The sequence below is a fragment of the Candoia aspera genome, chromosome 2 (assembly GCF_035149785.1).
Source record: "Candoia aspera isolate rCanAsp1 chromosome 2, rCanAsp1.hap2, whole genome shotgun sequence".
Classification (NCBI taxonomy): Eukaryota; Metazoa; Chordata; class Lepidosauria; order Squamata; family Boidae; genus Candoia; species Candoia aspera.
This window is the reverse complement of record NC_086154.1, coordinates 46,151,700-46,413,874: the sequence shown is the minus strand read 5'-3', so window position 1 is coordinate 46,413,874 and position 262,175 is coordinate 46,151,700. Positions and strand designations below refer to the sequence as shown.

At 40.7% G+C, this 262,175-nt stretch overlaps 5 protein-coding genes and 4 long non-coding RNA genes across 9 annotated transcripts; all 9 read left to right on the top strand.

Moving 5' to 3' along the window:
• Positions 1 to 512: 512 nt before the first annotated feature.
• Positions 513 to 35,176, top strand: SLC26A6 (solute carrier family 26 member 6). Its single transcript, XM_063291722.1, has 22 exons — positions 513 to 522; positions 8,807 to 8,921; positions 9,735 to 9,874; positions 10,977 to 11,087; positions 11,752 to 11,927; positions 12,552 to 12,716; positions 12,807 to 12,959; positions 14,592 to 14,674; positions 14,915 to 15,062; positions 15,278 to 15,391; positions 17,660 to 17,737; positions 17,974 to 18,069; positions 20,515 to 20,621; positions 21,475 to 21,544; positions 22,412 to 22,504; positions 29,114 to 29,197; positions 29,572 to 29,580; positions 29,864 to 29,932; positions 31,082 to 31,282; positions 32,338 to 32,392; positions 33,261 to 33,397; positions 34,457 to 35,176. Exons 1-22 carry the CDS (start codon positions 513 to 515, stop codon positions 34,478 to 34,480), a joined length of 2,238 nt encoding a protein of 745 aa, XP_063147792.1. The 3' UTR covers positions 34,481 to 35,176.
• A 6,139-nt stretch (positions 35,177 to 41,315) lies between these two features.
• On the top strand, positions 41,316 to 63,764 carry LOC134489195 (cytochrome b-c1 complex subunit 1, mitochondrial). The gene is made up of 13 exons (XM_063291721.1): positions 41,316 to 41,425; positions 43,388 to 43,528; positions 44,913 to 44,999; positions 45,958 to 46,087; positions 48,770 to 48,968; positions 51,492 to 51,571; positions 52,925 to 53,040; positions 54,531 to 54,674; positions 59,164 to 59,324; positions 59,773 to 59,858; positions 62,194 to 62,282; positions 62,781 to 62,856; positions 63,540 to 63,764. The coding sequence occupies exons 1-13, from the start codon at positions 41,351 to 41,353 to the stop codon at positions 63,602 to 63,604; spliced, it is 1,449 nt and encodes a 482-aa protein (XP_063147791.1). The 5' UTR covers positions 41,316 to 41,350; the 3' UTR covers positions 63,605 to 63,764.
• A 781-nt stretch (positions 63,765 to 64,545) lies between these two features.
• On the top strand, positions 64,546 to 70,952 carry LOC134489196 (uncharacterized). The gene is made up of 3 exons (XR_010067085.1): positions 64,546 to 64,948; positions 65,709 to 65,805; positions 69,801 to 70,952. It is a non-coding gene; the product is annotated as an uncharacterized LOC134489196 (long non-coding RNA).
• A 49,538-nt stretch (positions 70,953 to 120,490) lies between these two features.
• LOC134489971 (collagen alpha-1(VII) chain-like) lies at positions 120,491 to 171,317 on the top strand. The gene is made up of 37 exons (XM_063292848.1): positions 120,491 to 120,512; positions 122,948 to 123,128; positions 124,101 to 124,260; positions 124,790 to 124,883; positions 126,466 to 126,624; positions 126,994 to 127,157; positions 128,643 to 128,772; positions 130,328 to 130,450; positions 132,524 to 132,673; positions 133,642 to 133,761; positions 135,590 to 135,736; positions 136,282 to 136,392; positions 140,031 to 140,180; positions 140,288 to 140,416; positions 141,099 to 141,245; positions 142,672 to 142,797; positions 144,189 to 144,335; positions 144,894 to 145,019; positions 148,399 to 148,542; positions 149,051 to 149,176; positions 150,952 to 151,098; positions 151,911 to 152,033; positions 152,116 to 152,262; positions 153,633 to 153,752; positions 155,428 to 155,574; positions 156,264 to 156,400; positions 157,075 to 157,201; positions 157,444 to 157,587; positions 160,287 to 160,456; positions 161,366 to 161,401; positions 162,785 to 162,811; positions 162,915 to 162,994; positions 164,351 to 164,443; positions 165,080 to 165,151; positions 167,211 to 167,246; positions 167,326 to 167,379; positions 171,260 to 171,317. Exons 1-37 carry the CDS (start codon positions 120,491 to 120,493, stop codon positions 171,315 to 171,317), a joined length of 4,374 nt encoding a protein of 1,457 aa, XP_063148918.1.
• A 378-nt stretch (positions 171,318 to 171,695) lies between these two features.
• Positions 171,696 to 175,098, top strand: LOC134489193 (uncharacterized). The gene is made up of 5 exons (XR_010067083.1): positions 171,696 to 171,758; positions 172,030 to 172,089; positions 172,572 to 172,607; positions 173,444 to 173,488; positions 175,062 to 175,098. It is a non-coding gene; the product is annotated as an uncharacterized LOC134489193 (long non-coding RNA).
• A 2,252-nt stretch (positions 175,099 to 177,350) lies between these two features.
• LOC134489970 (collagen alpha-1(VII) chain-like) lies at positions 177,351 to 183,807 on the top strand. Its single transcript, XM_063292847.1, has 13 exons — positions 177,351 to 177,422; positions 177,807 to 177,842; positions 178,453 to 178,485; positions 178,761 to 178,832; positions 179,497 to 179,556; positions 179,989 to 180,024; positions 180,496 to 180,576; positions 181,315 to 181,350; positions 181,729 to 181,773; positions 182,381 to 182,452; positions 182,541 to 182,585; positions 183,635 to 183,661; positions 183,751 to 183,807. Exons 1-13 carry the CDS (start codon positions 177,351 to 177,353, stop codon positions 183,805 to 183,807), a joined length of 672 nt encoding a protein of 223 aa, XP_063148917.1.
• A 355-nt stretch (positions 183,808 to 184,162) lies between these two features.
• On the top strand, positions 184,163 to 243,169 carry LOC134489969 (collagen alpha-1(VII) chain-like). Its single transcript, XM_063292846.1, has 58 exons — positions 184,163 to 184,195; positions 188,952 to 189,032; positions 189,192 to 189,216; positions 189,490 to 189,647; positions 189,785 to 189,820; positions 190,143 to 190,223; positions 190,873 to 190,908; positions 191,157 to 191,228; positions 192,232 to 192,276; positions 192,477 to 192,512; positions 193,441 to 193,476; positions 194,220 to 194,324; positions 195,537 to 195,572; positions 199,525 to 199,560; positions 200,380 to 200,427; positions 201,255 to 201,290; positions 202,113 to 202,244; positions 204,338 to 204,538; positions 205,026 to 205,061; positions 207,534 to 207,578; positions 208,724 to 208,798; positions 209,378 to 209,422; positions 211,104 to 211,166; positions 211,377 to 211,421; positions 213,412 to 213,447; positions 213,655 to 213,690; positions 217,118 to 217,150; positions 217,393 to 217,455; positions 217,541 to 217,576; positions 217,711 to 217,791; positions 218,385 to 218,453; positions 219,877 to 219,912; positions 221,869 to 221,910; positions 222,011 to 222,055; positions 222,188 to 222,232; positions 222,728 to 222,763; positions 223,158 to 223,217; positions 223,668 to 223,793; positions 224,040 to 224,111; positions 224,279 to 224,314; positions 224,673 to 224,732; positions 225,523 to 225,567; positions 225,654 to 225,689; positions 226,256 to 226,291; positions 226,874 to 226,930; positions 227,131 to 227,202; positions 227,970 to 228,041; positions 228,137 to 228,172; positions 228,263 to 228,343; positions 233,452 to 233,505; positions 235,604 to 235,657; positions 235,749 to 235,811; positions 236,539 to 236,601; positions 237,957 to 238,073; positions 239,483 to 239,560; positions 240,063 to 240,116; positions 241,249 to 241,302; positions 243,032 to 243,169. The coding sequence occupies exons 1-58, from the start codon at positions 184,163 to 184,165 to the stop codon at positions 243,167 to 243,169; spliced, it is 3,564 nt and encodes a 1,187-aa protein (XP_063148916.1).
• Positions 214,690 to 217,454, top strand: LOC134489194 (uncharacterized). The gene is made up of 4 exons (XR_010067084.1): positions 214,690 to 214,726; positions 215,330 to 215,374; positions 217,118 to 217,150; positions 217,393 to 217,454. It is a non-coding gene; the product is annotated as an uncharacterized LOC134489194 (long non-coding RNA).
• A 1,358-nt stretch (positions 243,170 to 244,527) lies between the features above and the next one.
• LOC134489192 (uncharacterized) lies at positions 244,528 to 258,179 on the top strand. The gene is made up of 4 exons (XR_010067082.1): positions 244,528 to 244,678; positions 247,187 to 247,306; positions 256,817 to 256,996; positions 257,099 to 258,179. It is a non-coding gene; the product is annotated as an uncharacterized LOC134489192 (long non-coding RNA).
• The last annotated feature ends 3,996 nt before the right edge of the window (positions 258,180 to 262,175 follow it).

The following is a 262,175-nucleotide window of genomic DNA, read 5'->3' as shown; positions in this document are numbered from 1 at the left end:
ATTAATGCTTTGGCTCTAAGGTTCCTCAAGTTTCAGACTTCCTTTCTTGTGTGCTCTTGTTCATTTGCGGCAGTGATAATACTCCATTTACTGTCTTATTGCTACCACAGAATACTGTAGCTTAATTGTTAAACAAAGTGGACTTTATGTTTATACTGGGAACTGTCAATGTTTACACCTTGGGATTGTCAGAGGAGGGTGACAGCTATTCCTCCCACCGCTCCCCTCCTGAAGCCTTTCAACTGGTCTAATTGCCATGACTGAAAAAAGGAAAAAAAGGAAAGATTTTAATTATTCTCCAATGCCCTGCACACTCTGTGGCGTTGGGAGGGAAAGGGCTCCATTCGGGTCTTTCATACAACTTCTGAGCAAAGGTGGGTCACTGTAGCCTTTGATCAGAGTTGCCTTTGTCCTGTACACTCTTACCAGAATGGCAAAAACCAATCATTATTATACACCAAGCCCTAAATGGGTGGCTGTATCACTTTTATGGCCACTGTATTGATGTCCTTATGGGAGAGGGTAGGAATCTGGGCCAAGCAATATTAAAGAGGACTCCCTTGTTGCCAGCTCCCAAGGTAAGAAATAACAAAGACTGAAAAGCAAGCACAGGCCAATGCTTAATTTTGTGCAAAGAAAAAGATGCTGACAGTTAAACCCCTTTCTCTTGTGAAAGAGCAGATGTGCTGAATGTAAAAGTCCTGTTGTGTGTCCACCAAGCATTGATGTACCAACTGCATTCTAGAAAGATCTTGTTTACATTATTTTTTCTGGTCTATATATGTATATATAGTTAAACTAGGGTCCAAATTTTTAATTTATTGCACAAAGTTCAAGAAAGATTGTCTCCAACTCTTCTTAGGAGCACCTCCTTAAACCAAACATTCCTCTTCCTAGGATTGTGCTGCATCTACATGTACATCTACAATAACTGCATGATCCTGGAAAAGACACAGCTGCATTAAGAGTTGTTGACAGGGGCCAAATGAATTTCCATAAGGTCCCTTTATCCCTTCAAATCCAAAATCTGCATTTCAGGATATATTAATAAACAACAATCTGGATGGTTCATGGAGTTCTGGATTTTCTTTTCTGTTATTTTTTTTAAGTTGATTCATATTGAGACCACCCAATTTTTTTCCCCCTTCTGGAAGAGCTTGATTGGATGTGTTATTTATTTTCTTTTATAATAATAAAAGAGAATATATAATATTTATGTCAGCTTAAAACAGAGTGTGCCATCAATGGATAGCTTCTATCATGCACACATACCTGTATCAGAATTGCTGAAGATTGACTATTTCTTAGGACGCAGCTTCCACAATTGGTTGCTAACAATAACCTTGCTCTTCCCATGTAAGTGAACATACACACTTGTACCTTGTTGTGTGCAGATTTATCTTTATCGGTCTGAGCAATCTTTGAAACTTACATAGACAGTTTCTAAGTTTGGGGGAAAAAGCTGGATCATAGAAGCAGCACTCCTTTCCGCCTTAAGGGGGTGGAGTGAATCCACTGAGTTCCCAAATGTTTAGCTGGGAATGTGTGCCCAAAAAGAGCAAGGCGCTAATCAACAAGCAGAATGATTTGTCTCTTCTCATGCCTTTCTGGCTTTGCTGGGTTGTTCCTGACAGCTGGTACTTTTACCATTGCCTTGAAACTCAGAGTATTCCTGGAAAGAGGTATTTCTTTCTTCTGATTTGCCAATCTGCAATGTGGCTCTTTAATAGTACATGTGGCAGCCTAAGCAATGGAAGACATTTTGGGGACAGTCAATTTTTTTCCTCCCCTCCCCCTTTTCTTCCAGTATATTGGCAAGCAGCAAAGATATTATATGCTTTCTCCCTGGCCATCTGAAATTGTACCAAGAAAATGACAAATTTGGAAATAAAATATAAATCGTACCACGGCCTAAGTGTGTATTCTATGCCTATATATTCATTTCATTTGCTTCTTTTTAATTTTTCTGTTAATACGGAATGTTCAGTAGAAATGACTACAAGATGAACCATGTTCCTGGCAAGAGAAAGTTTTATGATGGAGATAGGGAAATCCAACATCTCTCTCTGCCTGCTGGGCAAAATGGTATCCCATCAGAGGTGATTACAGAGATGTGTCTTGTGTTACAATTCAATTCCTGAAATCTTCAGACTGATGTAAGGCCATGATCCAACCAGCCAACAGAACAGATTGTGCAGTTGAGTGAAATAAAGGCACAGCTGGTGAAGATGTTTGTGTGTATGTATGTATATGTGTGTGTGTGTGTGTTTGTGTATATATGTACATACAGTGTATGTATGTACAGTATATATGTATGTATGTTTGTGGAAAGCAGAGAATATGGGATGTTCTGGACCAAGAACCATGTGTTATGCACTATGAAATGATATTAGGAATAGACCCTAAACTAAAAAGGCACACCTTGTGAGAAAGAATAGCTAGCAACACTCATGCTGATACATAGTTTTGGAAACCGTTAATCTATAAATCCATGGCAATCATCCAGAAAGTTAAAGCTGATGTCAACACTGAAGATTGTCAGAGCATATCCTTATGTATATTTTGGAACTATTGTACAAAGAAGGAAGGACAAAATCTGTCCATATCCATAGAGGTAAGTAACAAATTATTGTAATATTATGAATCCATTATTAAAAATATGGAGTACTCCTATTTGCTGCAAATATTGAATGGAGAACTATGCATCAGGAATGCTGTAAAGCATTCCACATTGCAGATCCTCCATTGTGCAGAGTTGGGCTAGATTATTTCCAGGATCCCTTATGGTTACTCAGGGATAACCATGTTCATTCACTCCTCTTGTTCCAGTACAATTTCCTCTTTAAAAAGCACAATTATTCTGCCACATGGTCAGTCACTTTTCCCCCCACATCCCAAAGCTATGATTAGCCTTAATCCAAGCAAGGGTTGGGAAGCGCAGCCTATCTCTGAGCAGAGGAGGATTGTCTGGATTGCCCCTTCTGCAGATGTGCAGTGCCCGCATCTTCTTAAAAAGAACAGGAAAGAAAACCTGGGGGTGCCTCAAGTTTGAACACCCCCATCAATCTGTCCTGACCAATAAACCCCCAAGGTCCTGGGCCAAATCACCAGCTAAGCCAGGGCTCAGATCCAAGAAGCACAGCCGAAATGCCTCTGGAACCTCTCGCAAGCTGAGAAGAAGCAGGACCAGCATAGTGGCATTACAGGCAAGGAGGGAGTGGTGTCTCAAAGATCACAGTCAGGGATTAATAGTGAGCCAAGGAGAGCCCAGGGTTATAAAGCTGTCCATCTGCAACATGTATTATCAGTTGAGCAGTACTGCGACATCTATCAGGTAAGAGAGGGTGATCCCTACATTCCCTTACAAATGCCCCTGAGAAAAGGCAGAGCTACAGCTAATAGAGAAATAAGCAGAGAACAGAAATAGTTGACTTGGGATGGTGGTAAGAGTTTAGTAGCCCTTTGGGGGTTAAAGCTGATTTTAATTTGTCTAACTTTAGTAAAAGAAATGTTAAACATTAATGCTATAAACCAGAATTTTTGGCCATGTGTTCCAAGAGATGGGATTGGCTGTAGAGCTCCCTATAACGCACATTTATGTTGAATGTTGTACAAATGGGATTCACAATAAAATATTACAATCCAGGTTATGTCTATAGCAAGCATAGCCCCAGATGCTCCAGTCATTCCCCCTCCCATTCCAGTTTTATTTCCATTCCTCCCCTGTTTTAGTCATCATTCCAGGCTTGCCAAGTATGGTTGTGCCACTCATCATAGGCTTCTTTTCCTAAATACTAGTGACTTAACTTATTCCTGAACTAAGTATGGGGAGGTAAGGTAGGATCTTCCTTAATTGTTTTAGTCTGCAATCTCAGTGAACTATAGGGGAGAGAATGCAAGATGAGTATAGATTTATGCCTCGGCAGCAGAGACATGGACCCAGTTTTCATCACAGAATTAAATAAATCCATTTCTGACCTTGTAAGATAAGCAACATCCTAGTTTAAGAGGAGTATTATGCTTCCCAGTGACTTTAGAATAGCATGAGACCTGCAGGAAAAAGCAAAAACAATTATTGACTGTGAGAAAGAAAATATTACAATATCCAGATCAAGATAAGCCTGACAAAATTAAGGCAAGATCAGGACCAGGGAAGGTTTACAAAGTAATGAACAAGTTTTCAAGTTGCCCAAACCCCTTTCAGTTAATTGATTAAGAACGATCTTGAAAGGAATGTACAAAACAACCACCACCACCACGTGTGGATAGTGTGCAAGCCACACCTCTTGTAAGATAACAATTTTAAAGGAAGGGCCAGAGCAGCCTGCAGACATGAAAATTCAATCTGCTCAAGTACAAAAGTCACAGGTAGCAGCACGAACTGTCTTCCTCAGCTTCCTGCATAGAAGCAAGCAAATAATTATTGGCTTCCCATTTTTCAAAACATAAATCCAGCTATTAAAGTGAAAATGGTTTCAAGTCAAAATCCTATCCCTTAGTGAAATGTGCGGATCTTTTGGTAAGTGGAAACAAGAGATAGATCAATGGGCAATCTTACATCTTACATTAAGAAAGCTGGAGATAATTCCAGCTCTTGCATTAGGAAAAAAGAATCAATAGAAACCAAATCAGAGACAATGCCCAAGGGTCTGGACAGCATGTACCCTCAGAGCCTCAGCATAAATGATGGAAAACCACCCTCCTCCTGCGAAGGATCTTAGAGCAGAACAGCTAAATTTGGTAATTTCTAAGTGAGGTAAAAAACAAATAGAGGCTTGTTGACAATGAGAGAGAGAGAAGTGCAATGTGGGTACAGCCTTATTGACTCAACTATTGGAGTCAACAAGGCAGCACGAGATAATGCATTTCCCAGGTTTTGTAACAAGGATAACATCTGTAAACCCCCAAGAGCTAGGCAGTCCAATAGGGAATAGTTGGACCCTGATGGTGCTTCTGTCAACATACAAAGGCCTGCATTTTTATGAGTGCAGATGCATATGTTTTGAGAAAGGAAGTGGGTTTATTGATTTGCAGTCATGTTTATACATATTTAAGAGAATCAAAAGCCACCCAAGACTAGGCAATAACTGAGCATATTTTAGTGAGAAAAAATAAAATCCTTTTTTTCTCATCTAAAAAAAAACAAAGACTGCTGGCAGGTTTTTCTGCTCTTGACTGATAATTATTATGGGAGGAAAGGGGAAGAAGCTAAGGAGAGGAAAATCCCCATCTAACCATCTTCTATTCCTTTTGGCATATTTACTGATGACCATGATGATGGTTCATGCTGCTACTGAAGGCAACCAAGGTTCGGCTGTAAAGACTCTGAAAATAGTCTGGGAGCAATTATCCCAACCATCTTCCAAATGTACTTCATTACTTCCTAGAATTCCCAGCTTGCCCAGCCAAGAGGCATAGATGGGACTGAGCTGGGAAGTTTAAACTAACCATATACCTCTGAAACTTTCATTTCCTGATGCAAACCAGGAGATGGTGACTTCTCCACACCACATATAGAACTGAGATGGCTACAAAATCTTACCTCAAGACTGGCACTGGGATAAGGCAGCATCTGAATGCAGCAAACTCCTTAGGGGATACAGAAGAGATTGGGGGATAGAAACAGCTCCTGAAGGGAAAGGGACCGGGCTGCTGTGACATCTGCCTCCTCATAGGACCTATTGGTCAGGTGAAAGGGCTCTATAGGATGACTTCATCAATTAGGTTTTGATGGGTTCACAAGCCATGATCAACGTGTTTAAAAGAAAGTTACCCAGAGGGGATACAATAAAATTCTATGCACTGCAAGAATTATGGCAAGGGTGTTTTGGGTTTTGTTTTGTTTTGTTTTTTGCCATATGGTTGCATCTTCAAAGGAGATGTTTGCCTCTCTTAATGTTCAGAATGATTTTTCTCCCCTGATTTCTTTGGTGCTTGGTCATATCAGTCTACCCCTTCTGGTTCATGGATCTGGTCAAACTCCATGTAGCTGCAGGAATGCATATAAAATGCATCTCAGCATGGAAGGTAATAATTAATGAGACTAGAATATTAACTGGGACCCCAGTTAGGATCTGATGATACATTCTTTCCTAGCTTGGGTCAGAGGAAAATCTCTCTTCTGCAGCTGATGTTTGCTTTGGGTAGAATTCTGGAGCTGGTGTCAGTGGAAAATGTCCCTCCAAACCAAACTCTAATTTCAAAAGAAAGCTTTTCCCTCACGTCCTCAGCAGAGCAGAAAAAAGTTAAATGCCTTCTGCCTGTCAGCTCTGACCCCATTCACTATCAGGCTCCACCACCGCCGCCACCCAGCAGCTGATGCTCTTGGCATTAAGAACTGGTGCCTTGGGGGGCTACTAGGGAGTTCCTATACCTGCAGCTTGTGCTTTTTTATAGTTCTACTTGCCTAGGTCCTGAAATGCCCAGGGAAATTTTGAAAACAAAAAAGGCCTAAAAGTCCGCAGTCTATGCATTTAGTTATTTGTCTTTTCTGCCATGCCAGTCTTCCTTTAGATGGCATTTAGTTCCCAGAAGCAGTTGTTTTCCATTGTATCCCCTTTAAGAGAGAAAAAGAAACTTCAGTGTCTCAATGCAGGATGGTGAGAATTAGCCTGCTCTTACCTCCCTCCTGTCCAAGCCAAGCTCTCACCCTGAGCACCAAAAGAAATCTCTGCCAATGCACTGGGATGCTATATGGTGGGTGGTGGTGGTGCTGGTGGTTCTTCATTCCAAAGGAACTCAGAACTAGGATCACTAGTAAGGCATCTTGCTATAGAACTGCTTATTTATAGAAACCATCTAAAAGTAAACTGCAGCATATATCATCTTTTATTCTACCAAAGACTTCTTCAAAAATCAAGTTCAACATGAGTAAGTCATAATATCCTAGTCCACATGCTACCAGACAAATGCATGAGTCTTCCTCTGCAGTCATCTGAGTCACACAGTTGTAGACTACAACTGAGAATTATTTCTGTCATAAACAGTAGCCAACCTGATTGACACAGAAACTTTCACTTTCCCAATCTTCTGCTGTAAAAAGGGTTTTATGCTCCCAAGTGTGGCATAATGTACTACTCAAATTTATTTGTTACAGGCAGCAATGCCCTTCTATTCTTCTCTGCAGATGTCTGTGTGTTTGGAGTAGGGTTCTTTTTTGTTTTAAATCTGAAGCAACAGGAAGGAAGGAAGGAAGGAAGGAAGGAAGGAAGGAAGGAAGGAAGGAAGGAAGGAAGGAAGGAAGGAAGGAAGGAAGGAAGGAAGGAAGGAAGGGCTCTCAAAGTGGCTGCTCTGGACAATTCTACACTGCATCCTAAGCTGCTTGCCTCCCTTGCTGCTTCCAGCTGTTTCTTAGGTCAACTTCAGAAATTCCAGCTTGGGTTGCAGTGTGTTGGCAACAGGGCCAGGCTGATGGTCAGTCCAGATTATGGCTACTGCAGGATCTGACTGGTCATTCCCCTGCCTCTTGTCCTTCCCATTGAAGCAGGCTGGTTCCTATTTGGACTGGCCTACCAGTGCCTGCCTTTTCTTTTTAGGGACTGTTCCCTTACAGTTAGTCCATGTGCCTTTCCTTTGCTTTTCCAGATGCTTATACACAAAGATGTCTCCCCTCCCCCTTTATCTCCATTGACACTAAAACAGACCCTTACTTTTTCATTTTTCCTTTTTCCTTTTATTACAGCATTGTTGTTCTGATGCTACAGTAGTCAAAGCAACAGGATAATAGGTTATACTTTCCTTCCTACGATCCTCTTTAGGTCCAAGTAAACTTTGTGGCACAGAATAACTGGTAGTTAAGCTTCATAGAAATAAAAGTAGCAATGTCCCAACATTGCAATTTACAGATGTTTTTTAAACATAATAAAATGAAGGACATGGAAGGGCAGGGGGTGGGAAAGCAAGGAGAACATGCCTCACCCAACTTGGGCAGAAACGCAAAGGGTGCCCATTGGGAGATGAAAAGGTTGTAGCGACCAGTCACGTAACAGGAAGGGGGCATGCCAAGCACTGCAGCCAGTTGGAGCTGGGGCTGCCACTAGAATGGAACAAAGACCATCTTCTCTGAAGGGTTTAAGACAGCTGGGGTCAGCCAAGGCAGATTAGAATCAAAGCTGGAAAACCCAGGGCAGGGTGCATTTGCATCAGGCTGGAGATGGGAGGATGACGACGTCATCTGTTCCCAGACTCAGGAAGCAGCAAGCGGCTTCTACTGCCAATGGGCCAGGCAGAAAGTGTGGATCAGCCCTCAGTCTTCTTTCCTTTTTAAAATCCTTCTCCTCAGGAGTCATTTCATTTGGGTGACTACCTGGATATCTACCAGTTGCTTTAGAACATACATTAGGCTTTTTGAAATGCTGGGGCACTATTTTTTTTAAGTAAGCCCTTTATTAGAAAATGCAAGATAGAACTCAAGGACCCTGATTTCAATTTTTTCCATCTGGCAGGTAACGTTTATTTATTATGTATTTCATTCATTTAATCAATTTATATTGCAATGGCGACTCTGGGTGTCTAAGATAAAATTTAAAAACTCAGAATACAAGGTAAACAGAGCAAAAAAACCATAATGGCTAAGGTAGGCAACACTAATCATCAATAACTTAATGTCAGCCTCACAGGCTCCACCAACTCCAACTCTGAGATTTTTAAGGCTTTCTGAAAAGCCAGCAGGGTTGGGGCCAACCAAATCTGGAATGTGAGTGTTAATAGCCCTGGGAGCTGCTGCTGCTTCTCTTCCTAGTCCCACGGCTGAATCACGGAGCAGGTGAGATCGTTGCGGTAGGCATGGAGGAAAATGAAGAGCCAGGTCACCCTAAGGCAGAAGGTGCAGGTGAAGTGTTGAGTGAGGCTGAACTAGAGAAGATCGGACTGAAAAACCAGGCTTCACGAGTGTCACTTTCCACCAAGATCAGGAACGTAAGGTAAAGTATTGCTAATCCTCACTGACGGTATGAAGGACCTGGAAAGTATGTCTTAGATGAACGAGAAAGGCCCTTAAACCGTGAGGAAAGCAAGCTGTTGCTTCTGAATGGCAGATACTTGGAGGGAAATGGCGACAGAATATTTCTCCTCCCAGAACACGTAGCCATCGGTTCTGAATGAACCGAAGAACAATATGCCAGTGCTACAGCTTAATTGCTTCTGTTTTTTTGTATTCTTGTGGCTAACTCGGTTGCCTAAAAGAGCTAGAAAAGGACATTGGATTTTATGTGCACAGATGAAGCTGCCATAGGTGGAAGTGTGCACATATGCCCGAACCTGAAAACTAGCACTTCTCAGCTCCTTTTGCTCCCACCCTCTTTAGATGTGACTCTTTGGATATTAGCTGGCTATTTTTGCCAAGTCCCAGAACGAAACCTAACAGCTGCGTGCTCTACTGCACTCCTAAAATCAAAAAAAGAAAGGGGCAGAAAGGTCAAGGCCATTTGTTGCACACGACTAGCTAGCAGTAGGTGGAGCAGCCCCACCTCTGCTTTTAGCCATCAAAATGGCCAGAGTTCCAATACTTCAACTCTGGAATTTGTTCCTTTACCCCTGCAGGACAATGTGGCAGGGCCCTTGTGTTATTTCTTCCTGAGTGCCCATCTATGATAGATCCTGGGAGTGATGCATAAATTCACCTCATGGCATGGAACAGATTCCCAGTTCTTTCACTGCCCCACATCCCACACGCTCAATGTAAATTGAATACCCTGCTTTCCTCTTCCAAATGCCTTTGTCCACCTCTTTTCCAGATGCTCAGGATCAGCTGGAAAGGACTTGCTACTTAGGTTCCTGCCTATCCTTAGCTGGTTGCCACGCTACCCAGTAAAGGAGTGGCTACTGAGGGACATCATCTCAGGATTCAGTGTGGCAATTATGCATCTTCCACAGGGTATGTTATCGGAAATCTTCTTGTCAGTCCTGGGATCTTGAGAAAGAGTACTATGCTCTGACCAACTATCAGCCCTGCACACATCTGAGTGGAGAACAAGAGTTGCATAAGTGACATTGCTGAGCTATTACCATCTACTCTTCAAGACGCCACTTGTATCTTTCTGTCCCTCCAGACTGACCTTTCCCAAATAACTTGATGCTAAAGCTAGAGCAATCAAGGAGTGCTTAGTAAAAATAGACACAGAAAGAGGTAGCCCAGCCCTGCAAGATTTCACAGTCAAAATTCAATGGCAACATGATTTCTGAAATATAAGGTAGAAATAGCAGGAAGTTTCTGGAGGCAAACTATCCCAATCATCACACTTCATGCCATTCTCCCTGCTCTCCACAGTGACTTAAATGTCTACCGTCAAAACTTGGTTTAATTACTTCTAAATTTCCACATTGAGCCACATTGAGATTTGGCTATTTGGAAGAGGCTTTTTAAGGATAGAAATGAGCAACTTGCCTTCCAGAGGCTTTTTGTTCTCATTCCTACTATTAATTACACTAAATCTAGGAAGCTTCTGAATCAGGAAGTCCCAATCTTCCTTACTCTTCTGGTAAGGGCACCCGTAGCTTTCTAGGTGGTTACAGAACTAAGTTGCAGCCCATTATCCTGGGAAAATTACCCACTTCTGCTGTAGGAGAAATATCCTTGGAAGGATGGAACTGAGTAACTTAAAGGAAAAACCCCTTGGCAAAAAAAAAGAACAATTGGTATTTAATGGGGAAGGATTGCAGATGTAAGGTGTACATCTGGATAGAGGTAGGCAACTTAGTGCTCTTCAAATGATCTGGTCCACAACTTCTAGAGTATTGATCATGTTGACTAGGGCTTATGGGAATTGTGATTCAAACATCTGGAGAGCCAGTATTGCCTATTCTTGGTCCAAAGTATTTGAGGCACATTAGCAAGTTGGTGGGAAATGATAAGAGGCCATAAAATTTTCCTATACAAGTGCTTGATGGGTGAATAAAACTAGAATACAGGAAATAAAAATGAAGTGTTAATGACATGGAGATAACTGTGTGGTAACTTCCACTTCTATTTTTCAAAGGTTTGGCATATGCACTCCTAGCAGGAGTGCCACCAGTCCATGGTTTGTATTCGTCCTTCTATCCACCTCTGCTGTATTTCTTATTTGGGACATCCAGACACATATCTGTTGGTAAGCAGAGCGTGCTAAATTAGATGCTGATGGAATCACATTTTATTGCACTGCTTACTAGAGGTGGAGCACCAGTGGCACCACTAGAGGTGAACCATAGGACTAGAATTCATAAGTCTGGGAAGGCGCCCAAATGACTTGCAGAAAGGCTATCCTAATAAAGCACTCAATTGGACAGTTGAAAGCTGCAACTTTTTAGACTCCGTTTTTAAAATGTGATTTTCCAGTTGGCTGGCATAGTACTTTTTCCATGTACTGTAAAAAGTTACAGCAAAAAGGGTTTTGCAAGGAGAAGAGCGGTAGAGAGCAAGTGAGGGGGACCAGCAACAGCAGGGAGAAGAGGATCTTCAGCAAGGGCGGGGAAGTTGAGACAAATGGTAGCACTGGGAGAAGATGAGGCAGCAGGGCCTTCAAAGAACCTTGTGCCCCCCTTAAATCTGGCAGCACCTATGCACAGCACTGGACAGTGCACCCCTTATTTAGAGCTGGTGGCTTAAGAGCCTATTAAGATTTGTTATATCATAGTATGCTTTCTTAGTATGTGATTAACATGGTCTAAGAAAGCAGGTGTCCTTTCCAAAATCTTTTGAAGGCAATCCTCTGCCATCACAAGAAGAGACTGAAGATAACAAGGTTCACTCAAACCTTGGATTTCTTTTCACAGGTCCATTTGCTGTCATTTCTGTGATGTTAGGAAGTATGGCAGATTCACTAGAACCAAATGGAAAATACCTGGAAGTGATCATTGGCACTAATAAAACATTTGTCAATGAGGCCCGCAGGGATGCAGCACGAGGAGAGCTGGTAGCTTCAGTCACCTTCTTAGTGGGTGTATTCCAGGTAAGTGGGAGATAAAAGTGCACCAAAAACCTGGTTCTGTAACCTGAATCAGCATGTAAAGCCTGAAGATAAGAAACATGGAATTTGCTTTGGTTCTCAGGCTGATAGGGTTGGTCCTACTACTGTTAGGCAGGGTGAGGTAGCTGCAGTCAATGTGGACAGTGACACTGATATATTGGAAGGCAGCTATTTGCTGAGCAAGTTAACAGGAGTCTGAGGGGTTCAACGGGAGGAAAAGAGAAGAATGAACAGGGAAGCTGTAGGTTGTGAGGGACTATATGCAGAAAAAAATAATCTCCTGAATGGATAATGAGAGTGTGTCCTAAGAACTGCTGATTGCCTGTTATGAGTGATTGGGTGATTGCCTCTTGCTAAGTAGATGGAGTCTGTAAGAGAAATAAAAGATAGCGTGATTCCAGGGAGCCTGATGGCTTCCAAATTATTGAACTTGTGCTTTTCTGCTTAGCAATAGCTGTTCTCATAGAAACTAGACTAGTTAAGCATTTGTTCAGCTTTCTGGGTCATCAGCTCTCTGGGCTAATTATATCTTAAGAAAAATATGCTAGAAAATCCTGGGAGAGCTTAGTTTCAGCAGATGTAGCTTCACTGTTAATCTGTTTTTAGGTTGCCCTTGGCCTGCTGCAGTTTGGGTTTGTGGCCACCTACCTTTCAGAGCCCTTGGTGCAGGGCTATACCACGGCTGCTGCTATCCATGTGCTGATTTCCCAGCTAAAATACGTCTTTGGAATCAGCCTGGAAGAGAAATCTGGGCCATTGTCACTGATCTTTGTAAGTACAGGTAGACCAACAGAAGCTATGTTTCATCAGTATCTTGTGTCTCAAAGTTATTACTTCCCCTGCCTTGTCCTTTCCCCACAGACCTTTGTGAATATTTGCTCAAAATTGCCTGGAACCCACACTGGTGCTGTGGTCACTTCCTTGATCTCCATGGTTGCCCTTTGGCTCATCAAGATGCTCAATGACAAATTTGGCAAGAAGCTTCCGACACTGATCCCCATTGAACTCCTCACGGTAACTCATTTGATGCTGCTCCAAGATGGCTAGCTTGCTTGCTTTTTCCTAAAATGACAGTGGAGCAACAATAGAACCAGCAGCGCAGAAGTCATGAAATAATCTGTTAAAATTATAAGGAAAATAACTAACTAGCAAAACACCCCAAAAAGTCAAATCATTATTAAAACAAGATGAAAACGTCAAGGAAGTAAAATTATTGGCATTATACTTATTGGAAGGTGAACTTTGGGGCCAGAACTTTTTTTTAAAAAATTGCTTTTTAAAATAATGACAGAACAAGGAAGAAAAAAACAAAATCGCACAAAGATACATGTGCTATATAAAAAGCGGGGGGTGGGGGGGAGAACCTTTTTAAAGAAAATACTCCATAGTTCAGCTGACAACCACTCAAAGGGTTATATAAACATGTTTGTTTGTCTGTTTGTCTTATTACGATTTATACAGCTACCCATTTCACAACTGCAACATGACATATATTCAGTAGTGGAGGAATGAAGACCGAAATATTTTACTCCTCAGTCATGTGTTTAATAATTTTCCCCTACTGCCATGTAAAAAATTACATGTTTTTTTTTACACGGCAGTAGGGCAGTCCATGGAAAGAATTAGTTAGCTTCATCCCCTTCTATTACATTGCTGTAGGGAGAGATAAGAATTTTATTCATAGGAAGAAACACCCATGTCTTCATGGAATGAAGATTTTTTTAAAGAAACAAATGCAGGAGAAAGTGGAAGAGTTTGAAACAGAGGGTTTTGAGAGAGCTTTGTTCTTAAAATCTGGGTCTGAATTCCTGAGCATTCAGCTATGCTTGATTTTTATTGATTTATTTATTTATTAAACAAATTTATAAGCCCACCCAACTCACACAAGATCAAAAGGCCAAAAAGTTTGCTCAACTGCCAGCTTGTTGAACTGTCTGTTGCTATAAATAAGAGGCTGACAATCAACTGACTTGATAATGTCATGTATTTTAGGTAATTTCCTTTTTAAAAAAATATCTCATTCAGGAGATCTAATGTTAAATTGCCTAATGGCTTTTCCTTATAAGTTGGTTTTTGATTAGCTGTGTTGTTGTTTTTGTTATAAAATAGAATTAGGGTTTGTTCTTTCATGATAACAATTTACACTCCTTCAAAAAGACCCGAGATTAAAAAAAAAAGAAAACAAAGCAAAATAGAAAACAAAGCAAAACTGACAGATTTTGCAAACTGAGAGATCACTATAATCCAGTGTTTCTCAACCCTGGCAACTTTAAGATGTGTGGACTTCAGCTACCAGAATTTCCCAGGCATAATCCCTCGGTTATCTACAGACATGGATGGTTCAGGTGGTGGGTTTCAGGGTCCCTTTCTGAGACTGAACAGGAATGCATTAGCATGCTGCAGACTGACTCTCCTCCACTCTTATTATACTGTACATCTGAGGAATCCCTAGCTCAGCCTTCCCCAATCTACTGGCCTATAGAGATCTTCATTCTGGTTGGAATTTGGGAAATTCTCACTCAACAAATCTGAATGAGGCCATCACATTAGAGAAACTGAAACCTAATCAGTTCCCTTCATCTGTGCTTTTCTTGAGCAGCATTAAATTACAAAAATATATTTTGCCTCACTGCCATTTCTTTTCAGATTATTGTCTCCACAGGAATCTGCTATGGTGCCAGCCTGAACAAAAAATTTGGGATTAGTGTCGTGGGTGATATTCCCAAGGGGTGAGTGTTTCTTGCTGCTTCCCCAAATCCATGGTCTCTGAGCCAGAATATGTCAGATTAATTGGTTTCAAGATTGATGGAGGCCTCAGTCTGAGGGGACAAAATGGAGCCCTCCCTTCCTGTTTTCTGACTCCTCCTCTCCCCACCCCAGCCCTGGGAAATCTCCTATCCTCTCATGTTTTGCCTTCTGCTCCCTGTACAGCAGAACTGCCTTGTTGCACTGATGTTTCCTTATTATAGATTGAGATCTCCTGAAGCCCCCAATGGAAGCTATTTTGGGCAGACGATAGGGAATGCTTTTGCCATTGCTATTGTTAGCTATGTCCTTTGCATCTCCCTTGGGAAAATGTTTGCACTCAAGCATGGTTATAGTGTGGACAGCAGTCAGGTAAGACATTTGTTACACTTTCTTCGGCTTCCTGGCTTTTCCTTCTCCCTCTTTTGCCTTGATCTGATTTTCTCCCTTGCCCACCTTGTCCATTCTCTATTTCCCTTACTTCTGAGTCAAGGTATGGGCATACGGCCACTCTGGAGCCTCCTCAGAACTTTGTTTTCTGTCCAAATAAGGGTGCGTGCCTTGAGTTCTTCTCACCTCTCTTGCAGGAACTGATAGCCCTGGGGCTCAGTAACATCGCTGGTGGCTTTTTCCATTGCTACAGCATCAGCTGCTCCCTATCCCGCTCCCTAGTACAAGAAAGCACAGGAGGACAAAGCCAGGTAAACCCCAGATAAGCGTGTAGCTTTTTCTGATAGGAGGAGATAATTATGTAGAAGCTGTCAGATGGATGGGCAGCAGAATGGGCTTGCAGAGGGCTCAGTTGGAGCTGATGGAAAGGCCTGCTGGGATAGATGAGATCATTCTGATTAGCACAGTAGTGCAGTTAGCTTTAGTCATTACAGCAATTAGTCTTACAGCAGGCTTGTTTCTCCCTTGATGGTAATTTTATTTATATTATGAAATATAACAAGCTACTTACCTTTAAGTAATGACCTTTGGGTCATTCTGCTGAGCAGGCCATGAATGTCTGCTCACAAATACTGCCTATGCTACTGGATCTAACAGGAAGTTAAAACCTTTATTTCATCACTATTCTCTCTGAATGCATGAGACAATAACTTATTGAGGACTATTTAGCTTCCTGCTTTCAAAGAAAACAGAATCCACCTTGGCCACAAAGGTGGGCAGTTTTCTACACCTAACGTTTCCAGATCATTTTGGACAATGACCCCCACTATCTCCAGTCTGCTCAGACAATTGAATATGGGAGTGGCAGGAAATATGGCTCAAAGCAAAATGAATAGTCAAGGTAAATATGTCTCAGGTTGAGATTGACACCCAGTGGCTATGTGGCTAAATATATGCAGTTTTCTGGTAGTGACATGGAAGGAGTTTGCTATTTACTTCCTTTTTTCTTTTTTTACTTTCTAGTCATACTATCATAAATTGTGAGGTTTGGAAGGTACCTTGGAGATCATCTAGTCCAACCTCCTTTCCAGTGCAGGGATCAATTCTTTCAGCAACCCCCTCAGTCGGCCATCTAGCCCCTGTTAAGCATCCCTAGCAAAGGAGAGTCTACCGCCTCTCGAGTCAGTCTATTCCACTCTTGAACAGCTCTTACTCATAGGAATTTTTTCCTGATGTCCAGCTAAAATCTATTTCCTTGCATTTTAAACTCATTATTTCTTCTCTTGTCTTAAGGAACATCTCTGAACAATTCTGCCCTGTATTCTATATGGGAACTCTTCTGATACTTGAACTCCTTTTGCTGTCTTCTTTTCTCCAGACTAAATATACCTAGTGCCTGCAACCATTCCTTTTTCAAGACCTTTATCATCATGGTTGCTTTCCTTTAGACTCACTTCAGTTGTCAATATCCCTTCTAAAATGCAGTGCCCAGCAGTGGATGCAGTATTCTCAGAGCAGATGCCAATATTCCATCCAAAATATTCTAGCTTATGTTCTCTCCAAAACAGAGTAGAGAAGAGTGACTTCTCTTCATTTTGACATTACACTGATGCAGCCTAGGATCGGTGTGTGTGTGTGTGTGTGTGCGCACGTGTTTGCAGCTACATCACACTATTTGCTTATATTCAGATTGTGATACATCCAGATCCTTTCTGCATGTAGCACTGCCAAGTATGATCCCTCCATCCAATATTCATCCCTTAGATACTTCCTACCCAAATGTAGGACTTTGTATTTGAGTTTGTTGATACTCATCTTTCTACACAGTGTTCCAACTTGTCAAGAATCTCCCATATCATCTCCTAAAGTGCTTGCTATTCTCCCTATCTTTGCATCTTCTGCAAATTTTATAATCATTTTTTAATCTCTTCATAACTCATTTTTAAATACACAGGTCAGCATAGGGCCTGGAGCCTGCAGTACACCACTTGACACTTCCTTCTAGCTTGATACAAAATCACTAACATATGCTTATTGAGTACAATTGTTCAGTCAGCTCTGTATCCATCTAATGGTAGCATAGTCCAGCCTACTTTACTAAAATCTCATGGGAGACTTTGTCAAATACTTCGCTGACATCAGAGGACACTGTTCCACTGCAATCTCCTAAACTGGTCTCTCTATCAAAAAAGGAGATCATGTTGGATGGGCATGACTTGTTCTTGATAAACCCATGTTGGAGACTCCTGCCAAGCAAGACATTGTTTTCTAAATGTTCAGACTATCTAATCATCTGTTCCAGAGTTTTGCTCAGTGTCAGCATCAAGCTGACCAGTCAGTAGTTACACAGGTTCTTTTTTCTCTTTTTACAACTCCAAACTTTTTGTGGTCTCCCATCCATGTAATAACCAGGCCTGACCCTGCTTAGTTTTGGGGCCCAAAGTCAGCCAAGTGCTACCACCTGGTGTCTTTAAAACCTGGTAACAAGGTAAAACTGGAAGGAAATTAAATTTAGGATTATTTTCCTGCTTCCTGCTGCCTGATTTGTATTCTGTTGTTCCCTGTTTTCTATTCTGCAGGTGGCTACAGTCGTCTCCTCTCTCATCATCCTAGCAATCATTTTGAAGATTGGAGAGCTTTTCCGAGAATTACCCAAAGTATGTTCCAAAATTAGGCTGGTTTTTTTTTTAAAAAAAAAACACCATTGAGGTACAGCACATATTGAAGGAAACATCCTCCAAATACAGTGGTAATATCAACCTCTTTGTAGGGTTTACATTATTCCAGAAAAGGTCTATATGTATGTGAAGGTTCTTCTGTGCTTACCCATTACATGAATTAAAACTGCCTACTCTAGATATTTTCAAATAGTATCTTTTCCATTTTCTTTTAGGCTGTCTTAGCTGCCATTGTTATTGTCAACTTGAAAGGCATGTTCAAACAGTTTGAATATATTCCTGCACTTTGGAGATCTAATTTTATCGACCTGGTAAGTAGGAGAAGACTTCAAGAAGACCCAAGAGGGCAGGAAGAATGTGATGGATTGCCATAAATTCTGCTATGTACTAGAAGCTAATCTAAATTATGTGTTCAGCAGGGACACATGATGCAGTCCTTGCACTCAGAAGCAGCAAAGAATAACAGTACTGTGTAAGGGACACCTGGGAAAAAATTCCAATAGAACTGTGCAAATTTTTCAACAATATTTTTAATGAAATTCACTCAGTCGAACTGGGAGAATTGCAGGTTTAAATATTTACTGAAAGCGGGGTATCCCTAGTTGTTTTCCTTCTTCGGTTAATGATGCCTCTTTTCCAGACAGAAACAAGTAGATGGATAAACAAACAAGCAAGCAAAAAACTGATTTCCACCCACCCCTCCAATATTGCTAACCTAGATAGTGCCTGAAGCCAATTCAGCAGCCTGCTACAACCACTGAAATGGAGCAGAGCTTATAACACAGCTTAGAAGCTGGCACAGAAAATTATCTTAGATAGCTTCAGTGAGCATGCCAGAGAAACACAGGTTATGGCTCTTACACACTCAGCCCTCCCAAGTATAAAGAATCACACGCTTAGACACATTGGGTTAAGAAGTAAAAAGAAGCTTACTGACTTTATTCGTTGTTGCTTCTGCTACATCCATCTTGGTGGAAAAGATAAAGTTCCTTTGTTCTTCTTTTCTTTCTAATTACATACTTTGCCCTAAACTCTCAGCCCTACAGCTGCCAAGAGGTGTGTGAAAGAAAGGGGCAGAATCCCTCATCAAGGCCCAAGCACATGGCCCTGATGAAGAGAGCAGCATCCAAGCTGCCTCCCCTTGGGTGGACAAGATGGAAGAGAGAGAGAGAGAGGAAGTGGGAGTGGCAAACAAACAGCTTCCTCAGAATTGCCTTGTGGGACGACTTAATTTACATGAGGCATGCTGGATTTGCCAAAACCTCCAACAGTGCCTTCCACTGTGTCTAAGAGAAGGATCCTTGCTTATAGGGTGCAGCAAGAAATGCCATGTGGAACATACAGTTTTATTCTCAAGTAGAGGAGAATGTTTGGGAGGCCATCTACCTGTAATGGTTGTGAAGATGCTGGACCAAAAAAGTCTGAGTGTGCTTTAGAAAAATGCTATGCTAGAACTTGTTTTCCAGATGTACTACTTTTTTAATTTATGGGGAGATTAAAACCATGTAATAATTAAAGGACATTCAAATATAGGAGCCTTCATGTCCTGATTGATACTTAATTACTTTATTTAATCCATAAATTATAAATCATTTTTACTTCCATATATTTGAGGCTGTTACACATAATTTCCTAACAGCAAGGAGATTTGACACGTTCTGGACTATGGGAGGCAAGATCACGATGATGATGGTCATCATCTTGCCTCCCATAGTACGGAACGTGTCAAATCTCTTTGCCATTAGGAAATTATGTGTAACAGCCTCAAATGATAATGATGATGATTTATTAAACATGTGTGCTGCCCGACTCCCAACAACTCTGGGCGGCTCACAACAATCAAAGAACAATAAAACATAAAAAGTAAAGAAAAAAAGGATGGCAAGCATGATGAAGATATTCCAAAGCAGGGGGTAATATCTGAAAAGGTACTTTTTCAGGCCCCCATCACACCCACCTCACATGGGGCAGGAACCCTCAGCAGGCCTTCTCAACAAGAATGCCCAAGGCAGGTCAAATCCTGTCAAGACAGACAGTCCTGCAAACGCCCAGGATCCAGTTGTGTAGAGCTTTAACACTAATAACCGCCACTGTGAATTGTTCTGGAAGTAAATCAGCAACCATGCAGCAACTGCAGTATTGGTGTTAAATGGCTGGATCTGTTCCCTCTGGCTGGCAAATTGGCTAGTACAGTTTTTGCCAACTGAAGCTTCCAACAGAGGAAGCCCCAGGAAGAGGGTGTTGCAGTAATCTCACTGCAAGATAATTTGCATTTTCGAGGCACCGACTGACCGCTTCACATCGCTGTTCTGCTGCCTTCTACAGAGAAGGTTCCAGGATTCCCTGGAGAATGGTAACTCGTGCCATTTTAAAATCTTTGCTGAAGTGCTTCTAGCTCCATGTTATTTATTATGCTGTATGTTTTGCTTCCCCACCCCCCATATTTATATATACCATAACTAGGATATCTAAAATAGAACAATAACAGTGTCCTATAGGATTATTACAAGGCACCTTTGCACCCCCAGTAACCCACCTGGTGTAAATCAACTCCTTCCTACTTCTTGGATAACTCGACAAGGCTAGGCAGGGCCACTGGCCTGCTGCAGGGGGATGCCCTTCTGCACCAATGCACATTTGCTGAAATAACTCAGAAAGTTGACTATGGTACTGAACGTCTCCCTCTTTGAAAACTGAATGGCAATTCCAGTCATGCCTTCAGTACTGTTGTTATTCTCTCATCCTCCTACCTCTAGCTTATCTGGCTTGTAACTTTTGTCGCCACGCTACTCTTGAATCTTGACTTGGGACTGGCAGCAGCCGTGACATTTTCACTCTTCACTGTCATCTTCCGGACTCAGATGTGAGTATTACACTAGCTAGAGAGAGGAAGGGAATATAGATTTGGGGATTACTTTTTACTAGACTTTTATAGTAGGGGAAGTATATAACAGTTATATCCTGCCCTATTTCAAAAGATTCGGGGTGGTTGATTCAAAGATGAGATTATATTAAGAAAACAAGAGGCAGAAATGTCCTAAAAGTAAGGCAAATAATAAAAAATATTTTTCATCAGAGCGTGTTAGCTGAAGACAAGCATGGGAAACTGCAGGCCTTCAGAGTTACTGAATTACGCCTCTCAGATCCCTCACCATTGGCCATTCTTCCTGGAGGTGCTGGGAGGTGAAGTTCAGCAGCGTCAAACATAAGACAGGTTCCACCTCACTATTGGTGTAACTGCTAATTTCAGGACATAAATAATTAGATCAAAACACTGCTATTACAATAAACCAAAAAAAAAAAAACCTTGTATTTGTATATGGAACCAAAGTATTGGGACTTAGCTATTTAATCACATCTATATGCTTAGTCTAAACTAATCCCCGAGCTAACTGAACAGATCTAAGGAGTAAGCCATTCTTTCTGCATAATCAGAGTATATATCATTGCAATATATGAAGCTCATGGTTAACGTTCAAAAGGGCCATCATACCTGGCTGGCATGTTCACCTACAAGAAGATCCAACCTTTAATTATTTACCTAAATAATTACTACATAGTCACATGGTCCAATAAAGGAACTTCAATATATAACTATATGGACCAAGCAGCTTCTTTTTCAAAGAATTCCAGATGGTAGATGTCATGAAAGACCTATAATGAAGGCTAACTGGAGCCCTTGCTAACCTTTTTTCTCTCTTACTATCTTCACTAAGGCCTCATTATTCAATTCTGGGACAAGTATCCACCACAGGAATTTACAAAGACATTGCTGAGTATCATAAAGTAAGTGTGTCATGAAACTGATTTAAAAGAGGTAGCTGTGGGGAACTGCATAGAAAAAGGTATTTATTTATTGCTAAGCTTTTTATGTCCAGGCTGGCTCTGAGCAGCTTACAAGACAATGCATTAAAGACAATTTTAAAAACCAGCAACAAAAACAATATTATAATAAAGACACCACCAACCAGGGGCAGGGCTAAGTAACACCTCCCAAAGGACTTATTAAATAGCCAGGATTTTCCAGTCCTATGAAAATCCAGCAGGGAGGAAGTAGTCCAGATTGCGGGGGGCGGGGGGGGGGAGCTGTTCCCAAACATGGGCCACCACCGAGAAGGCCCCATTAGAGGGTCCCTTCAGATGGCAAAATTCAGTACTGTGCTTGTGCTTCCTCTGGGGAACATGCTCTGTCCAAGAATTACAGGTATTATGTTGCACTTAATTGATACAGCTGACACAGCCTGCCTATGATCCCTAGGAAATTATTTGCCCAGCCAAACAACTGAGAATGATCAGTAAAGCTGCTGTGCTTACATCAAAAGCAACCATCTTGTCCAGTATTTCTGCTTCGTTTGTGGAGGCTGGCCCCTTGCCAGTCTTTTCTCCCTTATTATGTGAAAAAAATAAATATATTCTGAACCACAATGGCCCAGTCAGGACTGGAACCACCATGACTCAATTGGGGGAGACTTATCAACTCCCACCATCTTTAGATCCTATTTTACAAGTATCCTAATGTTCCTGAATTTTCTTTAAAAAAACCAAACAGATGGAGTTCCTGATCAAGCTCCATTTATTCTGGCCTACATTAGCCCCATATTAACCCTCTTTTCATGTTTGCGTAACATATGGGTTCCTTTTTCCCCCCTCCAGGCTAAGGAAATACCAGGTGTGAAAATTTTCCACTCTTCTGCTACTATCTATTTTGCTAATGCTGAACTGTATGCAGAGGCCCTTAAGAAAAAGGTGAGAAATCTTAGAGTTTGCTCTTATTATTTGCTTGGTTTCTCGCTCATGCCAATTTATGGGCTATAAAATGGCTTTGGGCTGTATTCCATTTAGAAGGAATCAGGAACAGATACTCTTTCAACTTCTGCATGGTAGTGCTCCTGTTAATTAACCCTTGACCTTCATCCTTGCTCAGGGAAAAAAGAGTTGCTTCACTTCATGCATTTTTATACCGAATATAAAGCTGTTATGAAATGACGAAAGGCTCTGAATTAGAGCAGCGGTGTTGAAGGCAGGGCAGGGGTCAACTTGCATTTCTTATCTAAATCCACACTCAGGCACATCAAAATTGCTATTAATTTTCCAGGGGGGAATATATAAGTATATTTCCTCCTTTAGACTAAGACACGCTTTCAATTGATGATTCAGACTAGGAAAAATGTATAGGAACTTAAATTGCCCAGCTGTCTCAATTTTGCTTTTCTGATGAAATTGGAGTTTACTATGTCTGCTTTGAAAACTGTTTTAAACATTGGCATACCATCTTCTCATTTAAAATTTCCAAAGTAGTGCATAACTGATAATAAAAATAAAATAATACTGCTGAATGAATGGAATGTGTGAGATGTCAAAAGCTGGAGAAAACAAAATGGTGTTTGTCTACTGCATGAGAGATAATGAGAATTTCACAGGCAGAGCCATCCTCCCCACAAACCTTCTCATTCCCCAGAACCTTCTGCCACATTTCCAGGCACCCAGAGGACAGCCTCTGAGGAAGATCTTTGTGCGTGAGGACAAGTGGACATAAGAAAAGACATTCCCCCCCACCATGTCCCAGGCTGTATAAGGCTTTAGAAGTAAATTAGACAACCTGTGACCCTTTGGGTCATCCTTCCAGAGATATTTTCTTAGCTAAACAGAGATACAGAATGACCATGGGTGGGCAAAAATGCAATGGGAGCATGAGCAACTTGTGACTTCCTGCTGGCTTCCCCATTGACTTTGCTTGTGGGAAGCTGGCAGGGAGAGTCAGAAACCTCCTCAGCTGACTGGTGGAACTGCCTGCCTCTTTGCTGGCGGGAGGGGGAACAAAGGGAGCCACGGACCATGAGGAAACCTGCACCCCTGCTCCCCCTCCCAGTGCGTCCCCAAGAGGCCCCTCCCTCCAGGGAGGAAGAGGGCTCACCCATCAACCTCTGGTGCCTCCCAGCCAGCCCTACCTCATCAGCAGGCATCCAGGTCCCTCCCTCATCCTTCCCCAGCTGCCCACCACCGTTAAGAGCTTTCAGATTTCAGCCTCAGTTCCAAAGCATCCAATCGCCACTTGCCCGTTGGGCCTTGTCACCAGCTGATTGGGCACAGAGCCAGAGGGAGGCAGGAAAGAAGGCAGAGATACACCCCTTGTTGCAGATGCTGGGAAAGCCTTTAGCCCAGGAGAGGTCAAAAAAGTCACACACCAAGCATTTCTATAAAAATAATTTATTTACAGAAAGCAAAAACAAAAGCAAAAACATATTTAAAGGACTTAGCTCTCATTGAGAGCTACCTGGCTTGCTACATGCCGGCAGAGAGAAAAAGAAGAAGTGAGAAGACAAGTCCGGGCAGGTCCTCCCCCCAGGCTATTTTGCATGAAGCACGTGAGAGGAGACAATCACTTGCAACCTTTTCACCCAGCCAAATGATTAGGTATAAAAGTAGCTTAATCTGTTAGTAGGGAAACCTTAACACTCCCCTTTTTACACTACAGATTAAGATGCAAACCAATCTTCTCTGACTTTATATGTCTTTCCATTCACATTACCATTATCTCCCCTTTGGTTTAACAGAAAGTTACCATTTTTCTTCCTGTGTTTTTCCAAACCTAGGTAATTGGTCACAACTCCAAGGCTTTTTAATATGAAATGGCTTTTCATGCAGGCTTCAAAATCAAGCCTTTGTTTTTCTGTTGATGTGAACAGCAGCAAATCATCAACATAAATGCACAGATACATACAGCCTTGTTTGTCCTCCTTCATATATACACAGGGATCTGCTTTTCCTTTTTCAAAACCAAAATTCTGCAGTTTTTCATCTACTTTTTGGTTCCAGGATCTAGCAGCTTGTTTTAACCCATAGATTGACTTCTGCAGTTCACAGACTAGATTCTCCCCTTTTTCATAGCCAGGGGGTTGCTGCATGTATAATCTGTGGTCTAAATCACCATAGAGAAATGCAGTTTGAATGTCATAGTGGTTAACTGACATTCCCTTGAGTGCAGCAACTTTTAACAGTAATCTAATTGATTCACCTTTAGTAACTGGTGCAAAAGTCTTGTCAAAGTCTAAATCTTTCCTTTGAGTGAACCCTTTTGCAACCAACCTTGCTTTATATTTTTGGATTTTGCCATCAGCATCCCTTTTCAGTTTGAAAACCCACCTACAACCCAGACAGCGTTCATTGGGAGGTAGATTTACCAGTTTCCATGTTTTATTTTCTTTCAAGGATGCTAATTCCTGTTGCATGGCAGAATGCCAATTTTGTGCAATCTCAGGTGGTAAAGCATTCACTTGTTCTAAAGACTCAGGTTCTGTGAATATGTGAAAAGCCTTTACTGTTTCAGCCTGAAAACGTGATGGAGGAACGCCTTTATTACTCCTCTGAGATCTGCGAGGTAATACAGGGCTTAAATTTTGACTCCTATCACTTTCCTGAGCAGCATCTGTCTCATCAGACAGATCTTCAGTTTGCTTTTCTGGTTGAATGTCATCAGGCAAAAGATCACCATCAGCAAGTCCTTGCTGTTCTCTTGTGGTGGTCAGTTCAACTGGAGAGCTAGAATTTAATCTCCCCCAGTTTTGTTCAGCAAAAGAAGCGCTTTTGCTAATTATTAATTTCTCTCCCATTATGAACCTGTAGCTCCTCTGGCTTTGTTCATAGCCAACAAAGATGGCTTTCTTTGTTGTGGGGCCTCCTTTCCTTCTCTGCTGTTTTGGAATGTGAACCCATGCAGTGCTACCAAACACTCTAAGATGGCTTACCTTTGGTTTCACACCATAAAACAAATGGAATGGAGTGTCCTGAATCATAGAGTTATACAACCTGTTCTGAACATAACAAGCAGTCGATAAAGCTTCTCCCCAGAACGTAAAACATAATCGTGAATCTTTTAACATGCATTCCATCGCATTTTGCAAGGTTCTGCCCTTTCTTTCAGCAACACCATTTTGCTGAGGGGTGTACGGGTTAGAAAGAATTTGTTCTATCCCTTTTTCCACTAGGAGCCTTCTGAATTTGTGAGAAAGGTATTCTCCTCCTCTATCACATTGGAGTGCAGATACAGGCCTAGGGAATTTTCCATTTGCCCATGTCACAAAACTTTTAAATTTCTCAAATGCCTCATCTTTATGTTTTAAGATGTAGATAAATGTGTATCTTGAGAAATCATCAATGATGGTCATTGCATACCTTGCTTGTCCAAGACTTGGAGCAAAAGGACCAATAATGTCAGAGTGTACAATTTCCAAAGGTCTAGTTGTAACTCTGTCACTGTGCTTACTCACAGGAGCTTTCAGTGTTTTGCATTCTTTGCAAACTACACAATCTAAGTATTTATCACAGGGTTTTATCTTTAGGTCAGCACACAGCTGTGGCATTTGTGCTATATACTTGATATTAGCATGACCAAATTTCCTGTGCATCAAATGTACACATTGGTCATGATATGGTGTGTTGCCAACTGCAGCCTTGCAGCTTGGCTTCCTTGCATTTTGCACAATGTACAAGGAGTCTTTTAACATACCAGTAGCACACAATTTCCCATTTTTACGTATCTCACAACCATTTTTCTTAAATGTTATGATATACCCTGTTGCAGCCAATTGTGCCACAGATAAAAGGTTTGATTGTAAATTTGGCACATACAACACACCTTTTACAGTTTCTCCTAAGCAGGATAAATACAAGTCACCTTGTCCCATAATTTTGGTCACAGACCCATCAGCCAAAGATACACTTTGTCTTTCAGTTTTAGACAGTGACACAAAAGAGCTTTTACAATTACATAAATGACAACTGGCCCCAGAATCTAACACCCATACATCAGAATTACCCTTCTCAGCAACCTGTGCAATCTGGGTTGTCTGAAGAGCCTTCTTCTGTGTTGCCCTTGTGTTCTTCTGCTCTGTCTTTCTACTCTTGGGTCTCATGGCACAGTCTCTTTGCAAATGTCCAGCTGAACCACAAGTGAAGCATCTCTGGCTTGCTAGCGCTGTGCCCTCAGGTTCCTTTCCCTTCTTTTCCCTCATTTTCTGGTCTTGCAGCTTTCCAGAAGAGATGGGGGGGGATCTTTCCTCTCTCTTCTCCCATTCAGCGAGTAAGCGCTGTGTAACATACGATGGGGTGAGGTCTGCTTCAGGCATAGCCTCCAGGGTACAAATCAGCGTGTCCCACGTTGCATTCAGTGAGGACAGGAGGATATAGGATTTTGTGAGAGGTGTAAATTCCATTCCTCTCTCCTGCAACTCAACAAACAGCTGCTGAATAAAATGCAGGTGCTCAGGAAGGCTATCTCCTTCTGCAAGGTAGGCTCTGTACAGCTTTTTCGTCAGAGTAACTTTACTCCCTGCTGTTGCCTTTACATATAAGTCTCTCAAAGCGTCCCAAAGTTGCTTTGCAGACTGCATGCCTCGCACGTGGACTAGCTGATTGTCCTCAACTCCCAAGATAATGGTGGCTCTAGCCCGCTCATCCTGTCTCAGCCATTCAGCACTGGGATTTTGGGGGCTTTGTTCACCAATTTGCAGCCAAAGATCCTCTCTGCGAAGATACATCTCCATCTTCAGGGCCCAATTCAAATAGTTGGTCTCTGATAGGCGCTCCAGAGGCATCACTGAGGGCTGGGAGGTAGCCATGGCTTCTTCCTTCTTTTGCAAGTCACCTCAGCTAGCTTCTAAGTCCTGCAGACCGGCAGTTGCTGGAAAATCTCCAGGTGGCTCCAAAGAAAATCTTCACAGGTCTTTGCTACCTGCCTTTAAATTGTGCATGAGGTGTGGAGTTGATCTCTCTTTTCTTTCTGGGTTTTACTGCGTTGTTTACTGGGCACATAACCTGTTGCAGATGCTGGGAAAGCCTTTAGCCCAGGAGAGGTCAAAAAAGTCACACACCAAGCATTTCTATAAAAATAATTTATTTACAGAAAGCAAAAACAAAAGCAAAAACATATTTAAAGGACTTAGCTCTCATTGAGAGCTACCTGGCTTGCTACATGCCGGCAGAGAGAAAAAGAAGAAGTGAGAAGACAAGTCCGGGCAGGTCCTCCCCCCAGGCTATTTTGCATGAAGCACGTGAGAGGAGACAATCACTTGCAACCTTTTCACCCAGCCAAATGATTAGGTATAAAAGTAGCTTAATCTGTTAGTAGGGAAACCTTAACACCCCTCCCATCTTCCTTGTACCATGCAACCTACGGGTTTCTGGAAAGTGTAATCAGAAGGCATGATAGTTCTGAAACAACCACAACTTTGCCAAATATCAATCCCATGGGAGTAATGGGCCCCAGATTTTGGGTGCATTCTTTAAGTTGGTCCATTTAAGGTACCTTGCTTCAAAAATTGTTGCCCTGTGCTGCACTTTTTCACCCAATTGAAGGTTACAAACAGAAAAACAGACACAAGAGTTTTAATAGTATATTGATAGTAGCTCCCTGAATTCAGAAATTGGTCAAAAGCTAATAAAATTCTTCATCATGGACCAACCATCTTCTTAATCAGTGACTGATGCCAATCAGTAGCCTTGCTGTTTTGTTTTGAAATAAATTCTATTTCTAGACTGTCCTAAAGGCAGACCCTTACAATGGCATAATCTAATCATGTGGCTACCTGGCATGGATAGCCTTTTCTCTCCAAAAAGGCTGTCAGTTCTGGACTCTTGAGTAAAAGAATCAATGAGTACTGACAGGGCCACAACTAGGGTCTGTGTCACCCGGGGCAAACATGGATTCTGTGCCCATTTTGGTGCCCCCCCAGCACTCATTTTGGCACCTCCCCAGCACTCATTTTGGCGCCCCATCAGCACGGCGCCCGGGGCACACGTCCCGGTTGCTCCCCCTAGTTGCGGCCCTGAGTACTGAGTAAATACACAATTAGTAAAATAAATAATCTGTTAATGTGTGCCCCTTCCCTACCCACTTTCTTTTTGTACTTCATGTCAATATTTTTTCCCATCATCGTTTTTTACCCATTGACCTTAGTGGCCCAGTAAACAGAAGTATGGGGAGAAAGCACAAAATAACTCTTGTGAATATATTTTAGTGAAAGTTTTCTTACCAGATATCAATCAATCTGATTATTTCAAATATTAAATTATACTTTGGATGAGATCTTCTCAGTGCACCCCTTATCCAAAGCTTCTGCATGTTAAGAAGCCTAGTGAAGTGAAAATGAGTAAAACGGCTTTTGGTGTCTTTCAGGAATGTCAGCAGGGTATGATCAAAAAAGTCAAGATGTTGAGTGTTGCATGTGCAAGGCACATCCAAAACAGGCAGAGGTTCAACCACACCATTGTGTCTGCCATCTTGACTTTTTGACCATACCCAGAAAACTGGCAGCTGTCCATTAGTTCCTGGGATGTAAATACGTATCTTTTTTATAGTGTGGCATTGATGTGAACCGCCTCATTGAAAAGAAGAAGAAGGCTCTAAAGAAGAAGCAAAAGAAAGACAAGAAAGAAGCCAAGGTACACTCTCTGAGTAGCATCTTTTTCTTCTTCTAAATTCCAAACAGAATATTTTCCATGAAGATATCTGGATCTGGTTTATCTATAGATAATCAAAAAAGGAAGAAGGGGATCAGACTAACCTTCACCAATGGGGAGACCTCCAGATGTTTCATATACTGTACTCCCATTATTCCCAACTAGACTCACACAGAGCTAGAGATGATGGCTGGCTGGATTGTATTGCTGGATCACTGCATTTTCATACATGATATTAAAAACACTTTTGCTCAGAGTTCTACAGGATTGCAACTTTCTGTTTTGTTAAGAGTTAAGAGTCATGTTTAACTAAAATCAATATCCCTATCAGTTCTACATCCACCGTTTATCTGCAGAAAAACAAGGTTTTCCTCCAGCTTTGGGCATCAAACTATTATTTGGCCAGGTTCACATAGTGTACTAAACTCTGGCTTGTTTTAACTCTGGCTTGTTCAATAAGCTACCATACCATGGCATGGCACCAACATAACATCTTTCCCATACAATTAAGACATAGCTTTTGTCATTTTTCCTTCTGCCATGCCACTTTTTGATCCAATTTTTTTTTCTATGTTTCTTAAAATGTCATACGAAGAAAGAGTTTTGTGATCATCGTGATGTATGTTTTTCTCTTGTTTTTGATAACAGAAAATTGCTCAAGAATCTGGAGAAAACAACCCTGGATTTGTGGATGTAGAGATGGATGCAAAGTCACAGGTATTGTACCATTTACAATCATTTTAAAAAGAGAAGGTGGAGACAACAACTGCATTTAAGACATTACTCTACTTGAATAAACCCACTTGTATACTGCATTTATATATTTGTCTGTAAATGAGTACCTTTGGCTTCAAAACTCAGCAAAGTAGAGATTAAATGCTTAATCACCGTGCAACAAAAGTGGTAAGACTGCTGAGCTTCATATTTACAAGTGTCACTTCCTCCATATTTACAAGTGTCACTTCCTCCAGCCTTTTCAAAGATCTGAGATTTCAGATCAGACCTGGGTTGAGAGGGAAGTCTCCAGGCAGAGATTAAGGAGGTTCAGCTATTCCATTCAATTCACAGAGAGGCACCTGATGAAATTATACTTAGTTTACCTGTACAAGGCAAATTTCTACTTAGAGTACTAACTCTACAAATAGAAATTCAGCTGATCCACAGTCCACCTACAATCCCTTCCCACAAATGGATTTCTCACTGATTTGTATGGTCCTACTGTAATTTTCATTATTCTAAGCAGTTCCTGTTCATATACAGTGTTATTTGTGCAGTTAGAAATCCAACAGGTATGCAATCTATCCACAATAAGTTTCAAGAAATCTACCTTTTGGACATTTGACAGATGCATTCTGACAAAATATGCAGATCTGTGACATTGTACCTCTGCGCGCACATATGCACACAAAAACACGCACACACAAACACACAAATATTTTATTGCTCTCAAGTGCCAAAAAGTACTGCGATGTTTTTTACGAGGATACCCTGAACTTTTCATGTCAGTACCTTCAACATGATACGACCACTACCAGCTAAGATAAATAGAGAAGGGAGATATTACTGCCTTACACTTGTTTCTTTCACCCATTTTCTTCATATTTTTTTACTGAGGAAAATTGCATATTCCCTATGTCCTTGTTCATCACCTCGAAAAACTAGCGTCTGACTCCTTTGATGTTCCAAACATTTTTCTGGGTTCTAAAGTAAGATGTGAGAACCCAACATATGATCTGTCCAGAGAAAGGGAGTTCCAGTTTCCAGCAGAACTCAGCCCATACCTCTCACCCTCCAGATATACTCTATGAGCAAAGACAGCCTGAGAAGTCCCTCCACATAATCAACTCTGTCTCTTCTTTCTTGCAGGAACCAGAGGAAGGCATAGCAGTTACTGAGACCAATGGCACTGTGAAGGCTTGGGAACCCCCATATCACATCCAGCCACAGTCTTGTGGCAAAGCCAGTTTAAATGCTCTGGGACTGGAAAAGCCTTGTATCCATTCATTCATTCTGGACTTCACTTCTGTCACCTTTGTGGACACCGTCTCTATAAAGACCTTAAAAAATGTAAGGGATGGCGAGAAAGCAGGAAAAGGAGAGCCTTCAGATATGTGGCTGTGCCCCATTTGGCAGGAAAGGCCCACAGACCTTGTAGGAGGGAGAGGCAGAGAATAATAGCCACTGTCCACATGAAGCATGGATTTCACTGCTTCCTTTTCTTGCTGGGATTCTGATGAAAAGCCCACCTCTCATGTTTGTTTGGGGGGAAAAAATTGTAAAAGGAGCATTTTCTCTCTGAACCAAGAATGTCTAGAAATAAGGATATATTATTCCCATGTGGTATTCTCCAAGAAAAACACTTTGACTCCTTGCTGTAAAGTCACTGTGCTGGCAAAATTGTTTTTAATCTCTTACCACCTTCTGCCTATCCCTATTAATTCCCCATCTAAAAAATGTGAGATGTTCCCACTAGCCCTTAAAGATCATAGAGATCTTGAGATTTCTTGAACATAATACCCATTTGCTATATGAACAAAATGTTAAAAAACATTGAGGTTCTCTAGCCAAATCCTGGTGTTAAGAGGGTTTTCAGTTCACTGTGATTTCTGACCTCATAATAATGGCTCTCCTGCATCTTTCTGATCAGTTAAATCAATTTCTCTCACTTGGTCGCTCTCCCTGGCATACATTTGCGGACACACTTTCTGCCTGTCATTTTTGTAACTGAAATGGTTGGCAAAGACCCCAAATGACAAGAAAGCATTTATTTCCTCAGCTTTTCAGAAATAAGGCTCTTTCCCGTGGCGGATTGTTCATGGCCACTGCTGCTTCACTAAACTTAACAGGATTGAAAGAACAAATAGAGGGAGATAATATGAGTTTTGTGAAATAACTTTCTAGTAAATCCTTTTCAACTGTGCCCCCTTCCATTAGGATGGACCTTAACTTCCTTTAGCATGCTCTCTGGGGATAATGGGAGTCAAACTCCAAAACATCTGGATTGTTCCACGCTAAGGGAAAACTCCATTAGCAGTTTTCTTACCCTAGCCTAAATTAGCCAGCTGGGCAAATACATGCCTTACATTTCAACTCTGCTGTTTTTGCTTTGTTGCCTTCTACAGATATTTAAAGATTTCCAGGAGATTGAAGTGGATGTGTTTCTTGCTGGTTGCCATGGTAAGAGAGGCCCGGGAAGTCATGATCAGCCAAACTGCAGTAGATGAGCCATTATCTGAGAGAGTAGATTCAATGTACCTTGAATCAAATGTTCCTCTTTCAGCTTCAGGCCCTGGCTCTTGTGTGTCAGTCCAGGTGTGAGTTTCAGCATGCCATTGCAAAAGGCCAAACTACCAGGCCTACCGTATCTGGGCTACAAATGTAAAAAAGCCATCAGGTGGCAGTAAAGTTATAGAAATGTTCTTTATTGCCATTTAGTGCTTATCTTTGCAGCCCAGATATGATGGGCCAAAATATCTCATATTTTGATACTATTTAAGAGTCCCATAAGGATATCCTGGGAAAAATCAGCCTTTTTCTGAACTATAACTCTTGACCCCAGTGATTTCTGCTAAAGCAAGAAGGATAAATGTGTCTCCCCACAGCATGCCACCCACCAGGCTAATAGCACTGCCTCTCCCAGCCTGTGGCCTGCAGTTGTATTGTGCCACATTTGTTAGAAATTATGAGAATAGTAGTTCAATGCAACGATAAGGTACCAGGATGGGGAAGTACTGTATATAGTAACAACTGGAGGTAATTTAGATCAAGGAAAGAAAGTAAAACATTAAGGAGGTCACAGTTCCCAGTCTTGAAACCAGTTGCATGGATCTGCTAGCTAGAAAAACAAGCAGCAAATTCACAAAGACAATGTTCTCACCTGGTCTTATTAAAATGGGCAAATAGCTTTCCCCAATCTTGTTCTTTCCAGACCTGTTTGAAAGCTAGATGTGAGATTGACTTGGTTCATCACTAGTGTTCCCACCATGAATAGTAGAGATGCCCCAGTATGGTCATGTCAGGCAATTTACTGTTCTTCTCTCCACAGGCTCTGTCATTACCCAGCTGGAAAGAGGCAATTTTTTCAGTGAAACAATCACCAAGAACCACCTTTTTGCATCAGTGCATGATGCAATTACCTATATCACCAGGAACCGAGAACAGAGCATGCAACAAATTGACAGTGTAAGCAGTTAGTCTTTTTCTTAATGACTCAGAAAACCTACTCCTCACAGGGATCGTGCAGGTTTAGCAGACTGCCTTGGTGCTATTTTGAAACCAGGTACATACCTTGGAACAGCAGGGCTGAACTATTCACTTTCCTTGATTATCTCATTGTATTTCCATTCCAGCATCAGTACCCTTTGGTCTTCTCTAGACCAAAGAAGAGTTGATACTCACTCTTTACATAGATCTGTAAAGGGAAAATCCTAACTCATGTGTTAAGAAGATTTTCCCTCTCCATGCCAAATAATAATGTCTCTTCCTAATTTAATATAGTTTAAAATACATTTTTAAAAACCATTGCATCAAGATAGGGCTAACGGTTTGTATGTGTGTACACACCTTTGAGTCTGTGTTAATTCCTGGCAACTGCCTGGACTAGTCCCTGAAGTTTTCTTGGCAAGATTTTCAGAAGTGGTTTAGCATTGCCTTCTTCCTAGGGCTGAGAGAAAGTGACTGGCCCAAAGTCACCCAGCTGGCTTCAGGCCTAAGGTAGAACTAGAACTCACAGTCTCCCAGTTCCTAGCCTGGTGCCTTAACCATTTATTATTATTATTATTTATTTATTTAAATGTATTGGCTGCCCAACTCCAGTGGACTCTGGACAGCGTACAAAACTACATTACACCAAACTGGCTAATGTATAGGCCAGTGACTCTTGTTATGAACTCACTAGACTGGATGAGACAAGCCATTATTTCTCAGACTCCCCTGTAAAGCAGGACTAATCATATTGAGTTCTTCTAAGGAATGCTTTGATTTCTCCTTAGGTACTATAAGGATTGCTATATGTGCATTCCCCTAGCAATTGGGATTAACATTATGTTTGGGTATTTTGTGTTTAGAACTAGTAAACTACTAGGAATGTGATCTTCTATGGAAAGGAGGATGTAAAAGAGAGGATCTATGTCTTGGGTAGTTTTTTCTTGGTGTTTTGTCTCATGAACATGTACAGACATGGATACCTTGCATGGAAAATATGTAGAGCTAATTTGAGATGCTCAATCTCCATCTCTGTAGGTTGATGACAACACTAACATGTAACCCAGGGAGCAGAAAACAGGCTTACATCTTCCAAATGACTTACTACACTGTGTTGGTTAATGAGGTATGATTCACCACTATTATGAATCCAGAGAAGACGTGAACCATTACCAAGTGTAAATGCTTAGAAACTGGAAGCTGAAAATGCCTTTTCCTTGAGAGTCAAGTTTGGAGAAACTGAGACCTGACTGTGGCCAAGGAGCTTTTGTTCTGCATCTCTGAGTCACTGATTCTTCTTGTTCTCCTGGGAACTTATTTCATGCATTAGGAAAGAATTCCTCTCAGGCACTGGAACTTGTTGCTATGCCAGCTCTTGGGATAAGGATTTTCCATTCAAGCCTGTGACTGGATTTGGTGAGGAATTTGGTCATTTACAGCATGGTTTTGCCTTTGTGCTAGTCCTGATCAACCAGGAAAGGCAGAACATGTCTCTTCTAGAAGCATCTAGTCCCCATGTTTGTTCCTTCCTTCTTGGACTGGAATTTTAATACCAGGTCTTAGAAAGTAAGTTTTTCATGCCTTGAATTTCTCTGGTCATGCCTGGATATTCATGCCTGAATAGAGGAAGGGGCTTTAGCCCACATGCTTTGCATGAAGTATTCCTAATGTTTCCAATGAGAAGCATCAAATAGCAGACAGTTAGAAAGCTGAAGACCTGTGCTTAAGGCCCTGGAGAGTCAGCATGAGTCACAGTTAGCAATAAACAAAACATCTGATTCTTCTTACCTTCACTGAAATCACTCAATTTCAGTAGACTTGACTACAATTTACTGAGACAATGCATACAAAACAAGAGGTGGGGCTTTTGTTGCAAAATTGTAAAAACCAAAGTATGTATGAATTATGTCATTATTATTTCTGGGAAAAATGCAGGAGTTGAAATCAGAATGTAAATAGAAGTCTGGTTTGCGAAAGGTTTTGGGGGCAAGCATCCCACTAAAATGAATGAAATGTACAGTACTGGTGTGTACAGGGTCAGCTCTGTGAATATCAAAATGCAGCAACTGTCTCCAGAAGCAGATGTTGGGAGGTGACAATGGAAGGAGTTAGAGAACTCTGAGTTACATGACCTGCCCTGTGACCCTAAGCCAGCCTGCTGCCTTTGTAGCCAATCAGGTTTTGTACTTAAAGAAAAAGGCACCATCCTGTTCTTTCCCTCAGCCGGAGCAGTGTCTTTAGCCAGCTCTGTTGCCTCACTTGGAATTTCTACTAGATAAATGGAGTTTCATATGTCCAAAGACCTTGCCCTTTTATCCATGTGTGCCTGACATAAAGATAACATTTCACATGCACACTTTTGTTCAATTTGAGTGCAATTTTGCCTTTTTACTTTGGAAGATGTTACTGAATGCAGAATCTAATCCCGAAATCAGTACATTGGTACAAATTTATTTAGTCAGAAAATTTATATAAGAAAATGATTAAGGGATTGATTATGTACCATCAAGTCATTGTTGACTCTTAGTGACCACATAGATAGATTTTCTCCATGACTATCTGTCCCTGACCTGGTCTTTCAGATCTTCCAATGGTCCACTCATCACTACAATAACTGAGTCCATCCACCTTGAATATAATGAGATAGTATATTGTATATTATTATTACCTGCCCATAAAATTAATGTTTTAATCATACTTCTAGAAGTTTTAATTCTAAAGGAAATAATGAACTATGTTGCCTAATGCCTAGCCTCTCCACTTACTGAATTATTCCCAAATAGTAGGGTTAATGGAAAGGCAGTTTACATGTCATCATATTGTTTTTAGATTCATCAGAGTTGCAAGTAGAGAAGTAGCACATTATGGAAATAGATGCACTATGCTTTCTCTGATGTGCACATTTTTCACATAGAAGGAGCATGTTGTTTTTGATGTAGGAGAACATTACAAAATATCACAGTCCCTTTAACTGCTACCTAAAATTGCACAGTATAAAATGTTATCATTTCATTCTCCCCAATAGAGTGGGTTTTTACTGAAATTAGTAAATTGGGTCATAATGGGTATCTATTTCCAGCTGGACTGGTTGCAATAATCCACATCATAATTGATATTTAAGCCAATAATCAAGCCAAATCCACAATTTTCAGATATATTCTCAATGACCTAAACCCTTTATTAGCATATACAGTATGTCTTCACTTAATTGTTATATTTTTTTGCACTACTGTTTCTCATGCTTTGAAAAGATGTTCCTTTTTTCTTTGTTTGTTTGCTTGCTTGCTTAGAATTTAACTTTAAAACATAGTCTGTCTTGTGGTTTAGCTACACTAGAAGTTGTAATAAATACCTTTTTACTGGAAGTGTTGTATTTTGATAACTTTATCAGGGTTGCTCTTCAGCTTCTGGCTCCTAATAGACTCCACTGATATTGAATTCCATATACGTATTATGACAAGAGTTATAAATAACCTATTTTTAAAAAACAGAATGATTCATAGCAAACCAATGTAGATTTTCCTTTTACATTGTCATTTTCTTTCTGCTTAAAATACAGTGGCAGATTGGATGTCTGCCATTAAATAATTAAGTCAGGATGGGCAATGTTTTTGTAGCCAGAAACAAAACATACTTTATTTTTTGCTTTTGCTTTTAAAAATCAGTTTTTGGGTGTCAAGGTTGTACTAGGGATTTCACTTTTTTCTTTTCTTTTGCTTTTAATTCTGGGACTGATAAAAGGACGTGTCTAATCTGCAGCAACTCATACATAAACTGATTATAAGATAAGAAGCCCAATTCATGTCTATTCTCACACCAATGACCATAGCTCATAACCCTCTAGCAAGATTGGACTGTTGTCCTGCTCTAGCTGCATTCATTTTTTCACAAAGAACTGTTAGAAGAGATAAGGAGCAGTATTACAACATCTGTAAAGACACTGAAGATGGAAAGAGACATGGAAAAACAAGGAAAGTCTTTCAAAAGCTCTCTGAACTCAGAAGGAGTTTCCAACCTCGAATTGGTATGCTAAAGGATGCCAATGGACAGACAGTAAACAGTTCAAAAGAGATCAGACTAAGATGGAAGGAGTATACTGAAACACTGTAAAACAGAGATGTCAGCATCCAGGATACCTTAGGACATATTCCCTACTTACAAGAACCACTAGTACTAGAAGATGAAGTTAGACCAGCACTCCAATCATCACCAAGTCGGAAGGCTAGAGGAACTGATGAAAGACACACTGAAATATGGCAAGCAACTGAAGAAGGTTCAGTAAAGGTTCTAACCAAGCTATGCCAGCAAATCTGGAGAAGGACAGAGTGGCCAACTGATTGGAAGAGGTCAAATTCCAATGCCAAAAAAAAAAAGGAGACTTAACAGAGTGTGCAAACTATCGTACAATATCCTTAATTTCACATGCCAGCAAAATAATGCTTAGGATCATCCAATGCAGATTAGAGCCATACATGCAAAAAGAGATGCCAGATGTTCAAGCTGGCTTTAGAAAAGGCCGAGGAACATGAGACGTTATTGCTGATGTACGCTGGATAATTGAGAAAGCCAAAGAATACCAAAAAGTCAGTATATGCTTCATTCTGTTACAGCAAAGACAACAGCAATAGTTGTCAACAAGGACCACAAGTGTGTGTGTGTATACACACATACACATATTCAGATTCAGATTCAGATACATACAGATACATATACACATCTTTAGTTGGCTGGATGTTGGGAAATATAAAACCAAAGTTGGGCTATCTTTCTTTTATTGAGGGTTGCACTCCCTTGATAAGCTTGCAAAAGAGAAGAAGACTAATGAGAACTATCCTAGGAGTTTACACAGATCCAAAAGGCTGTGGCTTGCAAGAAGAGATGCCTCACCTTCCCACTCATCACTGTGCTATGAGCAGCGGCCATTCAAAAACATAGTCACTGCACTGATGAGATGATGAGTACATGTACAAATCAGTAAATGACAGTTCTGCAAGATCACAGGGTACTGCAACTCTTTTTGAAAATTGCCGTTTGTGATGCCATAATTGTACCTATTGATTTTTTTTTTTTTGCATAGAACTGACTGGTTACAGCATTGCTGATAAATAACTTTGTCTATGTCTGTCTATCTATCTCATATTATGAGCATGAAACCCTGTTGCAGTAGATTACATTATTAGGTCCAGTCACAGTGTTGCCAGAATAGGTATGGAGAACATGTTGGCAACTGCAAGGACTACTGGGTTTATTTCTTGTGTAGTTTTGTCTTTGTTACATGGCCTGTGATTGCTGGTAAGCAGCCTGTTTTCATTAGGGGAGCAGCTCACTTATAAGCAAATACATGCCTACCAACAAAGGCCTATAAAAGAGAAAAATAATTCATTCCAGATTACCAGATTATATATAAAATGTATAGCCCTTTCCTAGATCGGGGGGCCCTTCAGACAGTCACCCATGCCTAGTCACCTCATGGCTTGACTGCTGTAATGCTCACCATAAGGGGCTGCCCTTGAAAACCACCCAGAAGCTTTAACTGGCCCAGAGTGTGGCGACACAAGCAGTGATGGGCATGCCTTGGTAGCCCCATGGAACACCTCTGCTTCGTGAGCTGCACTGGTTGCTGGTTTGCTTCCTCCTGTGCTGCTGATGAGCTGGCAGTAATCCGTTCTGCTGTGCAGTGATGACAATGGCATGTAATCATGCATGCACAGAGCCAGTCCAAGAGCAGCTCAGACGTGCATGGAGGCACCCCAAAGATGTCGGCATAATATGAAATGATGCAGGTACTCATAACAGTACCGTTGATCTGGAGATCTACAGTACAGCTCAAATACAAAGTTGCCAGTCTTAATAGCTAAATATGTTGCAGTGCAGGAAAACATTGACAGCTTGTATCCCTCTTTATGTGGGATGTTGATGTAAAAGACCTCAGTAGCCAGGATTTTTTTCCCTTAAAATACAGTCATGAGTTGAAGTGTCTTCAGGAAATCATTTGGTATGAAAATGGAATTCACATAGCCACATACATCAACTATAATCACATCGTTCCAGAAAAAAAAAAAAGGTGCCTGGAGTCCTGAGGTATACCTATGCAAATTTAATTCTGCACATCTGTAGGAGGTTCTTCCCTCAGACTGTGGTGTTCTAAAACATTAGTAAGAGATGGGATGGATTCTGGAGAACTGCCTCTTTGATTCCTCAAGTTTTCCAATCTCTGACCATTTTTCTCTTTAACTACAGCGTCACTAGTTTTTTCTGAGGCTCTCGATGACAGAATGTTATTTGTCTGGCTGATAGTTTGTGGTGAAGGATTTGGTATGTGAAGTTTTGGGGTGAAAGTCTTTTGCTTTTTTTAATCATCTGAAGGGATTTACATAGAATTCTGTCATTCCCAGAGAAGGTTTTATGTCCATTTACTGTCTCTGGGTGTGCTGGGAAGTAGGCAATTTTGACTGTAGAACAGTGTTTCTCAGCTCAGCCACTTTTAAGATGGGTGGACTTCAACTCCCATTATTTCCCAGCCAGGAAAGGATTCTTGAGATCACTATGAATTTCTTCAAGAAGTAAATCCAGAGACAAAATAAGAAAGGATTTACAAGGAAAGGGTATCAGGACCAAAGATGTACCTGATCAATATAGATATTGAAAGTGTAACAAATTGCATCTTTTTTGTCTTTTTTCTCTCCTATCCCATCTGTCTGTAAGCAACCTTTGGGTGATTTCCTTTCTTTTGGAACCAAAACCACAAGCTCATTCCTGCACTGTCAGTATTGTATTGTTTAGCAAACAAACTGCTAGTTCCAACAGTCAATCAAATATGTAGGAACTGGAGTCACACAGTTGTGTGTGTTTTTAAGGTTAAGTGAATGTAGCAACTGTGGCTGGTAAAGCATGGTTTACATCTTAGCATATTGTGGAAACCCAGCCAGTTATGATTGATTCAAGAAACCATGCTTAATCAAACAATGGCACAGCAGCGTATGAACCTGATTAACTAGGAAACACTGGGTCAATTTTGTGCTCAAACTGCAGCCAAATCTGAGCAGAAACTTCATAAACTATAAGCAGTGGGGAACCTGCTAGTAAAAGTGACCATCAGTTCCACTGCCAGATTCCTACCTTAGAACTCTTTGGGTTTCTTTCAAGCATACATGCTGAGTTCGGTTTGTTGGACACAATAAATAACATTGTCTTATGCTGCAAAGAAAAGTGTCTCAGAATTATTGCTTGGTACTGAGTAGACCTACCATGTATGGGTTGCAAAACGTGAACAACTGTTATGGGGCAGCAAAAGACTTAGTTTTCTGTACCATTCTTCTGCCATCCAGTGGTCATCCAGATTTTTGCAGCCCAGATAAAGTACCCCTAATGTTATTTTTTAAAAAAATGTATGTATGTATTAACATTGTTGAGTATTTTAAAAATAAAATCTATAAAAAATAATAGAAAACTAAATCTGGGCTAGCAAGTGAGCGATTCTCTTTGCTGATTCCGTTTTATGGACTCCTAGATTTTATCAACGGTTCTGATTTAACATTGAATCCCTTTCCCACTTTGCTTTCTCAATCAAAATTTCAACGATCTCATTGGGACACCAAGGTCAGAAGGAGCTACAGCATGAAAGAATTATGGCCATTGGCAGACTTGCTTCTCTATTTTTTCTTAATTCTATTTGGGGGAGAATCATTGTAGGGCTATTTTATTTGGGCTGCAAGTATCCAGAAAACTACTAGATAGTAACAAAGAGATACAAAGAAAGCCCGTTCTTCGGGCTATCTTTGCAGCGAAGACAGGGAGCCAACACCACCCGAATACCTCACTGAGACAGAACGGTTAGTCCTTCTAGGGACCGCCCCCTTTGGAACTTGCGCATGGGCTTCTCTTGACTCAATGTACGCAGGCGCTAGCTGTCGCTTTCCTGTTAGGGGCAAGATGGCGGCGGCATCGGTGTATCGAGCTGTGGGTTCTGTTGCTAGCCGGGCTCTTCGTCGGGGCCCCTGCGCGCCGGTGAGTCGGTGCCTGGCTGGACCCCTGGCAAAGGGGCGAGGGGGTGCCTAGGGGAAAGCAGACGAATGGGCAAGTCAGCCAACTCCGCGAGGCGCTGCGTCGCCCCCTTCACCGTCCACGAAGGTCACAGCAAGGAAGGCCTGTCGGGCTCGGTCGGTGGAATCGGTTCCTAAACCCAGTCCGAATAATGGGCGTTACCAGAAAAATAATCGGCAGATATTTATGCCGTTGGGCCTCACCCCAACCATTCTGCTATTGCTGCGAGCCTTTCATGCACGTTTTAGCTTTTCTTGGACTGAGCAAATCGCGATAGATAGGAGCCACTGAACAAACGCTGAGTGCTCAACCCCAATTCCCCGTCCCTCTCCCTGTCTAAAGATTAAGAATGAGCCTTCACTCTCCAGCACATTGTGCGGCTTGTTTTGGGAATTGAGTAGAGGCAGTGCTTGGAGCATGGCCCAGACGTTGTTTCAAAATATTGAAAGGGTGCAGTTTTCAGCCCGCTACATATCAGTTGCGTAGCAGCTCTTTACCTGATTGTTCATTTATACTTTTGTATTGGATAGCATGTATCTGGTTTGGGAAAATCGGGATGAATGCTAGAAGGCAGCGGGTCAAACCTAAAAGGCTTATGGGGATGTAGAATGAGACGAGGGGAAAGCAGTTGCTGCAGCAGAGCTATGATGTTCAAGGAAGTTTCTATTGTCTGTACAGTATGGGGCAATCTAAGCTTCTGCTCGTGTTGCTTTATGATTCCAAGATTATGAAAATAAAAGCTCAAATGGATGAATTGCATGATATGAGGAAACAGTCAAATAACTAGTTATCACTGAGTACCTTAATCCTAGTATTTCTTGATATGCTGCTTTATTTTGTTCTGTTTCTGAATTCAGGCTTAATTGCAACATATTTCTGGCCAAATACCTGTTTGAACAGATACAGTAGCTAGAAATTTAGCAGCAATGGATCATAGCAAAATCTCTGCCCCTTTTAATTCAACCATTACTGGTCAGTTCTGCCCTGAAAAAGTTGCAGCTACTATCAAGGAGCTATTAAGGAATATATGGAAATGTCATTGATTCGAAAATCAGGATGCAAATCTTGTTAGAGAATCGAAGAATTAATTGTACTGTAGCTGAATTCACATAACGTACTAAGCCATAATGTGTTTGTTTGGTTTTGAACCCAGCCAATTGTGGGTTTCATCATTCAAATGAATGAATGAGCAGATGGATGGTTTGGCACATTGTATAAACCCAGACTCAATCATATTTGCTTTGCTAATATTTTAGCCTAAGTTAGAGCCGTGGGTGTTACTGCTTTGTGATTATTTTGTTTGGAAAGTATTCAGAGAAGTTCTGTCAAAAATCAGAAATGTGCAAACATTTTTTTGTTTGCTTACTTTTTAATATTCTGTTTGGTCTGTCAGTTTGGAAATAAAGGTCTGTGTGTGTTTTGAAAGCATTAATTCTAGTTAATATCCTTGTATTAAATTGAACATTTATGTAAATTATTGGTCTGCATTATAAAGTGAAGTTCATGATAGTTTGCTTCAGGAGGGTATGTACTAAAATTATTTTCCAATTGTCTTGTTTGTTCATCAGAGAGAAATACTGGATTGTGATCAAAGATCCATTAATTTTCTTCCCAAAATCATTCTGAATAACTATATGACTTTTTGGTACGATCACAGTTTATTGGACAGCTTCCGAAGTCTCATATATTTTCATGCTCTTCATGTTTAGTTAATGTATTCCTTTTCCATAGACTTTGGTGCTTGAACTTTTTTAAAAAACTTTTTCCTTCTTTTTTGATTTGTGTCATGACTTACACATAAGGCACTGCACTTGAAATATTTAACCCCAGAATAAAATACAGTTTTTGTTATAGACATTCTTACATAATTTTAATACACGTTTGTGCTTTTGTATGGTATTAATTTGATAATAAACCTCTTTTTAGCTATCCTTATGGGGCTTGGTAAGAAGAGGAAGTACTGCATCCTATGCCAGTGTGTTATCTAATCTTCCTGAGACAGAGGTTACTACTTTAGACAATGGCTTACAAGTAGCATCGGAAAAGTCGAGCCATCCTACGTGTACAGTAAGTTTAATTTGGTTTTCTGAAAAATGTTGGAGTCCCTGTTATTTCAATTGGATCTATATTCAATTCAAGTTTGATATTTTTAATGGAAGGAGTCTAGTAACACCTTTTCTGACTAACATCAGATTCATAGAGTGGCAAGACTGATCCCATTTATGTATTGCCAATGGAAAGTAATGCTCTTTAAAAACTGAAAGTCCTAAAACCAACTTAATGAATAGCAGACTCCCAAGTGAGTCTTATTGCTTCCAAGATATTCAGAGAAATATATTATAATTTATACTTTTTATTCTAGAGAATTCAGAAATTCCACAGTAGAAAGGCCAAGACAGCAGACAGATTTTTGAGATATGGTCACTATGTTGGGCTCTTAGTGTTCTCTGAACTTGGTTGTTATCCTGAAAATGGTCACTATTTCTGATTTTACTTTCTTAATGCCTAACTATTGAGTGTATTCTAGAATTAATTTTCAGCTTGGATAGAGCAATAATAAAGCTCAGCTGGACTTGCAGTTTCATCTTGTGAATTGTAGTATGCTTTAGGTTATTCTCCTGAAATTTCCCCTATGCTTATGCAGTAGATTGTTTGCTTCACTGGAAGGAATTCCTTCAGCATAGAATATCTGAAAACGATTAATATAGGGCAGCCATAGTTAATGTAATAAAATGTCAAAAAAGGTATTTTAATCATAAAAGGTCCAAAAGTATCAAAAGGAGTGCACATTAAGAACTGCATTAGGATTTGTTGAATGCCTGGGATTTGCTGAATGCACTGGCCATGTTAGCTGGAGTTGCTGTGAGATATAATTCAGCAACATTTGGAGAAGGAGCTTTGGATCTGAAACCTTTCCAAGGTCTTACCATGCTGTTGATTTGGAAGGGAAATTTTACATGGAGAATGGGTAAAATGGAAGTTACAAGCTTGGTTTGGGGTCTTAGTGAAACATCATGTGCCTCAGCATAGGAGTGCCCTCCCTTTTGCTTTTACACCAAATCCTGGTGTTGCTTTCAGTCTCTGCTTAGATTTTGATTCACTGACTGGAAACACAGTGTTTCAGTACTGACGTGTAGTTCATATATTTCTAGCCAAATTAAGGAAAGTTACCTAAATTGCAATTAGAAAAATAAGGATTAAAAGGTATAATTAATCTCTGTATAGTTGAAGCTCTTGCTTTCAGTAGTATATTATAATATTTATTCATTCATTCATTCATTCATTCATTCAATTTGTATAGCCGCCCATCTCAACAAGTGACTCTGGTCAGCAAACAAAACAAAAATAAAAACAATTATATCAGTACAAAAATTGAAATACATAAAAGACTACTTACTGTGTAGCTGATTTGATATTCAATGTATTTAATTAATTCTCCTTTTTTTCTCAGGTGGGGTTATGGATTAAGTTAGGAAGTCGCTATGAAACTGAGAAGAATAATGGAGTTGGGAACCTTATGGAACACCTGGCATTCAAGGTGAGCTGCAATATGATTCAGTTGTACTGCTTCCTACATATGTTTTATCTACTGTTCTGAATCCAGAGAAACTTTAAAGGGGTTTCCATGTTTCAGAAACAGACTTTTAGTCATTATTATGTCGCTTTCCAGTCTAATTTAAACTTATTTAGGGCATTCTTATTCCTAAGAAATTTCCCTGTGTATTTGTCTGCATTAAATAAAAACACTTCATTTGAAACTATTTGCCACACTAAAATTAAAATGTATATCTCTCCAACAAGATGAATTATATTTAAATAAAGAAAAATAGATTAGGGAGCAAAATCCACTGTACAGATATGCTATTTGTTCAGCTCACAATTTTTTATAAAATGAAGGAACTTAAATTCTTGTATTATTTATTTATAATAAATAATACAAGATAGTACCTAGCATCCTTTGTCGATTACAGTTTATTCTGATTTTTGGCCTTTCTGACACCATCTGTGCAAGAACACAAACCTGCCATAGTGGGTCAGGACTGCAGAATCATGTTAATTCACTACTGCTTCTTAAGACAGTGCAGATAGAAAAGTTTTTACTTTTTCATGTTTCCTGCTCAATCCAGCTACTCCACTTCAGGGTAATACTTGTTAGGGATGTCCTCTTGAACTTCCTGCCAAACTCATATTGCGTCTCCCTATTTGCTCACTGCAGAAGCTCATTAGCTAGCAGGGACATCTTATTGGCTGAAAACCAGAATTTTGATTCTTTGAATTTGTTAGAATTAATGTAAGACCTCTTCACCATGTTCCGCTTCAAGGTAGTTTTCATTTAAACCAAATCTTGTATCCTAACTTAGCTGATGTGGCCTGTCATAGACCTTAGAGAAAGAAAATCCTTGTAATAATATGGATTTCATAAATACCAAGGAAAACTGAAATTGCTGCAAACACTATGTTCCTAAACACAGCATTGATTATTGATATTTTATTAGGGTACAGAGAAATACCCTGGTGCCCAATTTGAAAAGGAAGTGGAAAGCATTGGTGCACATCTGAATAGCTACTACTCTCGTGAAAAGACAGCCTTCTACATGAAAATTCTACCCAAAGATTTGCCTAAAGGTAATGTATTTGGTTTATTTGTATATGCGAATTTGACAGAATTGCTTTGTATGCATGTTTGTTTTGATTGGATGATGATAATAATAATTTATAAAATTTATATGCCATCCAACTCCCAGCAACTCTGAGCAGTTTACAGATTGTTAAAAAATCTGAAAGCAAGAAAACAACCCAAAACAAAAAGGAACAAACTTGACAGAAATAACAAACCCAGTTGGGAACAAAAAATAGAAGAAAGCGGGGCCTCAATCACACTTGCTAAAGGCCTGGGTGAAGAGCCAAGTTTTCACAGCTCTTCAAAACACCAGTAAAGTGGAGGACATTCGAACCTTAGGGGAACCTCATTCCAGAGGGCAGGGGTTGCTTTAGAGAAGTCACACTTCCAGGGTCCTGAGAGATGGCATTGTTTAATTGAAGGAACCCAGAATGTGCCAACCTAGCCAGATTGGATTGGCTGGGCAGATAATATGGGAGTCAGGTGGTTCCTCAATTAACCAGGCCTTATGCCATATAGAGCTATATAGGTAGTGACCAACACTTTGAACCACACCTGGAAACAAACTAGCAACTAGTGCAGTCTACAAAGCAGAGGAGTTACATGGCATACCAAGGCGTGCCAGTCACTGCCTGTGCAGCTGAATTCTGGAGCAGTTGAAGCTTCTGGGTGGTCTCCAAGGGCAGCCCCATGTAGAGCACATTGCAGTAGTCAACCATGAGGTGACCAGGGCATGAGTGCCTGTCTGAAGGGCTCCCAACCTAGGAAAGGGCACAAGTGGTGCACCAGATGGACCTGGGCAAAGGCTTTCCTGCCACCTGCTCATCAAGGAGCAACTGTGAGTCTAGGAAGACCCCCAAATTGCACACCAACCTTGAATGGGGAAGTGCAACCCCATCCAAGGTCAAAAATGGAATATCCCCAGATCGAAACACCCACAGCTACACAGTCATGGTAGAAATGAGTTGGAGATGGTTCCTTCCCATCCAAACCCACACAGCCTCCAGGCACTGGGACAGAACCCCAACATCCTCACTTGGCCAGCCCAGAGTCCAAGGGTATAATTGGGTATTATCAATGTACTGATGATACCAAATCCCAAACTGGCAGATTACCTCACCCGGTGGTTTCATGTAGATGGTGAAAAGGAGGGGAGAGAGAAGAGAACCCTGCAGCACCCCACAAAGGAGAAGCCTAGGGAACAATCTCTCCCTGTCATGGCCAGCTCGGTCTCTGAAGGATCTGAAGAGGAGAAGGATCCCGTGGAACAGCAGCCTGCTGATTTGGCTGAAGAGCCTGAGGAGCAGCTGGAGGCAGGAGAGGATGAGAGGTCTGATGCAGGACCTCCTCCCAGCCTTAAGGCATGTAGGGCTGAGTGAACAGCAGAACAGAGGAGGTCTACATGGCTGCTTGCCAGACAGGGGCGTTCCCACTCGTGATTGCCTGCATCAGATAGGACTCTGTTTCAGAGTCACCGCTAGCAGGCAATCTTTTGTTGGGAACAGCTCCTCCACTTGCTGAAATCTCTGTCCATTGCACCTGGAACTCTTGCCTCTGAAAACCCTGTGCCTTGAACCCAGACCAGCTGCCAATCTACAATGACTCTGCGACCTCTGGACTGGGCCCTGACTATGCTTCTGCCTGCTCCTTGGCACTCTGTTTATTGGGACTGTGTCTGTAAGCTTCCCAAAGGATTTGGGACCACTTTGAATTGTGTGTGCGTGCGTCTGCATACCTGCCTTGCCTGCCGCCGATGTATTACTTCAGCAAGTAAAGCTTTGGACTGTTCTCCTTGTGCATGTGCGTGTATGTGTCAGGCCTGATACAGAACACTCCCTGCCAACCAACAGCCTTGGGGACTCTGTTGTCAACCCAGCAGTGGAATCCAGCAGCTCAGGCAGGAATGTGACTGGGCAGCAGGGAGGCTGGTACACCAGCAGCAATCCCAACAGCTCCCGCAAGCCCAGCTTCAGCCAGAGTGCCTCACATCTGGTCATCTGCAGAGCAGAACCCCTGAAAGCCTGAAGCAATTCACAGGTGACAACAGCCTCCCCTCCTCTGGGCTCTCAGCTGGTGCAGAACCCAAAACCTGGGGGGCACATTTCTGAGAGGGGAACCCCTCCCTTTAGGCTCAACCAGGTCTCAATAAAACATGCCAAGCCAGTGCCCTCCTCCAAGATAAGATCATGGATGAGGACAGCTTTGTTACACAGATCTGGCATTCAGGTAAAAACTGATCCCTAGGGTGTTTTCAAAATGCTGCATTTTAAATGTCCTTTCTCATTACTTTAATGTAGTTTCAAATAGCAGAAAGTGGTTTTCTTTTAATTTGATAGCAGTGTATTAATCACTTGTCCAGTTGTTTGAACTCGAACTCTTTGGTAGCAGAATCTTTTGAAACACTAGAAATTGATCCATTGTCAAAGCTATTAGCATCTGAAGCAAAGGAGATGGGCGGTGGGAGTTAAGAGTAAAAAAACATTGCAGAAGAGGAAGTATACAGCCAGTAGGCTAGGAGAAGAATTCATTTATGGGCAGGAGATAGAAAAGGATAGACATTGGCTGTGGCTTGTGATGCTATAAATGCTCTGTAATTTAGATTTTTCTCATCCAGGAATGTCGAAGTATCTTTTTAACTTAACATGACATGATGATTCAAATAGCATGGGGTTGTGTTTTTTTTAAAGCAATTGAGATTCTGGCTGATATAGTACAGAACTGCAGTTTGGAAGATTCTCAGATTGAGAAGGAGCGGAATGTCATCCTTCAGGAGATGAAAGAATCTGATGCTTGTTTGTCTGACGTCCTCTTCGATTATCTTCATGCTTCAGCTTATCAAGGCACATCTTTGGCCCAAACGGCTGAAGGGACAACAGCAAATATAAAGTGAGTTGAACAACAGAAGTGACATGATTAAGACATACAGCTTTTAGTTTCAGTCAGTTAACTGAAATAAAGGGTGAGATATATATGAGTCTTATTTAAGTGGCAAACATCAAAACAATGACCAAATACCTTTGCACAGAAAAGTAACAGGCATTTATCTCAATTGTTACAGTGTAGATCAGGGAAACACAGTCTGGTTCGCCATTCCAGATTTCAGCTTCCACCAACCTTAGTCAGCACCACCAATAAAATAGATTAAACACTATCAAGTCAAAGTACCTGGTGTAATTACTGTGATACAGGTCTGAAATATACAGTTCTACTTGCTTCCTGCTATTTTGTGGCTTCCAAGGAAATGTTTCTAATAGTTAAAGTAAACGTTTGTGTGCTCTGTTTATTTTTAAAAAAATGTCTGAAGAAACTCTTCCACATAAAGTATGACTGATGGGGGGGCAGGGAGTAGGTTTATGTGTTCAGTATCTTTTGCACAGCCATCAGTTTTAAGAGCTTTTGAGAAGAAAACCAGTGACAATTTTATGTTTCTTAAATTCTAGAACAGAGCTCAAAATTTTGATTTTAAAAAGCACAGAAGTAACCTATTAAACTTTAGGAAGAAGTTTGTAACTAAAAAAGGAGATCAATAGGAGAAAATCTTACCTGGTGTTTCACAGTCATTATATGCAGTGTTTTTTATGGATTGGTTGTAGTTGTTTATTTCTAGATAAGACTGAAGGTGAGATATAGTGACTTGTCTTGTGTTACCTTTCTGATCTGTGGTGGAGTAGAAAGCCAGACTAACATGTCTTGATTTAATTCCAATGTATTAGTTCTTATGCTAATATCCTTACGGCTAAGATATAATTGGTTCTGCCATCTCGCTTGGGGCGGGAAAGTGGGTAACCATTCTTGGGGGTGGCTCGCACCCTAGAGGCCCTCCCACCATCTTGGAATTTTACACCCTCTTGGTTTTTATATGTATTTATTGTATTTTACAATAATTGTAATCTGTCTGGTTTTATGAGATTTTAACGTTTATGATTATAGTTTGATTTTATTGTAAACCGCCCGGAGTCCCTCTTTTGGGGGAGATGGGCGGTAATTAAATTTGAATAATAAATAAACAAACAAACCATATTGCCTGTAGACAACATATACACACACATGTACAAATGTACTACAAAAACCATGAACCCAAATAGGACTAAGCACTAAGCCGGTTTTTTCAGCAGGTTTATTTCAGAAAGGAAGGAAGGAAGTCACCAGGAGTGCTTGAATGTTTTTTTGTAACATATGCAGAAGTGAAATAAGTTCTGGTTATTATAGACTAGAGCTTTATCTAGCATTAGTTTAATGCTTTAAAGCAGGGGTTCTCAAACTTTACAGTAACCTGACACCCTAAAAAAATAAATGAACTTGGTCAACCTGCTCCCTCACCCAGTAAATAAAACTAAGGATTTTATTGGGTTAGTGTTATATACCATTTTTAACAGTATTCCTTGCCTTAAGCACTCATAAGCTGCTCTTAAAAAGCTACAGCCTAAAAACATAGTCATCCTGTAAGTTGCTTTTGGTGCTCTTTCCCTATCCAGCCTTACTAATACAACAGACCCATCTTGTCTCTCACTTCCAGCTTTGTATTTTATACCTTTAATCCCCGCAACACACACACTCGCACAGTTGCAGTTCCTTGCTCACTGCAGATTCACAGCCCCTCATCTTTTCTCCCCCATCTCAGTTCCTTCTGCAGAGTGAGATAAAGGTCAGAACGTTTCAGGAATCTGGTCCTCTCCAGGCATGATCACTCTACTGTTTTAATTACTTCTCAATCACTCAGGCTTCATATAGGACTCTGGAAATGTCTGTTGCTCTGTGGTCAACATATATAAGTCTGCTCAGAGAGAATATGTGAGGAAGACACTCTCACTTTGTTTTAAATAATCAAGTTTTTTTCCTCACTTAGCATTTCTGAAATTAGCTCAGCATTATCCTCATGCTGCTGAAGTTGGGTTAAAGCTAAGAGATACCTGATGGCTTATGTAAAATATTTCTAAGTCACATTTAAGGAGAAAAATCCTCTCAAAGCAGGCAGCTAGCATACACGAAAAAGGCAAAACATTAGTAAATCCAACATTAGACCCAACATAATACAAAGTTAAAACCTTTCCCAAATCATAAAATCAACTCCAGTTCCAGCTGCTGCCTTGGACAGAACAGCAAAATGGCACTTTGGATCTGCTGGCAGCTCCTTAAAGCTACTGGACCTTTCCAAGGACTGCCTGGCTGCTCTGCACAGTTGCACTGCAATCCCAAGAAGACATTTGGTTTGAAGAGCACCCTCAAGTACACCAAAGGGTCTTTTCTCTTTTGATTTCAATATGCTGCCCTGCCCTAGATTATACTAAATAATACACATATTTTAAAAAATGAAAAGGCAGTATGTTCATAAGCTTGCAGATGTCACGTTCAACACAACACCATACTTCTTGAAAATTGTAAACTATTAAAGTATTTTATTTCTTTTAGGAAATTGACTCGTGCAGATATAGTACAATACATGGAATCTCATCTCAAAGCACCTCGCATGGTCCTGGTAGCTGCTGGAGGTTGGTACAAGCTGGTGTTGTTTTAAGATCATCTTTTGTAGATTGGTTCTGACGTTACATGATTGTAATCATGACTGTATGACCCAAGGAAAGGCCAGCATGGGGAGGCTAGTGAAGTATATAATGTCAGATCAGTGCATTAAAAGTTAAACTAAGGGGGAAATAATAAGCTGCTATTATGACTGTAGTAAATACTGTAGGAAGAAATCCAGGTGGTTCAGACACTGAAAAGTTAAAAGCAAACTAACCTGTCAATCCAGGTAATGTGGAAGAGATATCCAAAGTCTGTGAAAATCAAATGCTGAAGAGCCTTTAAAAAGAAGAGAGGCCAGCTCCATTTTGCTTTTGTCTTTGTCCTCATTTTGCTTTTGTCCTTCCCCAGGGCTACCTGGAAGCCAGTGAGAAAAGAAGCCCCAATCTATAGCGATCTGGAGATCAGGAAATTATATGGCAAGCTAGGAAGCAGAGGAGCCACATGCTGTATAGATTTGAAAGGCGGAGCAAGGCCCTGGAAAGATTGGGGATAGACAGATCTGTGGGATAGGCAATGCTAAGGGGAGAGTGACCTCTGCCTCTACCACTAATACCTCTGGCTTTTTCACTGTTCTCCCCTTTTCCCTTCCCCAACAATTTCTGCCCAGAACATCTTCATTCTGTGCATGAACCAAAACACCCCAAAATGGCCTACTCTGTTATAGAGGAACTCCAAATAATGGATTTAAATTACAGGAAGGCAGGAAAAAAATCCTAATAATGGGAGCAGTTTGACAATAGAACCAAGGACCCAGTATAGAGAGCCACAGAGCTGAGCTTGAGAAACTATGCAGTTACAGAAACAAAAACATGTGTTAAGCCCAAGAAACAGAAAGCATGTGAAAGAAGCTCAGACTGGATCTACCGTAATTCACTGGGGTATAAGAGGGAGGGGAGGCAAGGGAAAATACAGGCTTTTAAGATTCTGTTACTGTTGCCTGTATCACAGTCAAACTTGTAGAGTCCGTTTCCTGATCTGGTCTGCCTCAAAGGGCTGGCATCCAGAGAGATGATGGATTCCTCTTCACTGGATATGTTCAAGAAAGTCATATATGGGGATGCTTTAATTTAGATTCCTATATAAAGCAGGGGCTGAAGCTGATGGTCTCTCCCAATTCTGTGATTTTATGAATTAGCCTCTTTAATGGCTGGAGAGTGTTATCTTCTTTCTCAGGATATTATGTAACCTCTAATCAGCTATTGCTACGTCAGCTGTATCAATTTGAAGAACAGTCTTGCAGCCACTTAGCAAAGGTTTCTGTTTTAGCAGCCACTCTTGGAAGTCACAGTACTGATGTTGCCCCTTTTTCTTTTTACCAGATGTTGATCATAAAGAAGTAGTGGATCTTGCCCAGCAGCATTTTGGCAATCTTCTTTTTAATTACAAAGCTGATTCCATGCCTGTTTTGCCCAACTGCCGCTTCAGTGGGAGTCAGGTAAGAGTCTTCCTTGCTTGGCATTCTCATAAAATAAGATGTGCATGGAAATAATACAATATAAATTCTACTTAGATCATTTCTAATAAAATGGCTTCTTGAACATCAGTGTACTGCTGCGACCCAGTTGTACATCTTCCTGGGCTAACCAAGCAGTGCCACTGAGGTCTTTTCCCAGTGTCTCAAGCCTGGGAGGATCTGGATGGGGGAAAACAGGCTTTGGCTACACCCTGGTAAGACTGATTGGCTATGGGTTTTAAGGATTCCCAGCTCTGGAGATTTTCCATCCTTAACTCTGCCTGTGGGTGCACTTCCCCAGTCAATGTGCAATCTGGAGGACCTTCTGGACTCACAGCCCCTGTTTGATGAGCAGGTGGCAGTCACGGCTAGGGGGAACCTTTGCATGGGTTACTGGACAAGGAGGGCTTGCTCACAGTTACTATTGCTTTAGTCACCTCCCGTTTGCTTTAATGTAATGTTCTCGACATGGGCCTGCCCTTAAAGAGAATTCAGAAGCTGCAGCTGGCCCTTGCAGTGGTGAGGAAAGTTTTTGGCATTTCTTGTTAGGGTCATATAACATTGCTGCTCCTTCTGAGTATGATTCAAGGTGTTGGTTATCACTTATAAAGCCCTATAGGGCATAGGGCCATGCTGTTTGCTGGACCAGCTGTTCCATTGTTTTTGCTTGGCCCACCAGATTTAGCACAGAGGGCATGCTCTGGATCTCCCCTATTAAACAGTGTCATCTTGTTGGACCCAGGAATCATGCCTTCTCTATGGTGGTGCCCACCCTGTGGAACAGCATTCCTCCAGAGATCCTCCTGGCCCTGACCCTGTTAGCCTTTCACAAGGCTCTGAAGACCTGGCTTTTCTTACCAGGTCTTCTGGCCAGGAGGTTAGGCAAGCTCTGCTGCTGATGTAGGTTTTCATCATTGGGATGTATTGCTTTATCTCAGGCATCATGGTTTATTGATGGTAGCTGTTACTTTAATCCTTGTACGTGGACCAGAGTCATTGCTGTGAGATGAGCAGCCATATAAATCATTTAAATAAATGTGTGTCTGGCCTTGAAAATTCTCTTCTCATAATATACCTCTTTTTTTGGCTAAACTCAACTCTTCTGTGAGAAGTAACTATTTATTTTATGTCTTAAATTCTTAATACTCAATGCAGGTTTAGTGTTGAAGCAAATCAAGATATTAATGTTGGCCCTTTCTTTATGCTCATTTCTTCACCTAAATTTACTGTGCACTTTCTTTGGCTATCACAGCAATAAGAAGGTTGAGGCTGCATGATGTCGCAGCCCACTCTTGAGTTCTGAATTCAGGATTCACTATTTTTTTTAAAGGTGGAGTGAAAATATTTTAAAAATAAAATGTGAATTCTCTGTCTTGATTTTTGCTTTAATAGATAAAAAGGGAAGTGTTGATCTTTTTGCAAAAAGATATGGCTGTGCTTTTTATTCTCTTTTCCTGCCTCATTTTTTTTAGGTCACAGTCAGAGATGATGATTTACCTTTGGCTCATGTTGCTTTTGCAGTGGAGGGGCCTGGCTGGAGTAGTCCAGACAATCTTGTCCTTCTGTTAGCTAATTCAATCATAGGACGCTATGACCTTACCTTTGGTGGAAGTAAGGTAAGGCACTATGATTGGCATGTCCATTTTGATTGATTGTGTGTCATCAAGTCGGTATCGACTCTTAGCAACCACATAGATAGATTTTCTCCATGTCAATCTGTCCCTAACCTGGTCCTTCAGGTCTTCCAATAGTGCACCCATCTCCACTGTAACTGAGTCCATCCACCTTGCTGTGGGTCGTCCCATTCTTCTCTTTCCCTCCACCGTTCGCAGCATTAGAGCCTTCTCTACAGAGCTACGTCTTCGCATAATGTGTTCAAAGTAGCATAGTTTGACCCCGTCATTTGTGCCTTGAGTGAGAACTCTGGGTTGATTTATTCTACGATCCATTTGTTTGTTTTCTTGGCTGTCCATGGTGTTCTTGGGAGACTTTTCCAACCCCAAAGTTCAAAATCGTCAGTATTCTTTCTATCCTGCTTCTTCAGAGTCCAGCTTTCACTTCCATAGAGTGTCATGGGGAATACCATTGCCTGCACTGTTCCAATCTTTGCAGATACAGACACATCTCGGCATCTGATTACGTTTTCCAAGACCTTCATGGCTGCTTTACTGAGTGCTAACCTGTGCTGTATTTCTTGATTGCTTGTTCCTTTACTGTTGATAGTTGATCTATCTAAAAGGCAGCAGCTATCCACCACTCTGATACCTTCATCGCCAATTCTAACACTGGTTGTTGTACCCGTTGTCATTAGTTTGGTCTTCTTTATGTTTCATTTTAGTCCCATTTTTTCACTTTGCTCGTTAACTTTTATTACTAGAGTTTGCAGATCCTGTGCACTTTCAGCTATCAGTAGTGTCATAATCATAGTGCAGGTTATTGATTTCTTCCTCCAGTTTTAAAACCACACTCCTTTTCTTCCAATCTAGATTCCCTTTATATGTTAAGCATATACAGTACCTGCAGTGCTTAAAAGTTTGTGAATCCAACGGAAGGATATCTGTAGCCCAGGACTGAGCTGTCAAGGCAAGCTACCGAATATAAACAGAAGCAAACCCCACTCCCTTCTAGCACTGAAGATGTTGCCTAGTTGGGCAGTGAAACGTCTGCAAACAACCAACTAAGCTCAGAGAGCACCAAGGACTCCACAGTTTGTGAACTCTTTTGAACTGTCAATATTTCTGCATAAATATGACCTCAAACATGATCTGCTCTCCACACAAGTCCTAAAACTAGTTAAAGAGAACTCGATTAAACAAATGAGTCAAAAACATTATGCTTGTTCATTTATTTATTGAGGAATATGGTCCAAAGCTATATATTTGGGTGTAGCAAAAGTATGTGAACCTTTGCTCTCAGTAGCTGGTGTGCCTCCTTGGGCAGCAATAACTGCAACTAAACATTTCCGATAATTGGTGATCGGTCCTGCATATCGGCTTGGAGAAATTTTAGCCCGTTCCTCTGTACAGAATAGCATCAACTCTATGTTGAGATGTTGGTGGGCTTCCTCGCATGAACTGCCTGCAAGCCATCCTGATCAGAGGCAGCAAAACAGGTCCAAACCATGATACTTCCACCCCCATCTTTCCCAGGTGAGATAAGGTTCTTATGCTGGAATGCAACGCTTGCCTTTTGCCAAACGTAACTCTTTTCATTCAAGGCAGAAAGTTCTATTTTGGTCTCATCCATCCACAGAACTTTCTTCTAATAGCCTTCCGACTTGTCCACGTGGTCTTTTGCAAACTGTAGATGGACAGCAGTGTTCTTTTTGGAGAGTAATGGTTTTCTTCTTGCAACCCTGCCATGCACACCATTGTTGTTCAGTGTTCTCCTGATGGTGTCTCATAAACACTGACATTCACTAATGCAGGAGAGGCCTTTAGTTCCTTAGGCCTTAACCCCGGGGTTCTTTGAGGCTTCCGGGAATATTACACACCTTGTTCTTGGTGTGATCTTAGTTGGTCGACCACTCCTGGGGAGGATTACAAAGGTGTTGAATTGCTTCCATTTGTACACGGTCTGCCTGACAGTAGACTGGTGGAGTCCAAACTCTTTGGAAATACTTTTGTAACCTTTTCCAGTCTGGTGAACATAAACAACTGTTTTTCAGAGGTCCTCAGAAATCTCCTTTGTTTGGGCCGTGGCACACTTCCACATACCTCTGTTGTAAAGATCAGACGTTGATAGCGAGTACCCAGAATTCTGTTCTTTAACTAAGGCAGGACCTCCCACACTCACACCTGATGATCATCCCATTGATTGAAACACCTGACCCTAATTTCCTCTTCAAATAAACTGATAATCCTAGAGGTTCACGTACTTTTGCCACACATAAATATGTAGCTTTGGATCATTTTCCTCAGTAAAAACAAGTATGTTTTTGACTCATTTGTTTAACTGGATTCTCTTTATCTAGCTTTAGAACTTGTGTGGAGAACAGATCACATTTTAGGTCATTTTTATGCAGAAATATTAAATATTCAAACGAGTTCATAAACTTTTAAACACCACTGTAGGTTGAATAAAAGGGAGGAGAGTGAGCGTTTACCAACTGGAAACCATTCTGTTTTGCCATGTTCCATCTGGTTACTATCTTCATAACCTATATATAAGTTTTGCATGAGGACAGTAAAATGTTCTGGGATTCCCATTTTTCTAAGCGTATTCCAGAGCTTGATGTGATTGACACAATCAAAGGCTTTTTCTACAATCAGTAAAGACTTCTTTATGGTATTCTTTGGCTTTCTCAATTACTCAGCTTGCATCAGCAATAATGTCTCGTATTCCTCAGCCTTTTCTAACGCCAGCTTGAATATGCGGCATCTCTTTTGCATTTTGGTTCTAATCTGTGTTGGATGATCTTAAGCATTATTTTGTTGACATGTGAAATCAAGGATATTGAAAGATAGTTTACACACGCTGTTAACTTTCCTTTTATTGGTATTGGAATGTAGATGAATCTCTTCCAATCGGTTGGCCACTGTGTCCTTCTCCAGATTTGCTGGCAGACCTTGATTAGAACCTTTACTGATTCTTCTGTTGCTTGCCATATTTCTGTGGGTGCTGGAAGCTTGGATGATGGTCATATTAAAGGATTGTCCACAAAGTCTAATCAATATTATTCAGTCATTGATTGCATTGTAGTCAAGTACTGTTCTTGCTATACCCTTGGCATCCCTTCTTCATTTTTTATGTCCTGAGTAATAAATGGTGTGATATTCTGACTGAAAGTATCCCAGTTCATCTCATTTGGCTGATGCCTAAGATGTCAATTTGTAGTCATTTCATCTCATCTTTTACTGTGTTGAACCTCCCCATGTACATGCTTCTTATGTTCCATGCTCCTACTGTAATTCTGTTTTTGCCGTTTCCGATTTTCTTTTCCTTTATGGCAACATCAGCAACTAGGTATCTCGAAGGCTTTAATCTAGCCACACTATAAACACCATTACTATTCCAAAAGATCCTCAGCTCTTCCTCAGTAGCATGCTGAGTGGCCTCCAACCTGAGGGGCCCATCATCTGGCACTACATTACCAGTCATTTAATATTGTCTGCCTTTGTGGTTTTCTTGGTAAAAACACTGGAGAGGTTTACCGTTGCCTTCGCCCGTGCAGTATGAATTGATGCCTTTGTCATCGCCAAAGTGATCCTATACCTCCAGCGTCTTCCTATGTCACTGCTTGCTTTAACTGGAGCTGGGATGACCTTCACCCCTTTTGCGACCCTGCTGGGAATATATACTCTTGGCATACACTGCTGACCTTCTTCACTCATCCCTCCCAAGAACACCCCCTGCCACAAGGAGGCAGCACAGCAGGATTTTGAGGGGGGGGGCGGTCTCTGTCTTACTCTATCTTGATTTTTCTTTTATGATAGTCTAGTAGGGCTGGAAAGCTGGGTTTGGGGCCAGTAAATATGTGCTGATAAAGTTATATGCACTTCCTTCATGTATGTGGAAAACGTGATGGTAAACAATAAGAATACACCCACAAAATGATTTCCTTCAATTTGCAGTATGGATGTAATCTTGAAAATGTGCTTTTTGATGTCTTGTAGGAAATGTCTACAGGACATGTAATTCATTGGTGTGGGTATTGAATAAAGAAATCCCCAGCTATAGTCAGCCTATTTGCATAAATAATATTGGATAGTAGACCTGCAGTGAAACCTCTTGAAAACCTGGAAATCTACTGCTAATCTAATTTCCCTAATATCATAAATAGGACAGAGTAGCCAGTGTTCCGGTTTAACTTAATAAAGTTCCTTTTTTGCATTCAGTCTATTTTTTCTAAGAATTATGCTTCAGCTTTGTTGGACAGGTGCTGATTTGCACTATGGCATCTGAGTTCTGTGGCAGGGATTTTCTCGTGCCAAGTTTAAGGTGTTCTCTATTGTCTTTGTTAGGCTTGGTTACTTGTCTGGCTTAAGAGATTAATGTTCAGGTGCAATTGAGTAACAGCAATTCCAAAGATAATGATTATGACTGTGGGTAATGTATTATGATGTCTGCATTTTTGCATCATAAATTATAACTGTCTGTTTATAGAATCTGTATAGCAAAATGGCTGCTGATTTTGCTGCGAAAAACATGTGTCAAAGTTTCCAGACCTTCAACATTTGCTACTCTGATACAGGACTTTTCGGTTTCTATTTTGTCACCGACCGTTTCAATATTTTATTCTCAAGTGATTGGGGAAGGTATGAATGGTAAGGATGGCTTCATTTCTATTATGTTCTTTTTATTTTGTAAGGAAATAATTAATCTTATATGGGGTTGCAAGTAAATATTTGGAAATGGGAAAAGTAAAAAGAAACAAAATAATCCCACAAACCTTTCTGAAAATTTCTAGTGTGAAACAGGGTATTGCAGCTTCTATATTAGGATCTAATGGTATTTATTATGCCTCATCAGAGAGCAATAAAAAAATTAAAGGGTTGCCATTTAAATGTCAGCTCTCAAGTATACTACCCGTTCTGTTTCACCTGTCTATCCATTTGTACTGTGATGATGATCTTCCTTCAGCTCTTATATGGCATTGCAAGTCTGACTTCCTTGCTGTCAACAAGCATACGTTTTCTAAAGTGGAAGAGAAGTGTCATTTAAAGATGTATAGTGTTTGATTAATATTTTCCCTCAACTCTGCTGTTCGTGCAGGATGCGCATGTGCACTAATTTGCCTGACCACGAATTGGAGAGAGGCAAAAAAGTTCTTCGAAGGAACTTGGTGGCCCAACTAGATGGTATGTCTCCTTAAGCAATTCCAGCTTTAACACCTCCTGAGCAGGTTTTTCTGTCTTGGAAAAGTGCAATGAAAATAGCATTTTTTCCGTCTCCCTCTCTATTTAATTTTTTTTCTAGCTATCAGTCTGTTTTGTGCCATTCAGAAAGGCAGCACATTTTAATGTTTAAGTTGACCACCCTACAGATGAAACTTTAATATTCTTCTGCAAGCCAAACTCCCCAGGTCTCTGACCTTCTTTGAGTTGTGTAACTTCCTGTTCCGTGTGGCTTTGAAGAAAGGGACTCTGTCAATCTTCCTGGAAAATGTGTAATCTGCCATTCAATGTAAAGGAATATTATCTCACTAGCTCCAAGCAATCAGTACAGTTTCCCCCAAAACAGAAACAGCACTTCGGAAGCATATTTTGTTTTTTAGATGATGCACAAATGTTACAAAAGCCATTATTTTAGATGTTACACTCTCTTCTATAAATTACTGTTTCCGAAGAAAATGCTCACTATCTTACATATTTTTGCTTGAATTTTACATGGATTTACAGTATGTCTGTACATAAACAGATACATGCACAGTGAAACTTCTTTTCACACACCATTTGGGGAAAGGGACTCCACCATTCCCAAATGTTCTAAAATATATAGGCATGTCATTGTGGCAATTTATACCATGTGTATAATGATGTGACTACACAAATAACACAAACTACATCATTTACAACATTTTATGTCATTTGCAGGACATTACAGAAATGATGTAATTTGTGGTGTAATGGTACAATTACACAGATGATATAAACCACTGCAGATGTTGTAAACTTAAGGTAAAATTAACGTCAGTCAACTTCCTCATTTGGACACTATGGATGCAGCAGATTTCTCCATTATTTTGGGTGGGATGTCTGGAGTAAACTTTGGTCAGTTGCACCTGAAGTCTGCTGATGGGGCTTTCTTAAATCAAGGTTTCATTTTGAGAGAGAGAGAGATACATGGACATACATACATGCTTGCTTAATGGGTAGAAACTGCTTTTAGGTTTTTAAAATAAATTTATCCAATTAGTAAACACAGACTTTAAAGCCTTCAAATAAAAAGGAATTAATGCTACACATAGATGCCATGGTTGAAATTTTTGAATGAATCAATCATAACAGTTCATCTCAAAAGCAACCCACTTCCTATCAAACAAAGTGCTTTTAATTGGAGAAATGCAATCTGGATAGGGTGGATCAGTAGTACATGAAAATAAAGTAAACTATATTGCCTATTTTTGCAGATATCTGTGCTGTTGCAAAGCTGTTTAGAACAAATGGTCAGTCATTTCTGGAATGGATAAAACCTATTACAAATTGTTTTCAGTTACATGGAATAAAACTAAGCCTCAAGAAACCAATTTTTTTAGCTTCCTTAAATCATTCACAGAACAGAACACACCAAGAAATCATTCCTCTATCAATCCATGAGATAAATCTGTAACTGGGTAATACCTTCATAAAGACCAATCGGTATTACACAGAATAGTATTAGAACTAGTCAAAATGTAGAAGAGTATGTGCAAGCTTTTGGACTGAATTTTTATCAAGCAAATTGTTACAAAATTAGGAAGAAGCAAGGAAGTCTAAGTTTATTGTTTCAGCCATGAAGTTTTCAGTTCACATTAAGTCTCCAAATGGAAACTGTAGATTAATCCATTTATTAACAGCAGGTGTCATTAGTGCTAGATTACACCTAGTATTTCCTGCAGCCTGAAGAGAGAAATACAGTTTTAAAGTTTAATCCTCTCCATTAAACAATATTATATGCCAATTTGACTTAGTTCACTTTTTACCTAGTGAGCAACCCAGTTGCTTTCTGGCTTTGTTAATGCAAAGTTACTATGAAAAGTGGATTCGTTGTTACTGCTCTCTGTGCATTTTGCCATGGACAAGAGACAGGGTGCAAGACTAACGGGATTTGCGTTTTTGGAGTTGGAAACGACCATTGTCTTTATCCCTCTGCTGTGTGTGTCCTGACACCAATGATATCTGCCACTAAAAGGGTATTCGGACCACAATTTCTGTTTGGAGACTAGCTTTGAAAGGCAGGCTCGTGACTCAAGCACCCAGCACAATGTTTGGAACCACAGCTCTTCCATATCTCCTGCCTTTTGTAATATTTTGCACGATGAACAACTTCAAAGCTTGCACACTAGTGACATCATATATGAAAGAAATGCCTGACCACGAGGGTTTCCTGAATGATATTCATTAGCAATATGTATTGTTTGTGTATTGTAGAATCTGCTTCACATCTTGAAAAGGTACTTAATGTTTCCACTGACAGTTCACTATTATTTTTCAGGTACCACTCCAATGTGTGAGAGTATTGCAACCGAGCTGCTGAGCTATGGTCATCGGATATCTCTGGAAGAATGGGATGCCAGAATTTCTGTAGGTATTGTTGTTTCATGAAAGGGAAAACTTAAATTTACTGAAGTGCTTGCATTCCTAGATTATAGTCCTCGCTGTTGATGCAGTAGTTATTTGCATGACAATTTGATAAATGCTAAGGCATAACATTCTACTCACTACTACAAAATCAAGCATAGATGTGTTAATTTTCTGCAGTTCTGGAGCCTGCCTTGCAAGATGCAAAAATCCTTAGAAAACTTGTGATCTTTCTCATGAAATTTAAGGAGTTCTAATTTGTGGGGTGCTGGTTTCCAATTCAGGTAGTCACTGAAGAAAATCATATGTGAAACTGTTCTGTGTTTTTGGAGAGAAATATTGTAGATATTCTTAGAACGCACTCAAGTAGATGAGATCAACATCAGCTTGAGTTTTGCTAATAATAACTTACAGATTTGGTTGGTAGTCAGTTTGTGTAGCTAGCAAATTAAATTGTCTAACTTTCTGCTGGAAGTGTAACTATTTTTTTCTGTCTTCTAGGAAATTAATACCCAGATGGTTCAGGATGTCTGTAGTAAATACGTGTATGACAAATGTCCAGTTGTTGCAGGAGTTGGTAAGTTGTTAGGCTTTGAGTTGTGATTGCTAAGGAGTGGGGAAACAATCTGTTGTCTATTTTGGTATGTTTAAGGTGCTTAAGATTAATTACACCAGATCATGTTCTGATTATTTATGACAAAATTGAATTGAGTATAATCCCTGAGGTGATAACAGAGCTGCATACCACCCTTCTGGGAGCCACAATTAGATTGGACTCTAAGAATGTTGGGAAAATGTTATTTCTGAGATCATGTTTGTCCTAGGACATCAGCTGTCTGCTTGTAGCTGTGCCCCTAAATTTTTGCCTGTCAACCAAGGAAAGCTTTCTCCTGAAACCTGCCTGAACAGCTAGGTGACTTAGAACTGCTGGTGATTTTCCCCATCATCCAGTGTGGTTGTTAAGATTCTGTGTGAAGCTTCAAAGCAAAGCTCTTTGGAGGCAGTTTCCAGAGAAATAGGAGATAAAATCTTTCTCACTCTCAAAAGGCCAACTTCTCTCAAAATGTCTGACTTGGATTTTGATGTGTTATTGAATCCAATTTATACTCAGAGGATTTAGGCTACTTGGAAACCTTGAACAGAGATGTGTTGTTACATCTGATCTGAAGATTATTCATAGTAGACCAGTAAAACATCTCTCTAGCTCTTCTCTTCAAGAGGTTTCTTTACCGTATTTCAAACAAATTGATTCTTTTTCAGGACCTGTTGAGCAGCTTCTAGATTACACCTACAACCGCTCTTGGACATATTTGCACCGTTACTAGGCTGTCCAGTGCAGGATGGAAATCCTCTGGATCCTCTGGATTTTCTTGTGGTCTTTTGTGTGCCAGTGGCAAGATGTATCCCATACATTCTGTATAAAATGCTTTATGGCTATATAAATGATGTATCAGAGAGAGCAAAATAAATCTAAACGAGTTGGTATCCAATGTTTATGTTAATGAGGTAATAAAAGTGATTCTTGGGAGGAACTATGCTTGCACTTATTTATACAACTGTTTAGCACAGATGGTCAGTCCCTTAACAGAGACCTCCATATTTAGCTTGGCCCTTTTATAACCTTAATTAAAATTGAAATACAAAAGGCGTTTAAAGTAAGTAAACAGAAATATCCCTCTGTTTTGAACTGGTAGATAACACATGCTTCACTGAGCTCCTTCATTCAAGGAGGTTGGTCATGTTTTCTGCCCCTAGAACATTGTTGCATAAACTTTTCAAGACCACAGAATATTAAACAGTTGTTTCTAATGGATAATATTTATTTCTGGTTTTTTTTATGTATATGTTGTTGGGTCTATAGCCAGAGGACCCACAGTTCATGTGCACCTCTGCTTTCAGAATCTAGCCAAAAGGAATGCCAAGAACAGCAACAGCAGCAGGGACCGACAGATGAAATGCTGGGAGCTTCATTCAGGAGCTGGTCCAGGCAGGGCACTGTCCCGAGTACAGTGGTTGAGCTGCAGATATGAAGATGCTGACCCAGTTCTGCCTAGAGCAGAGCTTTCCAAACTTTCCATGTCGGTGACACACTAACACACTGCAGGTGTGGCCGTGTCACCAGAAGTCACACAGAATCAGCTGTTTTGACCCAATTATGCATACTGCGCATGCACAGTACCTGTATGATTCCTCGACCACACGACACACCTACACGCTGCAGCCGACACACGTGTCACAACACACAGTTTGGAAAGCTCTGGCCTAGAGGTTTGGCCATCTTGGCATTGACCAAAGAAAGAACAGAAATAAAGCTTGGGGCATCCCCACTTTAGGATGTGTGTTGGGATGGACACCTTTGGTAACTGCATGACTTACTAAATGATTTCATTTTGCTCAAGGTGGAACTGTCCATGAGCTTGGTCATGGGACCTGCCTTCCTGATTTTTAGCTGAGGATGCTGAGTGAACTTGTCCTGCCAGCTTCGTCAACCTGCTCTTCCCAATGGCTTCTGCCTGGTTGTACTGTGGCTTGACCAGCTGGAACTGCAGGGACTGTGTACATCTTCACTGAAAAGACTGAACTGCATTGTATTGACCAAATGAATCCATGCTTTACAGCATTTTGAGCAGATTTTGTGTAGGCATAGGAGACATTTTCATCTCAGCAAAGTGGCTAGATGTGTTGTTTTTGAGCTGCTTTGCCATTTTATTCTGTGGGAGGCTCCACTAAATATTTCACATCAGATCACCCTGAAAGATTTGCACACCTTTATGTACACCATAGCAGCTCAGTGGTGGAGCACCACTGGACCACAAGGTTCAATTATTTTTGCAAATACTTGCATGCAAGACACCTGCAAGTTACTTGTTAAACATGCTTTAAAAAAAACTCATCTTGAAGAGAAAGGAAAGAATCCCTGGAAAGTGGGGAACAGTAGTGTTTTAGCTTTCTTAACAGTTTTTTTATACTTCCCTTTAATATAATTATAATAATATTAATTATATTAGGAACTTCCAAAATAATAAAGTATTTTTTAAAAAATACAAAGAAACATAATAGTGGGCGGAAATACTTGCACCATATCTCCAATAATGAATAATCCATATGCTTTTCTTACAAATCAATGTGGAAATGCCTGTACTACACCATAATTTTGTTCTACATCACTGACAAGATTTGTAGATCGATACAGCAAGTTCTGTTAACAATTTGGGGGTAAATCATGTAAATAAAGTAGAGGTGTGCAATGGCTTAAATAACAATGACTTTTGTGAAGTAATAAGCATGATTCTCAGAAAAAAGGATGGACATGGTCCATGTCTTTTTTTTTTTTTACTTATTTACCTATAATTCTATTCCCATTATAAACTTTTTAAAACTCTGCCCATTTTATTTAACTGTCCATTTCTTTGACCATTTGATTTGCAGAATCTGTTTTAGACCAACGCTGTCTGACAAAGGTGTTCTTTGAAATCAAAATGAAGTTTTCACATAAACACTATTTTGGTAACTGGGCCTTACAATGGTAATTTTCTAGCAAAAAAAAAAGTACGTACAGTACACACTATAGTCTTTATTTTACTTATGTATGTATGGGGAAAACAAATGTGACCAAAAGGCTATCAGGAAGCTTTGAAAAAAAAACACAATGAAATATCTGTGAAATATTGGGCTCATAAAAACAGAAATGATTTCCTTATACTTCTGTGGCATAAAGAAATGTATTTCCAAAATGAGTATCACAAAAGTATCACGTAAGTATCACATAAGTAAAATTTTACAGGTTTCCATGATGAAAGCCTTAACATATTAATATAGTCAACCTGAAGCTGCATGTACACACACAAACTCCCAAATTTAAGATTCAAGCAAGAATAGAATTTACATTATAGGCATAATACCAAGTTATTTCTCTACCCTATTTTAAGAAGTTGCTGAATATGAAATAGACCAGTGATTTTGCTTTTCCATTCTGGTAGAAAGAACTCACAATCATGATAATTGAGTAAGTGGGATGGGAGATCAAGCAGTATAGGACAAAGAGCCCATAATTAAGTACACTGAGTATGAAATGTTTCAGATTTGCTAGCAAAAATTACAAATAGCTGTTGCCATTCACAGCAATTGTGTTGAATTCAAGGCTTACATATGCATTTACTCTTAGGAATATGTATTTATCTACATATTTTGATCCCCTCAAGTCCTGCTGGGCTGGGGGGAAAGTATGTTTTTGGGAGGAATGAGTGAAGAATCCCAGGAATGTATGTAAGTATATAATTCTGGCAGGGTTGCCACAGGTGTGAGGGTCATCCCAACTGCCCAGATAAAGCAAGCAGGCACCTATGTTGGACAGTAGCAATACAGGAAGTTGCTGGAGGTGGATGAGCACTTTAGTGACAACAGCAAAGGTACCACTTGGGAGAAGGCAATGCTAAAATATTACTGTGTGTTACCAAGAAATCCACATGGATAAATGATAACTGATTTCACAACAGTGCTGGATGATGGCTTCCTCAGGTCGGATGGCACTAAGCCTGCTACTGAGGAAAAAACAGGATCTTTCAGAGTACTAATGGAGTTTACAATGTGACTAAATTAAAGCCTTTGGGGTGTCTAGTTGCTGATGTTGCCAAATAGGAAAAGAAACGGAAGCTGCAAAGACAGAATAACAATGGGAACATGGAGTGTGAGAAGCACAATAACAGGAAATGTTACCTATAGCGTAGGAATTGGGTACAACGCATTTAATGACCAAATAATATCAGACTTCATGGATAACTTTTAAATATGATGATTATCCAAGTTTATGCTCCAACCACTGATGCAGAAGAAGAGGTTGGTGAGTTTTTCTGGTCAAATTCAGTCTGAAATCAGAAGAACATGCAAGATGCGCTGCTTGTGGTTGGAAACTGAAATGCAAAAGTTGGAAATAGAGAAATGTAGTTTGACTGTATAACCTGGGGAACAAAGAAGCAAGAGAACCACTTACCAATTTCTATCAATCCACTAATTTCTTCATCAGTAACACTGCCTTCCAACAACCAAAATGATGCCTATATTCACGGACATCAGATGAAGTACACAGAAATCAAATCCACTATATTAAAGGTACAAAGAGGCAGAAGAGCTCAGTTGTAAAAGGAAAGATTTGACCAGCAGCTGACTGTGGAATATACCACAAACAGTTCATGTGCAAGTTCTAAGTCAACCTAAATTGGAGAAAGAAATCTAACCAGTTTTCACAGTATGTTCTGAAGCATATACCCACCATTTTCAAGAACATTGGGAATTACTTTGAAGTCCTGAACCTAATTGAGAGGGAACCAGGGTAACTGAGGAATTAAAATAAGTTGTTATGGATGAATGTGAAAAGTGATTGCAAAAGAAAAAGAAGAAAGTGACTGGTTGTCAGAACAATTGGTGGAAATTGCCAAAAAGAGGAGAAAAGCCAAAGCCAAGAACGGCTAAGGTCTCAGGAAGGCAACCATGGCAAAACAGACTGGCTCCAGATTGTCAAAGGAGTGAGACAAACTGCATTCTCTCCCCTTTTTTATTTAACCTTTCTTTCTTTCTTCGTTTGTTTATCAAATTTGTCACCGCCCATCTCCTCCCACCAGAGGGACTCTAGGTGGTATATGCTAAATATACATTGAGGGGAGATGGAGTGGAAGATGACTGTGATTTTAAAACTGCTCATGCCACTACCCTGATAGCTGAAAATGCAAATGATCAGTAAGTTCCAGTAATGAAAGTCAAGGAGCACAGTGAAGAAATGAGACTAAGATTAAATATAGAGAAGACCAAACTAATTACAACAGGTACAGCAACTAGCCCTAGAAATGACTCAGACTAGCACTTGGTAGAGTAGCACCCTGGAAAAGGTATTCAGATGCCTTGATATATCTATAGCTATAAAGGCCAGAATTGTGCAGGCAATGGCTTTCCTCTGACACACTATGGAAGTGAAAGTTGGATTTTGAAGAAACCGGGATAGAGTATTGATGCTTTTGAACTTTGGTATTGGAGAAGACTCCTGAGAATACCAGGGGCAGCTAAGAAAGCAAACAAATGGATCGTCAAACAAATCAACCCAGAGTTCTCTCTTGTGGCACAAATGACCAGGCTCAAATTATCCTATTTTGGACACATTATGTAAAGAGCTAGCTTTCCAGAGAAGGCTCTAATGCTTGTAAAGATGCAAGGAAAGAGAAGGTGGATGAACTCAAGTACAGCAGCAGACTGGGGACAGATCCTCCTGAAGAATATCTATATGGTCAGTAAGAGTTGAGCACTTATTCAGATAGTTTACACTGACAAGACCAGTTGAACTGTTCTTACATGCAGAGAAATGCCAAATCCAGTGGATAACTAAGTAGAAGCTTGAGCAATGGAGAGTAGATAATTTTGTAGTGAAATTTGCATAGAATAATTCTTTCTCCTATGGTGGAGCACACTGAGTGATTTTTATTTGTGGTTTTTCAAATATAAGTGGAAGTGCACACATTAACCTTTAGAATAGGAAGAATAAAGTGCACAGTTCCACATTAAATCTTCTTGGAATATATGGATCACATTTAAAAAGCCCAAGCATGTACTGTATTGTGCTTTCTAAAACCTACATTGTGAATACGGCCAAAAAAAAAAAAAAAACTTCCACAAGATGGCAGTAGTTTAAAGGAGATGCCTGCTTTGTGGCTAGTCTCAATATTCTCTCTTTGGGTTAAGTGTAATTTTTATTTAAAAGAGTTTTAACAAGATAAAAACAATAGAAATTTTAGAAAAGAAATAAAGAAAATAGAGAAAAATAGTGAATAGTTAAGAAAGAAAATAGGAAAAAGGAAGAAAAGATTGTAAAGAAGGCATTTCCAATCTTTTTAACGGTGGTTATAAATGTTTTGCCCTCTGTCTCAAAAATTACATCATAATTTCCTTCTTTCCATAGTCCACCCTTTCTAATCATCAAACCCATAAATCACAAGTTCATTTTCTTCTTTTTTCAGCAAAAAGTCCATAAAGGGTTTCCAGTCACTAATAAATGTAATTATGGTCCTTTCTCTAATTAAGCAAGTCGATGTTGCCATCTCTGCTAATTGTGTCATCTTCACTAGTCATTCCTCTGTTGTGGGTATTTCAGAATGTTTTCATTTTTTGTGCATATAACAATCTTTGGGTTACTTATTCAAGAAACTTTAGGCATTGTCCTGACAAACAACTTTAGGAATAATATCCAAAATTCCAGGAATTAGAGGGCTTTAGACTAATCCAGCATATAAAACATTTATGCTGAATCTGGATTCTCATTGACAGAATGTCTGAACATATAGGATATTAGACAAGTTTGAAACTGTTAAGTGTTTTTGCTCTAATTTGTAATGAAGCTTGTTACAAGCTCTGGCTTGTTGAACCTGCCACTGAACATCCAAATATAAGCTTCCATTCTTCATGGCATTTTGTGGGCCAATGAATGATTTCATCCAAGTTTTAGTTTTGCCCTGATTCTTTTCCTTGCTTCTATTGCAGCATCTTCCTTTTGAAAGGGTGAATAAAATGGATCCACACTTTTATATTCCCAACAACATATCTTTGAACTTATCAAAAATATTCATTATATGTTTATCCATAAATACAGTATACAACCAAAGGGACATCACACATCCTTGTCCTATTCCCTGCTCAATATGGAACCATTCAGTAAGCATTCCATTTATTCTCACATATTCTTTACTTATGTACATCATATACCACATTTATGCTATTTAGCAAACAACTTTTAACACTACATTTTACAACATATTCCATAATTCAAGCCTATATACTTTATGATATGCTTTCTCTGTATTACCAGATCTACAGTAAACGTTCTCACATTCATAAATTTGCCAAATTTTGGTCTGCACATCCCCTACCTCACACCAAAGCACACTGCATTTGCCACATTTTGCTCATTCTCACCACTAAAATTCTCCCAAACACCCATAACAACCTAGATGACTCCAATTCATACCTTCTGATTTTAGCCCTTTTATGCAGAATTACACCTAAACCTTCATTTCCTGTCATACATTCATCAACTCCATTCTGTAGTATTAGACTATATCCATATTTCAAACTTACTGCATCCTGTTGTGTTTGCATACAAAACAAGTGAGTAAATTGGTATATTACTGGACACAATAATGCTTCATTAAAGCATGTTTTTGAAATAACCAAAAGATGTTAATTTCTGGGAAGAAGCATTATTATTAAGCCACAGGATTGTCTTTCCCCAGTGGTGTCCAGTCCTGTTAGATCTGGCAGGAGAGGCATGCTCTGGGTCCTGTCCGCAAGAGAGTGCCATCTGGCGGGCCCAGGAAGAGAGCCTTTTCTGCCATGGCACCTGCCCTCTGGAACATCATTCCCCCAGAGATTAGACATGGCCAAACCCTGCTGACCTTTTGCAAAGCATTGAAACCTGGTTTTGTTATCAAGCCTGGGGCCCTGATAGTATGAGTGAGCCTGTTTCTTGGTCATGGTTGTGTTAAGCAGGTGTTCTTGGCTGCTATGTTATTTTATGTTATTTCTGTTGTTTTTAAATTTGGTTGTTTTTATTCTGTTTTTATTGTTTGCCATCCAAAGTCATGCATATGAGATGGCAGCCATATACATTTATTAAATAAACAATTAATTAATTAATTAATTAATTAGTTTGACATATTAGTTTGGCTTTGAGACAGGGCTTAATATTTTCAGACATACATTTTTCTTTTGAAATACATAGCTATTACATGGAAATTGATGGCTGGAGAATGGAAAAGGATTCTCCATGAGTTCCCTATTGCTTGAAGATTAGTCCTTCAACACTGACAAGATAAATTTATAGCCCAGTTATTCAGTGAATTGAATACCTGATGTTACTTGAAAAGTATGAACAAATAGCATACAGAAATAGATTATGTATAGACAATTACAATGAAATATGGTCATTCTTTATTGAAACTCTTGTGTAAAATTTTACATACCAATATACATGTATAAGAAGCCCATATGTGTGTGTATATGCACACGTGTGTTGTTTTGCTCTCTTTTTTTCTTTTTGGATTTTTTTCTTCTTCTGCTTAATTAAATAAATAATGACAGAAAAATAAATAAAGATCAAACCACCTTCATCCAGAGTTTATCCTTCCCTTTTCCCTTAGTTTCACATAGACACAGCATACCTATTTTTCTTCACCTGTTAATTCATGCCCTTTACCATTGATTCCTCTTACATTCCAAGTCACAGTCTTCTATATACCATGACAGTCAACAGATGGCTCTGAATATTAACCTTCATCACCCAGCATGGCTTTGGTGCCAAATCTTTTCAACTAATGTATTTAGTAAGATATAGACCAAGTAGATTAGATTACCAGCCTTAGTCCCTGCTAATGGTAGGGAAACAAAACTGGTTAGTCTTTGACACATTGTGACCAGCATGCCATAAGTGCAACCATATCCCAGTTTTACCCCAAACGTGCTTGCTGTTCTTTCAGGCTAAGACCTCTAATTCAGGCTAACCTCTACCTTGCAAGCCAACATATTGTTGGCCATATTGCATCAACCAGAAGTATGTGCAGTATATTAACATACTGAGAGGGTATGGAAGTAACATTCCATGGATTCTTCTAGAAACTGCATATAAGAACTGGAATCTGAATTAGAGACATGGAGGAGTTGCTGAAGGTGTAGAAATGGAATTGCAATGGAATTCTGCCTGCAGCTTATAGTTCAATCATATTTTAGTGGGTTGCTGAGTCACCAGGGTGCCATGTACTTGCTGCGCTGGCTCAAGAATTCACTGCCTAGAGGACATGAAAGTTTAAACTAGCTGGCCCAAAGCCACTGTTAGATTAGCAGCCCAGATCAGCTCTGCCATTCATTCAGAAGCAGCTTTTATCTGAGCAGATCTTCCATCTGGAAAAAGACATATTCCATCCTTGCATAACTACGTTATCTTGCACACATTTTTCACTGCTGCTTAGAAAACATGAGGCCACCTGCTTTCTCTTGCCCACTTTTTCTCTCACTGTTTCTCACCTGGATCAATGGTAAGGCCATAAAAGTAAATATGCTTTACAGGAAAAGGACCATTTTACTTACATCAGTTTCTCTTATTGACCAGTTCCACTGTTCTGTCCTGAAATTAGTGGAGCTTTGAACCTAGCTAGTTTTCTGGCTTAAGCTGCTTTCCCTAAACAATGACTTTCTAACTGAATTATAGTGCAGACTAAAGTACTTCTTTTTTGTCCAATGCTAGCATATCTCCCACCATATGATAGAAATCATTCCTGTACATCAAGCAACAGCTTTCCCACCACTCTCTACATTTACACTCTTTCGCCTCTGATATGATCAGGTTCTTCGGTTGCTCTTCATTACCCTCCTGGGTGTCTCTATGGTAGCAGGTGACTCTCATATCTCCTCTCTGCAAAGGACCCACATACTGGAGAACATGGCCCCAGAATAGGCCAGATACAAAAACCTGTCCATCTGGGCCCTGTGAAACTCCCAGGGGAGGATTTTGTTTCAACTTGTTTCAAAGTAAATGGTTTTTCATTGGCACTGAAATACTTTCTGCTCCCAGCAGCCCATGGTGCAGGGAGTATTTTACGTTTGGAACAAGCTACTCCTTTGATATATGAGACGTACTTGGTTGGAATTTGCATCTCTTGCCAAGGGACATGCTGTAGCAGCCAACTGTCTGTAATTACCTCACCTGCGCTAAATTACTGCCCCCTCCCCACTTTGGGATTGTTGTCGATACTAACCCGAGGTTCAAAGCTCTGCTTGTCCTCAAAGAACCTTTCAACCAGAAAGGATGTCAGTGTTCCTCATCTCTTTATTTTTATAGTAATTTTATTAAAAATTACAGTTAAAAAGATAAAAACTAATACAAACTAGAAAAAAGAAAAAGAAAAAATAGAAAGCGCAGAAAAGAAAAAAATAGAAAGAAAAATAGAAAAGAAAGAAAAAATAAGGATATAGTAAAGAAAAAGAAAAGAAATATATAAAGAAATGACTTCTCCCCTTCATCACCACAAATATAAACAATTTTAGTAACTTATCACCACCTTTTAAAATACAACAAATGACCTCTTCTTCCCATAACCCATCTCTTATCTATAAACCAGTCCTTAAAACCTCATCATTTCAGTCCTGAGCAGCAAAAGTCCATTAAGGGTTACCAGAGAACAACATATCTATTTTAATCTTGATCAAATAAGCCAACTTTATATTCCTTCCTTTTACTTTTAACAATCTTGGTCTTTAGTCTCCTCAAATAATGTCCTAAAACTTGATTTCTTTTCATTTTTTCTTTGTCCCATCTCACAAAATTCTTCAAAGCTTTAACAAGCCTCTTTTGTAAACCCAATATAGGAAGATTATCCAGGTCACTCTCTTGGCTTCTTATTTCTATACCCCTTTTAATTATCAAGACATCAGCCAGATTCATTTGTATATCCAGTGTAGCATCGTTTTCTATATCATTCTTGCAGCCTGTCATTTTTAAATTCACTTTTAGATCAGTCTCAATCTTGTCAGATATAACTTGTTCCTCTTTCGTAACATCTTTTAAACACAGTCTATCTATAGAGGCAGATACTGTTAAAATTAACTTCTGAGTCCATTGTTCAAAAATATCCTTCAATATGTCCAATGTTAAAATATTTTGCTTCACTCTGTATTAGTAAGTCAAATTTAAGTGTTCTTCTCCCTTAATTGTAATCTTTAGTTCCTTCTGGTTCCCTCTAGTATCCAACCTTCAAAATCTCATCCCCTTTTTTTTAAATAATTCAAAACAAAAGTATTTTCTCATGGGAAGAATTTTTATGATTAATTCCAAAATCTTATTTCAAATCCATCCAAACCCTTAGTCCATTTGTAACTTTCCAAAATCAAAGTTCTAATCACCCTTTTGCTGTTTATTCCAAAATAATTTTTTAAAAGTCCTTAAACTTGTATTTAAAACTTCTTTCACTAAGGATTGAAGGTAACTCACCTGATGCTGTAAAACTTGTTGATCCAAAGGTTCCTAATAGCTGAAAAGCAGTTACAAGTAATATCCCAAAGAGATTAGAAAAGGAAGTATGCAAACCCATGCTTCCTTTTTGAAGGTGCTAACTGCAGTTTCAGTGAGATGGCTATTCCCTCTTCTCCCAGAGCTCTAAACCTATCAGACAGCACTGTCTTGTGGTCTCCTTGAGAGGAGCAACTGTCTGAGCACTTGTCGGCAATCTCAAGTCCTTGCCTTGTCCAGAGATGAATTACAAAGAGCTGGTCTGCTCGCCAACTCTTTAACCATGGTCATCGGCTCTGCTTTCGGCTCTGCTTTTAACAGAGCCATCTTCAGTTCGCCATTTCTTCCTCATCTCTTTTCTTAATTGCTTCTTAATTTCTATAGGTTCATTCTGGGATGGGTACAGGGGAGCTACACCTGCCTCCACTGCCTAGATCTAGGATTCCAAAAGGCTCAGATCTCTTTCATTTTATGTTGGCTTGTTTACATGTTGACAGGCTGTAAGCACACAGTGCTGTATTAGTAGCTGCAGGAAGCAAGGGGTTTAAATCACATTATGAAGATTACAACAGCAGCTGGAACAGGATTCCTGTGGCATGCAGGAAGAGCTTGAAATCCAGTCCCAGGGATCCTGCTCCAGATCGCTGAACAGCTGGGGGGGAGGAAGCATGGGGGACTTTGATCCCTCACCTTCACCAGTTGCTTACATATTAATATTGATACATTACAAATTAATGCACTTCTCACCACATTTCAGCATGTTGGGGACAGCAATTTTAGTTAGCAACAGGTGGTGAGTGAAAGCTTTGCCTGATAGGATAAGGGAATTAATTTTATTTGACTATGCAAAGAGTTCAAAGAAAAAAAATTAAAAGGTAGGAAGAGAGAAAGAAAAAAGAAAACCACAAAGCACACATCCCTCATCAAAACTAGTACTATGTACAGTATATATTTACTTTGTGCCATATAACATTTTACTTAACAATAGATAAAGTAGAAAATTAAACATATAAGCTGGTCCAAATTTCTAAACAGTCCTCCAGTAGGATCCCAGCAACAAAATGCTTGTTTAAATATAGAATGAGATAAGTTTGTCAGGCCACTGTATAACTGATAGGACTGCCAGTTAAAGGATACCATCAGGCTAAATTACCCTGTAATCAGTGCAACTTTTTCAATCCAGTAAAGTATCTCCAGAGTCCAAACTGTATATTTGAAATGTTGCAGGTTAAGACTGTATAAATGTGTCATTTGGAATAATGTTCCACTCTTTTAAAAATCAAGTGGACCCTAAACATTGGGATAAACATGCTGGCTGGGGAATTCTGGAAGTTGAAGTCCACACATCTTAAAGTTGTCAAGGTTGAGAAACACTGACTTATAGTATAGATATTTAGATTCAACTGTATTATTTCTATCAGAGATGTACTTCCCTGGACAAAGATTCTGCACAGTCCTTGATACAAAGGCAGCACTTGCCTCTTAGGACATGACCCATGGAAAAGTTATCACTTCATAGTGAAAACATCATTTATGAAGTCTGCCGTATGTATATAATATTTGCATAGGTCATACAGATACAAATAATATATCTGTATGACCTACATGTTATGCAAATCTGCAGTCTAATTCATTGTAAATACTTCTAATGACAAACTCAGCTGGAGAAAGGCTGCCAGAAGTGGAACTAAAAAGAGCCGAGAATTAAGATGGCCAGTATCAGTCTGTTTAGCAATTTCTCAAATTTGTAGAAATACACAAAATGTAGGGGAAAAATGTAAGGCAAAAAGAAAGACAATCAAGAAAGACCAATTAACTATCAATCTTAGGTATACTCAATATGCAAAAATATATGTGCTCAGCAACAACAATGAAAAAATTAATGGATGCAAAAGAAATATGATAAAGCAGGAACAAGAAGACAGACACTTGGCTGAAATTCTCAGCAAGAACAGTTTTATTGAAAGGAAATTGTGACATTTTATTTTCAGATCCATTGTTTTATCACCTCTTATAAAAAAAATAAATGTAGCACACAAGGTAAAGGTAAAGGTAAAGGTTTCCCTTGACGTAAAGTCCAGTCGAGTCCGACTCTAGGGGGCGGTGCTCATCTCCGTTTCTAAGCCTTGGAGCCGGCGTTGTCCATAGGACACTTCCGGGTCATGTGGCCAGCATGACTCACGGAACGCCGTTACCTTCCCGCCGAAGCGGTACCAATTAATCTACTCACATTTGCATGTTTTCGAACTGCTTGGTGTGCAGGAGCTGGGATTAACAACGGGAGCTCACCCCGCCGCGCGGTTTCGAACCGCCGACCTTCCGATCGACAGCTCAGCGGTTTAACCCGCAGCGCCACCGCGTCCCTAATGTAGCACACAAAGGGGTGATAAAAAATGCTGCTTGCATCCCTTCCTTCCCTCCCTCCCCCAGCAAATCCTTGTGGCATTTTAAGGCACTGTGATACACTTCCAAGTTTATCATTAAATCCATAAAGATAAGAGGAAGGGATAGATGCTGACTTCCCTGTCATTTCCTGTTACTAGGTAGTCATTGCAGAAAACTCAGTCCTCTTTAGAGAGCTGCTAGAACTGAGGAAGAACTACTGGGGGTAGATTTTTTTTCCCCAAACAATCTTTCCTTGAAGAATAGGACGATCCCATCTACACACCTAATTTAAAGTTTAGGTTCTGCTCTTAATAGGCTTTCAGGGCTGGGAATCAGCCCACTGCAATTTTGTACTTGTGCAAAATTACCTTTTTCCTTTTAATAAAATGTGTTAGTTGGAAAAGGTGCTACTATACTCGTGATTTTTTGCCACCATGGACTAACACAGCTCTCCTCCTACAAGGTCTACACCAGTGTTTCTCAACCTTGACCTTCCCACTCTCACTTTAGCCCAGTGTTTGTCAACCTTGGCAACTTTAAGATGTGTGGACTTCACTTCCTAGAATTCCCCAGCCAGCAATGCTGGCTGGGAATTCTGGGAGTTGAAGTCCACACATCGTAAAGTTGCCAAGGTTGACAAACACTGGTCTACACATTAGTGATTGTTTACTGCCTGTGGAAAACATTCTCCAGAGAAGCTCTCCTGATGCCAACTTTAATGTTATTTGCACAGAATTAAGGATCATCAATTTTCCAGAATTTCCAATTAAATGTGATTTATTTCTATGTTTAGATTGTGCTGTTTTTATCACTTATATGATGTTATTAGTCATGTTTAAATTATTCTTGCAAAACTCTAGATGTTGAAAAGGCATATTAAAAACTGAACATAAATAAGTTACGCTAATTTGGTAGAAAGTTCTCTCTCTGCATTTTGTGCATAATGGAATTTCCAAATTGCATCTCCCCAAAGTATTCTGAGCAGTTAAGACTTGTTGAGCCTATTTCCCCGCCTCCCCAAAATACTAATACCTGGGTATTCTGTTTTTAAAGGCAGGTCTATGAGCTTGAGACATATACTTCACTTTTCACCAGACAATTTTTCTGGTACTAATGCCAACATATGCATTAATATTAATACAGTGACAGCACTGTAACTGAGAGGAAAACCACCCTAGGCTTCTTACTGCATATTCCTGTGTCCTGACAAAGAAACAGTCACTCTTGCTTTGTGGTTTTTATGTAGTCTCCAAATGTGCACGGTCTGGCAATGAAATATGTTGAATCTAAACATCCTTTTAAAATAAAGTTATGCAAAGGGATGTTTAGATTCAACATATTTCATTGCCAGATCATGTATTTATAGCTTTCTTGTGGAGTTCAAAACGTGCTACCAAACTTTGTCAGAAAGATTATAGTTTAACAGTATAAGAAACATAAAAGCAATTCTCAAAACATAAATTTTAAAAAATCAGAGAGACAGGGTAAAGCATCATAAAAAGCAGAGCTCATTAACCCTAATTGTATAGTCCAGAGAAAAGATGTATTTACAAGTCTCCCAATGGCTAGCAAAGTTGGAGCTGTGCCTATTTCCCCAGGGAGGGCTTGACAAAGAAGTGGAGCTACCACCAAAAAGACTCTTCCCATTCGTTTGTTTAAATGAATATAAATTAAGACTTGCTACCCAAAGTATTTGTTTGCTGGAGAGAAAAGTTCTGTATGTGAAACTAGGAAGATATTGTAAATAGCTTTCAATAGCAAATGTCACTGCATTTCACAAGAATACAAAAACCACATCCCAAATAGCATAACCTCATTCAAGCTATGAAACCAGATGTGTGGCAGTTGAAACAACTAAGCAGGATGGCACAGTCTGCCTCTTTTGGAGAGATATGAAGTCATCCTGTGTGGAACTTTATAGGGAAGGGGTTCCCATGGTAACCTTCACCTCGGAGGGGCAGGGTGGGTCTGGCCTGTTCTCTTTCTAGAGCAGGCTTCCATCCAAAACATGCCAAATTAAAGAGAACACCCAGGACGAGCTGTATCATGCCAGCTACACAAAGAAACTGTTGCAAAAGTTTTTTGCACTTAGTTTGCTGTGCTGTTAAAAGATGGTGTTTTTAGTTGGTTTGTGTGCACCAGGTTGGTGAGGTAATATTTTGCTCATGAGCAGACAGAGTCTAGAGCTCAAAGGGCTGGTGTGGAAAATGGTGTTATAATGGGGGAAAATGGCAGTGTAAGCTGCAGGGACCCTGCACATTGCTAGCACCTCATTCCAAAGTAAACCATTGGTCTGAAAATGTGAAGCCAAGGAGCTGCAACTTGGGCCTGGCAAAATGGCTTTGCCAGAAAGGAACGCATGTGCCAGTATCCTCCTTACCTAACTTAGTGTGAAAGGATGCCTGCAACAAATACTTGGCACAAAGGGAAAGAGAGACTGCTTTAGCCAGCCATGATACCATATTCCAAATTGCAGCATCTGATCAACTGGTCAGTCCCTACCTCCACATCAAAGATTAAAAGAGAAAGCCTCCTGCTACTGTGAGCTGTGGAGTCCAAAACATCTGCAAGACATATTGCTTGCATATCCCTGATCGTATTCTCGTTGGTTCTTATATGTTCTTCATACCTACTTTATGAATGGAATCAGCAAACAACTAAATGTCTTACTGCTTTAGCAACTCCATACTGACATACCTTTGCTATCACATATAGCATGTATAAGCCTGCAGCTTCCAGTATCTAAGTCAGCTTACCTGTTGTGCTAAATTGAACAGAGATAAGTCCTGTACACATTTTTTTTTTAAAAAGAAAGAAAATAAAAACATTTTGCCTGCCAAGAAGGAAATATAAGATTTCCAAGATAAGTAATGCATGGGGTTGGGGTGAGGTAACCTCATACACCTCCAATATTATGCAAGCAGAGTTGCTGTTCCGCGGGGGAAGCTTATCTTCACCTTCTTTCCTCCAACAGTGCCCTGATGCCCCTGAAATCAGTTCTTGAGGTTCCCCCAACCTTACAGAACAGATCAGCATAGCGTATGCAAGAGACTTTATGGGGAAGAGGATTCAGTCTAGTACATGTATAGGTGATCCTTGGTTGATGACCACTCGTTCAGCAACTTTCAAACTTACAATGGCACTGAATGAGTGGTACTTATGACTGGTCCTCAAAGTTCCCACTGTCGCAGCATCCTTCAGTCATGTGATCACAATTTGCAGCCTTCCCTGCCAGCTTCCCACAAGCAAGGTCAGTGGAGAAGGCAGCAGGAAGTTGGAAGTCGCAGTCACATGAAGTCCTTGCTTAACAACTCATGGTGATTCACTTAACAACAGTAACCAGGGGCTGCTGGAACTGCCATTGCTAAGCAGCATGGTCACATGACGTCATGCTTTACGACTGCATCACTTAGTGACAGAAATTCTGGTCCCAATTGCCATAGTTAAGTGAAGACTACCTGTAATGAGGCCTGTTCAGCTCTAGAAGGATGTTTCAGGTTACTACCCATTAAAAGCACTACTGGGACATTATATTTCAGCCAAAATAATTCTCAGATCACAGCTATGGAGTCACTATCATTAGGCTGAGGGAAACTACTATCCATACTTGTCTAGGAGTAAGTCCCATTGAATTCTAAGACTTGGCTTTGAGTAGACAGGCCAGGATTTGTTGCATTTAAACTAGTTGATAAGAATGTTTCTAATCACAAAGCGTCTTCTTAAAAAACTACAATTTTTAAAGAAGAGAGACGTAAATGTCTACAGTAAGCAAACAAAATAATTAATAAAACTGCAGGAAACCAGACAAGGCATGAATCATGTGTTGTTCCCAAGAAACAAAAATAACCTGATCCTGATAATTAGTAACTTCAAACTACACAAGTAGAAACATCCAATAAAGAAAAAAAAATCTGGACTGTCTTTCTTTTTCTTTCCGATGCTGGATAACAAGTTGCATACGTGACATCTGGGTTGTACTAGTGACATTTGAAACATTTATGTGTAACTCACTGGAAAATTATGAGATGTGGAATATATCTATCCCACAGCTGCAGAGAAGAAAACTGGATTTTTCCATCTTGTACCTCAACAAGTGACGAAGTGGAGGAGCTGAGGTTAGAATAAGACCTGAAAGTAAATGGTATGACTCCTCTCCCAGTTAACTCTGCATTTATGAATCACAAACCCAGATGGCACGGGTGCAAAGAGGACAGCCTGGATCGGAGCCTTAGAACTTTGGCACCTTCCTGCAATCCACTTCCTCATAGCAGTGCCAACAAGAAAGCCAGTGGTGTACACATTGGCTGCTAAAATCTATAAATAAACATGGATCTTAGCATAATCTCCCATTCCAACATGAGGATATGCCAGGGCATAGCCATGGCATCTGAAAAGTAGGCTGGGTCATGGCAGCAGGCAAAAATAGCCAGGGATTACTTTACTCAAATAAGGAAATGAGCACAATTTCAGGAGTAGTTCAAGATTCCCACTAGATATAGATGAAGGATTGCTCAGCATATATTTAAACTACTGCAAGCCGTCTTCATTGCTTTCCCTTGCTAAATACCTCTAGTTTTCTTCCTGTCAGAAGTCTTCCTTGTGCCTTCTCCCAGCCCATTACTGGAATGCCTCTCTGCTCCTCCTGCTCTGTTCTGCTGCCTCAACAGCACACATAGGTCTAGGGCCTCTGGATTTTTGGTCTTTACCATGAGAGCCAGGGTGGTGTAGTGGTTTAAATGCTGGACTTGGATCAGAGCAATCCAGATTGCAAGCCACCCTCAAGCCATAAAGGTTCATACAATATGTTTAATGGAGTCAAGCAATGCTGTTACATGATGACCAGAATACACACAACTAACTCTGAAAACTAAGTAATAGCACTTAATCTTGGCCTGTAGTTGCCCTGGACTCAACTGGGTTGTATAAAAAGTGTTGAGAGAGGTTGTTAATTCTCTAAAAGCAGGGCTTCCCAAGGCACTCTGCATTATTCTCTTTTTTACTTTTTATCACACTGCCCACATGTCCAAACAGAAGGGAGGAAAAGAGCAGAAAATCTGTCAGAAGCAAGGAAAGAAAGAACATTAACAGCCTCCTACCTTCCTTTGACCAGTCACTGTTTCTCAGCTGAACCTACCTCATGGAGCTGTTTCTGCCAGGATAAAATGAGGGGAAGAACCTTGAGCCAGATGTGGTGTTTTGAACTCCCAAAGGAAAGACAGAATAAAGTTGTAAAAATCTATACACATTTCCTAGCCAATAATTAGCTTTCCATTCTGCCTAGAAAAAAATGCATTGGGGGCTGAGCTATCCTGCTTCAGTAATATTACCAAATCGCTGATACTGTAGAAAAGGTTGTGAAACTTCTGACCTGGCTCTCCAGAAGTTGTTAGACCACAGGTTCCATCAGCCCAATCCAACATGATTAGCAGGTTGGGAACAAGGGAGGTTACAAGGGCTGGGAACAAGGCTGACAACAGCTAGAAGTCCAGGAATCCTACTGGAGGGGTATTTATTAGGATCAGGATAGGCAGAAAGGCAAGAAGAGAAAAGCGCCTATCCGGCACCATGTATTTGTGGATCTCCACTCAGGTGGTCCATTTCTGATTAATTTTAGCTGTAGCTGAGTTTATAACACAACCATATGGTAAAGTGTTCTTGGAGACACAGGGATGCAGATTTGACTCATGCAACATAAATACAAGCTGACCTGCTGCTCAAAACTTTAAAGATAGAGAAATCTTGAGTCCCCAGCCAGATGCAAAATCCTTCCTTCCTGCCTGTTCAAAGCAAGAGTTCTTGAACTGTTTGCCAAGGACTTCCCAACCCACAGCCCCCTCAGCTAGTCTCCTGGGCCCCAAATGAAGAAACCTTTCTTTCCAGCTCACCCAGTTTAGCTGCTTTCTTCACAGAGTGCAATTGTGTTCCCCACTGATTTGCACTCTCCATTGTTATTGATGTTGTGATTGCCAAAAGCAACATCCAGTTCAGCCTGCTTTCATTACCAATCTAGGTAAGGAAAGGATTTTCTCTGGTGCCCATGAGAGAACTCTTCTTGTGGATTCCCTGGAGACTGAGGAGGTAAAGAAAAAAGTGAGAACCTCTGAGATGAAATTAATCAGGAGTGGCATCAAATGCTTCCAAAGCTTAGAGGGAGATTATCATACTATGGACCAGATATTAAAGTTTCCACAAATCCAACTAAGTAGCTGGCGAGACTGACTATAGCTTTATTTCCTTGTGAAGCTTGGCTGGCTGCTGTGTTTGAACCATCTGGCTCTGCTTTACAAAATGTGTTAGTGGCCTCTAACAGACATCCCTGATCTCAGTGGATGATGCCTGCTTGTATGTTCTGCTTATTGCACATAATCTTCTTGCCAATGCAGGCTAATCTGTTCATGGGGTTCAGAAGGGAAGGTATCTTCAGCAGAGTATAACCATGAAAGACTTTTGGATATACACAGTGACAAAAATAAGGCATGCTGGGAAGAAAATAAAGAGGGTTGAAATATGGACACAAATATGGAGAACCAGCAAATATGGAGTACTGGTAAGAAATTATGGCATTCCTTCAAACAGAGTTGAGAAAACGATGCTACCCCCTCCCCAAATTAGTCTATGAGATTTCGTTAAAAAGGAGAAAATCAAGATTGTGTCAATCCCCATCTCTGCATTCCTTGCACACAGTCTGATCCAAATGTTAACTTCAGCACTGTCTATTGTACTTGAGGGCTCAAGCTAATGGGGAGCTCAAGGTAAACTGCATGATGCAGTTTTATTCACCCCAACCCTCCTTCCATCTGCTGCACAGCATCCACTGTCTGAAGCACCCTCCTTATTCTGCCTGTTGGTAGGGCTAGACCTGTCACCTTCTTTCACCACTCCATCTAGACCCACATTCTTTAAAAAAAATTCTATTATCACCCTTTGCTTTTTACTTCTATGCCTTGATGTTTATTGAAAGTGAACAGGAGAGCTGCAATCATGCTCAGACACCTGCAGATGAGGTCTTTCTAATTGTTCAATGTGAGTGCTGCTTTTGTGAATCTTCAAGAAAGGCCACATTCAGATTACACATGAAGAATGGTGAGAATAAGCTTAAATGAGACTTGGCAAGTACTAAGACTCTAGGACATCTATGAGGAAAACAGAAGTCTCTACTTTTACATTAACAACAATATTGTGTATTGTCCAAAGCTTAGGTTGTAGTTAACGTTATCTGTGTTTGGTTATAACAAGTCAGCTTCAGAAACAATAAAATTAATAAAAATGTCTCAGGTCTAGCCACAATACAACCTCCAGTAGTGATGTGGAATCCCCAAATTAAATAAAAATGTAAACAGGTATACAACTTTCATTTTTTAAAAAGAGGCAACATCTCATTGGATCACTAAAGACCCAGAAAATTTCAATGTTCCCATGTGAAATCTAGTTAGATTTTAGTACAGACTGGAGGAGGAGGAGGAGGCATAAACTAGGGAGGCTACATTCATTCATTGTGCACTGAACTGTAGTCTCAGTATGAAGTCCAAACCAGGCCAACAAGCATTTAGAGCAAGAATAGACTGCACAATGTGATGGACTGAAAAGAATAAGGCTACCTCAGGATCTGCAGTTGGCTTTGAGGACTCTGCTAAGTCAGCATTGTAGGCCTGCTGCTGGTGGGACACTGGTGTTCTGACTTAGATCTGAGACGTCTTTTGAATCATATCTTGCAGATGCCCAGCCACAGCCCACCCAACCTGAATGAACAATTAAAGGATTTTATCTGGACAGAGATCAAAGAAGCTGGATGCAGCCCATCTGATGCAATTCAGAGATTATATCTCTGTTCTTTTCCTCTTGCTAATTTTCTGGCAATCCTTTTCTGTGCTGTTATTGAAGTAGGTGTTTAGTACAAGCATATGTTTCTGAATCTGATGGGTCAAATTACAGCTTTCATCAATTCCAGCCAGCATAACTATTGGTCATGTTGGTTATGACTGGTGGGGATTCACTAGATGGGCATCAAATCTGAAAAAAGCTAATGCATGGTCATTGATCAATGTGCCATCAGAAAATAATCCCAAGTAAATCCAGAGCAAGGGGCAAATTTTGAGTAGTTCTTCTTCCAGCCCAATGAATCACTCTTAGGCTGCAACAAAAAATGCAGCAATGTTGTATTATGTCCTCTTCAGTGGAAATACAGTGTTGTATTTCCATACAATATTGAAGCTCCTTTCTGTCCCATATTGGCTTCCTAAGATACATTTTGTCCTTAGAACCAGTTTCTTTATCCACAGGAACAACTGATAGGTTTTATCTAATAGGGAGTTCTAGGTTTTCCATCTACTTGCTTTTCCTTCCTTATTTAAAAATAGGAATCGGTTGTCCCATATTTTAAAATCAGGCAATCCTTAAGTAATGAGGACATAATAAAATGTACAAAGAAATTCACATTTTGCAATAAATGGAACATGTGTCTTTTAAAAGCAGGCTCTTCATGAGCCCCTTTATAACCCAACAGCTATGAAGAACCTTAGAGCAGTGTTTCTCAACCTTGGCCACTTGAAGATGTATGGACTTCAACTCCCAGATTTCTCCAGTCCACACATTTTCAAGTGGCCAAGGTTGAGAAACACTGCCTTAGAGGCTATGGAGCATGCCCACCACTGAGACAGGGCTAAGCCAGACCTAGGCAGCCCCTCTCACTCCAAGTGGGCCAAAGTACCCTCCAGGGGCCAGTAATTAAGCTGCCTTCCTGAAGAGGTATGGAGTTTCCTTGTTACATGTTGATAAGTGCTGCATTAGTCATCTTCACAACAGGTCCAGAAGCATCTACTGGCATTTTGCCCGGCTGCTCCTGCTCTCAAGAGACCAGGCAATGCAGTTACCTGCCTGCCTCCCACCCACTGCAGAACTGACTCCACCTGCTGATCCTGAGATGCCCTGTCAAGTACAGCACGTAGCCAGCATATGGTTAGTCAGAGGTGGCCCACCAGAACTTCTCAACTTGCAGACTGCAGTGAAGCAGAGGGACCTTTATTTATCTCTCCTTCCTCTGCCCAAGGCACAAAGATTTGCCCCAGAATCCACTCTGAGGACCAAAATAGCATGTCCAGACTACCCTGTGAGACAGGGGACCTCCTGCAGAGGCTGTGGAATTATGTCAGCCTTCACTTGGCTCAGCAGACAATCTGGATTTCCCATACAAACATACAGTTAAATTTTGGCACCTTGGCAGCACTTAAAGGCATTGTGTAGTATAGTAATCACAGGGTCATTTCATCATATGCTAAATCAGGGTTGGAGACCCTGCTGTCCTCCAGATATTACTGGTTTGGTGGAAGTTGTTATTTAGCAACTTCTGGCAGGCCATAAGTTCTCCGTCCTTGGGCAAAATGCTGAAATGAAAATAATGATTTTACATTCCCATTAACCCTTCCTAGCACAGTCCTGAGTAAAAAAATGATGAGAGTTATCGTCTGGACCTGCTGTGACTAGATAAGAGTCAAACACCCACCTCCCTGGCCTCTGTGATCCTGCCTGCATCAGCCACCCTGCCTCTGCCCAGCCAGGCTTCTTTACAATTGCCAAGCAAGCACAAGTTACAGATGTTGGCCTCTTACACTGATTTGTTGACATGCTCCCCGAAGACAACATCTACAGCTCCGACTGACCGCACATGGCAGGGAGGGGTAACCTTTTGGGGCAAGGGGCTGTAGGGGGGAGGGGCAATTAAAACTTGTGTCTCCTGCTTCAGAATACAGTAGTGGAAAGTGCACCTACCACCTATCTTCAGAATCTGTATATGGTTGGGAACTGCCTATAAGGAGTTTCATGCTGTCCTTTGGCCTCAGGTCCCCATCTCAGGCCCCAGAGGAAGGATCTGTAGCACTACCTACTTTCCTGTCACTCTCCCTCTTTCTCAACATCCACTCCTTCCAGTTCTGGACAGAGGCCCCAACCCAGGGCTGCCACAGAAAAACTTTCCCCTCCATCATTTTTTGCACCGTCTGCTTTGTTGCTGCAGGCACTGATATGGAGAATGGGTGCCCACCTGTTGTTGGAGGATGCAGAGAAACAGAAAAGGCAGGGAAGCTGGAATGAGGGCGATGGCAATGAGGAAAAGACAAGAAGACAGCATCTCTTGCTCTGGATGTTAATTGAGGTCGATGTCTTGGGGTTCAGGCAGACAGGCCTGCAACTAGGGTCTGTGTCACCCGGGCAAACATGGATTCTGTGCCCATTTTGGTGCCCCCCCAATGCTCACTCTGGCACCCCCCCAGCACTGCGCCTAGGGCACATGCCCCGCTTGCCCCCCCACCCCAGTTGCGGCCCTGCAGGTAGACACTGCTCAGAGGTGTGGGTGGTCACCCAGCAGAAAAGTGACTCACAGCTGACTTCCCTTTCCTGGCCCTTGCAGATCTCATGTTCTCTCCTGCTGACCGGTCGCTTAAGGACCTTTGCTGAGAACAGTGGATGACACAAAGCCTTTGCTGGCAGGGACTCAGAAGGTGACTTACTCTCCAGGAGCTGCAGGACAAGGCATCCAGCTGGAGATAGGTCAGGTCTTGGAAGCGCTTGGAAACCATGTACTCAAGTGAGGAGCCATTTTCTATGTATCCTCAGAGCAAATGGCACACTAATTGTGCAATTGCTGTGTACCACTTACGTCTGAACAAAGAACCGCCCTGTGTTTGGAATCTGCATTCTGCAGAGCGGGCCTTACCATTAAGCAAACTGAAGTTTTTGCAGATTTTGGAAGATTATTCCTGCTGCTCTGGAAAGGCAAGGCCATTATTAGCAGGGCATGTTCCTTCTGCAAAAGAGTCTCGTTGGGTCTGAGCAATGGGCATCTATCTAGTCCACAAACTAATTTCCAGCAGTGGACTGCAAACAAATGTTTTTTTCAGCACATGCTCCAAAGACCTGGAGTGCTCACTGCACCAAAGAGACAATTACTTTGTCTCTTTGGAGCAACTCAAACCAGAAATCAGGAAATCTAAAACAGCCTTTCCAAATCTGCCCTCCAGATGCATGGACTCCATTTTCCAGATTTGCCCTGTCAGCATGGCCATTGCTGAGAATTTCAGAAGTTGAAATCCACATTAGGAGGGACCCAGGCTGGGCTGATGTGAACCCTAGGCTTTATTCCCATCTGTTTGGGCTATACCCCAGATCAAAAGGCAACATGCTAGACCATTTATCATAGTGTAAAGTTATGATGGGCCAATTGTAGTTACTCACTCCATTTCTGGTTGACATATGAAGAGTCAACTTTGCTGTTGTGCCATGGGATTAGCTTGGGCTACTATAACTTTAAGGCAGAAATGTTAGGAGTGGAGCAAAGAGTTACAGTAAATGGCAGCAAAGAGAGTTTTCTGTATCTCTTTGCTGCCATCTAGTGGCCAGCTGGGTTTTTGCAGGCCAGATAGGGTAGTCCTAGATTTGTTGCTCTGTGATAATTTTAGCCAATCCGGGCTTAAGCACATCTCAGAAACTATTGGGTGGAAAACCACCCTTGCGATGGCTGACACGTAGCTACATCTTGTTTAATTATATATAGTGATCTTGGAAACCTTCACATCTGTTGTGGAGGAGGAGAGAATCCGGGCCATGTAGAATGGAAGTTGTCTGTTTTAGATGTCAGAGGATGTAGTGGGCCTGGAATTGTTACAGCAGGTCAGCATTCTCTCAGTGTGTCTGGGAGAATGGTTTGGCTTCAGACCAAAAGCCTCCAGGGAGGGAAAATGGAGTGTCTTGGAAACTTCTAATCCATTGATGTCTTTACAAGCATGAATTTCATCCCAAGAGGCTCTGAGGCCTTTGAGACCACATGACAATGCTTACCTCATGATTTCCAGCATGAATTCCTTTCTTCCTACAAATATCCCCAAAGACCAGAAAAACCCAGAAACAAACAAAAAAAAACCCCACCACATAAGGGACTAAAGTTTTACTTCATAGTTTAACACCTCAATTTAACAGAACAGCTAAGATTATGTTACCACAGAAGATTAGCCATTAGGGATATTCTGAAATGGTTTCTGTACAGGTGGAAGGACTCAAAGACATATTTTGGGAAGGTGTTATGTTGTTATGCTTACAATATTCCATTTCTCAAATAATGAGAATTTCCAGGGAAACAGTGCTTATCCAGGTTTGTTTTTCTTGGAAGGATGTTGTGGGAACCATATAGGCAATTTAATATAGCCCCCTGTTCAGATAGTCAGAAAATAAATGGTAGCCCCCTACCATCCTCAAAGGACCGAATAGTTAACCAGCTGTATGGGTCCACGGTGGCTGCGGTTTCTGCTGCTTCTGGAGGCTGAGGGGATGCGAGGCCCTGCGCCTGGATGCCAGGATGTTTCAAGATTCATACCCCACAAAAGCTGAAGGGGTGCAGAAGGGGGTCTAAGTGAGGAACAGCTTCCAAAAGGGCTGTGTGCAGCAGTGTCTGGGGGGTGGGGGTGGGCAGGACTCAAAATCAGCAAGGCAGTAGGCGGAGCATTGTGATGCAAGCTCCACTCCCTTTGAACATCTGTGTGATGTTGAAGGGGATGGGCTTGTATCACAAAGTTCCGTCCACCATTTTGACCCCCCCACCTGCAAATGCCATGGCTGAGTGCTAAGGACATGCAAATAGTGATGGAGGGGATAGGGTGGCCTCTTGCCGCAAAGTTTTGACTTAACCAAACCAAAAAGCCCTTGATCATGTGGTGGCTCAATAGGAGCTGTAGCGGAACAGCAGCATGGAAAAGAGGGAGGAGCCACTGATGCTGCTGCCACACCATCTCCGTTGTGGCTACCCCTGAGTCAGCCATCACCTCAGTTTACAGCAGCCCCACTCTCTGCCTCCTCTTCCTCAGTCAGAGACTGCTGTGACAGAGGAGGGGAGGGGAGACCCACTGCTTCAGCTGGGAAGAAGTGCTAATGTCAGCCCCTCCTCCATTTCTCCTACTCACCTTCAATTGCCACAAGTCCGTGGGGCTTGGGTCTCACCTCCCTCACACTTGGGGGGTCTCCAGCTGAGAGCTTTGCCCTGGGCTCAGAGAGATCTACTTCCATTACTCCTGTGTGTGTCTGTGGCTATATGCCTGACCCTTTACTGCCTTCCCTTTTTGCTCTGTTCACTTGTCCTACTGCAATGAGCAGCCATGAGAGGCCCTTTCATCACAGTTTCTGAACCCGCCTTGTCACTTGCCATAGGCAAGCCTGCCCGCACCTGGGAAAAGAGCTTGAGGATCCTCAAAACCTTCACAATAGATCTCACTAAACAAGTACCCTCCAGATGTGCTGCTGTGCTGTCCCAACACATCTGCAGGAAGTGAGATTAAGAAAAACTGCCACAAGGCTTTGGTAAGGGGGGGCAGTTAGAGCAAGAACAGCACTCATACTTCTTACATTAGCTGATGTGGCTTCTTCCTTTGCTGGTCTTCTATCAATCAGTCTGAAAATAATTAATTAATTAAATTTATATCACCGCCCATCTCCTCCAACGGGGGTCTCTGGGTGGTTTACAATGAAATAATGATAAAAATGAGAGCAATTGGAGCAGAAACAGGAACAGGAACAATCCCAGCACTGAGGTCCTGCTGGTTGCTGGCACTCCAGGAACAACCCTGCAGCATGTTTCAGCAGGTCTGTGGCAGGACTGATATTTCAGGGCCCTCATCTGTCTGTCTCCATCCAGGGTCCAGAGGCACTTCCTCTCTATCTCTTCTGACTGCTGACCTCTGCTCAGGGGTATCTTCTTTCCACATGAATGGACTTGGCTGGCTGGCTGGAAGCCTGTACTTCACCCAGAAGAGGAACTTCCATGTCAAGACAGGCCACTGACCCTTCAGCTGCTTCAAGCACTTTGCTAAACAGCCATTATCTTGTGTGTTTTGAGGGAGAAAAAAAGAGAGAAAAGCCTTAAAATACATTAGCATAGATACCCCTTCCCAAAGCATTCCTCAGGGTCCTTGTAGACTACTCTAAAACCTAGGTCTCACAAGAACCTGGTAAAAAGATAAATTTGTCCTTGCACAGAATCATTTTGGGTTGTAAGTGGATGATTGCATGGTTGAATATTCTGGTCATGTTCTCCATGCCCCACTAAAACTCCACACATTTAGTTTTCTGTCTTTTCTTACACAGTTCTGCAAGCTCCCAATTCAGATAAATTCACAAGATTGAAAAATCTTGCTTGATCCCACTCCAGTGACTGAGGATCTTCTATCCTCATGGATCCTCACTAACTTTCATAGAGAAGAGAATATCCCTTGCACTAGTTTCTAGGCTGTCTAGATTACAATCTTCAATTTGGGGGTTTGTACTAATTATTGGAGTGGAAAAAATAGGTAGGTATGGAGGCCAACAGAAAAATAGGCAGAGCAATACCAAGGACTCTGTGCTGTTTTAATTCGGTTACAGAGTTCAGTGTAGTACAATGTTTTTTTTTTCCTGGTGTGAAATGTATGACTGTCCACAAGTGAGTGATTTATGCCCTGTCTATATTGGTAGGGGTAATGAGGTTCATTCCTCTTCAAGGGAAGGTCTGCTCAGGGAATTCCTGTCTTATTCATCTGTGCCTATTCAGCAGATGTGTCAATCATGTTGCCCTTATGGTGGGAATTCCACTGGGCTGCCATGGTAGCAACATCAATCCATGGTCCTACTTCTAGGCATGAGTCACTGCCAAGCCCCTGCCAGTGCCTCTGGGTGCTAATCTCTTGTGCTCCCAAACAAAACTACAGCCTAAATGCAGACAAAAGATCAGCATTTGGCTGGCTTCTTTTCTTGTGGAGCAAGAGGGAAAGGCCTCCAAAGGATTAAAACAAATGGCAAGCAAACTCAGCTGTCCAGGCAATAAAAGAGTATGAGAGGGCTGAGATATCCACACCTGTTTCACCCTGATATTACACCATGGTTGATTGAATAAGGCACCTCTGTGTGATTCATGCATAATAGTAAACCATTAAATTATGGTTTACAAATCACAATGGCTAGTTTTGCACAGTGCTCTCAAAAGGAACACCAAATCATCTACATTATGATTTAAAATGGTGTGTGAAGGCAGTCTTAAGAGGTTCACTTGGGGTCTGGGTCCCAAAAGCTTTATTTTCATACTCAAGGCAGCTTCTTTCTGAAGGAAAGAAAGGCTCCTTATATTTGCAATTCTTAATCATTTTTGGAACGTGGAAAAGGTATACAAGGATCAGAGTTGCTTAGCTACGGGAGTTTCAAACACATGCTTTATTAGAAAAAAGATTAAATTGTCATTTTTAAAACAGGAGTGCTTTTTTAGCATGTCATGTTCATGACTATTTGGACCTGTATTGTTTCCATGAATGCCTCATGGTGACTGCTGAATATATCTTCATACAGAGTCACTATAAAGCCAATCAGCTGGACTCCCCTGCACAGGACAGGCAGTCTTCTCAAGTTCTAAGCCCACTCCCTTTGATTCTCAGCTGGCAGCCATGAAGGGAGTTGTAGTCTGACACTTCTGGAGGGCACCAAATTGGGAGAGAACTTGTATAGTCCATTCTTGAATTTATTAAATAATTGATGAATGCCAGATGTTGATGCTCCAAGGAGAGCTGCAACCAGAGACCTCATTTATTTGAATAAAGATACTCCTGGACATAACTTCCACCTAACCACCCAACAGTTAGGTTTAGGACATGTAGGCTGCACACTTGAACAAATGGAGACTGGTAGGTAATTCATCAAGATTGCTGAGAGTCAGAAGCACCATTATTTCTGTCATCTCTGAATTCTATTTTGGTTATCTTCTCTACACAAGGTTGCAGCTGTACCAGACATTGATAAAACCACTGTGCTTGCCTTACTAGGAACAACAACAACACACATTACTGATTATGGCTTTGGCATTCTCTTGTTTTTCATTTCCAGACTACAGCCTCTTTCTTTTGATGGCCTCAGAAAAACACTGGAAATGAAATCTTGGAGCTTGTTTACGCACATTAGCTTGCCCTTTAAAGAGAAAGGACCCGAAATACATGATTTGTGCCAGCAGGTAGCCAATGTGCTTACATGCAGATGGACTTGCTTAGCCCATGTGTGTATATGCAAATGATAAGATGTTTGCTTAAAAATATACACACTGGATTAAGCATTTCAATGTTTTTTTTCACCCACTGACTGAACGGAAGGTACGATTTATACTCTCTGCTTGTTCCAAGGGGATACAGAAAATCATAGGGAGATTGTAATGACTGTTTTATTTAAGAAGGGGTAAAGGGATGATGGGAAAACTGATCTGTGGCCAAGCTGTGACCATAATAGATGTTATTTATTGGTACCTAGTTTTCTAGCAAATTATCGTTTTAATTTTAGAATGCCTGTTTTACCCAGCAGTGGGCAGAAAGCTGGCACATGACTTTTCAGGGAGAACTGATTTGTTTGTAAGAACTGTAGGAAGGGCTATACCTATGGATGGCTTCCTGACTTAGAGATGAGAGGGACATGGGCTACGTCAGCTGAAAAGAGCAGGCTGACCTAAAAGAAAAGTGGCAACCATAAACAATACTGTATTGAAAGATATTAAGCAGCCAGTAAGTTGGTCTTTAGCTAACAGTGAAGGTTACATTCAGACTCTGTTGCAGGAAACTACCACATTCTCTTTATTTATTTTATTTTATCAAATTTTGCCACAGCCCATCTCCCCTGCAGAGGAGCTTTGCAACAGCTTTCCATTAATTCTGTGGAAAATTAGTCTGTCTTGAAATACTTCTTCATACAAGACTTGTACTTATTTTTCCTGCAGTTGTTCTATTTTCACTCATGTTTCTTTTGCTTCTTTTGTTCCATATTCATTTTTTACTTAATATCTACTTAGGGAAAAAAAAGCTTTCCCCCCCCCAGCCCACATTTAGAACCCCTTTCATCATCCTTGTATTCTTCACTAGTTCATTCAATCTTTCATTCTTTCATCATAAAGAATCAGATGCATTCTGCCTTTAGATTTATATTCATTCCTTTGCCACGGGTACATTTGACTAGTATTATTATTATTAATATTATTATTATTATTTTATGCAGCCTGACTCCCAGTGACTCTGAGTGGTAGAGATTGATGCTTATGCTGCATATTTAGACACTTTTCCAAATGGATATTCACCAGTCACTATTTTCATGAATTGTGGGCTCTCTCAATTAGTTCTGTATTCCTTGTCTGATTCTCACCCATACATTCATGTCATATACAGTAGCAGAATATTTGTCCTTCCTTCCAATTTAATTTGTACATAACATTTCACAATTTTCCCTAAAACCTATCTCTGGTTCTTTTGTTATTACCATTCACATGCAACTATCATGAGCCTATGAATTCTTACTTTCGTGCACCCACTCAGCAAACTAAATGAGACTAATTAATACTTTCTGGAATACCTTTTTGCCCATAATTAAATTTATACTTCCTTTCCATGAATTTACAATAATCATCAACTCCTCTCCACAAGACAGACTACCTTCATTCAGAATTACATCTTTCCCTTTGTCTTAGTTTCACAAAGACCCAACATAATCTATTTTCCTTTTATTTGCTGTTTACCATTGATTCCTCATACATTCCAAGTCACAATCTTCAGTATGCCTTGTTATCAGCAGATGGGTCCATGGTTGTTGATCTCTGCCACCCATCATGGTTCTGGTCAATTAAGGCTTTCACAGAACTCTTTTTTAGTAAGATATAAAAATCAAAGATTAGATTATCAACCGTAGTTGTACCATACCATGCGCAGCATTCCTTATTAACAGCAAGGATACTATCTATCAATGTTGGTACATTTCAGCCAGGATGTCCCAAACCCAACAATATCCCAATCTTATGCCAAGTATGCACACTTAATTCTATTCAAACTACAATCTCTAAATATTACCTTGAAAGCCAACATACTGTGGCCCACATCCCACCAACCAAGAGGTGTATGCAGTCTACTGACACACACTCAGGTTACTTGATCTCTAAGCTTGTTTTACTCCACAGCCTTATGGGATCAAAGATGAGAGGTAGAAAGGGATAGGAAGAGTAACTCCTCCAACTCTGCCCTTGGTTGCACTGACATGGATTGTGTGCATTTCTGTAAGTCTTCATCCACTTTTTCTAATCTGCATGGGACAACAACCAAGAGAGTCTCTCAGCCTCCTTTCTAGTAGATTGAATCACTGGAAACCATGTACTGCAAAGTCTTTATGCTTTGACAGTGTCTGACTTAGTCCGCTGTGTTATGCAAACAGGGATAAACACACACACACACACACGCCACAGTTAAGTATAGTTCCAGGCCATCACAAGGTTGTCAGATTATTGGAGTCAAAAGGAAATACCATTTGCTGGAGCCCATACAACAGGCTACATTTTGTTACCGCTATGAGCTGTGCCTATCGCTTGCCCTTATGTCACTAAAATATCCCCATCAATGGGGATATCATGTACCACAAATGGGAAAAACATTTCTCCATGAACTAACCAAGTTACAGAAGTGTCCAGTGTGGGTTGGTGGGCAGTGAACATAGATCTTTTTAAAATAGTGTTTTGTTATGTTTTGTTTCCTTCAGTTTTGTGGTATGATTTAAATTATAACCTGCCACAAGCAGGGGGTCAGATGAGATGCACCAGCAATTGTTTGAAAAGAATAATGAGGTGAGAAAATGGCTCTCTCCTGATCTTTCCAGGTGCCCTATGATGGAGGTGTGCCCTAACCTTTCATGCACAGAATGAAGAGCTCTCTCTCTCTCAGACAGAGGGGCTCCATTGGACACAGTGCCTCCTGGGAGACTGCCAAGGGCTGCAGGAATGTAAGGTGCTGCTGATGCTCAGCAGAGATGTAATTAGGGGAGCCATCTTTGTAAAAAGGATGTCACTGTCTGAGAAGCCTCCTTTAATTTTGCTTCCTTGCTCCTGACTTTAAGTAATTGGTGCTGCCACTGAGGCTTTGCATGTGGCACCATTCTGGAGCCATTATGTCAGGGCTCCTAGCATTTAGGGCATGCAGCTTCCTATCTACTTCTTCTCCCCCCATACACACACATTAAGCTTCCCTGCCTGTCTGCCCAGAGGATTTACTCATAGCTTTTGGTTCTTTGTGTTTAAGGACTTAGCACAGAGTCATCTAAGCTCAGCCTGTTGTGAGCAAAATACTGTAATCTTGCTTGCCCTACAGGTAAGCCCCATGAACGTTTGTTATTTGGTTCACTTTTGCATAGCTTGTAACATTGGCTCTAAAAAAACTGCAGGGGTTATATATCAGTCTGACTTTAAGGATTAGCATTGAGGTGCAAGAACCATATGGGCTTATGACCCCAGTACTTGAGGAAGCACCTCTTCCAGTTCATAGGTACTCAAAAATTAAGATCTGCAATAGGAGGCGTTCTTCAGCTTCCCATGGCAAGGAGAGGGCTTTTTATGTGGTTGCACCACAGCTTGACTAGACTAGCACTGACAGTAGTCAGCCCTTAAGTGGAGAACTGTTGTTTTACTGTCACAATAGGACAGCATCCATAGCCTGACTATTCCCTTTGTCCTTTAAGGTGTGTTGTTGTTGTTGTTGCGATGATGATGATGATGATGATGAAAAGTTTTAAATTATTTCTTTTACTTAGTTTTATTGTTGCTTATGTTATGAATTGCAACTGTCAGTAAATTTGTCTAATGGTTCGAAAAAGATTGAATGTAAAAAATATAAATGGCTGCATTTAACAGCCTGTGTAGTTGCCATAGTAGCAAGTCCATATTAAATACTGTAGTTGTGAAGCCTGAATTATGCAGCCAATATGGTGGCAAATGTACATTCAAAAGCCTTGTCTTTCTGAGTGGCAGTTACCATGGCAACTTGTTATTGAAAGTGGGCGTGGTAGGGGATGGGGTGAGAGAAATCAAATCTCGCTAATGAACGCATTTACAAACACCAAGATACTCAAGGCTGATTACTCTGGTTTCCCATAGAAATGAAATGGTTAATCCAAGGACAGTGGGGGTGTATGGTGAGAACTTATTCTGTGTAAAACAGACTGCCCCATAGGCTGCAAAGGTGCAGCTAAACTCTCCACGTACTAGCTACGTAAGTAGATTGCAGATTTTAAAGGTAAAAATGTTTTCCCCCTTTTCACTGTCTGGAGAAAGAGGAACATATATTACATTAGGGCTTGGATGGCTTTTGCATCATGAAAACTCCCAGGTGGTGAATATTTTGTTGATAAACTAGAAAAGATGTATGGAAAGCCCCTGTGACTGAATCTGGGGATCATCTGCAATTTTTGCTATGGCTTTTGGTTGAACTGAGAGGTGGATTTCCACAATCAGAAGGGGAGAGTTATTTTAAAGGTAATCACAGTCTATTTTCCATTAGAATGTCACAATGCTCATTCCATGGACAATACTGTATCTTTATTTGGAATCCAAAGTAAGTGCTATTTAGAGCACCCTGCTTTTCTACTAATGAAATAACTAATTACAGGAAGAAGACTCAAGAATGCTTTGCCAATCCACACCAAGCATAGCAGGCTGGCATTTCATAATTGCCACAGATTGGGTCTGGGGGGCAGGGGGCAGCAAGACCACACAGACAACATTGGACTGCAGTGACTTGGCAGTGATATCATCTGGATTCCCTCTAAGAACTGAATGCTTATGTCCAGTGTGAACCAAACAGGTAATGCGCAAAAAGATGAAATTACCTTTTTCTACATAAATGTTGAACAACCACAAAAATCTAAATCCACTGTTTTAAAGTCACATGAATTGTGCAAATTGATTATTTCTCTCTCACACACAGAGAGATTCATTTGCCATATTTTGCTATTTGACAGGTCAGAAGCAAAAGGCTTCACCTAACTAGTTTACTCTCTTCATGGATCATTGCCCTGTAGTGGTGAAGAGTCTTGCTATGAGCTATACCAATGGGTGAGCACACTCCCAGAAGGGTTGCCCATGACTGGCAATCATAGACAGGGGATAAGACTAAATACAATCCTTTGGAGGAGGAATGGCAACTCACTCCAATATTCTGCTAAGGAAACCAATTGGGAATTCACAACCAGAAAAATGCCAACTTAATACTGGACAATGAACCCCCCCTCAAGTCAGAAGGTATCCAGTGAGCTACTGAGGAAAACCAGAAAACAAATACAAGTAGCACATGAGTACTTATGATATGGTTATGATACTTATGATTAAAGCCAAAAAGACATCCAGCTGCTGAGGTGTCCAGAGGCAAAAGGAAAGTTCAGAGCTGTAAAGGTATGTATTCCATTGGTATATGGAATGTAAGAACCATGTCAGAGCAGAAATGTCAAAACTGAACACTGACATTCTGGGAATCTACCAACTGAAATTGACTGAAATGAGTTACTTCATATCAGTGAGCACTGAATCTTCTATTGTGGACAGAAGAAATGGAGTAGCTTATCATCAAAATGGCATCAAAGTCAGTGGTCGCATGCAACTCCCAAAATTATCTTAATTCAAGTCCACAGCAAGCCAATTAAGGTTATAGTGATGCATTCTACACCAACAGATGCACAGGAAGCAGAAGCTGAATAGTTCTGTGGTGACTTGCAATACTTTGTTAGACTCAGCACCAAAAAAGGCATCATACTAATTTTAAGAGACTAGAATGCATCTGGAATAATGCAAAGATTTGGCCTTGATGTACAAAACAAAGCAGGACATAGAGTTCTACCAAGAAAAGCCAATGTTTATAATAAATACCATCTTTCAGCAACTTAAAAGACATCAAAGACGTATGGACATCACTGAAGACTGAACTCAAATTAATTGTATAATTTGCATGCCAAAATAGAGGATTTCTATTCAGTCAACAAAAATGTGACCTGATGGTGAGTGCAGCTCAGACCATGAACTCCTTTTTGCAGAATTACAATTCAAATGAAAGAAGATAAAATTGTCAGTCTAGCAAGTTACAACCTGAGCAGTATTCCATATGATGATGCTATGAAGATAAAGCATATTTGTAATGAGTTAGATTTGATAAATAGAGTGCCTGAAGAAGTCTGAATTGAAGTTCATGACATTATTAAAGATTAAACAAAAATATCCCCAAATGCAAAAAGCAAAAGAAGGCAAAATGGGTGTTTGCTTGTACATTCAAAATAGTTGAATAAAGGTGGGAAACAAAAGGCAACAGAGGTAGAGCAAAATTTGCCCAACTAAGCTCTGGATTCCAGAGAAGACCAGACTAGGAGTTATATATAAATAAGCAATGCAAGGAAATTGAGGATAACAATCAAATGGGAAGGATAAGAGTTTTATTTTTTTTTTAAATTAGAGCAAGGGAAACTTTTAATGCAAAGATAGCCTGATAAAACACAAAGCAGAGAAGAGATTCTCAAAACATCCAGTGCTATTTTCCCCTGTGATTCTGATGCCTTGAAAACCATGATTCACTACACCCTCTATGCGATATAAGGAAGAAACTTATAGATCCACTAGTACTAAGATTCCCATATTTTTTTTAAAAAAAATTTAAAAAAATTTATACTGTTTTAAGACAAAAGTGCAGTTTTTGTTGTTATATTTTGTCAAGCTAATTTTATTTATTCAAAATCTGATCTTGACATGGATTTTGTTATATTTATTGATTGGGCAATGGCTATAATAAAATTTGTTGTTGTTGTTGATAAAAGACAAAGTACACAAGGATCTACTGGAGAAAGAAAATATAATGAAGAGGTGGCACAGAAAAACTATACAAAAAAGATCCCCAAATCAGTGATACAAAGTTTTGATCACTGAACTAGAGCCAGACATTCTGGAAAGTGAAGTTAAGTGGGCCCTAGAAAATACTGTTAACGACAAAGCTGCAGGAGTTGATATAATACCAGCAGAACTATTTAAATTCATACAAAATGACAGTTAAAGTGCTCCTTGTACTTTTTAAGCAGGGTTAAATATACAACAAGAGCCAGTTTGATGTAGCGGTTAAGGCATCAAGCTAGAAACCAGGAGACCATGAGTTCTAGTCTTGCCTTGGGCACAAAGCCAGCTGGGTGACCTTGGGCCAATGGCTCTCCCTCAGCCCTAGGAAGGAGGCAACGGTAAACCCCTTCTGAAAATATTGCCAAGAAAACTGCAGGGACTTGTTCAGACAGTCTCTGAGAATTGGACACGATTGAACGGATTTAAAAAAAATACAGCGGTAGACAAAGAATGAAAAAGATTATTTCATTTCATTTTATTTATTTTATAAATTAATTTTACATTTTTTAAAAAGGCAGTGCTAAAAATGTCGAAAGTACCAAACAATTGCACTTATTTCACACTGTAATAAAATAATGCTCAAGATTTTGTAATGCAGACTTTCAACAATACATGGAGCGAGAACTACCAAATGAATAACCTAGATTCAGTAGAAGCAGAAACATCTGAGATTACATTGGTGACATCCAGTGCATAATGAAAATGGCAAGGGGAATCCAAAAAGACACTCCCTTTTGCTTTATTATGAATGAAAGGGCTTTTAGAGCACAACAAATTGTGAAGAGCTCTTAAAAGCATATGTGCCAGGCCACCTCTTAAAGTTGAAGTAGTAACAGACTTTGTCTTCTAGGGCTCAAACCTTGACAGGGAGAATGACTGTAGCCATGAAATAAAGAGTTGCTTGCTAGTTGGGAGAAAGATTGTAGTAGATTTAAACAAAATAATAAAGTGTACAGTAGAGGCATCACATGGGCAACAAAGGCACATATTCTCAAGTTTACGATTTTCCCATGGTGGTGAAAGCTTGATCATCAGAAAGTAAGGCTGAACAATCTGTCTCTCCTAATTGTGGTGCTAAGAGAAAAGTGTCAAAAATATATTGGACTGCAAGAACAAATCATTCAGTAAAATCAGATGAAGTGAAACCCTGCTTGCTAGAAGCACTAGTAATAAAGCTAAATCTTAAATGTAATTCACAAGTCGTTGGAGGAGCTCTTGATGCTTGGAAAATCAAAAGCAATTGAAAAATATTTCAATAGAAAACAAAGTGGCTGGGTACTATCACTGATGATCATGAACTTGCAAGAACTCAGTTACTGACAGACACTCTTGGTGAAATAATGTCTATTGGGCCATGAAGTACAGGAAGTAACTGAATAACTGAACAAGGAAACTATTTGGCAAGGCAATGGAATTCCTTTTCCTGTCAACTAAACAGGACACAGTAGCAGCTATCAGGTTAGAGCCAAAGAAGCATCCCTTTGAGTTCTAGGCAGCTTTTTTGCCAAATCCTGAGGTTTTTTTTCTAGTTCAGCTTCAGGGAACAGGACATGCTGCTGAAAGGAAAATCAAAGCAGAGGATTAGTAACAGTGAACATGTTCTTCTCCCTTTGACTTTAGTATAGGAGCTCTCTTTCAATAACTTTTCTTCCTCATTAGACAGAACTAAAAGTATTTCTGTTGCAACTATAAATTTTGGGAAGAGGGATGCAGCACTAGGAAAAAGAAGATGGTAGGTAGAGAAGGAATAAGACTGTTTCACTGTGATCTGGTGACTATCCAATTTTCAGAGTCAGATGTTCTGCTTTTCTCATCTAACACTTCCATAGGGAAATGAATGTGCTTCTTGGCTCATCACCAGAGAGCTCCTGAAGGAAGCCAACTTTCACTTCTTCCAATACTGAACCACTTTTTTTTTCATTTTCCCACTTCTCCCTCCATAGTTTTCTCAAATATTTCTCCTTCCCACTTCTCCCTGCAGTACCTTTAAACCTTTATTTTGCAACTGTCTTCACTTCAACGGCAACCACGATTGCTGGGCCACTTGATATAAGAACGCAGGACAATGTATGCACGGTTAGCTGTCACAGGCAGATTATTTCAAGAAGGTCCATCTTGCAGCCCATCAACTATGAAGATTCTTGGAAGAGGAAGACGACAGGAATATGAGAAAAAACTCTCAGGACAGTAAGCAAGAGCATCTTAAAGTCCTTTTTGCCAAAAATTCATAATAAGGTAATCCTATCAAAAAGAGGTTTCCTAGACTGCCTCTTTTCTCTTCTCTTTCTTAGAACAGCCATGATCTTTGCCATGAAGCATATTACTCGATATTCAATTATTAAGCTCAAATAACAGCAAGCCCACTTTGTAAATCAAATTTTTCCCTTCTGGTTCATTCTCATTCTCTCTCTCTCTTCCATCTGCTGTTACTCATAGTGACTTAGGCATAAGACAAAACCATTCAGCAAATGCCTGCCAATGCTGACTCAACATACTGGGAGGCCAAAATTGTGGTTGGAACCCACAGATAAACAGCATGTCTATTCTCTTTATCACCCCCCCCCCAACCTGGTTGCTCTCCAGATGTTTTGGAATACAGCTTCCATCAGCCTTGTGGCCAGTGGCCAGAAATGGTGGGAGTGATAGTTCAAAATATCTGGAGGGAACCTGGCTAGCCATTTACTTAGATGTGTAATGGGGTATACAGGCTAGGATCATACATCATGCTGTACCACTATGTGGTTTATTTGGTTTTAGATTAGCATTTGGTATGAACTCTGCAGTTGTGTTTTATTTACAAACTATGATTAAAACAAACCATGGCTTGGTAACATAGCTTCATGTACCTAACATTAGAAATAGATTGTTTCATTATTTTAAGACACTGATTATTCCAACTGTTTCATATACAACACATTATCTCCATAATAATCCTCTGCTGGTCAATTTCATTACACTCTGGAGAAACAAATTCAAGAAAATAGTAGTTTGCCAAAATCCTCCTGCTAAATTTTTGGCAGTTCAAATTTAATCTGAATTTTTCCTGGCTTACAGGTCATACTCTCAACCACCCGACCAGCTTCATCCAAACTGGTTTCCCCAGGTGTGTGGATTGCTTGCTCCTTGCTGGAAACAAAAAGAAATGTAGCCCAGTAGGCTAATCATATTTGGGCTGAAAAACTCTGGATGACAAGTAAATGGCAGCAAAGAGAGTTTTCTCTATCTACTGGTCTCCCAGAGTTTTGCAACCCAAATATGATTGGCCTATTTGAAACACATCTGGAAGGACTTAGCTTCAGGAAGGCTGTCATATATAATTAAAACCAAGGATCCCTCTTTGGCTGAAGATCTCACGATACTGTTTAAATACAGAAAAGTGGGACCTTCTATTCAGAGTTGTATCTATCCAATCAACTAAATCTTCTTCCAGGAAACTCATTCTATTCCCCCTTCCTGAATGTCAGCATACTATGCTTATTCAGCAGGTTCAGACTGTATTGGCTTCCTCACTCTGTAGTTCTGTATCCCAGAAATTATTTTGTATTGCTATACATATTAGTGTCTGGTGATATGTTCTCAGATCTGCTGATATAGATGACATTTGCTGGAGAACTGAGTTCAGCATATGTTGGAATATGTTAAAATTGTACTTCAGTCCATTAGTATGGACACTAAAGGTGTCTAAAACAACCTTCCTCAGCCTGGTGCTTCCCACATGTGTTAGGACTACAGCTTTCAAAATTACTAGCTAATAGTCCTGCAAGTTGGGAATCTTGGAGTTGCATTACCAAAAGTTCTAGATAACACCAGCTTGGGAAAGCTTTATTAAAATGTTAAAAACATCTAAAATGGCATACACTCATCTCCCCATTTTATCTTCCTGAGTTTTCTATTAATAAGAATGAGGGAAGGGGGGCTTGTGAGTGATTTCTCTCTCCCCATGGACAGCACTCTTTCTGCAGGTGCAACATCTACATGAAATCTCTAGGAGAGGTCATTCATTAGTTTGAGATGAGGCATCATCAGTGTACCAGTGATATTCAGTTGTCCATTGGTAACCCAAGGTGCACCAGCAATGCTACTGAAGTGATGATCAAGTGCATGGAGACTATAAGGGCCAGGATGAGTCAAAACAAGTTCAAAATAAATTTGTGCAAGACTGAGTTCCTGTTTGTTGGTGACTGACCTGTTTGATTCCAATTCAAATGCTGCCTTTGGATGGGGTTGCACTCCCTTGAAGAAGAAGGTTCATAATTTAGGAGTTCTCCTGGACTTATGGCCCCTGCTTGAGGAGCCTTGGAAAGCATTGTTGATCTTGCAGAAAATCTGTTTGGTTTAATTTTATTTTGGCAGAGAACTGGCAAAACAACATTAGAAAGATTGCAAAATCAGTCTAGTGAGTGAGCCAATTACATTGTCCCTAAAATATATCCATTAGCAGAAGCAGGATAAATTAAGCACTGCAAATAAAAATTGCAATATATCATTACCTTATTTAGTTCCAGGTGGATTGGTAAAAGCTAAAATGCAGAAGTATTGTATCGTTTCCAGTGCAAATGTAGTAAACTGTACAGTATAGAATAATCTGCTATCAAGAAACATATCCATTAAAAAAACCTTTAAACTCTTTCCTTGTGAGACTCCAGCAACAATAAATGTATGATAAGAGTATGTTGGCTTAAAATGGTTATTGATGGTGTGTTTGCTTTAAATATATAAGTATATGGCCTGGAAAATTGTTTAAATGATTTGATAGAAAAATTCCCATAATAAATTCTAAACACAAAAATATACACATTTCTGTCTCCTTTCCCTCTATGTTATGATGAAAAAGCAGAATGATTTATTTCCCCGTTGCTACAGTACAAACTAGAAAGCAAGTTTGATGGTGTCTTTATTTTGATGCTAATCAATCTTTTATCTTGAATTCTTTATTTCCAGCTATACTACACAAGCAGTGAAACCAACATGTCTGTGTTATCTACAGTGGATATAAAAAAGTCTACACACCCCTGTTAAAATGCCAGGTTTTTGAGATGTAAAAAAATCAGACCACTTCAGAATTTTTTCCACCTTTAATATAACATACAAACTGTACAATTCAATTGCAAAACAAACTGAAATCTTTTTGGGGGGAAAATAAAAATAAACAAACTAGAATAACATGGTTGCATAAATGTGTACACCCTTAAACTAATACTTTATTGAAGCACCTTTGGATTTTCTGACAGCGTTCAGTCTTTCGGGGTAGGAGTCTCTCAGCATGGCACATCTTGCCTTGGGGATCTTTGCCCGCTTTTCCTTGCAGAAGCACTGCACAAATCTGTCAGATTGCAAGGGCATCTCCTGTGCACAGCCTGCTTCAGGTCACCCCGCAGATTTTCAATTGGATTCAGGTCCGGGCTCTGACTGGACCATTCCAAAACTTTGATCTTCTTCTGGTGAAGCCATTCTTTTGTTGATTTGGAGGTATGCTTTGGGTCGTGTTGACAGGTGAAATTCCTCTTCATCTTCAGCATTTTAGCAGAGGCCTGAAGGTTTTGTGCCAAAACTGACTGATATTTGGAACTGTGCATAATTCCCTCCACCTTGACTAAATCCCCAGTTCCATCTGAAGAAAAGCAGCCCCAAAGCATCATGCTGCCACCACCAGGCTTGACTGTGGGTATGGTGTACTTCTGGTGATGCACAGTGTTGTTTTTGCACCAAACATACTTTCTGGAATTATGGCCAAAAATGTTCAACCTTGATCTCATCAGACCATAACATGTTTTCCCACATGCTTTTGTCAGACTTGATGTAGGTTTTTGCAAAATGTAGCCGGGCTTCCTGGAGTGAACGGTAGGATCTCTTTGGATAAGATTGCACCCAAGTTTGGCTAACTGTCACAGGAATTTAGGATTTAAATGGAATGAATAGGTACAACCACTGAGGTAAAAAGGACAATCAATGCCACACATGGAAGGATAGATTAAGAGGGCAGGAGTGACATGCAAAATAACATAAGGCATTTGGGGCAGAACACACATCCAGGCTTTTCAGGGATAAAAACAAAAAAATCCTTCTTACCCAAGATGACACTCTATTATTATATCTTTTGTTTAACTTGTAAAATTTAATCCCATGTGAAATCCAAGAAAATAGAAAATGTGAAATTTTGAAATGTGAAATTTCAGACTTCTTTTAATTTGCCACATGTATCCTCTCATGAATTCCATGACTTCCAGTGAGAATAATGATATGAACCTAAGAGAACAGGACAGCCACTGTAATGACTACCTATCCAAATCAACAATCAGACTCACACAGAACTTCTATGGAAATCTAATTTAATGATGAACAGTATGCAGGATCACAGGCAAAGCGGAGAATACCAAAAGCACGGGATTTCTCCCAATTAACCCACAAGCAATCCCAAACCCCTCCCCCTAATATTAGTACAATTCCATTCCCTTGCAGGTGTTCGTAACGGTTGCTGGCAGTCTTCGGGTAATGCCCTTGACCAGTCAAGTTAGTCCAAACATACATTCCTTTGTACTCGCATCATCCAGCACACTGCCTGATACAAGAGAACAGCAGCAGCCCCCTCCTGGACAACAACACATGTCAGCACCAGCGTGGCATGGGAACTTGTTGCGATGTTTCAGTAACACTGGAACAGGAACCATGACAGCCACACATTTTTGATTGGTTAGCAAAACCAGATAAAATTTGTAAGCTACTGAAAGGTGATCTTCCTAACTGAAACAAATTAAACTGAATTATGACAACACTGTTATCTGTGAATGGTTGTCTGTACATGTTCCAGAACTATATTTCATCTAGCATGAATATAAGGGGGAAAAAAATGATTCTATTGTGGTCAGCAGAAACCACAGATTAACTCCCACTGTAGTTTTGCTTAATCATCAACCTATACTGATGCTCAGTACACCATTACATTTGCGCTAGATAATTCCTAATGCTTCACAGTATTACCATTAGCGGTCTTGGATTAGGCTATCTTCCAACCACAAAGTATATATCAATATCTATAATTCTGAGGAACTACAGTTGTGGGATGGAAACTAATATTGCAAAATTGGAAGTTTACATATAATGAATGCATGAAAACTTGGATTAAAAATCTTGATTTGCCAGTTAGACAATTAACTTCTAATGGCTTAGATGCAAGTACTAAATTTCACAGCATGTGGTCAGAATTCCTGGAATTTTGTGAAACAAATCTGCAACATAGGTATAGTCTATTCCCTTATATATATATTTGAAGGGCACAAAATTCAATCAGTAATCGCTTGTTCGAAATGTAATTTATGTGAATTCACAATTAATTGGTGATACCACCAATTAATCCAACCAATCTTATTTGGAAAAACAATAAAAAGGGCTTTTAAAAACTATATTAAGAGAGATTCTCCTTTTCCATAGGAAAAAAATGCCCTGGTTAAGATAGATCTAAATAAAATTAAAGTGCATTTCTTGCATCAGAATTGTTTTACTTGTATGTAAATTTAATTGTTAAACACATTAATTTTAAGCATACAACATATTCTTTGTATAATATTAATATGTTATTTAATTTACATTTCCTGGCAGACTACATATGTAAGTTTCAGACTGACCAACCACATTGGAAGGGTATTACTTCTGAGTTTAGCTAGAGAACAATATGATTATGATCCACCATTTGGGATATCAGACTGGAGGGAATTCAGTTCAAGGATGTTAGTGACTATAATTAAAGAGGCAATGGTGTCATAGTCCACACTTTTGTTATTTTGTCTTCATAACAGTTATGGACACCTATGGGCTTAACATTTATGATTCCAGACACTTTAGTTTAGAAACCATGATTCTGGCTCACTGTGTTGTAAATGAAAACAATCATGGTGTATTCAATTAATTATGGTTAAACAAATTGTGGTATTGCTTAATGCAACGTGTAAATCAAAACACTGACTTCTTCTATAATACCCCTACCATTTTTTCTAGTATTTGCCTTCAGCTTCACCATATTTTGTTATGTATTCCATAGTTTCATTATTCCCTGAGAAAAATTGGTTTTGCCCAAGTTGTATAATCAAGCTTCTGGGTTGTTTGTTTTACTGCTGCTTTTCCTATATTAGGAAAGTGGGAAAATAAGTATTCCCCTTTGACTTCCTTTCTCTCAGGCCAGGCTGGAGACTGAGCAGTCCAACTGAAGAATCCTCATGGCATTTTCTTGTTTGTCTTTTGTCTGGTGGTTAATTTGGAAAAGTTAAAAAAGCTAAAATTCTTCATCAAACTTTGGAATTACTTCCATGTGCTTAATGAAAATATCTCCCTTATTTCCAATGTCCCACATAATTGCATCATTTGAGCTGAGCATTCCCATATTCTCTAGAGCCCCAGAAATCAGCCCTTGCTAGCATGGTCAAAGTCAAGGCTGATGGAAATTGTGGCAATGTATCATGGGCCATGTTTTCTCCTCTGCTACTTTATTAGTGCTCAAGCACGTACTAGCACAGCAAGGCATTTGGGGTACAAAAATTAAGTACAAAATAAAAGTAATATAAAATAATCCAAGCTTCGTAGGATGGTAGGATACACAGGAGATGGAGAGAGACACTGGGTGTCTGCAGGGGGACAAATGACAACATATGCATCATGAGTTGCACCAGACATGATGACATGAATTACATAAATCAGTCATTTGTGTGATGATGTCATGATGCACATCTCAGATATGGACATCTCTGTGGCCTGTTACAGATTATCATCTGCTGAAATAAGATCATTTCCATTATTACATTTTCCAAATAAAAACAGAAATAGTGAACAATTTATTCAACTGGAGGTGAAATAACTGGGCATGTAACATGTGAGTTATGATTATGCAATAATAATAATAATAATAAAAATACTGTAAAAGCAATGATTCTATAGAAATAGAGGCCTCCTTTGAAAAGTAGCAGTATTAGGACTCTCTTAGCAAATAGGTAAAAGGTACGTAATATGAAGATTAATAATGTTTTGACTACAGATAACAGACCCTTACACCCTCTATTGGTTGCAGTGGGTCAGGCTTAATTATTTATGTCTCAGCATACGTATCTTCCACCAGTTAAAATGTTTCATCTATTTTTTGGGATGAATGTTTGTCCCTTAGTAGCTAAGATCTGACATTGTGACCAGCTGTGCTGAATAGAGCCCATGACAAATGAATAATACTGATCAGATCTGAAATGTTGTTGCATCTGGCTCACAAGCAATGGCTTGCTGGGTTCCAAGGTGAGCAGTCTGCCATAGAATTGCAAGACTGAGTTTGTATGACTGATGTTTGAATCATGCAACTAAAATTAATTTGACCATTTTACTAGCAAGCAACGGCTCTAAAAACAATTATTACTTATTAGCTATGGCAGTAAAAGAAATGTATACTCTCAGATCTGTGCTGCAAACCAGTAGATGGCAGTAAAGAGTTAAAAGAGAATTCTGCTGCCATCTAGTGGTTTGATAGCCCTGGCATCTTAAAGACATAGATACCAACAACCCTCCACATCTACACCAACAGCTCCATCACAGGCTCCAACAAGTATAGAGGCACAAGATTAGAGGGGCTTTATATGATGTTATATGCCATCATCCGCCAGCAATGCCCCTTTGAATTCAGTGCAAGACAAATGGGACAAACTTTGTACAATGGAATGGACACAAGTTTGACATCAGAACTCAAAACAAGAAGATAGTAATATCAAAGCATTTCAACCTCCCAGGACACTCTATAGCAGACCTCAAAGTAACCGTTTTGGAAAAATAGGGCTTTAAAAGCACCATTAAGTGAAAAATTGCTGAACTCACATACATCAAAAGGTTTCAGGCAATATCAGAAGTTCTCAACAAACACACAATTATTAATCGATAAAATACTACCAATCTGTCTCATATGTAACTTGCATCCACATAACCAACCTACCTTTCCCTACCTTCCCCTAATTTAAATCCTACATCAGTCCAGCCACACTATGCAACTGATCATCAGGTCACTTTAGCTCATGATAGTGTATGCCTTTTAATAATATTTGTTAGTTGGAAAAGGTACTACCAGACCACCCCCCCACCAATTTTCTGCCTCTACATTGCATATGTCTGATAAAGTGGGCAGTCAAAAAAATGCTTTGCCATAATACATTTTTCTGCCTTTAAGAACTCACATTATTCTTCATTCTCTTAAACGTATGTTTTATTTTCCCCTCCCAATTTAGCCTCAAAGCAGCAGGCAGTGGTCAAGCTTTTAACCCCTAATCCTTTGTTGTTGTTGTTTTGCAATCCATCAGCTCCCTCTCTATGTCACTGCAAATACATGGTGTAGTTTCTCACCAGTTGCAGACACAAAGCGGATAAGAACATAGTGTAACAAATGGAGAAAAGATAAATCCCAGTCTTGCCCACACAATCATTTTGCCTGGCTAGTTTGTGATTTCTAGACAATTCCTTAATTTGTTTTTCTGCCCTGATCAAACTTTTAATTAATTCCAGAGATCTACACAAAAGCAGCTGAAAAGGACGGAAATTGATTAGGAATTGATTAAAGCTAATTTAGTTTACAAATAAATATAGTTTGTTTATAAAATTTCCTCTTATTTTTCTATCTTAACAAACAAGCCATGATTAAAACAAGCTATGACTTTAGCATAATATAAAAATACAGCCACATGAGCCCAGACCATCAGCCACAAGGAAGTGTGTATGTATGGGTGCACATGCAAGAAGCAAGTTGTTCAGAGTTCTCTGCTTCAACCACCGCATCTCGGCTTCAAAAAATAGGGGTGGCCATTACATGGAAGGAAAGAGTTACCATTTTCTGTATCTCTTTGTTTCGATCTAGACCTTAGTGGATATGATTATGTACCTCAAGTTGGTGTTGACTCTTAGCAACCACATAGAGAGATTTTCTCCAGGAAGATCTGTCCCCAACCTGGCCCTTCAGGTCTTCTTAATGGAGACAGTAGCCCTATTTTCTGTCAATGTCAAAATAAGACTTCATAGTCCTTACCACAAAGTCCTTACACCAATCTTTCTACTGGAAGAATCCCACTGAATTGGGGGGATTCTCACCAAGGTGAATCTCTATGCTCTTTTTATAAAAATTGCTCACTGAAATGATAGAAACTTTATTTTATCACCAAAAAACTAGGTTTCTCCTTGCATAAAATCCCCTCTACATCTGTCTATACATTATCAAACATTATCAGCACAGAATAAGCAGTTACAACAGCAAGTATAGCCTATTTCTTCAAAAAAGGAATATAGGGACTTTTAAAAATAAATAAATAAATAAAAAGGAACGTAGCACCAAAACTTATTTTCTGAAACGTAACAGTTTCATCCCTTAATAAAATTCTACTATATCTGCAAAGTCTGTCCAATCCATTAAAAATAAATAATAAAGCTATTTTATGGTTTTCCTATGATGCAGTGGGAAATGTAAAACCAAATTTACAAATCTCACCTTGGCTATGACCCCAAATTGAATCGGGTGACCTCTGAGTTAAATTGGGCTATCTTCTGAATTCCTAAATTCTGTTGGAATTATCAGGGGTCAACTCAGCATGTGTCACAAGCGTAGCTAAGGGGTTTCTCCAGTAGATGTATCTCTATTGTGCTTGTGGGATGTCACATGGATCACCTGATTTCCACTTCCTCCTTCTTCTTGGGCTTGGGGATTAACAATCTCCATTACCCTTCTGGCAGACATGCAAGCAGGAGGTGCTGCTGCAAGCAGCTCCCCCCCCCCCCCGCCATCTCGCCTGCATGCAGACTTTCTATTTCACATAGGAAGTGTCTACAAAGAACCAGTGATTATTAAATGTTTTCTACTATGAACCTACCTGTATCCAGATCTGCTGAATAAAAGTAACCTATCTCTATTTTCTTCATCTAACTACAGTGTGAAGACTGAATTTATTTCTGAATGTAGTTAAGCTTAATGTGCAAGTTCCTTTTTTGGTTCACGCTTCTACTCTGCAAGATTGCTGTTTGCTGTTTGCTGCTTGGAGTTCTTTTATTAACCTTTAAAAACTCCATCAAATTCAAGGCAAATTTTGTGAATGGTGCACATCTTTAATTGGCCATGATTATAAGTAAAGGAGATTTTTTTCCCCATGCAAAAAAGTGATTATGCGCATTGAACAAAGAGACAGTAATTATTTCAGTTGAAATAGTGTAAAAATTTGTGATTTTTTTTTTTCTGTGTGACTTCAGAAACAGGTTTCAGATTTCCAGGAACTATTTGTTTAGATGAATACCAGTAAAATTGAAGTTCATAAATGGGAGAGATAGGGGGAATGTGCACTGCTATTTTAGGGGGAAAAAAAATCCTTTAAAATAAATAAAGGTAGTGGCTTTTCAGGGGGCTTGAAAAACCAAGCAGAGCTAGGCCTGGTTAGTACTTGGATGGGGGACAACAGGAATACTGGGCCTGTAGGCTAGATTGGGAAGTTGGAGTATCTTGGAATAAGTCAGTCCAAAATGCCAATACTGTTGCCAAGAAAACTGAGGACTCAAAAAAGGACTGGGATGAGAGGAAAGATGCTCCTAATTCACAGAATCTTGTGCTAAAAAGCCTGTGGAACACCTGCTGTTAAGTAAGAGCTTTGCTTTTTATCCATGCTGTTTGTTAGGGTTCTGCAGATATCTGAAGATTTCTTTTTTCTTTCAGTGTTCCTGTCCATCTTTCAACTGTTTTCTGAGGCTGTTTGTCATGATTGTTGTGTTAATGTATTTTAAGAATTTAATGATATGCCTTAATTGTATAATTATTCTATTTGTCTTTACTTTGTTTGAACTACTCCTAGAGAAAAAGTGGGCATGATTTCAGGGATCAAAATGGGAGAGAAATCTCTTCATTTCACATTATGCTTTTTGCATGTTGGTTACTAAAGATTAAGAGAAATGGATTATGAGAAATTTTGTAATGTCACGGACTTCTGGTGAGGATATGGCGAGCTAGACGGCCCTGAAGAAGAGGGGACAGCATTACAGTGGAGCTCAGCAGCCGGAGGGTGGATCCTGGATGCCAAAATCTCTCCAGAGAAAGGAGAGATCATGAGATCACCCACATGTACTCCAGACAGCGGATCCTCACAAGTAGACTGCAGGAACCAAGGTTTTAACAGTCAGCTGGTGAGCTGAGAGGCTGGGAGTCGAGGGATTCCATCTAAGCTCACAGTAGTAATGTAGCCTATACAGACATAAAGCTTGGCTGAGCCTCATTTCTTGATCGCTTCTGGAATTACTTCTTTTACTGCTTTTCAAATATTAAGAACCTTCAGAACAGCAAGTTTCATGGCATTCACTGGGTGAGCTTCCTTCAATCCTTAGTGAAAGAAATTTTAAGTATGAGTTTAAGGACTTAGGAAAATTCCTTTGGCGGGGAATAAACAACAAAAGGATGATTAGAGTGTTGCTTTTAGAAAGTAATAAATGGACTAAGGGTCCAGATGGATTTGAAATAAGATTCTGAAATTAATTATAAGAATCCTTCCTGTGGGGAATGGCTGTTGTTTTGAACTCTGGAAAAAAATGATAGGCTGGGACTTTGAAGGTTGGACACTAGAGAGAACCAGAAGGTACTAAAGATTACAGTTAAAGGAGAAATACACTTAAATTGGACTTGCTAACACAGAATGGAGCAAAATATTTTAACACTGAAGGTATTGAAGGATATTTGTGAACAATGGACCCAGAACTTAATTTTAAGAAGGTCTGCCATTATAGGTAGACTGTATATAACTGATGTATAGAAGAGAAACAAGTTCTACTGGACAAGACTGAAACTGATTTGAACATGAATTTAAAAATGACAAGCTACAAGAATGATCTGGAAAAAGATGATATACTGGATGTACAAATGAAACCGGCTGATGTCTTAATAATTAAAAAGGACATACAAATAACAAACTAGAAGAGTGACTTGGATTAACTTTCCTACATTGCATTTACAAAAAGGATCTGTTAAAGTGTGAAGGATTTTGTGAGAAGAGACAAACAAAAAAGGAAAAGAAATCAAGTTCCAAGACATTATTTGAAGGGATTAAAGACCAAGACTGTTAAAAGTAAAAGGAGGGAATATAAAGTTGGTTTATCTGATCAAGGTTAAAGTAGATAGGTTGCCATCTCTGGTAACCCTTAACGGACTTTTGCTGACCAGGAATGAACAACAAGGCTTTAAAGTTTTGTTTATAGACAACAGATGAGATATGGGAAGAAGAAATCATTTGTTGTATTTTGGGAGGAGGTGATAAGTTACTAAAATTGTTTATACTTGTTGTGACAAGGGGGAACTTACTTCTTTATATATTTTTCTTTTTTTCTTTATTATATTCTTATTTTTCTTTCTTTTCTACTTTTTTCTTTTTTTCCTTTCTGCACATTCCCTTTTTCTTTTTACTCTTTTTTTTAGTTTGTAGTAGCTTTTACCTTTTTAATTGTAGCATTTAATAAAATTACTGCAAAAGAGAGAGAAATTTTGTTATGTCAGAAGGTTGACATTACTTTTTAAAGTTACAAATGAATTTCCAGAAAAGGGTATCTTGTCCAGAGTTGGTTGTCCCATCCCCCAACTTCCCACTCAGAGCAGCGGTGAGCAGTAGTAGCTTTTGCACAGAAAACCAGACAGGTCCAACAGAGAACTCTTGGCCAGCTATCTGAAAGGCACACGTTTACTTTGAAATGCTGATGGCACTATTTTCAGGGATTGCTGTAAAAACATACGAGTGTACTCGCGGAGCTCGGTACGCATAAACAGTAGCCCTTTTTACAAAGAGGTGTGTTTCTTCTTCATTGGGCTTGTCCTATGAGGGACAGAAAGGAAAGGGCGGGCACTTTAAAAAAAAAACCCTAAACAAGACTAAGACCACGCAGAACTAGGCATGGCCTCCTCAGCGCTATTCCTACCCTTTTGGCACGTGAGAAAAGTACCTGAGAAGGCCGTTCCCTGCTTCAGCCCCACCGGCATTCCCTCCGCCGCCCATTTTCTCTGAAGAAGCGAAGAGCGCCTGGACCCGGGCGGGGGTGGGGGCGCAAAGGTGGAGCGGCAGCAGGCGCAGCGACGGAGGAGGGGCGAACCGCGTACACAGACAACGCCCCCTCCCCTCTTCTCACCCTTTGGCAGCGGCGTCGCGGGACTCGCTCCTCTAGGCTGCTTTTCGGAAGACGGTCGAGTGCTGCTCGCTTCTTCTCTGACGAGCAGCGCGGGAGGCGTTCAGGGGGGCTCCGGCTGAGGGAGAGCGAGGCAGGCAGAGTCCCGAGATCTTCTGCAGAGTATGCGCGCGGGCATCGGCAACAGCAGGTAACTCCCGCTTTCGGGGAGCTGATCTCCGGCAAGTGGTGAAAGAAGGGCGCTCCCTGTGGGGTAAGCAGGGCCGCCGCCGCTTCCCTCGGCTTCAAGCGGTGCGATGCCGAAGGGGTCGCTGGTGCTCGCCTCCCCCCTCCTCAGGTCTGCGCAGCCAGCGGGGGACGGTCCTTCCCCTAGAGGGAAGGCGCGCGAGCCTTGCGGTGGGGAGCCGAGCTGCAGCTGACCTCGCGCGCGCTGCCTCCCCTTCAGCGGCGCCGATGCTCGAAAGTCAGGGGCGCGGAATTCGCTGGGATTGCAGCCTAAACGCCTTGGCCAGTTAAAAAGTACGTCTGGGACCGTAAACTTCGAGGAACTGACTTCTGAGTAAACGAGAATAACATCTGCGCCATGGCCCTAAAATCCTGTATGTGTGGAGCTATATTCAGTGGGGAGGAAGCATTACTTTGCACGTGCTCAGAGACACCTCACATTTTGTGCCTTGGCGCTGAAGGAAAAAACTTACCAGGTGACGCCTTGACAAGTTCTAACGAAGTCCTGTATTTCTTCTCCTTCTCTCTTGGGCTGCTTCTAGCTCTTGTTTCCACTTGTTAGTCGCTCAGAAATCAGCTTTCCTTTGTATGCATGTTCTCATCTGGAAGTCCTCTCCTGGAGGGTTGCCCTGCTTCTGGAACCTGGGCAGCAGCCCCTGCAGTTGTTGGCAGTAGGCCATGCTCAGTTGCTTTCCATGGACAGTATGACTGTCCTCTTCCTTCAATTCTTTGGGGGCTCACTTCCTTAAAATCAGCTCTTTGACAGTTCAGAGAAGCTCAACCAGAGACCCTTGACTCTCAATCTTTGTCCCCCTTAAAGTTGTTGAACTTTAACTCCCATCCCTAAACAGCATGTTGACTTTTGGGGAAACAGCCAACTCTAGATTAAGAACCACTGCCACAGACAGCTCAGCTAGGAGAGAAGCATTCACTGAAAAAGATTACTTGCCCAGAATCATATTTTTCTTAAATGAACAAACTGAGGGTGACAGAAAACAACTTCACAACAGGCTTGTGTGGTAGATGGGACTGAGATGAAGTCCTGGCCAGGTTACCTAGTGAGGGTTATAACTGTGTATAGATTCAAATGCCTGCTTCCCTGATCCAAGTCAGTGGTCCAGATGATCAATCATATAATCATAGAGAGCCCCTCCTCTGGGGACAGATGGGCGGTGGCAAAATTTGATGAATAAAATAAATAAAAATAAAAAATATGCACATGCTACAGTTTTATTTTTACAGGTTGATTTTACTGGTAGCAATTTAAAAGGCAATAAAGTAATACATGGTGCCATCATAACTGAGGAAGAACCATGGATTTTTGAAGGATGGGATGGATATTTAAAAATTAGGGTAGATAAAGTCAAACTCCTCATCAACAGAGATACCTTGGGTGCCCCTCCCTCCATTTTATAAATATTTCTGGAGTATCTGCATGTGCTCAACCACTGAACTATCTCCCGCCTCATAGCTACAGGGCAGGGAGTAGCTTGGCTGGAGTTCACCAGGAAAAAAATTGAACGTAGTAACTTGGGGGCAAGGAGAAATTGCACTTTCCTTGGGACCAAAAAGAGCCCAGCAACAGCAGTTCTTGAGGAAAGCTCCATAGACAAGAACAGTGAACTCAAACTTGATTTACAGTCTAGAATGTCTATGGCTGATACGTGGTACATGGACACCAGCAATTATGGTTTGGTCAACAAGCTATGATTAATTAGACCATGGCTTAGCATATTATGTGAATTCAGCCTCAGCTTCATAGACCATGTTGTTTTGAATGCTCTGAGCTACACTTCATCAAGGTCTCAGGTCCCCCCACCTGATCCTATTATGCTACCTGTAAGACATGGCTGCTTCATACTTTGCGTTAAAGTACAATGTGGTTTCCTTATTTTTCTTTTAGTATGAAGTGTGAACAAATAGGGCTTGAACATAAAGGAGACACAGTAGTTTTCCTCCAACAACTGCATTTGCTCTTTGGGCCCTACACAATTTGTGAACTCATTTCTTTTCTGTGCACATGTGGCAACTTGCATAATTATTTATTTTCACTGAAATCCCCAACTGAAATACAATATATCTTATATGCATGAAGTATATATTGCATATCCAGTTTTCTGGGCAAGCAAGTGTTGCATGCATGCAGTAAATATTGCATTTATAATCTGGTACAGTAAGTAACAGCGTTCTGTTTAGTCATGCCAGCCACATGACCACGGAAGCGTCTATGGACAAACGCTGGCTCTTCGGCTTTGAAACGGAGATGAGCACCGCCCCCTAGAGTCGGACAGGACTGGACTTACTGTCAAGGGAAACCTTTACCTTTACTTACAGTAAGCACTATGGTACAAATTCAGATTTGGGGGAGGATTTGGAGAAGTTAAAGAGTGGAAATTGGGGAACTTTGCCTTTCAGAGATATCCTACTCTGGTTTCCACCCTTATTTTTAAGGGGGTAAAGGCCATTCTGCTACATTTCAGTGGCATAATCTAGGGATACTTGGAGGGAACACCTACAGGCTGCAGACTGCTTACCATTTGCTGTTTGGCCAATTACTCAATGCAGATTTCTCTGTTTCCCCAAAGCTGCTAGTAGTACTATATGAGAAAATGTACAGATACATTTAATGACCTGATTCACACATTGCTCTACCAACTCTGTCACTCTGTTAAAACCCTGATCTTGCTCTAAAATAGAGAGAATGCTTTTGACATGCCCTTTCCTGTGAATTCCTTGCTTTAACCTAAGGAGCTGCATGCTATAAAGAGACAGGACAAACTCTAGAAGGCAGATGATGCAAAGATCTAAGTGGCTAGGATGTTTACATTATGAAAGTAACAATACATTACCACTACACTCTAAATCAGTCATTCCAGAGGTGGCCTTTTAATGGATTAAATTTCTTTCTGACCATTTCACCCCAGTTATATTCATCATTCCTTTCTGTCGTGTTTCACCTATGTTTCCCTAGAGGTAGAGTGGTTACAGGCATGATCCAGCTAACTATTTTTAAAGTTCTTTCTACTTTCCCATCTGAGAAAGAACAGATCCAGCTACCCAGTGCAGCCTGGGTGTCAGTGTACAAAAGCTGCTTGCATATCCAGAGCAGCTGCATGGAAGTCTGGTTGTCTGAAGTCAACAATCACACCAAAGGAATAGCTTTCATCACACTGCCTCCCCTATTTATTAGAAGCATGAGAATAGTTACCTTACCACAAGTGATCACCTGACCTGCATTTCTGGTTTCTGTGGGATGAAGTGGTATTGTTAATTGGACTAGTTTAGGATCTGTAAAATAAACTTAATACTTTCACTGCTGAAATAAGATTATCTGAACTGATTGCTTTATGATAGTTCTGTTGTCATGTGAAGTAGACTGTTGTATAGAGGACTGAAAGGGAAAACATGGCAATAGGATGGAGAAATTGTCTGCTAGCACAGCACAGAAGTTTCTGACTTTCTCCATTCTCTTTCTGCCTAACCCCCCTCCATGCTGCAGTCATTTTACATAGCGGGCCTTTGACACCCACCAGGGTTTGGGAGAGCTGGTTACAAAGGGAGGGGTGGAAAAGCAAACTTTTGTCTGTCCTTCCAGGTACACATATTTGGATTTAGTCTCATCGATCAAGATCAGACAAGGCTGATTTGGTCAGACCTTTAAAAAGTGTCACCAACAAATGACTGTTGTTACTGTTACTATCTTATTATTAGTTATTTCTCTAGCAGAATGATCCAGTGAGGTAGTTCATTATTATTTCTGTTATTTCAGGTTGAGAGATAATGCCACATGAAAAATTCAGGTAGAGTCTGGACTTAAATTATAAGAATGATGAATATTTAAGTGTCCTATACAGTATACATTTAAATGACTTGTGCTATTTATTTTGAAAAGTTTCTATTTCACTGGAATGCAGTCTGTTATTGAGAAATAGATGAAACCAAGCCAAGATTTTTGCATATTTTTTTAAAAAAGGAAAAATTTCTGTTTGTTGTTGTTTTTTAAGTAAGGAGATCATTACAAAGGGAAAATATGTATGCAGGTATGATCTAACCACTAAGTATCTAGATGATTAAGGAGAAGCTTTTGTTTCCAGTAGGATGGATTTCTTCCTCTCTCAGTTAATCATCTGGTTTGACCCATAATAGAGGCTTGTATAAGTGATGGTTCTGGGTTCATCCATTTGCTAAACAATGATTTGTTTAACCATGGGTATTCTGTTTTGTCGGCTAAGGCTTTCCACTTGTATAATACCAATTGAAAGACAGCTTAACCTCCTGTTCCTTCCCCCACTCTCTGAAGAAAGTTGTCAGCAAGTAAAAAATGGTTTATTTGATAAGCTATAATATGCAAACTGGAATAGCAGAATGCATGAAATAGATTATAGTGACTTGATTTACACATTATGCTGAGCTATAAGCCATGGTTTATAACCACAATGGCCAGGTTCACACATATGTTAAGCCTAGCCCAAGAAATCACATGATTTAGTGTTATATGTAAAGCCAACCACCATGGCTGGGTTTACAAACTGTTATCTGCTATATCTGGAGCTTCCAAATTAATTAATCCAAAAGGATCAAGTATCATTTATTATGTGCAAGTGTGGGTGTATGCTTGTGTGAATAATTAATGAAGAGGTATAAATGCTTTAGGAATTCAAACATTGAAAATTCCACAATGAACTGATCTGATAAGCACCTGCAAGATTAATGCCTGGAACGGAAGATACTTTTATCATTCTTCTTTGGATTTCAGCCTTGTCTGGATTTTGCAATACAGTTCCCAGCTAACCAACACATTTTAAAGTGGACCTTTTTGAATGAAATATATTTAGATCTGTATATTTCTAATAAAATATATTTATTTAAATACCAATATTTGGCTTAAACAGGATTAATGTGAAAAACAGGTGGAACCAATTTCTAAATGCATATGGACTAATAGCAGCTTGATTGTTCCTCCCCAATGTGCAGGTGGAAACTAAATTCTCATGTTTGTGAATTTCCCAGGAGAAAGTAGGCATTTTAACTAAGGCATATTTCTGTGTAGCTGCCATCTTCATCCTTTTTTCACAGTTGTGGTCTTGTAGCCATCTCCTTTCTTCCATTAGCAAGTTACTAAACAGCACAGCAGCCTTCCTCAACTTCATGTTTCCCCGGTATTTTGCATTATAATTTCTATCATTCCTGAACATTTTTCGGGTATGCTGGCTGGAGTTGATGGGGATTGCAGTCCTAAACTTTTGAAGGCTACTGATTTGAAAAAGGCTGGTGTATAACTGATGGTAGTATATGACTGTTCAATGCTCTATTCTTTACTGGGGGGTGGTACTGCCCTATTTTTCCCATTAATAAATGGACCGCAGTGAATACTCTGAAGGACTTTGCAGTCAGTAGTATCTGCCTGACCATGATTAACCAAACGTCATAAAATTAGAGGAGGTCTATTTGAGCTTCCAGAGAAATGATGAGATGTAAAGAAAGTAATTAAATAAGCAAGGACTGTCAACTTCCATTTTGCCACCTGTCTGTGGTCCTGGGGTGGGGACTAGGATAATACTGCTCATGACAAACTCATTCTGTTCTTGCCTCCCAGTCTAAAGAACTGAACATGGTTCCATCTCTTATTCTTTGTTTCAGACTCCCACAATGAGAGGAGAAATGCTGTTCCTCACAGCACTCCATGCTATACTGTTTGCTTCGGTACAAATCATGGCTCAAAAAAGGGAGAGAGGTGAGTCTTGGTTAATTTAAGGCTGCATGGCAGCCTTACAGATTAGAACTCCAATTTCTGTCTTTTGCACCCAGTTCAGCCACCATGTTGGCTAGAAAAGGGATAGGAGTTATAGCAGGAAGCTCAGGAAAGCTCAGGTAAGCTGTTCCTCTGTTAGAAGAACCTTGGAGAGAAGGATTTGTGAACACTCCGCTTGACATCTTGGAGAGCCACCCAGAGCCCCATATGTTGTTATTTCACTTCTAGCATACCCAGTGTAGTAGGAGAGCAGTGATAGGTACTGGAGTTCGTTTGGAAGCCCCCAGAAACTACAGGGGATGACAGTTCAAGTATGCGAACATGGCCAGGTTTACGTTTCACAGCTTTCTGTGCTAGAAAGCACCTTCCTATACTGTAAAAAAATTGGCTTTGACAGAAGATACCTGGTTCACAAGGAATTCTTTATCATAGTTTTGCAGCAGCTCTGCAATGAGAGGAAAGGAGAACTGATATTTTTTCTCCTCAATATAACAAATTTTCTAGTTCAGATTGTGGCTTAATACTAATAATTGCTTTGACTGCCTAGGGGAGGTTTGGGGTAAGTTAGGGATGGGAATCCTGTACTCCTGACCTAATTTCAAAAGCCCTGATAAAAGTTTTCCCTCCCTTCCTTGCAACCTGCTGCTTGGAAGAGAGAAAAGAGGGTCTGTGAGAAAGTCTAGCGGTTCCCATTCACTCCTAGCTTTAGCTGTACCCAACATGTGGTCTTGTGAAGGGATTTCCTCTGAAGGAATGCAGCTCCCAATAGAAAAAAAAAATTATGCGTTCCTGGTGTAGGGTCTCTGAATTGAGAATGGACCCTTGTTATTAGTGACTTTTTAATCATTTTTTTGCCAAGGCTTTGTTGTGAGCTCACTACTTCCAAACTGAATCATGGTATAAAGTACCCTTGGCAAACTGTCTGTAGTCTCCATCTTGGTTTCAGTTGTGTTTTTGCATACTCATATTTATCCATTTTCTTTCTTCGTTAGTATGCAAGGGGAAGAAGTCCATAACTTGATTTATTTTTCCTCCTTGTGGAAACTGAACTCCTGTAACTTCACTGAAGTTCTAAGGATTGATTTATTTGCTCTAACGAAGAGATTTGGGGATTGTTTTAAAGCCAGGCCCACAACTCTCCTCTGCAGCTGGCAATGGGAGAAAGGCATTGCTGAATATCTGTGCACAAACTGGTCAAATTATGGACTTGATGTAATGTAATGTAATGTAATATTTTATTATGGTCTTTGACCAGCCTTTACAATAAAAAGAAAAAGAAAATTGGTTTAATTCACCATTTCATTGTCAGAAGAAAAGAAAACAATAAAATAGTAAAACGATATATCTAGTTAAAAATTTTGCGTAACTGTATAGCTTGATAAAAATATTTGGCCACCAGGGGTGTAAGTGAGAAATCAGCATCCCTTAAAAAGAAATGTAAAATCTATCGGTATGACCCACAGATCTAGAAATAATTGGGCAGATCAGAGCACTTCTTGGGGCATCATAAAAAGGACACCGTATGAGGACATGGGCAAGAGTTTCTGTCTCCCTGGATCCACAAGGGCAAACTCTCCGTGAAAAAGGAGTCCCATGAAATCTTCCTGCCAGCACTGCTGAGGGGAGGGCATCAAAGAGGGGTCTGGAAAAGGCCCATCTATATTTACTTAAGGAGAGATTCTATAGATACCCTGCAGTAGAGGGTTTATGGCTATCTCGAATTTGGTGATAGAATTCGAGAGCATTAGAAATATCATTTTGGTGATCGATGTCCCTAAGTCTTTCTTTTAGTATTGAATTGGCCAACTTCTCCAGAGTTAGTTAGCCTACATACTCAGGAGAGAGGCCAAGTCTGCAAAGTTCTCTTGCACAAGTACGCTGCCAATGGGATTGGTAGCTGCCTGACAACAGCAGAGGCATCAGGTCTGTAGGGTCAAACATAGTTTTGAGTCCTGAAGTTAAAATCCTGATGTATGAAGTATAAAGAAACTGTAGAACTTTTTGAACAGAAATGGTTCAGTCAGGCTCTATGGGACTAAAGGCTTAAGCTACTATTTTCTAATAGTATTTTCTAATCACTGTTATTTCTAATTACTATTTTCTAATCACTCAAAGCCAAGGAAATGTGATGTGTGTAAAGAGCTGAAGTGACTCCCAGCAAAAAGGACCCCTGACTGATCTGACCATGTGTTCCTGCCTCCTTTGGGCATGGCTGAAAATGACAGTAAAAAATATAATACCAGCCTGACTATACACAATATTTCCCTGAAAGATTTCTGATAAGAGCTGTCACTCCATATATAACTGTGTGTAGACTAAGCCCAGCTCCTGCTGTACTTTTGCCTTGCAATATAAATAGATGGAGGGGATCCACTGATGAAGGTAAGCCTTCTGACCAGTTGTTGGTTGCCTTGCAGTGATCTGCACCAACGTGTACCTGGCTGACATTGTATTCCTGGTGGATGGATCCTCTAGCATTGGCAGGGGAAATTTCCACATGATCCGATCCTTCATGGAAGGACTGGTTGTTCCTTTTATCAATGTGGTGGGTGCGAATGGGGTGCGTTATGCGGCTGTGCAGTACAGTGATGACCCCAGGTGAGTCCCAGTCTATTACTTACGACAAATTCTTGGAGAACAGATTTGTTACTGGCTTGGATAATTAAATGGGACTGCTATATCCCAAGACATGATTTCACTAAATCGGTGTTTCTCAACCTTGGCAACATGAAGACGTGTGGACTTCAACTCCCAGAATCCTGAGGAATTCTGGGAGTTGAAGTCCACTCATCTTCAAGTTGCCAAGATTGAGAAACACTGCACTAAATACTAGATGCTGGGGTCAAACAGTCTGCCTTCATGTCCTGTGTGTAGTGTCTTCTAGGTGACCACAGTTGGGAATATGATGTTCAATGGATTAGATAGACTGGCTTCTCCCAGACTGGTGCCATGCAGTCTGGGAATTGAAGCTTAAAGCACCTGGAGGATACTGGTCTGGGGAAGACTGAGTTGTCATACATGAAGAACTTTAAAGTGGTTTCGTTTGTGATTAAAACTCTTGTAACTGTTCCTGAAGTATGATCCTCAAGATAGCCAGCCTGCCATCCTCAAGAGAAAGAAAATTATTGATCCCCTTTCTTTACTCTATTTGCAGAGTTGATTAGAAGCTGGGCATTGAGTAACTTGTTAAACACTGCAGGCTGAGCACAAAAGAGATGGGTGGGTGGGTGGATGGATGGATAGATAGATAGATAGATAACTTGTGCATATTCTTGAGACTCATGTTCACTCTAAAGTACATGAGTCTCAAGAATATGTACTCATAAGCTGCATTCATGACATGACTGCCTGTTACTTGCTAGAGGAGCCAAGTATTATATTTATAACATTGAAAAGCTGCCAAAGAGACTGAGATGATCTTTTTAAAAAACACTATTTGATGACAAAAAAAAATTGATTATGGAGCAGTATCCTGGGAAATACAGCCTCTCAACTGATGGACTCTCAAGTAATAGTGTGATTTCTGCTCTTGCTTCTGCTTAATTACCTTTAATTTCATTTTGATCCCAGGACTGAGTTCAAATTCTCTGACTTTCTCAATGGAACAGAAGTGATGAGGGCTCTCCGGGAGATGGCCTTCAAGGGTGGGAATACTCGCACAGGAGCAGGTCTTCGTTATGTAGCTGATAACTTATTTGGGACCAGTCAGGTCCGGCCTAATGTTCCAAAGGTACTGTGAGAACTTCTTCTGCTATATCAGAAAGAGAAGGGAATGGCCAGAGAGTCATGGGCATAAGCTTACAGGTTTTCTCAACTCAGCCATTTTTGGTCTTTTGTAATATTGGAAAGTTATGTTTTTCAGCAGAAGTATTACCTGTTGTTTCCTGTAAGCTGGCCAATATTTTTGAAGTTTAAGTGCTGTATGAGCAATATCTGTCCTATTCTAGCTTCATCATGCTAATGTAGGCAAAACGCCCCATAAGAGACATATAAACACTACATATTGTTAATGTACCAAAATTAATTAATAACTCTTATTGGTGTTCTGAAGTAAGGGTATGTGTTGCATTTTATGGCACTTCCCAGAAGCACATTTAGCAGTCCTGACCTTTAATTCTGCCTCAGACATCAAGCTGTACCTGGGCAGGCTGAGGACACAGACTCATTGAGCTGTTGTGTTCTTCAGAAAGAAGAACTGAGCTTGACTTCTTTGTTTAGACATTTGTGTGACTTATTACTACATTTTCTTTTCCCTTCAGATCTGTATCCTCATTACTGATGGAAAGTCTCAGGATGAGGTTGAGCAGACGGCCCTAAAGCTGAAGAATCAAGGCATTAAAATCTTTGCTGTAGGTGAGTGATCCTGCAGTGTAGGATGGAAAGCAAACAACGACAAATTTAATGGGACTTTCTCCCTCCATATCAGCCACTAGTTCCTACCATCTCCCCTTCCCCTTGTTGTTGACTGTTTGCTAAAAGAAAAAAGTATTGGATGGGTGGTATGTGAAATGCATATACCAGTTCTTACTTGCCAGATTAGGGCTAGGTGAGATTGGGAACATTGCAGGCATGGGATGGGCCCTCTAGGTTTATTAATCCTGGAAACCCTCCCCTCTCACAGATTTTGCTTATGCCTCAGGTAAGCCTGGGGAAGTCTGCACTTGCAAACTGAGAATTCAGTTGCACAACTATAATGCAGCAGTAAAGCTAATTGTTATTTAAATTAATTGTTTATTAGTGCATTGTTTAAACTGTTCTTCATAGAGAAATATTTTCCCAGATTAGAATTTAAAACTAAAAAGAGTATTAAATTATTAAATCCCTGGCTCCCCCAGCAATGCAAGTGATGTGCTTCAACAAGAAAGGGGAATATATCAATTTCAGTTATACAGAATGCACAAAGTACTATTTTGGCAGGAGAAATGCTAAAATCTCTAGAAGGTCAATGCTTTTATTAAATCAACTCAAAGGTCACAATCATGTACAGGCTTTCAAAATTTCCACATTTCTTCATCAAGCAAGATATTCCATCTCACCACCCTGATTATGAAGACTTCATTATTGTAATATCTTTAATAATGTCTTTTCTCCTCTCTTTCCACTTCCTTTTTAAATATATTGCCCACTGAAGAAATCTCAAAGGGCAAGGGCAAGGGCAAGAAAATTACATGCATTTTTGGCATTTGATGTGGCCTAAGAAAAGCATAGTCCTAATATGGATTTCAGATTACAGATGCTTGCGTAAAATATATGTGTGGAAGCATACTTTTCTTAGCAAGGTCATAGAAGACTCCCAGTACTGCCCAAGCTTTATTTGAGGGAGAACAAAAATATCTCCCCAGAGATCTTGGAGCAACTATTATTGTTTTCTACCAAGGTTTCTGTGATGGAAATTTTGCTTGTTTGGATTAAAAGCAACTAGGATCAGAACTGGCAGGAGCTTAACTGGTCTGATGCTCAGCAGTTCTTCAGGACTTTAGGCTGGAGTCTTTCTCAGCCCCACCTAGAGAGGTTGGGGTTTGAAATGCATACAAAGGATGTCCCCTTCCAGGGAACTAGGATTATAGTATCTTTCCAAATTACAAGTGTTAAATCAGGTTTATACACTCAGGAGCCCTCCATATGTTTTGGATTAAAGTTCCCACATTTCTTCCCTTCGGTCAAGTTGGCAGGGGCTGATGGCAGTGAAATCCAAAATGTCTCGAGGGTGCCAGTTTCCCAATCTCAGTTTAAATACAGTAGTGACAAAACTTGCCTTAGTGATCAAAGCCCCGTTTCTTCTGAGAGTTGCTCCCAGTGTGAAAAAGACTGAGTACCACAAGAATCATTTGTTTAAATCAGTTTACATTTAAACTAAATTTAAATGTGTTTAAATCAGTTGTTTAGAAGGGCAGGAGTTGAAGCAGGGGGTTTCCTTTTTCTCTCCCTCACTTAGGTATCAAAAATGCAGACCGGAAGGAACTCGACCGAGTGGCTTCCACACCCACAGAAGATTATTCCTTCTATGTTACTGATTTTAAAATCCTGGCATCCCTGCTGCCACTGGTGTCACGGAAGGTGTGTGCCAGCACAGGAGGCATCCTCCAGACAATAGGTAAAGGATTTGGAGGCCCTTGATGCTTGGTTTGAAGTGCTACATAGATTTAAAGCCTTTCCCTCCAGTGAAGGTCTGAATTTTGCCCTTTTCCTGTTTCCATGGAAACAATTCTGGAGGAAGCTTAGGTCAGGACCATGGACCTCATCTTATTGTTGATTTTACCTGACCCAGCAAGTGGATAGCATTCCATCCTTCCATTACAGTATCCAGTACCCATTGATGTTAACACTGTTGCTCTTCATTTGACAGATCCTTTTAGTTTTTCTAAAATGCTTAGCCTTTCCTTTCCATGTCCACAGCTGTTTGGAATGATATGTGTCAACAAGGAACCTGATTTATGCTGTCCTCTGTTTTTTCCTTCCTAAGGTGCAAAGGCCTACAGCGGTCCCTCCAACCTGGTCTTCGTGGAACAAGGAGCAGACATGCTAAGGATCCGTTGGAGAGCAGCTGATGGTCCCGTGACTGGATATAAAATTCAATATGTGCCTTTGACTGGCCTGGGGCAACAAATCATGTCAGAGAGGCAGGAGGTGAGTGCTTCTTACAGTGCAATGCTATTCATGTTTTCTCAGAAGTAAATTTAGCTATATTCAGCTATAAAACAGGAAGACAGTTTTAATGTGCTGGATACATATGTGCAAAATGTTCATTTCTGGGGCATCCAAATTGTCCTATTTTATCTCCAGGACCACATCAGTCAACCTATTCTAGGGCTGATATAGCAGTTTTCCAGAACTTCTGGGACAGGAAGTGGTTTGTGGTGTTCTGGAGGGAACATTTCCTGGAATAGAATATTATGCACATACCTAGTGCAGGGATAAGGCCCTTAATGGTCTGAAAAGGGGTTGAGGGTACATTATCAAGATCATGCTAACAGCTATATTAATGGCATTCCCCCTCCAAATTAAAACAACATAAACAGTAACTAACTGTTTGTTTTCAGACGAGCCCATGATCCAGAGTGCTCTTTTGCAATCACTTAGTTGTCACACATTGTTATATTTGACATAACAATATTGAATTTTTGTGTATAAAAGAGGATGAAAGGTCCAGTATCCTCTTTGCTTTTCCTTGCATTCTTAGGGCGTTGTCTCATTACTTCATCTTTTTAAGAATGTGGTTTATTTCTTGAGACAGTTACCCCATCAGATTCCTCTGAACATCATCCAATTCTTAGTTATTCAAAAGTCCTTTTGGCTGTATAACAGATCTGTCATTTTCTTATTGTGTGTGTGTGTATTATGAGTATTAGACAACAGAAGAGACTATCTTGGGAAGTAGTATGTTGAAAAATTTAGATAATAACTGCATGTTTATGTTCTGGAATGGTTTGTGTGTGTGTGTGTGTAGGATTTATGCCTCGCTTTCCTGCTCTAGTAAATAGGTGCATCCATCTTTCTCAATCTTACAATGAAGCATGGGGTTGGCCTGCTTCAATCATTCTGTTATTCTGGCAGAGTCCATTGAAACAATAGCTCCATCTAATAAATTGAGATCAGTACTTTAGTGCAAGAAATGTGAGGTGAACATGTGACTTGATTTGCAAGTAGTATAAGATGAACATAAAATGTGTTAGATGATTTGCAAGGAATGTGGGGTAAACAGAAGACGTGTAAAGTGATTTTTTTTTATTTGCCGAAACAGGAGGTTCAGCACACTGTATTTTCTTTTAGTCTTCAACATCCCCTATATCCTTCTAGTAAATATTGTAAATAAGAATTAAAATATATGGATCTTTTGCTTTTATGAAGAATAAAGCATTTATGAAAAAGGGTACTTTATTTATTCTTAGTAGAATTAATTGGCTTTAGTAGTGAAGAATTTACAGTATACCAGGAAAATAGTACAGAGGTAGGAGTTAAGTGCTACTTGTCCCTCCTCAAGCACTTAAAAAACTTTATTTGAAAAATTCCAGAAATAATAGAATGTAAATTCATACTGATGCTATTTTCACACGTGACTGGATGTGGCAGCCATTAATGAGTGATAACAAATCCATTCTGGATACTGAATAGGTCAATTTGGGATCTGGTGAGACAAGTACTGTACTTCGTGGCTTGAAAAGTGGGACAGACTATCTGGTTACCATTATAGCTCAGTATGCCAACCGCGTTGGAGAATCAGTTTCTGGCAAAGGACGGACTCGTGAGTATTTTTTTTTCCAGATTTGTTATCCCACCTTTATTATTTTCATAAATAACTCAAGGCAGCAAACATACCTAGTACTCCTTCCTCCTCCTATTCTCCCCACAACAACAAAGGTGAGTTGGCTGAGAGAGAGTGACTGGCCCAAAGTCACCCAGCCAGCTTTCAAGTAATTAGTGATTAGCCTGTCTTTTGATACACTGAGATTCTGTAACTTCTTTGACATTTCCTGATAATTCTTTAAAATTCCTCCCAAAGTTGTTCTGGAATTTGGTGCCTTCCATATTTCTTGGGCATAAACTCCCATGATTCTCAGTTGGAGACCATCAGGTTGGGGAAGGCCTGCCATTTGCGTTCTCTGGGTGCAAAATGTCTGTGTAGTCGTTTCATGTATAATACTTAGAATTTACAGATTCTCTTATGTGGTTTCTGTGTAATATTGTAGTCCAGAACAAAGCTGCAGTTTTTTTTATTGCAGAGTCAGAGAGCTGGTGAATAGATCTTTGTTTGAAAAAGTTGATGGCTATCTTCTGAGAAAATAAAAGGCATAATAAGTCTGAGATTGTCATGAATTTTGATCTGGGCAATCCTGGTAATGCAGGATTTTAAGCTCTCTTCCTTGAGGTAATTGTGGCCCTGGAGTCCCAAGTAACCTCCAAGATGCAAAGGACAGGGCAGGTTTGCACTCACTACCTCTCTTCCTAGAGTTTGGCTCCATTTGTCCACACCCTGGGGACCTGCCTGATACATTCCTATATGACATTATATTGCCTTTGGAGATGTCTTTATTTAGGTATCATGTCAAGAAACCTGGATGAATGGGTCCATGTAAGTCATCAGGGATTGTGCTTTGCTCAAAAGTGATTTCATGTTAAAAAGTAATGTATTAATTCTTCATACAATGTACGCCATTCCCATCAGAACATTTTTCCCCAATGTGGCTACTTTAGAATATCACTGCTTATGCTGCTATTGAGCTGACCCCAAGAAACACTTCATATGTGTTTTGAAACCACTGCACTGACTAGGGGTCCATTTTAAGTCCTATTAGTCAAAGTCCTGGGCCTGAAATTTAGAGGCCTATATAGCATTGGACCTTGTGCCTAAGGATTGCCTTTTCTCACATGTATCTTGTCTGCACCCATTTTTAGAGCTTCCACTTTCTGAAGTTGGGAAGAAAGAGTGTTCTGTAATACCCTTTTCGTAACAGCTAAAACCTTTTCATTATCCTGTGTCATTTTCAAATGAGTAGACAGCATAACCTTTCAATACAGATTTTTGGAACCAGGATCCCTCCAGAAAGTTGGAGCTACAGCTTTCATTTGTTCCAGGCAGCCTAATGGTTGGGGTACAGGAGCTATATTCCTAGAGTTCTGAAGGGAGCCTGGCTGGAGATGGCTTTGCCATTCTGCTCATGAAGCTCATCTTACCATAAGTGAAAATGACTCCATGGATTCCTATTAGTATAAGTTTTCTCTTAACACAATCAGTCTGGGACTCACATGAGGGAAGAATGTGGAGGCCCCTACCCACCAATTCTTTGCTTCCCTTACAGAGATCCTGTCTGGAGTGACAAATTTTCAGGTGTTGGAAACGGGATCATTCTTCCTCAGGCTGTCCTGGGCAGCTGATCTGAGCGAAGCCCTACAAGGCTACAGGCTCACTTACGTGGCCAGAGGTCAGTGCAGAGCTTGACAGGGATGACACTTTGGGGTTAGAAGTGCTGGCTATCAGAAAGATTCTCTACTCAAAAAGTGACTAATCCAGTTGCTTCAGGGAGTACTGGAGCTGAACTGGAACAGGAAGTACATGGCTGGTGCTGCAGCTTCCCCTGAACCCCATCAGTAATTCTCCATCTCCTGATTTAGTGGGGTGAGGGGAGAACAGGAACTGCCATGTTTCTTTAGGTTATACTTGGCTTCCACTCTGGCAGAAAAGCAAGTCCTTCAGCAGAATGGGGCATGTTGTCTGGGAGGGAGACAATCACCCTGCACATTCCAGTCCTGCAACAGCTCTTGTTTGTTGAGGATTGCTCTGAGTAGTCAGGCAGCTTTTTAAAAGAACAAATTGAGATGGGGAGAGGGTAGCTTTGTGCCCAGCCCAAACTGCTCCTGAGCATCGCTGTAACTACTGTATGCAGCTAGGTAGATTTTGCCAGAGTTTAGGGTTTGCTGGGCAAGAAAGTCCAGACTTGGGGAAGTGAACCCTCCTGGAATATCCATCTACTACTTGTTGTGATGTGCTTGTCAGAAGCTGCACCTGGAACTGCCTCACCCCAGCCTGCAGCCATCCTGGTGCTTACAGCCCTGGCAACTCTCCCAGTACCTCACCCAGTGTCTGGCCACACCTACTGCCAAGGGAATTCATCTGCCTAGCAGAGTTCTGGCCCTGTGGGCACCAAAATTAATGTTGATTAGATCAGCACCACCAACCGTTGCTTTTGCTTGCTGCTTTGCTTGGCATGACTCAACCAGAAAGAAAGCCTGTGCAAAAAAGAGTCCTGTAGCAGTCACTGTCATTTGTCAATGCTGTCTAGATAGTTCTTCTGATCCACTTTAGACATGCTAAAATGGTCTCAGCTCCTTACTCAGCAGCTAGAGATATGCATTCCATGAAGTGCTAAATATTCTGAAATAGAGGATGGAGGAATATGTGGGATCAAATGGAAAGCAAGTGAGCCCAGTCCGGAAAAACATGTATGCTGGACTCTATACTTCCACCGTATTACAAGGAAGCATGGGCAACTTTCAGTGCTAGGGCCACATAGAGCCTTCAGCCTAACACTGTATAGCATGTGGCTTAATTTCCAAAGCTCCCAGAAAGGATCAGTTCAGACTTCTGTTAAGTACTCTGTTTCATCCATTCAGTCTGCTGCCTGGGAAAGACAGAAGAGAATATCAGGAGGAAAGAAAATTAGAGAAAGAGGAAAAATGGATCAGAAAGATTAAGAGGAGAATGGCCAGCAAGAGAATGAATATCATCCCTCACTTTTGGCTCTGGCTTTATTAAGTTGTTCCTTTGGGTCCACCATGTGGCTCCTAGCCAATTGTGTGCGCGCGTTCCTTCCGTTCAATGCTGACTGGACTAGTCCCTGCAGTTTTCTTGGCAAGGTTTTTCGAAAGTGGTTTTCCATTGCCTGCTTCCTGGGGCTGAGAGAGAGTGACTGGCCCAAGCTCACCCAGCTGACTTCGTACCTAAGGTGGGACTTGAACTCACAGTCTCCCGGTTTCTAACCTGATGCCTTAACCACTACACCAAATTGGCTCTCTACAAGTGAGGCCCTCAACAGAAAAAAAAAGAAGAGTTTCCCTGTGTATGCCAGGGATCTTTTGCCTTCCTTGCAGCAAGACTGTTATGGTCCATGGCCTGCAGACAGTTCAAGATGCAACTCCAAACAGGAACAGATGCTTTGTTTCAGGGCACTCTTCCTCTGTCTCCTGATGTCCTGAAGTGTTAGAACTGCATTCTCCAGAATGCTGGAATAGCAACACTTGTGGAAGATGCAAGGTTGGGGGAGACTGCTTTAAAAGAAAACACCCTTACTTATCAATAATTTTGCTTTCCTAAATTAGTGATGCACTTCAGTCTTTAAGTTTCAAGGTTAAGAAATCAAGAATGAAGTCCCAGTAAGAATTTGAGCTGTAATTTTATTGATATTCTTAAAGAAGTAGCACTTTCCAGTAATCCTATATATTTTGCATTCCTTTCTTATGTACATTTCTAAAATTCTCTTTGTTTTTCTTCCTCAAAGGTGGAGCTCAAGCTGAAGAAGTGAATCTTGGTGCCAGTACTACTTCATTCTTGCTCAGCAACCTTCGACCTAACACTGACTATGTGATCACACTGTATCCAGTCTTCCCACATCATACAGTAGCGCCTGCTGTAGTTCATAGCCGAACATGTAAGCATTACCTGAATTAAGAAAGCAGAAACTTGTCCCTGGATGTAGCTCTGATTAGTGTGGGTAGGCACTACAAAGCGCGGGCAGGTGGGAGAGTGCCATGGGTGGGCGGGTGTCACGGGTAGGTGCTACACAGTGTGGGTTGGTGGGCGGGTGCTGTGGGCGTTTGGGTGCTACAGGCAGGCACTATGGAGCGCAGGAGGGTAGGCAGGTGCTGCACACATGTGCTATGGAGCACAGGCGGGCAGGTACCATGGGTGGGCACTACAGAGGGTGGGTGCTACAGACAGCATGTGGGCAAGCAGGTGAAAAAACGGAGCAGGAGAGACTTGCGACCTCCTGCCGGCTTCCCTATTGACTTTTCTTGTGGGAAGCTGGCAGGGAAGGTTACAAATGGCGATCACCTGACTCTGGGATGCTGCAACTGTTGCCAAGCACCTGAATCATGATCATGTGACTGTGGGGACACTGCAACAGCCACAACTTTAAGGACTGGTCTTAAATCCCCCTCATTCAGCACTGACATAACTGAATGGTCGCTGAACAAGTGGTCATAACCTGAGGACTACCTGTAATCTGAGTTGCCTGTTGTCAAATCCAAGGAACTACAGACTTTCCCATGTTTAACTGATATTTTATACATGAAGCAGGCTTTGAGAAATGTGAGGTGCCAGGATTGGGACTCCTTTGTCTTTATCTGAATCACTTTTAGAGACCTTTATAGTCTAAACAAGACATTAATTGTGGGTATTATTGGCTGGTACTTACATAAAAACATCCATAATTTCATAACTTCAATAGGGAAATCATGCCTTTGCCTTTTACTAAATTGAAGTATAACTGTTTAAATGTATGAATTCTGTGCGGAGGTATTGCTCACCGGGATCTGGATTCTAGGATTATTGATAAACAGCTAGTTGAAACATCCTTCTGCTCATCTCTGTTGACTTTTCCCTCTCAATCCTTAGTGAACTTGGCAGGAGTACAACAGCTAAGTGCCCAGAACATCTCCTCCCAAGGGATGCTGGTGATCTGGAGGGGTGTGAGTGGAGTTACTGCATACCGTGTTACCTGGGGACTCCTCTCAGGTATGTCTATTCACTGGTACTCTCTTCTTTGTTCCAGTGCCATGATGCTTAAGAGTACTGTATGATCAGTCAGTTCAATAAATATAACAACATAGACCACTTGATTGATTCAAGTTGTTATGTAGACATTCTTCTCATGTACTAAGACTCTGTTGACCATTCAGACATTGAATGAACGTTTAGCATTATACTTCCCAGTCCACAGACTGGATATGATTTTCAAGATATCAAAACTTCAATTCTGAATAATGAGAAACTGTTCTTTAATTAGATAGTGATATGATTTTTTTCACTAGTTGTTACAATGAGAAAACAGTAGAAACAGGAGCATTTGATGGCAAATATAAATCCTCAGTAGACCTGAACAAGGCCTGAAAGTAGCTTGACTCAGGCCCTGAATAGCATTATAATACTACACAAACAGGCACTGTATATATACAGATGCACACACACACACACACATGCATATAGAAAGGCACAAACTATATGAAGCAATAGTTTCTTTTTAAAATGTGTATTTAGCATATATCCTTATAATATTAAAAAGATAGACACACACTCTATTTATATATGATGAATCAGTATGAGGATTTCTTCTAGAGGGGAGATAGTCCTGATATGCATGATTTTCCAACCTAAGTATATTTTTACAATAATTTCTAAATAGGCTGCTATGTAATTAAGTTATTGGTTTGTCAAGAAATCACTATTGCTCTGTATTTCTTGGTTTTGATGGGAAGTTAATCTGTTCAACCCTTTTAATGTGCAAGCTTATTTACATGCATTAGGAAAGTCCCATAAGGAACTGATTATGAGTCTTGGATGGAGTTGTGATGATACCCATCCACAGTTCAAAACTTGGGAGTGGTGGACTTGCACTATAAGTGTTTCAGTATGTTGTCCAAATCCCTTGATTTTTTGCAAAAAGTTTAGTAATTAACTCCTATGCTCCTTATTTAGAGTACTCCCAAGTTAATATAATTAGTATCCTATGTAATCAATAGATTAAAAGGTTAGGAGTAATATTAAAAGTCTATTATATCTAAAAATACACTTTATCATGCAGCAACAAAGTCTACAGGAAATATCAGTACCAGTCTATCATTACATTACATTACATAAAGGAGATAATCAGTAATCTTCTGGAGAATCTGTTGCTTCTCAGCGGCATTCCAGTCTTCCCATATTTCATTCTGTGTACTGACTATAGACATTCCATGCTGCAGTGACGGTTGTTGTCACATCATTGACAGGGTTGAAATAGAGAGGTCTGAATTCAAAGCTCTGAGCAAACCAAAGGATCTTAACAATGATCTTTCTTGCTCCATAAAAATTACTGGGAGAATGAAACATGATAATAAGCCCATTTAGGAATGGTAGGATGGATACAATTAAATATAAACTGAAAATAGCTCTTGGGAACATCTTTTTCTCACTTTTATATAATTGCTTCTAACTCTGAAATTAATGTGCAGCCATGACCACCTGTATTGGGCATTAATCACTCTCACTGCAGGCTGTTGCTGGTATTTTACCTACTATGAGCTGTTCTTCTGATTGCTATATTGAGGCTAGGGTCACATATCATACGAAGCTGATGACACAGTATGTGTGTGTGTTTGGTTTTGAACTAGCATCCTGTGAGTATCAACTGGCTATCATAATAGCCTTGTATTTTCCTCTCTAGGCCAAATACCTGTAGTGCATAGGTCATTTAATATAGCCGTAGGCAACTCACCATGAGGTCATAAATACACTGATCCATGTTCAGTATAAATAATGGCTGACAGCTTTCTTGCATTTTGCTTTGTATTTTGTAATTTCTTAGGTCAGGGTAGTCAAGAAACTGATGTGGATGCTAGCAAGAATTCCTATTTGTTGACTGGACTGCAGCCTAACACTGATTACCTCGTATCTGTTGCTTCAGTCTATGGACAAATAGAAGGCCCCAAGGCCTCCATTAGGAGGCGAACAGGTACGTGCACTTGCTGATGATTATTTTTCTTATTACTATTAGTAGTAGTACAATTAGTACTACGCTGCTGCTGCTACAATTACTTCTACTGCGGGTAAAATTAGTCCTCTGGTATAACTGTTAGCATTCCATTTATAAGCTGGTTTACAGCATGATAAGTTAAATATTAAGATATAAAACATGAAAATTGGTTTAGGGAAGTGTTCCGATTCAAGTTTCAATACGGTGTACATCTCTACCATGTATTCAAATGGGGAGAGAAAATGTAACATATATTACATGGTAATTGTAGTTGAGACAGAGAAATGTCTAGGAATGTTCAAGCCAATATATGAATGTCATTTATGTAGCCCAGCTAAAGTCCATCTTTAGAAAAAGCGCTGGGACTTCTTGTAATGGTGAATTTTGATGCAGATTGCCTTTTTCCCTTTCTTGAATAAACTTGTCCCATAATGGTAAGGCTTGGATCCAAAGACTGTAATTACTGAGAGGCTATTAGAATTTCACAGTTCTACAGTTTTACAAATTATTTTTGTTCCCTTTAGAAATAGTCCAGATTCTTAGGACTATTGCTGTTGACCCAACATCAATTAAGGTGGCATGGAATATCATCCCTAGTGCTCGGGGCTATCGTCTGGAGTGGAGAAAAGCAACAGGTAGGCTGGCTAAATTTCTGCAATGAGTGGCAGGGAGGTTATGAGTGTGGTGGATACCTATAGATGCAGTGGGGAGAATCTGTTCCTTTCCCAGTCAGTTCCAAATATTTCTGGGATATCCTTTCTGAAAAGTTTCTATACAGCATACAGCTCTCCTATTCTCTTGAGGGTAAGTTGTAGAAAAAGCTTCTCTGATCTGGTGTCCTCCTACCTTGTGGCAATAAGAGCAGCAAAGCATCAATAGTTCTCTGCTCTTATCGCGTCCGCAGAATGCCGCCCGAAGGCCCTGTTTAAAATCACTCGTTCCCTTCTTGGGAAGGTGGGTCCATTGACCCACCTACAGGGCCATGCAGAGGAGTTTTCTGAGCGTCTGCAGGATAAAATCACTGGGATTCGTGCCAAGTTAGACTCCAAGCATGAAGCATGGTCTTTGGGGATACCAAGGGAGCACTCTTACCTAGTTATCTGGGAACAGTTTGATGCTGTTGGACCTGAGGAAGTGGACAGGATCCTCTGGACTGTGAATGCCACCACTTGCTATCTAGACTCATGTCCCTCCTGGCTGGTGAAAGCAGCTCGGGAGGTGACATGTGGTTGGGTCCAGGTGATGGTTAATACATCCTTGTGAGAGGGGGTGTTTCTGTCCTGTTCAGACTATGAGGTGGCCGGACAGAATTATTATCAAAACTCTTTATTTAAACAACTATTTACAACAGTAAAGTCCTGGTGAATAATTAAGGCAAGCAATTTCAATCAAGACCACCCAGGAAATGACGGATGAACAGGCAAGGCTGCAGGATCAGACTGTGGCAGAACAGCAAGACAGAATTCAGCTAACTCTCTTATTGAAGCTGTCAGGCTCGGCGAAGCTAGGGTGCATGGCAAGGCAGAATCTGGAGGCAAGGTTCTGTGAGCTGGCATGCAGATAAGACCGGGTTGACATGTGGAGGCTAGGCAAGACTGGAGTGGAATCTCTGGGCAAGGCTTGGCTCTGGAGGCTAAGCTGGGCTGGACTGGAGAGTCTAGGTGAGGCTGAGATCTGAAAGCAAGGCTGGACTGGACTGGAGAGTCAGTGAAAGGCTGAGGACTCGAAGCAAGGCTGGACTGGACTGGAGAGTCTAGGCAAGACTGAGATCTGGAAGCAAGACTGGACTGGACTGGACTGGAGAGTCTAGGCAAGGCTGAGAGCTGGGAACAAGACTGGACTGGGCTGGAGAGTCTAGGCAAGGCTTGAATCTGGGAGCACACCTGAATCGTGCTGGAGTGAAGTGACGAGGCTTGGAGCTGGACCCGAGGCTATGCTCAGCAGGGACAGCAAGGAGAGGCTCAACTGGAGCAGCTTGTGCAGAAGATGGTTCCACGGTGGTAGAACATACTGGCACTGGTTCCACTCTGGCTGCAGGCAAGGTTTCTGACGCAGGTAATGGCTATTCCGCAAACGCTGTGAGCTCGAAGGATCAGTTGTCTCCGGCAGCTTGCTCCTCACGCGCCTCCCATTTAAAGTGATCCCTTCTGCGCCTTTTCTCTTCTGCAGCCAATCAGGCTGCCTTCTGATTCATGTGCTTCTCTGCTCTCCTGTCTCGAGCGCTGATTGGAGAATTCAAATCCCCCTCCAGAGTTTGTTCAATCTGCGTTTGCAAATTCTCCTGCTCTGACGAGTCACTTCCTGGTTCAGCTTCTCCAAATCTCTCCTGGTGAGTTTCATTTTCCCCTCCTGACTCCGTATAAGTTTTGTTTTTGGGGTCAGAAGTGGGCTCAAACCTCACAGTTTCCAACTGCCTTTAAGGAAGCACTGGTACACCCCCTCCTCAAGAAACCATCGCTGGACCCTACTGTACTGGATAATTTTCGTCCAGTCTCCCACCTCCCCTTTTTGGGGAAAGTGGTTGAGAAAGTGGTGGAGTTGCAGCTCCAGAGGATTCTGGATGAAACGGATTATCTAGACCCCTTTCAGTCAGGTTTCAGGCCTGGATATGGGACAGAAATGGCATTGGTCGCACTTATGGATGATCTCTGGTGGGAACGGGATTTTGGCAGTGCATCCATCCTCGCTCTTCTTGACCTCTCAGCGGCTTTCAATACCATTGACCATGGTATCCTTTTGGGGAGGCTCAGGGAATTGGGGGTGGGCGGCGTAGTTTTGTGCTGGTTCACCTCCTTCCTCGAGGGCCGGTCCCAGTCGGTGGTGATAGGGGGGGAGAGATCCGACCCTCGACCTCTCCTTTGTGGGGTGCTGCAGGGTTCGGTTCTCTCTCCTCTCCTATTCAACATCTACATGAAACCGCTGGGTGAGATCATCCGTCACCACGGGATGAGGTATCATCAATATGCTGATGATACTCAATTGTATATCTCCATCCCAGGTGAGGTAAGTAATGCTGTGACTGCCCTCTCCAGGTGCCTCTTGGACTCATGGCTCCTGCTCAAAGAGCAGGTGGCAGCTGTGGCCAGGAGGGCCTTTGCACAACTTCATGTTGTGCACCAGTTACGCCCCTTCCTGGATCGAGAGGCCCTTCAAACAGTCACTTGTGCCCTTGTTATCTCCCATATAGATTATTGCAATGTGCTCTACACGGGGCTACCCCTGAAGAGTATCTGGAAGCTACAGCTGGTCCAGAATGCAGCCATGCGGGCTATCTTTGGTGCCCCTAGAAGGGCACATGTAACACCTTTTCTCCACGAACTGCATTGGGTACCAGTTTGCTTCTGGGTCCAATTCAAGGTGTTGGTTATCGCCTTTAAAGCCCGGCATCGCATGGGGCCAGGCTATCTGAGGGGCCGTCTCTTCCCCATTACGTCATCCCGTCCCACCCAGTCATGCAGAGAGGGCATGTTGTGGACCCCATCAGTAAGACAATTCTGTCTGGCGGGGTCCAGGAGGCGGGCCTTCTCTGCAGTAGCTCCCGCCCTCTGGAACATCTTGCCCCTGGAGGTGAGGTTAGCCCCATCACTCCTGGCCTTCCAGAGGAAGTTGAAGACCTGGCTCTGCCACCTGGCTTGGGGCAGGGAGGGAAGTCATCATGTCTGGAGATGGCTAGTGCCCTAGTGCACCCGTTGCATACAAGGACTGAGTTATTATCTGCCATTTGGACTATTGTTTATTGGTAACTGTTTTTAAATATTGTATTTTTATATATTGTAAATTTATTGTATATTTATTGTTTTACTGATTATTATTGTAAACCGCCCAGAGTCCCTCTGATGGGAGGAGATGGGCGGTGACAAATTTGATAGATAGATAAATAAATAAATAAAATAAAATAAACTGTGACTGAGATTGAGTTGGGCTACTTCTGGTCTATGTTACTCTCATACATTTCATGTAGTTTGTTATGTTTGATATTGGAACTAAATTATAAATAGTGTTAATTTTTAAAAAAGAAATCTGCATTTAAATGTTTCTGTTTCCTCTTCAAAACACACATTTTAAAACAATTTTCTCTCAAAATATACATCATAATGCTTTTTGATACATGGAGTGGATGAGAATGAACCATGAAGAGGTTGAAGATAATTGAAAGTTAGGCAATAGCTTAGTTCTAGTCTTTATGTCACAATAATGAGAGGTGAGAATAATACCTGTTTGTTTTAGAATTCATAAGGATGCATGCTAATTTCTACCTGGTGTTGATCTCAAGGGGTGGATTCTCCCAAGACTGTCTCCCTTCCCACCAATGAGAACAGCTACACTCTGACCGGCCTGCGGCCAAGCACAGAATATCACATCACCCTCTACACTTTGTATGAGGGAAAAGAAGTAGCAACCCCAGTTACCATCTCAGAGACAGGTAAGAGGAAATTCATGCTCCCTTTGATTCAGCTAGTCACATTCCTGGCTAAGGCTTTTGTTTCTCACACTGGCTTTGCTGACTTCAAGCCAACATTTCTCTTTCAGGGGTGGCACCTTCTGTGGGAAGCATCACCAACTTGCGGATCATTGAGACCATAGGAAACAGAGTCCGACTCTCCTGGCTGGGAGTCCAAGGAGCCACAGGATATAAGATTGTAGTACGCAATACGCAAGGTGAGCACGCAGGAGCAGTTGATGGATAGACTGGCTTCACAGTGGAGGCTTGCTCAAGATCATGGTACATCCATTGACAGGAGCAGATGGAAGAGCAGAAGTGTAGTAAGAGGAGAGGAAGAACAAAGCCTATCCAAGCAATAAGCCTGAACAGTTTATCTAAATGCACATAAACAGCATAGTCCTGAGCATTTGATCCCTCCTCACTGTTCCTCTTTTTCCTGTCTGAAGTTCTGAAGGGGGATTTTCTTTGCAAGGTAGGGAGTCTTGATAAAACAACATCTCTAATCATATAAAGAGTTTTCATGATGTTCCAAGGAACACTAATGCAAGCTCCCTCAAAACTTGTTCAAGTTGTCAACATCAGGAGTTGAAAGGGTAGAGATGGTACATGGGGGATAATGGAGGTAATAGCAACACTGAGATGCTTCACACCTGAGAAAGACTAGAAGAGTGTAAGGAAATAAATCCTTTGTTGAAAGCTGAAGTGATTTGTTTGTGGGCAGTTGAAAGTCTTACTTTATCCTCTTCTCTCCTTATCCAACCTCAAATTTCTGCCTCTTTGTAGCTTTATGTTGTAACCACAAGGTCTAAGGGTTTTTGTTTTTTTTTAATGAAACAGGCTTTGAATTAGAAAACCAGTCATGAGTTCATGTTCACACTATTGTGGTTTCTGCTGTAGATGGCACTGAGAGGGTTCGGCATATCCCAGGCTCCCAGACCACAGAGGACTTAGTTGATTTGAAAGAGAATGTTTCCTATGTAGTTCGTGTGTCAGCTCTTATTGGCAATCGTGAGGGTAATGCTGCTCCTCTCAACATCCGAATCCGTAAGTGTTGACTGAGTGGGTTAAGCCTACCTCTATGGTCCGTTGCCTCTTTTGCTCACTTTCTCCTCACACAGAAGCACTTTTGGAATTATTCACCTTGCTAGTATTCTAATAAATAGAGCTTTTGCCCTAAGAGAATGTACGCTACAGGGGATCAAAATGGGGAAACACACTTCTTACTCACAATTATATGAGTGGGGTATGTTATAAAAAGGAGGAAAAGGTTAGTCTCTTTGTTTCAAGAGCTTACTCAGCTGTTCTGTTTGCAAGCCCAAGCCAGGCTACTGTGTTACATAGAAACAGACTGTCATTTAACAAAGTTGGTCACTGTGTGTTCTTCAGTTATAAAATAATGCAAAAATAATTGCATACTGTTGTTAGCTTCAATAATATGCCATTATGTAAAATGGACTCTAAAAGAAGGAACAGCCATTTATTTTACCACTTGATTCAGATTCCAATTGCCTTTGCTGAATATCACTGTCCTATACGTTACAAATATAGCTGCATACACAAGCAAATGGCAGATTCATAAACAAGTCATTTGTTTCCAAATTGAAGATAATGGAAAAGAAAGAACATCAAGTGTTCCATTTCGTTATAATCATATATGCAGAACTACCATGTTGTTCAATATATCTGTGTTTTCCATCCAAATATGTGAACCATTATTTAAGCCTTCTGTAAGTTATCTCTAACAATTCTGAGTGCTGACTTTGTTAACCTATTGTGTATTGCCCCACACTGAGCCAGTACAAATGTTCATACCATGGTTTAATAAGATGAGGTTATGATTGAGTCTTTTGCTCAATTGTTCAGTCCTACAGCTCTTCCCAAGAACTTCATTTAAACCAGGAATCCTGTATTCACCAGTTTCCTGTTACATTTACATTATTAAATAGAATATACACTTTCAAAATTTAGTATTCTGATTACTAACTTTTCCTGGCTCAGATAAGACTCTTGATAATTGCTGCATGTTCCAGTATTGTTGGTGACAATATTATGTCCTAATATAGGGGATCTGGAGGACATAAAAATATGAGTTGCAAAAGGAAGGCTTTTGGTTTTGATACCCCTTCTTCAATTCAGCCCAGCAATATGCCAGTCTCATTACCAGATTAATTGAGATAGGGATTCAAGCTTTGAGTTGAGTTGGAGACTGCCTATTCATATTGCATATTTAAATAATTTGAAACTAAACTTACACCTTCTAGGGCCCAAAACCAGTTGGATTCCTAATGTTGCCATAGTGATTTTGTTTTAATGCTGACTAAAGACATCCAGTAATGAACTAACCATGAAGAAGCACCTATTCTTCCTGCTTGTGGGCTTTAGTTGCTCCTGCTAATCCATGTCCGACTCCAAACATCTTGTAACCTTGCCATATTCTTCCAGTAACCAGATTTTCTTCCCTCTGTGGCAGAACCACCATTAGTAGGCAGTGTATCAAACCTGCGCATGGTGCCAGTGGGACTGGGTCGCATTCGGCTGCTGTGGACTCCCATCCCCAGGGCTACAGCTTATAAGCTGGTGATTATCAACACTCAGGGTAAGGAGTGTTCTGTGTGCCTGGATAATTCTGGCTGCAAATGGATTCAAGCTCTGCAAAGCAGAAAAGGGACCTAGTGGAGAGAAAAGAGGGGGATCTTACTTTTCAAGTTGGAGGTGGGCATATAGAGGAATCAGTCTGTCTGTCTATTTCATATCCCGCCTTATTCTGTATCCCTCAAGGAGACATACTTATTGCTCCCTCCTCCTATTTTCCCCACCACCACCACAACTCTGTGAGGCAGGTTGTACTGAGACAGAGTAACTGGCCCCAAGAGGAAAAGGAGTTGATAAAAGGATTTTGTAAGAGAGAATCAGTTGGAGGAGAAGCAAAGAGGAGGAAAATAAGAGAAGGCAGCAGAGTTAACTGGAGCTCTTCGGGGGTCTAAGAGGAGAGCAAACAATGAAGTCAAAGGTTAACTGAGTAATCTGTAGCTTTCACCCACTGAGGAATGGCAAAAATGTCATTAGTGGCCACTGACCATGTTCTCTGGAGCTGTGAAAATATCTCTCACTGTTTAAGTACAGTGCTACTGTACTTAATCATACTGTAGTTAATTGTGGTTTCAGACCAGCAGTAGTTATATTTAGTTTGTATATTACTACATATATTAGTTATTTCATTAATACTACCTCAGTGGCCAGGCTTGCACTTAACACTAAGCCATAGTATGATTTCTTTGTTTTGGGCTTTGCAATAACATGCCACTGTTTTCTTGGTATAAAAAACCTTGCTTTCCTATTACGTGTAAAAGGACAATCAGAAAATCCTGAAGCTAAATAATTCTCACAATTTATACATTTATCCAATAAGTAAATGCAATGTGTCTCTCCACTTCCTAGTAACAGAATTCTGAGGTATGAATGTGTGTCTGTGGTCATTTGAGATAAAGGAACAATTCACTTTAGTGCTGAGCATTATTCTACTTGCAACCCTTACATTTATGAATGTGAGAGAAAATGGCTGAGGTTTGGGGGACAATGAGGTGGAAAGATGCAGGGACCAACTGGAAGTCCAAAGCAGAAATGGTAAAAGTGCTTCAGGGGACTCACACACACACACACACACACACACACACACTTGCTTGCTTGCTTGCTTGCTTGCTTGATTGATTTATCATAGCCTCTCATCTCACACTTATGACTCTAGATGGCTTACAATTAAAACACAAACAATACCAAAAGACCCCAAAATAAAATAACAATATAAACAATTATAATTATATAATAAAAATAAAAATAATAATATGAAAGATATGAATATGAGTGCATGAACCAGTGTTGAAAAATAATGTTTTTGTCTGACTTCTGTGGAGAGAGAGGATTGTGGAATTAACTAAAGCTTGCCATATTAGCACAGGTTGATTCTGCTTCCTTTACATATTGTTTCAGATGGATCAGAGGAGACAAAAAGAGTTCCTGGCAACCAGAGTTTCTTCGAATTGCAGGATCTGAAGGAGGGTGTCACATACTTAGTACAAATAACAACGCAGTTGGGCACCCAAGAAAGCTCCCCTGCCACCCTTACTTTCCAAGTTGGTACGTTCTCTTCTGAAGGCAGAGCTGCCACTGCCTCTCGGCAACTGTATTGTGACTTTATTTTTTTAACCTCTTCAGCACAGCAGAGTCATTATGGCTGGTAAAGGCCTAGCAGTAAATCCTGGTCAAGATTTGACCCAGCAGTAGCAAAACAGGACAGTGCTCCTCCTAATGTCTTTTAAAATTTAGGTTGCTTCAGCTGAGGAAATCTGGGCTTCCCATTAAATACTCAGAGCACTGTGAAATGCCAGTCTTTGGCACTTGTTCCTATCCTGGCTCTGCAGAGAGATCAGAATGGGAGAAGCAGATAAACACAGTGGAGGACTTTAGGCAAAGTAGGGTATTTCAGCCTCAGCTCCCCCTCCAGTGACTGAAAAGAGTGCCTCCCTCTCTGACAGGTTGGTTGCACAGGTCCTTGAAGTAGTGTTCAAGAAGAACAGGAAGAAAAACTCTAAATACTATATCTGAAATTATTTATAATAAATAATGGCTAACCATTTTATTATTTTTCAACTGTTTCTGTTCATCATTCCCTCATCTATATGCTTCACCTTGTAGAATCTCCATCCATAGGCAGCATCAGCAAGCTAGAGGCAGTTCCAGCTGGGCCCAATCAGTTGCGTGTTACCTGGAATCGGGTTCCTGGGGCTACAGGCTATAAGGTGACATGGCGATTGAGAGAGGGTGAGTTTTTGGTGGATCACAAAATAATGTATTCCAACTGCAGAATTTTACATACTTGGATTTTATTCTGAGTATTGGGGTGTGGGTGGCAACATGGTGTCAAAGCTACGTCAGTGACAATACATGGATGGAAGAGAACCTAATGCAGACCCTGAGATATCTGGATGCTTCCAGTTGGATGGCTGTTTGCCAGCTTTTTCCAAATAATATTGTGCTGCTGTTCCAGCTTTTCCTCCTTAGTGGCTTTTTCTTGGAAAGAAAAATATGGAAGAAATTGGGATAAAACACTGAAAGGGAACAAATAGAAGATGTCCTTATCTGCATCTCATTCCATGAATGAGGCAGGACTGTCATATGAGAAAGGCCTTCTCTGAAAGCATCTTCTAATGCTACATAGTTATTTCAGTAAATACCAATTTGGTGGCAAGCAGGCTGCGTGACTTTGAAGCAGATTCAAATATCCATAAACCCCAGCCAAGACTGGCTCTGAAATTTACAGCCTTTCTGCTGGATCCTTGTTAACTTCTGAGAGTTAGATGCCTTTCTCCCAGTATTGACACTGGGAGTTTAGTTTGACCCTGAACTGCACTTCTGTAAGGACTTCAGTGAGATAATTCCCTTCAGATTGGTTCAGCATCAGAGGCAGGATTTGGCACTTGCCTACGAACTGAAATATTCTACTCGTTTCTTTTGGCTTCCTGTTGAAAAAAGCCAGATCAGTTGCCTCTGAGGACAAGTCAGTGGACTCAAAAGATTAAGCCAATAAGCTTTTAAAACTTCTGTTTATTCTGTTTGCCATAACCAAATAAGTTTAGAACAGGAAACACTAGTAATCTGATAAGATGCTAGAGCTTACCTGTGTCTCTGAACAAGCTAATCTCCTTTCCATTTCAGAGCTGTTTAGACAGTTGCCAATTCTAAGCAAAAGGCTCTTCTTAATCATGATATTAAAATATTTCTAAGCATTCACAAGCACAGACTGGATAGTTGTCCCAGAAATCACAAGGCAAAACATGTTAAAACAGGGTTAGTGATTTTACTCCCCTTTAAGGAAATTTTAATTATATAACAGACTTTTTATTCAAATGATTTTTAACATGGATATGTAATACACATACATATACATATACATATATATATTAACATGGATATTATACACACACACACACACACACCATATATACTTGCGTATAAGCCCATCTGCAGATAAGCTAACCTTCAAATTTTTAACCAAAATACCATGAAAAATGCACCACCCGCAGATAAGCCAACCCTCAAAATTTTCATGTTTTAATTTTCACAGTTGCCTTTTCCACAGGTGGCACATTTTTCATGGAATTTTTAGTTGAAAATTTGAGGGTCAGCTTATTTGTGGATGGGTTTATACACAAGTATATGAGGAATATATGGGCACTTTAAAAAACCTGAGGGAAAAAACCTACGGTATATACTCCCAGATAAGCCAAACCCAGTTTTGGGGGTGTATTTTGGCTCCTAAAATACTTGGCTTATCTGCAAGTACATACTGTGTGTCTGCAAGTTTGTGTATATGTGTATGTTCTGGATTATGCAGGGGCGCTCATGTAGGATGTGTCAGCAATTTCTTAAAGCAGCTGCATCTTTTCCTGGGATGACACAGCTGGTCTCCATAGCTGTAGGCCTCCCCAAGGAAAATTTTTGGTTTAAGCAGCTGCTGATATATGGCATATAGCTGCTACTGTATATGCTCCAAAGCACCTTTTCCCCGTCCAATTCCAAACACTACACAGCCTTAATATATATAAGACTAAGATATGTTTTACTTTGAGATGAATAATCACAGGAAAATAATAACAAGTTTCCTTCTGGGAGAAACTTACACTCCTGTGAGAGAAGACCAGCTCAGTTTCAGCTTGAAGCTACTTTTCTGGATGCCCAAAAATCTGCTTCTCTCTCTAGTACAGTGTGTGACATGTTTTAACATTTTCTGAGCTTTTGAAATATAACTGAGATTTTCTTTTTCAATATAATCCACTTGACTTATTTCCTAGGAGACTGGAAAATGGAAGCATTTCATCAGTCCCCTTTTTCCTTCCTCTTCTCCACACCCTGAAAAGTTGCATCCAAGAAATTGAGATGATACATAGATAATTTTTGCTTCATCTCTCTGTCAATTCTGAGTTAGTTGGGGAATTATAAAATGCAAGACAGTTTCAGATAGAAAAATTTAACTGGATATTTTATCCTCAAAGGACTGGTTCTTATTATCATCTAACAATCTGTGAAATAAATTTTAATATCGAGAGGCAACATCCTTGGTATTTTAGTACTGTAGTCTTGAAGTGTAAATGAACCATTACAGTATAGTAGTTTATATCCAGGATATGTAAAAGAACATTCCCTTCCATGCCTTCTTGTCTGTACTGTAATATCCAATGGAGAAATTATTTTGTATCTTGATATAGTCTAACTAGTTGGGATGTTTATATTGGATTAGTTAGTTAATGTTTGTTTTTCAGCTGACATTTTGAAAATAAAGTTAACCTATTCATAAAAACAAGCACAGAGCATTGAATCTCATGAATGAAATCTTCTAATATTGATTTCCTATTGTGTATGATAGCAGGAAAGAAATTAGCAGTTAGGCATCTGTGTTTTGTATCTTCTTGTGATCTGACTTCCATTATTGAATTGGCCAGGGGTAAAATTCATTAGCTAACAGGAAACTCTGGGGACTGGAGTATATTAGCTGCGTTTTCATCTCCCTGAGCAGGGAATGTGTTATGTAATATGCTATCCATCACACTGTTGCTGGCCACATGTTAATTCTTTTTGTTTCCATTCTGCTTTGCTGTTTAGACAGCAGCATTTCCCTCCCTGTTTCTCCTTACATGCACGTGCAACTCATTTTTGCACAACATAATGGTGCTTCAATAAAAATTTGTATCTCTGAGAAACATAATTATTTACATTTGGCCTGCCATAGAATGTTTCTGTAGTATGCATGGCCTGTTGATTACATGTGAAAATCCTGGTTTCCCAGGTGCCACATTTGAGGAAATTGATACAGCAAGAATAGACCTATTTTGTTTTTTTACAACTTTTGAATTTTTGAAGTACAAGTTTGTTCTATTATTTTTCAAATCACTGCTAATAAAGGGATCTTTGTGCACATTTCCCCCAGGATATTCATTTTTGTGAGTACATATTTTGATCAAAGAATGACAATGCAAAATGTGGTGAAATGCAAAAGGATGATTAAGTTCCAGATTGTTTATTAGCTTGGAAGCATCTGTGCTCTCTAGTGGTTTTAAGATGTAAGAGTTCACTCTGGTTTCTTCCTTTTGTGTGTAATCTGTTGACTCCATTTTGGTATACACCTATTCTCTTTCCCCTCCAGGTCAAGAGAGCTCTCGAGTCCTATCAGCTGATATAAATTCCTACACCATTGAGGGCCTGAGGCCTGGGACTGTCTATGTCATTGAAGTTTCAGCCTTAGTTGGTAGCAGAGAAGGGAATTCAGCTACCACCACAGTTACAACAGGTGAGACCAACTCTGGCTGTGGATGGGACAATGCACATCTCTCTGCCCTTTTTGCTCCACCTGTAAGGATTGCCTACCCTAATAGACTCAGACTCACAAGCAGGAACTTAATGATATCTGATTTATTAAAGAATAGTATGCAAATACAGAGAAAGCTGAGAATGAGCAAAAGCGCACCAAACACAAACTAAAAACCCTCGGCACAAACGTAATCCCTCCCCTCGCCCAGCCGTTTCAAACTCCCCCCCCCCACAGGTGCTGGTAACCGTTTCTGCTGATGTCCTGGGAAAGAAACCTTGAACACACGAGATAACCCAAACACATTCCAATCCAGCTGCAAACAGATAACAATCCCATGAGACAGAATCCTCCTCCCCTCCCAAATGAAACACGCATCAGCCAAATGACATGCGAAACGTTACGATGCAGCGGTAACATTGGAACGATGAACATGACACCACTTGAGAATCCTGTTACAAATCATCCCTTTTTGTTCTTTGCCTTGAAGCCTCTGATCAAGTGGGAACAGTCACCAGCCTCAGAGTCCTTGAGTCCAGGGGCAACATGGTACGCATCTCATGGGTTGGCGTGCCAGGGGCTACAGCATATCGAGTGGTGTGGGGCCAGCGCAGAGGTAAGGAAACTGCCCAAGTTTATTGATCTCCTGTTTCTGGTTTCCTTACAATAGTCTGCCTGTTGAAGAAAATGTTTGTTTGCTGTTTATTTATTTATTTATATTTCAAATTTCCATCACCGCCCATCTCCCCCGAGAAGGGGACTCTGGGCAGTTTACAATCAAATTTGACCTGTAGAAGCTCATTATTTTAATAATCACTTGAAGCCACTGGGAGAGATCATCCATTGGTTCAGCATGAGATATCATCAGCATGCTGATGGTAGTTTTACATCTCAGTGCTGGAACAAGCCAGAGATGCAGTTAAAGTCTTGTGATGTCTAGAGAACAAGCTGAAGTTGAATCTTTGGAAGACAAAGCTACTACAGTATTAATGCAGAAACCATCTGGCCCTCTAAAGCTCCAATTGTGGCTCTGTAGTGGCTTATGATAGATTTCTGGAAACAATTCAAAGTGCTAGTTTTTAACATATACAGTCCTTTATGGCTGGGCACCCAAGTATCATCAGGACAGCCTCTTTCAGCAAGTCCCAAGTTGAGATGTTGAAGGTTCCCCATATGGAAGATCCAGAGAAGTGAGGCCAGTAAATCTTTGTTTATGATTTTCAGGCCAATCCTTTCCCTGGAAGTGGGGCTTCTCTGGTGGTCTTCAAGAGGAAGGTTAAGATGGAGATTTTCCATAAAGCGTTTAATATCTAAGGTTACTGTTGAACTTAGACACCAAAGTGAATTAAGGATTATATACCCCTGATGAATTGATGATCTTTACCACACTGACTCTACAAAGAATTCCAGCAGTCTACAACATTCCAGATAAAATTATGTATAATTCATAAGACAGCAATTGCCTGCTGTTCACAATCCAAAGAATGCTGTGATGTTGATATATTAATCCCATATATAAAATAGCTTAAGGTGATATCTTTTATTGGATTAGCTGAATAGAATCAACACTGTGGTGGAAATGACATGTTTAAAATTGACCAATCATGTTATTTGGGTAAGAATGTCATATTTGAAGAAAAAAAGTTATATATGAGGATGGAATTTGCTGGAGGTTGGAGTTGTTTTCACTTCAGAACTCCAATCATATAAAAGATGGTAGAAGAAAAACAATTGCTGTGCTAATGTCTTTTAAAATTAATGGTTGGCACTGATCCTTTAAGATACATTTATATTGCCTTGTCTGATCAACTGGGAACTGGTCAGAGAAGAGGAAAAAGGGAGAACTGAAATGGATTTGGGAAGGGAGGCAGAGAATTGCTCAAGCAATTTTTTAAAAAAAATCTTACAAACACATTTTTTAAAATATAAATGAATTAATTATTACCAATTATGGATGCTATTGGATTTAGGATTTTAGAGGGAAAAAATTACAGTACAAGCCATGGACTTGAAAAGCTGATAATTTGACATCACAAATGAAAATAAAAGTATTTTTTTTAAAAGAATCCCTATGAATGTTACAAGCAACATGAAAATATATATATGAAGAGTAGGTTTTCAATCCTGAATGTCTACTACAGTCTTAATTTGTGCATCTTAATTCTAGGAGTGGAAAAACAAAGCATAAATCAAAAACATAGCTGATTTTGAGGCTGATGTTGGAGATTTTCAGGCTGCCTCACTGTTTGCTGAAAGGAATGTAGAATTAGGGAGAAGAGGGCTGCCTGTTGCTGTGATCAAGCTTTATACTTATTTGTGTGGGCTACAACAGCCTGGCATGGCTTTGGTCATCTTTTTTCACCAGGAAGGTCATGTTCTCTTCTTTTGAAGGTGGACCTGAAAGCAGCAAACTGGTCTTGGGAAACGTTAATTCCTTTGACTTAGAAAACCTGGAAGGAGGAGTCAGCTACACTGTAAAGGTCACAGCACTGATTGGGAATCGTGAAGGAAACCCTGTATCTATTACTGTCACAACACGTAAGACTTGTTTGCCCATATTTATGTGTCAGATTCTTATTATTCTGCTTTCAAGAAGTTCCAAGGGGAATTTTGGCCATATTACGCTTCAGTTTCCTAGCAAAGAGTTGGAGGGGAATCATCTGGCACTTTTAATAGTATTTGACACCCTGGATTGTATTGTTGCTGTACTTGTTCCTGTCACACTTACAGAAATTCTCTGAGTGCACAAACCATGAATAAAGGAGGTTCTGCCTCTGGAATGTTTTAATGATCAGTATACTGTTCTTCCTTCCAGTGCACAGAACAAGAATGCATGATACCAGAATAGTCAACAAAAACAATAAAAGTATAGCATCAAGCTATATTACAAATATCTGTATATATGTCTATCTCTGGTGACAATTAATTCAAAGGAGCTTGGTCCTAGACAAGTCATTAACTTGCCAATGTTCAGGATTGCAAACATCTTTAAGTTATTGTCTGAAATATTATTCTCATAATAAAATTCCATAATTGGAGCATCACCTCCAAAAAAGATTCCTCCTTGTGGACCAGATCAATAGACCAACATACCTGATGTCAGCACATAAGTTGGGTGTTATTCAGGGAGGCAACATTTCAGTGGTTATTCATGGAGGATACAGATAGCAATTTTTAAAGTGAAAAAAAAAGTTTATTTTTACCTCATACTGAACTCTTTAGCAAAGGTTATATCTCATATCTATGTTTCATAAAAGCAAAAGTTCCTTCTAGAGTATCGATATCTCTTTGTTGATGACCAGACTACCTGGCTTCTTTTCCTCTGTTAATCCTCACACCTTTCCTTTTAGCGGCAGTCCCAATTCAACCTGTTGGAAATCTGCGTGTGACTGACTCCTCAGAAACCCGTATCCGATTAGAATGGAGTCCAGCACCAGGGAGCACAGGCTATCGGCTGACCTGGCGCCCAGCAGGTGATAAGCACTTCCTGTATTACCTCCTCTTTCATTGCCACCCATCATCCAAGAAATTAACCAGCTCTCTTACATGGGACAGGTGGGCCAGAGAGGAGTCAGCTGTTGCCAGCCCATATTAACACCTATGACATTGAAGATCTGCAGCCAGGAGGGCGCTACGACATCCGCATCACAAGTCTGACTGGCAGCCAGGAGAGTGAAGCTGTGGCCATTGTCGCCACCACTGGTAACCCAACCCTCTGCTAAGGTGGCCTGTCACTCCAGAGATAGAAGTCAACGGCACAGAAGTTGCTAGAGTAACATCTATTAATATATGGAATGTAAATTTCATATGTAAGAAGAATTAGAAACCAGATAGAGATAAGCCAGTCCTATCTGGTTCATTGATTTTCATCAATGGCCCCTGTTGGTCCCTAGGAGACACTTCTTCAGTGAAATCATTGTTGCATTTTCTTGCAGCTAAGAGCCCTACTTTGGAGCTTTGTTGTTCTTACATGCAGATTACAGAAATTATATTTTTATCTGATATGAAATTGTAAGATGATTCTACAGCATTTCCAGAGATCAGTGGATACTTGGGTCTCTCATTTCTTCCCTGATATTTAATTCCACTGGCTCTTGCAGTTCCATTTTTAAACTTAAAACTAAAAAAAAAAACTTTAATCTTTAAAACAATGTTTAAAGAACTGTTCTTAAATTGCCCTAAAAAAAACTTTAAACATCACACAAAGCAAAACATATCACCTTAAACTGACATGAAACCTAAATAAAAGTGTAAATAGCTTTAATCTGACCTTTTTAGAGGGAGAACTCCTAAATTAGAGTGCTACTCCAGAATGTTGCTATTAGGCTATTTCTCCCACACTCTAGTTCACTTGGTGGTAATGCATATAAGAAGGTAGTTCAAGAACAATTGTAAACAAATTGTTTTCACACCTATAACAGTATCTGTATATTATTACTTCTTTATTTATGTACTGCTTTTCTCTGTGTAATATTCAAGCCAATATGTCAAGTCAATAAAATTAGTTTTGTTTATAGCACTGTTATCCTACCCATCTTTGATCTATAGATACCAGGTCTGCATAAAGCTGATGCACTCTGCCTCAGCACTTTGCTTTCAGCATCAGAAATGATGTGATCTTCCACTGATTCTTAAAGCATTGGCAGGGATGCACTCAGCCTCACAAGCATCAAGACAGGCCAGTCTCCTTCAGAATAAGTGGCTTCTGCGTGCATGCCCAGAAAACCTCTGAAGGGCCAAAGAAACAGCTGAAGCAGAGCTGTAGGTAAAAGTGCGAGGCTGTTTCATGGACCTGCTATGAAGAGGTGATGTGAACCAATTACTTTCAAATGAAATCATCTCATTAAATTTTGAATAGCCCTAACAAATATTTCCTGTGATGAAAATAGTCTCTCATTTGTACACAACAGTTCTGACTATGATAGGAACTACCATAGTGCTACAATGGATCACAAGTGTGATATCTACTCTCTGTGGTCATAAATATGAGTTCCTACCAAGAGCTGCTCTAGATTTTCTCTTCGTTATCAAGGACCAAATTAACTCTCCCACATTTACCTTTATTTCTCCAGCAGCTGCAGGCCAGGTGGCCAGTTTCCAGGTGGCAGATACTCAAAAGGATTCTGTAACTTTGACCTGGACTCCAGTTCCTGGGGCTTCTGGCTATCTTCTTAGATGGAAATCTCCAAGAGGTTGGTCATGTATTCAATGTATCCATTAGATTTATATCATATCACATTTTTCTTCAAGGAGTTTAGTCATCAAGGAGTTCTGTTTCTTCTTTACAACAATGTTTTTTGGGGTGGTGATCAAGGTATTGGGCTAGGAATGGGGAAACCCAGGTTCTAGTCCACCCGAGTCATAGAAGCTCACAAGGTGACTTTGCTCATGTCACTCTTTCTCAGCCCAGCCTACTCTTAAGGATTGTTATGGGGGAAAAGATCTTGTACAATGCTTAGATATAACCACATATCAAATTAAAATGCTAATACCAGGTTTCTTTATTTATACCGCTTTTTCCACTTCCTCAGTCCATTCAGACACTAGGTAGTTTACAAATATTAATATTAAAATAAAACAGTGATAATAAATAATACAAAAATTCCATAAACTCATTAGTACTGGTGCCAATGACTCTACAGTCAGTCCCCAAAGGTCTAAAAGAGTCAGATTTTTACCAGTTTCCAGAAGGCCATGAGAATGGAGGCTGCCCTAGCTTCAGAGGCAAGCTATTGCATGGGAGAGGAGTTCCCACAAAGAATATCTCCATTTGTCCCCCTCCTGCCACACCCCTAGGTAGTTAGGGACCCTTAGCAAGTGTTCTCTGGCTATTTGGATCAGGCAGGCAGGATCTACAGTATCTGGGAGAAATGGTCTCTTAAATACCCAGACTCTGAGCTTTATAGAACTTTAAAGGTAGTGACCAGCATCTTGAATTGCACTCAGAAACTTTATACACCAGTGCAGCTCCCATAGCAACAGTGTAATACAGCAGTATTGTCACTGATCAATGAGCATACAAGCCAATGCATTCTGGACCACCTTAAGTTCTAGGCAAGCTCCACAGAGACCAAATATAGTAATCTAACAAGAGATGACAAAAGCATGTGCTCCAGGTAAGGCCAACGCTGAGCAAAGGCCATCCTAGCTGGACTGAAAAGTAGTGACTGGTCCAAAGACAACTGTCATTTGTTTATTTGTTACATTTATATTCTGTCTTTCCTTCAAAGAGATCATGAGGCATTGTTCTCCTTATCACCGTGAAAGGAATAGAAGATTGTTGCTTTAACAGAAGGCAAATAAAGGGTTAACCTTCTAATTTCCTTATAAGGAAGGTGAGCCAAAAAGCTAAGAAAATTTGGAGAGAAAGTGAGGTTCAGAGGCCACTGATAGGTGGAAGAAGTCAAAAGTGGGGAAGGAAAAGGACGTAATAATCAGCGTCAAGAAAAGAAAAACGCTAGTGGCCCTTGTGATAAAATAAACCATCATTCTGTAAATAAGCACAGAGGAGGAGTGTTATTGATTTATCTCTTATGAACTACCTATATCCTATCCTGTTCATAAAACACGATTGTTAAATAACATTTTAATTGTTTATCATTATTAGCTGCTATAGCACACTGTTTCTCAGGATGGCTCAGCTAAAAGGTCTGACTGTTAGGGCAAGATTATTCTTTTCTCCTCAGTTAAAGTGACTGGCCTTTGAAAAGAGCTGAGTGTTGATGCAACATTTGAATCTCACATGATAACCCTTTGGTTACTTCTTCCAGATCTCCCTGATGGCTTAGATTGGATTCTTTGTGAAACACACCACCCTCGTTTGTTACTCCTGTGTTAATCCTCCATCATGTTCCTCCTTTGTTTCAGAGGGAGGAGAGGCACAAAGAACATTGCCTGGATCAGAAACATCCCACCAAGTACTTGGGTTGCATCTTGGTGAGCGATACACCTTTACTCTTCGCCCGCTGTTTGGGAGCATCTCTGGTGCTGAGGTTTCTGTTACTGAGCAGACAGGTGAGGTTTTGCTTTGTGGGGGGATGTCTTTACCTGGGTATCCATGCAAGGGGGGCAAATGACAAAGTGTGTGTGATCAACCAGGTGCTACAAGTTACATACTTGTGTCAGAAGCTCAGCCACAGGTAAGTAATAACATGGCTTGTCATCTGGCATCACTGTAGTTTGCGACGGACACTGCTGGGTCTCTAGAGCCTCATACTTGTAAGATGGTGGTCAACTTTCTGGTAGCTGGGGCTGCACTTAATATTTGGTGGGAGAGAAGGATGAAGTCCTATTTTTGAGAGGGAGTCCTGGGGTGTTTGTTTTAACAATGATAAGCCTATTTTAGACCTTATACTTTAGATTTCCTGATTTTTTTTTATTCCTTGCCCTGTTACAGAGAGATTATATAACACTCCTTTGGTTCAGTTTTGTTTGAGTAGGTTTAGCTACATCTTTCAGATTCACATGGCAAGCCATTTGGGAAAAAAGTTTTTAAAATACTACAATATTTAAAAATAAAATATAATTAAGCACTCTGATTTGAAAATATTTGAGTGGAGAGTTAGAAGCAGTTACATAGAAAGTAAAAGCCCTTCAGTTCTTATTTGCATGTTTTCTTTTAGGATGGGGGGAAGATAGACCTTTAGCTTATGTCAATCCATTTGATGCCATTCTTGCTCATTCTGAAACATTCCACTCTTCAGTCTGTCCAGATGCCCAGCATGATGTCATTTTTCTTGTACATACAACTCGAGACAACGCCTACAGTGCAGAGACTATGCGAAACTTCCTCTCCAACACTGTATCCGCTCTGGGTCGTCTGGGCCCTGGAACTACCCGGGTAACCAACATCAAGATTTTACAGTTCTTCATTCTTGTTTGATTCACACATACTGAATGCACAAAGACATTTGAAGTTATTGGGTGAAGTGTACCAGTTACAGTCCTGTTGATTTTCATTATATCAGTGCAATCTATAGTTTATGTCAGTGAGGTGATAAAGGATGGAATTTGGTAAAGATATGTTCTATAACCTCCATGTTGTGGTGTTTTCTGTGCCCATCCAAGTAGCTGTGAATCAAAACTTTGTCCCTGCAGGGATGTGACAGGGGTGGGATCCCTGTTTTGTGATGAAATGTTGGGATTCAGAAAGAAGGGAGAGAAGAATACTGAGCCATTACAGAAAAGATACCTGAGTTCTGGGAAAGTAGTAAGCATGAGAAGGAAACTCAGAACAACTCCACCTTGATTGTGATGGTATAACGTGAAGTAGAGTGGGGGTTTGATGGGCTTTTAAGTTTCTGTTGCAGTACCCTAACTGCATTAATGTACATTCCAAGGCTTCTGGCAACTCCTGTTTCCTGATCTTGCCTACCTCAAAAGGCTGAGAAGTAAAGGTATATCACTCCTGGTTTGTCTCTGCTCCGAAGATGGGGTTCTTGGCTGCAAGCTACTTCATCTTTAGATTCTGCTTTTATCACATTTATTTTCTGTTTTCTTTTCTGCCTGCTCCAGGTGGGCATTGCAATTTACAGCTACCGAAGCCTCCCTTTACTCCTGCTTAATCGTTCCAATGATTTAGCAACTGTCCTGCAGCATATCCGCTCACTGCGCTATGAGGAGCCTAGTGGCAATGCCATTGGTAAGGGGTCACCAATTCCTTTGATTCAAGGAACGGGGAGGGAATTGCTAGTTCTTTGCTCAAAGAACTCAGCAGGAAGAGAAAGAAACGATCTTATTTCCTTTGAAATTCTACCTGTGATCATGATATTAATGTTCACAGGGGTTGCTAGTGAATACCTGAAATGAGCAATGCATCACTAGTGCTCTTACTAAAATGTGTGTTTCTCTGGGTGCATATCTGTTGTTACTTTTTCTATGAAGGAGCAGCCATTAATTTTGTGAAGACCTACATGCTGAGCCCCACTGCAGGGCGAAGACCTAGTGTACCAGGAACCTTGGTGATATTGGCAGATGGGTCATCCAGTGATGATGCCATTGGGCCTGCCAGGGAAATCAAAGCTGCTGGTAAGTCACCAGTCCTTCAAGTCTGGAATGCAGCCAACATGAGAGAAGCATTTGCTGTTGCTGCTGCTCTCTGATAAGAATCTTCCTAAAGCAATAGTTTTCTTCAAAACACCTCTTTATCTTTTTTTTTAAGAGTAAGAGATAAAATACTGGCCTACTTATTCCCAGTCAACATACCCTAACTGGCTTTTTCCTTTCAGTTTGGGTTGGACAGCAATGTTTTCCAAGGCATTTCAGTGACCAGTAGCTTAGTTTCATTGTGATGCACCTTAACTGTATACTGTACATTTATTTTTAAACTTAATGTGTATGTTCATGTCATATTATACACTGAATTATTTACATTTAAATTAATTTAACATTAAGAAAAATTCTGTGTGATAAAATGCTTGTTCAAATGTAGAACGTTCTTCAGAACATTGTAAAACTGACAGAATAGGTGACCTTCCAACTTTTTCATATAGTGTTTTTTTGTTTGTTTAAACATAAAAATGCACAGTATCCATTTCCATAGTTCTTCTGTTCCAAACAATTGGCATATGTAAATCAGAAGAATGTAACCATTGGGGTGCACAAAACATTTAAAATTCAGCATTTACTTATATATTTATTAACCATATTCATATGCCCACCCATCTACCAAGGCTGTCTGGGTGGTCAATAGAGATTAAAACAAAGCTAAATTTACAATCCATTAAAGAAAAACCATTCAAAGCCCCTAAAAATTCTCAGCAACAGCGTAACAAGCACATCTGCACTCACATTAGGGCTCCATTAACACCCCAACCCCAGTGCCTGGGGGAAGAGCCTGGTCTTCATGGCCTTTGAAAGGCCAGCCATGTCAAGGTTGTCCATGTTTTGGGGGCAGACTATTCCACAAGGCAGGTGCCATGACAGAGAAGACATGCTTCTTAGGACCCACTAAGAGATGGAGCATGCCCACTCTTCCTAATCTGGTGAGATGGTAGAAACCATTGGGGAGAAGTGGTCCTGCAAGTAACCTGGCTTCATGCCATGTAGGGTTTTAAAGGTGACAACCAGAACCTTGAATTGCATCCAAATCCCCCTGGGAGCCAGTGCAACTCACATAGCAGCAACATTACGTGGGCGTACTGTGGTGTGTCCAATATTGCATGTGCTGCTGTATTCTGGAGCAGCTGACTTCCAGATGCTCTTCAAGAGCAGCCCCATGTAGAGTGCATTGTAGTAGTCGAATGCGGAGGTGATGAAGGCATGAGTGACCATAAGCAGTGCTTCCAATCTAGGAACGGATGCAACTGGTGCATAAGTTGTAATTGTGCAAAGGTTCTCCTAGCCACTGCTACCTCCTGCTCCTGAAAGAGGAGCCACAAATCCAGGAGGACCCCTAGATTGCTCACCAATTCTGCTGGGGGAATGTTACCCTGTCCAGAGTTAATGATGGAGAACCACTAGATACAGGGACCTAAAACCCACAACCACTCAATCTTGTCAGGGTTGAGGTGAAGTCAGTTCTTCCCCATCCAGACCCACAAAACTTCCAGGCACTGAGAAAGTACCTTGATGGCATCATTTCGGCAGCCCAGAGCAAAGATGTATACCTGAGTATCATCAGTGCACTTACGATATTTAATGATGTGTTGACATATTATCTCACCCAGCGGCTTCATGTAGATATTAAATAGGAGCAGGGAGTCGATCCCTGTGTGGCCCCAAAAATCAGGGGCCTGGGGTAGACCTCTCCCCCCAACAAGCACTGGCTGTAACTGGCCTCAGAGGAAGGAGGAGAATTACTGAAGACTGTCTCCCCAACTCCCAACTCCCTCAGCCATGCCAGAAGGATACCAAGATTGATGGCACTGAAAGCCACTGAGAGATCAGGGAGGGCCAGAATGGAACCACTGTCCCTACCCAAACCCGCCAGAATGCTTTTGGCTTGAAACAAATTGTTCAGTGTTACTGTACTGGAAGTGTTTTGTTGCTCTTCTGATTGTATTGGAAGTGTTCTGAATTCAAAGCAGATAAACAGCTGTTTTTTGTTCAGAACACTTGCAGCATAGTCAGAACACTTCCACGGAGGTCAGGAAAGCTGCTTCTTTTCTTAGGATGTTGCATTTCAATCTTGAAACATACTAAATTTGAAACATTTTACACACCACAAATGAGAAGCTATAAAATCAGTGAATCTCCCAGAAGAAAAATAGAATGGGAAATAACTTACATGCCATAAGGGAGCACCTTTAGTACACAACCACATCATATGAACCAGTGTTCCTTTTTGAACACGTTTCCAACAACTGACTGAGCTAGTTTCTTCTCAATATATATTTTTTTACTTAAATTTCATCAATCTGTATATAATCACCCTTGAGGAGGACTTCTCATTTTTCATTAATGCTCCCAAATTTTGAGAGAGGTTTTAAAGGAAACTCCCATATGGCCCTGTACTTAATGGCACCAGTGGATCCAAACACTTCTAGATGAGCAGTCTGTCATTTGGCCTTGCTGAAGGAATAAGATAATACTTTTTTTTTTTACTTATCCCTAAGTATCCCCAAGTTGCTTGAAACTTTGATACTTCAGCCCTGGCTGAAACTTGCCTTTGGAAAAATGAGCTGAGCTGCTTGTATCCCCAGCCTCTTCACCTGGACTGCACCATCTCCAGTGAGTAATTATTACATGTAGGGCCTCCATTGAGTTCCCTTCTGTGGACCTTGCAGGAATCCAGGTTCTAGCAGTGGGGATGGAAGGGGCTGATCGTGACCAACTGCGTCGCCTGGTGACCAATGAAGAATCACGTAATGTTTTCTTTGTGCAAGATCCAAACGATTTGCCAGAGATGGAAGTGGGGCTTGCCAGTGCCCTCTGCAGATCATCCATCACAGACAGGGTAAGGCACTGCTCATGCAGCCGAGGACAGGGATTGCCTGCAGTTCTCTGAGCACTTGAATAGATCCAGCAGTGGTGGGAGGTAAATAAGAACACATATGACAGAGCACTTGCCTCTGGCGTTCAGGTAGCCCTTGTGTACAGAAGGCGTGTTGAAGCACAGTGGCTTCTGTTATTTGCAGGACGCCCAGGATTTCTTCTACAGGTTGAGAACAGATAGATTTGCAAGAGGTGGGAATTCCTGCTGTGTGCAATAACCACTTGCTGATCCTGTTACTGTACATGTCCTATCCTACCAAGGTGTAAAAAGTACTCTACCACTGTCCTCTTCACTGAGGTTTCTGATGAAGTAACTTTCTCTTCACCTCTTCACAATTGTAATAAACAGGTGGCTTATCAAGGCCAGTCTGGCCTTCATGTAGCTTGCTGACCTCTCCAACCCACTCATCTGATCGGCCATCTTCTGACTGGCAGGCACTGGTCTCCCTTTCAATAGCATTCACAGGAGAAAAGCCTCTTCTCCTCCCCCTCAGCCTCAGCCCTCCTTGGTACAGTTTTCTTGCCACCTAAGGAAACAGGAACCTTGTTAAAGGGACTGTGCGCAGATATAGGTTTTAGCCTCATTTTTTTCTAGTCCTCCTGAGGATCCATGTGGGAGAGAAGGGAAATAGATTTGGTAGGTGGGCAAGCGTGTGCTTGTGTGTTGTGTTGCAGCCTCGAATGGGCTCATCAAGAGCCTATGTGGTGACCCAACAGAAAACCTTCCCCTTTATTTCTATGAACTCCAGAATACATTATTATTTAACGCGTGGCCTGAGTCTAAAGCCTAGCCCCTAATGTGTAAAGGTTAGCATTATAGTTATCTCAATGCTCAGCTTTTTATTTCTTTGTTTCTTTCTCTCTTTCTCAGCCTAGACCAGAGCCCTGTGCTGTGCAGTGCCCTCAGGTAAGTCGCTGACAATTACTCTGCACAAGACTTCTACTCATAAACAATATGTGTTCCCTCGGGTAGCAAAGGAAAGACAGATTAGAAACAAGGGAAAAAAGTCAGGGTCATTGGAACCTCCCTTTTGTAAAAATGGGAGAAATTTCTCTGTTATGGCAAGGTTGCCCCATCTTGTTTTGTTTATGAGATACCTTTTAGGCCTTTTTTTTTTTTTTTAAGAATATTCTATTGTTAAGAGTATTTATTGAACAGTTACTGCTTTTAAAAATGGGTACACTGCCAGGATTTTCCAGGGCAGCTTATAATAGACTAAAATGACCAAATAAAATTCTAAATCATTAAAATATGAAACATAGTAATTAAAATATGACATTAAAACTATAAAGCAATAAAAATGGCAGTAAAGCTCTCTAAACAGAATATTCATTTAAAATTGACGCACACTATTTGCCACACCTCAACATGATAAGGCCACCTGGAACAGGGCCTCCAAAGATGATCTCAGTTTATGGGCAGGAGCAACAGGAAAAAATATTCCACCAGATATTGTGAGCCTGAACTATGAAGGGCTTTAGAAATTAATACCAGCACTTAGCCTTTAGGGCCACAGCATCAGCAGAATCTCCAATCTGTTTCAAATTCCCAATATCAAATAAAAGCACTAAAGATTTGTTGTCGAATAGATACTGTACATGCCTGAAGAGACAAATAATTCTTACAGTTATTCACAATTCCTCCCCATGGTATTATTGGAAGATTATTCAAAGCACATATACTAAAAGGGAAGCAGAGAATAAAGTGGTCCTTGTCTTCATTAAAACCCATAGTGGTTTTCCCCAAAGTGCAGTCCTCTGTTGCATCTCCCCTTTTGGTGTCCTTCTGTTGCCGTAGGAAAGTCCTGCATCCTGGACACTGACATCATCCAACCCTAGAGGCCTCTGAAGGGGAGGGTGAGATATTTATGTCTGGCTTGAGGCAGTCCCCAGAGAAGCAGAAGCAACAGCACAGCAGTCTGCAACCACTGTCACTCAGATTTGCTTTTTCTATTAAATAGTGTAGCATAGAATTGGAGGAATCCAACTCTAAGAGATACTCAAAAAGAGCTAAAGGAAAACATATGTAGCCAGCCAGTGATACTTAGCCTGGTCAATCTAGATAGAAGAGGGAAAGAGAAGAACATCGGGAGACTTTCGTGGGAAGATTTCTGTTCTGAGTTGGTCGTATTCTGTAGGGCGATCCCAAAACTCTCTTTGGTAACTGTGGGACAGCAAGATAGACTTCCTACACATTCCTAATTTAAGCCAATTAAATGAATATATTTGAGGTATCCGTACCTTCCTGAAGATCATATAGTCAACCCTACTATTGTCTCTTTTCCTGCAGGGTGAGAAGGGTGAGCCAGGTGAGCCTGTGAGTATCTGAGATTTATTGTAGAAGGAGGTATATGGGATTCTTTTAAGGGAAAATATGGGTTATTCTTTGGGAACTGACCATTTATTTCTAATTTTTGCAGGGGCAGAAAGGACAAATGGGACTCCCTGGCCCTTCTGGAGATCCGGTAATGTCTGGCCTTCTTGGGAAAAATTCTGTGATGTGAAATAGGCTTGGTCTTATTTCTTGAGCTCTGTTAGTTTGACTGGACTGCTCCTGGTTTGGACAAACATATATTTAAAACCACTGGCAGAACCTCTCTCAAAATTTCAGAGAATTTCTGCTCTACTCAATTCACCAGAAGCCTTAAATAATGTAAACTTTCCTAAGTTTGAGATTAACTCAGTGATTTCATAATTTATTTAGTCTCACTGGTTCAAAGTTTATCACAGAAAGTAGATTTGAAGACTCGAAAACATTGCAGATGATAATATTGGAGTGACCTCTTCAAATAGTAATTAGCTTTCTAGAGATTCCTGGCCTACTCCATTTCCCTCAGACTCCTTTGTCTTTCACCAAACTGTGTAGATACCAATGGCCGCAGCAGTCTTCTTCCAAGTTTAGGTGTTTCCAAATTGCATGATTTTTCAAGGAGGATTTTTTAGTTGACTTCATTGTTATCCCAGGAAGGATTTTTTTTGAGTTCCATTTCATACCATCAAAGAGGAATTTAAAACTATTCATTAGGCTGGGTCTCTGTTACCTTCTGTTAAAACAGAATAGCATTAGTGAGGTATACTCGCTACTGTACCATTTCATTTCAAAACAGGAAAAAATGTTTTTCCTCATCCACTTGTTTCTACAAATATAATTTATAAATCTGATAAAATATTGTTTAGCATCACCTAAAATGAAACCGTCTTGAAGCAAAGATTCCAAACTTTTGAACTCTATGGATATTAAAGTAAGACAGACATAATTTCAGCAGCGTCTTCCATAGGAAATCAGTCTAGTTGTTCTGAGGATGAGACTCAGTGGAATCTCTTTTGTTTAGAATAGATTGGCTGAAATTTCAGTCATGAAGTAATTTCATTCCTTATCAGAGTATGTGTACATACATTAGCCATACTTGGTGTCAATCAAAAAATCAAAGGAAATCCATTGGTACTGTATATAACCCCTACCCCCAAAGACAGGATAGTCTTCCTAAATCATAAGAAATATGAAAGACAATTTAATATGGCAGCCAATAATTAACTATGAGATATAAAACTGATAGCGATTTTGATGCCAAGAAGCTACAGAGCGTATAAAAGAGGGCTTTTGCTGTAACAATATCGTCTTACTCACCTGGTCACAAGGAAACTGAAATGTTACCCCTTAAAATGAACTGTATGTTGGCAGATGTTTCTTTTTCCTGCCTCCTCCCCTTGAGATTTCTAGTAATGCTAACTACTATTCCTTCATTTTACCAAAGGTTATATCCATCAAGGATACTGGGAACTTAATAGGTATAGGAACACCAGCTATAAAAAACAGAGGGTACCTAATAATAAAATGATTCTTTTTTCCCCTTAGGGACGCAATGGGATCCCAGGTCCTCCAGGTCCAGTGGGACCTCGGGGTCCCTCAGGTGGTGCCATTGAGAGGCAGGGTGAAAAGGGAGAGAGGGTGAGTTCTCGCAGCATTAATGTAGTCTGAATGAAAGAGAAAACCAAGTGCCAAATGTTACAGAATTCCTCTTTAAAAAGAGGAATCCTCTTCTCTATCAGACTTATTGAATGTTACATCATTAGTGAATTCTTGTACATGCATCTTTTAAGCTATATAATACTTCTACTAATGAACCTCCATTTTTTAAGCTTTCTGCCTTCCTTTGTAACGTGTGGTTTAGCTCTCTTGCTTAAGTCATCTGGAACTATTTCTTCTGCAATTCTCTCTCTCTTTGCTGTTCATCTGCAACTGCTTGGGAACATGTGGTTTGGATCTCACTGATACCTTGGTGAGTAGCAGGTCTTCTGTTATGTGAAGAGTGGCATTTTTGGCTGCAGCCCTAGATTAACTTACTTTTGATGCACGTGACATTTTGGCATCGTCATGGCTTTCATTAGATACCTGTGCAACCTTTTCCTATCTGGTCCCTTCTGGATTTGTTTGACCCTTATCTCCAGACCACATGGTGAAGACACTTGGAATGTGGGGGAGACTGAAATATATTGCGGGGTTTTTTTTATGCCTGTGATTTTGATTGTTAAATAAAAATAATCTCTGCAAAGAAACGTCCTTAATGTTTTTCTTTTCTTCCAGGGATTTCCAGGAGCAGATGGAGCACCAGGGAATCCTGGCCGTCCTGGCAGCGCAGGTCCTCCTGGTCAGGCAGTAATTAAACTGTTTATCATTTTGCCATGTATCATTGCATGCAAATACATTCCCATTTCCTATAATGCTTTGCTGTAATTGAGACACTGTCTGCACCATCAGTTTGAACCTTTGAATTACACATACTTTTTTACCTAACATTTTTTTCATCATGGTCATGGTGAAACATACAGTTCTGTTCTTATGCAGAAACCAAACTTTCTAGAACTGAAAGGTTTTTGTGGAAAGCTTTATATAGTTAAACATGGATTTGGGTTTGACAGCACAGTATTGTGGCTTCTCCACCACTACAACTCTGTACTATTTGAAAGGTGGTACAAGGAGCAAATTATCACTCCTTGTGACTCATTTGCTTTGGGGAGAGTCACATGATGAAATCTTTTCCCCATTACCAGTCCTTTACCAAACTGGCCAGGAGGAATTCTTCTCATTTCAATGCCTTTTTGTGAAAACAGACCCTGTACATCTGACTTTCCAGCTCAGAATCCTCTGAGTCCAACTAAAATCCTTTGATTTTAGATATATACCCTATTTTCTAGCATTAAATTCTCATATCTGCAGAGTAGGTTTTCCTGGACCTATGCAACTGCCCAGTCTGTCCTAAACTTACTGTATTTGCATCCATTGGTTAGTATCCATTTATTTGAAGGACACTCCATTCCATATCTTTATAGCCCTTCAGCACCTCGCAAGATTTCTAGTTCTATATATTGCCTTTTGACTTAGCTATAGTATGTTGCAGTTTTACTTAGTTTATCATGGCAATTGTCCCCTTGGAAAGTTTGTCTATCCTTACTTAGTTGACTGGCTCCTAATTGCCTGCTCAAGATCATAGCTGAAGTCTGTGACATTGCTTTTACTCTCTCAGCACTTTCTGGCTTGAGATTTTAGGTCAACATGAGAAATCTCATCTGCTCCATTCTCAGGCTCCCAAGCTCATTGGACTCTTGGTGGACATGTTTTGAAGGGTTGTCTTCCTCCCAAGCAACTGATTCCTCTGCCCAATTGATTCACACAGTCAAGAGATCAAACAGTTTTGGTTTGCTTCATATTTTGCCATCTTGGTGGTGTGACTTCTACCAACGCCATTAATGCATATTGCCCAGCTTCACATATATCCCCTGAAGGCTTGTTCTTAGAGGCAGTTCCATTCTTGACCTCATTTATGGAGCTCTCCCTCTCGAACCTAGTGAGGGGCATGTGTTTCTTTTCCCTATCCCACTCTATCACTACCACCTCAGGTGCTTCTGTCTTTAATTAGTGAACACATTGCAGATTGATTCAGAGGCTCTGTAAGTATATAGTATGATGGTCAAACTGAATTATGAGTCGACCAAGATCCCCTGCCCAGGTGGTATCAGAGGCTATCCTTTGTAGCTGCTCTGCAATAATATCTACTCCAAGAATCGACTAGATTTGCATTGTGGGCTTATCAAGCACTACAGGCTCAATGTTAATTCTCAGAGACCTGCAGTTTTCAGTAGAGTGGCTGTCCTAACAGCCAGGAACCACGCTGAGACGAGGAGTAGGTCTCTAGTGTTTTATTACTGCTACATTAGACATAAAATCCTAACAAACTGAAGAAGCGTGGGAAAAACCCAGACAGATAAACCCCGAAAGTTAAGGTGGGTCTGATCTGTGCCTCTTTGAATGGCTGCTTAACTCCTCAGTACTACGCATGCATTTCCCCCCCTGGATAGGGGCCCCTTCCTGCTCACCATCAGTACTCATGACAGTGGCCCTGGATTCCTTGGTTTTGTGACTGCATGAACCCAACTTCAGGTAACTTAGTATATCAGTCCTCCATGTGTGTGATTCCCTGAGACCACAGTGAAGATCTGGTTTCTTGTCTGTATCTGAGATACTTCAAGTAATCCAGCATTAAGTTCATATTCTAACCATGGCTAATGCTAGCCTAGTTTATTTAGTTCTGGGATTTATTTTCAAATATATTGCTTCATCTTATTCCTCACCTCTATTTTCTTATTCCCACTGTAGGAAAACAAGTCCTGTTCACTTTTTTTTTCCTCTCCCCCCCCCCCCCACTTTCTCTTCATAGGGCAGCCCTGGCCTTCCTGGTCTCAGAGGAATCCAAGTAAGTAAAGGTAATATATGCCATTAAACTCGTTACCAACTTAAGAATCATTTACTCCTCCTTATCTTTTGCATTGCAGGGGGAGCGTGGACTGGTTGGCCCAGTTGGGCCAAGAGGAGAGAAAGGTGAGCAGGTAAGTGGATCGTTGAGAGTTTAAGTAGGAAAAGGATCATATAGTGGCACTTTCCTGTAGTAGGATGTATAACCTTTCCATGTTAAGCTTGCCCTAGCTTCTCCAGGCACTCTTCCAAAGCAGTACTGCGACACCAGAGGTGCTGATGGGGAATCCTAATGATAAAGGGGGGGAATATCCTTGTCCTATATGTCTGAAAGTAACATTTGTTCTGGCATTATGAGAATAGAGATAACCACCTGGCTATAATCATAGCAAAATGATTTTTTGAGGGAGATAGATGGTGATGAAATTTGAAATATAAATAATTAATAAAATAAAATGGGAATAGAGGTTGGTGAGCAGAAGAAAGAAAGTCAAGAATATTTGTAAAGTACTTATTTCATGCTCTCAACTAAAAATCTGCTATCAGAATGGCATGATCATAATGCAGATAGAAAGCTTTGCTCTTATCAACATATCTCTATTTACAAGATGATACTTTATGTGCATTGGTTTCCATACAAATAATCACATTCAACTGAAACAAGATGTGGTGTTCAAAAAATATTGGGACTGTGATCCCTCATTTGGGAGTTGTCCAAAACACAGAGAGCACTAAGGCTATCTATCCCAGCTCCAACCCACTTATGTTAGAAAAAAATCTCAGCTTCATTGTAAAGCAGTTAACAATGGCAGGCTCTTAGGGTTCATGCACCTCCCATCTTAATTTCTCTTTTTCATGCAATTCTTAACACTTACCACGTTAAGGGGACGTGGTGGCACTGCGGGTTAAACCGCTGAGCTGCTGAGCTTGCCGATCGGAAGGTCGGCGGTTCGAATCCGCATGACGGGGTGAGCTTCCGTTGCTAGTCCCACCTCCTGCCAACCTAGCAGTTCGAAAACATGCAAATGTGAGTAGATTAATAGGTACTGCTTCGGCAGGCAGGTAACGGCGTTCCGTTTACTCATGCCGGCCACATGACCACGGAAGTGTCTACGAACAAACGCCGGCTCTTCAGCTTTGAGACGGAGATGAGCACCGCCTCCTAGAGTTGGACACAACTGGACTTAATGTCAAGGGAAACCTTTACCTTTACCTACCATAAGGAAGAGTTCTGGTAAACTTCAAATGCAACTCACACTGTGTGACTTCTTTAGTTTATGCTTATAAAGATATTTCCATACTCCTCTTGACATCCTATTTATTTGGTAGAATATAATATATACTATGGAATAACAGGCTATGCTTCCATCCAGAGGAACTGGGACAGGTTCTTACTTAATTCCTAAGATGTAGCATGATAAAATAACGTTGAACTTTTGTCTTGGTCAGGGGGATCCTGGAATAACCGTAAGTGGAGGAGGTGGCCTTCCTGGCCGAAAGGGAGAGCCTGGCAACCCGGTAGGTGGCATCTTACAGGGAGCCCATTTGGTGTAGTGGTTATGGCCCCAGGCTAGAAACCAGGAGACCAGGAGTTCTAGTCCCACCTTGGGCATAAAAGCTGGCTGAGCAATTTTGGGCCAGTCACTTTCTCTCAGCCTAGCCACCACCTGGGTAGTTGTTTTGAGGAAAATAGGAGGAGGAAGGAGTACTAGGTATGTTCCCCACCTTGAGTTATTTATAAAAATAATAAAGGTGGATTTTAAAAAGTCTAAAAAAATGGGAGGGAGAAGGAAGAAAAAGAGATTGGAGGCAGGACTCCTAAGGAAATGGGGGGAATATCCTACACTACATGAAGTCCTCATGTATGTGTCATTTGCCATGTAGAAATATTCCTTTACAGCATTCCTATGGATATTTCACCACTTCTGGGCTCACTTTGAAACATGCACAGCAATCCTATGGATATTTACTTGGTCATAAATCCCCCTGTGTTTCCTGCATCTTTAACTTCCATAGAAGTGTGTATTGAACTGCAGGCTTAGCTTGGTACCTGCACCTTTGGCTGAGTAGCAAATGGGAACCCAATTCTTGCTAAGCATATCTTTCTTTCTGCCTCAAGGGAAGCCCTGGGACTCCTGGAATTCCAGGCCCCCGGGGTCCGTTAGGGGATCCTGGGCCAGCGGGACCTCGTGGGTCAGCAGGGCCTGCTGGCATTCCCATCAAGGTATGTGTTCCTCTTCCTGCACTGATGTTGTACTTTAGCAGTTGAAACCATTCATGCCCGTTGCTGAATATGAAGGCAAGCTACCCAGCCCCATCTATGTGCTCATAAAGATCCCTTGCATACATGCCTTCAAGCCCATTAATATTGCCCTTTTAGCAAACAGGCAAGGTAGCAGCTATTATCACTCATCTTTAACCTTCCTTCTCCTTGCAAAGGTACACTTTCTCTGGAATCAGCCACATGGAATTCATAGACTTATAGTGTTTTGTTCTTGGAACAGCAGTTCTGACCTAGCTGGATGTGTTCTGATGTGTTATGAAACAGGAACATTTCTGCTATGTCAGGATATCTCCAGTAAATTAGGAACTGCTACATATGTCTCTCCACCCCATATATTGCCTTTCATTACACCCATATCCATTGTCCCATGTGGAGGGTGAGCAAGATGGGTTGAACAACCAAATAGCAATAATTTTGGAAGCTTAAGAAAATGATAATGAACCCTAACTCTGTAACATAACAAGAACAACTTGCTCTGGACTATCTCTGGACCATATCTCTCTGCTCCAGTGTTTAGATAAGCTCTATAATTACATACTCGCTATATAGACTGGTCACTGTTTCTTCTTACCAAATAGTTGGGCTTCCTCACAATTAAGTTCCATGCTGAGCTGAATGCATATGCTTACATACGTGGTAATTTTTCTTACAGGGTGAGAAGGGCGACCGAGGGGAGAGAGTAAGTGATCCTTTTTTTTCCCCTGCCTGCTCTGCTTTTGCTGAGAAATCAGTCAGTGGTTCAGTTGCCAAACAGCCAAATGGTAGACCAAGAAGGTCTTTCAGTCAGAATGTAGGATTCATTTATCTATCCTGACTTCCCTGGAGGAAGCTCCCCTAAAGGCAGGAAAAGTTACATGACAGGGGAGCACTGCTGTGAATGAGTTTGAAGACTGTAATGTGTTTCAGGAAAGCAACAAAAGGACAAAGAGTTGTAGTACTTTGGCCTTTGGGGGTCTGTGGGCACATTTGGGGTGGCAAAAAGTTCCCAAATTAGCAGCTGTGAGGGACGTGGCCAGACACAAAATATATAACAGTCCTGTTCACTGTCTTCCTTGCTTAAGTCTGCTTTTCCCTTCTCCTCTAGTTGCTTTACTCTACTCTTCTTTTCTCTCTTTGCTCCATCCTCCCAACTCTGTTGTTGGTCTGCTTCTTCTGTCCTCTGTGGTTCTCTCTCTGGCTAATTTTCCCCTCTCTGGTAGATTTTTCTCTCTTGCTGCTTTTTTCTCCATCCTCTCCCTGGCCCAACCCCTGTGCTCTCTAGCAAGGGCTGGGGCTGATGGGGAGAGACGTTAGCCTCTTCAGCCAGAAGTCAAGCCTTTTGGGGAGCCCAATGCTGTCTGTCTGGATGATTAATGATTCCCAAAGGGCCAGGTCTTTGGGAACACAAACACCCTCAAATTGCCTTGCATAACAGTAATTCAGTTACAAGGTAATTCTGCTTTACAACTCTCTGCTTTGTTTTTATAGCAACTATTACATTTGCGGACAGTAATATGAAAAGGGAGTAAAAATAACCGGTCCTATCACCATGTCCAGGTACAGGATGTCCTTTTAGCTGCAGCAGCTCAAATTTCTGCCTCCACTGTTATTACTGAAACTGTCCTTTAAGATTTGGTTCCTTGGTTCCTTATGTTCCTGTACTTTTTAAATGTACGTTATTTTCCAAATGTGAAATGATATGAAATTAGGGATTTGCGGAAATCCAGAGCACACCTTGACTGTCTTTCTAGGGCCCTCCTGGATCAGGTGAAGGAGGTGTGGTCAGAGGAGAACCGGGTACTCCAGTGAGTACATTCTTTGCCATGTTTTAACTTTGGGACCACAGAAAAGGCTAGAATATGTAGGCCAAGATGAGATTTATATATGTAGATGTCGGTAATGCTTGAGAAACACTGGATGGGTATATGACATGTATCCAGAAGGAACAAGAATGACACCTGAAAGTATTTGTTCTTGCTAGATAATGCCTGTAAAACTTGCAAAAAAAAAAAGGATTTTAGTTTAAAATTAAACTCTGGGAAAACGTAATATATCTGAAACAAAAGTATTGCCATAAGAGACGACATCTGAATCTCCTAGAAAAATGAACAAAACCAGTAAATGACTGCTTAACTGCAAAGAACTAAAATTTGCCCTTTTGTGTTACCTGTGTTCTCCCCTCCCCAGGGTGTGCCTGGAGATCCTGGGCCCAGAGGAGCCCTTGGGCCTCCAGGACAAAAAGGTGATAAGGTAAGACAAGGATCTGTTCACTGACTGAAAGGATGAATGGAGCCTCCATGAACAAAATGAGCACTCTTTTTTTTTTTTTTGCTCCCATTCAAAATTCCAGATAGAAGCTTCCCATATTGCTGCGTCTGAGTAGAAGCTCTGTATCTGAGAACATGAGTCCAGAGTTATGCTGATACAAATTAATTTGGGCTGGAGATTCTATAGGTTTCACTTCCTGCTTTTAACCAGCAAACTTCCTTAAGTTTATTGTGGGTTTGCTTTATGCTTAAAGGGAGATGGAGAAGAAGGTTTTCCTGGGCTTCCTGGACGTCCTGGAGACCCTGGAGATCGGGTGAGTTTTGAGAAAAAAAAATCCCTCTTAATGTTCTTAAGAGCTATCAAATGGAAATCATTTCAACTTCAACTTAAATGAGTAAACTTTTAAAATACCACTAATCCAATAAAAGATGCACTTCAATTTTTCAGTATTTTTCCATACCTGGTAACATAGTGGCTAATAACAGGAACTGAGTCATTTTTTTATGTTGCTTTCACTTATATGCGTTAAGAAATATTAATTGATTGTGTATTATGTTTCATCTTTTGTTTGCTGCGCAAAATTCCATTGGTAGATTGGTGGCTATATAAATTTGTTAAATAAATTAAATAATAATATGGACAATAAACCAACACTAGGATTCCCAGTTACAGGCCATTATTTTCCCAATTTCTTTATTGAATTCAAAAGGAATGGCTAAATTGCTCCCAAGAGAGAAATATGTTTTGCTCACTACCCCTGCAAATAAAAAAAAATGTTCTTGCTATTGTGTTTAGGGCCCCAGAGGACCTCCAGGTGAACAAGGGATCAAGGTAGGTGTTGCTCAAGTGCCAGTGCTACATTTAGACTTGGAAGACTGAGCCCACACCACCCTTCTAAATAAGAAGGGTGACCACAGCTGCTGATGTCACTAATTTCTATACTGAATGAGATACTGGCAGTCCTCGCTTAACAACCATTCATGTAGTGATGGTTCGGACTTACAGTGGTGCTGAAAAAAACAACTTATGACCAGTCCTCACACTTACAACTGTCACAGTGTCCCCACAGTCACATGATCATGATTTAGGTGCTTGTCAACCAGTTCACATTTATGACTGTCGCATTGTCCTATGGTCATCTGATTGCCATTTTCGACCTTCCCGTCTGGCTTCTGGCAAGCAAAATCAATGGGGAACCATGTTATTTGCTTAACAACCACTTGATTCACTTAACACCTGCACTGATTCGTGTAATGACTGCCAAAGGTCATAAAATCAAGTTGGATTTGCTTAATGACCACTTCACTTAGCAACTGAAATTCCAGTTGCAATTGTGGTTGCTAAGCGATGACTACCTGTAAGTGCTGCCCACACAGATCTATCTGTATGGAGTGGGCAGCTATTTTTGTTTCATTTTACTTTTGCTGCTACCTGTTTCTGGGGAAATTTTCTGCAGAAGGCTTAGCTAATGCATTGATATGGAGATCTGCTTGTTTTTTTCTACATAGGAAACTCTGATTCAGTTCCATTCTCCTGTGGCTAAGATTAGAGAGCCCTTAAAAAATAAACCTTTAATTTACAGTTACGGTTTTTATCCGTTCATGAATTATTTGTACCTTTTGATGCTTCTAATACTTGTTTTTTGTTTTTGTTTTCTCCTGTAATAGGGAGACCGTGGGCAATCTGGTGCACTTGGACCACCAGGAGAGAAGGTGGGATTTGGGTGGAGTAGTGCTGTTGAACTAAGTTCCTGTCAGTGATAGAAGATAGTATGCAACTGGTTTGGATCAAGTTTTCAAGTCAAGGGCTAACTTGTATACGTGTGAATTGCATAATTTGATTCCTTGTAACTTCTTATATATCAGGGACGCGGTGGCGCTGCGGGTTAAACCGCTGAGCTGCTGAGCTTGCCGATCGGAAGGTCGGCGGTTCGAATCCACGTGACGGGGTGAGCTCCCGTTGCTAGTCCTAGCTCCTGCCTACCTAGCAGTTCGAAAACATGCAAATGTGAGTAGATTAATAGGTACCGCTTCGGCGGGCAGGTAACGGCGTTCCGTTTAGTCATGCCGGCCACATGACCACGGAAGTGTCTACGGACAAACGCCGGCTCTTCAGCTTTGAAACGGAGATGAGCACCGCCCCCTAGAGTCGGACACGACTGGACTTAATGTCAAGGGAAACCTTTACCTTTAACTTCTTATATAACAATTGATGGCTGGTTACTGTAGTTTACACAAAATGCTAAGTTGTGATGTGGTTTGCTTTTGATTCAATGAGATATGTTCGTCCAATCAAAATGACTTACTGAAGGGGCCACTACGGCTTACTCAAACAATTCTGTCTTAGCATTTCTGTAAGCACATCAACTATATCAACTGCCCTTTTTCAAATGGAATGATAGGAAAGCTATTCCTTCTTATGTTATTTGGAATATCTTTTACCTTGTGTTAGCTCTCTTGATGCTACAGTCTTCAAGTGATAAACATTCATGCATTAATAGTCCAATCTACTGTGGTGGTTCACCATTGGAAGTCATCTGAGACATGGTCCCAGTTCCTTCCTCTCATAAAAGGAATATTGGTTTATTTATTTTCAGGATTTATACTTCGTTTTTCTACACAGTGATTCCTAAGGCAATTTTTGGTACAGCCCCATACACATCTTAGCAGCTCTTCTTCGAAGGATAGCAGAGGCTAGAGGGTGTTTCCGTTTGTTCTAGCTACAGCTGACAGCTGGAATCAAATATTCTTTCTGGTTGGATGTGGAAAACAAGTTCTGGCAGTTGCTATTTGTCTGGCCATCTTGGTCTTCCCCTTGCAAAGAGGGGGATAATACAATCTGATTGGGACTATTTGACTACTGCAGCCATTACTAATAACTACACTGGTTGACAATACTGTACCCAATATTTTAAGCTTCTTTCTTATAACAGCTGTAATCTTACATGAGATTTTGCAAGATTTGGTGATCTCTCCCAGGAACTTCCAAGATTTCTTCCATTTCATGAGAGCTTATGCGATCTCAGATTCTAATATGGGTTCTCATGTGAGTGTGCTATAGCTACTCTGTTCCTATGGTGACCATATGAGAACAAGGTTGGCATGCTCCAAGTTCCATCAATTAAACTATGCATCTGTCTGGACCCCAGAAGCATGCTTTCTCTGTAGCAGCACCTGCCCTCTGGAATGACATTCCCCCGAAATTCAAATGGATACTGGCTGAACACTTTGGCACTTTAATTTGCCTGAAATGTACTTTTTTCAAAATTTACTTTTACTCTTCTAGGGAGAGCGTGGATTGCCTGGCCCTGAAGGAGAGAAGGTATATATATTCATTCTGAATTGATCGCATTATATCCAAGGAGTAATTTAATCCAATTAGTAATTTGGACAGGCTTCTTTGGAAAAACCAGCATGGTCTAGTGGCTAAAAATTAAGATTTGGACTAAGAAAGCTTTGGTTCTCGGCCTAAGTTATATGACAGGTTTGTTCAGATGATAAAATGAGGAACATTTCATGTAAACTACATGTTTATGGTATTTTTTTGTTTCTTTTAGGGAGAACAAGGTCCCACAGGCCGTCCTGGTCCATCTGGCAGAGATGTGAGTGTGGGAGTTTTCTTAATAACTCATAATGCTGGAAAATCTAGACATAAATCAACAGTTTCTATTTCTGGGGAATAGAAGTGTTGACTGACTGTTTGGAGTTATTAGTCAAATATTATTGTCTATCTGGGAGCAATTCTACCCCTCCCATCTCTCTTTTTGAGTGCTCAGAGGTGATTTGGTGAGTCAAAGAGGAAGCAATTGGAGGAGAAGTCAGAGAAACAATAAAACATGTTGAACTGTGTCTCAATTTGCTATACTAAAGGTTGAAGCTATTGTTTTGGGATAAAGGGCTGTATTGGACAATTGCAAATGATGGTGAGATAGTATGGTTTGTAATGGAGAAGTGGAAGATGGACATTGTTTTCTTCTGCAAACTTTTTTTCTCCCAGAGATTTCAAGCATGTTTTGTTGTTTCAGAAGAAAAACAGGTAGGGACCCAGAATGATTTCCAAGAGGAATCAGTGATTGTAGGAAGAATTGATCATACTTCTTACTTGATACTTCTCCACTTCAAATTACTTCCTACTCTTTCCCATCAATTGCAGCTTCTCAGCAGACAGGTTTCTAGATCTAGGTTCATCTAAAATTCAGGGCCAAATTCAGGGCCAAATCCAAGAGAATTATTGCCCATAAGTGACATCAAAAAACGGCTGCAGTTCAGTTGTAGAATAATAAAAACATACGAATCAATCGAAGCGAATATTTGTAGCTCAGGGTTGAACTGTGGAGTCCTTGGCGCTCTCTGAGCCTTGTTTTCTTGCAGACGTTTCATTGCCAGACTAGGCAACATCTTCAGTGCGAAGAGGGAGTGGGCCTTGCTCTCAGTTTATATACAGTGGCTTGCCCTGCTTGTATTGGGGGGGTGTTGTTCTCTCCTTGGGAGTTCTTTGATTGGGCTGTAGTTTGCTGCTTGGTTGATTGCCTGAGTTACTAGTTCTTTGATTAGGGTGTATTGTGCTGTTTGATGGTTCATCTTGTGTTAATCCTAGTGTTGATTTTTGCATATCTGGGTGTTGAATGCTGGCAAGGGAGTGTACTGGTCTTTTGGCTTTTCTATTGTCTCTTTTGAATGGTGTGTAAATGTTGTTTACCTCTATGTGTCTGTTGATGGCTGCTTTGTCTGAGTGCCAGGCTTCCAGGAATTCTCTGGCATTTTTGGATTTGGCTTGGTTTAGGATGCTCACAGTTTCCCAGTTGAAACTATGGTTGAGTCTGTCCATGTGTTGTGAGATGAAGGAGTTCTCGTTGTGTCTTCTGACTGCCAGTTGGTGTTCGTGGATGTGCTCTGCTAGTCTTCTGCCTGTCTGTCCTACATCGTGGCTGTTACAGTCCTTGCACTGTATGTTGTAGATGACTCCTGTTTTTTCTTCTTGGGCTACTGGGTCTTTTGGGTAACTTAATATGTTTTGAAGAGTTTTAGTTGGTTTATGTGCTACTGTGATGCCATGTGGTTGTAACAGTCTGTTGGTGGTTTCTGAGATGTTTCTGATGTATGGCAGTGTTATCCTTTTCATAGTGGGTTGGGTGGTGAGGCACACATATGAATCAATTTGAATCCTGTCATTACTCAGGTGCACTCTTTCCTGTCTGTAGTATCCCTCAATAAGGACTCTTCCTAATCTTGGCCAATGATTCAGCCTTTATTTACCTAGCTGTGAATTCAAGAACACATGGTTATTCCAAATAATAACTCTTTCCCTCTCTCTCTCTCTCTGATTTTTGGAATAGGGCTTACAAGGAACTCCTGGATCTAGAGGAGAACAAGTAAGGATTCTTAGACCTATTGCAAATGCTCTAATTTATATTGGAGATGAGCTTACATAGCAGGGTTCTTGAAGCTGAAAGGTGTTAATAATGTGACCTGTCATTCCTCTTTCTGTAGGAACAATATTGCTTAATAGTTGGGTACCTATGTTGCTTTTGACTATTTCTGGTTGCACTAATACTATGTCCCAGTTCCTATTACTATGAAATTGGCTCAGATTTATCAGTCATATGGAGTACTGACAAACATATCTGATGAGCCACAAATTGTGCAGGTCTGGCCTATAGAGTTCTGAATGGCTGGCATGTAGCTCTGGTGAACACAGCTGAGACACTGCTTTCCTGTATTCAGAGCTTACTGAGATAACAAATTAACATGAAATGACCCGTTCCCACACAACAGTGTCAAATACTATGGATTGAATTAAATTCTACTCTCAGATTCCTGAGAATCCAGCTCATTGTTCATAATGAATCAACTCTTAGTAAAACTAGGATGTGGTCTTACTAATGAGCAAAGAGAGTGAAGCTACAGTGCTTTGCTTGATGCAAAGAGCTTAGAAAATCATCAGTGGGGATCAATTGTGGCAAACCCTTATGGGAAGACTTAAACATCTTGGGCTGCTCAGACCCTTTTCCTGTGTCACCTTCTTCCCTAGGGAGAGAGAGGAGAGCCTGGTATACCCGGTCAGCCGGTAAGTGTCCTATTGTAAGCAGCCATCATGAACAGCTAGTGTGGGTAAAACACCTTCCATCTTCATCCTAGTTTTCTTTTTCTGGTTGCGTGATTCCTAATCTAGAAAAGGCTGTAAAGATGTAATCAGTTATTCTTTTGCAAGGCAGTTTTACCTAAACTTCACTTGAGCACAGACATTTCATGTACATCATATAACTAGTAGCCCAGTTGTATTTCCTGTACATCAAAGACGAGGAACTTGTGGACAGTTCAGAATTCACCAATCCACAGTTTTCGGCCTTCCACAGCATTGGCCATACTGGCTGAGCTGTAAGTACAGTGACGTTCATTTGGAACCCGCTGAGTCTTCTGTGGGAGACATGATCATTACTGCATGAGGGGAAGAACTGACTAAAGCCCATTATACCATAATTTCTTCTTCATCTGGTCAAGTCAGTTGGCTGATGGAGAACTTAATTATCCATCCGCTCTGAAATAGCTATGTTCATATACAGTAGCTATTTGTGCATAGCCCATAATGGTGGATAGGAAGTGCCTTTTGCAAGTCTGCATTTCTGGAATACGATCTGAAAAGGTCTGAACAGTTATCTTTTTTATATCTCTTCTAGGCTTCCAGCCTTTCAGGAATTAAAGGCGACAAGGTAACTGCACAGGAACAAATCTTGTTACAGATGTGAGGAATATATAGTGTAGTGTATCCTATTTTAATTTATATTGGTTATAGTAGGGGAGCTGGCTTGAAGAAATTGTTTTAAGAGACTATTGTGGCTCTCCTTTTTCCAGTAATTTGATTCCTGTAATTTGATAGCAGTTTAGGAAAAAGCAATGCTTAATTTACATGTATCATACGGGAAGCAAGAGTACTGTCATGCCACTGTGGAGCATTGAAATTGTGATTCTGTTTTCTTCTTTTCAGGGAGAGAGGGGCACTGCAGGACCTGAAGGTCCACCTGGACCTAGAGGAGATGCTGGGGACAAAGGAGAACGTGTGAGTGTCCTTGATAATCAAGGTTATGGAGAGATATCATAACATACTGATTATAAAAATGCAGCCTGATAAACTTGGTTTCTTTTCCTTCTAAGCAGCAAACTGAGATGCTGACTGCTTCAAATACTGTCAGGGCTTGTTTTCACTTTTAGGTGTAGCCTGGTATTACCTTATGTGACCATCTGCCTTGGAGACCAAAAGTAAGGACCAGGCTAAGATGGCTGTGAAAGTTACAGTTGGCTTCTGTGATGGAATGAGGTGATGGCTCTTCTCTGATTGAGTGGAGAATATATTTCTACTTTCCAAATCTGGCCCTTCAGACTCAACTGATAAAAAAATATCTCTGCCACCATTTCATCAAATCTTTCACCAGACCATATTTCAGTTCACTGTTGAATATCATTGTTAGATCCTTCCAATCAGGCAAAATTTCACTAAAAGTTAAAGCTCTGGTTTCCCCCCCCCCCAAAAAAACCCCTTTGTGCTGTGTGTTGATTCAATTTCTCTTCATTACAGAACATTTTCCAGATCTTCTCAATATCTGTGAAGCTGATCTTAAAGATGATATCTTACTAGTAATACATGTATATAGATATACATATATGCATATATGACATCCTTATAAGTGTTGCTATTCTGAATTTGTTTTTTTACATTTTTTCAGGGGACTCCTGGTTTCAGTGTCTCTGGCCCACCTGGCCCAAAAGGAGAACAAGGAGACCCAGTGAGTCCTAAATTCATGCCAGCTGTACATCTTTAAGACTCTGTTGATCTCTCTCTTTTCATTGAGAAGGGGAAGGGATCACTGTAGAATAGGCCACAAGTCTCCCTAGTTGTATTCTGATTTAATGAGCTGACATCAGTGCAGTGCTTTAGCTCCTAGCTCTATCAGGCCTAATAAAAGAAGGCTCACATATCACTTCTTGTACAAATAGCAGATATGGGCCAAGTCTGTCATGCATTCACTACAGAATACAAAGCAGTGCATGTATCCTTGCAGCAATTAACAGATAATAAAGCTCTGCTCTTTTCTCATGGAGTTTCTTAGTCCTTGCCTAAAAGTATGTGTGCAACAGCCTTCCTTATGCAGAAGTCTCAGTTTTCCCAACTTAATCATTTGAACCACAATAATTAACTGTATTCTTTTTTCCTTCAGGGGATCACTGGACTGACTGGCAAAACTGGCCCAAAGGTGACTACTGTACATTGGAGGAAGGGAGCAAAAGGATGTTGATTGGGCTCTGGGCTAGGTGGGTGGGTCTTATATGGGTATGGTAATGAGATATAACCAGTCTTGGGTAGAGTGACATTCCTCTTGAAGGGCTAGGTGGGCAGTTTGGGAGTGTTCTTCAAGTTTTTGCTACCAGGGAGGCACAGAGGTTAGCAGTAGCCAGACACATTACAATCTCTGGCTTCTACATCAGCTGTAGGTCTAGCTGAATGCCCTGGGTTCAGATTAGATTTTTATTAGATTATTGGCGGATGTTTTAGTAGGGCTGCTACTATCTATCCGTAATCAGATAGTGGGTCAAAGTGGGAGTAAAAGCCCCTTCTAACTTGCCCATGTTATTTCACTGAATGTTAGGTAGTAGCATTAGTTTGCTTCAGTACTCTGCTGTATTTGGTTTATTTTTTTCCTCCTTGGGATTATTTTCTTCCTTAGGGTGACCCAGGAGAGCCAGGGGAGAGGGGAGAGTCAGGAAGACCAGGTCCTGCTGGACCATCTGGCCAACGAGGAAAAGAGGTAGGAAAAGGAACAACCATATCTTTTGTTGGACTTGGGATCTAGTTAACATAAATATTCATTTATAAACCCATATCATCTTCTTTATTCTTTTAACTATATTTATATGTCAGTGGTACTGTAGCTATAACCCATCTTCAGTTAGAATGTAATCCAATGGATTCCATCACAAATACTATAGACTAACTGGTCTTGTAACTGGTTGAAAGTTCCTCAACCATGTCTTACAGCAGAATTGATAGTGCTGCAAGGACAGGGCTTCCCTGAAAACCTTCTAAGAGAATGCCATGGCAACATTAGCATATTGTCTTTGAGCTTCAGATGCTTTTGGGATCACGAGTGATCCCAAAACACTGGAGTAGTTTCTTCTCAAGTCACTAGAAGATAGACTCTTCCAATCCAGCTTGTTTAGCAGAGCTTATTTCCTGGAGGGTCAGGTGCATTTTCATAGGCATACATGTATTTACCTTGAGGTTGAGTGGCCATTTATAAGAAAGGCTGGAGCTTCAGCCTGCAGGGTACATCCTGCACTGAAGAGATTGCATGAAATTATTTCCATTCCATGGACCTGCAGAGAGATCCAAGGGTGGATTTCTAGCAAGCAGTTTCCTTTTGAAATGCTGACCTGTTCAGTTGCAATGGTAAGGGCACTGAGTGTATTCACAGACTGTGTATTGGGAATTGAAACACAGGGTGTGTGTAAAATGATAGAAGTAATTTCTCTGCTGTGGATTTTAGGGTGAAAGAGGTGACAAAGGAGAGGAAGGGACTCCTGTAAGTAACTGTCTCAATTTACCCACTTTGATGCTCTTTATTATTTACTTACTTACTTACTTACTTACTTACTTACTTACTTACTTACTTATAAAATTTCTATCACTGCCCATCTCCACACACCCCCAAGGAGGGACTCTGGGCAGGGCGGTTTACAATAAAAATAAAATGTAAAATTCAGTAAAAACTATAAATCATACATTAAAGATAAATATAAATGTAAGGTAAAAAGATAAAATGCAATAAAATCCAGATGGCAGTAATGTTCTACTTCAGTCCGTGAATATATAAGGGGCCATTCTAAGGCACTAGCCATCTCCAAGAATGACTATTCCCCTCCCCGCTTATTTCACTTACTGCTTTCTCTTTTTTCCGAAGGGTGAGCCAGGCCTACCTGGGAAACCTGGAGAGAAAGGTCAGCGGGTAGGTATCGCAGAAGCACAGCCCAAGGTGTTCTGTATAAAATGAGAAGAAGAACTATCAATAGTGTAGACACACAGAGGTTGGATAGCATGGCATTGCTGCAGTGCTCATTGCATGGGGCTGCCTTTGGAGGCCATTTGGAAATGGTATTTTTGAACTGATTATGTTTGCTGAGTTTATGAGTTTAAACATCACATTTAATATTTTTATGAATTAAACCTCTAGGCATCATCTTTGCAGCTTGGCAGTGCAATAAATAAATAAATGAAGTTCTTGTTGCCTGAGCCAGAGCTCTGAAGCTGAAGAATACTTTCCTCCTCTATAGTTCTTATCTGCATCTAGCTTGAAAGGTTGGGATGTTTGCATCAGCAGTGTGGATGGGCATTGCTCGCAGGGGATGAACCTATAGAGATTGAGCATTTATTACAATCTTCTAGTCCCATGATCTTGTATAAAGTTGAAGAATCCTAACTTCCCTTTGACTAATACATATTTTCTAGCATCACTATCTTTTCAAGTCCCATCCTTGACTAGCCACCTCCAAGAAGAGATGTATCCATATGAGAAATTATCAGATTTCACATTCATTTCTATTTTTATTTCACAGGGCCTGCCAGGCACCCGAGGTCTTCTTGGTGAGAAGGGAGACCAGGGGGACCCAGGTGAAGATGGGAGAAATGTAAGAGCTCATTCCCACTTTCAAATGGCATTGCAGAATTGACTGCCAAGCTTTCCCCTGTTTACAAAATTGCTCTTTTCTTTTACAGGGCAGTCCTGGACCACCAGGGTCAAAGGGTGAACGAGGGAGTCCTGTAAGTCACTAAGCCACTTTCAAAGAGCCTTTTTCTTACTGAAGCTTGTTCTATCCAGTCTAACTCTGCTATTTGGTCTCCAGGATGCTATATATTGAGACTGATAACAAATATAGAACCAGCATATTCTTTGAAGGTAGCCGTAGGCCTCTGTTTTCCTCTTAACCATGTTGCAAGGACTGAAGCTGCAAGTTGGGAGCAAGTGATTCGCAGGCAGGAAAGGACTGTTAGGTAGTAGAGATATTTAAAAATGTATAAAAAATAGACCTCTGCAAATTATTTGAGGAGATACTTCACTCACAAGCACAGAACCCCTCTGGATCCATCCTTGAAAGCATGAAGTACAAGTGCAAGAATTCACTTCTGCTGGGCAGGGCATAAGTAATGCTCTGTGGACCTCAAAGCATACCTCTCAGATGCCTGCCCCTGGTGAGGAACCCCAGCTCCAAGCGCCCACCCAGAGAGCAGCAGCTGAGAGCATGAGAGAGGGGAAACATGAGAGTCACACACCAGCTTCTTCTCTACCACTGTAGAAAAAAGCTACCTCTTTGCAGCTATCTAGTAGTCATCCAGATTTTTGTAACCCAGGCATGATATGCTTATTCTAGTTTACACAAAATGTGGAGGAAAACAAAAAAGGTAGAGTGTGACCAGCAACAATAACTGCTAGGCTCTGTTTGTAGCACTTGCTGCTGCTGAGTGACAGCTGACTCAGACGTGGCAGAGAAGGTAGCAATAGACACACTACCTAGTAGTAGACATGGCAGTGGTTGTCCCTCCCTCCCTCCAAGCTGCCTCCAAGTTTCTCCTGGAGTCCTGTACTTGGTTTACTATGTCTGAACTGAAAAAATCTGGGCAGTCACTGGACATTGCAGGAAAGAGATACTTGAGTGCTTCCCATGATTTGTACAGGCCAAATAAGAGCTATCTTTCCATCTATTAATGTGTATAATGTCATGCATAAGCTAAAGGAAACATATTACAGGCACTATAAAATTGCCACTTCATATTTTAATCTTTGCTCTTCTCTTGTCCTCTTTTCTCTGCAGGGAGAGCCGGGGCCTCCAGGCCAAGTTGTAAGTGCCACTTTTTTTATTTCCAGTATTTTGTTTTTAACTCTTGATTCTGCATGTTCCTGATGTACTACTTCTTTTTTGCTCTGCAGGTTGGTGTGGGGCCTGGAGGAGGAGGGCAAAAAGGTGAAAAGGTAATCCTGCTATGAAGTCCCAACATCAGTTTGGGTATGGCTGTAGAAAGATTACAGTCTGTGGATTGCAAGCACCTTTCTGGTAGAGAGAAGGCAAAACAGCACTCCCAGAAAGAGATGGTGCTTGAGAGGGCTTTTTTCCCCCCTGCATTTAATATAAAGGCTGTTTTTAAAAATAAATAGCATCACCTGAGAACAGAATAGCAGTAGTACAGATCACAGCAACTGGGGTGAGGGGTAGACCCTTTCCTGTACTGTTGCACTCCTAAAGAAAGTTGTCCTCTGCTATTTACACTGTGAGAGTTTCCTCTTTAACACTAATGGGGGTGGCCTTCCAATGCAAAAAAGTTAGAGCACAATAAGAAAAGACATGCCGGATCAGGCAAAAGACTTGTTTCCCATGGTAATCAACCAGATTGAGCCATTGTTATCCAGTAGCTGGTGTTTTCAATTATCATGCATGTGATCTGGTAAGAAGTTTGTAAACATCATTATGACTGTTGATTGATTGTTTTATCCTCCATGAACTAACTTACTTCCCTTTTAAAATCATGGAAATGTGTTGCCACCACTGCTTTTTCTCATAGTACAGGCCATATTTTAAGCACAGCTTTTAATTTATTACTGGTTCCTACAATCTAGCTCTCTATAGAGTCAGATTTTCTTCTATAATGAAGCCAGGGCATTCCACAGTGGGGTATCTCCACTCCACCTTTCTTTGGAGGCAAGACTAGAAACTTCTAACATAGCTTCCTATGTTAGCTCAGTTCCCAGTTCTGGACAGCACGCATGTCTGTGAGCTCTGCCAACCACCCACATGGTAGGATCAGTTAAATTGATTGAGCCTCCTTTTTTCTTCCCTTTTCCCTGTTTATTTTCCATTTGTGCTTCCGCATGATATAGTCACCATGGCCCACAATATCCCACACAGCAATTCAATATCTGTATTGGACAATCTCTCTCTCAGTTGGGGCTGAGTGAAGGGCTTAGCCTCCAGTGGTGCATCATTGTATCTTCTCATTTTGCCACATTGTTCCTCACAAATCACCTTAAATAGTGCCTCTTCCTCTTCCTCCCTTCATCAGAGGCCTACGCTGCCATGGAGGAAGATCCAGGCAACCAAGTCAAGGAGGGGCTCCAGGCCCCACCCCTGACTGCATATGACTTACATGATTTCAGGACCAGTCAGACAGGAGGAAGGGAGTTGCCCCTATATAGGGAAGACCAATGGCTCATTCCTGAATCCTCCAGATTTTTCCAAAAATCAAACTTCCCACAGCTTCTCAAGAAAATGTAGCAAGACTCTGAATTGACCAAAACCCCACCTTTCAAACCCAGACTGAAGAAGCTGCTTGGACAAGCAGCGAAACATTTCAACCAAAAAGAAAGAAATCCAGTTGCCATGACTCAACCTACAAACAATTCCACCTGGATGACTGAGAATCTTCATCAACGTATTTAATCTAGTATATACCAACACCATTCACTATATTCCCTCCATACCTTTCTATCTTCGCAAAACTTTGTACTATGTCCACACATCACTTCATACATTATTTTTTGTTCTTTCAACTCCTGACCTCACCTGTGCTTTTGGGGATATCATCAACTCAACCCAACCACAACTTTCTTGGTTGCCTTCTCAGTCTATTCACTCTTCGTATTTTGTGATTCAGTCTTCCGTCATTCTGTCAGTGTGACCAAACCACCTCAGCCCATTTCTTTCCTACAGATCATGCACTTTTGTATTAAATCCACATTAATTCAGTAGCTGTTCACTCTTGACTGTATCTCATCTTGTTTTACCAGACATGCTTGTTAAGTAAGCCATTCCTACTGCACTGAATTTACTTTTACATTTCTCCTGACAAAGCATTCATCCCATCTCAAAACTGACCTTTTGTGCAGAAGCACACTCTTATACACAGCTATTTTTGCTTCTTTCAACATACTTTCATTCCACACAACAGCCTACATATTGCCCACTATCCTCCTATCAGATTTGCACATCTTAAAATGTCTTAATTCACTGGCCTTTCTTGAATAAACATTCTAGGAGGGTATATAAATTCATCCATTTTCTTTAGTTTCTCATTGTCCATATATAACCTGCAATTATTCATTCTATTTTCCTTGCCTTGGTCACCTTGGTCTGTGGTGACATTAATTCTCAGATCCAGGCCCCTCATTCTGAGGTGTAAATAAAGTATATAGTTTTGTTGTTAGCCTTACGAATACATTTCTTGCCTTGTCTTGTCATTTTTAGCAGCTCTGATGACTTGGGTGAGCCTGGACTTGTTCTGTTACAAGTTTTCCTTTTCCCCATTCTGTCTTCTTTTCTTGAGTAGTTTGAATTAAACGCTACGATGCTTTGAGTGTCATGATGGTTTAATTACCTTCAGAGGGCAGTAAGATAGTAAAAATTGACTAGCAAAGTAAAATAAAATGGAATATGAATAAAACAAATAAAACAGAATGAAATAAAATAAGACATCTTTCCTCCTCCACTCTTTACTGCATCCTAACTATCTATTATTTGCTTCAAATTATATAGGTTCACTACAGAACACCATAATCTCTATACATAACTAAGTGCACATTCATATCTTCACCAGCAGACCCCTACCATTGCCACAAGTATTCCTCATACATTTATCTATAAATATATTAAACAACTAAGGCATCATGGTCTTAATCCAGGCTCAGGGTTGATCAATTTGCTAAGCTTTCTATTTATTCTCATACATATTTCTTTTCTATCATATGCCACTTTAACCACTTCCAGTAATCAAACCTTGTATGTTTATACATTTCTCAGTGATTTGCTGAAGAGCAAAAATCTGGTCAGCACATCCTTTTGTCAACACAAGCTGCACTGCACTTTCCTAATTTTGTTCCTTGTCCCTTCATACACTTTAGATCAGAATTCTACCATATGCCTTCCCAGGCAGCACACTTGACCAACTAATTCCCATGTGGTTTGTGTATTCACTTTGCTTTTTTTATTTTGTGTAAGAGAAGAGAAATGGCATTCTTCCAATCATTAAGCACAGATGCAGACCTCGTATATAGATTAAACAAATCACACGGCTACTCCATAAATAAAATACATCCACATTTTAATCTTTCTCCAGTTATATCACCGTTTTTCAACAGCGTTTGAAAAATGCTTATACCACCATTTTCCACAGCATTATTACTTACTTTACATCATATTTTTCTTGGATATGAATGTTTATAGCATTTCAATTCCTTTCTTCTGGGTATAGCTATCATTCTTATGCAAATCTCTGTAATACCCTTCCAGCATTCCTCCACTTCAGTTTTATCCTAAATTACTTTTAGGATAAAAACTCATTACAACCTTTGAAGCTCCTGGATCGGTCCTCTTTGCCCACTTGTAAAAGATTCACTTCTGACATCTTTATGCATTTTCATTATTTTTTAAGGTTAACTATTCCTTGCTCACTTTGACTATATTCTTTACAACTATATTCTTTGTCTTTTCTCTCTAAATACGTATTTTTATTTATTCATTTTTATTTCAATTTCAAAGTCGCCAATTCCATAGCAACTCTGGGCAGCTTGTATATGAAAAATTAAAAGAAAACAAAATATATCAAGAAGAAAAAGAAGTCATTTTTCTCTTATCCTAATTTCTGGCAGTAATCATTCTCTTACATGTATTTTTTCTCATCCACAGCCTTTTTCACTTCATTTTTCCATCAAGCATCTGTCATATACATCCCATTAGTATAACTCCACATAGAAGTATGTCCCTCTGTAATAATAATCCTTTTTATTCTGTTCCAAGCAGCTTCCATTTCTTTTCTTACCTCCACTTCCCATTCATTCTGTTTGAGAGATTAAACTATTTTCCTACAGGACTCCTACTTCCTCTTCTTGTAGTCATTCTAATGTTCACTCTAGTTTCCTTCATTTCTTTCTTTACTTTCCTTGCCTATTTTTCCTAAAATCCAATCTTTACATACAAAAGATGGCCAATCCCACATGCAAAAATTCTCATCACCATTCCCTTCACTAATTCTCTTAGTCTTTAATCATAAAGAACAAGATCAATCATGCTTTTAGATTTATAGTCATTCCTTTGCCATAAATAGACTTGAAAGGTATTTGACAGCAACCTTTTTCTAAGCAGATATTCACTGGTTCCCGTCACTTTTCTGTACTCGGTCATCTCATTCTTATCCATCCATTTGTGTCAACCAGCAGAATACAGTACACATTCCTCTAGATCATATTAATTCAGAACTCTGCATGATTTTTCCAAAACTTATCCAAAGTTCTTCCATTATCACTATTCACTTGAGTATGATATGTAACTGACACCAACCTATGGATTGCTACTTTCATACACACCTGTAATAATCTATATGACGCCAGTTCAGACTTTCTCACATTCTTTTTAGCTCTTTCATTTATAATTAAACCAATATCTTCACTTCCCTGTACGTAGTGATCAGACCACCTTCTATTACATCATTCCCCTTAGTTTCACAGCATAATTAGGTTTTTTTGCAGCCCCTTCAGTACTTTGCAGTACTTTTACAAAAAAGACAAAACAAAACAGAAGTGCTCCCATGAATACCAGTAACCAGCTATATTATATGTATCATACGTCTGTGTGTGTGATTAATTCCTACCTTTTTCGAGCATTCCTTCCTTGCTGTTTCGCTTTCTCGGTCTCTGATTTGCTTCTGAAATTGGGGTTGCAGCTATCTGCTTCTTACCTTTGGAGCAAATAGGAGGGAGATACCTCAGTGTAGAGTGACCTTTCAGTGTACTATTCTGAGAAAACATTATCCACTTTCTCAAACTGGGCATTTTTTTATGTACTCCTATCTTATCTCACCTTATATGTCATTTTTATCTAATCTAAACAGTCCCAGCATTTGGAAATAATATTCTAATTCTCTCTCTGCACTCCTGCTTAATTTGTGATTTATTAGGTCGTCTTCACCTGATGAAGGAATTTATTTTTAATAAAATCTGCCCATTCATGCAAAGATGCATTTAATGTCATATCTTGTTTGGGCCTCAAAGAAACTGGGATTCTTTGCATACCTCAAAATTACTTTTGTACTTCAGTTGATAAGAAGTAAAACTACTTGCCTGCTAATTGTCTCTTTCCATTTTAGGGGGAGCCAGGAGATCCTGGAGAGGATGGCATGAAAGGAGTGAAAGGAGAAGCTGGTTTACCTGGCCTGCCAGGAGAACGGGTAGGTCCCAACTGTCAGACTGCATCTTTAGAGAAGGGGCTTAAAATCTATCATGTGAGGAAATCTGGTGCCTGGTTCAGCTGTTCTGGTCATGCGGTTAAACACTGTGGGAAGAAATGTGGGGGCGCATTGGCACGTTTAATCCTTCCCCCTCTCTAGCATCACTCCAGGGTTTGGGGTGGAGGTGAGCTTCTGAAACAGATAATCTTCTCTGATATTGAAAGGGTTTCTTGTAAGTGAAAATAATCATAATCAGGCTTCAAACTCAAACAGGAAGAGAAAGGCCTCTGCTTCTGAAGTTCACAGAAAAGAATTAATGGAGAGACATTAGGAATTGGGAAACGTGGATATGCTGGTAGATGTCAGTACACTCCTAAAGCTCATGCGGTGGGAGAATGAAATATGAAGAGCGCAGGATGGAACAATGGCTTGACCAAGTCCTTTGCAGTGTAAACAGTAGTGAGGGGAGATGGGAAGAAGCTTTGGGAGGGCTTGCAAGACTGCTGTCTAGGAAATTGGTATCAACCATTCCCTTTCCACAAGAGAATTACAAAGACATCTTTTCCCCCTCTCTTCCAGGGAATAGAGGGTTCCAGAGGGCTCCCTGGAGTTCGCGTAAGTCTTTTTTCCTTTCCATGTGCTTCAGAAGGGAATGTAATACTGCTATTTCCTCAGCGATTATTGAATAACAAAATACCCAGTCTACATAGTCATTTTTTACTTGGTGGGCTGTCATCTGTATCATTTTGCAGGGTGATCCTGGAGATCGAGGCCCGGTGGGAGAGAAGGTAAGAGTTCTGATTTTGTCATACACTAGAAGAGATGATGGAAGAAAAGAATTGACCAGAGCCATGAAAACCCACCAAATATTTTTATAAAGTTGCATTTATATAAATGCAAGATCTGATATTTAATTCAGAATTTGGAGGGGATATTGGTTTTCTTTTTTAAAAAGCAAACTAGCCTTCATTACTGCAGATAAAAGTAGATTCTGTAAAAACTATTGAGTGGCCCATATCCATGGTCTTATGAACAGTAATTTCATTAATTCCCATACTTCCTACTTGTTGCCATGATTGTTTTCTCATTCACTTTTAAATTTTTCTTCAGGGTGATCGAGGTCCTCCAGGCCTGGATGGTCGTAATGGCTTGGATGGAAAACCTGGACAAATAGGCCCTTCAGGTCAAAGAGTAAGTCTGATGCTTGGTGCCTTCAGGTACATCAGGACTACAGCTCCCAGATTTAGGGGCTGTTAAGCCACAATGATGCTGCGTTACTCTTAGCAAAGTCAGCTGTTTATGGGAAGCTGCTGCTAAATCCGAAAGAGAATTATAAGAGGCATCTATTTTGTAGACTTTGTACTGATAGCAAAGCTCACCATAAGGGAACCATGCTGAGGGTCATGTTTTTAGTCCCAAATCATAAAAGTTAATTATCATTGGTGCTTACTGGAGGATATTAATTGATGTTTGTGTGTGCAAGTTTTTATTTTCATGGCATTCTTTATTAGGCAGGACAATTCTAAAGATGGGAATTTGTTGATGTTTCAAAGCTTATATATTCCTGTACAAATGCAATTTAGTTTTTATGGGATCATCACTGCAGTAAAATAAAATAAAATAGTAAAATAACCTCTTTTAGGAGCTTGCAACTGGGCTCTTATATCACACTAAACCATAATGTGGTGTGCATTGTGTTGGGTTGTGTTGGTTAGCTGCACAAATCTAGCAGATGTGTGCAAACAAATCTTTTGGGGAACTGCAGGTCAAGGACAATGCATGAGCATGAGGCACAGTCTAGTGCCTGACTTCTGATTGCATTGTTGTTTTATTTTCTTAGGGTGACCCAGGAAAGCAGGGTGACCCTGGCCGAGATGTAAGTACAGAAACTGCTGACCTCTGACAAGCCTAAATAAGATGAGCTGGGTTTTTTCCCTCTTGTTTTAAATGATTTCTGGGTGATCTGTGTGGAGTTTAGTTGTCAGTCTTTCTTATATTGAGGACTTTCACTTGGCACATTTTTCCATCCTAGATAACTAATTTTGGCTACCAAGTATATCTTTTGGAGAGGAGAGTCTCTCTTCTACTCTGCCTATCCACAGCAGTCTGCTTTTTTTAAAACAGGGCTTGCCAGGTCAGCGTGGAGAGCAAGGTCCTCCTGGAGCAATTGGCCCCCTGGGATCTCCAGGACTGCCTGTAAGTGAAGTGGTTGAAACAGCGATCTGCATCCACGACCCATATGCTGCAATATGAGGCTAAAAGCCAATGTTCATACTTTCCTATAGGACTTTGGTTAAGCGGGTGGTCACCTTCTGGGTTAGCCAACACACAACCAATGACCCTCTGGCCTCTGCTGTTGGGCAAACTGCACAGACCTAGTGAATTAACCCTCAATTAATGGATCATCCCACAAATGTACATAGTATAGCTCAGCCATAAAATGTAGAGAAAATTCTCTTCCACTTTCTTGGCCCGTGCAGAAACTTAAGATATTGTTTGTGTTAGTTCAGTTTTCCTTTTCTGCTTTTTAAATTAAGAAATACTTAGGTTGACAACTAGAGAAGGTTAATTAATAGAGGGTGATCTCGGGCTAAATAGATTGGTAATCAAATTCTGTTCAGTGTTGGATTCCTCTGGTGATCTTGGCAATTGAATTCCCCATCTGACAAATTTAGGTTTACAATTTAAAAGGATTAAAAAGAAAAAGAAAATGCAGGGGATGGGGGGAGGAAACTAAGAAAACTCTGGCACCAATAATTCATGCTATATAGATTTTATAATGACCATGAGTAATTAGCCAGACAGAAAAGTATGGCTGTCTTGTCAAGACTAGCTAGAATGCAACAAACTCAAAGAGGAGAAGCCCAAAATGACTGCACTGTCAGCCAGGCTGGTGGAATAACACTGTTTTCTGTCCCACCCTTTGCTGAGGGCTCATGAAATAGCTGCTGGATGAAAGTTTGGGAAAGGCAAAACCTGTTGAAGCTGTCTTCTCCTCGAGAATCCAAGTGAATTTCTCTTTGTGAAAACTTGAGTTTACTTCACTAACCAATGGTTGCAACAAGGTCCTATATTCTGTAGGGATTCATCCATCCTCTGTGTTCCTTGCTCCCTGTGCTAGAAACAATTCTATGGGCCTGTTGCAGTCAAGCTGGTGAAAGCTCTCTTATCTGGCTGATCTCCTGCATTTCTTTTCCAGGGCAAGCCTGGCGAAGATGGCAAACCTGGGCAGAATGGGAAGAATGTGAGTGTTGGGACTGACCCCTCCAATTCCCTGCCAGAAGTGGGGCTTCAGGCCTGACAGGCAAGGGTCTGTCTTGGGAAGGGAAGCAAAGGGAATGAAATGCGCTGAGTTGTCTTTAGTTCTTCTAATAGTAAGGAATATCACAGCATGTGCTTCTAAACTAACCTGGAATACAAATGTGAACAAGATGTTGTTTCTAGGGAGAAGATGGGATCCCGGGAGAAGACGGGAGAAAGGTAATTTCCTCTTATCTACTTGCAGCATTTTAGCCAAATTTCCATCTGTTAACCAGAGATTAGAAATAAATTCCTAAGAAGGGTCCCTGTATTCTCCCCCCTATTTCAGTAACAACTTTGGGATATATTTAAATTGAGAAAATGGCATCAAAGGCACCAACTATATTCCTTGTTTTTCTGAGAGCTACATACCAATCCAAATAAGCCCTTCCCTGTGAAAATTGCTTTTAATTGCACCACCACCCAAAAAGAAGGTAGGAATATTCTTTAGAGATGCCTGCCTCAATTTCATTCCCTGTCTCGCCCTGTTTTCCTCCCAACATTGAGCCAGCATTTTACACCCAGCATGTTCAGCCTTCATTGGCCTTTTCTAAGACGTTTTCTTAAATATACTGTATGTTTTTGTAAGTGATGGGTTCTGCTGAGCAGGCCAAAGAATTAGATTAAGTACATGTCCAGAGACGCAGGAGTATGGCTCTTTTGAGAGCCAGGAATAAGCAAATCTAAGAGAACCCTGGTTCCACTCTCTGTTACTGCTTAAGTTGAATAGTAGACCGTTGTTGATAATTTGTTCACTTCATATGCTAAGCAGTCATTAGGAGCTGTAATACTGTGTTTCATTAGGTAATGAAACATTAGGGAATTGGCTCAGCACACATCTAGTCCATTTTGGCTCTCAGATAGCAGAATCCAGAAAGCAGTCCATTTTGTTGATTTCCATCTCAGTAGAGGAGTGTGACAGAAAAGTCCTCTTGGTATTTTCCTTTTAGGGCTATAGTTCCCTTAGGGTTAGGTGACTGCACTTGGATGTTGGTAAAATTCAGAGTGATGGGTATTAGGATCCAAGAAAACCTTGCTGTTTCTCTATAGGAAAACCCCAGGGTGCATACTACACAGTTCTCTCTCTCTCTCTTTTTAATGAATCCAGGGGGATAAAGGTGAAGCTGGAATACCTGGCAAAGAAGTAAGTACCTTTAATGTCTGGGTTTACTTCACAGGTTTGCTTTTTGCCTTTATTCTGTCTTTTTATGTAAAGGCGCTGCCAGGGTTGTCTACCTGGAAAAATTGGTAATCAGGTTACAGAGAGCATTCCAAATCACATTGATCCTGCCAGGTAGGAGAATAAATACTTTCCCAGCAATAAAATATATGGAGGTTTGGGTGCACAGTAAGTGCCATGCATGCAAAAAAATGTTCATACTAGATTCTGATAATCCAAAATAGCCCCACGTAACTTGTGGGCAAGGAGAGGAGATTTAGCTTCACCCCTCCAGTTCTCAGAACTTTCCCCTTCCTATATTCTATTCCTTCTCTGATACATGGGTGGAGTTTAAGATAAAAAGTTTCTAGTCAAGCTGCCTGGTCTTTAAACTGTTCTACATTTATGCAGACATTTTAGAGAGAATTACGTTTATGGTATAGGGTTTGTGAGGTCTTAAGTATATAGGCTACCAAGAAAAGGAAAGCAGAGTAAGGATAATATTCAGAAACAAGTGGGAAGTTGCTAGCAAGTTATTAGAGCCCACAAGTTGTCCACATAGAAGAATCTACAACAAAGTCTTTAATGTCTCGTGTTAAAAGGCATTTCAGAAAACATGGCTGGAAACGACCCTCAACTCAGATTGTGCAAAGCCATTGCCAGTTAAAAAGGACCACAGGATAGCTCCCTACACGTGATATCTAACTGTATTTGTCTTTTGTTGACAGGGTCCTGAAGGTGTTAAAGGGGAGAGAGGAACCAGTGGGCCTCCAGGGCCTCCAGGACCACCAGGTGTTCCCGGCATGCCTGGACAAGTTGGTCCACCAGGCCAGGTAGTTTCCTCCTCCCACATAATCTGCAATAGGATATGATAAATTACAATATGAAAATTAAGTCTCAGCAGAAACTAGCATGAAAATGGACAAAGGCTGAAATTCATTATGGGAGCATATGTATATCCATAAGTATATCATGTATATCCAAAAAGAAAAGAAAAATACAGAATTGAAATGGAAAAGCCAATGAAAAAAGCTAAAACAACAGAAAGAAAAAAAAGCAAACAAACTTGGGAGCATAATAGTTTGCATGTACATACACACACATACAAGTAAAGAGAAACACAAAAGTTTTAAACGTGCATTTTAATTTTTATGTCCAGAATCATATTTAGATAGCCAAAGACAATGTATTAGAAACTGCTGATATAACCAGTAATTGGTATATTGGGTAAATTTATCTTTCATTTAGGGTTTTTCAAAGCTCTTTATTGCTGCGATGGTTTTTCAAGCAAAGCAATTTCTTACACTTTCAAGTATCACTAACCTACTAAAAGAAGTTACTTTTCAGGTATTCTGCAATAGCAAGCCTAGCACATAACAACAGGAATTGAAACAATTGTTCATGTTAAATCAATATTTATTTATTTATTAGGAAAATGTGGCAATAAGCCAACAAGCAGGATTCACGATCAAAGATCATTTGGTGATTCTCCTGATTTTTTCAGAAACTTTCAAACAGACTGATTAATTGGGCATTGCCAGCAAAGATGGTAATAAGTACAATATATTTTACAGCCAGCAATATAATTTAGAAAGTTTGCAGTTAATATGATGCAGTTTAAATAGAATGTAATCCCATCCCTGGAGTCTCTTTGTGATCAGTTCCTGTTGGCTTGGTTTAAAAATAATTTTATGCCACAAAGATTTTCCATGAGATTTGTCAAGTCAAAATCTTACATCATCCTTCCAAGAGAACAATTTGTGCTTAATAAAATAATTTTAGTGGGAATTGATATTAAATAAATATGCATAGAATTTAAAAATCAGTTTGAAACAGTTCTTGGTGAAGTTTGCTTTGGCTGTACAAACAGTATTTGTCTGAAATAGAGAACTTTTATTCTAGGAATCTTAGTATTGCTCACATGGTTAGTTATTATCATGAATTTTCTATCCTTGCTTAGTGCCTCTTTTTGGAACATGTTGGTTGGACTCAATAGGATAAATGTCTCTTTCTAGTTCTGTAATGCTGCATTTTGCTATTTTCAGAGCATGCCAGGCCTCCCTGGGGTATCTGGTCAAAAGGTGAGCAAAGACCTACCACACGTTATATCACATTTGTTGCAGAAAGGAGTCAGATGACACTGCAGTTCTCACTTCTGTCTCTATAGAAGCTGAGCTCCCCCAATGACTTTGCCAGATTTTTTGAGATTTGTAGTTTCAGGCTCACACATGAAGGGTATTGTTATTGTTTTGGGAACAGCACAATATGTAGGTGGGTCCTTCTATGGCTTCTTTCATCCCGAGGCTCAGTGAGTAGAAACAAAGGGCCTGTGAAGGAGGCATGATATAGATTGGCTATCTCAGCCTCCCACCTATAGTAATGAATTATGTTATCCTGTCTGTCACAATCTACGTGATATCAGAATCTGCAACACAAATAACTTTGCATCTAGATCAGGGATCCAAAGTATTTTTCCTCTAGAGCAGGACATTTCATTTCATTTCATTTCATTTTTAATGGCAAAATACAAAAAACAATACACACAAAACACTACATCACCAAGAGAGGGAAACGATAAATAGTGATAATATAGTTTAAAAAGAAAACCTAGAAAACCTATTTACTATAATAGATATATTATAGTAGTAAAAATAAATGTGAAAAAAATCAACAGAAATATGATCCATATAATAACTAAAAATAAAGTTCATTCAGTCGTTAAACTTATCATTAAATCTAGACCATATAGCAACATATTGCATTATCTTATCATTTTAGAACACAAAGATTTTGCAAATATAGTTAATGAACTCATACCCTGGATCCATTCCTTAAAATTAGGAGAGTAAGTTTCTTTCAGTTGTGCAAAATTATCTTCTTTTGCCATGCCCCAGGCTCTTTAGGAAATAATAAATTCCGTGTTACAGAAATATAGGTCAACATCACATTGAGATCCCTTAATATAATATTTCTTCCCAAAATTGCATTGATGTATATAGTAATTTGAAACCAAACATGATTATAACTGGACAAGACCAATTAAAAAAATTTAATGTCCAGCCCTTTTAAAAAATTCTTTGAGGTGTTCAATAAAATGAAATAATATTTTCTGATGAATTAATTTCATTTTTAAAACGTAAGTATATTTCACATTTCTTAACACACGAACCCACTGATTCTCCAAAATTGGATATTCCATATCTTCATTCAACAATTCAGATGTTTAACTAATACTAACTTTCATTTTATTTTATTTTTCCTTACATAACTTAATTGTTGGTTTCTGTTCAAGTGCTGAATCTCTTAAGGAACTTAAAATTATATTTACCTTAGAGACAACTAGAGCATCTGGGCCATACTGTCTAATTAGTACATTTCAATTATATATATTGCCATACAAATGTTATAAGTAAATCACATTCAACATGCAATTTCTCAACATCTTTAAAACAACCATTAGAAATCATCTGATTTAAAGTGTTAATCCTTTGGCCCAAGCATTCCAAAAAACCACTTTTCTTGCTATTGTCAAATTTGGGTTAGTCCATAACATCAATTTCTTACGGGAATCAGGATGAAAACATAACTGCTTGCCTATTGATAATCAAAGGTGCTTAGCAGCTTTCAAGGCTGGAAAAGAAAATTCCTTTTTAGTATACCTGGATCCTAAAACCTGCCAAGTTTTCAAAGGTCATATACTTGTTCTCCAAATGGGGTCCACAGGTGAGAAGAAGAATAAAAAGTCTCATTCAGAAAAAAAAAGTTAAAAGCCCAATGTTGAAAATCTGGTAGGTTAAAGCCACTATGATCATGAGATAACTTCAGCTTTGCCAAAGATATTCTAGGGGCTTTAGCCTGCCATAAAAAAATTCTTACTAAGTTACCTATCTGTGCAAAACATCTAATAGGAATTAACTTTAGAATCTCTCTTAAAATATACATTTATCTTGATGTAATGTTCACTTTGATAGATCTTACCCCAAAGACTTAATGGGAATTATAACCATTGAATTATATATGCTAAAATTGCATTTATAATTTAGACATATTTAATTCAACGTACAAGAAGGGACGCGGTGGCGCTGCGGGTTAAACCGCTGAGCTGCTGAGCTTGCTGATCGGAAGGTCGGCAGTTCGAATCCGCATGAGGGGGTGAGCTCCCGTTGCTAGTCCCAGCTCCTGCCAACCTAGCAGTTCGAAAACATGCAAATGTGAGTAGATTAATAGGTACCGCTTCGGTGGGCAGGTAACGGCGTTCCGTTTAGTCATGCCGGCCACATGACCATGGAAGTGTCTATGGACAAATGCTGGCTCTTCGGCTTTGAAACAGAGATGAGCACCGCCCCCTAGAGTCGGACACAACTGGACTTAATGTCAAGGGAAAGCTTTACCTTTACCTAATTCAACATACTGTGATATATTTTGAGAAAGATAAAAACCCAAGTATTATTTTATAGTCTGTATAAATTGAAAATTGTAAATCCTAATCTTGTATTAACTGGAACATGTCTAGGCTGCTAGTATGTTATTACCAGAGTGTAAACCATATTGCAGTACATCTTCAACAAGCTTTGGTATTAGCATTGCATAATTATCAAGGATAGCCTTGATAATTATGCATTGATAGATAATATCATCAGTATAAAATAATAATTTATATTCAGTGTCATATGCCACCAACTTTTAATATCTTCAGATTGTATAACGGAAGAAACCAATGGCTCAAGAGCCAAATTAAAGATTAAACAAGACAGGGGCATCCTTCTCAGGCACCATGATATAACTTCATAAATTGAAAGACAAAACCATTTGTAATAACTCTAGTCACTGAATGAAGATGCAGAATTGTAATCTAATGGACAGAAGATGGTGGTAACCCATATCTTCATAGAATGCACTTCATAAATTCAGTCTGGACCATATCAAAGATCTGTTTAGCATTCAACAAAATTAAAACTGACTTCAATTTATCTGTGGCAATATCTACAATATAAATTACCAGAAAACTGTTGTCAGGTCCTTATTTGTTTGTTTGTTTGTTTGTTTGAATTTATAGAACTTCACTTTATTTATTTATTTCAATTTATAGAACATCTCAACCTCATGACTCAGAGCAGCAAACAACAGTTAAAAACATAAAATAATAATAATATCACCAAAAATACAAATTAGCAGCCAGGTCAAAAAACCATATAACCATCAACATAACCATCCCGCAGGCTCTACCGTATTTTCCAACTCCAATACTTACCTATTTTTTATAAATCCAGATTGAGAATTAGAGATGGTATTACCGTATATACTTGCAGATAAGCTGAGCATTTTAGGTCCCAAAATACAACCAAAAATTGGGCTCAGCTTATCCGTGAGCATGTACAGTAATACTTTTTAAAAGTACCCATTTATATTCATGGATAAGCCAAACCAAAATACTATGAAAAATGTGCTACCCGTGCTACCCGTGGATAAGCCAATTGTGAAAATTTAAAACGGAATCTGTTCTGGAAAACAATATTTATTGATACAAAATATGAAAACGAAGTTGTTCAGAATATATTGAAAAAAAAATTCAAGGATTGGCTTATCCACAGGTGGCCATTTTTCAAGGTATTTTGATTAAAAATTTGAGGGTTGGCTTATCTGTGGATGGGATTATCCATGAGTGTATATGGTACTTTCTGTAGCCTCCTATAAAGTGTTAAAATTGTAGCATCCACATTAAACAGAGATATTGATCTATAGCTTGCCCATCTTGTGAGGTCTTCCTCAGCCTTTAATTTTCTATATATATATATCCTGCCTTTATAATTTTTTATAAATAACTCAAGGCAGCGAACATACCTAATACTCCTTCCTCCTCTATTTTCCCCACAACAACAACCCTATGAGGTGAGTTAGGCTGAGAGAGAGGGACTTGGCCAAGGTCACCCAGCTGGCTTTCATGCCTAAGGCGGGACTTAATACCATCTAGAGCAGAAATTAATTTCTTTATAGTTCTCTGCACACTGACTTCTCATCCCCATTCCATTTCAGGGAGACAGAGGAGAACCTGGATCCAAAGGAGATCAGGTGAGTAACTCTCAGTTCCCTAGGCATTTAATAATTCAAAAATCAACTCTTCCTAGAGCTTTGAAACCCATTATGGAGGCTAATTCATTATGCAAAATTTGGTCTAATAGGAATCCTATTTTATTGAATATGAATATGGCTTTCACTGAGCCCATCTCCCCTTTCTTTTAGTTATTTAACAATGAGATCTGCAGTGAACTTTGATAGAACCTAAAGCACAGTGGAATCAGGTAATATTGTGTGGCACAACTATTAGCAGATCAATGGCCACTGATATGGATCATCCCCAGTTTATGCTAGGTGCACCATGCATTTGGAAAGATCCTTGGCATATCATGCAACACAGCCATCCATATATTATTAAGTCGTACAATACACCAGAGACCTCTGCATTTGTGCATTCCAGTGGCCGGTTTCTGATCTGTTTTATCACTATGATGAAAAAGACTGGAAGTCAATGGATTCTGGAGTTTAATTCAGATATTAATTTGGAAACTGTTATAAAAGTCATAGCATACTGAAACTTTCCATAAGAAAGTAGTCAAATTATTTACTTCATCTCTGCCATCAAGAAAGAAGAGTGACAGGATACCGTAAGTGATTTTCTAAAACACTGTGGATGGCATCCTTGCCTCTTGGAGTCTAATCTCTGTTTCTAATTCTGAAAACATCTGCCTTTCTTTTGTCCTTTCACTCTGTTTGCCAAGGAGCTGCTTCTGAAGTGTATACAGCATTGTGTGACATAACCAAGATGTACATCCTGACATCTCGATTACTGTCGCTACACACTATTATTCTTTTTTTTCCCCTTTCCTTCAGGGGAGAAATGGTGAACCTGGGCCACGAGGGGAACCCGGAATGGCATCAGTGAGTGAGCAAGAATATTATTTCATTATTTCATCCTGAAAGTCTAGGAGGAGTAAATCACATATGTAAAAGTTTACTGCAAGTTAACTTGAATCTAGACTGAGAAGAGTGGCCAATTTTATCCTGAGAATATGGCTTGAAGCATGGATGAGAATAATTGCTACTGTTGAGTGTGTCTATTCTTTGTGTCATCTGGTGAGGATTGCACTGCAATATTTAAGAGTGAGTGGCATCTAGATTTTTCTGCTTGAAAAATGGGAATCCAAGAATATTCAGTGTCTGATAGTGTCTCCCTATTGCTATATTAAAATGCAGGATTAGCGCCAAGAAAGACTCACGTTCATGTCCACATTCAGCTCTGAAAACTTTCTCGGTCACTTTGAGATAATAGTTATGTCTCAGCTAAAGTTCCCTCAGAGCAGAGGATTGTTGTTGTAGGAATAAAATTAGAGGAGGAGGTGATGTGTACACTGCCACGAACTCCTAGAGGAAAGGCAGGATATAAACATAACAGAATGCATTTATGTGTTTCTTCAGTTGGCCATTTTGGAAACAGGCCCATATGTAAAAGGGCATTTATAAGCCAGTAACAAGTTGGTGGAATAACAGAACTGTCAGAGCACACCAATCTGGAGTTTTCTCCATGCAGTTCACACACATACACACGGGCATGACATTAAAGTGATCTATTAAATTTGGACTTCATACAAGGACCCTATCCTAGACAAGGCAACTGTCATCTTACTCTACTCACTGTCTTTGATGTTTATTTCCAACAGTCTGTTTTCATTTTTTTTGCTCGTTGTTTCCCATCTCTGTTTGTCTAGAATGTTGAACGTGCCCTGGAAGCATATGGTATTAAGGTAGGAATTCAGTCACATCCTCCATCTTATCTCTGCACTGCAGATATCACTGTATATCTCTCAGAGCTCCTGGCTGGCTCTGTAAGTGAACATCTAGAAGGACAGAAGTGTTTCCAGCCTCAGTTCAAATATAAGTATAGAGTTTGAAACCCCAAACTTAAGGGCTTAAGAAATACCTTCTCTGATACTATCTGAGCCATTAGATGGACCTTGGAGGACCTGCTTGATGTCTCACTGCAGTTAGATGTAAGGATGATGGACCCAAGAAGGCAGACCTTTTAGCATTGGCATCTAAATTGTGGAACACTCTGCCAAAGGAACTAGTTTAAGTTATGTATCTTCTGGTGCTTATGTGGCCACTTGAACAAATTGTTTTTGAATTTTGATAGCCAGAGTAACATTACTTATATAGATTTTAAAGTAAAGCAAAGGGAGGGAGTCCGGTTTCTGTCTGAGCCAAATTCCTTCAGAGCCATATAACTGGTGAACTTGAAGTAAGTTGGGGCCCTATTCTCTCTGACACCCCTTCTTCCATTATTATGTCACTGTCTTCAGTCTTTCTTAGTCCCTCCCTCCCAGGCAACTTTTTGCCTGACTGCCCTATGAGGTATTTAAGAATCTTGAAATGAAGCCAGGGCCACACACAAACAAGATGAGAACTGTTTGCACCCTTAAGGCCACAGGTTGCCCATCCTGCAGTAAAGGCTGGGTAAATTATTTTTTCACCTTTAAAAAAGTTCAAGGATTATTAGTTTATAAATGTTTGCATTTTAGATTGTGTTCTTCGTAATACTTCAGTGATTCTTCTTTCTTTCCTCACAGATTTCCTTACTCCGAGAGATCACTGGTGCCTACGACGGCAGTTCAGATCAGCTGCTACCTGTTCCTGACCGCCGGAGAGGACTGAAGGGAGACAGAGGAGATCCAGGAGACAGGGGACCACCAGGAAAGGAGGTAAGGCTGAGTTCTTCATGCACAAGTATTAAGTCTATATTTTGTTGTTCTTTTCAGTCTAGTGGGGAAAGTTCTTCACATATAAAATATACAAACAAATCTCTAAATACAGTATACATGCTTTTTCCTGAATGTTGTGCCCTGAACCAAAATACCATTGTGACAAGGATGTAGAAAAATGGATTCAATATTGATTCAATAGTGTTCTTATAGTATTATTAAGAAAAGGTTCACTAAAAATGGCGCAGAGTTCCCAGGCAACTGATTCATTGCTTTTCTAAATGTTCGACTTCTGTGATAAAATGTCAGTTTTGAATTGAGAGTCTTAGATGTGAATCACATGTTTGTTAACCTTGAAAAATAAACTTTATAGAATAAAATATGAAATAGTTGTAGTACAGCAGATGTGGGTGACTTCTGTGGAGTTGTGGGTTGTAATTCAACTTTGCAATTCTATAGAAGGCGGCAAAGCTGTCTCATGACATAGTGACCTCATCAGATAAGTGTGGCTGAAAGTTTGCATGGTTTGGGCAGGTGTTAAGAGCAGGAATAGGAATATCAAACTTTTGACAATCTATTGCATCCCAGCAGCCAAATTCTCATAGATGCTGCTTGAACCACTTTATTGCAAGGAAAAAAGGTGACATAAATGTTACAACAAATGTTAACAACTAAATACTTTCCCTTTTATCTCTGAGTTCACTAGGGTGGGGCTTTTTTCATTCTCTTGATAATCACCCTTTGATGAACAGGAGATGTAGCTAATGTTTACAAGATAAGAAAAGAATTCACTATGTTTCCACCTCCTTCTCAGGCTCAGAGATGACCATTACAGGAAGTGAGGAGCTTCTTGGAGATGAACTGTTACTAGTCCCTTTCTTTAAATGCCTCCATAACTGAAAAACAGCCCCAAATCTGCTCCACCTTTTCTTTCTTGAGCATTTAAGTGTGGCAATGGGAGCCTTCTGGGAGGCACAGTGCTACCATTTTCACAATTAGAACTGCCCAGAATCTTAGGAACAGCCGAAATTTATGTGCTTGAAATATGGTCACTTTGCTGGTGGCCAGGGTCCATGGTTTTTGCCTCCTGTAGCAGAGCTATAAAAACTACCAACCTTTGCATGCTTTAGCAGTGGAGAGACAGTTATTCTGCAAAGATGAGAGGCATATTTATTTCTTTATGTATTTCTTTGTTTGTTTCAACAATTTACATGGCTATCCACCTCACAAAGAGACTCTGGCTGGTGCACAAGATAGAGCATATCATAATGTCTGACATCATAAAACAATCCCAACTTTTAAGAAGACCACATTAAGCAGCACAGCTTGCATAACCATCCAGCCCAAATGCCTAGGGGACTACCTCTTTAATGCCTTACAAAAGGCTAACAGGATTGGGGTCATCTGGATCTCCAAAGGGATGCTATTTCATAGGGCAGACACTGCCAAAGAGAAGGCTTGACCAAGGGCCCAACAAGGTGACATTGTTTAATGGAAGGAACCTGGAGTATGTCCTCCCTTCTAGATTTGGTGGGGCAAGCAGAGATGTTGGGAGACAGGCAGCCCCTCAAATAGCCTGGCCCTGTGGCATGACAGCTTTATAGGTAACAATGAGCACATTGAATCAAACCTGGAAGCCGACTGGGTGTCATATTTTGCTCAGTTAAATAAGGAGAATCATTGGAGAGAGGCACCTTTAATACACTGCTCAGAATATCCTTTATAAAGAAAGCTGATTTGCCTAGGTATGCTGTGTATTGAAATGAGGGCTAGATTGGCCAAGGTAGAAGCAAAGGGCCTGAAATCAGACTGATTTGCTACGTTAGCAGTGCACAGATGTCAACTGCTTTCCCTACCCAAAATGAATGGCCTTCAGCTCATTCTCACCCATAGATGAGGGAAAGAGATGTAAGATTTGAAGCTAATATATATAGTTTGAGTCTTAAAGTTGGCAGATGCTGGTTTTCTTGACATGAAGAGCATTTCCAGTAGCCATAATAAAGCAGTCTTACCAAAAGCTGTGTCCTTGAATCTCTGCCTGCAAGCCTTCTATTCCAGAATCAGTCTAAGTGAAGCCTGACTATTTCTTGTAGGGTCCCATAGGCTTCCCTGGGGAAAGAGGAGCAAAAGGAGATAAAGGAAGTGAAGGACCACAAGGACCACCAGGACGTGCCATCGGAGAGCGGGGGCCAGGAGGGCCACCTGGGCAGCCAGGGGAGCCTGGGAAACCTGGAATTCCAGGGCTGCCAGGCCGGGCAGGAGAGCTTGGAGAAGCAGGGAAGCCTGGAGAGAAAGTAAGCAGAAGTATGAGCCCTGACTGAAAAGCTAAAAGTCATCGGGAGCAATGAAATAGCCTTGACTTGCTCTTCATGTGAACGTGTGTTTTGATTTTATAACTTTTGATGATCTTGGCTTTAGAGTAAGAGGGAATCTTTTAAATGGAACTGTTCGTTATCAACATATCTGAATTATTTATTTATTTATTTATGTGTCACAGTCCCTGCATTTATTTATTTATGTCACTATAAAGTTCTGCAACAAAACTAATATAAAACAGTATACATAATATCAGTACAAAATATAAAGTACCAGTAATAGTTCCCTACCACAATGGGGAAAAAGTCATGTGATAACCTCAAATTCTCTGGAAAACTTCATGGACTTTTTTTTCCAAAAAAGAACCAGCTTTGCATTTCTAAGCTTAAGCTGAGATGAGAGAATGTCAGAAATGATGTAGCTATATTGATTATCTCTTTTTAAAATATTATTTTCATATTTCAGGGTGACAGGGGTGAGAAAGGTGGAAAAGGAGAACAGGTGAGTAGGGTTAAAAACTCCTTCTGGAGTAAGTTAAAGCTCAGCTGCTGGTGACTTTATGGACCCATGTAATTGTTTTGGCAATGGTACAGAATTGGTTTGCCTTTGTCTTCTCTCATAATATTTTTAGATTCCCTTGTCTAGTGCATAGTTGGAGGAGATTCTGGCAAACTGGGGTACCAAGGATGCTTGGCTGTTCTGTACTTCACTAGGTCCTGGGTTTGCATTGACAGGACCATCCTCCACCTGAATGGACAACACACCCACCCCACCAGCAGATAGGAATGCCAGGCTGCATAGCAGATCACCCTGGCCTCAGTAGAAAGCCCCTGACTGTAATGGAATGTGAGAGTGACTTTGGAAGATGGGCGGGGGGAGGGAAGCTGCCTAGGGAACAATTTGATAAAAGAGGGAGGAATCTGCAACTGAGTAATGGGAAGAGAAAGAAACTTAGAAAGGACCCACCCTAATGGGTTAGGCGGTAAATAAGGACAGTGGGAGATTGTACTTTCAGACTTGCAGCATTCTGTTAATGTAGCCTAACAATAAAATAGAAGTAGCTCATCTGGTTGTGTTTCTTGTCTGGTTTACCTGGGAGGGCTGACACTGCACTATACAGAAGTGGCAACGAGAGTAAGCTATAAATCCTTCTAGGACATGTGACAGTTAACAGCCTTATTACCAACAACAGCTGGAAGTAAGGGTCTACAATTGCATAAATGTAGCTAGGAGAGTACTTAAATCAACCCACCACAGCCCACTTCCTGGAAGCAACTTTGGCATCTGACTCCTACACTGTGCTCCTGAGTCATACTGATCACAGCTTGCTCCAGCTTGCTGCAACTGCAGCTCAGTGTTCATTATAGAGAATATCATTTCACTGACCTGGGTCATGCTTCACATCTCCCCTTTCAGCTTCAGAAGAACTCTGTATGTAAATGCACACACCATGTTCTCCTGTCCCTTGCTGTCCATTCTGGCAACTCCATATGCAAGAGCATACACAATGTTTGCCTGGTTGTATGTGCTGGCAACTTGGTGCACACCCGCATTCACTCACTCTTGCACCTTCATCACTGGTGTTTCAGCATCTCTCATGTTACCCACAGCTTTGCTGTTGTTTATTTGTTCAGTTGCTTCCAACTCTTCGTGACTTCATGGATCAGCCCACGCCAGAGCTTCTGGTTGTCGCCCCCACCCAGCTCCCCCAAGGTCAAATCTGTCACCTCTAGAATATCATCCATCCATCTTGCCCTTGGTCAGCCCCTCTCCCTTTTGTCTTCCACTCTCCCTAGCATCCGCATCTTCTCCAGGGTATCTACCCACAGCTAGAACCATGAAATAGTATTCTCTAGTGGTCTCTTCAGATATGCAAACTTAAACTTCCTTGAAATGGAGCAATGAAGAGAACTCTGGAACATTCTATTCCTGCTCTAGACCATGTTGATCCCAGTGTTCCAGAAGTGATGTCCTAGATGAAACCACACCACTCATAGTTCATGCGAGACCAACAAATTCTTGAAATCAAGTGAACAATCTATGGAAAAAGGAATTGCATATGCATTTGTAGGCCTGCTATATGACTGTTCTACATTATCCCCATTTAGTTTTCACACAGATTCCCACACAGGTTGTCAGCACCTGATCATTCGAGCATTCACACAATCACAATCAGGAGGCTGGGATTCCTTTAACTGTTTTAATGAAACGTAATTAGTGGTACAGAAGGCAAGCTGCGAATAAAGATTTCCCGCTCAAACCTAACTTAAAAACTACATTCTCTTAGTTAGTCCCCTTTCCCATGAAACCATGTCACTCCCCGTCCCATCCAGATGGTATTCCTGGCATATCTCAACCCCGCGTCCTTGATGTCCTCCATAGCCATAATAAACCACTTCAAACTCCAACTTCACACCCACTCCCATCTGGCAACACGGATTCCATTCCTTGGAGAAGGAAATGATGGGAGATACTCCGATAAGGGTTTCTGTGAAACCTTTGATCGGGGGGATCTGATATAGGTGTTTATAGTCACCATTATTTTGGGAAGGTTGTGCAGGATTTCAAACAATCACAGTCCTCACCATGTGTACATACACACACACACATATATATATACATATATACACATGTATGGATATATCCAAACCAAAACCAGACATTTAGAGCCCTGCTCAAAGCAAACTTACTTTAAGAAAACTGAAAAATGTGAAGCCTCACCCACCATTGCTTTTCTGCTCTAAAATCCATTGCCTTGTGTTTCTTTTCCTTTTTTTAAAAGGTGTCACAGGTTTTTTGTACAGTAAGTAAACTGCAGTTAGTCTGGAATAGAACTCATGGTCTCTGATCTTCTCTCTTTAAAGTCATCATAGAAGATTTGTAGCGGTAACCCTTGAGAGGCAAATGAGATGAGATCTCTTCTCTAGCAGTTGTGCATTTTGTTGATCTTTATTCCATATCTCTTGTCCACAGGGCAGAGAAGGATCACCAGGTCCTCCAGGCCCACCAGGACCGAAGGTGAGTACTGTAGTCTGTTAGATCTGAGATGTCCTTTTCACAGATACCCTGGCTGCTGAATTACAGAAGGTTAGGAGGTTGGACTACATGATGTCCTAGATATTTTCCAGTCCCCCACGACCCGAGTTCGATCCCAGCAGAAGCTGGATTCTTGGGTAGCCGGCTCAGGTCGACTCAGCCTTCCACCCTTCCGAGGTCGGTAAAATGAGTGCCCAGCTTGCTGGGAAAGGTGACGACTGGGGAAGGCCATGGCAAACCACCCTGCTATGGTCTGCCAAGAAAACATCACGAAAGCGGCGTCCTTCCAAAGGGTCAGACGTGACTCCATGCTTGCACAGGGACCTTTCACCTTTCACGTGGAAGGAGACTGTTGGACGTAGATTTGAGTTATATCTGAGTGCCTTGAACAGACCAAGGACATTTATCCTTTTTTGTTTCTTCCCCATTGAAAGAATGGATGGGTTTATGACGTCACCATGAGTTGAGCTCAGCTTGAAAGATATTTTACTTTACCCTGATACGCATTTTCCTAAACTGATAAAATTCACACAAAAATTGCTGTTTTGCAAGCCACTCAGTTGTCAACATGAAACGGAGAAAAGAGGGGCTCAGTGTGATGCTTCTGTATTTTATGTCATACTGAACACTGCCAGTCCAAGCACCTTATGGCTAAGCCTAGGGTTCCTGCCCATTTTAGTTAATGAGGGAACTTACGGAACAGCCAGTCTCCTTCCAGTCCCATTCCTTTTCCTAAGCTTCGTCTGATGCTAGTATGAGCAATTTTTATTATCTCCACGGAACTGATCTGAAATCTGGGTTCATTGCCTAGGAAAACTGACAGATTCATCAGGCACATGGATCTTCCAGTATGTGTTTATTGTTTAAATATGAAGTTACTGCTTCAGTGATACGTATGTGAAATCCCTTTGTATAAGATAATCATGTACTTGTGCTGAGGGAGGGCTGAAACTTGATTAAACCTGACCGGTTCTGTAGCTCTGTTGGGAATGTGACTTTTGTTGATAGTATTGTGGCCACAGACAGGATTCAATAGAATTGTGTATGTTTAAGAGAGGGAGGAGAGAGAGCGAGGGCATGGCTGTCAGACAGCTGATGGCTAGACTGACATACTTATGTGCTTTCAGGTAGATACAACTCCTGAAGGGAGCCTCCCTGGATTTCCTGGGGAACGTGGACCTATAGGACCCAAGGGAAGCAAGGTCAGTGAATGGGCCCCTTGTTATTTTTTCAGCTGAATTCTCTTCCTATACAGTGTGCATCTTGATCAGGAAGCAGCATTTGTGATGGTGATGGAAGGATTCGACATTTCTGTGGTCTTGCAGCCATACATCCTCATCACCTTCTAGTTGCTGTTTTTGGTTTAAAACTTAGATATTGACCATATTCACTAATTGACTCCTTGACTATTTTATTTATTTTTATTTATTTATCCACTTTTTTTTTATCACTGCCCATCTCCCCCCACAAGGAGGGACTCTGGGCAGTTAGGGTTAGTTTGTCTTCACCTTTTGAGGGGTTAGGTTTATTGCTGAGAAAATAGCAGGAGTTTTAGTTTTAACAGGAGGTATTCTGCCTTCTGTGAGCAGAACCCTTTTGGTCTGAAGTGGGGGCTACAAGTCAGAAAATTTAAATGGATTCTTTAACATGGTGTCCCAGCTAGTGAGATTCGGTTGAGGATTATTTTGACAGCAGGACATTTTCCCTGTTCTTCTGTTTTAGTAAAGCCCTTGTACTTTAAGGCTTGGAGGTCATCATTCATTTTTTTTGTTCTTGTACAGGGAGACCCAGGAGAAGATGGTGCAAAAGGCTCCAGAGGCGATAAGGTCTGAATGTAGTAAGTTTCTCACCTCTGCAGTTCTCCAGCTTTCCTTGTGTCTGTTCTGTGCTTCCACCTGCAAGAGGGAACACTTCTTTCCTGCAAGTGTTTGACTTGATCTTGCTTTAACTTTATTTTGCCTCTGTCTCTTTCACTGGCTTAATGAATAATTCAGCAGCCCTGAGGGGTCTTTTATTCACAAAGATGAATAAAAGGCAGACAGGTCATGGCTCAGAAATTCAGCCTATTTGAAACACAAAACAGCTTGTTTGCTTGCTCCAGGTTTTAGCCCGGGTGTTATGGGGCAAGTATGGAAAGGCTGGTGCAACTTACCCCCTTCTCCCTTCCTTTTCCACGTGGCCTGTTCACCAACCCACCTCCCAATCTTCCCAGTGCTTTCCTTTCCTGTTCCCATTTAACTATTGCCACATACCACTGCCCTTGGATTCATTGTGATATAGCTTACTAACTGCCTATACTCTCTTCTGTCTCATGGAATGTTTTGCACATCCCTAATCATTCACTGGCGAAGCAATGATGCAGTGACGGTTATGAAAAAGAGTGGGATAGGATTGTCCACCAAGATTACTTATCTCCTTTGATCGTATTAGCATTTCTATTAGCAACCATGAATTTTCTGCAAGAATCTTCTGCCATTGGTTACACCATACTCTCTTTTGGAGCTGAGATTGAAAATTTGGTTTGTTTTTTATTTATAGTTACAGACTAGTTTCCTGTGATCAGACTAGAAACTGTGTATTGGCTCCATTTCTGTCTGAAACATTTAAAATCCCATGAAATGGTTGTATCAAGGTAGTGATGAAGGAGTCAAGGAATTGGGTAATCTTTTTGTGGCAAAGCCTACAGGAAGCATGACAATGAAATTATTCACAGTCACTTATTAAATTTTGTTGCTGTTAATTGTATTGTTTACTTGTTACTTGTATGTCTCCCAGATTCACAATTGTTTGAGTTGGGTGGCCATAAACATTTCATAAATAAATAATCATATCATGGAAGTAGGAAAAGCCTCCTTTTGTTTTTTTTAATTATACTGGGTTATTTATTTTATTTTTTGTGCTATTTTGCATTTAAGAAGCACTAAGGCTATTGAAAGATTTACCACACCTTCCCACTGTGTGCTGCCAATTGTGTTGCCAATGTTGTACTGCCAATATTCAACTATTTGCTGCTGAATGTTGGCCATGCAAAAGGGAGTTGCCCAATTTTGATCTACAGAAAACAAAATATTTGAGGATGAAATCCTTATCATAGTAAAGGGTAAAATACTAATAGAAATCCTCTGGATCTACAGATAACAAAATATTTGAGGATGAAATCCTTATCATAGTAAAGGGTAAAATACTAATAGAAATCCTCTGGACCTAAATATGTAGTTAAAAGCATCAATCCCATTGCCTTCAGTAAAACTTAGCACACTTACACTTCCAGGATTGCTTCCAATGAGTACAGATTGGCTGCTTCACAGAAGGGAAGGGACAAAGGCAAAGCTCTCCCCTGGTCCTGACAGGCTCCCTGCTTTTCGTTGATCTGAGCTGACCAGCAGAAATCAAACTGGCCATTGTGATGCAGCCATAGACCCCAATGATATTGGCAAGTGTGATGGGAGTAGACACAATGGAGCTGCCAATTTCCCTTTGTGATGTCAATGCCATCTTGAATTGCAGGGTGAAGATGGTCAAAAAGGGGAGAGAGGTGAAGCTGGTGAAAAGGGCAGGGATGGCACTCCAGTGAGTATTATTGATGGATCATTGTCAAAATGATGACAGCTATTGAAACAAAGCAATTCTGACATCAACATTTATTCTGCTTTTTAGCAATGACTATCCTCCTTTCAAAATGGGCATGTTCTATTACCATGTATAGTTGCTCCTGCATTACGCTGTGGCTTTGTTGGCTGCTGCTTATTCTCAATCTCCTTTTTTTCTTTTTTGCTGCAGGGACCTCCAGGAGAGAGAGGCCTTCCTGGCTCAGAAGGGAAAGCAGTAAGTAAGAGGCTTAGCAGTGGCAGAGAAAATCCTATGATACAAGGGAAGAGAAAAGCAGGAGAAGAAAAAAACACAGCAAAAGAAAAGGAGTATTAATGGAATTACTGTATGGGTCAATCATGGCAGAAAGCTCAGTGAAACCCACAAGTCCCAAACCCTCCACCCTCAGTTTTAGCTAAATTTGCTCTTCATATTTTTGAAAACTGTAGCTCTGGAGACCATCACAAAAAAGGAAGGGAGGTCAGCCTGGTCTGTCTTTCTCAGTAACTGAAACACTGGAAGGAACTTAATTTGCCCAAAAGTTGCAGTCTGGCTGATTCAAAAAGGCATTCAATGAACAAACATAGGCTTCCAGAATAGTCTTCATCTAAGGCTTCCCAACTACCATATAGAGCTTTGTGCTTCTCTGTAACTTCCCAGCCACACAGTCTATTGGCAGGGAAATGCCAATAGCTTCTAGTGCCTTTGATTGTGACACATTTGGATAGAATCCTTGCTAGATTTGGATAGAATCCTTCTCGATAAAGTTCTTGAGTCAAGCTGAGCTGGGAGGGAGGGGGGCTGTTAAAATTTATTTATTTCTTTATTTAAATTTATTGGCCGCCCAACTCTAGTGGACTTTGGGTGGCATACAAGACTAGAAACCCCCCCCCAAAAAAACAGCTAAAAACATAAAATCAGACCTACAGCTCAGACTAAAATCATCTGATAAATAACAAAAGCAACAAAACAAAGCAGGGCCTTAAACAAACAATAAACATCAACCCCAGGCCTGGGACCAGAGCCAGGTTTTCAAAGCTTTCCAGGACCCAGGGAAGAGAGTGCCATCCTCATCTCTGGGGGATACTGTTTCAGAGGGTGGGGGCTGCAACAGAGAAGACACGCTTCCTACATCCCACAAGATGATAGTGTTTAATGGAGGGGACATGGAGTGCACCCGGTCTGCTGGAAGGTACTGGGCAGGCAGAAATGATTGGAGACAACTGGTGTCTCAGTGAAGAAGATCATCCTGTTTATTGGAACAGCAATGTCTTAGCAGCATTGGGAAGCCAGGATACATTTTCTTTATGAACCAGGTTTGAAACCATCTTTTTCCTGTGTTTCATAATAATAATGAGTTTTAAGTGTAGATTGTTGGTTTATGAATCATTTCTAGGTCCCTTCTTGCTCAATTCCTGCATAATTGGAACTGATGTATCATTTGCCTTCCATTCCTACTTTCCTTTGTGGACCATATTCAGCTTAAGGAGGCCTCAGCAGAAGGGTTTTGCTTACTCTTCATCACTTGTAATTATGGTTGTTTCTTACATATGTCCAGCACCTCTATAATCTGGAGCAGGCATGCTGAGTCAGTGTTCAAAATGCACAGAAATATTCAAGCATCTGAACAAGAGACATGAACACATTGGAATCAATCAAATACTCTCTGTGTGTCACTTTCTCTTTTGTATGGCTTAATATTATGGGATAAAAAATTTAGGCTTGCTATCATCAAGCCTGGTGCAAAAGACATAAAACTGGAATTAGGAGTTTATGAATTTGTTTTAAGTGTCATAATTAAATAAAACTTAAAATCCTTCCATGCAAGAACCACTCTTAGTTACCCTGAGCTTCCATCATTTCAGAGAAAGAAGGGGGGGGAGTATAATGAATGGCAGTTATTAAACAGGTGAGAGTCATAAATTTCTGCAGAACTTGTGCAGATCGTCCAGATATCCACAGTAGGCTCAGTTGCCAACAGGTGTACATGCGTGCTCCGAAGCACCTTGTTGCACAATTGTTGGTGCCTCCTTACCTTAAATGTGCATTTTCCTGGGATCCCATAGTATCTTGCACAGCTTCCTCCAGGAGGTGCTGGCAGGTGCAGCAAAGAGCTGCCCCTCCCTAACAGAGTTCTTTCAGACGATGACAGTCCATCACCTCACCCTGTGGCTGTATTTTACGTAGCCGGTTCACGTGTCTCTGTATGTCATTGCCTCCTATCTAGGGCCTACAGGGTTTTAGAGGGCCCCCCGGCCCAGCTGTAAGTAACCTTTATACTTAGGCTCTAGCAGCCCTGGGTCCTTGGCTGTGGTTGGCTTTCTCTGCCTGCTCACTCTCTTTTTAGTGCAGAAGGAACTGCTCTGCCTTGGCCCTGTTTTGCGAGGGGAACCAGGTCCGTGCAAAGCTTGCTTGAGAGGTTGCTCTGGGTCTCACTAACTCTTTGGGTCTTTGCCTTGGATCTTTGCAGGGCTTCCCAGGTTTCCCCGGAGTTCTGGGCAGACCGGTAGGTGCTCCCCTCCCTTTTCCCTCTCCTGTATCTCACCCACACCCCACCTTGCATGTAGCACAATGCCTCTGCCTACTAATAATGGGGGAGGGAGGGCAAGGTTGCATTGCAGGGCTGATTAGCACGGTCAGCTTTGCCAAAGGGAGAGGGAGGCCTGGGCACGGTGACCAAAGCTGGGTTCAATAGAGGAAAGGAAGCAAACCACTGAAGCTCTCTTTCCTCTTGTCAAATGCAGGATGTGATAATGAAGCTCTTGTAATATTTTTAAACCACTTTGTCTCAGAAAGGAATGAATGTATAGTATGAATAATAATAAAATATTATGAATTACATATTCATGTTTAATGATGGCAGTAATACAGCATAACATATGTGTTTATGCATATATCTATTTCACAATATTTTAGTATTAGTGTATTATTTTAGGATTTTAAATTGAAGGACTAACATTGAGCAACCAGGAATTGGCAGTGCTTTGTCATGTATTCACTTACTGGCTGTACTAGATCTCTCCATCATCCTATTTTTACCCAGAAAGCTGTCATTTGGACAGTACAGCAAATTTTGCTCTCCACTGTATGCAGACATGTACCTAGTGAACATGTGTATTCCCATGGTACTTTCTCTACATGCAGACAAAGACAGGCCATAGGAAAAAATCTGTTAATGAAAATGACTCTGAACTGGCTCTTAATGGGGAGCTCACCCAAACAAGAGGTAGGGAGGCTCAAATAATTAATTATTCCAGGCCTGGTATTGGCTGATATTATTATCAGAAGCTGACATTGTCTGTAACAATAGTTGGTACTATTTAAAATTCTAGGATAAGCAACATGTAGTTTTTCAGTGATCTGGAGTCTGTCTGAAATCTGAATTGTGTGGAATGGGTAAAGATCTCATCTGAAGTCAAGGATTTTGACAAATTTATTTTATGGTTCTTCAACTCTAAAAAAAAAAAACCACATATATCACTGGCGGTGTCTTTTCATTTCAACAGGGAAATCAAGGAGATCCTGGATTACCAGGCCCTCCTGTAAGTAAACCCAGTTCTTTTCTTTTAGAAATATTACGACATAAAATCCACCTAGTTGAGTAGATATAAGAGAGTATATAGAAAAAATTGGGTCTCCCAGTATATTGCATAATCTTATGAGCTGTTGAAATAGGTTCTTAATAGGAGATAGCAAACCAAGTTGGTCAAAGACAGAATGGTATGCATTTTATGGATGACTTCTAGCACTAATTTGTCCCTGTACACCATAGTCTTGTGATGTTCTCAGAATTGTTGGCCTAATCTAACAATGCACATATCAATGGTTAAAAGTTTGTCCTCTTATCACTGAATCCAGAACAGATTGTTAAACAAATAAATTTTCAGTTTAAGGTTCATTTGTAACTGAGGTTTTGTGGTTTTGTTCAGGTCAGTAAATAGACAGTTTTGATTGAAGTACAGTTTGGTTCCCTCATTTGTATAGAAATGTACATGTCTTAGGGTGACAGGACATTTTAAAAAAAATCTTTTCAGAAAATGCCAACTCAAGAAACATAAGTTAGCGTGCTGTATACAATATTTGAATTAACCCAGTCATACCTGTGTTTTGATTACTGGAAATAGCTGTCTTCTCTTTTCCTTCAGGGTCCTGTCGGCCCACCTGGCACTCAAGGCATACCTGGAATAAAGGTATGTGACCCAATTTGATTGCAAGAGAAACCAGAACACTCTAGAGCTTGTAGAACCTTCTTTCAAATTAATAGCACTGGAAAAGACAACACACCTTGCTAACATGTCAGCTAAGTGTCTTGTAAAAATCCTTAAACACTTGTTTCAAGTCAAACAACATTTACCCAAGGCATTTATAACTGCCTCTGCTAGACTCTTCCTCCCACCCACCCCTTCCTACAGTCATTCTGAGAAGTTCCAGTGAAACAGTAAAGTGAGACTTGATTTACACTTGCTTGTTCAATAATAACTAGGCTCTTTCTAGTGATAGTGAAGTTTCCTGCTTCTCATAAAGTTTACCTTGTTAGGTGTGTATCAATTTCTACAACCTTTCCTACTTAGAATCTCAGGCTGGCAAATGTATTTTCTAATCTTTATCCTCCCCTAGTGTCTTATGTAAGCCTTGGACTGATACAAACAGAAAGCAAGGCAATTAGTAGTCTGAGAGCTTTTATTTGCATGTCAAAAATCTTCTACCAGCACCCAAGGTAGAGATAAAGGCCAGGAGGGAGTAACAAAGACTTGGGAGAGTTCAAAGGGAGATTGTTTCCCTTGTAAATTATGCCAGTGCTGCAAGCAACTAGCTTGAAGAGTTTGGAAGATGGAACTCTGGTGGAAGTCCAAGACAATTCATAGATAGGTGCCAGAGAATTCCACAAAAGCCAACCCAAGGTCAGTTGAGGGTCCGATCACAGGGCAAGAAGAAGGAAAAACTTTGGACCAGGACATCACAAGGACACAGGTCAGGAAGTAGAGTTGTTTTCAACAAGGGGAGGGACCCTGGGGGATGCTCTTAAATAGCAGGAGTGAGAGATCTTGCCAAAGTAAAGGAGTTAATGCCCTTTCATTTCAGGAAGATATGCTGATCTCCATTGTCTCCTTAGCTGACAGTTTGCTTTAGGGCTTGGCATTCAGAATCTAAATTCATGTTCTCTGAATCAACAGTCAACTGTGCTGGGTCTGAGTCATTATTCTCAGGTGGCTAACAACCTGTTGACTCTCCAGGTACAGGCTAAGGGTCTACCTCTTCTGCCTCAGAATCAGAGAAGTCCATAGCACCTGGAGACCATTTGTGTGGGGAAGACCCATCCCTCACTGCCCATTTTCTTTCTTTGGTGGTGTTCATATCCCACCCAACTCTGCTTCAGGATCCTTCTCCTGATCAACTCTGGAACCACGTCTTTAGCAGCCAGTGCTTAGAATCCATTTTAGGTCACCAGTCACTATCTATTCCTTCTCTCCTCAACCTTTGTCTTCAAGCCTCCCAAATCTCTCCTCTGTCTTGCCAGAACATCAGCTCTTCTCTCCTGTGAGGAAATTTCTGTCTGTGAGAAAAACGTGTTCTTCTTCGTCTCCCAGTTTATCAGCTAAAACAACCGTGTATATGTATGTAAGTTCATGTTGCATGGTAGATAACCCTTAGCTGTTGCACATGGTCACAGAAGTTTACATACTTAATGTTCTGAAAACAGAATGTTTTTGTATTTTTGTTGGAGGAACCTATCTCAGGGAGCACAGCATACATATTTACAATACCCTATGAACAATATGGCTTTCTAAAATTTGACACAGAACTTCTATTGTGCTGCGTGATTTACCTGCATTATCCTTTGCGTTATCCTTTGAAGCACTTGGAATTCATTTTTCTCACAAACACAAGTAATTAATAATGTGAAATTTTCTGTTTTCATTTGTTATTTACAGGGAGATGCAGGAGAACCTGGGTCCAGCATCCGAGTAAGCATCATTAGATTTCCCAAACACACATCTTGGTAACTCAAAAATGTTGCAGCCTACTGCTAACTATTTCAACAATGTGTTCATTGCCAAAACACCACAGATACATTTCGTGGGTTTCCCTTCTAACAACTGATGTCTCCAAGTTCTGGGAAAGGCTCGGGATTGGAAAGCCACCCAGTAGGACTGGTTGGGTATCTGCTGATAACTTGGATCAAAGTGGTATGCTTTTCTCATCACAGGGTATGCCAGGCCCTCAAGGGAGTGTGGGACTCCCAGGACCACCAGGATCTCCTGGGCTTGCGGTAAGTTGCTGCTTTATGCTGCTTTAGCTTGAGAGAAGTCTTAAATTCCTGAGATCATATATGTTCTTGTTGTGTTTCTTTTTAGGGTCCACAGGGCTCCACAGGATTACCCGGGCAAGTGGTAAATTGCTTCTTCTCCTTCTTTTCTTTGGCTGTTCAGTTGTATATGTGTCATCATTCTTACTCTGTATCAAGGACTGTTTCCTCTTAGTGAATCGGGCTTTAATGTTCACACGAACTGTAACTCTTCACTAGGGTGAGCCAGGGAAACCAGGTGTTCCAGGAAGAGATGGTGTGCCTGGAAAAGAAGGGGAGCCTGGACTGCCTGGGAAAATGGTATGTTGCTGTGTGAAACTGCACAATTCTTCTTCATTTATTTATGCAGTTTGGGGGACCCCCAACTTCATAAGACTAGGGTGGCTTACAATGTCAAAAGGTAATAAAACAGTGAAGCAGTGAAAAACATGAACCATGCCAATCTGAAAAAAGACAATTCCTCAAACAAATAAAATTCTACAGGGGCACCCATCCTAACCCAAGCCCTGGCAAAACAGCTAGGTTTTCAGAGATTTCTTTAACATCATCAGGTTGGGAACCATGCAAATCTTGGGGGGTGGGGGGGTGGGGTGCTGTTCCAAAGGGCAGGAAGCCAACAGAGAAGGCATACCTCCTGGGTGTGTTTAAGGGACCAAGACTGCATCCACTCTGCCAGATCATACAGGACAGGTAGAAACTATTGGACATAAGCAGTCCTGCAAATTGACTTTTAAAGCAGGAATAACACTAAAGTCATGTACATGTTCTCATATTGGGACATGTCTCTAAACAAGCATGCACAGAATTCTATTGCCAGTGTGAGATTAAGCAGCACAGTAAAATCTGTGCTTCTATCCTTCAAAAGGAAAATGTTTTTGCTAATTGCTTTCTAGGGTATCCCAGGACCTTCAGGACCTGCTGGTCCTAAAGGAGAGCCTGGAGATGCTGGGTCCCCAGGACAGGTGAGAGACAGCTTTTCCTTTCTTTATCCTTGATAGAGGACTTACATGTTTTGTTTTTGCTCACTTTCCTGTTTAGTGAAGTTTAAAAAAATACACGACTTTTTTGTGCTTAAGTTTTAAATTATTTTAAAAGCTGATGGGCTGTTAAAACAATAAGATAATTTTGTTTTTCAAACCAAGCATGCTTTAATGGCTCTACAATAATGGGACAGCTATACTGAAATAGACCAAAGCCTATTAAGTTTAGTATTCTGTTTCGACACTGGTTGGCCAATTAAATCCTTGTAGGGCACACCTAGCAGGAGATGAGTACAATAGTACCTTCCTGCCCATGTTCCCCAATACTGGGTACTGTGAAGTAGTATGATATCTCTACTAATAGAGATGATATATACATTTCATAATAGGTATTATCTTCCATATTTATATTTATATTGGATGCCTTCCAAACAAATTTCATGAGCATCATGCCACTTGCAAAATTGAGTTTTGCAATAGTTGAGTTACATAATAATCTAATCAAAATCATGAAACATTATCCATCTCTTTTCCTCTTAATCTCTTCTCTTGGTATGTACTATGTATGTAACTACGTCAAGCAATATAGGCCCCTTAAGTATTTTTAATATTAGCTGTGTTGTGTGCCATTTTGATTAATCCTAATAAAGGTGTTGTTTACTATGGACATCTTGAGGCTCAGGAGGAAAGAAAATATGGCATATGGAAGCTGGTGACACGGTATCAAAACAAATCTCTAAAACAATTGTGGGGCCCTTTGTTCTCTTCAATCATTTCTCAGGAAGTTATATGAGCTAAGAAGGTGCTGGACAGTGTTCCAGGTTTTCCATGTTGCCAAAATATCTTTAAAAATAAATAACCTGGGAGCGCTTTTTTAATAGTGTATGTTGAGATTTACTTAGGACTAAATATGGATGCAAATAGTTTTTAGAATGGATGAGATATATGCTTTCTTTTTTCAAGAGATTGTCATTCTATAAGAGAGATTATACAACCATTAAATTGTGTGAACAACTATGTGGAATGTATTTTTTGTCAACAGTAAAATTTTCATCCTTTTTCCTAAATAGTAAAATTTTCATCCGTTGTTTTTCAGACCATTGTTTGATGGATGGAAAACATGATAGCATCTTGGGCTTTTTTTTTCATTATTATGTTGCTACTTCTTTCATTGTTAACATAGTGATAAGATTCAAAAGACAGTTCTTTATTCCAACAGAAAGTAGAAAAGGCAATTCATCCCTCTTTTTCCATTGTCTCAGAAACTGCTGTTTAGGTTTTCTTAGCTACAGTATATCTAATTTCTGCATTCATTTTTAAAATAAAATTTTACAGCAACTATTGTCTTGATTTAATGTTATTTATTCCTGTTAATCTTTCTTTTTAACCTGACTGCTTATTATAGAGTATAGTGGGGCCTCCTGGATTGAAAGGTGAGAAGGTAAGCTAAAAATCCACATGAATGAATACAGAGAATTAATATAATATTGTTTGGTCGGTTAAGAAAGTACAAGGCATCAGTTAAATATTCTTTGGTAGCTTCAGAATTTCCAGATTTTGACTCACAAGATCCTGCAAAGATTAGCTCTTGATATTTATAGTAATTTTATTAAAGATTATAATTACAACAGTAAAAACTAATACAAACGGAAAAAAGGTAGGATAAAAAGAAAGAGTAGAAAGTGCAGAAAAGAAAGGAAAAAAAGAAATAGAAATAGAAATAGAAAAGAAAGAAAAATAAGAATATACTAAAGAAAAAGAAAGGAAATATGTAAAGAAGTGACTTCCCACCTTCATCACAAGTATCAACAATTTTAGTAACTTATCACCTTCTCTTAAAATACAACAAATGATCTCTTCTTCCCATATCCCATCTCTTATCTATAACAAATCCATAAAACATCATTTCAGTCCTGATATCAGCAAAAGTCCATTAAGGGTAACAACATACCTATTTTAGAGAGATACAGTATGTTGATAGATAACAACATCTATTTTAACCTTGATCAAATAAACCAACTTTATATTCCTTCCTTTTACTTCTAACAATCTTGATCTTTAGTTCATTCAAATAATGTCCTAGAACTTGATTTCTTTTCTTTTCTTCTTTCTTTTTTTTTGGGGGGGGGGTCTCTTCTCAAGCCTCTTTTGTAAATCCAATATAGGAAAATTATCCAGGTCACTCTTGGTTTAATGTTTATATATCCCTTTTAATTATTAAGATATCAGTTGGTTTCTTTTGTATATCCAGTGTAACATCTTTTTCCATGTCATTCTTGTAGCCTGTCCTTTGTAAATCCACTTTCAACTCAGTGTCCATCTTGTCAGGTAGAACTTGTTCCTCTCCCATAACATCTTTTAGACACAGCCTATCTATAGAGGCAGATGTCTCTGCTGACACTATTAAAATTAATTTCTGGATCCATTGTTCAAAAATATCCGTCAATATGTCCAACATTAGAATATTTTGCTTCATTCTGTAATTGTAAGTTGAATTTAAGTGTCCTTCTCCTTTAATTGTAATCTTTAGTTCCCCCTAGTGTCCAATTTTTAAAATTTTATACAAAAAAAAAGATGAAAACAAAAGCATTTTCTCATGGGAAGGATTCTTTATAATTAATTTCAGATTTTTATTTCAAATTTAACTGAACCCTTATTCCATTTGTAACTTTCTAAAATCAAAGTTTTAATCATCCTTTTGCTGTTTATTCAAAAAAAATGTTTTTAAGTTCCTAAACTTATAGTTAAAACTTCTTTCACTAAGGATTGAAGGAAACTCACCTGGTGGTGTAAAACTTGTTGATCCAAAGGTTCCTAATAGCTAAAAAACCAGTTAACAAGCAATTTCTGAAAGTGATTGGAAAAGGAAATATGGAAACTTAGTGTCCCTTCAAAGGCGCCAACCACAGTTTGAGCATGATGGCTATTCCCTCATCTCTCAGAGCTCTAAACCTGCAGGAGACTCCTAGTGAGGAGCAGCTGTCTGGAGCACTTGTGGGTGATCTCAAGCCCTTTCGTTGTCTGGAAGAGAGAGAGTCTACTCAGTGGCTCTTCATTCCACCTTGGTTGTCAGCTCCACTTTTCACAGTCCTCTTCAGTCTGCCATTTCTTCCTCCAGAAGCCCCCAGAGATTAGCTCTTGAATGAGTATTTGGATTTATGATCTATCAAAACTCTGCTAGTGCTATGAAGTATGTCTTATTTGTATCCAAGGTAGTGGCTTGCTTCTGGCAGTTTTTCCTGGGAAGAACATACAAGGATGCACTCTATGAAAACAGGGAAATAACTGAATTCTGCTAAATAAAGTGATGGATTTTGCACACTTTCTAGGAAAGCAAGATTAAACCCATTTGAAGGGAAGTTTATGTAGTGATAAATATCTTCATGGTGTGTTTTAGGGTGCACCAGGAGACTTTGATAAGGAACTTCTGGAGAAGCGAGTAAGTTGGCTTTTCTTATTTTTCTCCATGCTTATTTTTCCCTATTTCCAGGCACCTGGTTCCCAAGCCAGGTATCAAAGTTGATCTTCCTTCTTTGCAGGGACTCAAGGGTGATAGAGGCATACCAGGCCCTCGTGGAGAGAAGGTGAGAAAATAGTTTTCCAGACAAGAACCTCAGCTCTCATTCTCTGCCATCTGTGTGCTTCACAGACTACTTCAGTCTTTGATTCATTCTCAGTGTTAAGCTATCTAGATTATTTTTATTTTTCTGTACTAGGGTGATCCTGGAAGTCCAGGGGTACCTGGAGATCCTGGAGAAGATGTAAGTACTTTGGAATGTACGATACAGTAATTGCATGAATGCGGAATCTGCAGTGCCATAATAGAAATATAATACCTCAAGTAGGTTTTGGCCAGATGAAAAGACTCAGTTGTGAAGTGTTATGATGTAACATTCCTTCGTTTTCAAAGGGGGATATCCTAATTTGGTCAAATATACTAAAATATAACTAATATTGAATCCCTTCCTTGAGAGGACTCTCACTGTTGTTTTTTGAATTTCAAAATAGAATCTGGATTGCAATATACTGAAATGTATTCCCGATACTAAACAACTTCTTGTGTTAAAAGGTTTTTACGTATTAAAATTTGACGACCTGTACTTTTAATGGATTGTTCTCTCATCTCAGGAGATATGATGGCTGCTGATCTTCCTTTTTGTTCTGAGTGTGAAAAATGTCATGTGCTATCTTCCACCTTTGGTGTCAATATTAACCATGCAAACAGTAATCTATTATATATTTTTGAATATTAATAGGGAGCCAAAGGATCACCTGGGATCAAAGGAGAAAAGGTATACTGTGATTCTCATATATTTTGTTCCTGATTCTGTTGAAAATGTTTGTTTAATCTTTAAGAAGATTAAATAATCTATTTCATGACTAGAGTGCTTATCTTAGTCATTAATGTCAGCATGGCATTCTGAGAAATTCTCAAATCACATCATTCAAAGTATCTATTAGTGGGTAGGAGATCAGCAGCATAGAGAAGAATGCCTATAAAAGAGCACTGAGGAATCTCTCTATTTATTCAAAAGTATGGCATGAACCTGTTGTGTTCTAGGAAGACTACTGGAGTTCTCAGGGAGTGCAATCTGTGGGGAATGCTCCACCACCACAGGTCTGGATTGTTCTCATAATTTACACATCTATGCATTACATTATTTTTTCTTTCACTGTACCATTTAGGGTTCAGTTGGAATTGGCCTCCAGGGACCTCCTGGACAAGTTGGACCTCAAGGGTTGAAGGTAATTTCTTTTTCTGTGCTACCTTTTCAAAATTTCTCCATTATTTTCCTTCCCCTTATTTCACTATACATTTCCAACTATTTCAGTACTGTTGTTGGTGGACAGCTCCTGCCAAATTAAAGTGTTGGTTCTTCATATTTATAAGAGATTCCTGAGAGTAATTTCTTAAAACATACAACAGGATATTGGAAATTTAATTCTTCTCAGATTAATTTTTAAACTTTAAAATTGCTTGTTTCAGTATTGCATTCTACATCCTATTTATCACACTTCTCTTGAGTTTTCGTCAAGTCGAGAGGAATTTTCAGATCACTTATTAAAACAGTCTTACACTGAAAATGCTCAAAATGGGGAAATAAATCCACATATTTGTAGCTCTTTGTTCTCAAATCTTTGTTCTTAGCTTCCCTATTCTGGTGCCTGACACCATTTGTTGTGATTTATTTCCAGGGAGACCCTGGTTTACCTGGCCCACCAGGCCCATCTGGCTTGCCAGGTGTGGCTGGAACTCCTGGCCAGCCTGGACTGAGAGGAGAAAATGGAATGACTGGCCAACCTGGACCTCCAGGAGAGAGGGTGAGGGAGATAATTGCTGTTGTCATCCAATCCCTTAGTCTGGTGTGTTCTCAAAATAAGTGAATAACCTTTTTCCATAATGTACATTTATATCTTCCCTATATTTAAGTATGGAACTCCATTGTGTAACTCCATTTATACAACTGGAATACAGGCTCTGGTAAATTTTATTGGGAGTAACAAGAACAAGAAGGGTTCCTCACTTCAGGCTTAATCCTCTGGATTGACAGATATTTCCCTTATTAGGGTTTGATTGGCTTCCCTGGGAGAGATGGTACTTCTGGATCACCAGGACCTCCAGGACCTCCAGGGTCACCAGTAAGTAACTAGATGGTTGGAGAGTGGGTTATGAGGACTGTATGTATAGTCTGAACCGTATCCTCTGTGTTGCATTACTACATGTGCATGTTCTTTTGCTGTCCAAAATATTAATCTATTTTTATTATTCCCTTCTGTTTCTTCTTCTCATAATCACTTTATTGTAGGGTTCCTCAGGCACACCAGGAGTAAAGGGTGACAAGGTAAGCACATTTGTTTCTCCGAGATAGCTTACTTCCCCTTTTTTGTATATTTTCATTTTTTTTGCTCATTCTACAATCAATCATTCCTTGGATCCACTATTAATAAAAGGATTCACTATTAATAAAAAGTTTTAACCCCAAAAATATAAAGAGATCAAAGGAATTGTAGAAATAAATAAATAAATAATGTGCTTCTATTTCCAGCACTGGATTACTGTGGAGCTATTTCTTCTCTTTTTTTCTTAGATCATTTGATTCTGATAAAGCTTATGTGGCTAAAAATAATTTTTAAAAGATACTGAAAATAGCAACAGGATTCACTGACGGGATTTCCTTTTGTCATCTTTCTGCCCTTTAGGGGGACACAAGTGTTGGGCAACCAGGACCTAGAGGAGAACGAGGAGATCCAGGACCGCGAGTAGGTATTTTAATCTGACTTTGGAACTATCGTAACTTCACTATCCAGGCATGGTGATACTGTGTGGGGTATGGGTCTATAAAATATTTTGCTTTGAATTGCTTTGAGTGCAAAACTTCATTAAACTCCCCATTTCAAATTTGAAACTGCTGATTCAAGCGCAAGGCAGGCCTTTTTGAAATGTAGGCAGAGCTGTTCCAAAGTCTAAAACACTGTTTTGAGCTCTGAAGACTTCTTAAGATGCTCAGGGCAGTCTGTTTCTCACTCAAAGGAGCAGTTTCAAACTGATCAAGAGAGACTTTGACACCAAAGCCCAAAAGTCTGAAACAATGTTTTGCATATTCTTATGGTGGAATTCTAACCATATTTGACCAACAACGGAAGATGAGTGCACAAAACTAACTGCAAGATTTTGCATGGTTTGAAGCAGAAAATATTCAGCAGTACTGTAGCATCTGGTTTTTCCTCTTATGAAGGCAAAGGGTAGATATCTAGATTTTGTAGGTTAAGATTGGTTAGAGATTCTACCTCTCAATTTCTTTTATAATAATAAATATGCAGAAACCATACTTTATAAGGTATTTCTCAGTCCAGGAAAGGAGTGCAAAGTTTAAAAATTTGAAATGAAATATAAATGATATGGCATTTTGGGATTTATCAGCTGGCTGGGTGTTATGGGAAGTTCCCAGCTTTGGCTTGATTGATGGTTGCAACCTTGTCCTGTCCCCCTCCCTGCCCCTGTTATTCTTTCTTTTGTTCAACGTAAATGTTCTATTTTGTCCTTCCTCAGGGCGAAGATGGGCGCCCAGGACTGGAGGGAGATCGTGGGCCTGCAGTAAGTATCTAACTCATCTCCTTTCTTCTGTTGGTTCAGTCCTAAGCATAAGCATTTTGCATTTAAGCATTCTCTTTTGTCCTTAGGGCCCTCCTGGAAACAGAGGGGAGAGAGGTGACAAAGTAAGTAAGAACGGAGGGAGTTGTTAGAAGGAATAGAATCTTCCTGCCATTTCCTATTTCTGGCCCTGAAAAATAAGATCACTTTAGTAATATAGTTCTGGCTTTGGAATGAGTGAAGAAAAGCAACTAAACTTCTGGCAGTTTCTTTTGCACTTCTGCCATGCCAAGCAATTGTTATGCTGCAAATTTGAATTATCTCAAAAGGAAACACCTTTTGGAAGACTAAGAACCAGCCTTTAAAATATGCATAATTACCGTGTTCCCTTTCCCTTACTTTGCTTATCTAGTCCTGATTATAAGTTGACTGTTTTTTAAGCAAGCTCCCAGGCCACAGTGAAATCGTATGAGTTTTCAAAATATCCCTGCCAAATCTAACTCTGTAAGTGCCTGGAGGCAAGGGCTTATTGTTTTAGTTTCTGCTGTGAAGTGCCATGCATTATAATTATTAGCTGTAGTATTAACCATCTATATATTTATAATCCAGCTGATCTGAGAGAAGAATGCTAGATCACTGACAATCATAAATTATGTAAATTCATTTATAATCTACACTTCCTTTCTCTTAGGGTGACGTTGGGCTTATGGGGCTGAAAGGAGACAAAGTAAGTATTTCAGGTTTGAAAAGATTAGGTTACCTGAGCAGTTCCAAAATAATCTTCCTTGGCAAGTGGGCAGGCTTTGAAAATACATGAAAGAATGAACAAACTCTTTAAAGCAAGGCAGCATCAATACATGCCTATTGACAAAGCTACAACAAACATAATATTTCCATCTGATATACCTTAGCCTGGCCTTGAGAAAGAAAATGTGATGTCATTTGCTTAAGAAATCTCCCAGGATCTGCTCTTGCCAATTTGCATTATTTGAAAGGAGAAGGGCTTCAAACTCAATCACGGACAAATGTTGCAGGCAAAAGGTGCAAGGTTCATTCCTGGGCCTCTCCAGGTAGGACTAGCAGAAATTCTGATCTGAATCCCTGATAATTTGTAGCTGAGAGGCAACTGATTGCTTTTCTCAGAACTGATTTATGACTTGGCTTTTGCCATGTTCCAAAGAAAATATTTTATAAGGGAACAGTTGCTATTTGCATTACAGAAAAAATTTATCTGTTCGCAGTAGAAGTGGAAACTGAACAATTGGAGTGTTTAGATCCTTGATTGCCTGTCATATTCTCTCAATTACAGGGAGATACTGTCATTGTGGAAGGCCCACCAGGTCTTAGAGGGAACAAAGGAGAACCAGTAAGTGATATGGCACACAAAAAAACTTCTACTTTCTGTTGTAGTTAAATCTGTGCCACTCGTTTTTTTTTAAAAATGTTCCCTTTTCATATACTTCTTAAATATCTATCCAGTTGCTTTAGCATACCACTTCTACATTTGTTTCTGATTCTCTTGCCAATGATTCAAAAGGTACATTTTTTTCTCCTGCTCTTTTCTAGGGAGAACGTGGTCTGAAAGGAATAGAAGGGGAGAAGGGTGACAAAGGAGATCACGGAATCATTGGAGAGAAGGTACTAGGGCAAATCTTTGGGCTGCATTTACCACTTAAAGCAAGACGCTGGCTCCGCAAAAGTACTAAAATTCTTCCTAAAAAATATCCTGCATACTCTACTGTGCGTACCCTACTGAGGCATTGAGGGCTACAGGAACCAGTAGTCACTCATGTTATAGTGCAGAAGATTACTTAGAGTAAAGGAAGGTGGGTAAGGTCAGTGTCACTGTCGTTGTGATCTCTGTGCATCACCTCTAAGCATTCCATACTACACCTTTTCACCCTGCACGTTGCAGAGGTTACAGCTGAATTTTGTAACTCTTGTTCACTGGGGAGGGGGGCATGGTCAAAGGGCAACATTGGCACCTTAGGCCTTTTCAAAGTACTGCCCTTTGCCCATTCCTGAAGAGGCAGCTCCTAACAGTTCTGCTGCTGCTGCAGGAGTTTTCTGTCTGCTCCTTGTATTTCTGCATTATGAAACTCTGCATGTTGCCAGACATTTATTGATCTATGTGAATATGTGTAGGTCACCACTGAAAAAAGGCAGTCTCTATATTTGTTTAGACATATCTTGTCCAGCATCCATCTCTCAAGACAGTGGGGAATAGCGAATCCATTGAAAGCATTATGCCAAGTTTTATATGAAAGGAAAGAACTCTGTTTACAGCATCGAATAATTCTCTATACTTGCTTTGTTCTTGAGCACAGGAATTGGATAGGCCTTTCTCTCTCTCTCTCTCTCTCGCTCTGTCACTCAAGTTTGTAATCTGCAATTTTAACTCATAGGGAGTAAAGGGTGAGCAAGGTGAGAAGGGGTCCACAGGCTTCCCTGGTGCACGAGGGCCCAGTGGACAGAAGGTAAGAGATGATTTCTTCATTCATGGTTGTGCATCTACTGGACTGTTTCATCTTCCTATCAGATGTCTATATACTGGCCATTTGCCTTTACACAGGGAGAAATTGGTGAGTCAGGAGAACCAGGAGAGCCGGTGAGCACTTTTCATGTGTTGCTGTTTCTGCCCGCAGTTGTGCAGTGCCAAGTCAGAGAATCACATTGACTTCATCTTTTATTTCTCCAGGGTCAGCCTGGGAAGGACGGTATTCCCGGAACCAGAGGGGAGAAAGGAGACATGGGACCTATTGGAATGCGAGGCCCAAAGGTGAGATCTACCATGGTTATTTTTCTTTATCTTCTTGTTAGTTTAGGAGATTCTCTCCAGGTAGGATGGAGCTGATCTCTGTCACAAAGCAGCGTGAAGCTGGTGCAGGGAAGGTATCAAAAGAGAAGAGCACATTAGCTGAGAAAAGAGCTAGCTACATGATGGAGTCAGAAGCTACACAAAAGCAACTACTGGATTCAGCTGCAAAAAGAGCAGCTTAGACCTTTTACCTTCAAGAAAGTCAGACCTCTGCACTCTGGTTTGCATCATATTTCACAGGAACAAAGGCCTTTGATCAGAGTTTCAGATCTTTCATCAGTCCTTTATCTTACTGGTTTCTTTGGAATTCGAAGTATTTTTTTTATTTATTTATTTATTTATTTTCTATCCCACCTTTATTATTTTTATAAATAACTCAAGGAGGCAAACTGTCCTAACAGTCAGGAATCACGCTGAGATGAGGAATAGGTCTCTAGTGTTTATTACTGCTACATAAGACAGAAAATCCTAACAAACTGAAGAAGCGTGGGAAAAACCCAGACAGATAAACCCCAAAGGTTAAGGCGGGTCTGATCTGTGTCTCTTTGAATGGCTGCTCAACTCCTCAGTACTACGCATGTGTTTCCCCCCCTGGATATGGGCCCCCTCCTGCTCACCATCGGTGCTCATGACATCACCCTCCCCTCCAGGTTCACATTCCATTTCAGCCCCCTCCCTTCCAGAGGTCTGATAAGAGTCCATCTCTCCTTCCAAGCTCCCATGGGAACTGGGCAACGATGGAAATTCCTCAAAGGAAAACTCCTCCAAGGACGAATCAGTGCTGCTCTCCAGGTCTGATAACGCTTCTGGCCCAGGTGGCCGCTGCTGGAAAATAGCTAGATAATTAGAAGATTCTTCCCCCCTCCCCCTTGGGAAATGCAAGCCCGAGGTGGAGGGCTGTGGCTCTCCCTCCTCCTCTGTTTCTGGTCTGAAGGCTTCAGGTGGGGGTGACGGCTGCAAACTTACGAGCTCCTCTGCTTGGCATTCCTCTGCCTGCTCATCCAAGTGAGGAATCTCTGGTAGAGTGCGAGGCTTGGGTTTGTGAGGGAAAAGCTGATGGAATCGATGAACCAGTACTGGAGCATGTACATCTCTGGCATTCTCCCACGTGCGCTCTTCCTCAGGGTACCCTTTCCAGTGTATTAAATATTAGATGCCCCTTCCCCTCCTCCTAGAGTCCAGAATTTCCTCAACTTCATATTCCTCCTCCCCCTCCACAATTACTGGAGGTGGGGGGGGGGCAGTTGCAATCGTAAGGCACTTGGGGGAGGGTCCTTGGCTAGCAATGATCTGTGAAACACTGGATGGACTTTCATGGATGCTGGTAGCTATAAACGATAAGCCACTGGATTTATCTGCTGTACCACTGTGAAAGGGCCCACAAACTTAGAGTCCAATTTCTTGGAGGGTCTGGTAGAGTTCAAAAACTTGGTAGAGAGCCACACTCTGTCTCCTACTGCAATCGCTGGCCCCTCTTGTCTGTGAGCATCTGCAGCCCCCTTGTAAGCACTCTTTGCCCTGTTCAGCTGCTCCTTTAACAACTCCTGTGCGGCTTGTTGCTCTTTAAGAAAATCAGCCGCAGCTGGAACAGTTCCCTGCTGGGAGGAGGTGGGCAACACCCGAGGGTTAACCCCGTAGAGTGCCTGGAAAGGGGACATCTTGGTAGAGGACTGTACAGAATTATTATATGTAAATTCTGCCATTGGGAGTAGGGCTGGCCAATTGTCTTGCTGATAAGTGGTATAACACCTGAGATACTGCTGTAACCATTGGTTAATTTTCTCAGCTTGCCCGTTACTAGCAGGATGATGCGATGATGACAGGTGGATCTAATGACTGGAAAAGGGCCCTCCAGAACCTGGAAGTGAACTGTGGGCCTCTGTCACTCACCAAGTGATTCACCATGCCTCTATACCAAAAACATGGTCCATGAACAACTGCGCTGTGGCTTGTGCAGATGGGAGGCCCTTGCAAGGAATAAAATGCACCATTTTTGTGAAAAGGTCCACCACCACTAGTATGGAAGTCAGCCCCTGGACCGGGGGTAAATCAGTGATGAAATCCATGGAGATTGTATCCCAAGACCTACTGGGGGTGGGTAGGGGTTGCAAGAGTCCTGTGGGCTTCCCTGGGAGAGGCTTGGCTCGTCTGCAGGTGTGACAAGAAGCAACGTAACCCTTTATGTCTGCAGTCATCTTAGGCCACCAGTAGTCTCTCAGAGCTCTATGGAGAGTTTTGAAAACACCTCCGTGGCCTGCCGTTTGATGGTCATGGCAAAGTCTCAGTACTTCTTCCCTCAATGAAGGGGGAATATATAATCGCCCACTATGCCAGAGGATTCCTGCCTCCACATTGAATGGGGGGGGAGTGTCTTGCGGGTCCCTCTGGAGGTCATCCATCCTGGCCCTGGCATACGGGTCCTGTTGCTGCTGAGCTCTGACTCTTGTAAATAGGTCCTCTGCTTGTCTGCCTGCTGCTAAAATCTCTGTTTGGTTCCCCCTCATAGACTGATCAAAGTTGTGAGGTTGTAATATAGTAGCCTGTACCTCCTGGTGAGTGGCGGGGGTTGCCTGAAAGGATCGAGACAGGGCGTTTGCCAAGCAGTTTTGCACCCCGGGCACATAAGAAATAACAAAATTGAAACGGGAGAAAAACTGGCTCCATCTGATTTGGCGTGGGGTGAGGGATCTGGTGTTTTGTAGAAGCTGTACATTCTTGTGATCGGTGCAAACTTTCACAGGAAAGGTTGCACCTTCTAGCCAGTGCCTCCACTCTTGGAATGCTGCTTTAATTGCCAGCAACTCCTTGTTAAAAACATCATAGTTTCTCTCTGCTGGTGAGAGCATGCGTGAAAAGCACAAGGAAGCAATGTATTCTCGGTTTTGTTTGTATATTGCAGTAACACCGCCCCAATGGCAATATCGGAAGCATCTGAATGCATTATGAATTGCTTCGTGGGATCAGGGTGTCTTAACAGTGGCTGGGATGCAAAGAGTTGCTTAAATTCTTGGAAGGCTGCTTGCCGAATTTCCTGGTTTTCCGAAGACATTTTCCGAAATGTCTCTCCTTTATTTTTCTTTGTTCCTCCCTCTTTCAATGGGAGTAGTTTGTTAGGATTGATTTCCTAACAGTCAGGAATCACGCTGAGATGAGGAATAGGTCTCTAGTGTTTATTACTGCTACATTAGACAGAAAATCCTAGCAAACTGAAGAAGCGTGGGAAAAACCCAGACAGATAAACCCCAAAAGTCAAGGCGGGTCTGTTCTGTGTCTCTTTGAATGGCTGCTTAACTCCTCAGTACTACGCATGCATTTTCCCCCCTGGATAGGGGCCCCCTCCTGCTCACCATCAGTACTCATGACACAAACATACCTAATACTCCTCCCTCCTCCTATTTTCCCCACAACTGTGAGGTTTGAGCCTGCTTCTGACTCTGAAAACGAAACGTATTCAGAGTCAGAGGGGAAAAACGAAACCCTATCAGCAAGGTCTCGAAGTATCTAAACCAGGAAGTGACTCAGCGGAGCAGGAGAAATCGCAGAAAATGATTGGACAAACTCTGGAGGGAGATTTGAAGCCTCCAATCAGTGCTCGAGAGAGGAGAGCAGAGAAGCGTGTGAAAGAAAAAGAAACGCGATTGGCTGCTAAGGGAAAATGGTGCAAAAAGGATTGAATAAAAAGGCAGCTGCACCAAGAGCAAGCTGCCAGAGACAACTGCTCCTTTGAGCTCACAGCACCTGTGAAAAAATCCTTACCAGCTTCAGAGGCCTTGCCTGTAGCCAGCATGGAACCAGCACCAGTGCCTTCTGCCTTCACGGAACAGCCTTCTGCTCAGGTCACTCCAGTAGAGCCTCTCTCCACTGTTCCTGTTGAGTACAGTCTCGCGTCCAGCTCCAAGCCTCGTCACTTCACTTCAGTGCGATCCGGGTGTGCCTCCAGATCTCAGCCTTGCCTGAATGTTCCAGTCCAGTCCAGCCTTGCCTCCAGATCCCAGTCTTGTCTAAGTGCTCCAGCCCAGTCTAGCCTTGTCTCCAGATTCAAGCCTTGTCTCGACATTCCAGTCCAGTCCAGCCTTGTCTCCAGAACTGAGCCTTGCCTAGACACTCTGGTCCAGTCCAGCCCAGCCTTGTCTCCAGCTTCAAGCCTTGCCCAGATGCTCCAGTCCAGTCCAGCCTCATCTCTAGATCCAAGTCTTTCCTAGGCGTCCCAGCCAAGTCCAGTCCTGCCTTCAGAACCCAGCCTTGCCTAGATGCTCCAGCCAAGTCCAGTCTTGTCTCCAGAACCAAGCCCTGCCCAGATACTCCCTCCCCGCCTTTTTAGCCTCAGTGTGCCAGCCTGATCCAGCCTGCATGCCAGGACACCAATCCGAGTGTTCAGCTCTCCTTTGCCACTCACCCTAGCTCCTTCCAGCATTGCAGCTTCAATCAGAGGATTGGCCAGGTTCTGTCTTGCCACAGTCTGACTCTGCAGTGCTGCCTGGGTGTCCTTTGCCACCTGGGTGGACTTTATTGAATTACATGCTCTAATCTATTGTAAGAACTTGCTATTGTAAATAGTTAATTCAATAAAGAATTTTATTAGTAACTCTGCCTGGCCATCTCATAGTCTGAACAGGACAACAACAACAGCAACCCTGTGAGGTGAGTTGGGCTGAGAGAGAAGGACTGGCCCAAGGCCACCCAGCCAGCTTCCATGCCTCAGGTGGGACTAGAACTCTCAGCCTCCTGGTTTCTAGCCCATTGCCTTAACCACTAGACCAAACTGGCTCTTTGCATGTTTTATAAATATATTTATATTATTTATTTAAATATATATAATAATACTTAATTATAAAGTATGGTTTATAAATTGTCATGTCTGGATTTTTTGCCTCCTTAATGTTGCTTGTGTTATGTTTGGTAGGACATTTATTTGTTTGTTTGTTTGCTTGCTTTTCCTCTCTTCTTATTTTTAGGAAAAAATATTCTAAAATCTTACCAGAAATATGTACAATCAATAATTGGAGATGTGCGTCAAAAGTATATAAATGTTATGTTTATTTGTGGTGTTTGTTTTATTTCTGTAATAGGGCGATCGAGGAATGAAAGGAGCCTGTGGCCAAGATGGAGATACGGGTGAGAAGGTGATTGCCAGAATTTCTCTCTATTTGCATTATGAGACATGCTGGTGCACCCATTTAACTAAAAAGATTCCTTGGGGAGGAAGGAAAATACTTTTACAGACATTAAGAAGATGGAGCAAACTTTTTATACCAAGCACAATGGTTCTTACACCTTGTTTCCTGATAAGAGAAGCCACCAATAGCAGGGGTTTAGAAAAGAAGTGCATCCTTGTTTGAGTTATCCTGGATGCTTGAGATGCAAAAAATTACTTAGGGCCACTTTGCAGAGAAAATTTGTTTATGTAAGAGTAGACAGGTACGAAAATATCTGGAGTGATTATTTTTTCAGGCGCATACTCTGTGGAAAATTGCTGACTACACACTGCATCTAGTATACACCAGCTAATGTGTGCCATGGAAGTATTCTAAGAATACATGGAGCTGCAGTTATATATTGACCCTGGAATCATTTTTATGAGCTGGCATGAATGATATGCTCGTGTTGAGTCCGATATGAAGTGGCTCATAAACACTGCCATGTCTGTTCATCTAAGTAAGGAAATTATGATGCACTTCTTATATGCCAGTGAGTATGAGTGTTGGGAAGAGTATTCAGTTCCTAGTTTTTTTGCCACACTGATATGATGGGAGCTGCCACTGTTGTTCACGTGACTGTCCTGATCACGTATTTAAAGTATCTAATTTAATCTCAAAAGTAGAGACCAAATGAAGGGAGTTGAACTATCTACCCTTTATTTCACCTACTTCTTTTTGATCCATCATTCTACCTCAGCTTCTGCTAGTGCGCAGGGCTGGCAGAAATGTGCTTTACATTATGAAACAGCGAGAGGCGAGGTGGGAGTTTAACTCCCCTTATGTATGCTCCTGATTTGTGGTTGAAATGGGAGTGCTTCTGCTTCTGCAGATATATTGGGGCAGGGATATTGGCTATATTATATCTATATTATAGATTACTGTAATGTGCTCTACATGGGGCTACCTTTGAAAAATATCCGGAAGCTACAGGTGGTCCAGAATGCGGCCGCACGGACAATCTTGGGTGCTCCAAGATTTGCACACATAACACCTTTTTTGCGTGAGCTCCACCGGGTCCCAGTTTGCTTCTGGGTCCAATTCAAGGTGTTGGTTATCATCTTTAAAGCCCTACATGGCATGGGACCAGGATATCTGAGGGACTATCTCATCCCTATTACATCGACCTGCCCCATTCGGTCATGCAGGGAGTGCGTGTTACAGGCCCCATCTATAAAAGAATTCCATCTAGCAGGGTCTCGGAAGCGTGCCTTCTCTGCTGTAGCTCCCGCCCTTTGGAACATCCTTCCCCAAGAGGTGAGACGAGCCCCCTCACTCCTGGACTTCCGCAAAAGATTAAAGACCTGGTTTTGTAGGCAGGCTTGGAATGGGAGGGCAAATAATTACACCTGGGGATGGCTAGCACCATGAAGTGATCCGGAGGGACCTACCACTCTGAAGGTCTGATTAAGATCTCTTCGCCATGTAGATTTTATTATATTTATATTTTTATTGTATTTTCTAATTGTAATGGTTTTATATTTTAATCTTGTTTTATTTTAAGCCCCCCAGAGTCCCCCCATTGGGGAGAGATGGGCGGTGAATAAATTTATAAAATAAATTAAATAAATATTCTGGCCCTCTTGCTTTTTTTGCTCAAAACGCAATTAAAAATGATTGTTTTTGTTTGTTTTTAAGTTGTATAATGATAATTTGGGATATCGTATATAAAAAAAAAAAAGAATGGAAGATGGGAATTGAAAATATACAGCCCTCTGAAGAGAGAATTGAAATCAACAGTAAAAAAGGACCAGAAGGAAAGAGGTTCCTTCTTCTGCCAGAGCCACCCTCAAGGCTTTCCTTCCTGAGGGCAGGGGTTGAAAGGCTCTGTAGAATCCTGGACATTTTCAAAACATTGTCTGTGCATACACAGAATCCTTTATGTGACAGACGAACAATAACTTGGGGAATCTTTATCATAGGAAAGACCCTCGCTGAAGAGAACGTAAGCCTGTTGCAATGCTGGTGCCTGTATTTTCTTTTGCCTTGCCCTTTTCAGCTAAAATATCTTTCCCCTCTGTTCTAGGGAAATTCCGGGTTGCCAGGCCGAATGGGGCTTCCTGGAAGGAAGGGTGATCCTGTAAGTGTCTCAAGTATCTCCCTGATGGGGGCAGCAGAGCAGGCCGTATATGTGGACTGAACAGCTTATACCTTCTGCTTTGTTTTCCTAGGGAGAGGTTGGCCTGCCTGGAACACCAGGAATCCCTGGGAAGGAAGGCCTCATTGGTCCCAAGGTATAGAATAATGAATGCACAATATAATAATGTTGTAGGAATTCATCATAGAATAGTAAAGAGCAGAGTTTCTTAACCTTGGCAACTTTCAAGACAAGTGGACTTCAACTCCCAGAATTCCCCAGCCTTCACGGTTGGCTGGGGAATTCTGGGAGTTAAAAGTGCACACGTCTTAAAATTGCCAAGGTTGAGAAACACTAGTATGGAGTAATGAACGGACCTCTGGGAAGAAAAAGAAAAGCTGGCACTGCAAACAGAAGGTATGTGACTGTAAGCAGCCTAATGGTTGCTGTCAGAGGTACCAGTACTGTGGATTTCTTGGAATAGAGGTAGCCCAGGTTTGCTGTATATACTTAGTAGTTGGGATCTGCAGGCTTCAGGAGATCACTACTGAGGTACTGATCAGGGTTTTTGTGAATGTTTTGCCCCACGTCCCAGGGAGGCTTCCTCAGCACCAACAGTTCAGAAGTTGGGGTTGTCTTGCAATATTGTGGTCTATGTAAGAGTTGAACGGGGGTGGGGTGGGGGGGTGGGAATGGTGCTGTCTCCATTTTGATTGGTTGAACCAATCACCAATAAATCAGCCTTGATGAATTTTTACTTTTAAATAAACTTTATTTTTTGCATATGTAAGCCTTATGTGTATATATTGGGGGGGGGGAATACAACTGGATAATTTACATCTATACAAATCACACCATTTATTTTTTATTTATTTTCCCCATAGGGTGACAGAGGATTTGATGGCCAGAAAGGATCCAGAGGCGATCAGGGAGAAAAGGGGGACAGGGTGTGCTATTCTTTCACTTAAGAGTAATGAAAAAATAAGTACCATAAAATCCGTACACTTTTAAGACCCAGAAATAAAAGAAATGTCATGCTTTTAAAAGCTGAACTTGGAGATAGATAGAAATAGAGATTGGTAAATGAATAAATAAATAAAATCCTTACTTTGGATGAGTTCATCTATATAATTTGTAATCAAAGCAACAGAAATTCACCTATAAACAGACTAAGTAATCTTTTAGCTTATCTACTTCAAATTGCCTAAAATTTCAGTCCCTTTGAGAGCTATTTCTCACAATAGGAGAAGAAATCAGCCCGAAACCAAACTCGTCCCATATCAAAACGAGAGACAGATAAAACTATTCCTCCTGCCAAAAAATAGTGGCTTGAAACCTTGATTTCATTATAACCAGGGCTTGTACATGGCAGTTGCTGGAATTCTTTCATAATCACTTTATTAGCTCTGCTTGCTTGTCTGTTTTGCAATAAACCTACAGTGTGTATCAGAAATGTATGTCTTTGAATGCCGATTTGTACTTGCTTCCACTCCTAATGTTCTAGAAAGAGGCCTGATAGCCCCTTAAATTTATCGTGCTGTTATCTTGTCCTCTGAAACCTTGCAGTTTAATTTTCATAACATAATTACTTTTCCAAAATCGTAAAACAGTCCAAACACACTTAAATGTTTATTAGTTATTAGAGAAACATATGCAGAAATGGTTTTAAATCTATTCAGAGTTATTATGCAACCTCAGTTAAGAGCACTGCAGGCTATTGTAAGATTTCTGCTTTTGTTGAAGATTGCCAGGACACTTTACTTTTTAATGCAAACCTAGGCTTATATGCCTAGTGAGGATCATGTAATAAGAGGTAATGCAGTAAACATAATTTACTGAATTATACAAATAAGGCAATATCTCTCAAAGTTAGAAGTCACTCTTAAATTAGTATTTATGCATAGTCCACCTTACTGAAGAAAGGACTCCTATAGATACTAAATTGAGATTATTTTTCCTTAAATGTATTCCTCTGTACAAAATCAGAAACATTCAAAAGGATTCACAAAAGCCAAAATTATCCTAAACAGTTGCCCTCGTATGTTTTTGCAAAAATACAATATGCTGTAATAAAAAGAAAATTCTTGTTTTTAATTATTTATAAACAATTGTAACAAGATTGAAATTCTCCATTCTGCAAATCTTAATCAGATGTTCAGAAAGAAATTGTGTTCTAATTTTGTGCCAACTCTTACATTCCAGCCCAGTCTAGCAGAATATTGATGCATGCAGAAGCAGGATAATTAAATGTGTTTGCAGATGAAATGTCTATAGAAGAATTCTTCCAAATCTCTTTCCGTAGGGTGCGCCAGGTGTTATTGGTTCCCCAGGATCGGTAGGAAGTGATGGACCCCCTGGACCTCCTGGGCCACCTGGCAACATTGGCCCCAAAGGCCCAGAAGGAATTCAAGGGCAGAAGGTAATGTTCGCCATTGGACTATGTGACTGTTACTGTCAAAACTATACGTTATCCTGTGCTAAATTGCCTGATACAAGCTTTTGTGTCCTGGTACTCCTTTTAATACAAATTATAAGCAAATATTGCATTTTAATCTCAACATAAGAAGAATGTGAAAGGACTGCACTTTGCCTTTTCTTCTTTCTTTTCCTCATTCCTTTCCACTGTAGGGGTAGACATAAACCAACTACTCACAAGTTCTCATGGCTTGTTCCTATGCCTAACCTTTAGTAGTAAGTAGATTCTTAGGCTCTTGGCTAATGATATCCTAGGCAAAGTGCAGCTCTCAACATACAGGTGCTCCATGGGAGAACTTCAGTGCTCCCATCACTGCTTGAGCCATTGCATTCTGGATCAGTTGGAGCTTCCAAGTGGTCTTCACAGGCAGCCTGCTTAAAGTGAACTGCAGTCATCCAGATGGGAGGTGACTGAGACATGAGCAGCTTTATGAAGAGCCTCCCAGTTTAGCACTGGTTGTAAACGGTGCATCAGACATAACTGCAACACCATGTTGAGTTAAGAGATGCGTTATGGGGTGCAGAGAGTATATGTTGTATTAAGAGATGGTGATAAGCTACTGGAATTGTTTATACTTGCTGGGATGAAAAGGGAAGTTACTCCTTTATTACCTTTCTTTTTTCTTTTTACACTTTTTTCTTTTTTTGTATTTTTCTTTTTGTATTCCTATATTTTTTATAGTTTGTATTCATTTTTATTCTTTCTATTTGTAATTCTTAATAAATTTATTTTAAAAATAACTTAATAATAAATAATAAGCCATATTGGCCCCAGCTGTCACCTGCTCCTTGAGCAGGAGCTGTGAGTCCAGAGCACTCTGAGGTTATGAACCAGTTCCACACAACGACACATGACACATTAATCTGAGTTCTTTTTAAAAAGTAGAGGTCCCCAAGGTTGAACTGATTTTCCTTACCTAACTTATTTTCTTCTTTTCCATTTTTCCCAAGAAATAAAAACAGGGCAGATCGCTATCTTGAAAGCAGTAAAACCTAAAATTAAACAGAACTGTTGAGGTGTCACAGAATAGCCCAGGAGAGGGCAGGGGTTGTGTTCCATAGCATCTTTAGTATCATCATACAGCATCACTAAGGTCATTAGCATTGTTCAACAAGAGTGGCACACAGTGGTAGAGGCTGCTAAAATATGGTTTCTGGAAAGGGAGGGAGGGAGGAAGGGCTAGCGGGGCTGCGGGCCCTATGAAAGGACTCCACTCTGAGGGTCCTCTGTGACATGACGGACGTGGGATGGAGGAAGGGCTAGCGGGGCTGCAGGCCCTATGAAATGACTCCACTCTGAGGGTCCCCTGTGACATGATGGACATGATAGGTGTGGTCGACTTCCTGTTGCAGGGTGAAAGAGGCCCTCCCGGTGAGTCAGTCGTAGGAGCCCCAGGAGCACCAGGCATGACTGGAGAAAGCGGAGAACAGGTTTGTAAATAAATGGTGAAATATCTCTACTTACCAGAATGGTTCCCCCCTCCCCCCACCCATCTCCCTGAATTAAGGAGGGATGAGCAACCTCCAACTTGATGGCTGTTTGGATGTACCTGAATATTTTTCCAAATATGTCCTGGCTATGCAATATATAATTGTAAAGTTTCACTGCTTCAGCTAGATTGGCCAGAAACCCTATTGGCCATATTCACTGATGACCATCCGGATTGACAGAAGATTTAATATGGTTGAGCATGTCAATTAAAGCTGTTGTGCTTTATTTAATAATCCATGGCTTAGCCTTACGTGTGAATCCAGTCTAAATCAGAATGCTGTTGAGCTCATTTGCTCTTGTCATTATCCAACCTTATTTATAAAGCCTTACACATTTTTTAAATAAATGAAAACATATAACTCAGATATTCCTCCAAATGAGCATATTTTTCAGCTCCAAAAGTTCTTTACTTAGTAATTTCTGTTTTTTGTTTGTTGATAGGGAAGTCCGGGACTTGATGGCCAAAGAGGAGAAAAAGGAGTACCTGGCATGATGGTGAGGAAAAAGACCTTTCCCATACATTGGCCTGAGAATATTTGTTTATTGTTTGTGCCAGTTTTCTACCAGTGAATGAATCTGAAAGCCAGTAAATTTCTGAATCAGAATCCTGAGACCAGGTTGGGATTTGTGTATTCCTACATTCATTTTAGATGGCTGCAGCAGCAGTTGGTTTTTCCTTGACCAAAAATTGTATTCAATTAAGCACTTTACTTGATTGCTCACATTCCAGACTTTTAGAAGCTTCTCTCTTGTCTTTCTGCTTTGACCTGGATGCTGCTTTAGAATGTTTTGATGAAAGAAATGGAAGGGATTATTCCCCACATGTATGGGAAGTCTAGACAGAGTGCCTTCTTGGGAGCGGCCCCAGCCCTTTGGAATACCCTTCTCCCTGAGATCTGGCAGGCCCCTACCCTCCTCTCCTTCTGGAAGGCCTTGAAGAGCTGGGTCTTCGTGGTACAGTGAGGCTGGAGCTCAGTAAAGTTGTTGATTGATGTGGTAGGGGGTGTTGTTTTCAGAGGCACTAGGAGTTTTTGTGGTGGTTTTGTTTTTTTGCCATTTTTATTGCTGTTTGTAAGCTGCCCAGGATTATGGTGCATAATATGGGCAGCTATATAAGTATAAGTAAATGAATAGTCATAAAATGAAATAAATAATATTAGTCTATATAAGTCTAATAAATAAATAAAAATCATTGCTTTATAATTAACTGCTGAGAGTTTGAATTGTGGTGGAGTATCTACACCAGTCTTTCTCAACATTTTGACCCTGGAGGAACCCTTGAAATATTTTTCAGGCCTCGGGGAACCCCTGCACATTCAGGCTCAAATACAGGCCAGAAGTTACAAAATTATTACATTTGTTTCATGTGTAGGCCTGTACATATGCATTAACAGTGTTCTTAAACTACAAGTAAAGAAAGAAACTTACCTTTTTAATGTGAAGTTGCCTGAATTTGAAATAATTTTTTAAATAAATTGTGATCTCCCAGGGAACTCCTAGTGACCTCTCACAGAACCCTAGGGTTCCACAGAACCCTGGTTGAGAAACCCTGAGCTACGCACTCAATAAATGAATGAATGAAAAGCAGTTTAGCTCAGTATTATTTACACTGTGTTTTTTTTTGCAGGAAGAAGAGATCCGACAGTTTGTCAGGCAAGAGATGAGTCAACATTGTGGTAAGGCCTCACCTACGACTAATTGGACCCTTCAACCCTGCCATTTTCCCTCTAAACTCTTCTTACCTACATTCTCATTTTCTTGTAAACAATTTAGTTCCGATAAGCTGCCCTGGCTGACGCTGAAGCATAGTTGTTCAATAGGATGGCTATGCCATGTGTTTTTCAAATTCTCTGTTTAGAAGTGTGCTGTTTGAGCCAAATCACTCATTAGGTTAGAAATCTGGGATTAGGGTCTGTTCCGTTTTTTTAAAAAAATCGACGTGTGCTTATTGAGGAAGTTGCAGACATGTTTGCAGCAGTGGGGAGGATTTGAGGTGTTAAACTGGGCTCCAGCACTATCCAAAATGTACCCTTGCCCCATATCCAGTTGCTTTTGACAAAAAAAAAAAATCTATGTACTTCTGGATTGTTTCCAATAGAGAACATACCAGCTGCTAGAGGAAATTTCTGTAGGGAAAGTAGTTTGGGAGAAAAGTGAAATATTTGCCTCAGACTTGCTGGTCAAGGAAGACGTTTTTCTCAGGAGAAAGAATGTTTGTAAAGAGAAATCCTAAATGTTTAACTTGTAAGAAAGTAGTGTTAAGGCTGGTACTTATGTGAAACAAAATAAGGATAAACTTTATTTAGGAACTAACATAGTGATAGGAAAGCCTAAGTTACCAAAGTCTATCTACAGCTGAGTGCTTTTTGTATGCCTCCTCCGTTATGGAGAAAGAACAAATTAGTGAGAACCTGAACTGCGCAGATCAAAGACAAAAGAAATCATGAAGTAAACCGGGAAAGTATTGAAAGCTGTGATTGCATCAATCTAACCTAATATTTCTTAACCTCAACAACTTTAAGATGTGTGGACTTCAACTCCCAAAATTCCCCAGCTGGCATGCTGGCTGGGGAGTTCTAGAAGTTGAAGTCCCCACATCTTAAAGTTTCTGTGTCATGAGTGCCGTTGAGCTGAAGACATCAGCACAACGGCACACATGACAATAACGAGGAAGCAGAGGAAGGGACTTAAGATAAGCATAGCACGCACAACAACAGACACAGACCCTGGCCGGATGATTCAGCCATCAGGACACAAAAGAGGAAGAAGGAAAGACAAAGACAAGGCGGATCACGAGGCACACCCAAGCTGTTAGCAAAAGCACAACGGAGATCGCCCAGCTGACAGCAATCACCGGCTGAAGGAGGAAACCGATTATGGGCAATCCCGGGGCACCAGCTGGGGCCCCGCAACCCTTCACCTACCGGCACGAAAGCATGCAGGACAAAGGGGGGATGACGCAACCCAAGGTGAGGGGGCGCTGACCGGCGCGGGGTATTTAAACCCCGCACCGGCGTGCTCCCTTCACTCTCAGCTTTTTTCGCATCTAGTTCTACATTCGAATAAACCTGAACCTGCTCTTCTCTGAATCAGCGTCTGTGTTTTACTCAGCGGTAGGCAGCGCATGACATTCTGACATTGAGAAACACTGATCTAACCAACAGGATGCAAGTTATGTAGAGACCTGAAAGGAGATAAAAGGTCATCTATTGTCCCTACAGCTCAATAGGTTTATAGAAATTTGGGGCACTCACATTGCAACAAAACTCCTGCTTCCGCTGAAACTCCTCTGAAAAAAATGGTGACCCTCATCACCCACCTAGGGCTGTATATCTGTTTAAAAACTGGTGGACAGTCTAATCACAGAATGAGTGTCCTGGTGAATGGACCACCTCTGTTTCTCATTTCAGCTTGTGGAGGCCAGTTCCCTCTTCCTGAACGGCGTAAGTATTTTGGATTACTATGAACTGTCTTCTTCACTGCAGTGCTTGTCATCTGAGCCAGTATGCACAACTTTTGAGGAATGCAGAATCAACAGAATGAGATGAGTAAGGAAAAGATCTCTGGATGACTGGCCTCATCCCTGTGCAATAGCTGTGCTGTTGAGTCCTGGCAACCAAGCAATTGCTGGTTTCTTTGTTTCATCTGAGCAAACAATACTTGTCTAGCAAAATGTTCAGTCCATTCTTGAATATTCAGTATTTGTTTGTTTGAGATAATTTTGTTTTAAAAATCTCATTCAGCTTGGCCACAATCCTATGAAGTAGTTAGGCAAACTGATTTTAGAATCAGGAAGTAGAAATTGAGGTATAAGTTTTTAAGATTAAAATAGATGTTTGAGAGACCCTGCTCTCCACCACACATCTGAAAAGTGAGAAAAGAACTACAAAAAGACTAGGAATGCCGCTTTACCCTACCTTCCAACCTACCATGGCATTCATGCACGTATAGGGCGATTTGGTAGGGAGTAGGAATAAAGGGGAAGCTGCAGGTGAAAAAAAGTTAAGTAACCATCCCACCCTTGCTCCCTTTTTGCTTCAGGTCTCAGATCTTCCTGCTAGCTCTGCTTTTTCAGTGCTCCACAAAGATCCATATTTCCAATTCCAACTCTTCTACTTTTGACTTACTTTGGTGGCAGAAGAGCTGGAATTCCTAATTTTCTAGGTTGAAAATACAACCCTCCATCTGTTGAAACACAGTAATTGTCAGTAGAATAATTGGCAGCCAATCCCTGAGTAAACATTTTTCTCAAAAAAAAAAAAATCTGGCACAGGAGAGATGCATGCAAGAAGCAGAAGAAAAAACTCTGTAGGCCATCAGTCTCCTAAGAGCACAGGTGGTTTGGAAGGCAGAGCCCATCTATGGAAAATGCTGCAAGAGAGGCCATAGCAATTATTGTGCCGTGCAAAAAATGTTTCTAGGAGGGAGCAGTAGACAGCAGGATGAATCAGCTGGCTCACTATATTCAGGGGCTTATTATCGGAAGTGAATTATTTAAAGTATAGGAAGATTACACAGTTTACGCACACTGGGAGATAAGTGTGTTGTGCTTATTTGTTTCATTAACTTAAAACATTCCATTGGTGCTAAACCAGTAGCCTGCACTGTGTATTGTGCAGTGTTCCAAGCCACCCAAATTTGCCAGCATCCAGGATTTTTCCATTCAAACGAAGTTGGTTTAAAATTCATCCATAAAGACTGTTCTAATTTCCAGGAGAGGTTTTGCATGAAAAAGATTAATTATTTATTACATAAGCTTATTTGAGAACTGTCTCCTCCCTACTTGCATAATTTATTATTCACTAATTTTTAGAGGAAAGGGCCAAAGGGGATATGTTTTCTGAAGGTTCTTGAACTCTGGCTGGAGGCTTCTCCACTTAGGGGCAGGGGGTGAGCCACATGCCAGTTATTTTTATGCCAGCCATGTGCTTGTTGAGGTTTGCGTTGTGACTTCTTCCCAGGTAACCTCCCCAACTATCCATCCACCCAACCATTCCCGTCTGCTAAGGCTCAAATAATCCCTGTGCTTAAGTTGTCCCATGCTGAGGAAGAGAATGGTGAGTCTTGTTCCTTAGTAATTTTTTTCCTTTTTTTTTTCACACATTGCAGGATTTCTGATGTTTGTATGCATAAAATGTTTGCTGTCACACTCTCCTTGCAAGAATTAAGTAGTTTCACCTTTCTTTTCATTCAACTTTGTAAATCCACAGTAGGTATACTTTGCAAGCCAGGTGTTATCGGAGTGAAAATCCATCCTTCTATTGGAAGCAAGAGGCAGGACATGACTGGGTTTGTTCTATTTGGAACTTGTCAGGTGTATGTAGCCCCAGATCTTAATATCAGCTTTAAACCCTCTACCAGGAACTGAATCCTATAATAAGGGTTTGAATTCCACTGTAAGATCAGAGGCTATAAATACCTGACAAGTTCCAAATAGAATGCAACTGGTTGTGTCTTACCTTTTGCTTCCAACGGAAGGATGATTGGCGCTTGGGGGTCAATACAAGTAAAAACACCGCACAGGATGTACCCTGTGTAAAAAGAGAGGACAGGGGAAGGAAGACTCATAAAACCTTATAAAATGATGGTATAACATAATATAATACCTTAGGAAAAGGAAAGTGGATTGCTTATACCATTCTAAAGATAGACCCCAGGAGAAGTAAGAGTAAGTAGTAGTGATGGAATGTTGCTCAGTTCATTTCGTTATTAATGGCCAATATGACAGATAAAAATATAACAAATAATATGTAAAATACAACAGTATAAAATTGAGAAGAAACATAAAAATGCAGGAAAAAAGTAGGCATCAAGCCAATTGACATTCATAATTTATAATGCCCTACAATAATCTGGCGATACCTTTGAATACTGGCGATACTCAGAAGCTGCAGCTGGTCCAGAAAGCAGCAGCATGGGCAATATTGAATGTCTCTTCTCATGCATCTTTGCTCTATGAGCTGCAGTAGTTACCAGTAGGCTTCCAGGTGAAATTCAAGGTGCTAGTTATCACCTACAAAGCCCTTCATGGCAAGTGCCATGTTATCTAAAGGACCAACTGCCTTTCATAGTTTCTGCCTGGCCTATATGATCAGGCAAAGTTAGCATGCTCCAGGTCTCTTCCATTAAGTAATGTCACCTGATGGGACTCAGGAAGCATGTCTTCTCTGTTGCAGTTCTAACCCTCTGGAAAATCATCCCTGCTGGGATTTGTTTGGCCTCCATTGTGGTGCTGTTTAAAAGAGCCTTGAAAACTTGGCTCTTTCCCCAGGCCTTGGGTGGTTGACGGCTCTTGTGTATTTTATTGTTTTAGAATGTCTGTTTTTCTTCTCGACATTTGGAATTGTTAACTGTATTTTAGGAACAATTCTATTATATACCGCCCAGAGTCATTATAGAGTAGGGCAGCCTTATAAATGTAATAAAATTGAATAAAATAAATAATCATATATTCAGGCAGGCAGCTAACATAATTACAGAGAAATTAATGAGGTATGAACTGCAGGCAAGTTCTACAAGCTACTGTAGAAAACTTGGCAACGTGAAACATTGTTTTTGAGTCCCGGTCAGACAAAAGATGATAAACATAATGGACAGTCTGGTTGCCCAGAAAACAAGTTTTATAAGGAATGTGGGGTACAATCAACTGATTATGGGAATCTCTGTAAAAATTACGATATTGTAGGGGATGAGCTCCATAATGACAGATTCCATAAACCTGTGGAATCTTTCTCAATCTGCCCTGTAAAATCTGCTGAGAATAAAATATCAAAATGCAGTAGAGTGAATGCATTATAAAATTTAGGTACACTATACAGATCAAGGTGTCTAGCTGAACTTCAGACTATGCATCTGGATGCTTAAATTAATTTTAGGATAATTTTTTATAAATTCAATTTTTAGTTTCTGTATTTAGAATGATTTGCCTAAGCTGTGCCTTGACCAATTCATGGTAAAAAAAGGACTGACCAATAAGAACTTGCCAAAGGCAAGGCAGAAGGCATTCTTTCTGGAAAGCTGAGATTTCATGCCCAAGGGTACATGAAATTGCATGTGTTCCTGTACTATAGTGCTTATTTTTCAGGAAATATCCTATATTGCTTAGAAGAGATACAGATATACTGATTATGCAATAAGATGCATTTCTTGCTTTGCTTAACAAATAAAGCCAGTGCAACATCTGCAATATTATAGGTTACACTTTCATCCAGCTACACTGAAGATAAACCACATCCCCCAGAGATTCATTTGGCCCCCATCCTTCCCACCTTCAAGTGAGCTCTTTTCCCAGGCCTTGGGTTTGACAGGCCCCTTTAGGGTGAGGGTGACTTGGGGAGGAGTGTTTTGTTTGTTTCCACTGCAATGGTTGCTCTTTTTATAATCTGTAAAGTCATTTTGGAATTAGGTGGCCTATAAATTTAATACCTGCATAAATAAATAATCCATTCTAGGAATACAGTTGTAAGTATGCCCCACTTTATGGACTCAGCATGTTCGTTGTTCAATCCTTGCCATCCAGTCTTCTTTTCCTGACACCTTTTGAACCAATTATCTCTGTTTTGCAGGGAGCCAGGAAGGAAACATATTGAAAGCAGATGGAACTGAGTATGAGTATATCTATGCAGAGGAAGACTATGAAGAGGGCCTGGTAGCAGATGGGACTGAGAGCCCTATGTTGAGGGATGGTGAGTTGCATCAGTCTCTGATGTGTGTTTGAAAGATTGACGCATGCTTGTGGCTTTCTCTGTGGATAGTAAAAGGTTGGAACACTGAGCTCCTTTTGAAATTTATAGAAATAATTAGTAAAAGTGCAATCATCCATAGACTACTTGATAACGTCGATAAATTTTATGAAATAAGTAATGGCTTTAAATCCACTCTACCTAGTTGACTTTGGCTGAATTTGAAAAAGACAAGCAGGTCATATCTGGCTAGTACTTGCATGGGACACACTAGACAATCCCAGGATTCTGGGTTAGACTGGAAGAAGGCCAAAACAAAATCCCATAGATAGGCAGTGAAAAACCATTTCCATACTGTTTAAAAGAAGGTAGATGATGCTTCCATATGGTTAAAAGGAGTGGTGCTCAACTAGAGTCTTTATCTATATAGAGGATAATTTTGTTATAAGCTGCTCCTTTTATCTGTGTACTATGCATGTAATTATTTTACAATATTTAGGCTGACCATATTTCCTTGAGACAAAAACAGGACACTGGAATGGCAAAACAGGATGGTGTTAAACTTATGTAATATTCCATATTCAGGAAAAAGACGATAAAAAACATTATGTTTACAGTAAAATGACACTAAAAACATATCCACCTAATTTACCATTAAAAATATAAATAGAAAATTAATATAAAATCCAAGTGGAGATGGAACACAATCACTGAGGGGTGCTATGGCGCCAGCCATCCCCAGGTGGAGCTGTCGCTCTCCCCCTCCCAAGCAAGGCGGTAGAACCAGGTCTTCAGTTTCTTCCAGAAGTCCGAGAGCAAGGAGACCCATCTCAACTCTGGGGGCAAGATGTTCCAAAGGGCGGGCGCCACTGCAGAGAAGGCTCGCCTCCTGGATCCCGCTAGATGAAATTCCTTTGCTGATAGGGTCCATAGCATGCCCTCCCTGCCTGACCGGGTGGGGTGGGTCAATGTTATGGGGATGAGACGGTCCCTCAGGTACCCTGGTCCCATGCCATGTAGGGCTTTAAAGGTAATAACCAACACCTTGAATTGGACCCTGAAGCAAACTGGTACCCAATGCAGCTCACATAACAGTGGTGTCACATGGGCTGATTTTACAGCACAGGTAGCTGTCCGCGCAGCTGCATTCTGTACCAACTGAAGCTTCCGAATACTCTTCAAGGGTAGCCCCATGTAAAGCGCATTGCAATAGTCTATGTGGGAGATGACAAGGGCTTGAGTGACTGTTCGGAGGGCATCTCGGTCCAGGAATGGGCGTAGCTGGTGCACCACCCAAAGATGTGCAAAGGCCCTCCTGGCTGCGACTGCCACCTGCTCTTTGAGCAGGAGTCACGAGTCCAGGAGGACCCCCAGCTTCCACACTGGTTCTGAATGGGGGAGTGCCACCCCATCCAGAATCAAAGAAGACAACTTCCTGGAACCCGAGGGGCCATCAATCCACAGCCACTCTGTCTTACCAGGGTTCAGTTGAAGCCTGTTGTTGTCCTAACAGCCAGGAACCACGCTGAGACAAGAATAGGTCTCTAGTGTTTTATTACTGCTACATTAGACAGAAAATCCTAACAAACTGAAGAAGCGTGGGAAAAACCCAGACATATAAACCCCAAAGGCTAAGGCGGGCCCGATCTGTGTCTCTTTGAATGGCTACCTAATTCTTCAGTACTACGCATGCACTTTACAGCCTGGATGGGAGCCCCCTGCTCTCCATCCTTACTCATGACATCACCCTCCTCTCCAGATTCACATTCCATTTCAGCCCCCTCCCTTCCAGAGGCATCCATGGGAGCTGGGCAACGATGGAAAGTCTTCAAAGGAAAACTCCTCCAAGGATGAATCAGTGCTGCTCTCCAGGTCTGGCCCAGGTGGCCGCTGCTAGAAAATAGCTAGATAATTAGAAGAGTCGTCCCCCCTCCCCCCTGGGAAATGCACACCTGAGGTGGAGGGCTGTGGGCCCCCCCCTCCTCTGTAACTGGAGTCAAGGCTTCAGGCGGGGGTGGAAGGTGCAAACTTACGAATTCCTCTGCCTGCTCATCCAAGTGAGGAATCTCTAGTAGAGTGCGAGGCTTGGGTTTGTGAGGGAAAAGCTGATGGAATCGATGAACCAGTGCTGGAGCATGTACATCTCTGGCATTCTCCCAGGTGCGCTCTTCCTCAGGGTACCCTTTCCAGTGTATTAAATATTGGATGCCCCTTCCCCTCCTCCTAGAGTCCAGAATTTCCTCAACTTCGTATTCCTCCTCCCCCTCCACAATTACTGGAGGTGGGGGGGGCAGTTGCGATCATAAGGCACTTGGGGGAGGGTCCTTGGCTAGCAATGATCTGTGAAACACTGGATGGACTTAGATGGATGCTGGTAGCTATAAATGATAAGCCACTGGATTTATCTGCTGTACCACCGTGAAAGGGCCCACAAACTTAGAGTCCAATTTCTTGGAGGGTCTGGTAGAGTTCAAAAACTTGGTAGAGAGCCACACTCTGTCTCCTACTGCAATCGCTGGCCCCTCTTGTCTGTGAGCATCTGCAGCTCTCTCGTAAGCACTCTTTGCCCTGTTCAGCTGCTCCTTTAACAACTCCTGTGCGGCTTGTTGCTCTTTAAGAAAATCAGCCACAGCTGGAACAGTTCCCTGCTGGGAAGAGGTGGGCAACACCAGAGGGTTAACCCCGTAGAGTGCCTGGAAAGGGAACATCTTGGTAGAGGACTGTACAGAATTATTATATGTAAATTCTGCCATTGGGAGTAGGGCTGGCCAATTGTCTTGCTGATAAGTGGTGTAACACCTGAGATACTGCTGTAACCATTGGTTAATTTTCTCAGCTTGCCCGTTACTAGCAGGATGATGCAATGATGACAGGTGGATCTGGACCCCTAATGACTGGAAAAGGGCCCTCCAGAACCTGGAAGTGAACTGTGGGCCTCTGTCACTCACCAAGTGATTCACCATGCCTCTATACCTAAAAACATGGTCCATGAACAACTGCGCTGTTGCTTGTGCACATGGGAGGCCCTTTCAAGGAATAAAATGCGCCATTTTTGTGAAAAGGTCCACCACCACTAGTATGGAAGTCAGCCCCTGGACCGGGGGTAAATCAGTGATGAAATCCATGGAGATTGTATCCCAAGGCCTACTGGGGGTGGGTAGGGGTTGCAAGAGTCCTGTGGGCTTCCCTGGGAGAGGCTTGGCTCGTCTGCAGGTGTGACAAGAAGCAACGTAACCCTTTATGTCTGCAGTCATCTTAGGCCACCAGTAGTCTCTCAGAGCTCTATGGAGAGTTTTGAAAACACCTCCGTGGCCTGCCGTTTGATGGTCATGGCAAAGTCTCAGTACTTCTTCCCTCAGTGAAGGGGGAATATATAATCGCCCACTATGCCAGAGGATTCCTGCCTCCACATTGAATGGGGGGGGGGAGTGTCTTGCGGGTCCCTCTGGAGGTCATCCATCCTGGCCCTGGCATACGGGTCCTGTTGCTGCTGAGCTCTGACTCTTGTAAATAGGTCCTCTGCTTGTCTGCCTGCTGCTAAAATCTCTGTTTGGTTCCCCCTTATAGACTGATCAAAGTTGTGAGGTTGTAATATAGTAGCCTGTACCTCCTGGTGAGTGGCGGGGGTTGCCTGAAAGGATCGAGACAGGGCATTTGCCAAGTGGTTTTGCACCCCGGGCACATAAGAAATAACAAAATTGAAACGGGAGAAAAACTGGCTCCATCTGATTTGGCGTGGGGTGAGGGATCTGGTGTTTTGTAGAAGCTGTACATTCTTGTGATCGGTGCAAACTTTCACAGGAAAGGTTGCACCTTCTAGCCAGTGCCTCCACTCTTGGAATGCTGCTTTAATTGCCAGCAACTCCTTGTTAAAAACATCATAGTTTCTCTCTGCTGGTGAGAGCATGCGTGAAAAGCACAAGGAAGCAATGTATTCTCGGTTTTGTTTGTATATTGCAGTAACACCGCCCCAATGGCAATATCGGAAGCATCTGAATGCATTATGAATTGCTTCGTGGGATCAGGGTGTCTTAACAGTGGCTGGGATGCAAAGAGTTGCTTAAATTCTTGGAAGGCTGCTTGCTCTCTCTCCCCCCAAATGAATTTTGATCCTTTCTTCAAAAGCTGTGTGAGGGGTTTAGCCCTGTCACTAAAGTTTTTTATGAACCGCCTGTAGAAACTGCAAAATCCTAGATATCTTTGTACTTCTTTAACATTTCAGGGAGGTGGCCAAGAGAGAATTGCCTGGACCTTAGAAGGATCCATGGATATGCCTTCTGTTGATACCTTATAGCCCAGGAAATGTAATTCAGTTAAATCAAAGGCACACTTCTCTAGCTTGGCGAATAGCTTGTTCTCTCTCTGTCTTTGTAAAACATTATGTACATGGGTTACATGAGTTGTAGCATCCTCAGAGAAAATTAATATGTCATCTAGATAAATGACCAGATACTTATCTAGTAAAAATTTGATTCATAAATCGGGAAAATATGGCTCCTGCATTAGACAAGCCAAAGGGCAAAACAAGGTACTCAAATTTACCAAACCTGGTGTCGAAGGCAGTTAGATATTTGTGCCCCTCTTTCAACCGGATCAGATTGTTCGCATTCCTGAGATCCAACCTGGTAAAAATGCATGCTTTCTGTAAGCGATCCAGCAGATCAGAGATTAGAGGCAGCGGGTAAGTTTCTTTTTTTGTGAGTTTATTTAAAAAACTGAAATTGTGGACCACTCTCATGGGTGTCTCCTGGTTTGCAGGTGCCAACGGGTCAGGCTTCTTTGGTACGAAGAAGGTAGGAGCAGACGCTGGGGAAGTAGATGGTTGGATGAACCCCTTTTGGAGATTAGAGTCCAAGTAATCCTTTAAGGTGGCTAGTTCCTTGGGAGACATGGGATATTGTTTCCTTGCTGGAATCCTGGCTCCTGGTATCAACTCAATGGTGCAATCACAGTCCCTATGGGGGGGTAGTGCTGTGGCCTCTTGTTTGCTGAAAACGTCTGCGAAATCTGCATACTTGGCTGGCAACTGGACCCCCCCTGCTTCCATGACTGCGTTGGTTGCTGGAGAGCGGAGAGCGGCTTGAATCTTGTGGTGCTGGCATTCCTTAGCTGGGAAGGAGATTGCTCCCGTAGTCCAGTTCAGCAATGGGTTGTGGATCCTCAGCCAAGGCTTGCCTAGGATTACAGGCACATTAAGCGATGCAGTAACATAAAGCTGGATCCACTCAGTGTGGTCTCCCGTTGTCAGTTGCACCGGTTCTGTGAACCTTCTAATCGGCCCTGCCTTGAGGGGCTGGCCATCAGTGGTCTCCACTTCTATGGGACATGGCAATTCTATGGTCGGGATGTTGAAGTCTTGTACAGTCTGCACATCAATAAAATTGGTTGAAGCTCCGGAATCCACGATGGCCTCTAGCTTGACCTGGTGCTCTGGGTTGACGTGCATTATTACTGGTAAGTAGTAAAAAGATTGCCTGGAATCCTCGGAATGAGCCCTCCTTAATTGATTGATGGTCTCCCTGCTGAGCTCTGTGGAGGAGGCCGATGGAGTTTCCCTGGTTGGAAGCAGAGGCAGAGATGGCTCTTGTTTCAGCTGCTTGCCCTGGGGGTCTTACTGAAGTTGCTTGGCTTCTCGCTGGGCAAGCTCTCACCATGTGCCCCTGGGCTCCGCAGTAAAAACAGAGGGCTCTCTCTCTCCTTCTCTGCCTCTCAGCCTCGGAAATAAGCCTCCTGCTCGCCCCGATCTGCATCGGCTCCTCTGGTCCTGAGTGAGTAGATGCTACGGAGAGAGCTGGAAATCCTGGAAGCGCTCTGAGGCCCTGTTTCTCCCTGGCTGCATCTGTCTGAGCTCTTCTAGCCTGGCATCTATGACCACAGACAACTGATATAAGGCTTCTAGGTTAGCTGGTGTTCCCTGGTGCACTAATTCATTCTTAATTTCTTCATCCAGCCCCTGTTTGAATTGGTCTTTTAATGCACTCTCATTCCAGTCCAGATCTCCTGCTAACAACTTGAACTCAGCAATGTAGATTCCCACCCTCTTGTTACCTTGCTTGAGCTTCCAAATTTCCCAGCTGGCAGTGACCTCTCTGATCGGGTCGTCAAAGTGTGCTCGGAACCCTGCCAAAAAGTTCTGGTAGTCGTTGAGAATCAGGTCATTGTTCACCATGGGAATAGCCCATTTGGCTGCTGGTCCCTTTAGCAGACTTAGGATGAAGGTGACTCTGGTTCTGTCTGTGGGGAACTCTGCTGGTCTGCTGTCGAAAAACATTGTGCACTGTGTGAGAAAGGTTCTCACCTCCTGCTTCTCCTCCAAACGTCTCTGGTAGACTGCCCTGGGATCTCAAGACTACTGGCGGAGCTGCTGCTGCTGCTGCTGGCGCCGGTTGTGGGTTAATCGGAGCTGGTTGTTGTAACTGCTGTAGCATGGCAGCTTGTAATGTGTTGACCTGTAGATCTACCTGTTGTTGGTGTTGTTGCAGGGCTGCTGCCAATTGTTGGATGGCAAGCCGAATTTCTTGGTTTTCTGAAGACATTTCCAAATGTCTCCCCTTTAATTTCTTTGTTCCTCCCTCTTTCGATGGGAGTAGGAGTTCGTTAGGATTGATGTCCTAACAGCCAGGAACCACGCTGAGACAAGAATAGGTCTCTAGTGTTTTATTACTGCTACATAACAGAAAATCCTAACAAACTGAAGAAGCGTGGGAAAAACCCAGACATATAAACCCCAAAGGCTAAGGTGGGCCCGATCTGTGTCTCTTTGAATGGCTACCTAATTCCTCAGTACTATGCATGCGCTTTACAGCCTGGATGGGAGCCCCCTGCTCGCCATCCTTACTCATGACAGTTGTTCCCCATCCAGACCCCCACAGCCCCCAGGCACTTGGAAAGAGTGGAGAATGCATTGGGACAATGCAGAGTTTTGCGTTATCCCAAATGCAAAACTCTGAGTGGTGTTCAACAAAAGCAGAAAAGCAGAAAATAACAAAAATGGGTTGTTTTTTTAAATGTGACATAGATAGTTAGATGAACACAGTCAGTCAGTTGGGGCCAAAGTCATGGCAGAATATGAATATGTTTTCCGCCTTGTGAAATGCAAGTTGGGAGAATCCCACACTTATCTCTGGGGAAAGCCTGGGAGCCATTAAAGGGAAGGCCTGTTGTCTAACCCAAGTCCAAGTCCTATATTCCTTACTTTGACCACTAGCTGGCAATCTTGGAAAAGGTTTTTTTTTTAAAAAATAAAGGCTTAAACAACATTTTTCTCTTCAAAATAAAATAGTCTTTGCCTGAAGTTGCTTAACAATCTTATTCCTGTTCTTGCCATCTAGTAAAAGCCAAATAACTGTAATGGAGCAACAAGATGGCGATTACAAGAATTTTCCTTAACATGTTTGAGAAAAGGAATACTTTATATTATATTTTGCAACCAGTGAATATTGTTTAATCTGAATAACTGTTGTCCCTAATAGCTAATCCATTTTTTCATATGATTAATAGTCCAGCATATGCAATTGGCATCTTCTGAGCAGAATTACACCAAGCGACTATCAATTAATAACATGCCCCAGGACAGTATTTAATTTCTATCTTATTAAAAGAAGCCAATAATAGATTGGCACCAAAAAGTACCTGATTTTGTTATCACCTTTTTTCCTAAACTGCAAATATATTTCCAGTGGATTTTTTAAAAAAATTGTAAGTTAAGATTAGGTTTTGCAACGTGCAATCTTGCATCTGAAAGTGCCTTTGGATAGTGAGATTAGGCTGAGAGAACAACTACAGTTCACTTACCCATTTTAAATTGAGAAAGTGTTACTATGATAATCTTTTCATTTCTTTTATCCCAGAAATATTTTTTAGGAAATTACCTGAATCCACCATTCTATGTACTCACCATTCTATTCCTTTTTTTGTTATGAGTGGGAAGAGATTCATTCAGAGGCCAGAAATTTCTCCCAGGGCCATGACTTTGTAAACCAGCAGTTTGCTCCTTGCTGTGAAAGTGATGAGCCTTAAAGCATCCCCCAAGCAAACACAGCTCCTTCTGAGGAAGGAAAGCAGCAGACCTACTGCACCGCCTTTCTGTCAAAGAAACCTTTTTTGTTCAGACTCATTTATTCCCACCTTCTAATAATAAGACCATAACAAATTGTGGCAAGTTCTTAGCGGTACGGGGATACCAAGTCATCTTGTCTGCCTCCTGAGGAATCTGTATAATGACCAAGTAGCAACGGTAAGAACAGACCACAGAACCACGGACTGGTTTAAGATAGGGAAAGGAGTACGGCAGGGCTGTATACTCTCACCCTACCTATTCAACTCGTACACAGAACACATCATGCGACATGCTGGGCTTGAGGAATCCAAGGCTGGAGTTAAAATCGCTGGAAGAAACATTAACAATCTCAGATATGCAGATGATACCACTTTGATGGCTGAAAGCGAAGAGGAACTGAGGAGCCTTATGATGAAGGTGAAAGAAGAAAGTGCAAAAGCTGGCTTGCAGCTAAACCTCAAAAAAACCAAGATTATGGCAACCAGCTTGATTGATAACTGGCAAATAGAGGGAGAAAATGTAGAGGCAGTGAAAGACTTTGTATTTCTAGGTGTGAAGATTACTGCAGATGCTGACTGCAGTCAGGAAATCAGAACACGCTTAATCCTTGGGAGAAGAGCAATGACAAATCTTGATAAAATAGTTAAGAGCAGAGACATCACACTGACAACAAAGGTCCGCATAGTTAAAGCAATGGTGTTCCCTGTAGTAACATATGGCTGCGAGAGCTGGACCATAAGGAAGGCTGAGAGAAGGAAGATCGATGCTTTTGAACTGTGGTGTTGGAGGAAAATTCTGAGAGTGCCTTGGACTGCAAGAAGATCAAACCAGTCCATCCTCCAGGAAATCAAGCCAGACTGCTCACTTGAGGGAATGATATTAAAGGCAAAACTGAAATACTGTGGCCACATAATGAGAAGACAGGACACCCTGGAGAAGATGTTGATGCTAGGGAGGGTGGAAGGCAAAAGGAAGAGGGGCCAACCAAGGGCAAGGTGGATGGATGATATTCTAGAGGTGACGGACTCATCCCTGGGGGAGCTGGGGGTGTTGACGACCGACAGGAAGCTCTGGCGTGGGCTGGTCCATGAAGTCATGAAGAGTCGGAAGCAACTGAATGAATAAACAACAAGATAATATGTGAACACTGTGTCATAAACCAGGATAGCTAAAGTTTACTAACATTAGACTTCTACTGCTCAGCATTGGTCTTTAGGCTTAAATAACTGAATGGGTGTATACAAAGTATAACTGTGTGTAAACACCAGCACTCTGGCTTCTTTCCATCCTATTCTTGTAATATCTTACAGTACAATCCTATCTGAAGCATTAGAAGGAATGGGCCATATTTCTGCTGAATTGCAGCTAAGCGTAACATGTAAGCTAGCACTCTTACTCCTAAGATAAGCTAATGCATTGGCCTGTTTCATCCTCATTGTTACTTTTTTTTCCAGCTGACCCATGCATCTTGCATCTGGAAGAGGGCGAGTGCAGCAAATACACCCTAAGGTGGTACTATAGCCAGAGAGTATTGGAATGTCGGCCCTTTATCTACAGTGGCTGTGGAGGGAATTCCAACCGCTTCAGCTCCAAGGAGGACTGTGAGCTTCACTGCAAGCCCCAGGCAGACACAGGTAGGAGCCTGCGAAGCGTCCTATGAAGTACTAACTCTTCACACCTTTACGGTTCTAAATATTGTAGTTCTCCATGATCTTTCACCATCTTTTTTTTTTTAGCAGGTAGTAGCACAGTGGATAGAAACAAAGCTGTATAAAAGTTGAAGCGAGTTTGGAGAACTGACGTACTGAAGAAAAGAAGAGTTGCAGCCTTTCAGGCTCCCTGCCATTCTCAGCCTGCATGAGGTCTTAGAGTGCTTGCTGCCATTTTTACTGCCTGCAACACAGTTGCTCGTGGGTGCATGTTCATATGAGTGTGTGTGTGCGCGCGTACATCATTCGTGTGTGGGCTGCTTCAGCTGGAGCAGAGAAATGGTGCTATTCTTTTTTTTATAGTAGTTTTGTTGCTCTTGATTTTTTTTTTAAATTAAGGTTTTTTTTAATCAAATGGGAAATATATGCATACCGTCTTTTATGTATAATATAAAGAAAAGACATATTTTTAATTAGAGTTCTTTAACTTATTTGATACTGGCTAACTAATGACACATGGAATGTATTATGGCCAGACCAAATTGATTCTGCCTGCAACTTGCTTTAATTCAGGGTTATAGATCTATATATTATTCCTCTGAGAGTAGATTAATAAGAAACCAACTAGACAGTATCACCCAAGCTGATCCTGAGAGGCTAAAATGCACTTCCATTCATAAAGATACAAAAGTCTTCTGATTCACAGGCAATGCTAGAGTTCTTTCCATAAGTTTATTTCATTATGAGCAGAGATTATTTCAAGAACTCCCCTTCCCTGTTTCTTCATAGTTTATTGTTAACAAATAAAGTATGGGGAATACAGACTTTTTCTAAGCCTGAGAATAACATTGTCACAGAATGGAAAAATCTTCTCCCAAAGGATTTCCTTTTCCCTGCCATCAGTTTTCCAGTGCTCCTAGCGTACTAGTACCCCTTAATCTTTCAACTTTTGAATGTCATTGCACTGGATTCATTTCTGAGTTGCTTTGTGCCCAGGCTCCATGGATTAAAACATAGTGGTGGCAAGGCTGGCAAAATTAAAAGTTGCAAAAATTTATATATTTTGTAATATGAAAAATAAGTGAAAAATTGGATATGAGTGTCAAGAAAAATTCATCGTCTATTACCAAGAGCAGTAGAACTTCAACTGTGACTAAGAGTCATTTCAATTCTGTGCATACGCCTAATATTTTACTAAATTCATTGAAGCTAGTGCAAATCACCACATCCACTGACTGAGAATGTCATATGCTATGGAGTCTTTTGAGGTACTTGGAGCTCTGGGACCACTAGAGATGTTCTAGACATGGCTGCATTATAGAGTACTAAAAAAGCATGATTGTTTTCCATTTTTTCTTAGAACTGAACTTACTTTGAATTGTCACTACATACTGAGTCAAGATTTTCAATGAACCTTTTCTTTAATATTCACAGTCATTGCAAATCTGGACAGAGGTTTAGCCCTAACATTCACTGCTTTATATTTACTTACACTGGATCTCATTTTCTACTTTGTAACTGATTCACTCAGTTTAAAAAAAAAGATCTTCTACCATTTTTCATAGTCAACTTGAAATTTCACCATCCAGATACCACATTTTAAAAAAGATTCAATCAAGTTGGAACAGGTGCATTGAAGGGCACTGTGGATGACAAAGAGTTGAAACTAAAACGTTGACAAGTAGAAACTGGAGAAATTAGATATTAGATATGTTTAACAAAAGATGTTAAATGTGCCCAATTAGAAGATATTATGCCATTTTTTAAGTACCTGATGGAAGTGAAGATCTCTAACATCCCAGAGTATAGGACACAGAATAAGGTAGTAAGTTACAGGACGAAAGATTCTAGTTGAATGTTAGGAAGAAATTTCCTAACAGTAAAAGCAACAGTGCAACCAATTGTCAAGAGAAATGGTGGGTTCCCCTGCCCTTCAGGTAGAAGCTGTTAGTTACTGAGGATGGTAATTAGAATTTCTCCACTGAGCAGGAGTCTGGCTTCAGGTGCCTGAATTTCAGTCACCCATCCTGAAATTTCCAGCTGTAGAATATAATTGGCAAGAGAATATAGCTTTATCCTATTGCAACTGAGGGCTAGATGGTGCTAGCTGTGGCAATTCACTAAATATTTGTGAATAAAGGAAAGTCACTGTCAATGAGAGGGTGACATTTCAGTAATCATACATTACTGAGATATAAGGACTTTTGAGGCAACTTCATTCATTGTAAGAACACAGTAGCTAAGTAATATTAATAGCCTATTGCGCCTTTTCCCTCTTTGCAGGCCCAGCTCTAGACATTTTGGCGCCCTAGGCAAAGTCATATTCTGGCGCCCCCTATGGTTTGGCTCATCTTCCGGTTTTGTTAAGAATTTCAAAAATGCTCCCTCTTGTTTCTTTTTTCCTTCAAGTTTTTGAGCGTTACACTTATGATTTTCAGCCCCAGACAATTTTTTTTTCTTGGACATTTTCACCCTATTTACACTGTGAAATTATATTTCTCTCTCAAGCGGGTATGCTGGCTCACAAAGTGTATTGTTACTGCTTTTCACTTTTTAATTGTGTTTTTTGGAAGTCTTTTCAATTTTGGCACCCCTAGGACAGTGCCGACTCGGCCTTAGCCTAGAGCCAGCCCTGCCTCTTTGGAGGGGCATGAACGTGTGAATATCACTATTTTACCTTGACATGACAAAGAGTGACTCTGTAAATTTCTGCCCAGAAAGCTAGGGTTTCAGAAATACTCTGTAGACCCTCCTGAATCATCAGAACCTTGTCAGTTCCAGAAACATTTAGCCTCTTGCAAAAAGATGTTTTACCTGTGGCACCTTAAAGATTAAATATCAATACTCATTCACATTGTTAAAATGCAGCAATTCTACCCCGAATGTGGATGACTTTAGCCCTACGCTACCCCCAGATAAACTAACATGTGTCGTGTCTATTTTCCTCTGACCAATATGCTCAAGAAAGCAAAACATGTTGGCCAAAGAGCAACCTTGATGTACGTATATATGGTGCTATGGCTATTTATCACTGTTTTATTTTCAAAATATTGAATGTACATATCACTGCAGAATTTTTTTCTGTTCTATGTAAGATGCCTCTATTAATGATATTATGGTGCAAAAATCAAAATGTGCTAATCAAATAAAAGCATACAGTACCTCATTCAATCAAGATGTGTTTATTGACTTTGTTGGGCCCATCACAGATTTTTTCCCCAACCTATAAGCCCACACATCAGACTGCAGCATCTGATCTGTAGCAGATCTTTGATCTGAAGAATCTGCAGAATGCCTTTCTGTGCTGTCATCCACATTTCCCAATATTGAAAGGGAACACAATTTAGTGGAATACTTAGTGGATGGTTTTGCTAACATCAGTGTAATAGCTGGAGCTTGATAGCTATAAAGTGGATGTATTTCTACATTCATTATATTTGAAACTTTAGGTGGCCTGTACAGTTTTCTCTTGTTCTTTATTTCTTATTGTAAGAAGATTCCAAAAAATAAGCAGAGTACCAAAATATAAAAGATAAGCAATAGAAAAGGGCCATACAATACTAAAAACAATTAATGAACAACAAAAAATAAAAACTAAACCAAGCCAAGAAATAAAAGGGACAAATAAAAGAGGCCCGCCCAAAAAAAACCTTTAAAAGACCCTTACAAAACTGAACAAATGCGGTACTAAACATCTAACATATATGCTACAGCTTAACTGTAAATATTGTATGTACAAGAGTAAACTGCAGCTTGGGCATTTCATCAGAAAGTTTCAGCTATTGTGAGCCTATGTCTCCAAGTGCATGATGACTCTTAGAACTTGAAGTCTACATTTGTTCTAAGCAGTTTCCATGCTAGCAAAGCTATTTCAATTAATAAATGCCATCTTGATTCCCTGCTTGCACCATCCTAATTATGACAGCGGATACCAGAGAGCAGGTGATTGGCATTCACACCTACTGCTGAGGGAGAAAACAATTATGAATTTAATTTGGAAAATGATCGGTGAAAGCAACCATTAATGAACAACAGAATGTATTCTTTATCACCTGCAGTAGTGAGGCACCAACAATACTGTGGGTTAAAGCATCAAAAATAAAGTTTATTTTCATCTTTTAACATACTTGGACCAGCTATGAATATTCAGAGAATGCTACTATCCTGTATATTTATTTTTTTTCCTTGCCATTTGTATGAAATGAGGAAATACTTTTATATTAAAATAGATAAGCTCTACTAACCACTTCCATAAATATTTGGAAGATCTGGCTATGAAGTTACTTTGTCTAAATAGGAAATAAATACCTCTATTTGTCATTATACAGTACAGTAAAGACAACCAAGGAAAGTTCATTTATATTCTTGGAAGTCCTAAGAAAATCCACTTTGGGAAAATGCTTAGTACAACTTATCCTTTTACGTGTCCAAACTGTTTATTGTTCCAGAAATCTTTGGTTCCACTTGCAAACATGTCTAAGTGCAGGATATCAAGTGGGCTTCTTTTTTCCAGGAGGAAATGGGGTAGAGTGTGTTGGAATTATCAGGGGTCAACTCAGCATTATCTCACAAGCATAAACATAAGGGGGTCTCTCTAGCAAATACATCTCTATTGTGCTTGTGGGACATCACATGGATCACCTGATTTCCACTTCCTCCTCCTCCTCCTCTAGTTTGGGGATTAACAATCTCCATTACCTCGTGGGCAGACATGCAAGCAGGAAATGCTGCAGAATGCAGCTCTCCACTTTTTCATCATCCAGTGATGATTAAGTGCTTTCTACTATGAACCTATAGGGACGTGGTGGCGCTGCGGGTTAAACCTCTGAGCTGCTGAGCTTGCCGATCGGAAGGTTGGCGGTTCGAATCCGCCTGACGGGGTGAGCTCCCGTTGCTAGTCCCAGCTCCTGCCAACCTAGCAGTTCAAAAACATGCAAATGTGAGTAGATTAATTGGTACCGCTTCGGCGGGCAGGTAACGGCGTTCCATGTAGTCATGCCGGCCACATGACCACGGAAGTGTCTACGGACAAACGCCAGCTCTTAGGCTTTGAAACGAGATGAGCACCGCCCCCTAGAGTCGGACATGACTGGACTTAATGTCAAGGGAAACCTTTACCTTTACCTACTATGAACCTACCTATATCCAGATCTACTGAATAAAA

What these genes read in the sequence shown, in the direction of transcription:
- SLC26A6 (XM_063291722.1), top strand. An exon ending in GCACAGGAGGACAAAGCCAG is followed by an intron (nt 15,392 to 17,659) that starts GTAAACCCCAGA and finishes TCTATTCTGCAG; the next exon opens with GTGGCTACAGTCGTCTCCTC. An exon ending in ACATTGCTGAGTATCATAAA is followed by an intron (nt 21,545 to 22,411) that starts GTAAGTGTGTCA and finishes TCCCCCCTCCAG; the next exon opens with GCTAAGGAAATACCAGGTGT.
- LOC134489195 (XM_063291721.1), top strand. Translation starts at nt 41,351, where the DNA reads ATGGCGGCGGCATCGGTGTATCGAGCTGTGGGTTCTGTTGCTAGCCGG. An exon ending in GTCGGGGCCCCTGCGCGCCG is followed by an intron (nt 41,426 to 43,387) that starts GTGAGTCGGTGC and finishes ACCTCTTTTTAG; the next exon opens with CTATCCTTATGGGGCTTGGT. An exon ending in AATGGGATGCCAGAATTTCT is followed by an intron (nt 62,283 to 62,780) that starts GTAGGTATTGTT and finishes TCTGTCTTCTAG; the next exon opens with GAAATTAATACCCAGATGGT.
- LOC134489971 (XM_063292848.1), top strand. Translation starts at nt 120,491, where the DNA reads ATGGCTCAAAAAAGGGAGAGAG. An exon ending in TCATGTCAGAGAGGCAGGAG is followed by an intron (nt 127,158 to 128,642) that starts GTGAGTGCTTCT and finishes GATACTGAATAG; the next exon opens with GTCAATTTGGGATCTGGTGA. An exon ending in TCCTCTCAACATCCGAATCC is followed by an intron (nt 141,246 to 142,671) that starts GTAAGTGTTGAC and finishes CCTCTGTGGCAG; the next exon opens with AACCACCATTAGTAGGCAGT.
- LOC134489970 (XM_063292847.1), top strand. Translation starts at nt 177,351, where the DNA reads ATGAAATTGGCTCAGATTTATCAGTCATATGGAGTACTGACAAACATA. An exon ending in ATGAGCCACAAATTGTGCAG is followed by an intron (nt 177,423 to 177,806) that starts GTCTGGCCTATA and finishes CTTCTTCCCTAG; the next exon opens with GGAGAGAGAGGAGAGCCTGG. An exon ending in CTGGGGACAAAGGAGAACGT is followed by an intron (nt 178,833 to 179,496) that starts GTGAGTGTCCTT and finishes ACATTTTTTCAG; the next exon opens with GGGACTCCTGGTTTCAGTGT.
- LOC134489969 (XM_063292846.1), top strand. Translation starts at nt 184,163, where the DNA reads ATGCCGGATCAGGCAAAAGACTTGTTTCCCATG. An exon ending in CTGGGGTATCTGGTCAAAAG is followed by an intron (nt 195,573 to 199,524) that starts GTGAGCAAAGAC and finishes ATTCCATTTCAG; the next exon opens with GGAGACAGAGGAGAACCTGG. An exon ending in CAGGCCCTCGTGGAGAGAAG is followed by an intron (nt 222,056 to 222,187) that starts GTGAGAAAATAG and finishes TTTCTGTACTAG; the next exon opens with GGTGATCCTGGAAGTCCAGG.